General features: G+C 50.2%; 6 protein-coding genes, 1 long non-coding RNA gene and 3 pseudogenes across 19 annotated transcripts; 7 read left to right on the top strand and 3 right to left on the bottom strand.

Moving 5' to 3' along the window:
• Positions 1 to 36514: 36514 nt before the first annotated feature.
• On the bottom strand, positions 36515 to 45343 carry C12H13orf46 (chromosome 12 C13orf46 homolog). The gene is made up of 8 exons (XM_027557095.1): positions 45066 to 45343; positions 41265 to 41316; positions 40677 to 40821; positions 40546 to 40593; positions 39565 to 39612; positions 38405 to 38472; positions 36807 to 36883; positions 36515 to 36694 (listed from the first exon to the last, which is right to left on the bottom strand). The coding sequence occupies exons 1-7, from the start codon at positions 45253 to 45255 to the stop codon at positions 36817 to 36819; spliced, it is 618 nt and encodes a 205-aa protein (XP_027412896.1). The 5' UTR covers positions 45256 to 45343; the 3' UTR covers positions 36515 to 36694; positions 36807 to 36816.
• A 1245-nt stretch (positions 45344 to 46588) lies between these two features.
• On the bottom strand, positions 46589 to 127162 carry RASA3 (RAS p21 protein activator 3). 3 transcript variants are annotated; one of them, XM_027558068.1, is made up of 24 exons: positions 126985 to 127124; positions 95889 to 96006; positions 87359 to 87462; positions 76779 to 76873; positions 73504 to 73580; positions 69934 to 70014; positions 69444 to 69516; positions 68338 to 68414; positions 66955 to 67059; positions 65946 to 66102; positions 63778 to 63926; positions 63113 to 63227; positions 62568 to 62642; positions 62078 to 62201; positions 61648 to 61754; positions 60702 to 60779; positions 59368 to 59445; positions 58909 to 58982; positions 57780 to 57886; positions 57356 to 57438; positions 53782 to 53990; positions 53553 to 53656; positions 48991 to 49162; positions 46589 to 47988 (listed from the first exon to the last, which is right to left on the bottom strand). In XM_027558068.1, the coding sequence occupies exons 1-24, from the start codon at positions 127037 to 127039 to the stop codon at positions 47913 to 47915; spliced, it is 2493 nt and encodes an 830-aa protein (XP_027413869.1). In that variant the 5' UTR covers positions 127040 to 127124; the 3' UTR covers positions 46589 to 47912. The 3 variants fall into 3 exon arrangements, with proteins under 3 accessions (XP_027413869.1, XP_027413870.1, XP_027413868.1); XM_027558067.1 differs by having other exon boundaries at positions 46590 to 47988; positions 48979 to 49162; positions 126985 to 127123; XM_027558069.1 differs by lacking the exon at positions 87359 to 87462 and having other exon boundaries at positions 48979 to 49162; positions 126985 to 127162.
• A 21414-nt stretch (positions 127163 to 148576) lies between these two features.
• Positions 148577 to 162331, top strand: CFAP97D2 (CFAP97 domain containing 2). Of its 5 annotated transcripts, none has more exons than XM_027558071.1 (5): positions 148577 to 148738; positions 150928 to 151008; positions 151904 to 152022; positions 152353 to 152485; positions 161780 to 162331. In XM_027558071.1, exons 1-5 carry the CDS (start codon positions 148649 to 148651, stop codon positions 162038 to 162040), a joined length of 684 nt encoding a protein of 227 aa, XP_027413872.1. In that variant the 5' UTR covers positions 148577 to 148648; the 3' UTR covers positions 162041 to 162331. The 5 variants fall into 5 exon arrangements, with proteins under 5 accessions (XP_027413872.1, XP_027413876.1, XP_027413874.1 ...); XM_027558075.1 differs by having other exon boundaries at positions 161828 to 162331; XM_027558073.1 differs by having other exon boundaries at positions 152362 to 152485.
• On the top strand, positions 158237 to 160984 carry LOC113902600 (annotated as a pseudogene).
• A 9044-nt stretch (positions 162332 to 171375) lies between the features above and the next one.
• CDC16 (cell division cycle 16) lies at positions 171376 to 197922 on the top strand. Of its 2 annotated transcripts, XM_027558076.1 has the most exons (18): positions 171376 to 171550; positions 172668 to 172722; positions 172819 to 172916; positions 174194 to 174232; positions 174486 to 174626; positions 176540 to 176699; positions 177580 to 177671; positions 178242 to 178375; positions 179133 to 179212; positions 180212 to 180261; positions 181078 to 181151; positions 182806 to 182931; positions 187822 to 187974; positions 189221 to 189284; positions 191614 to 191675; positions 192579 to 192714; positions 194200 to 194290; positions 197443 to 197922. In XM_027558076.1, the coding sequence occupies exons 1-18, from the start codon at positions 171503 to 171505 to the stop codon at positions 197700 to 197702; spliced, it is 1863 nt and encodes a 620-aa protein (XP_027413877.1). In that variant the 5' UTR covers positions 171376 to 171502; the 3' UTR covers positions 197703 to 197922. The 2 variants fall into 2 exon arrangements, with proteins under 2 accessions (XP_027413877.1, XP_027413878.1); XM_027558077.1 differs by lacking the exons at positions 171376 to 171550; positions 172668 to 172722; positions 172819 to 172916 and adding an exon at positions 173018 to 173187.
• A 1269-nt stretch (positions 197923 to 199191) lies between these two features.
• Positions 199192 to 201365, top strand: LOC113902602. The gene is made up of 2 exons (XR_003513873.1): positions 199192 to 199286; positions 200574 to 201365. It is a non-coding gene; the product is annotated as an uncharacterized LOC113902602 (long non-coding RNA).
• Positions 201366 to 203547: 2182 nt separating this feature from the next.
• UPF3A (UPF3A, regulator of nonsense mediated mRNA decay) lies at positions 203548 to 222533 on the top strand. Of its 4 annotated transcripts, none has more exons than XM_027558079.1 (10): positions 203549 to 203811; positions 205021 to 205127; positions 206736 to 206842; positions 208052 to 208150; positions 208255 to 208365; positions 211795 to 211850; positions 211940 to 212086; positions 217273 to 217433; positions 218438 to 218732; positions 221498 to 222533. In XM_027558079.1, the coding sequence occupies exons 1-10, from the start codon at positions 203608 to 203610 to the stop codon at positions 221735 to 221737; spliced, it is 1527 nt and encodes a 508-aa protein (XP_027413880.1). In that variant the 5' UTR covers positions 203549 to 203607; the 3' UTR covers positions 221738 to 222533. The 4 variants fall into 4 exon arrangements, with proteins under 4 accessions (XP_027413883.1, XP_027413880.1, XP_027413879.1 ...); XM_027558078.1 differs by having other exon boundaries at positions 203550 to 203811; positions 211940 to 212098; XM_027558082.1 differs by lacking the exons at positions 217273 to 217433; positions 218438 to 218732; positions 221498 to 222533 and adding an exon at positions 212781 to 214677 and having other exon boundaries at positions 203548 to 203811; positions 211940 to 212098.
• Positions 222534 to 227462: 4929 nt separating this feature from the next.
• On the top strand, positions 227463 to 236660 carry CHAMP1 (chromosome alignment maintaining phosphoprotein 1). Of its 3 annotated transcripts, none has more exons than XM_027558083.1 (3): positions 227463 to 227642; positions 230733 to 230853; positions 233214 to 236660. In XM_027558083.1, the coding sequence occupies exon 3, from the start codon at positions 233252 to 233254 to the stop codon at positions 235664 to 235666; it is 2415 nt and encodes an 804-aa protein (XP_027413884.1). In that variant the 5' UTR covers positions 227463 to 227642; positions 230733 to 230853; positions 233214 to 233251; the 3' UTR covers positions 235667 to 236660. The 3 variants fall into 3 exon arrangements, with proteins under 3 accessions (XP_027413884.1, XP_027413886.1, XP_027413885.1); XM_027558085.1 differs by lacking the exon at positions 227463 to 227642 and adding an exon at positions 227662 to 227737; XM_027558084.1 differs by lacking the exon at positions 227463 to 227642 and adding an exon at positions 228134 to 228320.
• Positions 236661 to 261619: 24959 nt separating this feature from the next.
• On the top strand, positions 261620 to 264953 carry LOC113902155 (annotated as a pseudogene).
• A 2121-nt stretch (positions 264954 to 267074) lies between these two features.
• LOC113902131 lies at positions 267075 to 268187 on the bottom strand (annotated as a pseudogene).
• Positions 268188 to 282310: the final 14123 nt, after the last annotated feature.

Below are 282310 nucleotides of genomic sequence, written 5' to 3' on the forward strand. Positions count from 1 at the left end.
GTGATTCCTGTTGTGGCCCTTTCCCGACGCACAGGAAATTCCTGGAGCGGACTCGGGGCACCGTGGTGGGGGGCAGTGGGCGGGGCCTGCGGGCGGGCTGCCCGACCCGTGTCTTCGGAGACCCCGCGCCCCCACCCCCAGGCAGATTCGGAAACAGGCTGGAAGGCACGTGGTGCTGGCAGGTCGCTGCCTCCGAGTGCGGCCTTCACGGGGGAATTACTGTGCTCGGTCTGTTCCCGGTGTTCCTGGAAGAGGCGTGAATCATTCGCTCACAGCTCCATTGTCTCGCCGCGTGCCTTCCCTGTGAGGTTGCTGCTGGTGGCCCGGCAGCCTGCCCCCGCAGGGCCTGGGAGTCTCCAAAGACGGTCTGTCCGAGTGTCTGAGTGTCTGCCTCTCTGGGGAAGTGCACACGTGGCTTTGTGCTCACTTTCCCCAAATAAGCCTCCTGGCAAAGGCAGAGGACCTTTGTTGGTGACTTGGGTTATCAGTGCCTTATTGGAGCATTTTCTGAAAGAAACAGACCCAGGAAAATGGCCAGAAGGAGAGCTAGTCTTGGGAAAAATGCTCAGATGAAGCCAGGATAATACCCCAAATGTGTGCGTGCGTGCTCAGTCGCCTGTCAGGCGTGTCTGACTCTTTGCCACCCCATGGACTGCAGCCCACAAGGCTCCTCTGTCCACAGGATTTCCCAGGCAAGAATACTGAAGTGGGTTGCCGTTTCCTCCTCCAGGGATCTTCTTGACCCAGGGATCAAACTCATGTCTCCTGTGTTGGCACGTGGATTCTTTACCACTGAGCCACCTATGAAACCACCAATAATAATAATAAATAAGTAAGTAAAGTCGCTCAGTCGTGTCCAACTCTTTGCAACCCCATGGACGGTAGCCTACCAGGCTCCTCTGTCCATGGGATTTTCCAGGCAAGAGTACTGGAGTGGGTTGCCATTTCCTTCTCCAGGGTATCTTCCTGACCCAGGGATTCAACCCAGGTCTCCAGTATTGCAGGCAGATGCTTTACCATCTGAGCTACCAGGGAAGCCCCAATAATACTACCCCCAATAAAAAACAATAAAAGTCCAGCACGAGACTCCAAAAATAATGAGGCGTTTGGAGAAAAAGACCATCCCTGTCCAATTACCAATACCTGAGGTGGGGCACCTTGGGGGAGGAAGGAAAGAATCTTCACGGAGACCATGTGCTGAGCAGGAGGCCTCCAAACTCATGCTGTCGCTCAAGCTCTGATGAATTTACACTATTTTAAAGGGGGAAAAAAGACAAGGTTTGTAAACGTGAGACAGGTCACTGGTATTCAAATACCATGCTTATAATTGCAATAGATGTTTTAAGAGAGCAAGGAAAAATGCGGGTTCCAGAAGCACTGAGAAGTACAGAAGTACAGAAAGATGATGTCCCCAAAGGAACCGGTAGGATCTGAAGGTTTTCACCTGTAGATATGAGGGTAGTCACAGTGGAGGAGCCAGAATAACAAAATGATCGCGACAGTAATTGCTGGAACATTTCATGCAAACATGGGCTCGATAAAGGACAGAAATGGTATGGACCTAACAGAAGCAGAAGATATTAAGAAGAGATGGCAAGAATACACAGAAGAACTGTACAAAAAAGATCTTCATGACCCAGATAATCACGATGGTGTGATTACTGACCTAGAGCCAGACATCCTGGAATGTGAAGTCAAGTGGGCCTTAGGAAGCATCACTACAAACAAAGGTAGTGGAGGTGATGGAATTCCAGTTGAGCTATTTCAAATCCTGAAAGATGATGCTGTGAAAGTGCTGCACTCAATATGCCAGCAAATTTGGAAGACTCAGCAGTGGCCACAGGACTGGAAAAGGTCAGTTTTCATTCCAATCCCAAAGAAAGGCAATGCCAAAGAATGCTCAAACTACCGCACAATTGCCCTCATCTCACATGCTCGTAAAGTAATGCTCAAAATTCTCCAAGCCAGGCTTCAGCAATATGTGAACCATGAACTTCCTGATGTTCAAGCTGGTTTTAGAAAAGGCAGAGGAACCAGAGATCAAATTGCCAACATCTGCTGGATCATGGAAAAAGCAAGAGAGTTCCAGAAAAACATCTATTTCTGCTTTATTGACTATGCCAAAGCCTTTGACTGTGTGGATCACAATAAACTGTGGAAAATTCTGAAAGAGATGGGAATACCAGACCACCTGACCTGCCCCTTGAGAAATTTGTATGCAGGTCAGGAAGCAATAGCTAGAACTGGACATGGAACAACAGACTGGTTCCAAATAGGAAAAGGAGTACATCAAGGCTGTATATTGTCACCCTGTTTATTTAACTTATATGCAGAGTACATCATGAGAAACGCTGGACTGGAAGAAACACAAGCTGGAATCAAGATTGCCGGGAGAAATATCAATAACCTCAGATATGCAGATGACATCACTCTTATGGCAGAAAGTGAAGAGGAACTAAAAACCCTCTTGATGAAGGTGAAATTGTAGAGTGAAAAAGTTGGCTTAAAGCTCAACATTCAGAAAACGAAGATCGTGGCATCTGGTCCCATTACTTCATGGGAAATAGATGGGGAGACAGTGGAAACAGTGTCAGACTTTATTTTTCTGGGCTCCAAAATCACTGCAGATGGTGACTGCAGCCATGAAATTAAAAGATGCTTGCTCCTTGGAAGGAAAGTTATGACCAACCTAGATAGCATATTTAAAAGCAGAGACATTACTTTGCCAACAAAGGTTTGTCTAGTCAAGGCTATGGTTTTTCCAGTGGTCATGTATGGATGTGAGAGTTGGACTGTGAAGAAGGCTGAGTGCCAAAGAATTGATGTTTTTGAACTGTGGCATTGGAGAAGACTCTTGAGAGTCCCTTGGACTGCAAGGAGATCCAACCAGTCCATCCTAAAGGAGATCAGACCTGGGTATTCATCGGAAGGACTGATGTTGAAGCTGAAACTCCAATATTTTGGCCACCTGATGTGAAGAGCTGACTCATTGGAAAAGATCCTGATGCTGGGAAAGATTGAGGGCAGGAGGAGAAGGGGACGACAGAGGATGAGATGGTTGGATGGCATCACTGACTCGGTGGACAAGAGTTTGGGTGGACTCCGGGAGTTGGTGAAGGACAGGGAGCCTGGCTTGCTGCAGTCCATGGGGTCGCAGAGTCGGACACGACTGAGCGACTGAACTGAACTGGCGGGATGTGATGCGTGTGCTGTCTTGTCTAAGCCCACAGCAATCCCCCAGGAGAGGCGTCTCGTATCAAGTGTACAAATAAGGAGACTGAGGCATCCAGCAACTGGGTGTCTTGCACAAGATCAGATAGTTAATAAGCAGTCAGATCCACATGTCAACCCACACATGACTTTCAAGCCCTTATCAGCAATGTGGAAACTGATTCAGAAGCTAGTTCCAGAAAATTCCGAAAGTAAATCTTGGCAAGGGTACCATAGCCAACCTTGCCCCAAAGCAATGTTGAAAGGAAGGCTCCACCCCCATCTGCAACCCCAGGCACCTACTTGTCAAACTTTATATTTGAAGAAAGGAGAAAGGACCACCCCTCCAGACTTGTGAATCGAAAATGCCTGGGGGATGTCAAGTAAGCACTTCCAGTGTGTCCCTCTCTGCTGCACGTCCCCGGCCGGAGCCTCAGAGGGACGCAGCTGAGGCATCGCTCTCGCTTCTCCCGGGCAGACCCTCCCGGGCCCTCACCTTCCCCGCTTCTGCCCACAGAGCTCCACTCACTTGGGTGCCCAGTTCCTCCCAGTCCAACCGCTTTGGAAAAGGAATTTCTGACTAGAAGTCCCAGTAACCACAAGAGCCGTCCACTTAGATATGAAGCCAGAGCCAGACGGACCATTACCAGGAGGTGGCATCTGGTCAGGTGTAGCCAGAGGTGTGTCCCAGCTTGCCCTGGTCATTCAGCCTCATAGAAATGTAGTCCACGATCTGCCTGGAATTCCCTGGAACCCACTTATGTTGCTGAGGTGGGGTTTTATTCTGTTTCAGAACACGTGGTGCATATATAGAAAGCAGTGTGCAAAGGTATTTCAGGATATTTACAAGCAATGAAAACACAGATGCAACATAACGGTGTTTATAACATGAGCCCAAGCATTGGTTCATACATAAGTGTTTCTCAAATTTCAGTCCTTTGCATGCCAATTCCAAAGTTTTGCCATATCTGAGTATCTGCCATATCTAAAAAGTAATATTTTTAGTATTTACCTCACTCACCTTTAATAGATTAAAATTTTAAATACATCCAGTGCCACCTGAAAATATATCTATAAAATCAGCTTCGTGGTACCTGCTGCACATTTTTTCTACAATACACTGAAATAATTAGCAACTTTTAAAATAAAACGTATCCATCTACAGACCATCTCAAACTCCTGGTAGACTTCCTGCACACTCTGAGACCGGAGGAGATGGGTCACTGCCTTCCTCTGGAAAGCGGGGTAGCACAGAACGAGAAGAGCGGGATGCGAGGCCGAGGGCAGTCACAGAGAAAACCCCCTGCCCCCGCCCCCCGGACAGAAACCCGGCTGCAGCATCTCCACGTTGGTGCCATCCTCCTCGTTTTGGTGGGGAAATCATCGATCAAAAAAATACAGGCAAGTCCCACTTAAAATGTTGGGAAGGAAAGCTGGCTGTAGTAGGTAATTTCTTATCCCAAGTGCATGTCTGCAGTAACAGGACTTCTGCTGGGCACGTCTGACACATGGGTTGTTGTTCAGTCGCTAAGTCGTATCCGAATCTTTGTGACCCCGTGGACTCCAGCATGGCTGGCTTCCCTGTCCTTCACTGTCTCCCAGAATTTGCTCAAACTCAGGTCCATTGAGTCGGTGATGCCATCCAAATTCATGTGCACTGAACACCATTTGAAAAACACAAGAAAAATACAAATAAGGAAATAAAATCATTGAGAGATCACCACTGTTAAGACTTTCGCTCACACTTGGTATCTTAACACACATTTAGATGCGTGAATACGCACATCACAGCAACACGCACACATCCGTGTGTGTGCGCGTGCCCAGTCACGTCCAATTCTGCGACCCCACGGATGTAGCCCGCTAGGCTCCTCTGTCCTGGGATTTTCCAGGCAAGAAGACAGGTGGGTTACCATCTCCTACTGAGGGGATCTTCCCAATCCAGGGCTCAAACCCGAGTCTCCTGCATTGGCAGGGGGATTCTTTACCACTGAGCCACCCTGGAAACCCCATATCAACATATACATTTCGCAAAAAAAGTGTTTGGGCTATCCACTTGATTCTGCAACATGCTTTTTCTACTTAGCAGTATTGTTAGCACTTTTCAAGTTTACTAAAAACTCCTCTGAAATATTGTCCTAAAGGCTTCATGGTATTTCCGAAGTGGAAATGAGAACCGATCTGGCTGGTACCAGACCGTGGGCATCTACAACTGGTCACCCGTTCACAGCAGGTTTCACGTCAGGCACAGACGCCTGGACACGCATGAGCTGCGGTGCACGTTTGGCCACAACGGAGCATCTGTGGTGGGTTACCACCACCACGGCTTCCTGCTTCCCCCACGCTTTTCACTTATCAGGCCAAACATCTCAACCAATAAAAGGGCTCTGAGCACACAGTGCTCCTCCAGACACACGCTTTCTCACGCCCTGCGATGGGGTCTGTGTTTTCACCTGCTCTACACATGTGTGCACCGCGGGCTTTTCTATTTCCCTGCGTCTTTTCTTTATGCGCGTGGGTCTGCCATTCTCTGGCTCCGCTTTTGGTGCTGCGTCTGCGTCTCTCACCGCTCAAGTCTTTCCCTGGCAAAGTATAAGATGTGTCACATTCCTTGACCTAATTCATCCTGAGGTTTAATGGACTGTGTTGCTATTTTAAATGGATCCTCTGCCCTCACCATTCCTGGCTAATTGGTTATGTCTAGCATCTGGAAAGGCTATTGGGTTTGTATGGTCATTTTATTACCATCATTGTCATTTCATTTTTGTTTTACTAATTGTGAGTCCATTCTTTTGGGTGTTTGGGAAAGTTTTTTGACTTGAAGCTCTGACTCTGGAGTCAACCAGACATGTCTTTACATGCTTAACGCACCATTTGCTGGGTCCAGGGCTTTCCCCCTGAGCTTTATTAAGATACAGTTAACAACAGTGTGCAAGTTTAAGGTGTACAGCGTGGGGATTCAACGCATGTGTCTCCTGTAAAGGGTCACCGCTAAGGCCAGCTGACCTGTGTCGCCTCACATCGTGACCACATTGTTCCGAACGTGCCAAGAACATTAACATTTACTCTCAGCAAACTTCACATATTCAGCACAGTGTTGTTAACTGCGGGTGCTGCTGTGGGCTGCCCATCAGACCCTCGGAACTTATCCATCTTATAACGGAAAGCTTGTATCCTGTGACCAACATCTCCTGAAAGCCCAGCCCCTGTGGGGAAGCCGTTCCACTCTCTGTTTCTGTGAGCTGGACACTTTAGATCTGCACATACAGGTGAGATCATACTGTGTTTTCCTTTCTCTGACTTATTTTACTTGGCATAATGGTCTCATGGTCTCAAGTTTTATCCACGTTGTAGAAAATGGCAGAATTTACCTCTTCTTTACGGCTGCATAATTATTATCCAGTTTGTTGTTCAGTCACTAAATCATGTCTGACTCTTTGCAACCCCATGGGCTGCAGCACGCCAGGCCTCCCTGTCCATCACCAACTCCTGGAACTTGCTCAAACTCATGTCCATTGAGTCAGTGATGCCATCCAACCATCTCATCCTCTGTCGTCCCCTTCTCCTGCCTTCAATCTTTCCCAGCATCAGGGTCTTTTCCAATGAGTCAGCTCTTCGCATCAAGTGGCCAAAGTGATGGAGCTTCAGCATCAGTCCTTCTCAGATGGTAAACAGTTTGCCTGCAGTGGAGACCCAGGTTCAATCCCTGGGTTGGGAAGATTCCCTGGAGAAGGGACTGGCAACCCACTCCAGTATTTTTGCCTGGAGAATTCCGTGGATGGCTACTGTCCACGTGGATGTGACTGACTGATTATCCATTTCACATATGCATAATTATCTAATATTCATATGTGTGTATACTTATGGTAATCATGGATAAATAAAATGTGATACATGTGATAAACATATGTGTGTATGTTACAATGCACAGCACTTACAGCCATAATGCGATGCTCACCTATGCACAGGTACCTGAGCTGTTTCCACGTCTTGTCGATGCCATCCTCACCAACAGTGCAGGAGGCTTCCCTTTCTCCACATCCTCACCAGCATCCTCACCAGCACTTGTTACTTGCCTTTTTCACAGTAACCACTCTGACAGTGTGAGGAGATGTCTTTCTGTGGTTTTGACTTGCATTTCACTGATGACTAATGATGCTGAGCATCTTTCCATGTGCCTGTTGACCACCGGACGATGTGTATTTAGGTCCTTTGCCCATTTTTAAATTAAATTATTTGCTTTGCTGTTGAGCTGTGTGAGTTCGTTACAGCAGTATCCCTTACCAAATGCAAGATTCGCGAACATTCCCCCATTCTGTAGGGCGCCTTCTTGTTTGTTGAGGAGTCCTCGGCCGCATCCCCCATTCTGTAGGGCGCCTTCTTGTTTGTTGAGGAGTCCTCGGCCGCATCCCCCATTCTGTAGGGCGCCTTCTTGTTTGTTGAGGAGTCCTCGTGCAGAAGTTTTTCCTTTGATGTAATTGGATTTACTTTGCTTTTGCCACTTCTGCTTTAGGTGTCAAATCCCAAGCCTTTGCCAAGACCGGTGTCTAGGAGCTTTCCCTGTGTTTTCTGAGAGTTCTACGGTTTTTATCAGTTTGCGTTAACGTTGGTGTATAAGACAGGGGTCCAATTTCATTCTTCTGGAGGTGGATATTCAGCTTTCCCAATGCCACTCATTACCTTCTGAAAGCCTTGGCTCCTTGTCTGTACAATGTTAGTGGTCAAACCTGCCTCCCAGGGCCCGACCATGCGTGTGAAACCGTAATGCAGACATTCTTAGAGACGTCACACGTAGGTGGTGAAGCTTTGTTTCCTTTCTCCACGCTCCCTGCATCTGCTGGTGTCCCAGCTCTTATTCTTTCTGTTTTGGTCTTACTGCATCAGGTGGGACTTCTAGACCGCTGAGTACAGCGGATACACAGAGGCTTCCGGCCAGGGCCCCGACGACACTAGGAAAGTGTGCTTCACCTGGAGACCCCGCTCCGTCCCTGCTTCATCTCCCATCAGGAGCCCCTCCAAGTCCACAGTCACCTCCTGTCCCGGACGTGAAGTCTGAGCTGCTTTAGTTCGCATGTGCCGCAGTCTGGGAGCCTGACCTGGGCTCTGTGCCCTGCGGATTGGATGTTCAGTAGTAAGCCCCTCAATGCGAGCTTGCTCAGCACAAGCCCAGAGTGGTCTCCAGGACCAGCTGGGCTCAGGGTCTGGGACTCCTGTCTGGCTCCATCGTGCACATTACCCCTCTGCCTGGGGGTCTCCACCTCTCCCCGCCTGCCCCCCCCACCCACCCCAGTGGAAGGATTTGCCCTGGGCAGTTGGCCCAGTGATGCAGTAAGACCTTCCTCCCCACCCCCTTCTCTTTGCTTATCTCTAAGTCTAAAGAAATGTTGAAATGTGTTGGGCAAAAACATCTGGGCAGCGTCCAGGTAGAGGCAGGCTTGTCTTCATGGAGAGGATTTATGAGTTCAGATGTGCAGCCAAGAGAGGAGAATAAACCTGGCAAGTAGCACATGTTCAAGAGACTTTCCCACCAAAGTAAAAGGCAAAACATGTTAAGGATATTTCCTTTTATTTTCCGTTGTCAATATTTTTTCATCAGCTAGTGTTGCTAAATCACATCAATGCCTTTTCAGGGGAAAAAACAAATACTCCTTTTCTGATCTACTTCCTTTTTGTTTCCTTAATGTTGCTTTTCCAAAGGCAAAGTGTTGAAATTTTGAGGAAGTCCCATTTATCAAGTTTCTTTCATGGCTCGTACATTTAGGATCCAAAGAAATCTTTGTGTATACCCAAACTACACATTTTTCTCCTGGAAATCCTGCATAGTTTTTAATTTAGCATTTAGGGCTAAGATCCACTTTGAGTTAGTTTTTGCGTGCAGTGTGGCAAGGGTCAATGCTGATTTTTTTTTCTCCGCGTGAATATCCAGCTGTCGTAGCAACAGTTGCTAAGAGGTATTCCTGTCTTCAATGAGTTATCTTGGCACCTTTGTTGAAAATGACTTGATCATATACATGTAGGTGTATTTCTACTGATACATACAGACAGATGATTTTTTTTATGTTGGGCTTGGCGCAGGCCACCCCGCCCAGTCCATGATGTTCCTCCTGGTGCTTGTCTTACCACGCGTGCACAGGTGCCGATTGCTGTCATGGTTTTCTGTGTGTGTCCCCTACTGACAGGACCATGTAATTTTCCTTCTTTGGTCCGTTAATACGGTGAACTACACTGGATGATTTAAAAACAGTGAAACAGCTTCACATCCCAAGAGTGAACTTCAGTTGTTCCCGGCGTGATGTGACCCCGCACGTTGCTGGACTCTCTGCTAGTGCTAGTGAAGGATTTCTGCATCGTGTCTTCTCAGCTTCCCTTCAGCTGAGATGCTCTGGTTTCCCCTCAACCTGAAGCGTTGTTGCAGATACAGGCCTCTAGGCCGACCCTTCCTTTAGTGTCTGAGAATGCCAGGCTCTGCCCTTTCGGTTTTCTTGCTTCCTCATGAGACGATGTTGTAATGTGAGTGGTTTTCTGAATTTGTTGATTTAAATGCTTAAAACATCATTTCATTTTGTCTTCAGCTTTCAGAAGTTTGACTTTGCTGTTTTTTTGGTGTGGATTTCCCCATTTTGGAATTTGTTTTTTCAGCTTAATTTTGTGGGTTTAAGGCCTTTTGCAGAATCTCAGCTGTTTCTGTCCTTATTTATGTTTTCTTTAGCATTTCCAGCTCTGTCTTCACGCTCGTCTCCTCCAGGATCCTACGACGTGAAGCTGTGGCCCTGCAGTCCCTGACATTCTGAGAGGTTTAGTTTCGGGTCTGGTTTCTCTCTGTTGTTCAGACTTGGTGGTTCTTATTGGCTCAGCTGTCCAGTCACTGATTCTTCCCTCTGTCTCCTCCGTCTTTCTAAGCCAGTCCATTCAGGTTTTTCTTATTTCAGTCCCTCCTTCCAGGAGAGCCATCTGCCCAGCTGGTCTGAATGCCAATTGGGAGCCGTCTCTCTGGGCCCCAAGGAGTGTGGTCAGATGTCAGGAGGATGGGTTGAGTTCGGCCCAGCCACCCGCTCCAGGATCAGGCGGGCGTTCGGGGGGACTGGGTCGTCACGGGACCACAGCTGCCCGCTCAGCACACTGTCCTCTGCTTCCCTGGACGTAGACAGGCTGCCAGCCAGCCCTGCAGTGGCGGTCGGTCCCCTGATATCTGCTCAGGCTCACAGGACAGTCTCTCTACGTGGCTTCATTTCTCAGACTCGGGCTGTTCCTGGGATGACCGGGACACACAGTGGTGGAGGCGACAGGCAGGCGCACGTCCCGTTGACAGTTCCTGGCACCTAACGACCCTCGTGTGTCCCCTGGGGCGCGTGCATGGATGAGGAAACACCCGCAGTGGCCTCACCTGAGCTTGTGTCCTGATGAGGGCCGGGTGCAGGAGCCGCAGGGCCCAGCCTGCCTCTGGCCCAGGCCTCAGCGCTGCACTCTGTGCCCCCAGCCAGCGGAGGCCACGAGGAGCCTCGGGCCCTGCTCTGCCCAGCAGGGACGCGGCCATGGGCTGCGTGTGGGTGAGACAGCAGGTCAGCCTTCCTTTCCCACCAGCCTGGGACTCCCGGCGCACAGAGGGCCAAAGGCGTCCACCTCTGGATCAACGAAGTAAGCAGAGCATATTTTCTTAATGCCTCTCACTGTGTCTGTACCTGGTTCTGTGTGATGTGTTCAGTGGAAGGAGAATTCATGCTTGGTTCAAGCAGACACTGAAGTTGGAAAGAAGGCTGTCCTGCGGTGGGTGAAGGAGCCGGACGGAAGGCTGGAGGGGGCAGGGATGGGGTTAGGGGCTGGCTGCCCGCACGACCCTTGCGAATGGACTGACCTTCAGTCCTGGCACCCGGCGGTGCCAGCGGCATCTGGAGTGCATTACGTGTGCGCTGTGGGCAGTGACTTCTTGGCTGATTAGAAGTCAGTTCCTTATTATGGCTGCGTCTCGGGAGCCATCTGCCTGAGTCCCTCTGTGATCAGAGGCCCCGCTCCTGTGAAAGCACAGCTCAGAGCATCTCTGCTCAGAGCGGGTCCTGTGTCCTAATCACACTTTCAGTCCTTGCCCTGTTCAGAGCGCCACAAAGCTGGCCGCCCAGAGGGACAGCTTCAAGTCCCCACCGGTCTGTCCTTCTCATACTGTTCAGACGGACTTTGACATTTTGGCTGTGACTGGCTTGCAGAAAACTACAAGAGGATTTTAGAAGAGCAGCATGTCCTTGGCAAGCAAATTAGATAATCCTGCCATGTTTCTGTGACTTTCCTCTGCAATTGTGGTTCCAAATCATAGACAGCGGTTTCCTAGGAAGAAAACCCCAGGAGACGGAAGACCGTGGGGGCCCGTCGGTGGGTAGATGTGGGTGGGCAGCCACCGTCCGGAAGTTTCGGGCGTGTGCTGAGGTTCATTCCACCTGGAGCTCTGAAGCAGGTACTGGAGGGGTGGCGATGCCGCATGGCCGGCTCTCTCAACACCCTCCTGACGCTGCAGAGACAGCGCTTGTGAAACCTGGACACTGCACAGCAGAGCTCACAGATGCATCGGTCATGCTTGGAACGTCTCTGGAGGGCAGAGCCAGGCTAGCGGCAGGATTCCGTCCCCAAGGGAGGACTTCAGGACAGGCACGCCTAAGGCCGCCCGAGCTTGGCGGACTGCGCAGACGGGGGTTTCGAAACCGGTCTTTGTTTCCTCTTCCTCTAGATGCAGTCATCAAAAATCATCTCAACTGTCACTTCGTGCTTAGTCGCTCAGTTGTGTCTGACTCTTTCGACCCCACGGACTGTAGCCCGCCAGGCTCCTCTGTCCATGGGATTCTCCAGGCAAGAGTACTGGAGTGGGTTGCCATTTCCTTCTCCGGGGGATCTTCCTGACCCAGGGATCCATCACCTGTGTCTGCTGCATTGCAGGAGGACTCGACCCGCTGAGCCCCGGGGAAGCCCTCACTCACTGAGTGAACTCGATGGCCTGAGCGCCGTGTTGTTCCCCAGACAGGAATCGAGAGGCTGCCGCGCTCCGACCTGAGGGCAGGGGACACAGCTGCTCCATCTGTTGCCTCTAGTGGCGCGGTGGCCAAGGTTGACCCTGGTTCCATCTCTCCACCCCGCTGCCCCAGGAACCAGATGGCTGCGTGGACCTCACCCTGCAGTGACGCCCCAGCGCGTGGGGTGAAAGAGGAGGAGAAGAAAAGGGAGCCCAGCAAGACGCAAGACTGGAGGGGCAGCATGGGCCAGAGCCCCCGGTCTGGTGGGCATCGTCCTGCCACCTGGAGGACAGGTAAGTGTGGGCGTCACACGTGGGTGGTCCCGAGGAGGTTCTCTCTGAGGAAGAAGCTTGGGCCAGCGCAGCAGCTGCCGACCTTCTCTGCAGAAGCCGCCTTGGCCGGTGCTGGGAGTGTGACCACCTGCATGGCCCTGGGGCCTGGCAGGGTGGGCGGAGGGCCCAGTCGACACAGCTCGGATTCAGGCAGGAAACGGGCTCTGAACGCGGGAGGGTCCTGAAATCACAGCGGTGAGAACTTTCCACCCAGAGTGTCCTGAGGACAGAAGCTCTGCCGAAGCCCGTCCCAGAAAAGCGTGTGGAAGGAAGTTCTCGGCCCCAGGCTGGAGCAGACTGGCTTTTGCCCAGACCTGGAGGCCCAGCTGCCCCAGGGCCTCAGCGCAGGGCTTGCAGGGGGGTGGTGTCCGGCCCACTGCCTGTCACGCGGACGGCACTCTCCACTGGCAGCTGCCGGTTCAGGCTGTGCTAGCTTGTCATTAATCCTCATACGGACCTTCGAGGACCATCCTGACATGCCTGAGCTCACTCCTTCTCCTGGAGGGTCATCTCTGAGCCCTAAGAGACAACGGCTCCCAAGGCCACCAGGTCAGCACCCACTTTGGCCATGGCTTGGAGGGCGTGCCCAGACCTCCTGAGCTCTGCAGGGTCATTGTCAGCTCACCCTTTCATGACCAAGGTGGGCGGAGGATGCGCCCTGGCCTCCTGAGCTCTGCAGGGTCGTTGTGGCCCAGCAGAGCAGCGTGTGGAATGTGTGTATTTAGTTCCTGGCTCGTAGCAAGTGCTTGATAAATTTCAGAGATCATCCCAAATATTTCTAGCGCTCTGAGGCCGAGTGTTTAAAACTGCATCTGGTTCATCTTAGAGCCTCTGCAGCCAATCCCACCTCCGCCTTGGTTTAAACTTGGGCCTGGGAGCTGACCCCAAAGGGTTCCTGCAGGACAGAGAACCCCTTTCCACCTGTCATGGGGAGGCCTGGGGTCTCTGGCCGAGCTGCGAGCAGCCCTCAGTGGTGGGTGGGCGACCAGACTGAAACCGCACAGCTGGTAAGTGCCTGTGTCCGGGCCTTGACTGAGGCTGACCCTGCGCCTGTTGCAGAAGACTCTTGAGAGTCCCTGGGGCAGCAAGGAGATCCAACCAGTCCATCCTAAAGGAAATCAGTCCTGAATATTCATTGGAAGGACTGATGTTGAAGCTGAAACTCTGGTACTCTGGCCTCCTGATGCGAAGAACTGACTCACTGGAAAAGACCCTGATGGTGGGAAAGATTGAGGGCAGGAGGAGAAGGGGACAACAGAGGATGAGATGGTTGGATGGCATCACCGACTCAGTGGACATGAGTTTGAGTAAGCTTCGGGAGTTGGTGATGGACAGGGAGGCCTGGCCTGCTGCGATTCATGGGGTTGCAAAGAGTCGGACACGACTGAGCGACCGAACTGACTGACGTGGCGCCAAACGGCGGGTGAGCCCGCGTCCTCCCGCCAGGAGGCTGTGTCTCAGGGTTTTGCCCCTCACCCCCTCTGGCTCTGGGTAAGCAGACTGGAGGCCTGCGCTTCTGCTCACTGTGAGGCAACCCTGTCCCACAGGGTGCCTGTCCCCTGCTTCTCCTTCGCTCCCCTTTGTGGCTGCGGCACCCCCCGCCGCCCTACTCCAAAGGGCGGAGCTGCGCAGCCGCAGCTTAGTAAAGGCTTTATCTGATTAAATTTTAAAGTGCGGACATGAGAGATTTTCTCCTTTAGTTTTTACTGCTTAAAAAAAACTACACAAAATGCAATGTGAGTCTCCCCCTCAACTCTCTCATCCACCTCCTCCAGGAAGCCCCACAGGCTCCTCCTGGAGGAGCCTGGCCCTGCCTCCTCTGCAGCCCTGCTGGGACTGCCTGCTCCGCAGTCACTGTCTGTTAAAGTCCCTGTAAGGCCGCCTTTGTGTGACCACCACCTCTCGGGGCCAGCGGTCAGCCAGTCTGCAGATGGAGCTCACCAAGAGAGGGTCAGCCCGGAGCAGTAAATCCACTTGACGTTTGTCACTGTCTTTATTCTCGAGTGAATGTGGGATTTCACCCACTGGTGTGCACTGACTGACTACTTGATGGTAGGAGGCTGCTGGGTTTCTCCCTCCTGCAAGGGAGATGGGGGTGATGCAGGCGTGGGCTCTGAGGGAGACCGAAGAAGGAGCAGGGGCCTCTGGCCGCAGGCAGCATCCTGTGCACCCAGCTGTCCATCCACCTGTCCACTCTGTCCACCCAGCTGTCCACCTCATCCACCGTTGTCCCTGCCATCCACCCAGCTGTCCACCCCTGACCACCCACCTGTCCACTCACCTGTCCACTCTGTCCACTCACCTGTCCACCTCATCCACCAACCTGTCCCTTCCCTGTTTTGAGGTGTGACCCTGCTGCAAAGAGAGCCTGGGGCAGAGGAGGCCCTGTGGTTAGAAGCGGCCCCTCCTGCAGCGCCGCCCCCGCTGGGCTTCTTACTCTTCCCCACACCAGGCTCCATTCCGCGAGGGTGACACAGTTAGGAGCTCAGCCACACTGCAGAAGGTGACGTTCCGTGTCCGTTGCTGGGGTGGGGGAGGCTTAACTGAGCCGGAGCCTGGCCTCAGCCTGGTGAGTGCAGACAGGTGTGCTTTCTGTGCTTGGTGAGTTGATCAAGGTGCTGAATTACAGACGTGAGTTTTCACTCTGGCTCATTCATCTGTGGTCTGAGCTACACGTTTCCTCTTCTAAAAAATGGGATTACTGACTAGATGAAGCAACGTTGGCTTTAACCTTGTAAGTCAATAAAAAAGATAATTTTATTTTATTATGAAAATATTGAAAGACACAGTGTTGCTTACTTTTTAAAACCAGCCTTACCTATTTTGGGTTCTCCTTGTTTCTCGCACACTTAGCCACATATGCACACACATCTACACAACTTCAGTCTTGCTCACACACTAGTGCTCCGACTTTCCTCAGACAAGGTGTTCTGGGCACCTCTTTACAAATGTACACGTTACCAGTTGTCAGTGATAAAATAATGAGCCTTGAACCGCCTGTTGCTGGACGTTTGGGGCGGTTTTCTGTTTGCAAGCACGTAGCTTTAGCATCTGTCCTCTTGTCACTTCCTTATGGGGTTGGATGTGTTGAGAGGCACGGAGTTTCCACATCCCTCCTCACATCTTGCCAGCTTGCCTTCCCAGAGCGGGAAGGAGGCCCACCGTCCCAGCATCTCCTGCCATATGCTGCACCTCAGGTCCTGGCCCCAAGTCCTCGCTTTAAACCATTGACCGGAAGTAGAGCAGCGCCCGGTTTCCTGTGCATTTCCGGGGTCGCTGGCAGCAATCCCGAGCTCATCGTGGGGTTCCTCTGTAGGACCTGGTCCTCCCTGCACAGGCTGCTGCGTGCCCCCGGAATTTTGCACGTCAGCCCTTTGTGGTCGGGATGACCCAGCACCCTCCCCTCATGCAGGCTCGCCAGGCTGGGGTGAGACCTGCCTTCTGGGTGAGACACCGCTGACGGGGAACCAGAAGTGTTACATTGTCTTTTGTGATCCAAGTATCTCATTAGTGCGCTAGTTATTCACTGGCGTCAGGCTCTGTGAGACCCCATGGACTAGCCCGCCAGGCTCCTCTGTCCATGGGACTCTCCAGGCAAGAACACTGGAGTGCGTAACCATTTTCTTCTCCAGGGGATCTTCCCAACCCAGGGATCAAAGCTGGGTCTCCCACAGGACAGGCAGATTCTTCACTATTTGAGCCACCAGGAAAGCACAATTATCTCACTACGTTTTTAGCTAAAATAGTCGTATACACATGCCACACCTCAGTGCCAATACAACAGGACCAGGAAGCTCACCTGGAACTGCTCGCCTGTTTTCTTTCACTCATTCCTGGATGAGGTTTTGCGTCACTTCTCACGGCTGGTCCTGCTGGCCTCTGGCTGGGGGACGTCGGCCGGGCAGGTGCCGGTCCCGCACCTGGGTGCTGAGCCCAGCCCCCGCGGGGACGGCTCTGGGCTCGTGTTTGAGCTGCTCTGTGTCACTTTCATACACAGAGCTGCGCCCAGCAAATCTCCTTCTAGACGTCTTAAAATGGGCTTACAGACTTTTCTTAACATTTGTCTGGAAACAAGTATGTCATTTCAGCCTATGTTATGCAGTCAGGTTCAGAACATCTTATCAAACTTGCTCTGAGGGTGGGTAGCTGGCTTCTCCGGAGGCAAGTCACTAGCCTGCAGGAACAAGTGGCTTCTTTCACGGCCCCATGTGGCCACCCCTGTGAGCAGCAAAGGGCTAACTCCCAGGTGGATGTGGCAGGATTAGGCCTCCTAATTCCCTCGGGACACTGGCCCTTTGTTTCTGTGGCTGCACTGCCGTCCTGAGCCACACACCCTGACCCGCCATTTACCCTGGAGCGCATCTCCATCCGCTGGGCTGCCCGCCTGCTGTGCAGGAGGCCTGGCCAGGCCAGGAGGCTGGGGCGCACTGCCCTCCCGCAGCTGGGCCGGGCTGGGGGCACCAAGGTGGGCCCGGGTCCGCCCCGGCGCCACTGATTGGGAACCAAGGAGGCAGCAGCCAGCTGTCCAGAGAGAGGCGGGACGGGCTCCGAGTCGGTGGAGAGGATGCTGCCAGCAGTGACCGTCCTGACCACGGCCCTGGTGCCTCAAGCCCCAAGCAAGCGGCAATGCTTCCGGTGAAGCTGCTGTCACCAGGGAGCCTGCGGTCATCGTGACGTGCTCCTTCTGCGTGTTCTCGTCCTCTCCTCCGGGAGATGTGACTAACCCAGGAACAGAGGGGAACAGCAGGCCTTAGCAAAGCTCCCTGTCCCCTGAGCGTCCCTTCAGCCGCACAGCTGCTCTCCATCACCAGTGTGGACCCGTCCTCGATGTCAGCTCAGGGCCAGCTCTCAGCTGAATCTGCTCCCGACCATAAGGGATCCCTTGTTGGGTTTGAAAGATCCTTAAACTTGCAGTGCTGGTCACTGGCGCGTCTCACAACCCTTAGGACCTTGTGCCCTGTGGTACAGCTGCCAGCGGACAGGTCATCTCTACTGACTGGCCTGAGCCGTAGGCCATCTGTTTTTGTATTTCCTGCACACTGTATTGTGGGCAACAGGCATTGTTCCATAGATGAATCGATAGTTGCTCTCTGAATGTTTCATTGACCATACATGTGACTCACTGTGAATTCATTTACTGAATTGATAACTGTTTGATGAACAAACATTTGTTAAATAGATGAAGAGTATTATTCACTTTCAATAATAGAAGGAACACTGGAAAGAGGATCAAGAAAGAAACAGAGGACTTTGACCGCACTGTCAACCAGCTGGACCAGACCACAGGAGCCCTCAGAGAACCAGCAGACGCACAGGCCGCATGTGAGACGGTCCCCAGGAGAGACGCTATCAGGCCCAAGACGGTTCTCAGGACATTTAAAAAGATTGAACTCATACACACCATCTTCTCTGGTCACAATGGAATGAAACTGTAAATCAACAACAGAAGGAAAACTGGAAAATTTGCAAACACATAGAAAGCAGATAACGTAAACGGTCAATGGATCAAAGAAGAAACCGTGAGGGAAACTGGAAAACTCCTCTGAGAAGATACTGTTCAGTCGCTCAGTTGTGTCAGGCCATTTGCAACCCCATGGACTGCAGCATGCCAAGCTTCCCTGTCCTTCATTATCTCCTGGAGTTTCTCAAACTCATGTCCACCGAGTCAGTGATGCTATTCCACCATCTCATCCTCTTTCGCCCCCTTCTCCTCCTGCCCTCAGCCTTTCCCAGCATCAGGATCTTTTCCAAGGAGTCAGCTCTTTGCATCAGGTGGCCAAAGTATTGGAAAGGAAATACTTAGAGAAGATGGAAAAGGAAACACAACATAGCAGAGCTTAAGGGTGCAGCAATAACAGTGCTCAGAGGGAAACGTATTAGCTGCAAACACCTACACTGAAAAAGTAAAGTTAATTCAAAAGAAACCCCATGTTCATTGAAATGTATTTAAGATACCCAACACATGAAAACCATTTAAATGCTTTTCATTAGATGAATGGATAAAGGAATGCAGTGTGTGTGTGTGTGTGTGTGTGTATGTATTTAGATACACACAGCTGTTCCTTGACTTAGAGTGGGGACTGTGTCCCAGTAAACCTATCGTGAGCGAAAATATTTAAGTCAAAAATGCATTTAATACACCTCACCTACTTGGTGGCTTAGCCTGGCCTACCTCAAACATACTCAGGACACTAAAGTCTATTTCATAATAAAGTGTTGAAGAGTTCATGTGATTTATTGAACACTGTACTGAAAGTGAAAATCAGAGTGGCCGTCTGTACAGAGTGCCTGCAAGTGTGTGGGCCATTTGCCCTTGTGACCTTGGGGAAATAGGGCATCCGCCCCTGCCCAGCCTCAAGAGCGCGTCATCACCAGCCCAGAGAAGGTCAAAATTCAAAACTCAAAGTACAGTTTCCACTGAATATACAAATAGTGCAGCTGTATGAACCCTGAGAACGTTACGCTCAGTGGGAGGATTTAGACACGAACGCTCATAAGGTGTGAGCTTCCTTTTACATGAAATGTCCAAAGATGGAAAGGCGTTAGAGACGGACACAGCCTGGTGGTGCCTGGGGCTGACAAGTGGGAGGGGCAGGGGTTACTTAATGGTTTGGGGGTATTTTTCTGGGGTGAACATTTTGAAAAATTTTTAGAACTAAAGAGAAGCGGAGAGAAGTAGTGGTTATAGACACTGTAAATGCACTAAATGCCACCGGTGGATTGCAAGGACACCCAACCCGTCCATCCTACAGGGGATCAGCCCTGGGTGTTCACTGGAAGGACTGAGGCTAAAGCTGAGACTCCAGTACTTTGGCCACCTCATGCAAAGAGCTGACTCATTGGAAAAGACCCTGATGCTGGGAGGCTTTGAGGGCAGGAGGAGAAGGGGACGACAGAGGATGGGATGGCTGAGTGGAAGCACTGACTCGATGGACATGAGTTTGAGTGAACTCTGGGAGTTGGTGATGGACAGGGAGGCCTGGCTTGCTGGGATTCATGGGGTCGCAAAGACTCGGATATGGCTGAGCGACTGAACTGAAGTGAGCTGATACACCTTCAAGTAGTTAATCTTGTGCTCGGTACATTTTACATCAATAAAATACACGTAAAAGAAGGAGCTGTGTTTCTGGGCAAGCCCGTCCTCACACGGGCAGTTCCTGAGGTCTTCAGTTAGCAGATGGGATCCAGTTCGGCCCTCGCTCTTGTTTTGCTGCCATGTCAGGGTCTTTGGGGACCAGGTCGGCCCAGAGGCTGAGGCTCTTGCAGACGCTGCCTGTGGAATCTGCTCCTCCAAGTCTGAAGACCACCTGGAGTCTCCCCAGGAGTTGCCTCTGAGCCTCCGGCCTCCTGGGACACGATCAGAGCAAGGTCAGAGCTCGCTCTGCTTCACCTGGCCGTCCTGGCTGATGACTGCGGCACACTGCACCTGTGGGGTGACTGTCCCCTGGGGCTTCACTCAAGAAGGGGGCCCTTGAGTCCTTGAGTGGGCAGGCATCACAGGCACCTGCCATCCAGGCCGAAGGGTGGAGCGAGGGCTCTGGCCGACCAGAGGCTCGGCAGGAAGCCACCGAGCTCTCTCCAGACCCCAGTCCCTCCACCCCACCTGTCTGCACCCTTCCCTTCCTTTCCCTTCCCTTCCCGGGGTTGGGTTTCTTGAATCTGGACCTAAGCTCCAGGACAAGGGATGGGCATTCTCCCCAGACCCCCTCCTACTCCACCCCCAGGAGTCCAGCTTGGAGGAAGCCCTCCATCCTGCCACAGGTGGCCCTCCTGTGCAGGGTGGTCGCCTGCTCATTGGGGGCGCACTCATGCTGGGGAGCACTCATTGGGGGGAGCACTCGTTGGGGGAAGCACTCATTGGGGAGCACTCATGCTGGGCTGCACTTGTTGGGGAGCACTCGTTGGAGCACTCGTGCTGGGGAGCACTCATGCTTGGGAGCAGTCATGCTGGGGAGCACTTGTTGGGGGAGCACTTGTGCTGGGCTGCACTCATTGGGGGAAGTACTCATTGGGGGGAGCACTCATGCTGGGGAGCACTCATTGGGGGAAGCACTCATTGGGGGAGCAGTCGTGCTGGGGAGCACTCATTGGGGGAAGCACTCATTGGGGGAGCACTCATACTGGGCTGTACTCGTTGGGGAGCACTCGGAGCACTCGTGCTGGGGAGTACTCGTGCTTGGGAGCAGTCATGCTGGGGAACACTTGTTGGGGGAGCACTCATGCTGGGCTGCACTCATTGGGGGGAGCACTCATTGGGGGGAGCACTCGTGCTTGGGAGCAGTTATGCTGGGGAGCACTTGTGTTGGGGGAGCACTAGTGCCCAGTGGCTGTCCCTGCTCCAGTGAGACAGCAGCAACCATGGGATGACTAAGGAGACTCAGTCACGTCTATGTTTGCCAGAGTTTCCAGTCCCTGAGGCCAAGCTCAGCACCACATGCAAACCCCAGCCAAGCAGACCTGGGCGCCAGCCCTCGGCCTTCTGTCCTCATTTCTGGTGGGCAGCGGCCTTCCACGCCCAACACGCGGCCACTTCCAAGCCCAGCTCTGTCAGCATCCCAGGCCAGGTCTCCAGTGAGCATCCCTGAGCCTGAGCCCTGGCCTGGGCGGCTCCTGGCATGTCCATACAGACCCCCTCTTCCTGGTAAAAGGATGTCTGACTGCGGTAAAAGCCACAAGACCCTGGAGGTCCCGGAACAGGAGGCACTGCATTCCTCCAGCTGTTGTGAAACCCTTGCTCCAAATGTGGCCCATCAGCGAGAGCAAAAGTGGAATTTCTGTGTGCCCTCTTACTCGCTGACCACGTGTCTCGTCTTCCCGGCCAGAAGGCCTCATGGAGCGGCATCCCGGCAGACCACAGGGAGGAAGAGCACATCCCTGACCTGTGTGTGGGGCTTCTATGGGCTTGTTCAGGGACTGAGCCGGGGAACGGGGGTCTTCATGCAGGGGGAGTGGCCTGGGCCAGGGTGCCGTCCACTGGGGGGTGGCCTGGGGGCCATCCATCACGGGGTGGGGGTCCAGCTGAGTGAGAACAGAGGCTGGAGCTGAGGGTGGAGCCTGGAGCTGAGTCCCCAGGAGAAGGGGGACCGGGGGGCGGAGGCCAGGGAGACCCGGCAGGCTCTGGGCCTCCTCGCCTGTGATGGACACAGAGGGCCTGTGCACCCCCATGGGTCGGGACCCCAGGATGCGATTATGAACTCCCCTCCAGCCTCCTTAGGAGCCCCAGCGCCCAGCTGCCCCTCAAGGGTCCCAGGTCCACTTCGCTCTGGGACCTCTGGTGCTGGTGCTGACTGTCACGCCCCTGGGTCACCATGCCCCACTGTTCTGTCCAGGAAGGAAAAGGGCCCGAGGCCAAGGGCACGGCTGTGTTTGATTAAGGAGATGTCCAGAGCCCTACCTTGGGAGGCTGGGGTTTGGGCCAAGGTCAGAAGAATCTAAGCCCTGGCCACACTAGTGGGGTGGAGGGGCTCCAGCAGGCAGGGCCAGCAGCAGCATCTCAGCCAAGAGAGAAGTTCAGTCCTCCTCCCAGACCACAGAGATGCTTGGGACCCTGGCCTGCAGGCCCTGCTCCCCTAATCAGTGGTCAATCTAAAAAAGAAGTGGAAAATTTTATCTGAGCCACCCTGAGGATTGTAACTCAGCAGACAGTCTTTCAGAATCTCTGAGGACATTCTGCCCCTCAGAGGTCAGAGTACAGCTGGATAAGCGAGACAAAGGGTCTTGCGTCAAAGTCGCGTTATTGACGGTTCACATGGTCCAGCAGGGCGAGTGGTGGGGATTGCGACTCCTTACGGGATTGGGAAAGGAATGTCGTCTCCTAAAGAGTCACCTCGCGAGTGCCCGGAAGAGACCAGCTTTCTTTCCTGGGAGCAGGCAGGCACTCCTGCATCTCCACCTCGCTGTCCGCATCCCGTCCGCCTCCCCGTCCTCCTCCCCCGTCCGCACCAAACCCCCCCGCCCCGTCCTCCTCCCCTGTCCGCCCCACCGTCCGCCTCCCTCGTCCGCCTCTCCGTCCTCCTCCCCCTTCCGCCTCCCCGTCCTCCTCCCCCTTCCGCCTCCCTCGTCCACCTCCCTCGTCCTCCTCCCCGTCCTCCTCCCCTGTCTGCCTCTCGATCCTCCTCTCCATCCTCCTCCCCTGTCTGCCCCCCCCGTCCGCCTCCCCTGTCCGCCTCCCTCGTCCGCCTCTCCGTCCTCCTCCCCCGTCCGCCTCCCTCGTCCACCTCCCCCGTCTGCCTCCCTCGTCCTCCGCCCCCGTCCGCCTCCCTCGTCCGCCTCCTCGTCCTCCTCCCCCTTCCGCCTCCCTCGTCCACCTCCCTCGTCTGCCTCTCCGTCCTCTTCCCCTGTCTGCCTCTCGGTCCTCCTCTCCGTCCTCCTCCCCTGTCTGCCCCGCCGTCCGCCTCCCCCGTCCGCCTCTCTCGTCCGCCTCTCCATCCTCCTCCCCCGTCCGCCTCCCTCGTCCGCCTCCCCCGTCCGCCTCTCCGTCCTCCTCCCCCTCCCGCCTCCCTCGTCCGCCTCTCTGTCTTCCTCCCCGGTCCGCCTCGCCGTCCACCCCGCCGTCCTCCTCCCCCGTCCGCCTCGCCGTCTGCCCCGCCATCCTCCTCCCCGTCTGCCTCCCCCGTCCTGCCCCGCCGTCCGCCTCCCCCACCCCCACTCCGTCCACCCCGCCATCCCCTCTAGGATATTTGTTAATTTCATGTGAATTTTTGTATTATATTTTTTTGGAATGAGGCAAGAGTTTTAAGGGATTTTCTTTGTTTTGTTGCAGATGAACATCCAGGTGACCCAGAGTCATTTCTGGAAAGATTATTTTTTTCCCCTTGAATTGCATGGGCACCTTTGTCAAGTCAGCTGACTGCATCTGAGCAGGTCTGTTTCTGGAATCTGCTCTATCCAGTTCATCTGTTGGTCTGTTATAACCATGATATATAACTCTTGATCAGCGTTACTTAAAATAATCTTGAAATCATGCAATATAAATTCTCCATCCTTGTTCGTTTTCATGCTTGCGCTGGTCCTATACATTTCTATACAAATTTTAGAATTAGCTCGAATGTTAATTTCTACTAAAAACATGCTAGGGCTTTGGTTTGTGCTGATTCTGCAGATTAATTTGGGGAGATTGGCCTCTTGATGATTCTGACAATATTGAATCTTCCACTCCATGACCTCAACGTTTCTTTATTTATTTAGGTCTTATTTAATTTCTCTCAGCAATGTTTTTACATTCTAACCCTATGGGTCTTGTGTATAACTTTTGTCAGATTTATTTCTAAGTATTTATATTTCTAGTTTTGTCTTTTGAATGAATCACCGCTTCATAAGAAGTTGCACAATGGTACAGAGAGGTCCCACGTACCCATGGCTGGGTTTCCACAGATGGTGGAAACTTACATGACAAGACTAAATGTTCAAAACCAGGAGCTTTATGTAGTTAACATTGTTAACTAGACTAGTTAGTGCAGGTAACACAAGTAACTATACTAGTTAGCGCCATTAGACTAGTTAGCACAGGTAGCACCATTAACTGGACTAGTTAGCACAGGCAACACTGTTACTAGGCTATTTAGGACAGCTAACACCATTAACTAGACTAGCTAGCACAGTCAACACAACTACTAGTCTGAGGCGCTCACAGGGTCACCAGTCTCTGCAGGATTGTGCGTTCCTTTGGGTGTCTCGTGCAGGGGTCCCACAACGTGTAGACCCTGAGGCCGTGTTCAGGACGTGAAACTCCCGTCCCCGCAGAGGACTCCTTCATGTTGTCCCTCCCCAGCCCTTGGCTTCTTCTCCATCACAATAATTTGTCATTTCAGGAGCATAACGTAATTGCAATACACTGCTTCCAGGATGGGCCAGGACTTGTTTAACCACGGAAGGACACGTAGGTGTTTCTGGGCTTTAGCTGTCACAGGTAAGGCTGCTGTGAACATTTGAGTATAGACTTTTTTGTGAATGCAAATTTTTGTTACTCCAGGATAACCCCAGAGAGCAGTTGTGGGTTGTATGGTAGATATATATTTAATTTTTTAAGGAAAGTTTGAGACAAACAGAATGGATGGAGGTGAGTCAAATGTGGCATGGTGCGGGGGAGGACGTAGGACCAAATTTAGGAAAAAGAGTCTTGGAATTTTCCTTTCAAAAATGATTTTAAAAAAGAAATAGATCTATTATATATGGTAAATCATTTAAACAAAGGCGCCAAGACAACGCAAAGGGGAGAGAAAGCTTTTTCAACAGATAGTGTTGGATCCACTGGATGTCCTTATAGGGAGAAAGACATGTCCTTTGTCTCATACAACACACACACACACACAAAACTCAAATAGGTTATGCATAAATGTAAGTTCTAAAACCATGAAACTTCTGCAAGGAAACACCGGAGACAGTCTTTCGCTTGGGGCAGGCAAAGATTTCTTAGAACACAGAAAACACGAAATAATCTTAAAAATTGATCAGTTGGACTTCGTTGCAATTAAAAACTTCTCCTATTAAGAAAAAAACAAATGACAGAAACCTACACAGCTGCCACCCAACCATCCCGCCCTTTGCTGTTTACTCAGGAAACAAAATGTGTGTCCACACCAAGGTGTGAACAAGAAGCTTCCTTTGGAATCACTGAAGCCATGAACAGACCATATGTCTGTCATCTGGTGACACGTCTGCCTCACGGAGCACAGGGCTACTCAGAATTAAAAAGGGAAGAAAACATGTAAGGACAGGAGAGTCTCAAAGTCACAAAGCCGAGTGAAAGAGGCCGGGCCGAAAAGAGCCCACCTGTGTGGTTCCTATTGTACAAAATTTGTAGCCACAGGCAGACAGCTGGCTTCTGGGATGTCCTGGAGAGTGTGTGATGGACACAGTGAGGTTTCTGGGTTCAAACGCACACCCAAACCTAATTACACACTTCAGGTGCATTCAGTTTATTGCTCTTTAATTTTAATTCAATAATCTTACACCAGTGAAAAAAATACTTTAAAAAATGTGAGTGCTACTGCTAAGTCGCTTCAGTCGTGTCCGACTCTGTGCAACCCCATAGACGGAAGCCCACCAGGCTCCCCCACCCCTGGGATTCTCCAGGCAAGAACACTGGAGTGGGTTGCCATTTCCTCCAATGCATGAAAGTGAAAAGTGAAAGTGAAGTCACTCAGTCGCGTCTGACGCTCAGCGACCCCATGGACTGCAGCCCACCAGGCTCCTCCATCCATGGGATTTTCCAGGCAAGAGTACTGGAGTGGGGTGCCATTGCCTTCTCCGAAAAAAATGAGAATAGGTACCGACAAAGATCCGTACAGTCAAACTGGTTTTTCCAGTAGTTGTACAAATGTGAGAGTTGGACCATAAAGAAGGCTGCGTGCTGAAGAACTGATGCTTTCCAACTGGGGTGCTGGAGAAGACTCGCGAGAGTCACTTGGACAGCAAGGAGATAAAGTGGTCAATCCAAAAGGAAATCAACCCTGAATATTCACTGGAAGGACTGATGCTGAAGCTGAAGCTCCAATACTTTGGCCACCTGATGCAAAGAGCCAAATCATTCTAAAAGACCTTGATGCTGTGAAAGAACCCAGGAAGAAAAGAGGATGACAGAGGATGAGATGGTTGGATGGCATCACCGACTCAATGGACGTGAGTTTGAGCAAGCTCCGGGAATTGGTGAAGGACAGGGAAGCCTGGTGTGCTGCAGTCCACGGGGTCGCAAGGAGGTGGACACAACTGAGCGACTGAACAACAACAGATGGCTCAGGGCCAGACCCGCCTGCCCATCTTGTTCTGCGGGGTCTGCCTGGACAGGCAGTGTCCCCAAAGGGCTATGGGCGGCTGCCTGGATGTGTGCTGGACTCCATCCTTAGACGTCCGCACGCCACCCACTCCACCCCCTCGCCGACGCAGTGTGGGGAGGCTCACTTTTGCTTGTCTGGAACCCGGGGCCAACCTGGCCTTTCAGCCCAATCTTTTCAGCTCCCTGGGGTCTCGGCCCAGCCACGTCTGGCTGCAGTGCCCAGGCCTGGGTCCTCCCCCATCACAACACCTGGGCACCCCTCACAAGACCCTGAGGACCAGGGCCTGTGCCTCTGTGTGGCGCCCCTGCCTCAGACGGCCTGGTCAGGCTCACGGTTCCGATAGGCCACTCGTGAAGTGCTGACTGCTTAGTGCCGTGGTGCCCCTGGCCAGGCACCTTGGTGGAGGGTCTCCTGCAGCCATCCGGAGCGAAGGTATGGGAAGAGACCCACCCTCTGCTGCGGGATGGGGCTGCTGGGCCTGGGCAGGTGAGGGCCATGGAGGAGCATCCCGGGAAGGCCTGGCGCCCAGCTCCCCTCTCCACCTGCTCACAGAATCAGCGGGCCTCCCTCTCCCCGACCCCAACCCCCAGTCTTGCCTGGGGTCCTAGTACGGGAAGGCCCTTCCTTGCTTCCCTGGGGCCTCAGCTCCAGGTCAGGACCCAGTCCTCAGGCATGATGCTGCCGGGAGCCTCCGCCCCAGGACCTCCAGCTGCTTGGAGGGAAAGTGGAAAACAGCTCCCAAAAGCCGCCTTTGGCCCCGGGCCACTGTTTTCTCTCCTAGCAAACTTGGCCCCCATGCGCTGTTTGACCAGTAAAGGTTTGGCCTCTGTCTGCCTGCTGCAAAGCGCAGCCCGGCCGAGGCCAGAACAAACAAAGCCTTGGGGGGCTGGCTTCTGGCCCGGCAGCCTGCCTCTTTCCGCAGCCCTTGCTTTTGCTGGATTTCAGACTGTCCTCTTAAATCTCTCCCAGAAGATCCAGCTTCTTCCCCTTTAGCGAGGAAAGGGTTGGGAGCCTGATCTCCCAGACATCTGTCTCTCAGCAGCCAAACTGGGGGTGCTGTTGGCCCCGCCGCCTGCTTTCTGTTGCCGTGGCAACTGCTGTTTGCGGTAAACTGCACTCAGGAGGCTCGGGGCTCCTGTTGGCTGTGAGCTGCTGGAGGCCTGGACGCGCGTTTGTTTTCACATCTTCTCTTTGCTCCCCCGGAGAAGTACCTGGCACGGAGGGCTACGCCTCGGCTGCACAAGCGTGCACACAGCCGTGGAGCGCCCTCTCCACGCCAGGCCTGGCGCCAAAGGTCAGCTGAAACTCAGCAACTTTGCAAACTGTGATCACAATCGGAAAAGCCCCTTGCTGCATGGAATTTGCACAAATGACTAGCTTCCTAAAACCCAGCAGGGCCGTGCAGGACGAGCTGGTGAAGGCAGGACTGCAACCCGCGTGAAGCTCCTTAGTGCCTGCGGAAAAGACACTCACCCGCAATAGGTTTCCACCAGGTTCAGAGGATTTTTCAAGAGCTCAGAGTTGGAAAACACAGACACAAGTGCCAGGAAGTGTGGGTCCGTCAGGGACAAGCCCTGGGTGGGGATGGGGAGTTGGGGCTGGGGGGGTGGGGAGTGGGGGTGGGGTGGTGAGCGGGAAGGGAAGCAGGATTCATGGTAGGGACTCCCTGTCCTGCACTCAGCCCCTGCTGCTTGCAGAGCCCATGTTTGTCCAGGCCAGAGTCCAGCATGTCTCAGCCCTGAGCCGCCAGGCAGGCTCCAGGGTCCTGGCTTGGACTGCGGCCCTGGACTCTGCATTCTCCTCGTAGCCGGCCAGGCCCCAGGGTGACGGCTCAGCCCCAAGGGAGCAGCTCTGGCTGATCACAGGCTTCACAGCTTAAGATTCCGTCGACTCAGTGCCTCCCCGTTAGCAGCTGGGGGTCAGTCGAGGCTGTGCTGGGCTCCGAGAGCTGCAAGGCCACCTTCGGGGATCCTCTCTTCCCAGCACGGGCGGCCTGACCTCGGGGCCACACCCAACAGCACAGCGTCTCCAGCCCCGCCTGCCTCCGGCCCAGCCTTCCCTTGCCTTCCCTTGGCCCGGCTGGTGCAGTGGCCCACTTCTACAGAACAGGAGCCCCGCCGTGATCCCACCCGCCAAGTCCTTGGCCCCGGTGAGGTGATGTCCCCTTCGGTCCGAGGGTTCAGATACAGGTGCCTCGGGGGAGGGGTCTCCACGCAGCCCACCTTGACGCTTGCTCTAGGAATGCAGTCTCCCCTCCTATCTCCACCCTGGCTCAGCCAGCCCCGTGGCCAGCACCTTCCTGGTGGCCCTCACCTGCCACCCCATCCCTTCTGGACGCTCAGCTGCCCTACAGCAGAGCCTTCCTGAACACAGCACCAGCCTCAGCCTTGCGCGTGTGTGCTCAAGATGGGGCAACCTCCCAGAGTGGGGCGGGGACACCCCTGAGGGAGGCGGGACCAGGGTCTCTGCAGGCCCTGGTGAGAGGCCTGGAGGCTGCCTCAGTTTCCCGAGCTGTGAACGGGCACGAGCACAGGAGGCAGGGTCAGGCCCCAACTGACCTCACAGCTGCTGGCCAGCTCGTGTGCTGCGTGGCCCTGGCCAGTGTGCTGACCTCTCCATGGCCCCAGCCATGGACAGCACAGAGCGAATGGCAGTGCCTGTTCCAGAAGTGTCACACAAGCACCGAATGGGTCATCCACTGAGGTGCTGGTGAGTGTTGGGTGAGAGTCACTGTGGGGGAGAGGCCAGGGTCTCAAGGAGCAGGTGTCAGGCGAGGAGGCCAGGCAGGGGAGGCCAGGTGTGGGAGGCCAGGTATAGGAAGCCAGGTATAGGAGGCCAGGTGGGAGAAGCCAGGTGTGGGAGGCCAGGCAGAGGAGGCCAGGTGTGGGGGGCCAGGTGTGGGAGGCCAGGTGTGAGAGGCCAGGCAGGAGAGGCCAGGTATAGGAAGCCAGGTATAGGAGGTCAGGTGGGAGAAGCCAGGTGTGGGAGGCCAGGCAGGAGAGGCCAGGTGTGAGAGGCCAGGCAGGAGAGGCCAGGTATAGGAAGCCAGGTATAGGAGGTCAGGTGGAGAAGCCAGGTGTGGGAGGCCAGCCGTGGGAGGCCAGGCAGAGGAGGGCAGGTATAGGAGGCCAGGTGTGGGCGGCTAGGTGTGGGAGGTCAGGTGTGATAGGCCAGGTGTGAGAGGCCAGGCGTGGGAGGCCAGGTATGGGAGGCTGGCCCGAGTTTCTCAGGAAGAACGTTTTCAGGCTCTGGGGGGAGGGCTGCCTTCCAGGCAAGTAGCTGTATGTTCTGGACTCTCCCAGGGCACCCATGAGCTGAGGATGCCGCAGACTTGGGGTACAGGGCCTGCTGCCCACCTGCTCCCCGTGTGAGGGGAAGACTGAGCTGGAGCCTCAGGCCCCTGGAAGCTTGTCTGCCCTTCCTTCCTTCCTTAGGATCACAGTGGTGTCCCCAACCTGGACCCGCAGCTGCCCTGCTGGCTGGCCTGGAGGCCCCCATCTCCTCCGTGGGGAGAGGGTGCCCTTGCTCTCTATGTTCCTACAGCACATCTTTTCAGCTTTCTCAGTGATGCCTGGAATCTCCCCTGTGAGCTGTCGTTTTTGAATGGGTGCCCCCACCTGTCCCACTCCCCACTGGGTCAGGGAAAACACAAGCTGAGCCTGGAATATCTTGTGGGGCCAGAAAGCCAGGAAATGTTCCCCAATTTAATTAATTAGGAAAGTAAGAGCCTGTAGCAGACACAGGGCACACCCTGGGAGTGCGGCCAGCAGCCACAGACAGACGCCGTGAGCAGCAGACTCAGGCTGGCGTATTGTCACCCAGAGTGGCACGTGTGTGCGAGCCGGGCCAGTGGAAACAGCCGCCTGTGTAAACAAGCAAACAGGGACGAGGACAGCGCCGCTTTCAGGAAACCTTCCCTAGATAAGTGACAGGGAAAGAGGGAAAGAGAAGGTCATCTGGGTGAGCCCACTCCAGCTGCGGAGGCTCACAGAGCAAGAGGGCAGATGTCCGCAGGCACGCAGAGCCTTGCACGCCCCTCTGGAGTCACCTCATGGCGTCGGTGTGGCTCCCACGGCTCTGTCTTCACATCCACAATGCAGCCAGCTTGTTCTCCATGGCAGGGGGGTGGGGGTGGGGGATGGGTGGTGTCTGAGCGTGCTGGGGGCTGCCCAGGGACTGTCCCTGTGACAAGCAGAACCCTCACCCAGGGAGCCAGCCGCTGGTCTAGAGGGACCGGGCAGATGGTCAGTTGGGCAGGTGGTGAGCTGGATCGGTAGTCAGCTGGGTTAAGTAGTTAGAAGGGCTAGGTAGTCGGTATCGAACATGGTCAGCTGGGTAGGCGGTCAGCTGGATTGAGAAGTAAGGTGGGTTAGGTTATTAGCGGGGTCAGGTAGTCAGCTGAGTCAGCTCTAGGTTAAGTGAGCACCCCTGCAGGGGCCGTGGTGTCTGAGCTGCCCTGCTTCATCCTGTCCTGTCCTGTCGGGCCAGAGGTGTGACTGGGGCCAGGATCACGTGTGTCAGCAGCTGGGCTGCAGGCTGTCCTGGGACTTGTCAGACCCACACCCAGTGCCCCTCCCCGCCCGCTGCTCAGCGGCCCGGGTGACGCCGGAGCCGCTCCGGCAGGACCCTCAACTATTCCGGTGAAAACAGAGGAGCCAGGGCTGGTGTTCCAGGCCAGGGAAGTCCCTGGTTTGGGGGGCACAGACCAGGCTGGAGGTTTCCAGGCCGGTGGACGCTGACTGGGGCACACATCCCCAGAAGCCCCGGGAAATGAGGTCAGAGCTCCACGCTTGGAGGAGGGTCTGGGTGAGACCCTTTCGTTCCGGGAGAGCTGGGAGGCAGGCCTGCGTCTAGGGCTGGGGCCAGTGATCGTGGACCCCGAGCAGGGCTCACACACGGGATGGGGTGGGGACCAGTGGAGCAGCCCTGGGATGGCGGGCAGTGCTGGTCACTGAGGAAGCCGGAGTCTTACTCCTGGCCCACGTGGTCGCCTGGCTCCTCAGGAAGCAGGGGCCCAGGTCTGAAGGCCCTGTTCGCTCTCCGAAGGGCATGGAGTCCAGGATGAGAGAGTGTGAGGACTGAGGCGAGGACAGCTGCCTGTAGCCAGGGAGGGCCTGGGAGGAGCTGGCAGGGGCCGGGCCTGGACAAGCTGGAGGCGGCAGCTCTCTGCCCCAGCGCCCCCCACCTGTGGGCCCAGGACGTACCACGTCTCCGGCTGCCCATGACCCTGGCCCATGAACGAGGCTCTGGCTCCCACATCTTGGGCCCGTGGAGGGTGTTTGTGGCTGAGAGGAGCAGCCCCTGACACACGGCCGGGCAGATGGGCAGGTGGGCGCTGCTGCTGCCCTGGGGGCCTCAGCTTTGTCTTCCCCTGCCCTGGACAGCCCCTTGGGGACCGCGCTTTTCCCGCTTTCTGCCTGAGGAGGGGCAGGCGGGGACGCTTTGTGTTTTCCTGGCCCGCTCCCTGGCCCGTGATTCTGGCTGTCAGCACTGACCGCTGTCCTGCCCTGTCCAGGAACCCACGTCAGGCCTTGGGACCCAGGACGCCCCAGAGAGCGGCACCAGCCCTGGGCTTGGGGTGCTCCATGTGAGGCCTCGGTGGAGTCCTTGGGCTGTGCTCGGGGAAGGACAACTCATGGACAGGAGGGGTTCTTCCCCTCGCGTGGCCTGGGCTGCTGCTCCCCACCACCTCTGAGGGTTGCCCCTGGGGGCCCGTTGGCCCTGGCAAGCCCCTCACCTCCCAAGGCCTCAGCAGCACCCACTGCGGCCAAGCTGGCCTTTCTCAGCTCCAAGCTCGTCCCAGATGGGCCCTCCAGCCTGGACAGCAGGGTGTCTGGAGCTACGGCCCCAGGCTCAGGGCACCTGGGGGCACCCCGGGGACACTGGGGACGTGGGGGCACCTGGGGAGGTGGGGGAAACTGGGGGCACGGGGGCGCCTGGGGGCACCGTGGGGACACTGGGGACATGGGATATGGGGGCACCTGGGGGCACCTAGGGGCACCGCGGGGACACTGGGCACGGGGCTCTAAGCGTGGCGCCCTGTGAGTCAGCTCTGCATTTTGTCGCATCACGTGAAGTGCGGCAGAACATCATGGGGAGCCTCTCTTTGGGGCCTGGGTTCCGCACGGGCCAAGTGTCGTCCACCCACCCCTGGAGGTGCGCAGGACTCTACACAGAGGGCAGGCCTGTCTGTCCGTCCTCCATAGCTCCTGGGACTGTGGGTCTCGAGGTCATGGCACAGGGAGGGCCGGGGTCCAGGACCCTTGACCTCTGTGCCCTGGATGCAAAAGCAGGGCAGCTCCGCACAGGAGGCCTGGGTCCCGCCCCTCAGTCCGCCCGCCGCTGGCCACCAACACAGCCTCCTTCCGGCTGCTTGTTAGTGAGTAGAGTTCACGTCTGTAAGGTGAGGAGATGTCAGGCCACCGACTCCTGGTGGAAGGTCTGGGAGCGTGACTCCGGCTGGACGTCAGCGGGAGGCCGGAGGGCCGGCTCGCCACCAGGGGGCGCTCCAGTCAAGCGCAGCCGCCGGTCCCGGCGGGAGCTCAGAGAAGCGGCCGCGGACACGGCCCTTGCACATCCATTTCCTTGGAGCGGCAGGAAGAGCCAGCTGATGCTCCGGCACTGTGGCTCCCGAGGGCAGCTGCCTGGGTGCGGGGTGCCCTGCTAGTGACCCCTCACTGCCACCCGCCACCCCTCCTTCCTGCTGCAAAAGCAGGGGGAATAACAGGGCCCGCAGTGTGGACGTGAAAGATGCTAGTCCGTGCAGGGCAGGTCGCGGGGTGCAGAGCAAGCACCGCCCTTGAGGGTCCGCCGCCGTGGCCACGAGCGCCACCCTCAGCTCGCCCTCCCCAGGCCCCTTCCCCGCCCAGCCCACCACCTGCGTTTCCTCCTAATCTGTCAGCCTGACGGCAGGTGCCTGCCCCGGGTGGAGCAGCCGTGGAGCACCGCTTTCCAGGGGATGCAGCTGACCGTCTGTTAGGCAACGAGCAGTGGGCGTCCACACTTGTCTCCCCCCAGACTGGAGGCTTGAGAGGCCAGGGTTTGTTCAACCACCATGTGTCCCCTGAGTGTTGGGGGCCAGAGTGAGGTACTCCGCCCATGACAAAGGTCATGAGGAAGGAGGCTCGACATACGCAAAGGCGGGATCGAGCCTCAGGAGTCCCCCTGGAACTCCTCGAGCATCTACCCCCATAACCAGAGCCTGCCTACTTTACTACTTTGTGCTCTCACCTACATCTCTGACTTTACGGGGGGCTGTCCCCCACCACCTCTTTCGGAGAAGGAGTTAACCTAGAGCTCCAGTTAATAATAATTTCTGGGCATGATAAGAGTGTTTTAACCTACAAACTCCTCTGAAGGTTCTCTAGCCTGTCTGACAGGCTTGTCCGGCCACATGTGATTGCTCACAGCCTCCCAACCGTGAGAGGCACGAGATGCTTTAAACCTTCTAAAAACAGGTTCCTTAGAAAAGTTAGAAAACTATTAGTATAAGTATAATGGGCTGATTAGAAATTGTATTGGTGAAGGGTTTTTCATTTGTTGAGCCAATGTTTGTTGCTAAGTCTCCACATCCCCTGCCCTTACACACATTAATGAATATATAGAAGAAATAAATATTAACCTTTGATATTAATCACGTTAGACCTTAGGCTAAGTAAATTCTTTCCTTAACTAAAACCCACTACACCGTCACCCTATAGGAATGTAACTTTATTTGGGTGGCGTCTGTTTTAAGAATAATCACCCCTGGAGGAATAAGTGTCCTGGTTGACTGACCGCTGTCACAAGGAGAGGGTCATAAATTGTCAGCAGGCCCCCTGGCCAGAAAATGATGTAACACCCCTAAGACCTCTGTATACATTTGTATGAAGCACCTGACTTTGATAAAAGTCAGGACTGCTGACCCCGCGTGACTTTTGCATAACATCTCAGTGTATAAAAGTAGACCATGGAAAATAAAGAATTGGGATCAGTTTCTCGAAATACTGGTCTCCCCATGTCGCTCTCTCTCTCACTCGGGCTGAGTCTCCATCTGGAGCGCGGAACCCGCCATGCTTACTAATTATGCCTGGGCTTCTAAGATCTGACCGGGGAGGCCTCAGTGTCTCCTCTCCTTCGGGAGAACGGAAGGACGCCTGCGGCCTACGTAAGTGGTGCAAGCTTCTTGTCTTGAAGTTTTATTGGTCTCCCGCGTAAACCAAGCTACTCAGCCTCTTTTCTCCACTGAATTTTCCTACTGAGCTATCCTCATCCTATTACTCTTTATATCTTTGATAAAATATTTAAATAAATAGGTCGCCGATGCCGTCCCCGCTTCGAATACCCTGGATCAGCCGGGGCAGGACCCCGGCACCTGAGTATCACCTGGCACAAGGCAGGCTTTCAGCAAACACTGACCGACAGTAGTGGGAAAGGGTTTATGAGGATAAAAGGAAAAACTGTAAACAAAACAAAACAAAAAGTAAAACACACCCCAAAACTAGTGCAATGTGGTGTCAATTTTGTAAAAAAGCTGTGTTTACCTATCTGCATATACAGCTCGCTCTACATATTTGAAGCAGAAGCAGAGATCCTGCCAGCGGTGGTATGAAGGTCGCAAGGGGACAGCTTACACGCTTTCTGCCAGTTCCCACGTTGCCCACAATGAAAGAGCATGTGCGATTTGGGAGAGACTAACAATGCTGGGAGGAACAGGCTGGCGGCAGGGACAGGCCTAGCGGGGTGCTGTGTCTGCCAGAGCCATCGGGCTGGGCCCGCCCTCGGGGCCTGCGGCCTCGGATTCACTGGTCTGCGCAGCTGTGGGCCTGCAGGTGCGGGGGAGGGAGCCGGGTCAGGCCGGGGGGCCAGCCTCGCAGGCTAAGTTGGGGGCCCTGAGGACTGGGGCCCTCCCGGGGGTATATGCCCCCCTCCCGCCTGCAGTCCGTGAGGGCTGGGCTCCAAGTACCGAGATGGACAGGCAGCTCCACGGCCCCCGGGGCGGCAAGGGTCGGGGCTTGGCCTCCTTCCTGCTCCGGGGCGAGCGATCTCGCCGCCAGCGGTGACCTTAGGGCTCCACTCTCCTTAAGGCTGTCGGCTCTTCATACGCTGCAGGTCTGGGTCACAGCGTCGTCTCCGCTGGCTGTGGCCCAGCTTCCCAGGTAGGGGTCTCTCTGTGGCCTCAGCAGGCCTGGGGACCAGATCGAAGGCTCCCAGGCCGCGTCCACCTGCCTTTCTAGAGCCTGGCCCGTGGGCTCCACCACTTCCACCCCGCACCGCCCTGCCGGTTCTCATGGGCCGCCCTGACTGGCTCCCTGCAGGCGCCCCAGCTGACCCAGGAGGTGAAGGTCACCCGCAGCCAGACATGCACGTATGTGGGGCTGCCCTGCCCTGGGCTCTTCCATGGGTCTGAACAAGGCCAGCTGTCCGTGGAGGCCAGGGATGGACAGGGAGAGTATTGGCTGAGGACCAGTCACACTCCTGGCCTGTGGCCTCCTCTGGCCAATTCTCTGGAAGCTTCTCTCAGTGGCCATCTCAGTGGCCGAGTGCCAGGGCTGGGAGCTGCCACCCAGGGGCAGGGACGAGGGGGTGCTTGCTTGGGAGGCTGTGCCTATTGGTGGAGGCTGTGGATGCGTCCTCAGGAGGCGCTGTGATGCCGCGTCCTCAGTCTTGGGCTGAGTCAGACGCATGGCCGGAGGTGGGCTGCCAAGCCCCAGCTGGTTGGACAAAGGAGCCACAGACCTCGCGGGGTCTCCCTGGTGAGGCTTCCCTCCTGGTCCTGCCTCCCTCCCCCTGCAGGCGGCATCTCCCTGTGGCTGCATTTCCTCCGTGTGGTCCTCAAGGCTCCCAGTCCAGCTGTAGGAACGCCCGCCCCTTGGTCTTCGGGGACCAATGCCCAGGTTCCTCAGTGCCCTGGTGGCAGCTGTGGTTGGGGCCAGGCCCCTGGGGGTCTGGGGCTAAAAGTGAGGTGCTGCATGACCACATGACCTGGGAGGGGAGGTGTGACCACGTGACCTGGGAGGTGTGACCACGTGACCTGGGAGGTGTGACCACTTGCCTGGGAGGGAAGGCGTGACCTCATGACCTGGGAGGCGTGACCATGTGACCTGGGAGGCGTGACCACGTGACCTGGGAGATAAGTCCCTGAGCTGCTTCTCTTCCCTGATGTACATTTTGTGGGACAAGATTTGTGGCAAGAAGGGATGGGGCCCTTGAGAAGTACAACATCTTTCATTCACTTTTTATTGCGTGTTTAAAAGATGGCCTCATCGCTTCCCAGTGGTGGAGCATCATGTGTGGAGCAGTCATGGCGCCTCTGAAGCAGGCTCCTCTGGTGTCTCAGGACAGCTGTCTGCATCCTCGCCCCTCCCGGTCTGGCTGGTCCAGGAGCCATGTGGAGGCCCAGTTACTGGCCAGAGGGGCAGGTCTGGGGTAGGACCCGGGAGGCAGCCTGCCCTCCGCCCACCCCACGCCATGCTCGGCCCCTCCCTCAGCTCGGCCCCTCCCTGAGCCTGAATTACCTTCTCCAGGCTACGCGCTTTGCTTCACCTTCTTTCTGGTGGAGTACGGGATGCAGCACACCCAGCTGGTCCTGGACCTAGAGGCCAAGGGAAGGGGGTGAGAGGCACCCTACCCCCTCCCACCAGTTCCACGTGGATAAGCTCGCCAGCCAGAGACAGCTCCCAGGCCCCTCTGGGGCCCTCCCCTCTCCTGCCTCGGCATCTCCATTCCAACAGGAGCCCCTTGAGCCCGAGAGGTCTTGAGGGCCCGCTGAGCCTGACGCCCCGTCCATCCACAGCCCAGCCGTGAAGAGGCGTCACAGGTGGACAGTCAGTGTTTCCAGAGCACTGTGGCCTGTGCCTAGTCCTGCTGGGGGAGCTCTGGGGGTTCCACTTCCAACCAAGGCTGCCTCTGGGGTCAGATGGTACTCCTCTTCACAGGGACCTCCATGGCTCTGGGCCAAAGTGCCCCAATGGGCCCCTAACAGGCACCTGGGTGCCCAAGGGGGCCGACTGGACGGACTGAGGCTGCAGGTGAGCAGGCAGGTGACCCCGCCTCCCTGGCATGTATCTAGGCACCCCCCACGAGCAGACCCTGTCCTGTCCGCCAAGCAGTTGTCAGCCGCCGAGGCCTGGTTCCTAGGCATGGCCCATCCACAGGTTCTCTGGGGTAGCTGAGCAGAGTGTGGGAGCCAGACCCAGAGGCTGAGAGGTGGGCCTGGGCCCGCCTGGCCTGGGGCAGAAAAGGAGCTGCCAGGCTGTGTCCAGGGTGACCAAGTCCATCACCACGTCCAGGAAGAAGTGATGAGAAAAGCAGACATTAGCTTAAGGAGGACTTTCCTGCCAAGCCTAGATCTGAGGCTGTGCCAGGCAGTCCTGACACCTTGGTAAAAGCTGTGTGCCTGGCCGTGTGAGCAGAGATCAGCGCAGACTTAGGGGTGACACTTCCTCACAGGGACACTGCCCCCCTGGAACCCAGCACAGGGAGAGGCAGTAACAGCCACTGCCAAGTTGCAAAGGGCCTGGATGCTGCGGCCAAGCACGTCTGGAAAGCAGGAGCGTGGCCGGGGGCCCCCTGCCTCCGCTCACCCATGCTCCGGCCTCTGCTCTGGCCCTCGGGGCCCAGGTGCCCACACGCCCACTGTTTCTAGTTGGTGGCATGTGGGAGCATGACCAGGGGCCCCCTGCCCCCACTCACCCATGCTCCGGCCTCTGCTCTGGCCCTTCGGGGCCCAGGCGCCCACATGCCCCACTGTTTCTAGTTGGTGGCACATGGGTGTTTTAAACCTTTCCTCTCTGTTTTGCTACTTCATGTCGCTTCATTTATTTTAAATGACTATCAGTTTTACAAGGTGAATAGAGAATTTTTCCTTTTTAAAACTGTGCAAGCAAATCAGCCAAGATATTAATACAGTTGATTCAGGTGAAAAGTGGATGAACTGCTATTTTCTTCTTTGCGCTTCTCTGTATCGTTTAAAATACCACCGACCCACAGCACTTGGGCGAGCGTCGCACGTCCTCCTGGCTTCAGAGCCTCACCATCTCTACCCGGGAGGGTGGAGGCGTTGGCACAAACACCCCCCTGCCCCCCAGGCCCCCCTGAGTAGACGCTCACTCACTCGTCCTCTGACACATCCCCCATGTCCCTCTGGGGCCGCTTCTCTTCTTTTGTGATGCATGTGACCACCTGTGGGGTGGGAGGCATTAGGGACTGAGGCTGGACCTGCTGGGCCCGCCGAGAACAAGAGGGGATATGCAGACGCCCCGAGCGTCCTCCCATGCTGCGGGGCTCCGTCAGGCGGGGGTTTCTAACTAGGGGACCCAGACCAAGGAGCTGTGCCCTTGACCCTGGAATGCAAGTCAGAAGGCCTGGTCCCTCAGTCCCAGCTCTGCCCTGGCTGAACCTTCTTGAGTCCCTGAACCCTGTCCCGTCGGTAACCTTGGGGTGAGTCAGTAACCAACTCTCTTCACCATGCATCGTGTTCTGAGGGCGAAGAGCTAGGAAGTACCACCTGGAAAGGAGCAGCCCCGAGGCAGGGGCTTACTTTTGCCAAGAGAGAATTAGAGAAAGCTTCCAAAGAGACGGCTCCTCACGACAAGAGAAACAGAATATTTGTGTTGGAAAGGCCCAGTCAGGTCACTGGGTCAACCACTTCCGTTTACAGAGAGTGGTGCTGAAATGCTGGTGGTGTCGGAGGTGGTGATGGTGGCTGTGTGATGGCGATGCTGACGCTGATGGAGACAGTGAGTGGGGTGGTAGTTGTGGTGATGGTGGAGACAGGCATGATGGTGGTGGTGGTGAAGATAGCAGCTGATACTGGGCTCTCTGGGCGCCAGCAGTGTTCTGAGGGCACTGTAGAACAATGCTGGGCTGCGGTATTAAGATCCCCATTTTGCAGATGATAAAACTGAGGCATGGGAGGGCATGGTGACTTGTGTGAGCCTTCCCTGCATGTGGAGACTAAGTCTTCCTGCTCCTGGCTTGGACCCACTCACCACCCCAGCACAATCCCACAAGAGGTTCTTGAGGCCCCTGGGCACCTCGAGTGTCGACCCAGGCCCTGGGGTCTCTGGTGGTGCAGGAATGTGTGTGGGTTGGCGTGAGGGACTGAGAAAGAGGCCAGGTGCCCTCTGGTCCCCAGGCCAGTCCTCAAACCTCGGGCCCCGTCTCTCCTCAGGGGCCAGCACACCCTGCTTGGGCACGGTCCCGGGACCGCCGCGGGCCCCGAGCAGGCCGCCTCCGGAGGGTGGCCGGGCTTTCTCGGCTCTGGCGCCTTACCTCCTCGGCAAGGTCTCCCAGGTCAATCTCCACAAACACAGGTGGTTTCTGTGGAGGGAAATCAGAGACGCATGGATGACGGGCGTGGCTGAGCCGGGGGAGCGCAGCTTCCTGGGAGGGGCGTGGGCTCAAGCCCCGCGGTGCTCAGGTCTGGGCATTCGTCGCCCTGGGGTCTCCGTCCCCGGCTGTGGGTGGTGGGCGCTGCTGGCAGTGGGGCTGGTGAGGCCTCCACGGCAGCCCTGGCAGAGGGCAGGGAGGTCTGCCCCCCTCTCCCCGCAGCCTCAGACACCTTGTATCGGGCCCCTGGGGACCCAGAAGGGCCCCCACCTTTACCTGCTGAGAACCAGAGCCTGGGTGAGCAGGCACGCCTAGAGCTGGGCGGTCGCTGCAGGCCCACACACGCCCCCGGGCCCCGCTGAAGGCGCCCCTCCGCCTGGTGCACAGACGCACACCCAGGAGTTGTGGGGTGGCTGCCCTGTCTCTGCCCCTCAGGCACCTTGGCTCAGCCCTGAAAGTGCTTCCTGTGGTAGCGCCTTGGTTGACACTGGGAGAAATGTTTCTGGGAGTGGAGGGAACCCCAGAACCCCTGGACGCAGGCCCAGGGCCTCCGGTGTAAACCCTGGCATAACTGCCTAGCTCCTCTCCACCCCCATGAGCATGGAGGGGGAAGGAAGGCCCCTCCTGGGGGGAGGGCGGCGTCCAGGGAGGGCTGTACCCCAGGCTGCAGGCCGGGCTGGGTCTCCCCGCCAAGGCTGAGCTGAGGGTGCCTCGGTCAGGACTCCCTGCTCCCTGAGCACAGTGCTGTTTTGCGAGCTGGGGTTAAGGCGCCCTAGGGCAGAGCACAGGCCTGGTGCCAAGGGAGCTTGGGGCCGGTCTAGCCCGCAAGCCCAGCTCCACCTGGGGGACTGACCGGCATCTACAGCAGAACCGCGCCCCGCGGCCTCCCCGCCTGATTCTGCCACTGAAGCGAGATTCTCTTGCCTCTTTCTCCAAAAGGTCGTCTAGCTTGACGGACTTGGGCTCCAGTTCCTGTAAAGAGGAGGTGGGACAGGCTGGGTAAACGGGGCAGGGCTGAGCTGGGGGCGGCCGCACGTGCGGGGGGCGCGGCCCACCTCGTCCTCCGGGGCGCACTCGTCCGCGCCCTCCCCTCCGGCCGGCTGCTCGTGGCGAGTGCTGGCCTCCTCCACATTCGCATCCTCCAGCGCCTGCCCACGGGCATCCTGGCCCCTGTCCTGCTTGTCCTCCAGGCTGGCCTGGCTGCAGGGAGTGGATAGAGTTGGGAGACGGCTTCGTCCTAACCCTAACCCTAACCCTGGGAGCCTGTGCGGTGCCCCTGAGTTGGCAGAGGGGCGGGGACGATGGGCAAGGCAGGCCCAGGGGGAGAGGAGGTGCAGAGGCATGAAGGGGGCAGGGCTCCCAGGGGCCGTTCCGACCCAGACCCGCCCAGCGTGAGGGTCGCCTGAGGCCCCAGCAGCCTCCCGGGCGGCAAGCTTTCTGGAGATCCTGGGGAAGGACTGCAGAGACAGGCGCCAGTGCCGAGGTGCTGGGCCGAGCCAAGATGAGCTGCTGTTTGCTGGGTGACCCGCCCCTCTGAGCCGCCCTGGACCCCGCCGCCCTCCTTCAGGGCCTCCAGGCCTCGCTCCCGCCCTGCCTCGCATCTTCCCGCACGCGTCTGCCTCGGCTGTGCCGAGGCTGCTCACCAGCTGGCATCTTCTGCTTCGCTCCTGACGTCCTTCCCCGGGTCTTCAGACTCTGAGGAGGGGCAGCAGGGCTGCAGTCAGCCTGCGAGGACGCTGATGCCACCCGTGGGGCGCCGGCTCTGCCGCCCCTGTGCGCACCCAAGTCCCCCGGCGTCCTCGCCCGGGAGGCCGCCAGCCCTAACGTCCCCATCAGTGCTTTGCAGGCTAGTGAGGGGCCCTGAGGGATCGCAGCTGGGCCGAGGGGGTCCCCACGGGGACTCGCCCCCTCAGTGGAACTTGGGGGGGCCTGTGGTGTTGCTGTGTTCTCCTGGAGGCAGCAGAGTGGGGGCGGGGGGCACTCGGCCTGCGGCCAGTGGGCCGCGCAACCCCCGGCGGTGGCATCTGAGCCACAGTGGCCCCGGGGCGCTGTGGGGGCGGGTTCTTGACTGGGGGTGTCTGTCCGTGAGCAGAGCAGGGCGCCTCACACACGGGGAGCAGGGGGGCCGCGTTTCAGGGCCTCATGGGGCAGCGTGAGTCCTGAGTTCCGGGCAGGAGGCCGTGGCTTCCTGGTGAGATGCAGGCAACTCGCTCAGGAGCTCGGAGTTTGCAGTGGGGGTTCCCATAGGCCCTGGGGCCCCAGAGGACCCTCAGAAGGGCCCCAAGTTTGCCATGCTCCAGCCCCACGACTTTGCAGCCCCCTTGAGCCTGAGGTGCCCCATGGCCACTCCGGAACCCCCCAGTGGCCCGGTTCCCACTCACAGCCTGACACACACCCTGGGCCCTGGCCCTGCAGCCGGCGCAGTCTCGGGAGGCTCCCAGCTTTAAAGAACGATTTCTGCAGGACGCCCGGCAGGACGCCTCTGGTGGCCATGGTCCTGGAGGGTTTCCTACAGAATCTGGTGGCCAGATCAGCTACTCAGGGTCTTTTCAGCTCGCGGGCCTCGGGGCTGGGGGCACCGCCAGGGAGGGGGTCAGGGCCAGCCCCTCGTGGGAGCCCTGCCAGCTGTGCCGCTTCGTTCACTGTCCCTCCCCCGGCCTCGAGCCGTGTCCCCGGCTCCTGACATCCTCCAGTGCCATCCTTCACGGGGACCTGGGCCCCCGCCCAGGGTTAAGTGACCTTCCGCGGAGGGAGTCTTCTGCCTGGCCTGGCCTCCCTGGTGCTCGGCACCCACGCCGAGCCCACTGGTCTGGGTCATTCCCTCGCCTCTGGGCTGGGTTCCCTTCAGGCGAGAACTGGGTGCTGTGCATCCTTCTCCATTTCCAGCACCCGTATGGGCTCCAGGGCACCTGCTGACCTGTGCTGTGCTGTCCCCAGGCAGGCCCTGGCCACCCAGAGACAAAGTCCTGAAGGCCAAGGGTACAGCCGCAGCGGGCCTTCAGAGAATGTTTCAGAGCTCGACTGCTCTCAGCAGGAAGGGCCTGGAGGGTCAGGAGCCGCTGTTTGCAGGCAGTGCTCCATGTGACTTCCGGAAAATCTTCAGCAGCCCCTAGCCTGCACGCACACGTGTGAGCCTGTGTGCTGGTGCACATGTCTGTGTGTGCACAAGTTTGTACGTGTGTGTGCTGCCGCGTGTGTCAGTGTGTGAGCACAGGCTGGTGCACGTCTATGGGTGTGTGAGCGTGTGCACATGTGTATGTCGGCACACATGTCCCTGTGTATATGTGTGCAGCGTGTGTGCTAGCGCCCTAACCCTATGTGTGTGTGTATGCACATGTGTGTGTGAGTGTGTGCACACGTGTCTGTGCACGGGCTGGTCCACATGCTCTCCACTGCCCCCTCCTCCTGTGTGGACTGACAGGGGAGGAAGCATCAGCAGGAAGAGCTGGTTCTTCTCTGCTCTGCCACAGCTGTGGAATGAGCAACAGTCGCCTTTTCCTCCAGCACACCATCGTCAGAAAGGGAGACTCTCATGTGTTGGTGGGTCCCCGTCTGCCTTCTAAGGACGATCCTGCATTCACCCGGGTTCTGGGCATGTCTGCACGGTCTGCAATGATCTCCGGGCAGATGGGAGGGCTGCTCCCCTGGGCCCCACAAGCAGCCTCAGGACGGGGTGCAGGGGGTCAGGAGTTGGCCCAGAGGGAGAGCACCCCCTTTGCTGCCTCCCTTCAGCTGGGCTCTAAGCGACCCTCACACCACTCACAGATCACTGTCCGAGACTGAAACGCCCCCGTAGGTCTGGGATGAGCGTGGAGGATGAGCAGGCCAGGTGGTGAGGGGCTGACATCGCAGAACCCTCTGCACGACCTCACCGACCCTGCCTTGCAGCCAGGGTGCCCTCACTCCCTTCACAGCAGGAGAGCCTCCTCCAGCGCATGGATCTCAGCAGGTCCCACCACGTGGAGCAGCCCGAGGCCCGGAGCCCACCCTCGGAATGGCCCTCCTCCTCCTGGACACGCCCTGCAAGAGGGCTGTCGGGGGCAGGGGCTGATTGGCGGCTTTGCGGCTTCCAGCGGCTCCTGCACCTCTGGGCTGGTGTGTCCGTGGGCCCCCCATCTGTGACCTCGTGGTCTCTACAGCTGCAGGTCAGGCAGCATCAGCCTCCTCCCTTGTGATCCCTGCATGCTAGCGTCGAGGCCGGGAGGGTCTCTAGCGCTCCTTCAGAGGGGCTACGTCTTGTTCCATTTGATCACATGGACAGCGAGGCCCACTCTGTGTTCCAGCTCCTCTGTGCTGCCCGGGACCTCCCAGGCCTGGGGCCTTGGGGCAGGTGGGCACAGGTCAGGACGAGACTCAGCTTGATGCTCCTGGCCATCCAGCCTTGGGAAACTCCTTGGTGCTGGACGGGAAGGTCTGAGGCCACCGTCACCGGGGAGATACCACAGCCACCTGAAGTGTTTCTGAGCAGGTTACGGGTTGGTTTCCTCTCGGAGACTCAGCCCTCCTGAGAGCCTGACACGTGCTCGGATGTTAACGGTGGGATGTGGGGGAGATGGAGTGGCCTCTGTGCTGTGACCTCCTCCACCGACACAGCTTTGGATTTTTCAGCTGAGATAACAAGTATTTTTACACCACGACCTCTTAAAGGCATTCCTAGGGCTTGACAAGCAGATTGCATTCCTGCTCACTGTTTCTCTTCCTTGGCCTGAATAACGGTCTTGGCAAAGGGTGCTTGCTGGTGTGGCCTTCTCAGGAGAACCACGACCTAGGGGCCCCGCCGATGAGTGGCAACCCGCCCGTCTCTCCACCAGCTCAGGGCCAGCTGCCCCGGGGTAGCTGACCCTCGAGGGGCAGGTCCACATCAGCACCAGGGCGTTTTGAGCATTCATCCCCACCTTGGGCACACCACTGCCCGCTTCCGGGGTTAGAAACACGCTGGAGTGGGAAACACACAACACAGTAGCAAACGTGCAGTTTACAACGTAAAAGCCTCATTCGTGCCGTGTATGGGGGCGGCTCCAGCCCCGTGGGTTCCCTGCTGCCCCCGTGAGGCCCCTGCTTCTCACAGTGGAATCGAGGCTCGTCCTGGGGCCTCACTATGAATCCGAGACGCTTTCCGCGCCACCTCAAGAGCCAGAGGTGTTCCCAAAGTACTCGATGCCTTCACAGGCCACAGGGCCAGGTCTCTGTCACCCCTTTCTCCTGCCCTCCACAGAGCTTACAGCAGGCCCCCCGAAGCCCCGGGCCAGCCCCCAGGATGGGCCCCCGCAGTCCCCGGCCCCCAGGATAGGCCCCCGTAGCCCCCTGGCCCTTAGGATGGGCCCCCGCAGCCCCCGGCCCCCAGGATGGGCCCCCGCAACCCCGGCCCCCAGGATGGCCCCCCACAGCCCCATGTGTGGGGATTGGGGGCCTGTGTTAGCTCGGGGTGAGCCACCTGCCCCCACCTAGCTCCTTGCACAGCTTCTTGATGCAGCTCGGCGGGTCCCCCTTCTGGAGCAGGCCGCCCACACTCCGGCTCCGCTGCAGCTCGGCCATCTCACTGGCTGCCTTGAGGTGTGCGGGGCCCACGCCCATGGGAGGGGCGCCGGGGCCGGGCCGGTGCCTCCTGTGGGTGGCCGAACCGTCCTTGTCCATCCTCCCCACCTTCTGGTCACAGCAGAGTGGGGGCGGTGCTCCTGAGGGCCCTCAGCCGGCGCGCATGGCTTCTGCCCTGCGGGGAGCTGCCCACGGGCACCGGCCCTGTTGCTAGGTGGCCCCTGTGACATCACCACAGGGGCAGAGGCCAGAGAGTGCCCGGCCCCAGGATGTGGCTCCGAGTGGCCTCCCGGGGCCCCCAGCCGCAGCAGAGGCACAGAGGGCCAGTGGTGGGGGCTGGCACATGGCTCCCAGGGCTCCTGGTCCCGTGTCTGCCAAGCCTTCAGTGAATCCTTTGACTTTTCCCAGGGACGAAGGACTTGGGGGGCGTTGGTGACACTACTTGGCTGGCGGTCTGGGCCCTGGTGGCGTCCTGCATCCTCCCCACACCAGACAAGGGGAGATTCGCTCAAATGTGACGCTGAGGTGGTGGGCGGCCACCTGGGGACAGGCTCCTCAGAACTGTGCTGACGAAACGCTTCCCTGCCTTTTAAGTGGGGCCTTTTGCTGGCGTGTCCGTAAACAGGGCTCGGGCAGTGTCCACAGCAGACGCTCTGGGTCTGGAGCCTGGAGTCAGAAGTCCAGGCGTGGGGTGGGCTGCTCTCTGGAGGCCTCTTTCCTTGAGTGTAGATGCTGTCTCCTCACCATGTCTTCACGGGGTTGTCCCTGTACGTGTCTCGGCCCTAATCGCCTCTTCTTAAAAGGACACCAGTCAGACTGGACCAGGGCCCCCGAGGGACCTCAGGTAGCCTTCGTCTCCCCTTTAAAGGCCCATCTCAAACGCAGTCACTCTATGAGGTCCTGGGGGTCAGGGTTTCACACTGTGCGGGGCACAGTCAGCCTATAACACAACCTAACAGAAAGGTTCTGATGATCTATTCAGTACAGATTTTTCTTCTCCTCTGGGACCATGGGGACAAGTCACAGCAGAGTCTCCTTGAGCACCCGGCTGACAGCACTGTGTTGTCAATGTTCAGAATGAAGCCACAGTGACTGACCCCCATTTCCCACATCCATCCCTGAAGTCTCACAGCATCGTGGCTCACAGGAGGTCTCGGACCCGCCAGCCAACCCCGCCTGTCACTGCGGGGCCTCACCTGTCATCAGAAAAACCTCACCTGTCATCAGGGGGGCCGCCTCCATCATCAGAGGCACCTCACCTGTCATGAGAAGGAAGGATCCCACCCGTCATCATGAGGACCCCACTGGCCATCAGGGGAACCTCACCTGCCATCACATGTCATCAAACTCCTTTCCTGCCCCACTCCACCACCCACCCCCATCTCCACAGGTGCATATTATCAGTGGGTGCTCCTGGGAAATCAAGTCAGTCTCAGAAAGAATAAAAGGTCTGTTTTAATTAGCCAGTAAAATACATCGCACATCATTAGTATCTTAGAAACATTAAGTTACAAATTCATGTTAAAAATTGCTGTTTGGAGCAGCCTAATAGTTGTGTGATGCAAGTTTCTTTTTTGCAACATTTTATTTCACCATTTGTGACAACTGGTAACATTTCTGTCTGTCATCTGGATCTCCAGTGGCACAGGGTACCGGGTCCTAGGGGTCCGAATGGGGCTTTCCAAATTCAGGCTCAGCCTGGCTGACCTCAGGGCATCAGAGGCAGCAGCTCTGCCTGGGCCCGGTGTCTGCTCCCGAGGCCACCCAGCGCTGGCCCAGTGGCTCCCCCTCCCTTTTCTCTTGGGGACTTGACTTGCTGACGTGAGACATGCCCATTCCCTTTTTGGTCACCAAATCTCTGCAAAAGGACCCCTGCCCCCAAAGACCGAGGCCGTCCTCAAACTGGGATCTCCGTGTGGTTCTGACCCTCCGACCAGGGGTGATACCAATGTCAAGGCTGAAACCGGAGGCCTTGTGTTGAGGCTTTGTCCCCCATGAGACACCCCCATTCCCTTTTTGTCCTAAGGTGGCACCTCCCTCGAATGGTAGAGGCTTGGATGTTCCAAGTTATTAACACTTTATATCAAAGAGCTAATTTAAAATGGTTCTTTAAAAACATTAAGAAAAACAGCTTGAAAATAATGCACATTTCCATTTTTACAAGCTTCCCCACACTCCCACCAGGGAGGCATTCTACTTTAAGCCCCACTGACAGAAACACAGCTTTCCTTGATGTGGCAGCGGGGCGGACGCATTTCCGCAGCTCGGTGGGAACGAAGGCTGGGACCCCGAGGAAGTCTCTGCAAGAGGGCCCCTGCCCCCGAAGATCGAGGCCATCCTCCAGCCGGGATCTCCGTGTGGCTCTGACCCTCCGGCCAGGGGTAACACCAACGTCAAGGCTGAAACCGGAGGCCTTGTGCTGGTGGCCACCCGGACAGCAGGCTCACAGGAGAGTAATGCTCAGGACGTCCCCACTCAAGTGAAGCAGAGCCTTAGTGCCGTAGAGACAAATGTGCGTGTGACATGGGCACGCGCCTTGCAGGCTGTGGTGTTGCCAGCACCGTGTTCCGGGAGGGCCAGCTCATCTGCCACCAACGTGACCAAGGGCACGGCCGCCCGGAGGTGGCCCGGGAGCCTCAGGAGTTTGTGAGCTGGACGTCCGATGAGCTGCCCTCTGGTCTGGTTCTCTCCTCCCCCAGCACGGGCTCTTCTGGTGCAGCTCAGGCTGCCATCCTGGGAGAGCTTGTGCATAGACTTCACATGGAATGGGCAGGGGTCTCAGACTGCTGCCTGATGTAGCTCTGGAAGCTCTTGTCTCCAATGGGGTGCTCCCTACAGTGTGGGGACAGGAGCGTGAGCATGGGCTGCGCGTGCCTGGCACACTTCTGAACTCTCACTGCCTGCTCCTACCTTGGCTTGTGAAGCACAACCCTCGTAACATGCACGAAAAAGGCAGACCAGCAAGGGAAGAAGTCAGCCCGAAACCACCCAGGAAGTGCCCACCGTGAGCCCAGCCCCAGCGGGTGGGGCTCGTCCTGCAGGTGTGTGCGGACCGTGAGCTCTGGCAGCGGGCACCGCGGTGCTGTGCCCCGTTGGCTACAGATGCTGGCACAGCTGTAAGTCATGGCTGTTTCCAACAAGGTGGGTCTGCTATGTTTAGGAAAAGGCAGCACCTTCACACGGCTGACGTGGGCTCTGACAGAGGGTGTTAGAGGGTCTGGAAGGTGATGTGAGTGTCTGTGGAGCCGGGAGCAGACACGGTTGGCATTCCTGGAGACTCTGGGCACCCTTGCAGCCTGGCTAGAGTTGGGGTCTCTTCCAGAGGCCCCCTTCCCTTCCCAAACCAAACCCACACGCTCCCTGGAAGGAAGGGGGAGCAGGGAGGGGGACTGGGCCCATGCCAGGTGTGTGCCAGGTGTGTGCTGGGTGAGCTCTGCATGGGTCTGTGGGCTCCAACTGCTCATGGACTCTCAACACCCCATACTCAGAGCAGGAGGACAGGGACCCTTGGCTGAGCCGCCTGCAGCCAGTGGCATGGAGCGCAGGTGGCTGGGTCAATCTGCGTCTCTGCCGTCCATCTCTCCCAGGACGTGGGGTGGGGTCCATGGCCAACCTGGAGAGAGGCTGGGGTGCCTCCTGGAGGCAGGGAGCCTGGGGGCCTGAGGGTCTGGGGGTGGGGGTAGAAGGCACTGCTCCAGGACACAGTCCAGAGGGACGTGCTCTGGAGGAGGCAGGAAGGTGGTCCAAGGTGGTCCCTGCCCGCAGGCAGGTAGTCCGAGGCATCCCCCCCGGCTCCCCGTGCCGCTGAGGCCCCACACTCACTGGCTTCCGTACTTGGTCCTCCTGAACTTGTCCCTTTTGTACTGGGCATGCTCCTGCTCCAGGGCCCCGACCCCGGCGACGACCTGCTTCAGCGTCTTGTAGGTCTCCTGGGGGTCGTCGATGATGAATGTGGAGTACTCCTCCTGCTCTGGCCCGTCATACACGGATCTGCTTCCGCAGGCCTCTGCAGCGCCAGGGAGGGCTGAGGTCAGTGTGGGGGGCCCAGACAGGCCGCCCCAGAGCACGCCAGGAAGGACCAACCGCTCGTGCAAATGCACACAAAACAGAAGCCACTAAGAGTCAGGCCCCTGAGCCGCAGAGATGCCCGTGAGGCTGGGAGCCGCCAGGCACCTCCGCCTGAGGGTCCAAACCCTCCTAGAGCCTGGGCCAGGCAGGGTCAGTCAGCCTGGGCAGATGTGCTCAGGGAAACCCCACCTGAGAAGGGGCGCCGGGCTCCATCCACTTTCGTGAGGGTGCCCTGCCAGGGGTACGCACAGGGCACAGGGTGGTCATAAAGCCTTCTGTCGGCCAGTCTGCACTGGCAGCTTTCTAGGGCGCACTGCCTCCCCTGCTCAACAGGTAGCTTCTCCTGAGACCACCTCACTCTTGCTGGAGACCACACTATGGCCTCCAGGACCCCATCTGACCCCAGACACCTGAGCCAAGTCCTGTGCTCCTGGTGCCTGGCCCAGATGGACCAGCATCAGGCCCCTCACCCTGGTCTGTGATGCGGAGCATCACCACCATCATCATCATCACCATTGATATCACCGTCATAAACCTCATCGTCGACATCACCTCATCACCTCCGTTACCAACATCACACCATCATCACTACCACCATTGATATCACCATCATCCCCTCCATCAACATCACCACCATCACATCACCATCATCCCCTCCATCAACATCACCACCATCACATCACCATCATCCCCTCCATCAACATCACCACCATCACATCACCATCATCCCCTCCATCACCACCACATCACCATCATCCCCTCCATCACCACCACCACATCCCCATCATCCCCTCCATCATCACCACCATTGACATCACCATCATCCCCTCCATCATCACCACCATTGACATCACCATCATCCCCTCCATCACCACCACCACATCACCATCATCCCCTCCATCATCACCACCATTGACATCACCATCATCCCCTCCATCATCACCACCATTGACATCACCATCATCCCCTCCATCATCACCACCATTGACATCACCATCATCCCCTCCATCACCACCACCACATCACCATCATCCCCTCCATCACCACCACCACATCACCATCATCACTACTGTCGTCACCACCGTCACAGAAAGCTTCACTGCCTTTACTAACTCAAAGGAGTCTCCTAATTCTTACTGAAAAACCACGAATCTGTGCAAAGAGAAACAGATTTAAAATTTCAAGAGAAAAGGGAACATGGTGTGAGGAAGATGAGGGTCCACACGTCAGGGGCAAAGAAGCAGAGGCCTGGGGGCACCAGTCGGGGGACACAGCAGCTGTGCGCCTGCGCCTGCTGGGCCTGCATCTCTTCCCCAAAGCCCTGCTGTGCCAGCTGCTCGGCCTTGAGCAAGTCACTGAAGTGCCGAGCCTCAGTGAGCCCTGCTGGGAGATGGGGCTGCTGAGAGCAGGATGGGAATCACGGAAGGACCACACTGGGGAGATGGACGGGGGTGGGACAGGGCACAGGCAGGGAGACCCCGAGGGTGGGGGGCGGGGGTGGGCACAGGGCACAGGCAGGGAGACCCAGGCCGCCTTAGGATGGGGGCTGTATGAACCACCCCACAGGGTGACTCTGCAGCCCTTGGAGCAGCCTGGTCGGTGGGGCCGGTTCCTAGAGGAGGAAATCGGCGCTGCATGGTGGGTGATGTGCCAGCTGGTCTCACAGGGGACACCAACGTGGCTCTGAATGAAGATCTGTGCATCGGGGCTCCCCTGGTGGCTCAGTGATAAAGAACCTGCCTGCAATGCAGAAGACCCAGGTTCGACACCTGGGTCAGGAAGATTCCCTGGAGGAGGGCATGGCAGCCTACTCCAGTATTCTTGCCTAGAGAATCCCACGGACAGAGGGTCCTGGCGGGCTGCAGTCCACAGGGCTGCCCAGAGTCGGACCTGACTGAGCGCCTGAGCAGCAGCAGCACTGAGCCATCCCAGGGCAACAGGAACGCGGCCAGGGGACGGGAGCGCGACCAGGGCGACGGGAGCGCGGCCAGGGGATGGGAGGGCGAAGGGAGAGGCTGTGAGAAGGCCCCAAGGCTAGGCTGGGGAAGCAGGTCTTAATTCTTAGCCCAATGTCAGACACAAGACTTGTGACTGGACCGAAAACAGACTCTGAGCATCCGGAGGCCGGGGAGCTCACCCGCTCCTTTTTAACAGGCTCCCAAAACCGAGCCTGGCAGCGCTGGATTGCGTGCTGAGGCCCGCCGGCAGCGGGCATGGTTTTATGAAACAGCTCCAGGAATGAGGAGAAGCACAGGGCAGACGCGGGACAGGCCAACAGGCGGACTTGCCGATGGGCCAGCCACATCCTGAGGGCCAGAGGGCGGCGAGGTAGACTCTGCCAGGTGACAATGGGGGTCAGAGACTCAAAGTCGGGAGGACACCCAATGGCCAGGTGACGCAGCACACAAAGACCCACAGGCCCAGCCACAGGGCAGTGTCTGCGCCCCGAGATGGAAGGTCAGGCCCGCTCTGGTCTCTGGGCGGACTGGAGCCCTGGGCTCGCGGGCAGTGCTGCTTTGTGTCTGGAGTCACCCTGCGCCCTCCCCAGGCCCCAGCGACCGGGTCTGTGCCTGGGGCACAGCAGGGTGGCCGGTCACCATCACCAGGACCCCGGCCGCACAGCTCTGACCAGCAGCTGGGGCCCACGCCCGCCCCTTAGCAGGGATCCTGCCAGCCCTGCGCTGGGCCTGCCCGCCCGAGGCACCAGCTGCACCATCTCCAAGCTCCAGGGGAGCACCGGTGGGGTCCGTGCTGTGAGGGCTGACGGGTGAGAGTGACGCAGCCCCCTCCAAGCCCCGAGAGGCTGCTTCTCCAGGGCAGTGGCCTTGGTACATCCCGAGCCCACAGGCTGAGTGCTCAGGGCAGTCTGGTGAACACAGACAAGATCCCAAAAGGATGAGAGCCTCTGAAGGCAGACTATCGGCCTCAAGAAAGCGCTGAGGTTCCAGGCAGAGGCCTGAAGACTGTGGAAAGTGACTCGGTGCTTTGGTGCCTTCATGAAGTGGAGGGCAGGGTCCCTGATCCTACTGACATCCTGTGAACCCTGCTTGTCAAGATCAGTGCTGCCCAGGAGGGAGGGGGGGTGCTCAAGACCCCTTTCCATCTGACCGTCCGTCCATCCATCCATCCAGCAAACAGGTACCGAGCATGGGGATGAGTCACACCAGCCTCTCTTCTCAAGGCTCATGTGCACCACAGGTGAAGCTCTCTGAGACAACTATCATCGAAGAGACAGAGGTGAGCACAGGCTGTCGGGGGGAGGGGAACCCACAGGCCATGGGGGTGTTAGACTGGGGGTGTGCCAGCGGTAAGGGCACGGGGTCTGCAGCATGCTGGGCACAGAGGGTGGTGGGCCTGAGAGCAGTGGGCTGAGCTCATGGACAGGCAGCTGCGTGCCTGTCAAAGCAGGGTAAGGCGCCCTCCAGGCCTCGGGCCACACGGACACTTCCGGGCCGGTCGAGGGGATGAGAAGGAAGAGTCTGACAGCCTTGTTTCCAGGCTCCTTCCGGGGGCTTCAGGGCCTACCGCAGACTGTCTGACCCCAGCTCTGAGAGTGCCGGCCCCAGGGCACGGCTTGAGGATCTCCCGTGATGCAGCCCAACCAAGCCCCCGGGCCTCCTGACTTGTCCCACCTACACTGCTTAGTTCAGTAGGGCAAGAAGAGCAATGAATACCCAGAAAGACGAAGATGCATCGACACGCCTGGAGCTGCTGGGCGGGTACACATGCTCACACACGGGTCCACACGCACGCACATACACTCACATGGGTCCACACTCATGTACACTCACACACACAAGGTTCCACACTCATGCACACACATATACCAGTCCACAGTCATTCACATATGCTCACACAAGGGTCCACACTCACACACACAACATACAAGGTCCACACACACGCACACACGTATATACAGGTACACACTCATGCACACACGCTCACACATGGGTCTATACTCATGCTCACACACTCACACAGGTCCACACTCACACACGCACACACACAAGGTTTCACACTCATGCACACACACTCACATGGGTCCACACACACGTACACATGTTCACACACAGGTCCACACTCATGCACACACACTCACACGAGTCCACACACATGCTCACGTCTCTCTGGGAAACACGGAAGAATGAAGCCCTCTGGGGGCGTGGGAGCTACTAAGACAGGCTCTTCTCAAGAATTTGGCAGTTCAGAGGCTGCAGGCTAAACGCCATCCTAAAATTATCCACAGAAACTGTTACTAAAGTAACTCCCCCAGAACACCACCCAGCTTGCAGAAGCCTGCGACGCTGGCTCCCCCAGCCCCGCCTCACCTTGCATCTTCTCGAGTTTGCTCATGTATGAGCTGAAGAGGGAGTAGATGCGCTCGGTCTCACGGTCCCCGTCGATGTCCAGCTGGATGTTTGCTGGGAGGCCGCTGCCGAGAGCCGGTGGAGAGGAGCAGGGTCAACTGTGATGCTGGTCATTTAGCGGCCCCTAAAGATGGAGGCCCGGCCCCCCACTGACCCCTGCGGGGCCGGGGCGCCGGCGGCCACGACCTACCCGGTGCAGGGGGAGCAGCCCGCGGCCGTGTCCGAGGAGGCCCTGCAGCACAGCCAGTGCCCGTTCAGGTAGGCGGACGGGTGGTAGACGGCCAGCCGCTTCTGGTTGCACTGGCTCACCTTGGTAAGGATGTCGATCCACGCCTTGGCCTCCACGCAGTTGTTGGCCTGGATGTACAGCGCCCGCTCGGGCTGGATGACCTGGAACATCTGAGAGCGGGGAGGGCTCAGGGGAGCGCACGGCAGAGCCCCCGCCTGCACCGTGAGGGCCGCGGCCGGCCGTGCCAACCTGCCCAGGACGCGTGGGAGCGAGGTGAGCGGCGAGGCTTGGCTGGCTCTGCCCTGCTCAGCCGGGCCAGGCGCTGCCTTTCCTGGGCCCCAGGTGCACTGCTGGCCTGCCCCCCGGGACGGCCGAAGTGGATGTGGCCGTTACACAAGAGTGCCAGCTTCCCTGGGCCTCCTTCCTTGAGTGAGACAGGTTTTGTGCAAGATATGCCCCAGCAGACCTGTCCATCCTCCCATCTGCAACCCCAGACCGGCTTGGGGACCAGCGCACATGCTGTTGTCCATTTGGGAGGTGCCCCTCCCAGCCTGCCACTCCAGCGGCCCCTCCTCCGCCCTCCAGGCAGATGTTATGTCCCCCCTGAGGCTTCTCAGAACGTCCACTGCCTTTCCTGTTTATTATTCACTCAACAAACAATACTAAGCCCAAGGCATTGTCCAAAGTTCTGGGGACTCAGTGGCCCAAACAGAGTTTCTGCTCTTGTGAGCGTCTAGACAGCCAGAAAGACAAGAGTGAACTCAGAGCACTCGGGCTGTGTGAAGGGGGAGGCCTAGCGAGAGTCAGGAGAGAACCTCTAGGTAAACGGTCCTCCAGCTGCGATCGGATGGCTCGCCTGGAGTTACCTGAGCTGAGCGGGGACAGTGAGCAGCAGGGGCAAAGGCCCTGGGGCAGCAAGGGCTGGCACCTCCCGGCAGACACAGCCATGCCGCCCACAGAAGGGCAGGGAGGTCGGCAGGCTTGACCCTGGGAGGCTGGACTTGTCAGAGGGCACAGGGGCCAAGAGTTAGAATGTCAAAGTCCAAGGTGGCCTTTGCAAGGTGGGGAGGTGTGCCCAGTGAGGAAAGAGAACAGGATCTGAAGGACCCCCAGAGGAGGTGGACTTCGGGTTCCTGAGTGAATAGCCAAGGCTCCTCTGGCCGGCCCTACCCACACAAGCACCATCGCACAGGCCGCAGACTGCACGATCTACGTACAGCTCCATCCCCGACGGAGGCAACACCCTGGAGGAAGGCACTCAGAGTCCTTTCCTCCTGCTGCCTCCACAGAGGTGGTTCCCGTGGGCTAACTCTGAAGTTAGGAATTTCCTCTAATACTTCTCATGATAGTTCTTCTAATTATTATCATTAAGGAATCACTCTACACCTGATGGAATGAGCGGTTCCGGTTGCTTCAGGGCACGGCTCCACACAGCGTCCCTCCCTGGACGTTGGGAGCAGGCTGTCCCCAGCCCCACCCTGGGGGGACCTGTCACCGGCCTGGGAGGGGCCGCGATGCTGTGCAGACACACACGGCAGGACAAGGGCGCTGACATCCCTCAGGCCCACGAACACCTGCCACGAGGCCACGTCCCAGCCCAAGAAATCACCTCAGATGGCCCTGGGGGCGGGGCAGGAAGCCAAGGTGAGGAGCCAGCACAGGACGAGGGCAGCTGCCTCTGACCATCATCTAGCCAGCAACTAACCCTCTGCGGCCACGGGGTCGGCCTCAGACCAGACAGAGGCCAGGCAGACCCACCCTGTGCGGCTGGATGCAGCTATGCAAACCAGACCTCCTGCAGGGGCCCAGCGCCGGGGGCCCACGGATGTGGGTGGGCGGACCAGACTTGGCTGAGGCCTGCGAGCCGGGAGAGGGACTGGCAGACACCGGAAGCTCAGCCTGGAGGGGCTTGCGGCAGCAGCTTGGGGCAGCGGCGTGAAGAAGGGGAGGCGGGTCTGGGGCCCCACGGTCGGCCCAGGCCAGTGCCGCCCCCATGTGAGGGGTGAGCTCCCGGCCAGCTCCAGGCCCTCCTCCTCGGGATGGTCATGGGGGAGTGGTCTCGAGACACGAGGGCGCTCAGTGACCTCGGAGGATGCAGACGCCTAAAGCCTAGAGGGCACCCCACTGAGCCCACCGAGGCCCCAGCAGTGCCCCTAAGGGCACGGGAGGCAACTTGTCTGAACACTGAAACAAAACCCCTCCTCACGGGAGTGTCCTTTGTGCAAAGAGCTCCAGATGACCATCCTCGCTCAGGTCTCCTCAGGGTCCTGCTCAACCAGACCGTCCCCCGAACCATAAACCATGACGACTCAACACATAAGGGGGAACCGACTACACGGAGCCCCTTGCCGCACCTGGCATTTGCTTGGCCTGTGACCACCCTGAGGATGACCATCGTCTGCAGAGGAGGGCGCAGGAGCTGACCGCCCGGCCAGGTGGTCCCTGCCTGCTCCATCTACCTGATGAAGGGGTGTCCTGGCCACCACCTTCCTCAAGGAGACCCCAGTGGGGCCGTCTCTCCATTCACCCAGCCCTCGGGACACGGAGACAAGCCTCAGAGAAGAGAGGCTCAGGCTGGGGCCGCCGAGCAGATGCCCACACTCCCGAGGGGCCTTTGCCCTCTGACGGCTGGATGGCAGGGTCCACGCTGTCCGCCACCCTCCCGGTCACACTCAGGGTCTCTTAGGAAGATTAGCGAACTGTGTGTAGGAGTTCAAGTTTTATCTATTAGTATTTACATCCCGTCTGCCTTCAAAAAAGACTGCACACGACTTACGCAAAATGCATCTAATGAAACTGAAAAAATAGAAAAAATATTTTAAAAATTAGGAGCAGAATCAGAGCAGAGAACGGCAGCAGACAGGATAAACAGGACCTAATCAGAGCAGAGAACGGCAGCAGACAGGATAAACAGGACCTAATCAGAGCAGAGAACGGCAGCAGACAGGATAAACAGGAGCTAAGCGCGCAGATTTTCTGAGGAAAACAGACAACCCAGAAAAGCCCTCGGATCAGGCTCTGGGAAGACAGCTGAGGGAGATGGGACGCAGGGCCAGGACCCCACGGTGCCCTCACGAGGCTGCAGGGACCTGCCCCCCGGAGGCTGGCCCCTCAGACAGCGGGTCGTCCTGACACCCAGTGTGGACCCTGTGCCCCCTCGGAGCCTCGAAGGGGAACAGGAGGGACGCGGTGACCATGCGGCGGGGGTGGGCACGTGTTTCCTCCTCCCCGGCGTGTGGAGGTGCTCACCAGGCAGAACTCAGGCACTATCCCCACCCCCATGGTCTCCATGGTGTCGGGGGAATAAAGGCAAAGCAGGGGTCCCCAAGCTGTTTGCCAGTGTCCAGATGGCCAGCAGAGGCGGACCTGGGGGAGGTCCATCAGGATGCGGGGCCCCACAGCCTCCACCCAAAGCTGACTTTGAGAGAAACCCCACGGATCCTGGCCGACCCGACAGGCAGGGTAGGCTCTCTGCTTCACGGGTCCAGGAACAGACCAGGACCAGGGGCAGGGGGTCGGGGGGGCTGGGACTCACGTTCTTCATCTTGAAGGACTCCTCCTCCAGCGGCTCCACGGCCAGGATGTTCTCGATGGGAATACTGTAGAGAGGCGGGTCCCCTGCGGCAGAGCACGCCGTGAGTGCCAGGAGGGGCCGGTCTCCCTGCAGGTCTCCCCGCAGGCTCCCACAGGCCTCGAGTCCCCTGGGGATGCCCACCATCCAGACCACGCCACCCACATGGGACAAGAGTGTCCGCCCCGAGACCTTGACCCCCCACACTCAGCCATGGAGGGCCAACCGCTCCCCACGCCACCCAGGCCACCCTCTTGGAGCCCCCGCCTTCCGTGTAAGGAAGTGCTCACCCCAAAAGCAACCTGGACCCCACGGGGCCCAAGATGAGGCTCTGGTCCCTTGGAATAAAATATGTGAAAACAAGTAAAAAGTGACCTTTTCTTGTTACCTTTGCTTTTCTGGTAGGTAAATTCATGGTTTGTCAGGCGGAACCATCTTTTCTTAAAATTCTTCATCCCAAATCGTTTTCTCCCTTGTGCCCTCTTAATCATGAACCTGTCGTGAACAGGACAGTCTGGTGAGTGAGCGGCTGAGGGCTGGGCCAAGGCACCTGCCTGCCTGCCCCCGCAGGCCAAAGTCACAAAATCAGAACAGCTCACCAATTCCACTCCTGTGACATTTGATGCGGACTATGGGGTTTCAGTATCTTATTTCCACGGGACAGGATTTAAGAATCAGAAGATGAGGCCTCTACTTTTGAGAAGTTTAGCCCCTGTGCTGGTGTCCACTGTCAACCTCAGGTTGCGAGTTGCTGACAACTCTGGTCTACCAGAGCTCCAACAAGGAGCCCCGCCTCCTGCCCTGAAAACGTGGACTAAAGGTGCCCCCAGAGCCAGTGTGGCAGTAGGTCCCAGCCCCGCAAGCGTGTTCTGGAGGCAGAGACAGCAGAAAGCCAGCTGCTCTGGGCTGCGTCCTGTGCTCTGAGCCCCGGCGGGGGACGCTTCTGCCTGGGGGGCTGATGGAGGGCAAGGGGCCCTCAGACGCTTCTGCCTGGGGGGCTGATGGAGGGCAGGGGGCCCTCAGACTCTGCTGCCTGGGGGGCTGATGGAGGGCAGGGGGCCCTCAGACGCTTCTGCCTGGGAGGCTGATGGAGGGCAGGGGGCCCTCAGACTCTGCTGCCTGGGGGGCTGATGGAGGGCAGGGGGCCCTCAGACGCTTCTGCCTGGGAGGCTGATGGAGGGCAGGGGGCCCTCAGACTCTGCTGCCTGGGGGGCTGATGGAGGGCAGGGGGCCCTCAGACTCTGCTGCCTGGGGGGCTGATGGAGGGCAGGGGGCCCTCAGACTCTGGTGAGGGAGCCACCGGGCAGAAGCCTCTGACTACTCGGGGGCCGTTCAGTCTCCTCCCGCTCCCTGCCCACAGACGGGCATTCCTCCCCTCGCAGCCTCAGCGGACAACAAGCACAGGGGAGCAGCCCTGAGGTGTCTCAGAGCCACAGACCAAGGCCCCAGGCAGCTCTGGACGCCCCTGGCCCTGCGGGCAGGCCCCCTGCCCCTGAGCCTCCCTCCTGCCACCTCACCCTTCCTTAAGCAGGATGGGCTGCTGCACGCTCTTGGGGTCTCTCCTCCCGGAGGATGAGATCAAATCCAGGAACTGAAGTGGGACAGAAAGCAGACAGTTAAGGGGAAACTGTGAGAACTGCCCAGGCACCCTGTGTCTCCTCCTGCAGCCAGAGAAGAGGTGGGTCTGAGCGCGGGTGCAGGTAGAGCCCCTCAGGGAACCACGGAGGCCGGGCACCCCGCCGAGCCCACCCCTCCTGGGAAGGTCTCCCGCACCCAGAGCCGCTGCTGCTCCTGAGAGCTGCCAGGCCCCAGGTGACTCGGGGAGGTTCACCCTCCCCTCTCCCCGAGCTCGAAGCCGCTCCGGCTCCCTCCCACCTCTGGGTTTGGCCCCCGCAGGGCCTCCCTGCTCAGCTCGGCCTCCCACGAGTCACCCACCTCGGCCTCTGTGAGTCTGGGTAATTGATGCTGAGACTTACGTTTTTCACCGCATCAGCGTACTTCTGCTCATTGAAGAATTCGTAGAACGCAGCCATGTAGGACTCCTTAAAACTGGCCTAAGACAGAAAAGGTCACTTAAACGAAGCCTGAGGTCGCTTGGCCCAAACCTGAAAGGCCTGGAGCGTGGACGCGACGAGCCTCAGCTCGGAGCTGACCACAGGGGGCTGGCATCTCCTCCCAGCAGCGTGAAGTGCAGGCACCCCTGCTGCTGAGGCCCGCCGCACACCACAGGAGGGGCTCCACTCAAGCTATGCTTCAAATGCCAACTACCCGGGGTCCTGGTCCTGGGTGAGACCTGTTACGCATGACTCAACACCCTTCGCGGGCATGTGGCTCCCAGATGCGTTGCTGGGATGGGGAGGTTCTCACTTTCAGGAGTCAGGTCAACGGCAGGAGGAACCTGGGGGCCTCTGTCCACATGAGTCATTTTATTACAAGGGGGTCTGTGTGGACCTCAGCCCGGCAGGGGCCTGCTCATTGCTTTGGCTGACAGATGCTGGGCTGATGGACGGACAGAGTGTGGGGCTTTGGCCTGCTTCTGTGTATGTCACTTAGGTTCCGAGAAAGCTGACTGGCCTGCAGGGGCTGCTGTGTGCAGGGCCGGAGGCTGGGGGCATGCAGGGCCGTGAACATAGGAGAGCAGGGGCTGCTGTCTGCAGGGCCGGGGGCGGGGGGCACACGGGGCCGTGAACTCAGGAGAAGGGCAGGGGCGGGGGCCCTGTGAGTCGCGGCTCAACCCTGTCCCAGCAGAGCCCGACGGGCCCGCCTCCGAGGACAGGCCGTCCCACTGGCCCCCGCACAGCTGCCCTCACGTACAGACTTCCCGGCCCCACACGCCAGTCTCGAGGGAGCCCGGTGAAGGGAAGATGGATGAGCACGGGCCTGGGGAAGGAGCGGCTGCCTCTAGCTGTGTGTGGACAAGGCTTTGGTCACTGGGCGGCACCCCAACTTCCTTAAAACGCTCAGGCTGAGAACGCCCAGCTATGCAGTGGGGCTGGGCAGTGTCTCTGCCAAGGGCACACGTCTACGGATCCACATACAGCAGTGGAAGTGCCAGCCACTTACAGGGGACAGTCAGCACGCACAGGTGACGTCACAGCCCAACAGGACGGTCACTGTATATGGTGACGTGACATCACTGCCCACGGGGGACGTCACACCTTCAGGGGATGCCACTGCCGCCTGCTGTTACCCTGTTCCTCCCAAAGGCGCTCTTACAGCCTCGCATGGGGAGGCCAGGCTGCGACCCTCCTCACCCTATTACTCCACGTCCTCCTTCGTGTTGGAAAGGGAATTAAAGCCAGTGACTCACAGACTTGGACTTGGACAGGCTGCCCAGAGTCTGAATGGTCTTCGAAACAAGTGTCAGCGTCCTCGACGTCTGTGGGTCCTGCCAGAGACGGGAGGTGACAGTCTCTCAGACAAGTTGTGACTGAGCCCAGCACTGCCACCAACAAAAGGAAGGACACCCCTAAAAGCTGTGCTGTCATGAGTGTCATCCGTGAGGGAGCAGCTAAGCCCAGAAGTGCTGGATTCACAGGTCCCTGGAGACCCTCGGCCTGTCCAGTCTGGGAACTGCTAAAGAGGCGGGCCCTCGGGCCACCCACACCCAGTGCTGCCAGCCAAGGGGATCTCTGGCCATGTCTCCCAGGACCCTGCCCAGGGGCCCCTCGCCCCCGACACGGCTCACAGGCTGGACTCAAACCCAGGAATGGGCCATCACCCTGGGCTTTCCACCAAGCGCGGGGGCCGCCTGGCACTTTGTCCATGAGGGCGTGGGCCTCGCTCATGGTCATGGAGGGAGTTCAAAAGTCCATGCTGACTACCTGGCCTGAATGATGACTGAATATACCCAAGGTCAGGAACACTCTGTCTTCCCATGGAGGGTGGGGTGGAGTAAGCCCTCAGCTGAAGCCCTGGTCACACCATCCGATGGTTTTAATGACATGACTTAGATCAGAATGTCTCAGCACCTCCCCGAGATAAGGACTTGAGGGCCTGTGGCTTATCCATAATCCAGTCATCACGTGGAGCTGTCTCTGCACCTTCCCCTACTCGGCTAGCAGCACCTTCCCTAACCCTTCCTGGTCCAGGGGGCGGGACGGGTCAGGGCAGCAGGACGGGTCAGGAGGGCTGGGTGGGTCAGGGCGGCTGCGAGGGTCAGGGCGGCTGGGGGTGGTTAGGAGGGCTGGGCGGGTCAGGGTGGCTGGCCAGGTCTGGCTGACTAGCGCTCTGTGCTGTGTTTGAGGCTCACTCACCGTGTGGTGGGGCGTGAGCTGGAAGAGGTTGGGGGACAGGATGGCTGGAGCGAAGAACCGCAGGAAAATGAAGCTGCTCACAGCTGTGTACCGCACGTCCAGGTCATCTGTGGTGGAGACAGACAGACTCGTCTGGGCTTCTGGAGCCATAGGGAGAAACCGGGCCAGGGAAGAAAACGGGAGCCACTGGGACAAAGCTCAGCTGCGAGCTGTGATTCCCCAGGCAGCGCTGGGGCCTGGCTCCCCCAGGGGCGGGTGTAGACAGGGGAGTGTAGATGGGGGAGGTGCGAGCTGGGGGGTGCAGACAGGGAGCCCTCCACGCTGGTGGCTGACCCCTCCCAGCAGCAACGGCTGGAGCCCTAACCCTGATGGGACCTGTGAGTCCTCTGCGGCCTGGAGGCCTCTCCACAAGGGGCCCACGAGCACTCACCCTGGAAGCGCTTGGCGGCTGCCTCCCGCAGGGAGAAGAAGATGTCACACATGACGGTGGGGCAGCTCACCCCCGATTTGGTGATGACGCTGAACACGCGGTCCACAAACTGCCGCAGGTTCTCCTGCAAAGGCAGAGGGCAGTGCCGGCTGCACCCAGCCCTCCCGGGGCTGCGGAGCCGGCCACTCACCCAGGGCCCTCGGGCAACAGGCTTCCCACCACGGGTCAGGGCCAGCGTGCTGTGGAGTCCAGACCCTGCATCCAACCAGGGAGGGCGGAGGGGCGCATTGTGGCCCTGCCCCTGCTGACCAAGGGCCCATAGACCGCACCACGGGATGTGACCTCCGAAGGCCAGGACCCCTCTGGGCTCTTTCGAGGCACAGACAGTGTGATCCGCGGGCCGGGCCTGGAGCAGGGTGTGGCGGCTGGTGCTGGGTGGCTCCCACAGCCCCGCCCGTCCCGAGCGCGTGGCAGGGCGCGTGGGTCTCACCATGTTGCTCTCTAGGCTCTCGCCGTCCTTCAGCCTCACGGGGTCAATTTCACAGGACTTATGACTCTGGCAAATCTACAAAGAGCGTTCAGGACAAGCCACATGTGAACTGAACTGGGGCCCAGGTGGGCGGAGATCCTGTGAGCTCCTCACGGCGCCCTCAGGGCCCGGCTCACGCCTCAAGGTGCCCTCAGGGCCCGGCTCACGCCTCAGGGTGCCCTCAGGGCTCGGTTCACAGAGCAAACCGGAATCTAGCCTCCGTCCTCTCAATGCAAAGGACCCGTTTCTTGTTAAACTGTGCTGAGGAAATGCCCTTCCCAGAAAGGGGACCCAGAGGAATGGCCTCCAGGACCGGGGAGGGAGGTGTCCTCCCTGGGTCCTCCTGTATGAGCAGAACAATGGACTTTCTGAAGTATTTTTTTAATTTGAAAAATGAGGGAGACTCTGGGATGCTTGGAGGCACCCTCGGGAGGCTGGGAGGCTGGTGTGGCGGCGACAGCTCTGGGTTCCGGGGGCACCCAGCCTCCCCTCCTGCGGGCCCTCACCTCCTCTATGGTGGGTTTCAGGGTGACGTGTAGGTACTGCATGCCTGCCAGCTTCATCGTCTCATCGATGCACTTGGATGTCAGCGAGTTCCCTCGGAAGATCGTATTGGGGTCCCTAGAAAACAGCATGGATAGGGAGGTGTCCAGGGAGTGGGGGGCTGCCCTGACCAACGAACGCCTTGCAGCACCCAGAGGTCCAGGCCTGCCTGCTGCATAACTAACCCCCCACCACTATGGCCACCACGGGGCCCCCAGGGCCCTGCACTTCAAGAGCCACATCTGGTCTTCAGGGACTCATGACAGCCCCAGGGGCAAAGGGTGTCTTCGCCACATCTCCACAGACACGTATGGATCTTTCTGAGCTGTTGGTCCCAGCAAAGCCCACCTCCCAGAACAGTGGCAGGCCCTGGGGAGCAGGGACCCGGCCCCTGATGCGGGCTTCTTGCTGACCCCGCAGCCCCGACCTTGGAACTGAGCTTCCCCCAGGCACCCAGCTCCCCGCTCGCCTGCCCCACCCCCCACCTCGTTCCCAGGACGAAAGGCACAGTTGTGAAAGAGCCAGAGTGTTGGTGAAGTCCGCGTGGCTCCCTCCAGCTCCCTGGGCCCCCGCCCTGCCCCTCGGCAGGCCAGGACCCCAGAGGGTCTCAGGCCCAGCTGGCACTCACTGGGTCCTGCGGACCTCGGCGCTGGCGATGGCGCTGATGAAGGGCACCACCCGGCCGTAATGCAGGAAGAGCCGCACCAGTGGGATGGCCGCCTCCTGCTTCTCCCTGCAGACCTCGCCCAGGATGTGGGCTGCCGATGCGGAGACAGGCTGGGGCAGGGTGCGGGAAGTGAGCCCTTGCCTGCCAGCCCACTCCAGGAGCCACACCCACCACCCACACGCAGCACCAGCCGCTGTGCAGAGAACCCGCCCGCGACTCTGGGGTCACAGTCAGAGAAACCGCAAGTCTCGGGCCTGATGGGTTCCCGTGGCTCTTGTGTGGAGGGTGGGGGTCCCCGTGGCTCTTGTGTGGGGGTCCCCGTGGCTTTTGTGTGGGGGTGGGGGTTCCTGTGGCTCTTGTGTGGGGTTGTGGGGTTCCCGTGGCTCTCGTGTGGGGGCATGGGGTTCCCGTGGCTCTCGTGTGGGGGTGTGGGGGTCCCCGTGGCTCTCGTGTGGGGGTGTGGGGGTCCCCGTGGCTCTCGTGTGGGGGTGTGGGGGTCCCGTGGCTCTCGTGTGGGGGTGTGGGGGTCCCCGTGGCTCTCGTGTGGGGAGTGGGGGTTCCTGTGGCTCTTGTGTGGGGGTGTGGGGTTCCCATGGTTCTTACATAGGTGTGGGGGTCCCCGTGGCTCTTGTGTGGGGGTGTGGGGGTTCCTGTGGCTCTTGTGTGGGGTGTATGATTCCTGTGGCTCCCATGGGGGATGTGGGGTTCCCGTGGCTCTCACGTAGGTGTGGCAGTTCCCGTGGCTCTCGTGTGGGGGTGTGGGGTTCCCGTGGCTCTCATGTGGAGGGTGGGGGTCCCCATGGCTCTCGTGTGGAGGGTGGGGGTCCCCGTGGCTCTCGTGTGGGGGTGTGGGGGTCCCCGTGGCTTTTGTGTGGGGAGTGGGGGTTCCTGTGGCTCTCGTGTGGGGGTGTGGGGTTCCCATGGCTCTCACATAGGTGTGGGGGTCCCCGTGGCTCTTGTGTGGGGGTGTGGGGGTTCCTGTGGCTCTCGTGTGGGGTGTGTGATTCCTGTGGCTCCCATGGGGGATGTGGGGTTCCCGTGGCTCTCATGTAGGTGTGGCAGTTCCCGTGGCTCTCGTGTGGGGGCGTGGGGTTCCCGTGGCTCTCGTGTGGAGGGTGGGGGTCCCCATGGCTCTCGTGTGGAGGGTGGGGGTCCCCGTGGCTCTCGTGTGGGGGTGTGGGGGTCCCGTGGCTTTTGTGTGGGGAGTGGGGGTTCCTGTGGCTCTCATGTGGGGGTGTGGGGTTCCCATGGCTCTCACATAGGTGTGGGGGTCCCCGTGGCTCTTGTGTGGGGGTGTGGGGGTTCCTGTGGCTCTCGTGTGGGGTGTATGATTCCTGTGGCTCCCATGGGGGATGTGGGGTTCCCGTGGCTCTCACATAGGTGTGGCAGTTCCCGTGGCTCTCCTGTGGGGGTGTGGGGTTCCCGTGGCTCTCGTGTGGGGGCATGGGGTTCCCGTGGCTCACATGTGGGGGTGTGGGGTTCCCATGGCTCACATGTGGGGGTGTGGGGGTTCCCGTGGCTCTCGTGTGGAGGGTAAGGGTCCCCGTGGCTCTTGTGTTGGGGTGTGGGGGCTCCCGTGGCTTTCATGTTGGGGTGTGGGGGTTCCCATGGCTCTCGTGTGGGGGTGTGGGGTTCCCATGGCTCTCACATAGGTGTGGGGGTTCCCGTGGCTCTCGTGGGGTGTGGGGTTTCCCGTGGCTCTCCTGTGGGGGTGTGGGATTCCTGTGGCTCTCGTGTGAGGTGTGGGGTTTCCCGTGGCTCACATGTGGGGGTGTGGGGTTCCCGTGGCTCACATGTGGGGGTGTGGGGTTCCCAAGGCTCTCGTGTGGGGGTGTGGGGGTTCCCATGGCTCTCCTGTGGTGGTGTGGGGGTTCCTGTGGCTCTTGTGTGGGGTGTACGATTCCTGGGGCTCCCATGGGGGATGTGGGGTTCCCATGGCTCCTGTGTGGGCTATGGGGCTCCCATGGCTCTCCTGTGGGCTGTGGGGTCCCCACCCCCAGTAAAGGGAGACACAGACAGTCCTGAGCACTAGGCAGGCTGGGAGGTCCAGGCTGAGGGGCGGGGGTGGGGGGAGGCTGCCAGGTGCCGGGTGGAGGCGGGCAGGGCCATGGGGGGGGCCATGCAGGTACCTCCACATCCGCTGACTTCAGCAGCAGGTCCCTCAGGGGGCTGTAGTAGTCGGAGGAGAAAACATGGTCTTCCGTGTAGACCACATTCAAGCGCAGGGAGCCCAGATCCCCTGGCTTTAAGCTCTTGCTGCCGTTGTCCCGAGGCTGAAGGAAGTACCTGGTGCGGGACCCACGGACAGGCGGCATGAGGCCGCCGCTCCCCAGGGACCCTGCCACAGCGGTCCTCCTGACACGGGTTGGGTCAGCGTCTGAGGCGAGGGGTCTCGTGGACACTCTGCAGGACACCCCCTCCGCATCCCCACCCTTCAGTGGCCGCCCCCGACCCCTCCCACAGAGTCCCTGCACCTGGAGAGTCCCCCACCTGATGCCCCCAGAGTCTGCATGGGGGCAAGCCCCCATGGTCGCTCACTTTGGGCTGATCACAGAGCCACAGACTCAGAAGGGGGTGTGGGAGTGGGAGGAACAGGCAGGGCCGTGAGCAGTGCAGGAGACTGCAATAAAACCATTTACCCTGGAGACTGACCCTGGAAAATGGCCATCACTGAGCAGCCCCGGGTGGAGAGACCCTCAGGAATGGACGTTAGTGGGGAGGGAGGGCTTGTACTATGGGCTGGGTGGCCCCAGGCACAGGGGCACCCAGCGGTGCTCCTGACGGATACCCTTGTCCTCCCAGCCTATCCGTGGCCTTGCAGCACCCAGCTGCCCTGAGCGCCCATGCCAGGCAGCCTGAGGTATGAAGCAGCTGAGCCACTGACCACCAGCAGGCCTCCCGTCCAGCCCCATCCCAAGGCCAGGCTATTGGTCAGGCAGGGCCGCCTGGGAACCGAAACAGGAATTCCAGTTTCCTGGGACGGACGCTCCCTGGGCACAGCACCGTCTGCCCACATGCTCACAGGTGAGTGGGCTCTGGGGTGAGGTGTGAGGCGAGTGATCTGCGCCTGCCCCCACCCCAGTGGTGGGACAGGGCGGTGAAGCCACTGTCGGGGCTGCCGGGCTGTGGGGGCCTCACCAGGCTTCGTGGGGGCTGGACTGCCGCAGCACCTTCAGCGGGACCCTCAGCTCCCCCAGGAACTCGTCCCCGAACTTCAGGTTGCTGGCGTTCCACAGGTCCACCCTGGAAGGCAGAAGGCATGGGGCCTCTTACCAGGTGGCCAGGCAATGGGAGCCCTGAAGCTCAGAGCTGGGGCAGGACAGGCCCACAGGCCACTCTGAGCACAGCTGAAGCCTGAGATCCAAGCGCTCAGGCCCTCGGAGGGGGAGTGGCTCGCCCAAAGCCCCAGCCCATGGCTTGTTGCTATGTGGAGGCTGGGCTTGCAGGACAGACCCCAGACTGCCCCCAACTGAGTGTCAGAACCTCAGGCTTCAAGGGAAGTCCTGACCCACAGGAAAGCAAACTTAAACGGTGTCAAATCTAGAGAAGCCCTATGGTTCTCATGAGCATGGTGGTCAGACCCACTGTGGCCACCCCAGACTCAGGCTTATGATCTGTCCCCAGACACAGGGGGTGGAGCTGCAGCCACAGAGGCAAGAGGGCTGGCGAGGCCCAGAGGGATGCCGGACCTTGCGCTAGAGGCCCCACCGCGGGGCCCTGAAGCAGTGGAACCGTGTGCCAGGCCAGGCCTCACACAGAGAGGGGCTTGGAACCTTTGCACTGCACCCAGGAAGACACTGCAAAGTAGACACAGACCATGTGTCCTCCAGCCACCTCCCAGCATCCTCGTGCTAAAATGATCCAGAAAACTGAGGTTCCTGTCTGTAGATGAGACAGTTACATCTTATGTAGGTTGGCAAGGAGTCCGGGGCCCTCGAGGAGGAGAAAGGGACAAACATTTTTTTCTACATCGCTTTGTCTTAGTCACGTAAGACATTTTTTCTTAACCTCTGAGTTGTTATGACAACAATCTTTAAGACTAACTTTTTACACAACCATACAGAACAATTCATCTTGCTCAAAGGTATGTTTTTCCTTAAGCTCTGTACTAATGATTATATAACAACGATACCTTGCTCAAGGACATGTTTCTTCCTTCTAACAGGAACCTTCTGACTAACCTTGCTATCTTAAGAGTACGCTGTGGGAGTGGGTCTGGCTAAAGTACTTAAAGCCTTGATCAGACTAGCGAGGGGGTACTCCCCATCCCCCTTCTGATGTCTGTGTCAGAAGCTTTCTCTCTCCTTTTTCACTGTAGTAGAACTCGTGCCACACAGAGCTCTGAGTGATCAAGCCTGGTCCCGGGTCCTGAAGCTGAATCTTTGGAGGTCGCGATCCAACACCGTTCAGCATAAGCTTCATGGGTGTCGCCCAGTTTCCAAACACAGCACAAGGGCCCAGCAGGCGGCAGGAGCCCAAGCGCACAGCCTGGGAATCTTGACCCCAAATGCCCTCACGCACCGGATTTCCAGTTTGTCCACATCCTCGTCCTCGAAGTCGAAGTGGGACTTGCGGCTGTAGCTGCAGGGCCTGGTCACCTGCGGGCACGGAGAGCGAGCGTCAGGCCTCCGCTGCCCCTGGCTGCTGGCTCACTCCTGCACAGCCTGCAGGTGCACCCCATGAGGGGGGGCTGGCCTCCTTTTCCTCCTGGCTACAACAAGCACATCCCAGGACGGCACAGTTTCTTCCCCCAGGCTCTCAGGCTGTGCCTCCAGGCCTCCACAGCCGCCCAATGAGGCCACCGTTGCCCATCCTTTTGAGGGCCCAGGTGGAAGAGGCCAGTGACCCCCGCACATCCTGACCCATCCCTCCAAGTTCCTTTGCAAAGTCCCCTTACACCTTTCCACCCTAGCATTTCGTTTCCTACAGCTCCAGTACTCCATGTACACCCTTACCAGCCCCACTCCAGAAACCCTGCCCACTGCCTCCTGGAGGGTGGTGCACCCATTCTGCTCTGGGAGCCCCAATGCCGTGGTCGCCACATAAGGGCAGGGCTGCTCCGCCCTCCCCGCGCTGGGCAGTGAACCATGGAGATGGGAGCGAGACCCTCATGCTCACCTATGGTGGCCTTTGTAGGGGGACAATGGCCTCTCGAGCGTTACTGGGGCTGGCACCTCTGAGCCAGTGGTTGGCAGTTCTGTGCCAGCCTGGCCCTCACCCACCAGCCAACTGGTGGTTCTGGTTCTAAGGGGCTCTTGTTTGAATGCACTACTTCCACCCCCAAAACCCTCACTACTTGTGGTGAAACAAGCCTCTCTCTGCTGCTCAGGGGAGACTGGGTGGAGCAAAAAAAAAAAAATCAAGCCAGCCAAAAAACCCCAAGGTCTTGGTAATTTGGAAAGTATTGATTTGCCAGCATTCAACACAAAACTGGGTCAAACTGGAAGCAGCACACAGCCTTTCCGCCCAGGGAAGGAAGGAGCTCCTGGGGGTTCACACTGCAGAGTGGGAGGGACTCCAGGTGAGGCACAGCACCCCAGAACTCTCCGCGGCAGTGACCAAGGGCCGTTTTGCCAAAGACCCCGGGGTGTGGGTATCAACTGTGTTTGTGCCACTGAAACACCGACCTCAAAATAAAACACTTCATCAAACTGGGGGTTGTTGGTCTTCTTCTTCACCTTCGTCTTCTTCGCTTCTGACCTGCATTCGAGGGGAAGGATCGGATGGAAAACACTGTGATTCCACCAAGGCTGGGCCACCCGGCCCTCCAGGGCACAGACCACCCAGCCTTCTAGGGCACAGACCACCCGGCCAGCCTCCAGGGCACAGACCACCTGGCCCTCCGGGGCACAGATCACCCAGCCCTCCAGGGCACAGACCACCCGGCCTCAACCACCAGCGGCTGTGTCTCCAGCACCAGATGGTATGCAAATCGGGACGCTTTACTGAGCCAGAAACACCCACGTGAAGAACAGGAAGGCTTTCTTCTTACAGACTTCAGGCCATGAAGGAAACAGAAGGAAGTGAGGCCTTCACAGCCTGCCTGGCCCACCCGCTTTCAGGAGGGAAGCCCCACCTCAGCGACCTCTCCCACCCTGCAGCTGAGGCTGTACTTGCCTGCACGGTCCCGCCAGGGTCACGGTGGCATAGGGGTCACACTGCCCGTTCACGATGGGGAGGCCCTGGCACTCGAGGATGCTGAGGAGAGAAGTGGAGGTCAGGAGGGCATCTGAGGCCCAGGGGCCATCTCACAGCCGCCCTGAGGTCTGGCAGAGCAGTCGTCTCAACAGCTCAGGCCAAGAGCCACAAGTCCCTGCAAAGCACTCCCCAGGCTCCCGTCTAGTAAACAGAGATGGACAGCTGGTCAGCGGGCAGCAAGCACCTGGGGGCAAGAGGAAGCGTGTGTGCACCAGGGGAGGACAGACACACTTCCAGTGTTGGCTGGAAACAAAGCACAGCATAGGAGTTGAGGGTCGTGTTTACGTGGTGGGCTTTCTGAGGACCTAGTCCAGGATGCAGTGTCTCAGACGGCTCTGAACAGGTGAGAGGCGCCAGGGTACACAGGAGCGCCTGTGACCAAGGCCAGGTGGTCGGAACATCGAAAGGCCACTGTTAACTAAACCCAGACACCCCGGGTTAAGGAGTTTAGTGCTTTTCCACACACAGGAAGATACGCGCGGGAGTCTGGGCTCACTGAGATCATTCCTCTGATGGGCATCTCCGCTCTCTGAGGCCAGAGTCCTGGACTGTCCACCCTGAGACCCTTGTGGGGAGGCGCTGCTGGGGGTGGCTGCAGTGGCTGCTGGCTTGGAGGTGCAAAGCCCTCTGTTTATGATACGGCAGGTGACGTTCTCTGTCCGCAGTGCAGAGTTTCCAGGGCGAATCTCCTGCCTTCCGACCCCAGGAGCTCGAGAGAGGTGTACGCAGCCCTGTCAGGCAGGAAGCAGGACCCGGTCTCTGCTCTTGGGGGCCTGAGGGCCAGCACGGCAGGGGCTCCCAGCCCTGGCCTGTGTGCTGCCTCCAACGTGCTCCTCGGCAGGGAAGTCCCATCTCAGGCTTTGCTCCATCAACTGCTCTGGCTCCTGACTCCCTTTGGGTCTGGACCGTGGTCCACCAGCTCTTGGACTGCCCTTGTCCATCACCTGTCGCCCTGGTCTGTTGCTGGACAGGCCTTGCTCCTGCTTGAACTCCTGGCTGGATGCTGTGAGCCTCACATTTTTGGTGCCCAGGTTCTGGGCCCCTCTGCCATCAGAGGCTGTGGTCTCTTGTTTGAAGAGACTGCTCTGCAGCTCTGTCCGGGAGGTGCTGGTGGCCTCGTCTGGGGACAGTTTGGTCTGCTGAGTGTTCGAGTGAGAGTGTGCTCTCCACTGGGCTGGGGGAGACTCTAATGACCCCCAGCTCTGCAGCCCCTTTGCCCTCAGCCTTCTTGCCCACCTGGTCCTGAGGGGCTCCACCCCGTCCATTCGTGCAGGTCCAGGGAGTGCCACCAAGTGTGCTGCCCCGCAGAAGACGCCCTGGCTCCGTGTCTCTTCTCACTCGCCCTGGGCTCTGCTGGGGGAGCTCACTGGCTGTCACCAACGCACGTCTGGGACAAAAGTGGGCCTGTGGTGACCTCGTCTGCTTCCTCCCGTGGGGGCCGCCCCCATCCGCATGGCTGGTGCAGACGGCGTCAGCTCTTGGTTCTTTGAGGTGAGAGAAGGCACGTGTCCCACTGTCCCATCCTGGCTGGAAGCAGAGCCCTAACCCCACTCAGATGCCGAGGGTCTGAGCGTCCCGCCTTCCTGCCTCAGGGAGACTGAGGTCCCGTTCACGCCTGCAGACGGGCACCTGGGTGGCTTCTGCCCCTCAAGGGGCCTGGCGGTCCTGGCCCTTCACAGGATCTCCTCTCTCCAGGCAGAGCTCCGCTGCTCCCACTCTGCGAGTGGGCGACCCTCTTTCCGTTTCTGTGCCCACTGAACAGGCTGGGCTTCGGGAACATCTGCGAATGTCTTCAGGTCTTTCCCTTCCACCCTTCTTTCTGGAATGTCGCCCTTCTCTCCCTGCTACAGACCTGGTCTGGGGTCATGCTCCTCCCTCTGTGAACTAACTTCTCACTAAACAAGAATCTTAGGCACATTTCCAGGGATGGGCATGTAGCCGTGAGCTAGCCAAGGGCTCCTGTGAGGGGCCCAGGGAGGGGCAGACACCCCAAGAGGCCTGGGGAGGGGGCTTGTGTGAGGGGCTGACACCCCGAGAGGCCCAGGGAGGGGCTTGTGTGAGGGGCTGACACCCCGAGAGGCCCGGGGAGGGGGCTTGTGTGAGGGGCTGACACCCCTAAAGGCCCGGGGGCTCGGGAGCCCAGCAGCCACAGTGGGACAGTGGGTGGAGCTCCCCAGGAGGAGCACAGAGGGTGGCCCGCCGGGTGGGAGGGCGGGAGGCCGCGGCCCTGGGGCTGGAAGCAGGAGGAGGGACTCACTTGCCCCACACTGTGCCAAAGGCACAAGTTCAAGGCTAAAGGGTTTTTATCACATCCAGTTGTGAATCAGGAAGAAGGCAGGATGGTGGACTCTCTCTGGAACCTCAGGGACAAAGGTGTCCTGGCAGCAGCCTAGTCGGGGAGCAGCTCCTCCTGCACCTGGCGTCTCGGAGGCGCACCTGGACGTGGGGCCAGCCGCCTGCCAGACAGCCACCTGCCGGCCAGCACCGCCCCTCCTCACTGACCAGCACTCGGAAGGCTCCGAGCGGCAAGGGGACGGCTTGACTGCAGGCTCCCAAACATCTCAGAGAAAAGGAAATCCAACATGCTGCCTCCCAGGATGCACAATGGGAGATGTGTCGTGGGCTCATCAGCCCTCCTCCCAGGGACGTCGCTGCACCAGCTGCACAGCCTGGCGCTCAAGCCTGTTCAGAACCCGTCTGCCCAGAGCCCGTCTCAGTGGGAGAGTCACATTCACACCGGGGTGTGTGCCTACGCTGACCCCACACACACAGGTGCACGCTCACCCTGTAGACCTGCAGGCACGCACCCACAGGTGCAAACCCACTCCCGCACACTTGCACATACACATGTGTACACTCACCTCTACATACCTGCAGGCAGACCCAACAGGTGCACACTCACTCCTACACACTTGCAGGCACACACCCACAGGTGCAAACTCACTCCTGCACACTTGCACACATACTCACCCCTACAGACATGCAGGCACACACCCATAAGTACACACTCCTTCACACTTGTACACACACTCAGACACCTGCAAGCACACACTGACAGGTGCACACTCAGGTGCACACTCACTCCTACACACTTGCATGCACACAATCACACTGGTGTGCACACTGATTCTTACACTCCTGCACACAAAGAGATGCACATCCACCAAGCATTATGGGTAGAAGCAGCTGAGATTTGGGGGTTGTGGTCAGAGGTCAAACCCCAACTCTGCCCCCTACTCACCATTTCTTTGAGCAAAAGCCAGGGGTGTGACCCCAACCTCTGCTGTCACCCCGAGTGACTGGCTATTTGCAAAAACCAAACGCCGCCTCCAGGGTGAGCGTGAGCCTCACGAGGACGTTCAGACTGTCTCTGGGGAAGCCCCGTTTCTGGGTATCCTGATTCATCTGTTTACAAATCATGACCTGCCCACTGCCTAGGGTCAGGTTCAGGGCCAAGCAGACCAGCGGTGGGGCCGTCCCGGGTCTTACCGCGTGGCCAGTTTGTGGCAGACGACACCTGAATCGGTGATGACCTCACTCAGCCTCAGCTCCAGGTGGACCTTGCCCTGGAAGGCACAAGGACAGGGGGTCACAGGGGCCAAGAGCAGCGGGGGCTCATGGGCTCCCACCAAGCACTGGTGAGACCTGACCCTGCATTGCATCCATGGCCCATCTACCTGCCCAGCTCAGATCCCAGAGTTTATGTCTCCAGCCCTCCTGCTTTACGATGAGCAGGCTGTTAATGCAAGTGCTACTTCAGAAGAAACAAAAGGAAAAGGCCCTGAGGGCACAGTGTCTGCAGCATGTCCGGCCGCTGCTTGGGCTAAGCTCACTGCATGCTGTGGGCCTCGGGCAGTTCTGCTGCCATCTTGGTGTCTCTGTGTCTGCCGTGCGGCTGGTCGGAGGCCAGGAGCCTCAGCCCTGCTCTTCAGGAAGGAAGTCAGTGCTCATGGATGCTCTGGGAGAAGGGGGCAGGGCTGGAGGAATGCAACTGGGCTGGGGCTGTGTGTGCAAAGGGCCCCTGGCTGAGGACAGTAAGTGGGCAGGATGGACAGGTGGACACAGCCAGGGCATGATCAGGGCTGCAAACAGAGTGGGGAAGACCAGCCCCCAAAAGTCCAACAGGAAGAGCATGGTGTGGGTGCTTCTGTGAGTGAGTGTGATGTTAAACTAGAATGACTTTCCTTAGAACGGAGCAGCACTGGGTAATTGTCTCCAAGTTCCTTTCCTAAACCTCCCACGGACACAAGGGCCATTGGCTGCTTGGCTGCACACATATGTCCCTTGCGCTTGCTCTGACCCCAACGGGAGCCATGCCCTGACCTCTCCAGGGAGGTGGCTCCAGAACCCCTGCCAGGCTGAGGGCTGGGGTGGTCCCCCTCCCACAGGAGGGTCAGCTGAACCTTGCTCATTAGCTGTGAGCCCAGGCAAGATGTAGTGAGACTTTGCCAAGGGTTCTTGCATTACACTGGTCTGAGAGAAGAGAGACTTGGGGCAGAGCACTGAAAATGCTGACTTCATAGACTTCTCAGTCTTATTTGAGGGGAATAATGACTGAATAGCATCACAGACCCGGTCACATGAAACATCCACTGGGACAGACCAACCTGGCTTTAAATACATGTCAGCAAGTCTAGAAAGCACCGCAGCCACTCTCTGACCACACTGGAAACTGAACTAGAACTCAGTGAGATAGAAAGCTAAAAATAACAAAATATATGGAGATTAAACAACACATTTCCAAATAACAAGAGGGCCAAAGCAGAAGTTTCAGGGGAAAAAAACTTTGAATTTGTTTCTTTTCATAAGTTGACGTGAAATAAAGCATCAAGATTTATGAGACGCAGCCAAAGCAGCATTCAGAGGGAAATTCAAAGCAGTGAATCCAGATATTGGAAAAGATGGAAGGTCTAAAAATCAGTAATCTAAGCTTCCACCTTAGGAAACTAGAAAGAGAGAAATTAAATCTAAAGTGCCAGAAGAAAACAACTTGAATCAAAGCAGAAATCAATGAAACCAAAAACAGGAAATCAATAGAGAACATACATAAACCAAAGCTATTAAAAAAAAAAACCAGTAAAATTGGTAAACTTCTAACCATGCTAAAAAAGAGAAAGAGGACACAAGTTACTAAAACCAGAAATGAAAGTGAGGCATTGCTGCTGGCTCCAGGAAAGCAGCTGTGGTTCCGACGGTGTGGCTGAGAGCCACGAGGGGGCCACGCGTGCTCACGGCAGCCCACGAGGGCGCACGCAGGCGCACCTGGACTGGGGGGACCTGTGTGGTGTCGGGGGCCCTGCCCAGGTGCGCGGCTGTCACCGGGCGGGGTCCGGGGAGGGACAGGACCCAGACCCGGCGCGTCTGAGCGTAAACAGGCTAAGCAGCACGCCCTGGGCAGCCTCTCCTGCGACTTCCTACGACTCGATAACAACTTCAGAACTAAAAGCTCAGCTTTTTCAAAAAGGCAAGAGCAAGGGAAACCTACACTCGCCACCAGAGCAGCGTCTACATCAGGGGACTGAGCAGTGGGTTTGCCGCGGCTGCAGGTGGCGTCTCTTCAGAACAGCAGTGACGGGAAAGTGTGGACGGAGGCAGCGGGGACAGGAGTAAAGCACGCGTAGCACGCGTGTCTGACTGCCTCCCGCGGAGGGGCCTCCGGGCCACCCAAGCAGCGGCGGCCGCTGTCGTCCTCCAGCATCGGCGTCACAGTCAGGACCGCGCCCCCCGTTCTGAGTGATCACAGGCCCCTCCGCCTCCTGCAGCACATGGGGCCTCGGTCAGAATTGACCAAGCGTGAGCACCCTCACCACATCCTGGGCGTCTCAACGCACCCACGTGCCATCTCCCTGTCACAGGCTGGGCATGGCCCCAGTGGTCACGAGGCGTCCACAGCAGAAATCCTGAGCCCCGGCATACAGCTCTGAGCTCAGTGGAAGCCCTGGGCCCACGAGGAGGCATGTGGACACTGGGCCAGGAGCCCGGGAAGGCCTCGTGGGCTCCCCAGAGGATTCAGTCCGTGCCCCTGCTGTTTGACCCCCGGGAAGGGCTCAAGGGCCCCCCAGAGGATTCGGTCCGTGATCCTGCTGCTTATAAAATCCCACGTGATGGGGAGGAAGCCGAGGCCCAAAGCACCAGGGCCACGCTCTGCTGAGCTCAGTGCAGGCCCCGGGCTGCCACGCTGCTGGCAGAGGCTCTGATCCTGGAACCAGGCATGGCCTGGGCTCGGGGACAGGCTGACCAGGAGCACAGGCAGGGTCACCAGGGAAGAGAAGATGCAAGCAGGCCCCCCGACGAGCATCTCCTGGACCCTGGACCCAGGCAGCGGCCCTGCTGGGGGGAAGCCCCGGGCCTGGTCAAGGTGGCACTCCCAGTTAACACATGGCTGGGGCACCAGGTGGGCCCTGTGGACGCTCAGGCCACAGGCCCTTCATCACCCCTTCGGTCCTCCTTGGGGCAGGGAGCCAGGACATCGTGGGCGCCTCCAGTAGATAGAGGCCCACAGCCTTAGGTTTTCTCACCTTATTCTCTTTCTGTATTCAATTATCTGTTACGTTCTTTTGCATTTTACATTTTTAAGCTGCACAACTAAGTCTGACGGCAACCGATGGAACAAACAAAAGGAACCACCCAGGAGGACACACCCAGGGCACAGTCTGCTAACCCCTGTTTCCGCTGAAGGCCAGAATCCTGCATCTGCTTCTCCAGCCACGGTCAGGTCTCCTGCACCCCGAGGTACCTGGACCCGTGGGCTCCATGAGCCTCACCTGCACTTCGGAGTCAGCATCCACGTGCTGCAGCTGGAACCACGTGTCCCTGTTGTGGTACTTCTGCAGGTCTTCCTTCTGGATGGCCACCTTTCCTGGAAGACCAGTGCAGGGGAGACCAGTCACGAGGGGCCGATCTGCCCGCCTGACCTGCCCGGCCGGCAGGCTCTCCACCATCAGTGTCAGTCATCTCAGACGGGAGACGGACGATGTGGTAAGGGCACAGAGGCCACTTCTGTCTCGGAAGTGCCACGTCCACCCGAACACAGCCTGGGCCTGGGCGGGCTCCTCCTCCCATGTCACCCAGACTGTGGCTCAGGGGCAGCTGGTGGAAATCTTACAGATCCGGGGGGCGGCTCTGCCAGGGGTGCTGCCCGGGCCCGGAGCGGGGTGTGGGATGCAGTGAGGGGACAGGAACCCAAGGCAGCCATGTCACAGCCCCTCCTGCCCCAGCATCCATGCTGTGACACGTGGTGGGTGGTGTCTGCTGAGGACTTTGCCGCAGATACCCTGGAAGTGTGTGCGCTTGCATGAGCCATGGCTGGGAACTCACATGTGTGCACATCTAGTGTGTGTGTGTGCTTGTATGAGCTGCCGCTTAGAACTCACGCGTGTGCACACCTAGCTCATGGGAGCACGCACAGTCGGTTCACACTGTGTGAACGTGTGTGTTTAGCTTATGTAGCATGCGTGCACACGTGTTCCTGTCAGGCCTGCGGAATGAGCCGGTTATCACCTGCCTGGGTCTACGAGTCAGTGTCTCTCGACGTGTGATCACGGGCCCTCTGCATCCAAACAGCTGCCGGGCTTCCTAATGCAAGTTCCCGGGCTTGTTCCAGATGAGAAAGCAGCCTCCGGGGTGGAGGGATCTACAGAGGAGTTCCTCCTGGAATCTGCATTTCCACAAAGTCTGCAGGGAACTCCTAGGGTCCCAAAGTTTGAGGATGCCCACTCTCAACAGCTTTACGTTCCTGACACAGGCTTGGTACTGAGGAGTCAGAACGTCAGCGAAAACATACACATAAATACACGCGTGTGATGTATATTACCTGGTACAGAATCGTAGTGTTTAATATATATCTACAACCATCACGCGTCGTTAATTCACCCTTTTCTTTCCAGGAAAGCGCATGGGCAGTTAGCAGATGCGTGCCCACAGCTTGTAGTGACAGAGGGCACCAGGCTGCCCTCCTCCCCACACTCCGTGGCCTTGAGCACGGGGACCACACTGTCCACCAGAGGAGGGGAGGGGGAGCCTGGCCATGTGAGCACCCTGTACACGTGTGTGTGCACATGATCCACATGTACACACATGTCCCAAATACACGGTAAATCACATATGGAAATAGGAACAATAAAGGACAACATAAAATTAAACATTTTTAAAATTCAGTTGCTTCCTTTTGGAGCTCAGGACACACAGCCTAACTCAGGACCACAGTCTCGTCACCAAAGACGACACTGTTGAGCCCAGAGCTGGAGGGCCGGCCCTGCCCTCACCCAGGACACACAGTCCTCCTCTCCAAGGAGGAGGGCTCCATCTCGGGCTTCCGCAAAGATACGTTCCAGTTCCCACGAGACAGGAGCACTGGCAGCCTCACGGGGAGGCCTGCCTCACGGGTCCCCAAAGCTTCTGTCCCCTTGCTTCATCCAGCAGCTGTCTGGGGGGACAGGCGGCAGGTCGCTGATGCGGCCCGGTCACTGAAAAGGCAGCCTGTCCTGCGAGGCTCCGGGCCTCCTGCCTCGTCAGGCGCCTTGCCTTCCTATCTTTCTGCCTCATGCTTCTCCCAGACGCCATCCCACCAGGCTCCCCAACGATGCGCCCTCCTCTCTGGCTCCCCTGGGAGCTGCCGGTGGCCTCGCTGGGGCCCGGTCCCATCCGCCAGGAAGGGGGAGGTTTGAGGAGAAGGACGCCCTGCTGCTGGGCTTGGGGGCTCAGGACATGCACCCACAATACAGGTGGTGGAGCCAGAGCAGCGAGGAGGCGTCAGAGGGTCCCGCACTCTCCGCAGCCCCTCCTTCGTCTTGACCCTTCTGCAAAACCCACCGTCCCTTCCCTAAGCTATGCTGCTGGCCCACGTCACCAGCTCCTCCTCATCGCTGAGGTGTCTCCCTGCCACATGCGCTTTAAGAGGAATTGAAAATGCTTGTTTCTTCGTGTTAGTCTGTCTTCTGTCTAGTTTTGCAAGGGCAGTCAGAGTACCCAGGTAGGTGAGACAAGGTCTCTGCCCTGCAGTTTTCACACTCTGGACTCCAGACATCGACAGATGCACCTGTCGGGCACAGCCAGGAAGTTAGAAATGAAACAGGGACATGCCATCCCGAGAGCCGGGGGCTGCGGCGCCATCCCCTGCCTGTTCCCCTGCCCGCTGTCCCCGCAGCACGTCAGCACGTCCACCACAGGCCTCCGCTCACCTCCCACCGTCACACGCGGCGGCTCGAGGCCAGGCCTCTGTCCACGTGCACAGTGGACGCAGCACACCTGGCTCCAAGGGTCAGCACCAATCCCTGCTCACGTCGACCTCGCTGGCTCAGCTCTGGCCATGCAGAGCCGAATCCTGCCCACCACAGGGCTCACAGGGCACTGAGGCCACGGCACTCAGAGTCGGATGAGGAGCCCATGCCAGCGAGGAGGCAGAGGGCACAAGGCACACAACAGCAGAGGCTGCCGCAGAGTGCAGGCCACAGGACAGCAGAGGACGCAAGTCACAGCCAGGAGGGCCTTCCTCAATCAGCATCAGCGACCTGCCCCAGGCTCCTCCCCTACCACCTCGCCTTGTTTTGGGGGGCATCTCGCCAGGGCCTGACGTGGGCTCCCCCACCTCTGACACCTGTCAGGAGGCAGAGGCCCCAGGAGAAGACTGCTGCTTCTCTGCTGGGCTCCTACAAAACTCTACCCTTCTCCCCAATGGGAATATGACTTTGAGTCTTGCGTGCATAAAGCCACAAGAAACAAACATTTCTTGGAACTGAATTGGGCAACACATTTCATTGAAAAAGGATAAAGAAATGTTCAGACTCCATAATTAGTTCAGCTGGGTAGGAGGGCTACATTTGAAGTTTGAGATTTTAAGTAACCACAGTGTTTTCCTGGGTTTTTTTTTTTTTACTGGAGTAGGGAGCAGTCACATATTTAATACTCAAATGACTTCTACGACTTACACATCAGTACTACTCTTTATTTTTGGAAGTGCTTAATTCAGATTTAAGTGGGTAATACAGAAACACAGAATAAAATCTGAAACATCCAAAAGGATATAAAATACAGCCAAGAATAAGCTTGTCTCTCCCCTGCTACACAGGTTCCACCTTGGGGTCACCTCTGTCACCAGCTGCCAGCCTGTCCTTCTAGAAGCTGACCACGTCAAGAACATATGGACGTGCACTCTTTACATGTCAGAGGCAGTGCTTCCACAGGCTGTCCTGGGGAGCACTGACCTGCAAACCACTTAAATGTGCCCAACGTGTCATAATCCATAGATTCGCTGATTGATCTAGGTGACATCAGGTCACTGTATCCCCTGGGCCTCATCCACTCAGGAGAACAGACTCAGGACCCACTTAGGAGGAAAGGCGCAACGGCCTTTCCACCACTAAAACCCCCGAGTGTTATTTCCTGATGGCACTATACCTGCTGGGGTCTATTCAGAAGAGAGAAGCATGTCGGGCAGTTCAAGAAGGGGGATGTGACGGGGGGACAGGGACGGTACAGAGGGCGCAGGAAGGTAGGCAGCCAAGGGTGACACCTTCAGGACAGCAACTAAGGAGGGACAGCTGGATGCTTCCCCAAGACAGGCGGGGCAGACACTCTCGGCACTCCTGTTCCCCTGGCGTCCAGCAGGTGCACGGAGGCAGAGAGAGGAACAAGGGCCTGCAGACTTGAAGGGAAGAAAGAAGGCTTTGCTTACAGAATCTACAGGAAAAGCTAGTAGAGTAGCTGTGTTTAGCAAAACCACAGAATACAAAGTCAGTACGTAAAAATCAAGTCTATTTGTGAACAGAAGCAATGACAGTGGGAACTGAAATTGCAAAGACGCTAACACACCCATAAAATGGTGGTTTTACGGCTGAGCTTTTGGTGAACTACAGAGAAATCTTTGTCTACAGCACCAAAAACATGAACACAGGGGCATATGTATATAAATACACACACACACACACACACACACACACACACACACACACTCCCCACACATAAGCGTGTGTGCATGCAAGATGTGTATGCTGAAAACACATCACAAAACCTTAATGAAAGAAATTAAAGACCCAAGGACGTAGAGAGACATGCCATGCTGGAGGGTCTGCGACTCAATTTTCTTACAGTGTTAATTCTCCCCAAATTAATCTACAGATCAATGTAATCTCAATTATTTTAGAAATTGAGAAGTGGATCACAAATGTAAATGACAATTCAAAGGACCTAAAATAGCAAAACAAGTTTGGAAAAGGACAGAGCTGATGAGCTCGCAGGACCGGTTTAAGCCTTGTTGTGAAGACGCAGGATTTGAGGCAGTGTGATGTTGGTGTGAGGAAAGGAGTGCACACCAGGGGAACAGAATACAGAGCTGATGAGCTCACAGGACCGGTTTAAGACTTGTTGTGAAGACGCAGGATTTGAGGCAGTGTGATGCTGGTGTGAGGAAAGGAGTGCACACCAGGGGAACAGAACACAGAGAACCCACAGCTGGACCCAGGCGTGTAAAGCCAATCGATTCTCAAAAGATGCTAAGGAAATTCAACTGGACATCTATAAGGAGAAAAACAAATCTTGCTACATGCGAAATATACTTGAAATAGATCTAAATATAAGAACTAAAACCAAAAACTTTCTAGAAGAAAAAAACAGAAGATCTTCGCAACCCTGGAATAGGAAAAGAATTCTTAGATATGACACCAAAAATACAAACTATGAAAAAGTTTTTATAAACTGGAGTTTATAAAAATTAAAAACTTTTGCTCTTCAGAAGACACTAGTAAGAAAATAAGAAGACAAGTCAGAAGTTAGAAGGAAATATCTGCAAGTGCACATCTGATAAAGGGCTTGTATCCAGAACACAGTTTAAAAACTGAAAGTCTCAACAAGAAAGCCCAACTAAAAGGGCAAAGACCTGAACAATTTACCAAAGGAGAGAGAAGACGGTAAAAAGCACATGGAAGGATGCCAAATAACTCTCCATTATGAAAAAGCAGGAAAACTACAGTAAGACACGACACACATATTAGGATGGGAAAAACGAACTGAAAATAAAAGACACGCATGCTGGAGAGAATTCAAAACGGCGCATGAGGAAAGCAGTGTCAGTCTCTAACGGGCAAATACTGACGGGATGGAAATCTTTCTCCTTCTCGTTCAGGTTCTCTGGCCTCTGTAATGAAAGAAAAATTAACGAGGGAAAAACAGACAGGTTTATTGACATGTATCTCAGATACATGAGGGGAAGCCTGGCGATGAGTAACTCCAGGAGGCGGCAGCAACTCGGAGCATCTCCACCTAAAGCCAACAGTCAGGGGTTTTCAGAGGAGTGATGACACAGAGGAGGAGCTTCAGGGAGTCCGAGCTTCAGGGGGACGGAGACGACAACGGCGCCCACTCCAGTACTCTCGCCTGGAAAATCCCATGGACGGAGGAGCCTGGTAGGCTGCAGTCCATGGGGTCGTTGAGGGTGGGACACGACTGAGCGACTTCACTTTCACCTTTCACTTTCATGCATTGGAGATGGAAATGGCAGCCCACTCCGGTGTTCTTGCCTGGAGAATCCCAGGGATGGCGGAGCCTGGCGGGCTGCCGTCTATGGGGTTGCACAGAGTCGGACACGACTAAAGCGACTTAGCAGCAGCAGCAGCAGAGGTTCAGAGGGCTTGCTACGTGGGCTCCTCGGGGGTCGCCTCCAGGCTGATCGGGGTCTAGAGTTGTCCCAGGTTGCAGGGCAGAGAGATTTCCATGTGTCTGCTTCTTCTCAACTGCCTTCAGCTCAAACAATTCCTTATGCCAAAGTGGCCTATTCGGGATGGCAAATTCTGCTGTCTTCTAAAGCCTACAGAATGCCCCAGCAAGCTCACTCCTAGGTATTTTCTAAGAGAAATAAAACCATTTGTCAACACAAAGACCTAGACAAGAAAATTTAGGGCGGCTTTGTTCACAGTCACAAAAACCTGGACACAACCCCACCCCCATCTGGTGATGAGTGGGCAAAAGCAGACTGCCCTGCGACAGGCAGAGTGCACAGACTACAGCTCAGGAAACTGGCCTACGGACCAGGGGAACAGGGTCTCACAGCAAACACCCGCCTTTCACAGAGAAGCTGCAGGACGCCCTCCCCACGACAAAGGTGGGAGATGGTGGGAGGGGCCCCACCAGCCACCCTCCGAGAGCCGGTGGCCCTGACCCGGCATGACCTCCACCACTCACACAAGCATCTCCGCACCCGCCCTGGGGCACCCGGGACCCGGCCTGCGGGGGGGCCCACACGGGGGCTGCACAGGCAGAACCGGGGGCCGTGCCATCAGATCACAGGCAGACGTGAGAAGCCGGTGACACAGTGCTCGTTTCTGTGACACAAATTTGTACCCTAGAATGTGGTTTCTCATCCTGGTAACAACATAATTGCTAGTCATAACTTTAAATTACCCCTGGAGATCAGACAGCCTCTTATTTTTATGGCTGTGAGAACGATTTTGAAAACTCTAAATCTGGTTGCACCCTGACACATCCCAATTTTAAAGCCACCAGGAATTGCTAAACCATGATTTTGCTAGTTATCTTTAAAAATAGCAGGTGCCTTAAACAGAATGATTAATAAACATTTTTGTTGTTCAACTCGCTCAGTCATGTCCAGCTCTTTGCGACCACATGGACTACAGCACGCCAGGCTTCCCTGTCCTTCACCATCTCCCGGAGCTTGCTCAAGTTCATGTCCATCGAGTTGGTGATGCCATCCAACCGTCTCGTCCTCTGTCGTCCCCTTCTCCTCCTGCCTTCAATCTTTCCCAGCATCAGCGTCTTTCCCAATGAGTCAGTTCTTCACATCAGGTGACTAAAGTATTGGAGTTTCCGCTTCAGCATCAGTCCTTCCAATGAATATTCTGGACTGATTTCCTTTAGGATGGACGGGTTGGATCTCCTTGCAGTCCAAGGGATGCTCAAGAGTCTTCTCCAACACCACAGTTCAAAAGCATCAATTCTCTGGTGCTCAACCTTCTTTATGGTCCAACTCTCACACCCATACATGACTACAGGAAAATCCGTAGCTTTGACTAGATGGAACTTTGTTGGCAAAGTAATGTCTCTGCTTTTTAATATGCTGTCTAGATTGGTTACAGCTTTCCTTCCAAGGAGCAAGTGTCTTTTAATTTCATGGCTGCATCACCATCTGCAGTGACTTTGGAGCCAGAAATAAAGTCTGACACTGTCAAAGTCTGCCCGTCTATTTGCCATGAAGTGATGGAACGCAATGCCGTGATCTTCGGTTTTTGAATTTGCTGAATTTTAAGCCAGCTTTTTCACTCTCCTCTTTCACTTTCATTAAGAGGCACTCTGGTTCCTCTTTGCTTTCTGGAATAAGGGTGGTGTTATCTGCATACCTGAGGTTATTGATGCTTCTCCCAGTAAACTTGATTCCAGCTTGTGCTTCATCATCCAGCCTCGCATTTTGCTCCATCAGGTAACACGTCACATTCCAAACCCATCACTCTGTTCCCTTTCCTCCTTGAACAAACCCTGGTGTGTCCAGCAGCAGCTGGACAGAGACACCCCAGCACCGCGCAGGGAGCCCAAGGCCACGGGAAGTGCGGTCCGGTGGACACAAAAGAGCCGCTCCCACAGTGACGGTGGATGTAGCATGCACCGAGGGGCAGCCCCTTGCTGACCAGGGTCTTGGCCAACAGTGGTAGCCACGCGGGCACCAGGGAAGGGCCTGAGGGGGCTCCAGGCCAGGAGGCACCAGGCGAAGGCACCTCTTAGTAGAGGCCGGAGCCCATGTCTGGCCTCGAGGAGGAACTACCAGGGCTTGACAGCTGCTAAGAGTTTGTTCGAGCACCATCCTTAGGGCAAAGGTAGCCATGCACACGGGGTGAGCGGCATGAAAGTGCCCCCTGTCTACCCCACATGGAAAACCTTCCGGATCAAGAGTTAAAGGTCCTGCTGGCAGCCCAACCACAGCTCCATCTTAAACAAGTCAAGTTATGAATTGCCTGAGTTCCTGTGTGATCCAGGCCATGCACTTGTCAAACAAACCCTGGTGACCTCTACTTAAAACTCAGCAGTTTCCAAGAATGCGACTTGTTGGCCAGACCCAGTAACCAGCATCTGCATCTTGACAAGTGTGAGAAGCTCTGATCCATGTGCTGGGAACTCTGCTAGATGCTTCCTTAAAGGACCGCAGCGCCAGCACTGCCTTCAGACTTTTTCTGAGGGCCACTAGTCTGGACACAAACACCCTTGACCAGTCATATGTGGGTGGTGAGTGGAGCTAGCTGGGCGCCCCAGGGGCGGGCAGGAGACTGAAGGGTCAGGGGCTGTCAGAGTCAACTGCTCTGCCCCAGAGCAAGCACTGAGATTGAGCCCGCTAGGAGCAGCCAGGCCACCAACGATCAGCTGGATCCTGAGGCTACAGCTGAGCCCGTGTTGTGGGGGCTCGGGTCTAATTCTGGGGCCAAGGGAACTGATGGGGCTTTCCTGGGACAAAGGCGCACCCACCAAACGGGCAGCTCTGGGCTGCTCCCCATTTAAGGTGGGCCTCGCTCTCTCCAGGATGCTGGTGCATCTGGGACCCTGACACCTCCAAGAGCCCCTGAACACCTCTGAGAGTCCTCAACATCCCTGAGAGCACCCAACACCTCTGAGAACACCCCAACACCCCTGAGAGCACCCCAACACCTCTGAGAGCACCCAAACACCCCTGAGAGCACCTCAACACCCCTGAGAGTACCCCAACCCCTGGAGAGCACCCTAACATCTCTGAGAGCACCCAACACCTCTGAGAGCACCTCAACACCCCTGAGAACACCCCAACACCCCTGAGAGCACCCCAACACCCCCGAGAGCACCCAAACACCCCTGAGAGCACCTCAACACCCCTGAGAGTACCGCAACCCCTGGAGAGCACCCTAACATCTCTGAGAGCACCCAACACCCCTGAGAGTACCTCAACACCCTGAGAGCACCCCAACACCCCTGAAAGCACCTCAACACCCCTGAAAGCACCCACCACCCCTGAGAGCACCTCAACACCCCTGAGAGCACCCCAACACCCCTGAGAGCATGCCAACACTCCTGAGAGCACCCCAACAACTCTGAGAGCACCTCAACACCCTGAGAGCACCCCAACACCCCTGAAAGCACCTCAACACCCCTGAAAGCACCCAACACCCCTGAGAGCACCTCAACACCCCTGAGATCACCCCAACACCCCTGAGAGCACCCCAACACCCCTGAGAGCATGCCAACACTCCTGAGAGCATCCCAACAACTCTGAGAGCACCTCAACACCCTGAGAGCACCCCAATACCCCCTGAGAGCACCCCAACATCTCTGAGAGCACCCAACACCCCTGAGAGCACCCCACACCCCTGAGAGCACCTCAACACCTCTGAGAGCCGCTGAACATATCTGAGAGCACCCCAACACCCCGGAGAGCACCTCAACATGCCAGAGAGCATCCCAACACCTCTGAGAGCACCCCAACACCCCTGAGAGCACCCCACACCCCTGAGAGCACCTCAACACCTCTGAGAGCCGCTGAACATATCTGAGAGCACCCCAACACCCCGGAGAGCACCTCAACGTGCCGGAGAGCACCCCAACACCCCTGAGAGCACCCCACACCCCTGAGAGTACCTCAACACCTCTGAGAGCCGCTGAACATATCTGAGAGCACCCCAACACCCTGGAGAGCACCTCAACGCGCCAGAGAGCACCCCGACACCCCCAAGAGCACCCCACACCCCTGAGAGCACCTCAAGACCTTTGAGAGCCGCTGAACATATCTGAGAACATCCCAACACCCCGGAGAGCACCTCAACGCGCTGGAGAGCACCTCAACACCCCTGAAAGCACCCCAACACCTCTGAGAGCACTCCAACATCCTTTGCAGGACCCCAACACCCCTGAGAGCACTCCAACATCCTTTGCAGGACCCCAACACCCCTGAGAGCACCTTAACACCTCTGAGAGTACCCCAACACCCATGAGAGCATCCCAACAAGTCTGAGAGTACCTCAACCCCTCTGTGAGCACCCCAACACCTTGAGAACAGCCCCCCCATAGGTGGGTACTGGGTGTTAGGGATAGGCAGGGGCTGGGGTGGTTGGAGGAGCCCTTGGGAGTCATTTGGGGGCAGGGCCAGGGACCCCACTCTAGCCCTGATGGACGGCTCCGATGTGTTTCCGTGAGCTCATGGGGCATTGCCCTGCACCCGCTGATGGCCAGCCTGGGACAGCCAGCAAGGGCAGGCGAGATGCTGGTGCAGTTCACTGGCTTAGATGGGGTGTCCAGCAGATGTCCCAGTTCCTCCAGAACAAGTCCCCATTCAGAAGAGGCAGAGAAAATGAAGAATACACCTGGTTGGTTGGTAGGGACCTACCTATGATGGAATCCCTCCGGAAAACATCTCGATCAAAAATGTAAAAGGACAGGTGACGGAAACTCCGCGGAATCTCGCAGTAGAAGTCCTCTCCATAGAAAGGGCTAGACAGAGACAGAGGGACAGGGTTAGACTCTGTGAGCCATGCCCCCAGTCCTGGGGTACCGGGGCCGGGGTGTCGTCAGTCCTGGGGTGTCATCCTCGGGGGAGCAGGAGGAGGGGTGAGCACAGGGTTGGGCCATCATGGACCCAGGCCACTCCCTCTTGGTCAAGGGGAAGCCCACAGTGTCTCTTCGTGGGGACAGAGTTGGGAGCATTTTTCCAAAATACAGGAAGCTGTGGACGGTGGGGAGCAGGGTGAGACCTCCTCACGTGCCTGTCAGACTGTCTCTCCTCTCTGGGCCCCAGAGGCCACGCAGCCCGAGCCCCCTGGTTGGCACCCTCATGTGCCTGTCAGACTGTCTCTCCTTTCTGGGGCCCAGAGGCCACGCAGCCCGAGCCCCCTGCTTGGCACCTTTGCCCGGGCATCTCTGCACGCGGGTCATAGAGGCACGGTTGCAGGCTTCTCCAGATAGAGGGAACGTGCAGCCCAGGGACAGTTGGCCTGAACTACCACTGTATGACGAGGGTTTAATACCGGCAGCCCTGAGGTCAGCCAGACTGCCTTCCTTGCTAATTATAGGGAGAAGTTCAAAAGCAGATTCCCCTTTCCCTGAGCCCAGATGCGCAACCACCTCCCTCTGCCAGCAGAGTCATTTCCCACCCCCCACCCCCCAACACTGCGCCAGGCTGGCACCGCCCCGCCCCTACCAGGGCCAGCCTCGAAAAAGAACCTGGTTTTCCCCTTTTGTGCTGTTCTATGTCCAAACACGGGCATCCGTTTCCCAGGTCTGGGGGAGGGGAGGGCGGGAGCCATGGAATAGAGGGGAGCCTCTTATGAGCCCCAGATGCACCCCAGGGCAGCCCACACAGAGCCCAGGGGTCCAGAAGTGGGCTCAGGACCACCCTGCAGAGCAGCGAGAGCCGGAAGCCAGGCAGGTAGGGCCAGGTCTCCAAAAAGGGCACCAGCCAGATTAAACAGCTCAGCGTCTGGCTGATAATCACGCATTGGTTAAACCATTCCCTAAAATCTGGAGTGAAATTCATTAAGCCAAACACTGTATCCAAGCATCTACAGGAGAAGAGTCAAGAATGGAGGTGACGACATCCACAGGGCCAGTGCTACAGGGCGGTAGTCTCACCCCACCCGCAGGCTGCCCCAGGGCTGGGAGGCCCGGCCAGCCCCGGGCATGATCTCGCTCAGCTCCCAGAAGCAGCAGAAACCCCTTCTAGCTTCTTTGGAGTCCCTCTTGCACTTCCTCTAAACGGTTTTAAACTCCTTTAAAATCGCCAGGCAGCATGGCCCTTGGTGCCTGCGAGTGTGCATTACGACAGCTTCTGTTTGAAGCTCCCAGATCCTCTCCAGAAGCTCAGGTTCCCCCAGTTGGGGGTCACGGCCAGAGCGCAGGACGGGCCGGCTTCCGGAGAGAAAGCCGCTCCATCCACACAAGGACGTGGACAGTCAGCAGCATCCCTCCGGCCGCTGCTCACATCTGCATGAGACTGTGGGCAGGGCCCGTGGCCAGGGCAGCTCCTCTCCCCTCCCGGACTGTCTTCCTGCCTGGAAGCCCCTGCTCACGTGGGGTTCATTACCCGGCTCACACCCCACACTCCCCAGGGAAATCATGTGTTCTCACCAACAAGTCACACCTAGACTGTCCTTTTAGGCCACATTTCCTAAAGCAACTGAAGCCACCAGATCCCAGAAGCTTCAGAAAGGCCCTGAGGGAAGGAGGGTGTCGGTGAGACCCCTGGGGGTGAGGGGGCAGCAGCCTGGGAAGCCCTGGGGGAACCCAGGGGGGTCCCATTAACCCGACCCCTAGACTGCCCAGCCCGCAGGCCCACAGGGAGGGACTGACTCCTCAGAGGGGTGCACGGGGTCCACCCATGGTCTCTCCTGCAGGGTCCCGGCCTGGCCAGGGCCTGGACACTGTGGTCAGCAGGGCATCTGGGAGCTCAGAGAGAAGCCCCCCATCCTGAGACTAAGGGGCTCAGGGAGGATGGAGACAGGTGCTGGGGGGATGCTCTGAGCTGCAGGCCCGCCCTGGACCAGACAGCCCCAGGACTATGGGGGGAGGGGTCCCCATCAGGGCCCCAGGACTGTGGGAAGAGGGTCCCCCTGAGAGCCCCTGGGACTATGGGGGGAAGGTCCCCCTCAGAGCCCCTGCAACTGTGGGGGGATCCTCTCAAAACCCCTAGGACTGTGGGGGGTCCCCCTCAGAGCCCCCAGGACTGTGAAGGGAGGGTCCCCTCAGAGCCTCCCAGGACTGTGGGGGGGTCCTTTCAGAGCCCCTGGGACTGTGGGGGGAGGGTCCCCTCAGAGCCCCCTAGGACTGTGGGGGGGGGTCCTCTCAGAGCCCCCAGGACTGTGGGGGTACACCCACTCCAGGTGGTATGGAACGTGTGGACCTGAGACCTGCATTTATGTCAAAAATATTTTAAGCTTTAACTTGAGAAATTAGAGAGAAAAATGCAAGCAAAGAAGATACTATTTGTACAGTCTCATAATGTCAGTTGGTGTTTTCTAGTCAACAACTTGGTTTTCATTAAAAACATCTGAGAAAATGACGTCTTTCCCCTCAAACCACAGACTTCCTCTCCCCCGTCACACCCTAACCCCAAACAGCTTCTCCCTCGGAAGACTGCAGAGGCCCTTCTGGGTCTAGTCACTCCCATCACACAAAGCTCTATTTTCCGGGCAACTTGCATCTCTCGGAAGGAACAGAAGGACCCTCTCAAGTCACTGACCCTCACGCTCCCTCTGACTGCAAACCGGAAGCTCGCGCCCACCGGTTAGGGAACAGCCTTTCATTCGGGAAAGATCTTGGCAAGAGCGGCAGACCGAGATTCTGTAATTACAGCCCAATCGATGCGCTAGCTCCTCCTCCCTGCGGTCCAGAAAGCGGTTATTTAAGTAACTTCTAATTACGTAAAAGGACAATACCGACAAACAAAAGAACAAACCGCCACTGTGATCCCACTGCTCAGAAATAATAGCCACACTGGCCTTTAGGTCCTCACACTCCAGGTAATTTTTAGAGCATCCCAAGGTTTAAGCAAAAAGGCATCTTACTATGAACGCAACTTTGTAACCTGCCTTCCTTGCTTGACAGACACAACCCAACAAGGGGGCAGGACGTGCCCGCCTTGCACTCGGCAGGGCCCGGGCCAGGGCTGCAGAGCCAAACAGTCACGCGGCCGAGGCCTGGAGGGATGGGGGCGTCGGGGCAGGAGGCACGGGACACCTAACAGAGCCGCCCCTGGGGGAGGCGAGGGTTGGAGCAGGAGCCCCTTCCGACCCGCCCCGGGGAGCAGCAGACAGTGTCACCCTCAACACGATCACTTATGTGGACCAATGGAAATGAAGAGCGGCCACTTCGTGCAATACTCCTGCAGAGGACTAGACCAACCCAGCACTGAAGTGAAAGTCAAAGTCGCTCAGTCGTGGCCGACTCTTTGCAACCCCAGGGACTACACAGTTCATGGAGTTCTCCAGGCCAGAATACTGGAGTGGGTTGCCTTTCCTTCTCCAGGGGAGCTTCCCAGGGATCAAACCGAGGTCTCCTGCATTGCAGGCAGATTCTGTACCAACTGAGCTATGAGGGAAGCCCCTCAAGAGCTCTGTTTCACTTTGTGTGTGTGTGCCCGTGGCGTCAACATGCTCCTTTTACTGGATAAGGTGATGGGTTCCTCCAGGGGCAGACTTCAGCCCCATCTGCCCCAGCCCGGGGACGCCAGGATGCCTCGCAGGCGCACCATGGCCCTGAGCAGGGAGCCATCCAGCCCCGACCCTGACGACCCAGGTTCATAGAGCCTTAACATTTAAATCAAAGGTAAAGAAGTGATGACTTGTCATTTAAATGATTAAAAAGTATGGCTGTAAGAAGTTAAATGTGAACCAGTCCACTTGCAACATCAGGAAGATGCTGCTTTTGGGAGAACGGTAACCATTCCCAAATCACCTGCTGGAGGTGGCCTGGGGTGGACAGAGGCTGGTTCTCCCTGAGGCATCTGACCCTGCGAGTCCCCGAGGACATGTGAGCACGGGTCCTGCACCAGACATGCAGGAGGGAAGGCAGGAGCCGTGAGCCAGGGCGTGGGTGGGCAGCGTCCGGCAGCCCCAGGGTGTGGGGGCTGCCGCACAGGCAGGCCCAGCCTGAAGCCAGGGAAAGGAGGGAAGGGGTGAGTGTCTTCGCTCCACTCCTCACGCTCCAGCTGCACGTCAGGCTGTGGAAGGACAGAGCACACTGGGTGGGCTGACCCGCCCAGGCGGCCGAGCTCCCTCTGATACCTCCCCTGGATGGGGCGCCAGACCCTGCGGGCTGTCGGGTTAAGACCAGACCAGGGCTCTTTGATTCTACAGCAACTTTATCAAACAACCAACCAAACACCAAGGTGGTTACTGGAGGAGATTTGGGAGTTAGGGCCACGACACAGCAAGGCACGCAGCCGCCTCGGGGGGCAAGGCTGAGCCCCAGAGCCCGTCCGCGTCAGTGGCCTGTCCCAGGGGCGACGCCCTCCTGGCCTCGCGGGCGTGCTCCCCTCCCTCACAGCCACCGTCTGAGTCTGGGCCTGTGCCTCTGGGCGCTGCCCTCAGATGTGGCCCCTCGAGGGCTGAGCGGCATCCAGACGCCGCCTCCTTCCTGTGACCTTTCAGTGGCTTCTGGCCTTAGGAATTTCCACGGGGTGTGTCCAGCAACCCCTCCACCTTCTGTGTCTCTAACCCTCTCTCACCCCTTTCATCCCTTTATGTCTCTGGGTATCTTTCAAATGTAATACCTTCAGTTTACCAATTTTCCCTTCGGCTATGTCTAATCAGCTATTTAACTCATTCACTGAGTTTTTCATATCAATTTTTGGGATCTTCATTTCTGGACATTCTATTTGAACTTTTCACAGGGGTTCAGGTGCTCCTCATCACTTCTTATCCTGCTGCTGTTTACGATCTTGTCTCTCACTACTCTGTGTTCACTAACCTTTGTTAGCTGACATTCTGTGAACTCTGCAAGTCTAATTCTGCTGTCTACTGTTTATCTTGGGAAATGCACGTGATGCTTTATTCCTGTGTTCTCTGTGCCTTTTCTCCTCTGAGCACAAGTTCCCTGGAATGCTATACTGGAGAATCTTGAGACCTAGATTGAAGAAGACTGGGTTTGCTTTCGACTGGCTCATCATTGCCTCGGCGGGTGTTACAAACCACTAACCCTGGACTGCATTAATACATGTGCGTGGACTGTGGTTTCTAGACCACAGAGTGTGGTATGGATTCAGGTTGCACACTCACAAGAGCCAGCTCTGCTTGCGAGTGTTTGGCGCCAAGTGGAGGCCGTCCCCCTCGCTGGCTTCCTTTACAGGCAGGTTCCTTGCTCTCGCCCTCACACTGTAGTCAAGGTCCAGGGAGCAGCGTGGCCCCCACCAGTGTGAATAAGGTTTTCGCCTCAACACTAAACATAGTCATATTATAAACCAGTTTTTAAACTGAAGCATACTCGGTTGACAACGTGTTTCAGGTTCACAGCAAAGTGGTCCCCCCCCCACACACACACATTCTTTGTCAGATTTTCTTCCATTATAGGCTATTGCAAGATATTGAATATAGTTCTCTGTGCTTACAAGAGGTCTTTGCTGTTTATCTATTTTATATATAGTGGTGCGCATATGTTAACCCCTCTCCCCTCCCCCACTATACCCTTTGGTAACCATCAGTTTGTTTTCTATGTCTGTCTATTTCTGGTTTGTAAGTAAGTTCATTTGTATCTTTTCTTTTAGATTCCACATGTCAGCAGTACTGTACGATATTATTTTCTGTCTGACTCACTTTACTTAGTGTGACCATCTCTAGGTCCATCCATGTTTCTGCAAATGGCATTATTTCATTCTTTTTTACGGCCAAGTAGTATTTCATCGTGTGTGTGTGTATACACACCTTCTCTATTCATCTGTTGACACACTTGAGGTTCTTTGCATGTTCTTGCTACTGTAAACAGTGCTGCAGTGAACACTGGCATGCGTGCATCTTATTGAACGATGGCTTTCTCTGGATGTACACTCAGGACTCGGACTACTGGATCATACAGTAGTTCTGTTTTCAGTTTTTTAACTAAAAAAAACTTGTGTCTTGCATAGTTTAGTTTCGATCTGCTTTCCTCTAATAGTTAGCAATGCTGAACATCTTTTCATGTGCCTGCTGGCTCTCTGTATGTCTTTGGAGACATGTCTAGGTCTTCGGCCCATTTTCTGATTGGGTTGTTTGGTTTTTTGACATTAAGCTGTATGAGCTATTTATATATTTTGGACCTTAATCATTTGTCAGTAGTGTCATTTGCATATACTTTCTCTAATTCCATAGGTTGTCTTTTCATCTTGTTTATGGTTTCCTTAAAAAAGGAAACAAAAACTATACAAAAGTGTTTACATTTAGCTAGGTCCCATTTGCTTATTGTTTCATATTTTTGTAGGCTCTTGGAATTATTTTGTGCAAATTTGTCTATTTGCTGTCAGCTTTAACTTTCTGCTTTCAGCACTCCTGGCCTTATCTTGTATATTAGATAAGCACTCAATAAATATTAGTTGAGCTAATGAATACATTAACCTTAAAAGTTAGCATATTAACACTGCCTGTGTGGAAAGCATGAATGGGGAGTGAGGGTCAGAAGGAGCGTGTGCTCTGGGCCCTCCTGAGCTATCTGACCCTCCTGGAATTACCCAGGCCCTCCTGGAGTTACCCAGCCCTCCTGGAGGTACCTGGCCCCCCTGGAGCTACCCGGCCCCCATGGAGTTACCCAGGCCCTCCTGTAGTTACCTGGCCCCCCTGGAATTACTCAGCCCCCCTGGAGGTACCTGGCCCCCCCTGGAGCTACCCGGTCCCCCTGGAGTTACCCAGGCCCTCCCGTAGTTATCCGGCCCCCCTGGAGTTACCCAGCCCCTCTGGAGTTACCCGGGCCCCCTGGAGGGCCGGCCCCTGGGACAGCCTCCAGGGCTGCCCTGGTTCTGGCCGCCCGCCCCGCTCCCCCCACCCCCCCGCTGACAACACCACTATACCCCGGCTTATGTGCAGCCCACAGTCTCCCCTCTCTGCCCCCAGAGCACAGTGTCTTGTGCCACCACAACCAGAAAGTATGGTTTCTATTTCTAAACTCATAAGAAATATTTTTAGGAATGGTCTTCACTTCTTGCCCTCACCTGAGGCAGAGGTTCCTCAACAGAGTCGCTTCCCAGAGACCCTCACCCAGCAGGTCTGCAGGGAGCCCAGTTTCACAGGAATCGATGCTAATTCTCCAGGTTTATGATCCTCTAACAGGGACTATTTAAACACAGAAGGACTCCTCTCCTGGGGAGCTCACAGAAATAACCCTTGCAGGTTATCCCAAAGCCACACTAGAGTCTTGACAAACTCCTCAGTCTTCTCGTTTTGCTTCAACAAATCACTTCAGAGGATGCGAAGTGTGGACTGAAATAACACAGGACCTTGGGAGCCGCCCTGCTAGTGTGGGCAGAGACAGGGCAGATGGTAAAGGGAAGTGTCTCCATGTTTCGGGGGCAGGAGATCTTAACGGTTTCTAAAACTTAAGTTCATTAAGTCATCAGAACGTGCTGTTTGTTCCCACTTAGAAGCAGCAATAAGCAAGGATATAATTCATCTGCTAAAAATGTTCTCAAACCCAAAATAGCTCTGTGGATGGACCCAGACAACCCACAGTCCTAAGCCGAGGGCGGGGCCGCAGCCAGAGCCTCGCTTGTGCTGGTCGAGACCCCACCCGGCTCTGTGTTTCTCCCAGACCCACATCCCAGCCCCACCCACCTGCCAGGCAGCAAGGCACCGCCCCCAGCATGCTGTGACCACAGATGCTACAGTTCCTACCCTAGGGTGGGGTCCCTAGGGTGGGGTCCATAGGGTGGGGTTCCTAGGGTGGGGTCGGGGCCAGGGGGCCTGGAGCTGGTGGGAAATTCGAATCACAGCCCACTGGAACCAACTGGAACCAATCGGGCTTGAACAGGCTCTCGGGGGATTCCTATACAAGCTGACCTGTTTCTTTTGCTGCAAACTCCTCTGTCTCGAGGCCTGAGCTCTCCTTTTCTCGCCTGATCCCCACACCTCGAGTTCCATCGGCAAGCGTTCTCGAGGCCTCTGACCTCTGTGGGCAGTGCCTTCTACACTCATCTTGAGCCTCCTTAGGAAAAGGAAGATGGTAAAAAAGCTTCCCAATGTTTATGCTCTGAAATCCACGATCCTGTTGCACCAGTTCATCTGGACTTAGGACGTTCCTACCCACCTCCCAGCAGACAGACAGCCTCTGCTCTGTCCTCCCACCCAGTCCTGGACACTAGGAGCATTCGGGGACCATCAGCTCATAACTGCCCAGTGAGCCAAGAGACAAGGAGATGGAAGGTCAGAGATTATCAGCCTCAAACAGAGCAGCAGCAGACATACCAGAGTGATTTCTCCACGACTTTGGTCCTGAAAACCTCCTCCTGGTCGAGGTTCACTGTGCAGTAACAATCACGCATCTTGTTTGGCCCCGGGTATGTGGGAAGATTTTTGGCTTCACCTAAAAGCAAATGTAAATCATCCATTTAGCATGGAATTATTTAGTCTCCTAGTTAATCTGAGACATCTTTCCCAATAATGGGTTTATTCCACAGCAAGGCGCCTGCTCACTTCTGCATATTCTGTACGTTTTCTCATCACCACCAGTCAAGGTGCTGAAGGAAAAACTGTTTGCACTGTTACAAGAAGGTGACATGCATAACCCTCTAAAACAATGGATCCTGTAAAAGTAGGAATCCATCAGCCCAGAAATTAAGGATTGTTTCCTTTTACCCACATTTAGTCAGTTCAGTTCAGTCACTCAGTCGTGTCCAACTCTGCAATGCCATGGACTGCGGCATGCCAGGCCTCCCTGTCCATCGCCAATTCCTGGAGTTTACGCAAACTCATGTCCGTTGGGTCAGTGATTAGCCCCTTTAATATTTTTAATGTTTAAATCATGGTGTGTGTTAATCCCTCAGTCGTGTCTGACTCTTTGCGACCACATAGACTGTAGCCCACCAGGCTCCTCTGTCCATGGAATTCTCCAGGCAAGAATATTGGAGTAGGTAGCCATTTACTTCTGCAGGGGATCTTCCCAACCCAGGGATTAAACCTGCGTCTCCTGCACTGCAGGCAGATTCTTTACCATCTGAGCCACCAGGGAAGACCTTAAATTATGGTAAGATACACAGAAATTTAAAGTATCCTCTCACTCCCCTTTAAGCATACAGCTCAGCGGCACCCTCGTTAACTACAGCACGCTTGCACAATCGACCTCAAGAACCCTTTCATCTCAGAACACTGAAACCCTTCTCCCATGAGACAACAAGCCCCATTTCCGCTCCTGCAGCCTGCTCCTAGCTTCGGTCTCTGTGGCCTTGGCGACCCCAGGGGCCTCACAGGAGTGGGGTCACCATGCTTGTCCTTCTGGGCCCGGCTTATGTCACTCAATGCCGTGTCCTCAAGGCTCACCCACATCCTGGCCTGACGCAGCATCCCCTTCTTTCCCGAGGCTGACACTTGCTTATCTATTAATCCCCAGCTCTCTGTTTATTCTGATTAATTTGATACTATTAGGTCAAAGCTGGGGTAATAACCAAGGTTCACAAAGAGTCGGAAACGACTGAAGTACCTCGGCACGCACGCACAAACAACAACGCCAGCGAGGAGACGTCCAGGGGACCAGCTGCGCCCGTGCCTCCCTCTGAGCGTTGGGAGGCCCACGGCGCCTGTGACCCCGGGTCTGACTGGAGACCGCCGGCAAAGTCACAGCTGCCGGGCCCTCTGCCAGGAGCCGGGGCGAGCTCGCTGCGGGCCACCGTGACCCCTCTGCTTGTGGACCAAGCGAGAGCAGAGGGGGCTTCTCCTCCCAGGTCAGAAGGAAGGAACCCCCTCAAAGAGCTCCTGCCCCCCAGGGGCCTCCTGTTCCCCAGCTGGGGGTCTGAGGGCCCCAGACACAGGGGCAGGGAGGGGGCAGTCCCGGCGCGGCGACACCTGCCAGCACCACCCAGGGCCACACCCCCGCCCCTGGTAAAAGCTGAAGGAAAAACAACAACAACAGAAACCAAACTGAAACCAGAGCAGAAGTTCCTCGGCGCTCGGCACCCAGAACGGCCACACCTCCACCCCACGAACGTGCTTGACTCTGCTCTCGGGGAAACACGCAGTTTGCAGCTTCCTGCTGCAGTCTCTGAAGGGCAGAGGCGAGTTTGCGAGTCCGAAGCCTCTATTTCAAGCTTTTCATTAATGTAATCACTTGGGACGGAGCAAAGCAACACGTTAAAGAAGCCATGCAATAACCGAGTGGATGTTTTCTGTGCCAATAAATCGAGTGTTCTGAGGCTTCCCAGCAGCCCTGGCTGCAACCTGAACACACACAGCTGCTGCACTCTGGGGACCTGCCGCACCTGCCTGGGACCCCAGGCCTCCCCTTGGAGCCTCAGCTTCCCAACCATGAGGCGTGAGGACACACACCCCAGGTTCCTCTAACTCAAAAGCTTCTGCGGGGTTTTCCTGCGGGAATCGTCAGGGAATCATCAGTGACTCTCAGATGGTGAAGAAAAAGAAGTAACCAATGAATGTTTTCCTACGATTACCCCCATGACACCTCAATACTGCAAGGCCCTGGACACCAGGCCACTCCACGGCAGCTGGGCATAGAAACACAGACAAGCTGAGAAGGGCACGTGATTCCATGCAGCTTCCAGCCCCGTCATGCAGTGTCTAGAGACAGATTTTCCATGCGCTCCTGGCAGAGGCCAACACTCGCGTGTGCTCACACAGGTGCATGCAGACCGTGACGAGCCGCATCCGAAGGGGCCCATCGACTTCCTGCCCGCTTCCCGGACTGATGCTCACAAGCCTTCCCCCGAAACCACTCCGACTTCCCTGCTGACACTGCTAGGGTGTGACTGCACTTCCTGTTGGAATTCTTTTTTTTGGCAAGAAATGAGATATTTGGCTGCAAGTGCTTCTGTTTCTTAAAAGTAGAATTAAATCTTTTTTTTTAAAGTCTTACTGGAGCTGGCCTCTAGTGGAAAACACAGGACAGGGATTTTTCCTGTTTATTCTCCTAAGATCCTCAAAACACAAGCAGCAGCAGTTGACACTTCTCTTCAAGAACAGAAGAGATGGAAATGCCTTCTCTGAACAACCAGTTAAAACTGCGAGACGATGAACATGGCCTCCCACCCCCCGCCCCACCCCCACAGCTACAGAAACGTCCTGGTTGCTATGACGATGGCATCAGAGACCAGCCAGGCGCCGGAGCCAGTGTTAACAAGTGACTCAGGCCAGGAGGGCGGGGAGGAGGCCGGCACCCCATCTGGCCACGTTGTCTGCCGGGCCCTGCATGTGGGGGCCCCGCCAGGGCCACGGGGGCAGGGGTGGGTCCCAGCCACACCACAGCAGATGATGTCTCTTCCACGGGCGTCACTTATGCCAAAGGCTGGAGGTCGGTTTCTTCCTGACTACAGGTTATGGGGCCTTTTCGTCCCTCAAGTGAGAAGAGAGATGTGGTTTTTTTTTTTATGTGTGGAGCTGTTTACCTAAGAAGGCAAAGTCATGCCTGGTATTCAGTAGGTGGTGATTATTTGATAAATGAATGGATGGATAAATGCCTGCAAAGAAAAAGGAAAGTAAACTGGTTTCATTCTAAGAGCCAAATAAGTCACATTATCAAATGTGTCCCTCCTGTTAACCACGACTCCAAAACGTATCCTGTTCACCCAGAGTGACTGTCTGCTGGTGGGTTGATCCAGACGGCAAATCTGTGCCAAGTATCATCTCTGAATGCTGAATTTACTGACAGACATAAAAGGCGGCACCTAAAAGCCCGTGATAAACCAGCGCTGAAGCAGCAAACCCGTCTCTTATTAAGGTGTCAGGCTGTGGTTCCTGGCCGCTGCTGGCCACGCTCCACGCACACTCCAGGCGGTCACAGCCAGAAAGACCCAGCCCCGCAGAGGGCTGGTCTCCAGCCTGACCCAGCAGAGGGGCGGGCCTCCTAAGGGCCGTGGGTGGTCTCTGCAGCTCCACCAGCTTCAGCCCAGACCAGGAAGCCCACTGCCCTGCAGGGCCAGCAGCGTGGTCTGCACCCCAAGAGGCCGTCGCTGGTCCAGCCGGCCCGGCCCCCACATCCACGGGCTCACCTCCAAGGGGCTCTGACCTCGGCTGCTGCCCTCACCTGCCCCTGGGAAGACGCCCAGCGGTGAGCTGGGGCCTCAGATTTGCCGTGTCCACGAAGCGCGGGACCTTTGCTCTGTCCTACTACGTAGGCTGGTCCTCAGTTCAGCTACAGGCCAAACTCTGTAACCACATGTGACCAGCTGCAGGAGCCCCAGACCCTCGTCCTGCAGAGACAGCCCTTCTCAGCCCTCCCCGCGCACAGGGGCAGGACCTGGTGAGGGAGCCACAGCCCCCGGGCTCCCGTCTGCTCTCTCCAAGTGCCTACAGGGCTACGGAGTCTGGTGGCCAGCGTAGCTCCTTGTAAGTATGTAAAAGCCCATTCCCCACCGGAGATCAGTTTCATGATGAAAACATTCTCTTTCCTTGACTGTTTTTGACTGCCTTGCTATTTTCTTTTAACACTTGATATTAAATAGAACAGCTTCTCAGATGGCTCAGGGGTAAAAAGACCCCGCCTGTCAACGCAGCAGAGACACAGAACTGACGCAGCTTGGTCCCTGGGTGGGGAAGATTCCCTGGAGGAGGAAGTGGCCCCCACTCCAGTATTCCTGCCTGGGATATTCCATGGACAGAGGAGCCTGGTGGGCCACAGTCCATGGTGTCGCCAAGAGTCGGACAACTGAGCGACCGAGCACACACATTAAAAGAAAGAACATCCCCACAATCAGACGAGGCTAGACTTCAGAATCAAGTTACAGGCAGCCTCCTCTACTGCAGGCTGGTTTACAAGCCAGGAGGGCTCTGGGCTGAGCTGCCTGACCCAGAGCAGCCGAGGTCCGCTCCAGGTACTGCGGTGGGGGGGATACCCAGGACACAGGAAGACTCGCAAATGCGCATCTCAGGTCTCCCCCAATTTCCAAAAAGAACAGGTGACAACATGAAAGACAAGAATAAAATAAGTCTGCCAGAAGGCAATCAAAGTCTAACATACAGTAGGAGAGAGGAGAGCCGGACCTTCCGCCCACCGTGAGTGGCTCAGTGACACACCCAGGTGCTGAGTCCCAGGAGCTAATGAACACGTGGAAATGGCAGAACACACAATTCTCGTGATTTACCTAAAAGTGAAACGCACTAGCTCTCCAGAAGAAAACACTATGAAAAGACAGTCAGGCATGTCTTCCGAGAAACTGTTACAGAAGATGCAGAAACACTCTCCGGGGCTCTTCTCTGATGACCTGTGCCGAGCATGCAGCATGGGAGGGCCCGCTGATGGGCCGAGCCCCCCAGGCAGCCAGGAGCCCTGGGAAGAGACCGACGGGGCCCTGCTCCCCACATGGACACCACAGGGTCACCCCTCAGACTGGGGCTGCAAGGCAGAGGGAACCCAGAGCGTCCGGTCACCCCCCCTCACCGTGACCCACAGTCCGCCTGCTCCCGCTTCCTCTCTGCATCCAGCAGTGCTGGGCAGTCGATGAGGCACTCCTGAAACCTGCGTTCCATCGAGTCAAGGAGCAAGCCTGCGACGACATGGTCTGCTGGGCACTGACCACGTGGCAGCCTCTCCCCAAACATACAGCACGGGGCGTCAGAGCTCCTGTACTGCCCCTCCTGGGGGGACTCCCACGTCCCTCCCTCTGGTCTGGGCTGGCCTCAGGGCTCTGAGTGACCAGGGGCAACTGCAGGGCTTCCTGGGGGAGCTCACAGCCACGAGCCTCCACCCTGGCCGCTGGACACCGGTGCTCTGTGTGCGGAGCCACAGGCCAGGCCCCACTACCATGCAGGTGACCCAGGAAGCCCTGGCCAGCCTGACTTTCCAGCACCCCACACGGTGACAGAGGCCTCAAGTGCCCACAGGGCAGCCTGCCCACCAGCTGCCCACCAGAGCTCCCTCCCAGCTGCACGTCCAGCCCGTATCCCTGCCCCGACGTCCTGAGAGGTGATGGCGCAGCGCTCAGATTCTCAGGTGCTCGGGCCAAGCGGCACCTCCCCACCCCACCCGTGGTGACGACCCACAGGTGCGATGCACGCAGCTACGGAGCCCCCAGGAGGTCCTGGGCGTCCCCTCGGGTGAGGAGACCCTGCCCTGCGCCCCTGGTGCATCTGACTCTGACGCAAAGGCCCTCCGACTCGAGAATGATGACATGGGACGACCGTGCGACGGGGACACTGGGGCTCCGGCAGGACCACTGGCAGCTGGGGAGGGCACTGGGGGACGGCAGTGGGGGACCCTCGGGTCGGCTGTCCCCAGGCGGTGACTTTTCAATTCTGAATCACCTGACGCTGTTCAACACTGGTAATTCAGAACTCTCACGCCTTTTACAAACTCAGAAGGTCAGTTGTGCCGGGCCACGTCTCCACCATGATGGTCACCAGCCAGCTCGGGGCGGTCCCGTCCAGGAGCCCTGCCTGCCCTCCTGCACTGAGACTGTCAGAGTTTATCTCATCGCCACCCAGGCCTTGCGGAAGCATCACCCAAGTACAAACATGAGCCGGGCCACGTAGGGGGGGCCCCTCCTGCCAGAGGCCTCCTCCCACCCCAGAAGCTTCTGTTTCCCCCAGGGCCCAGGCACGGGTCACCTTGAGTGCTGGGCATCTCTGGCTGAATGCACGGTCCTGTGGGGCTGCGGGAGGGGAATCTGGGGCACAGGTCCGTGGCACCTCTGCAAGTACAGGACGCAGGGTGGGCAGCACCCTCCAGGCTCCCGGGCCCGGTGCCCCAACACCCCACAGGAGGCCCCAGCTTCCGGGCCAGTGGGAAAGCAGGGGCTGCAGGGGTGGGTGAGGGCCTCCCACCCTGGCTGCCCCTCACTGCCCCTCACACAGCCGCTCCCGGAGGAGCCTGCAGACCACCTGCCCACCCAGAGCACTCCTCTGTCTGCGCTGCCGGCAAGGGGGCCTCGGGGTCAAGTGTCGCTGAGGCTCCCGGGGGAGACGAGCCACAGGCACAAAGCAGCTGGGTGGGGGTCACACTCAGACCAGTTTTGTGGACAACACACCCCAGAATTACTTAGATCTTCTATCTGAACTGGATTCAACATATTCAGCACCTGAAACACACGAGATGTTAGGTAACTTTGCTTTCACTCAGAGGCCCGTCTTCTCCCAACGGGACAAAAGCATATGCTGTCACTCCCTTGTACTTTTCTAATGAAGCCGGAAATAGAAATAGTGCTCTTGGACAACAGCTCAATCCTGAAATAAAAGCTGTGAAATTAAGTCAAGGGAAAAAGAAACCACGCGTCTCCTTTATCTTATAACGTTGTGAACAGGTATTTCTGATTCCTTGGAAACTGAAATTTTGTGCCTCTGATTAGGAAATACTTTTTCACCTAACGCTGCACTTCCAAGGGCTGCTAAGACCAGAGAAGAGGAGGGTATTTACGGCTGTCTCCCCAGCCTGGGGACACACCTGAGCGGCGCCCTGACAAGCCTGCCCGGATGATGGGACCTGGAGCTGCACCTCCTGTTGGGCACCAGGCGCCCAGCAGGCATGTGGGGGGCGTGGGGCATGTGGGCCCCTCCCTTCAGGGTCCCTCGGGGGCAGGACACAGGGGAGAGGCTGACGCACACGCTTAGTCAGGCAACAGCACTGTCACAGGCCCCCACATCCGGCCCATCTGACAGGCGTGCGGGTCACACTGGGGCCTCCGCTCACACGCCGGCCTGGACCAGCCTCAGCGAGTGACACCCCTCACTGCGTTCCCAGCACCCATGCCTCGTCTGGGCCCCTCAAAGATGGAGCAGGGACTGCAACAGCTGGGCGTCCTCCCAGGAACCGCGTCCTGTGACCGCCTGCTTCGACAGGCCTGAACACATCTGTAAACTGCAAATCCCCCAATTAATTTTCACATACCAAGCTCAAAAAGAAGCTTCTGGAAAACAAACTACGGAAGCTACTTAAGAAGTCAGTAGGGCCGAGAATGCCCTTATGTGAGACACCGTGACAGCTAAAACAGGAGCTGAAGGCAGACTGTTGGAGTTTCACCCCGAGTCAACCCCCCCCAGCTCGGCTCCACAGACTCTCAACCCTCTAGTCCTTGTGTGTCACTAACCACGGGGGGATTTCCAGGAGGTTATCAGGAAAGGGCGTGGGGTAAGGAGTCAAGGTAGCTGAGAGGGAGAAGGGGATAAAAGAGAGGGCAGGGGTATCATAAGATGCTTTTTTAATGCAACAAACTAAGGTGAAGACAGAGTGGAAACCGCTGGAAGAATGAGGCCTCCTGGATTCGAGCTCCCCAAGGGCAGGGAGGCCACCCCCTGGGGTCCCTGAGCCTCTGGGCAGGATCAGGAGGCGCCGGGACGCAGGCCATGCAGAATAGAAAACAGTCCACAAGACGTGCCTGGGGGCCTCAGACAGGGGAGCGGACCCAGGAAGAGCCAGGAAAGGGGCACAGCTGGGCCGACGCCTGGCAGGGGACGTGGACGAGCCACCCCACAGCTGGCTGACCCACAGCCATCGCACAGGTGCCAGGGTCCACAGGTATGTAGGTGCATGTTTTGATTTTTGTTTTTCAACAGAAAAATTTATTGAGATAGGGTCAGCAGACCACAAAATTCACCCACTTAAAATGAATAATTTAATGTTTCCAGCACATTCACAGGGTGTGTGCAACTGTCACCCCTCATGGGCTTCCCTGGTGGCTCAGCTGGTAAAGAATCCCCCTGAAACGCAGGAGACCCTGGCTTGATACCTGGGTCAGGAAGATCCCCTGGAGAAGGGATAGGCTACCCACTCCAGTATTCTTGGGCTTCCCTAGTGGCTCAGACAGTAAAGAATCTGCCTGTGATGTAGGAGACCTAGGTTCGATCCCTGGGTTGGGAAGATCCCCTGGATTGGGGCATGCATCCCATTCCAGTATTCTTGCCTGCAGAATCCCATGGACAGAGAAGCCTGGTGGACAATAGTCCATGGGGTCGCAAAGAGTCAGACACGATTGAGCAACTAAGCACGTCACCCCTCACACCCGCGTCCTCCCCCTACCCGGGTCCAGGCAACTTTGTCCTGCCCAGGGTGCCCGTGTGGTCTGACTGGGTGTCAGTTCAGGGTTCAAGTCCCCCCCTCACATCTGCAGGTCCCGTCCCATCTTCACTGCTCAAGTGTGGCCCCCCATGGCCAGCAGCTGCCGGTGGCCCACCAGCCGGGGTGAGGGCTGCTGCAGTGCAGGGTCCTGGATTCTGACGGCAGAACATTCCTAAAAGTTGGCATTAGTGTTATTTAGGATTCCAGGAGGGAAGACAATCTGGAAAATATGATTTGGGGGAAAGTCGCCAAGGGCACTGTGGCCGTGGGCCCCGCCAGGCTCAGCGAGCAGGGGCGGGCACCTGGCCTCCATTCGCAGAGGGAGGATCCAGGTTCGTTTTCCAGAAACGAACCAAAGACGGCCCCACCGCGTCTACTCTGGGGCCACTTTTGCTTTTCTTTCTTTTTTCCCCCACCTTTCTCTGAAATAGTCGTGGCTTGAATTTGAGAAAGAAAAGTTCTTAGATGTTAACAAAAGATTAGAAAAATCATTTTCTTATAAATTCAGAACTTGCACTAGTACATCTGGTACAAAACACAAAGTTTCGGAAATAATCTTCAGTGCACGGTGTTCCTTCACCCTTTGAGCCTGGCCTGGAGGGGCCACTGCCCAGACCCTTTCAGACGGGGGTACCCTGAGGTCTGAGACATCGACCAGGCCTCACTCGGCTCAGCTGTCTCCATGCTTACCTCCGGAGTCGGGGGGCCGTGGGGGGCCTGAACCTGCACACCCTCTGCACTCAGCACACCCCACCCCCTGCAACCTCAGCAGCTCCTGCTCCGAGTCGGGGTGTCTCCTGGAGGGAGGGCAGCCACAACACAGCTGGTCTGTTCACTCGTGTGACCTCCAGCGGGCACGTGTGACCTGTGCGAGTGGGCGTGTTGCATGCTGGCTGCAGCAGGTCTGTAGGAGCAGCACTGACTGGAACCCTGGCAAGCGCCTCACTCTCCCAGCAAACCTACCGCGACGAGGCACGGCCCTCAGCTGGGCCCCTGAAGCCCCCTTGATGCCCACAGCCCTGGTCCTCAAGCCTCTGCCATTTCGCGGAGGTCAGCTGTGCCCGTGGTGCCAGCTCCCCTCGCCCCCCTGTTCAAGACACCAGGCGACTCTCAGCAAGCAGGCGAGCAAGGAATGTGCTTGGCACTAATGGGCCCACTCAGAGGTCAGGGGGCCTGGGCCTGCAGGGGGACCTTGGGCTCATCAACCGTCTTTTCTCAGATAAGCAGAAACCCTGCGGCCAGCCACACACACTACCCCGCAGAGGAAATCAGGAGGCGGAAGGGGGCACCCTGAGAGCGGGAAGAGGCTGCTGGACTGCAGCTGGGGCTTCGCACCTGGAGACCAGGGGGCAGCTCCTCGCAGACACAGAAGTGAGTCAGGCTGGGAGGCAGAGGGTGCCCAGGAGGTGGCGGCCAGGGGACCCGCTGCAGGCGGTGAGGGGCGCAGCAGGGGCAGGCCAGGAGAGGCTGGAGGCTGGCTGGAGCCAGAGGAGGCGGGACACCCCAGGGAACATTCCAGAACACAGGCTTCACTGTGCCTGAGGCCGCAAGAAGAAAAGCAGCTGGAAGATACACAGGTCGGGGTGGGGGAGGCGGGACCTCGCCAGGGGTTCACAGAATGAAGTAATGAAAGCTTCAGAACTACTTCTAAAGGGCTGGAGGCTGTGCGCTCAGCTGTGATTCATCTACACGACCGTCTCCTGGGCAGGAAGTGTCTCCTGGGCAGGAGGGCACAGCAGGGTCCCAGACCCACCAGTTGGCTGGGACCATGTATCCCCTGGGGGGAGGGGAGGGGGTGAGTGTGTGTATGCCCCCAGGGTGGGAAGGGGGCCCGTGTGCCTCGGGGGATGGAGGGCCCATCACTGACCAGCAGAGTCAAATGACCTGATCACCACTGCCCGCCTCACGACCTCTCCGGGCGCAGCCTCCCAGTACCCACTTCCTGGGGAACCAAGGCCCAGAGGCACCAGGCAGATTTGAACCAAGGGGCGTCTGGGCCACTGCCCACGTTGCAGGTGCCTCTTGGTCAGAAGGCCGCATGTCTGAGATGCACGCCGAGTCCACCTCCTCTGGAGCTGGAGGGGCGGGTACTCAGCGTCCTCTGGGTAGTGGCTGCCAAGCTGGGGCTTTCCGACGACTCCATTCCTCTGACAACGGCTGCTCGCCGGCTGGTGGAGGCTCCCTGAGAAAGAGCGCAGCGTGCACCCCTGGGCATAGGAGGCCACAGAAGCGAGATCCAGGACGGTTCCGATCACGGCGGCATTCCCGGCCAGCAGGGCAGGCCTTCAGGCCAGGATGCTGAGCTCCGTACTGGGACGAGCCTCCGCAGTGGGGCTCCCAAGCCCAGTCACTCCCGCTGCAGGTTTGCCAGTCACTGGGGATGGACAGGCGTTGGCCGGACCAGGGACAGGGCCTGCCGGGGACTCACCCTCATTCTTGCCCTTAGGGCTCCACGCAGCGCCCTGGAGGCCTGACACAGCCGCTCCCTCGAGAAGCCCCGTCGTCGTCCCTTTTGGTTCGGGAAGCAGGGTCTCTCTGAATGATTAGCGGTCCCAAGAAACACGCAAACAGCAGAGGGAAAGGCTGTGGACTGGTTGCCCGGAAGGCGTGTGTGGCTCCGGGTCCTCATGGGTCAACGGCCCTGCCCAGAGCAGCGGCCGGGTTGGGGCCCCTTGGAGCTCACCGATCAGCATGTCCACAGCTGCAGGGCCAGCAGGTGCAGAGCAGGCTGACCAATGCACGCGCAGCAGGCCCCAGGCCCCAGATTGCGGCCCCTGTGCTGTCACCAGGCACCAGCAGGGCGGCAGACTGAGTGCTGGGTGGGGGCGTGTCCAGAGCCAAGGCCTCCTCCAGGTGGTTCTCGTCCCATCAGAGCGTGATGGTCTGAGAGGCCTTCAGGCGCCAACAGGCATGGAGAATCCCAGGATCCAGGCCCGGTAGGTCTGTCCCAAAGACCTCGCTTCTCCGACGGGAGCTGGACTCATGGACTCAGCCCTAGGGATGAGCTCCTGCCACGTGCAGCCAAGACAGGCCCGGAGCCCTCGCAGTGCAGCCACAGAGCACCACGGCCCACCTGCTGCCCCCACCCAGCACAGGCTGCAAGCCCTGCAGAAGTGCCTCCCTGGACCCTGGCCGTCGGGGATGCCAGCAACCTCCAGGAGTGCTGAGCCCACTCCAGCGACCTACCCGCAAAGAGAGACAGCCTGTAATCTGCTGCCTGCAGAGAACCGCAAGCCAAGCCCACACCAGCCACTGGGTCTGAGTCTTCGTGGCAGTTTTAGGACAAGAGGAAACAGTAAAATTAAGACTTTGGTTTTTCCTTCCTCATTTGTTCCCGGAAAGAGCAGCCAAGGGCGAGAGCAGGTTCCACGCCAGAGAGGATGGTGTGACTGCGCCTCCGGCAGCGAGCACACGGCTGCTGTCACTCAGACAGAGATCTGTGCTCTCACATAATCAGATCCGCCGTTTGTTTAGTTCACTGACAGCTTAGAAGTCCTCCCGCATTCCGCAGTTTATTCACAGCAGTTTCCAAAATGTTCCTCATACCTGGCAGCTGGGAGGCGGGGGTGGGCTGCGGGGTGAGTCCTCGGCCCTGCGCCCACGTGGAGCAGGCGCACGCTCCGTGGAGGACGGCCGTGTCGTGCCTGGACCCACAGCAGCCTTACGATCCATCCGGAATTTGTCTATTATGGTTAGGATTAGGATGTAACTTGTTTCAAGCCAGACGGCCAAAGAAGGCAACGACACATTCTCCAGGGAACCACAGTGTGTCTCTGTTGTGACTTAGGTGCTCATATGTGTTCTGGTCTGCTCCATATCCTCTGCGACACTGTCTATCTGTTAGGAACCTAGGAATATCTACCCAACAGTTTAGAGAGTCGACCACGTCTGTCTAGTAAAGGTGACACATATGCAAGCTAACACTCCCATCCCTCGTCCACCTGAGGGGACAGCAGTGTGACGACACGCCTCCACACGCAGCTCGCCCTCCCCAGGGGACGACACGCCTCCACACGGACAGCGGGCACACAGCCCTTCACCTCCTACAGAATCTCTCCTGGTTTAAATCTCACGGCACCTAATAAACTGAACGCTCCACATTTACTCCTTAATTTATTCTTATCTGAATTAGACCACCCACTGCCCACTCACAGTGTACTGCTCCCGAGCAAAACAGGGTTTTGCTCTATAAACGGGGTTTATAGAAACTCCTCCGGCCACGCGCCATCCGGGCCCGAGCACCGCCCCCCCCCGCCCCACTCCGGGACACGCGGCCTCCCTGGAGCCGCTCCTCCTCTAAGCACTCGTATTTTTAGCCCCAGACTCTGAGCCCTTGGCTGGCCTAGCCTGCCTGCTTGTTAATCAACCACGGCCCAATTCACCACTTTTCATGAATTGAAATGACCTGCATTCACAGAAGAGCCCTGCCTAACGCCCATCACCACTTCTGAGAAAGGTGGGGTGCTTCCAGCCACAGGGCTGGGGATGGAGGAGGGGCCCTGAGGTCTGGGGACCGGGCAAGAATACCAGAGAGGGTGGAGGTCAGGCCAGGCAGGGAAATGGGGACGAAGGCCGGGAAGCCAGAGGGCAGAGAGCAGAGGGGTCGGGGAGGAGGAGGCAAAGGGCAGAGGGACTGTCCCTGAATTAACAACACAGGAAGCAGCTAGCATGGTGCGTGCTGCCAAAACAGCGGAACGGCCACCCAGAACTCCTGAAACAGAAAAAGGGGGCGAGAGAAGCAGAAGCCTATGGCCCGTGCACATCCCGAGTGCCTTCAGCGGGGCCCAGCAGACCTGGCAGCTTGTCTCGGCAGGCAGCGGGCGCCCTGCAGCGCCGCCACCGTGCTCAGTCCACTGCCCACTCTGCTCGTCGTGGGCTCCTCCCATTAGCCCAGACACCGGGCCAGGCCCTTGCAGCCCATTCGCGGCCACCTTTGTCTCAACGACCCTCTCAGAGCTCAGCCCGTCTGCACGGGGCTCCTCACTGACTCTCAACCTCAAGGCGTGTGGGGCCAAGGACACGGCTGACATTGTCCCCACTTACCGCTCCAGGTGGAACAGCTAGAACTACAGAACACTGTGGATGCCACCGATGTGCGTGGGGAAAATTCCAGGGTGCTGGTGTCTCCAGGAAAGATGCGGCTGTACGGCCCGCCCCCATGCCCGCACGCAGGACCGGCCTCCCAGCAGCACCATAAAGAGACTCGGCACTTCAAGTACATTCGTGACACACTCCTTCCAAAGTGGCCACTAACCACCCAAGCTGGTCAAAGCCCCTCAGAACTAACAGCAGAGCGGGCTGAGCCCCCTGCCTGGCCGGCCATCAGGGCCTCCCTGATGCAGTCTGGGGGCTGGCGACCCCGGGGGGCTGGCGACCCCGGGGCGCTGTGGCCAGGTCCCCTCGCACAGCAGCGGTGACTCAACACAGAACACACCCAGCCTCACTCCTGCTGACAGACACCCCCTCCCTCCAATTCCAAAGTAGGGGGTGGGAGTGTGGAAGCTGCAGAAGCCAAAAGAGACCAGTTCCTGGGGTCCCGGCTTCTCCTGCAAATGGGGTACCTCTGCAGGACAGGACTAACTGGTGCAAATACGGGGGGACCCCGTGTTTCCTGGGTGTCAGCTCCATCCTATCATGGGGGGGCCCCTGTGTCTCCTGGGCATCAGCTCCATCCTATGACGGGGGGACTCTGTGTCTCCTGGGCATCAGCTCCATCCTATGACGGGGGGACCCCGTGTCTCCCGGGCGTCAGCTCCATCCTATGACAGGGGGACCCCGTGTCTTCTGGGCGTCAGCTCCATGCTGTGACGGGGGGGCCCCTGTGTCTCCTGGGCGTCAGCTCCATCCTATGACGGGGGGACCCTGTGTCTTCTGGGCGTCAGCTCCATCCTATGACGGGGGGACCCCGTGTCTTCTGGGCGTCAGCTCCATCCTATGACGGGGGGACCCTGTGTCTTCTGGGCGTCAGCTGTGTGCCGTGGGATGCAGCAGAGCAGGGGGTCTCCGTCTGGAGAGCAACAGCCTCTGGCCCCCGGGAGCCTGGCTGCAGGGAGGACAGCTGCCCCCCCCAGCGCTGAGCGCAGCCAGCCTGCAGACGACTGCGGGGCGCACCACGGGGGCCAGCTCAGCTCTGACCAAGCAAGTGAGCAGATCTCAGGCCCTGGGACCCTTGAAACACGACCACTAGACCCCATCCCAGAGCTACTGCCCTGCGAGGATCCACACAGGTCGAGGGGCAGAAACTAGAGGAGCGGGTGAAGGTCCCCATCTTCTCCCACCTCCAGGGGGTCCTGCAGCCTTCTCACCCTCGAGGGCAGCAGAGGCTGAGGGTCTCAGAGCAAAAGGTTTCAGAAAGGAGTCCTGCCCCTCAGGGAGGCAGAGGCTCGCCTCGGGGCAGGGCGTGCAAGGGGCAGGGCAGGCGGGTGGACGGGGTGGCAGAGAGCAGGGGCAGCAGAGCCAGAGGCTGATAGAAGCTGGGGCCGAGAAGCCTCTCCTGACCATGGTCCTGGGCAGTGGGCTGAGCACACTGCCTGGATGGCACCACCACAGGACCCAGAGGCTGTGCGTCCCATGCACTGCAGCGCACTGGTGGGGCTTATTCAGCGTCAGGTCTCCTAAGGGGGTCTCCCCCTCAACAGCCCCGCCTCACACCCCACACTCTACCCAGCAGCTGTGGCTAGGCGGTGTCCCCTCAAAGCCCCAGCACCTTCCCTCCACCTGCTGAGGGGTGACGAACAAAAGGAACATCAAACAGGCTTGAAAGACACCCAAATCCCTGCCACCTATTGGGAAAAACCACGTTGCTTTTAACAAACTTCTAAGAGAGAAACAGATGAGTGAGAAAGCCAGGTTGCAGCCTTTGTCGCCCACATTTCAGGACCACGACTGTCTACTAGAGACTTGCTGGCTAGCACGCTCTTCTGAATTTACCCACGATGCCCAGCAGACACCGAGGCCTGGGGACTCGTTTATCTGCAGAGCTTAAAATCAATTTCCTCTGATCACATGACGTCTGTTCTGGATTTCCTGGGGTTTCCTTCATTAGACTTGAGCCCACGTCTACCTTGGAAAGGACTCTGGGTCACCTTGGCCTTTTTCGTATAAAGGAGGACAGTTAAAGACAGAGGGACCGTGGAAGTGGGTGTGTCCCACTCTGGGGCCCTTGGGGAAAGACGACAAAACTGCCACGGGCCAGGGCCTCATCCTACCTTTAAAAGTGCCTTACTCTTGGTTGGTCTTCAAACTTCATGGGTCAAACGAGTGGAACCTTATTATATATTTGATTGTATTTATCAAAGCAACTTGTTTTTCTTCACTCTTCACTCGCCTTTGTTTTCTCTTATCCGTTAATAAAGCTTGGGCAAGTTTCTAGAATGAGCCTGAGAGTGGGTTGGACACGTCCTCCAGCCCTGTCTGGCGTTGATTCTGCAGTAGCCCCATCTCCATGTGCAAGAGACACAGACCCCCTGAAGTCATCTGTGAGTGATCCCCACTCCCCGAGGGTCGGAGACTGAAGCTGGATGCCCCCTCAGCCGGTGTCCACACGCACAGAGCAGCCCGGCCTGTGGAGAGGCTGTGGTTGCAGGGGGTCAGCTACAGCAAAACGCCCCGGCCCGCCGAGGGCTCCCCTCGCTGGTGGGTGACGTTCACACTTCGTCCCCGTGCGAGACAAGAGACCAGGCAGCACCCCAGCATCTCTGGGCAAAGTCAGCACAGGGGCCGCAGTCCCCACCCAGCAGGGGCTGCAGAGACCGCAGACAGCACCCCAGGTTTACAAAATATCTACCTGAGTCATTAACGCCCACTTCTCGTCATGAAGACATCAAGCCACAGAGATAAAACCACAGAATGATCCAGAAAAAAAGACAGAATTCAACACATGGTAAATAACGCCAACTGTCACCTAAAGTCCCTAACGGGGGCTGTTCTTCCTGTTTCTCCCCAAACACACGCAGCCTCATGTGAACCTTCCGACCACGCCAAGTGCCCCAGGACACACTCGGAAGTCAGAAGCCGATCCCGCTTCCTCTGACCGCTGCCGCCTCGGGAAACCGCCTCCTGGCCAAGCTGCGGCACCTGCTCCCGCAGGTCTGCACCGACTGAGCTTGTGCTTCTCGGTGGGAAATTCGCCTTGAAGTCACAGTCGGCCGCCCACAGAAGCACCCGCGCTCCAAAAAGAACGCACAGGCCCAGGAGCTGACAGCACCCTGGGGTTCCCTTGTGGTGGTGGTGATGCTGCTTAGGCCGCGTGGCCAGGGAGGTATGGCCAGATCCCTGTGCGGACACGAGCCCACCCCCTCCAGCCCGGCCCTCCCAACACGGCCACATCCGCCCCCAGAATCCGCAGCCCAGTCCTGGATCTACTGCTCACAAAAACACCTTTGGCTCAAGGACCCAACGCTGTGATTCCAGCAGGTCTGAACTCTTCTGAGCCCTCTCTCCTCCCAGTGAAGGGAGGGAGGGGAAAGAGATGACAGTTACACTCAACCCTGTAACGATCCTGCGAAATAGCTTTTAGTGCCCTCATTTTAGACACTAAAGCCAAGGCACACAGAGGTCGTGACTTGCCATAGGATACAGGGTAGAAGTGTCCCCAGCTGCCTGGCCACAGGGTCCCTGTCCTGGGGTCCTGCCCTCCTCACCCACACCCCGAGCCGTCAGGCAGCACCTGCTAGTCCAACCGCGGGCGTCTCTCCATCAGGCAAGCACGGAACCTAGCTGTTCCTTGCCCCCAGACTCCTGAGGCGAGGCGGAGAGAGTGAAGGACCCACCAAGTGTTCATGGGGGTCCACTGCAGCCCCCTCTCCTGGACTTGCCCGTGCACGGTCAGGTGCTGAGCTGCAGGGGAGGGTCTCCACCCACCGGGTCCACCAGTGTGACAAACAAAAAGCCCCTGAGCACAGCCACCTGCACCCACGGGGTGGTTCCCTGGCTAGAATTGGGCTCTGAAGGAAAGCAGAAGGTCTGGACACACTGGCCCAGGCACCCGTGGGGACTGTGAGCCTGCAGCAGTCCCTCGGAGCACCATGCGGAGGCCGTCATCCACCCCAGACATCCGCTTTCGAGGCAGGAACAAGCGGGCCTCCTGCTGGTTCCGCCCGGCTCCTGGGGTGTCATCTGAGTCATTCAGCTCCCAGAGCCAGGAGACGCCTCAGGCAGGGGACCTCCCAGAAGATGCTCCCTCACGTCGCCCCCGTCGAGAGCCTCACCTGCGACTCGTGTTCTCCACGGCTGCTCCCCTTCTGTCCCCCACCCTGCGCCCTCGCTACGAGGACCCCACAGGTGACGAGGGACCCTGAGGAGGAAGAGACCAAAGTGCGGGACCACAGCCGGGTCCCGAGCAGGCTCCCCGTCCAGGGCCCTACTTTACCTCAGGAGGTTCGCACCTTGGAAACACTAAAGGGACCTACAAGCAGTGTCCTGCCCCGCCGCCCTCCCGCCTCTGCTCTGCAAGGAGCCTCGGACGCCTTTGGGACGAGACAGTGCTGTCATATGCTGAGAGCGGGAGCAGTGTCCAACGAGCAGCGTGGTGAGCGCCCCCCACCCCGCCGGGGCTGTAGGCCGAGGGCAGGGCACCTTCGGACAAGCCACACCTTAGAACAGAAAAGATGTGCTGACGCTTAGCATGTCCCTGATGACAAAAGCGGGCACTGCTCCTGTTCCACGGGGATCAGTGTCTTAGGAGTCTTTGTGCACACAGTTTCTATCATCCCTGAGAATTCTCCAGGTTTGGAAAGCATACTGTGTGCAGAGCGTGCCGTGCACACGTCTGCAGGGGTCTGTGTATGCGCTCATGCACGTGTGTGCACACCTAGGTGCCCGTTCCTGGGGGAACAGGAGGAGCAGGCAGATCCCTCCAGTCTTCCTCAGCGGCCCCCAAGGCCTGAAAACCCCATTTACTGTTACTCCCATAACGCGTGAGTGCGCAGATGGGTTTGTCTCATTTACCATTCAGTCCGTAAACCCTTGGAAGGCAAGGCCTGAGAAATGCCTGGTTTATGACTCCACAGGCCTCTGTGAAGGTGGGGTCCAGCTGCCATGGGACGACCAGGGAGGCAAATGGCACGCCATCCTTGGGCCACCTTCACCTAAAGGTCAGTCCAGGGGATTCGGAATCACCCCTGAGATGACCTCTGAGCACCACATGCAGGGAAAAGAGATCCTGAAAACTAATTTTCCCACAACCCAGTCCTTGTGATTACATCAGGCCAACCTGAAAGTGCCCACTGCTGCCTGGGAATGACCCTGAAAAGCCAGCTCCCTTACACTGACCTCCACACGCTGCCCAACAAGCCACCCCAACCCTGACTCAGAACCAGCACGTGTATACAGGCCTCTAACACATCCCAGATCAGACACGCAGAAACTTCCCAGCTGTTCTGGTATCTTCTGTCCAAAAGGGCGCCTTGACCACTTTCAGGCCCCGTGATACTAAATCTGGACTAAATCCAGATGGCCTCCAGCACGAGGGGGCTGAAGAGATCCATGTGCTCGGGCCAACACCCACGGCCATCAGCCCCTTCTGGCCACAGAAACTACTTCAGGAAACCGACATTCTTATATTCACCAAACTGGGGGTCCTAACCCAGTTAGCGGTAGCAAAGCCAGTTCGGCCGGCAGGAGCGGTTTCGGGACAGACAGACCTAAATTGTTACCAATCACACTGAATCGGGTGCAGGTGAAAAAGATGTAGAAGCCTCTACCCGGGCGGCTCGGCCTGCCCCTCCTCTTCACTCCTGCCGGGAAGGCCTGCCTGTCGGGAAAGACGCCGGCCAAGAGGGAAAGGCCCTGCGGAGAAGGCCGGAACACCCGCCATGAAACGAGCAAACAGAAGGTCAGGAGACTGAACAAAACCGTGGACACAGGGGTTTTCTGCCTCCGAGACCCTTTCCTTCCGGTCAGGACGCGCACAAACACACGCCTGGGTCCAAACGCTGAGAAACTCCTTCTCCAGATATGGAGGCGGAGCCGAGCGGAGCAGGAAATGATGAACAGAGAAAGGAACGCCATGGACTCCAGACGGATGGGGCCAGCTGGGCTCAGGAGGCGCAGGGTCCTCTGGCCGCCCCTCCCGACACCTGGGAGGCATCACCGAGAAGTCGCCAGGTCTCAGGGCACAGCCAGGAGAGCCGGGGTGGTCAGGCAGCTGCAGCCCACCCAGCTCAGGGCTCAGGTCCCACCAGGCAGGGTGCCCGCTTCCAGGGAGCTGGGCTCCACACCAGGGCAGGCGGGCAGGAAACAGCCTCATACTCGGGGGCCCCAGCTCCCCACCCGCCTCGGCTCATGCACCCTGCTCACAGCGCTTCCCTCGCCTGAACCAACGTCCTCTCACTTAATCCTGTGGTCTCCTGGCAGTTCGGCCCCGCCCAGGGTCCTAGGAGCTCGCCAAAAGCTAGGGGCTCCAAGCTGAGCACAGCGAGGAGAGAGAGCAGCCGGACACAGGCAGGAAAAGAAGCTACAGGAAGAGCCTGGCTTGTGGACTGAAAATGCCAGTGGTTTCTGATACGAATACGAAACATGAAATCAAAACAACTGCAGAAAAACGCTCAAGTCACAGAAACTGCACAGGCAGGTGTCCCAGCAGTGAGGCCCCGGCAGGTTGGGACCTGGCCAAGCTATCCTCAGGGCTCTCAGATGGCAGGTGCCCTCAAACACACCCCCACAGACCCCCGGGTTCGGCCCACATGAGCCCTGTGACTCTGCAGTGTGTCTGCAGCCTCCACCGCGCCCAGCAGAAGAAATAAGAGTGAGAGTTGCTTGAGGAACTGGAACCTGTGCGCACCTGCTGCGCAGACAAGGCTGGCTCCCTGGTGCCACAGGTCCTGCTGATGGGCCTCCCTCCCGTCACTGCACAGCGCTACACTGCCCCGAGACAGCCCCCAGGCGTGTGTGCACGCACAATCACGCTCTGCCAAGAGGAGCCCCCGTGAGGTGCTAAAGGCAGATGATTCCTCTCCCAGCCAAGCCCTTGGCCTCAGGGTGCAGCCCTTTTTGGGGAGCCTGGGGACCCTGCATGCTGCCAGAAGGCCTGGACATACCGCACCCAGGTGGGGTGTGTCCTCTATGTGAACATCATATACGAAGAGTTCTCTGCCCTAGAAAGTCACCCCTACAAAGCAGATAAAATACACAATTGTCTGATCCTAACTTAAAAACTGTTTATGGCAGTCAGCCCCAGGACAGGCCAGCAGGGCCGCCGGAGAAGGCTGAGCTTGCCAGCCACAGGCCTGAACAATCTGGAAATCCCCAGCCCGCCCTCACCCCAGAGGCCATGGGAAAACCCGCCCATCACAGCAGCCCATTGCAGCCCTCTACAAGGAGCCTGTGCGGCAGCATCCCCTGGGGTCTGCACACTGATGGGATTCCTGGAACCAGTTCGTGCTCCTGCATTTCTGCTGACAGCTCTGTGCCCCATCTGAGCTCGCCCTGGAAAGCCCCCAGTGAGCTGGGCCCAACCAGACGCCCACTGGCTTGGGACTGGGACCGAATCTCCTCCCCCACCCCCACCCCCAAGTTCAACAGCTCCACCCCGCACCACCACCACTTGTTGCCTGCCCAGTCCGGGAGCTTTTCCTGCATAAGGCAACCCCTGGGCCAGCAGGAAGAAGGGATGGTCAGAAGCCAGAGGGCAGGTGTCAGGAAGAAACAGTGCTGCTCTTACTGCACAGCAGCCTGCAGGCTGTCCCCGCGGAGCCCAGCCCCCAGCTCTGTCCACGGGGAGCCCAGCCCCCAGCTCTGTCCCTGCAGAGCCCAGCCCCCCACTCTGTCCATGCGGAGCCCAGCCCCCCGGCTCTGTCCACGGGGAGCCCAGCCCCCAGCTCTGTCCCCGCGGAGCCCAGCCCCCAGCTCTGTCCACGGGGAGCCCAGCCTCCAGCTCTGTCCCCGCAGAGCCCAGCCCCCCACTCTGTCCATGCGGAGCCCAGCCCCCCGGCTCTGTCCACGGGGAGCCCAGCCCCCCACTCTGTCCATGCGGAGCCCAGCCCCCTGGCTCTGTCCACACGGAGCCCAGCCCCCCGGCTCTGTCCACACGGAGCCCAGCCCCCCAGCTCTGTCCACAGGGAGCCCAGCCCCCAGCTCTGTCCACGGGAAGCCCAGCCTCCAGTTCTGTCCCCGCAGAGCCCAGCCTCCAGCACTGTCCACGCGGAGCCCAGCCCCCCGGCTCTGTCCATGCCGAGCCCAGCCCTCCGGCTCTGTCCACGCGGACCCCAGTCCCGCATCTGAAGTGTGATCTCAGGTGAAGTTGCTCAGTTGTCCAGCAGCTCAAGAACCTTGGCTGGGAGGTGGTCAGCAGGCCCTGACCTCGCTGACCTGACCTCACAGGTGTCGCTTGGCTGAGAATGTCCCCAAATGCTCTTTCCAAGATTCTCAGGGAAGGGGAGGCCCTGGAGGGAAGTCAGCTGTCTGCTGAGGAAGTGACTTGACAACACACCCTAGAGGCTGTTCCTCACTGACCTGGGCAATTACAAGTTCATCACCAGACAACTGAGGCGGTCACTTCTCTCACTGTGCGACTTTGGGAAAGTGGCCTGGCCTCTCTGAGCCTCAGGGGGAGGGGCCAGTGAAAATGCGTGCCTGCACACGGCACAGAGTCGTGACGAGACTCAGACACTACCGTGTCCGCAGGGACACCTTCTGCTTCCTGGCGTGTCTGGGGCCCTGCAGGCAGGTCCAGCAGTGTGAAAAAGGGCGGAGCACAAACTCAGGTCAACTGGTCGTTCCAGTCCCTCCAACAGAGTGAAAAAGGAAAGTGACATCTTTTCCTTAAAAGAAAAATACACGAGACAAAGCTACAGAAAAGATCCAGGGGCACAAGCAGCTGTCCTCAGCCAACAGTGTGAGGAGGGGCTTGGAGTGGGAGGTCCCGGGGGACCACTCTGTGTGGCCTCTGGAAAGGAGAGTCACACAGAAAGAAATAAAGGTCCTGACTATGCTGTGAAAGTGCTGCGCTCAATATGCCAGCAAATTTGGAAAACTCAGTAGTGGCCACAGGACTGCAAAAGGTCAGTTTTCATCCCAATCCCAAAGAAAGGCAGTGCCAAAGAATGCTCAAACTACCGCACAATGGCACTCATCTCACACACTAGCAAAGTAAAGCTCAAAATTCTCCAAGCCAGGCTTCAGCAATATGTGAATTGTGAACTTCCTGATGTTCAAGTTGGATTTAGAAAAGGCAGAGGAACCACAGATCAAATTGCCAACATCTGCTGGATCATCGAAAAAGGAAGCGAGTTCCAAAAAAACATCTACTTCTGCTTTACTGACTACGCCAAAGTCTTTGACTGTGTGGATCACAACAAACTGTGGAAAATTCTGAAAGAGATGGGAACACCAGACCACCTGACCTGCCTCCTGAGAAATCTGTATGCAGGTCAAGAAGCAACAGTTAGAACTGGACATGGAACAACGGACTGGTTCTAAATTGGGAAAGGAATACATCAAGGATGTATACTGTCACCCTGCTTGTTTAACTTATATGCAGAATACATCATGCGAAATGCTGGGCTGGATGAAGCACAAGCTGGAGTCAAGATTGCTGGGAGAAACATCAATAACCTCAAGATATGCAGATGACATCACCCTTATGGCAGAAAGTGAAGAGGAACTAAAGAGCCTCTCGATGAAAGTGAAAGAGGATAGTGAAAAAGTTGGCTTAAAACTCAACCTTCAAAAAACAAAGATCATGGCATCCGGTCCCATCACTTCATGGGAAATAGATGGTGAAACAATAGAAACACCGAGGGACTTTATTTTTGGGGCTCCAAAATCACTGCAGATGGTGACTGCAGCCATGAAATTAAAAGACACTTGCTCCTTGGAAGAAAAGTTATGACCAACCTAGACAGCGTATTAAAAAGCAGAGACATTACCCTGCCATCAAAGGTCCATCTAGTCAAGGCTATGGTTTTTCAATAGTCATGTGTGGATGTGAAAGTTGGACCATAAAGAAAACTGAGCACCAAAGAATTGATGCTTTTGAACTATGGAGTGGAAAAGACTCTTGAGAGTCCCTTGGACTGCAAGGAGATCAAACCAGTCCATCCTAAAGGAAATAAGTCCTGAATATTCACTGGAAGGACTGATGCTGAATCTGAAACTCCAATACTTTGGCCACCTGATGTGAAGAACTGAGTCATTGGAAAAGACACCGATGCTGGGAAAGATTGAAGGTGGGGGGAGAAGGGGACGACAGAGGATGAGATGGTTGGATGGCATCACTGACTCGATGGTAATGAGTTTGAGCAAGCTCCGGTAGTTGGTGATGGACAGAAAGGCCTGGCGTGCTGCAGTCCATGGGGTCGCAAAGAGTCGGACACAACTGAGCGACTGAGCTGAACTGAACTGACTCTGCACACAGATCATACCCGACTGGATCCACTGTCAAGTTCAAAACAAAGCTCCAGACAAGGTTAATTGTCAGCATCGCTCCCTTAAATGTCCCCAAAATCCAGAAGCCCAGGCCCCTTCCTGGGATCCCACCAGCTCTGGAGAGCGGCCGAGGGGGAACCAGTCCCAGGAGAGGCTGGCATCCAGGCCCTGGTCCTGGTCCTGGTCCTGTGGAGGCACCAGCGGGCACCAAGCGAGAGGGACTGTCTTTGGAGCAGTGACGGGGCAGCAAGACTAGCGCAGCGCAGCCGGACTGACTGCGGCTCCAGACGCCAAGTCACCCTGAGTCCTCTGAGGCTCCCTTCGGGTTTCATCCTGCTGGCAATGCGGTTAAGACAACCACTTCTTATGCTTCGGAAACCATTCAGATGACAGGAGCAAAAACTATGCAAAGAGGAAAACACAGGCCCCAGAGACACTCCTGGTCTGACTTAGGGGTGAGGGGTACAGTGCAGATCGAACCTGAGGGGGGTCCAGCCCCCCACAGCGGGCAGGCCTCGGGGTGGACACGTGACCTCACCGAAGGGGTCCTTGTGGGATACTGACCATCTCCACTACGGGCTGCAAGCTTGCTCTAAAACCACAACGGACAAGGCCATATCCTAGGACAGGCCCGGCCAGCCGGGACCCACCTGCGTACAGAAACACAGGAGTGCTTGCAGACACTCGGAGGACTAGGGCCACCACCTGGTCCCCATGCTCCTGTTGACCCATCACATCCCACAGACAAGCGTCCTGGACACTGATGCTGAGCGGCCCCGAGCCCCCCAGCAGCGCCGTGTGGGAACACACATGGGTCCAGCCCCTGGCGCAAGCTGCACGTGGAGTTGGGAGACTTGATCACAGAGCGTGTGATTGCCCTGCAATCTGAATGTGTAACCTGTTGAATTCCGGAATCCCTCACACTTAAAGAAAAGCACAGGGTCCTCTGTGTGGATGGCGGGACTCTAAGTTCCCCGTCATCTGGGCTAGACCTCCCTGACCACAGGGCTGCAGCCCAGGACGCCCACGTGTCCGCGTCCATTCGGGGCCCCCACCTCACGCACCCTGTGCTGGTGGCCGCCCCCCACTTGTCATGCATGAGCCTCTGCGGTCCAGGAAATTGTCTTCCTGGGCCCTGGTATCCTCCGCAGACCACTGTTCCCTTCACATTTTAAGTGGCTGTGATTTTTAACTCTTCGTTTAGCCATCTATATACACAACAGTAATGATCTTGCTTCTTCCAGCAGATCTATTTTCTCTTCCTACAGAAGTGTCTCCACACTCCCCAGCTGGGGTCCAGCGGACAGACGTGCATGGGGTTGTTTCCACGCGTGTCTGTCTCCCTGCTCTTCTTGGGGACCGTCAGAGGCGAGCGGGCTCTTCACGCCGCTGTCTTTTCAGTCACACCTGTGGCTTCCTGCAGGTCACACGGCCTGGCTGGGCTCCAGCTCATTTCTCTGAAAGCTGCAGAACCCTCCTGGCTGTAGGGGTGCCACCGTGTAATCACCCCCTTCAACTGGCATTTCCCACTCCTCTGAGCATTCCTGAGCACCACCAGCGACCGACTGCAGCAGGAACACGGACCCCCATCCTGACAGTGACCAACAGGAGCAGGAACACGGACCCCCATCCTGACAGTGGGGTGCAGAGGACAGGCATCCGGCCAGGACCCCACCTCCCTCTCCTGACTCAGCTGGAGCCCTAACCTGTTAGAGGACTAACTGAACACGCAGCTTCCAATTGCACCAGCTAACACCTCACCCTCAAGACGGGAGCACCGCAGGCGCCTTTGTTCACACCGGCTCACTGAGCCGCACACAAAGGGCCTCGTTGCGGCTCTGCCGTGCTTGGGGCCGCTCCTCCTCTCTCTGCAACAGAGCAGGCTGAGGCTGAGCCAGCCTGGCCGTGCCTGAAGCTGCAGTCAGCCAGCAATTGCCCAGGACTCCGTGTCAGGCCCCCCGCCTTTCCTGAGCGACCAGAACCCAGTGGACCCTCCTCCCTTGGAAGCAGGAGGGGCGCAGGCAGCCTCCACTTTCAGGTGTGACTTCCAAGCATCGCTTCTCAGCTTCGCTCCTCCCACTTGGGTTGTTTCCACAGTGTGATGTGTGATGCGCTGACTCTCAAATGCCCTCAGGAGGGTGTGACTCGAGCACACGCCTCGTAAGCTTGAGAGAAGTCCGGACATTTCCTGCCAAGTGCCGACCCCGTCCCCCAGACCCTGCCCCTGAGGCCCTGCTCCTTGCGAGCCGGGCTCCGTGGGGGCAGCTGACTCGGTCCCTGCTCCTGTCCAATCCCACCTGCACGAGTTCTGTGCCCCCACCTGTGTCCCAGCGCCTGTGCACGGGGACCTTGCGCCTCGTCCTCACACAGGCCTGTCCTCTCCAGGGGGACGGGTGGCTGCTGCCGCCCAGGTTCACTGCACGGCGAGGGGGCAGCACGGGACCCTGCTAGCTGGCAGGTGGGGCTGGGGCGGGCGCCATCACCGCCCTCCCTTGATGGTGACAGCAACACTGTGGGCTTGTGAGAAGGTAGGTGAAGCCAGAGAATGTGCACCCCAGACCCTGAGGTGGGCACCCCGCCCCACCCCACACGCCAGCACACGCCCCTTCCAGGGAAGCCCAGAGCCACAGGCTGGGTTAGGACCGACCTCACTGCCTCAGGCAGAGCCAGCCTGCACCCTGGTCCTCAGGGGCCAGAAATAGCTTGAGAGCCTAGCTCGGTTAATAGAATATCCAGGTTAATTTTAGAATCGGAGCACTCCGGAAAATATAAAACCCCAGATGCCAAGAACCGTGTGTGGCCAGCACAGCCCCTCCTCCCACTCTCTCTCTCTCTCACACACACACACACACACACACACACACACATGCCCGCGTGCATGCACACACACACACACGCCCGCGCGCGCACACACGCGCACAGACACACACGCCCGCCCGCGCACACACGCCCGCCCGCGCACATACGCCCGCCTGCGCGCGCACACACGCACACACACGCCCGCCCGCGCACATACGCCCGCCCGCGCGCGCACACACGCCCGCCCACGCACACACGCCCGCCTGCGCACGCACACACGCACACGCCCGCGCGCACGCGCACACACACTGTGACATCACCCGTCATGTTCACAGACCTTGTCCTCCGACTGAGCCCTGCGAAGCCCTTCTATTAAAAACTATTTCAATTTACAAGCCCTCATCTGAGCCTCGCAGACCCTGTGTTGGGCACACCACCGCTTCCCACGGTGGAAATCAGATTAAAAGTCATTCTCAGAACTGGAATCCTGAACTCTCAACCCCTGAGGTCTAGGGCTTCTTCACTAGGCCACCCAGGGTCCCTCCCCGCCAGAAGGGCTTCTGGAAGGATGCATTTGCCAGCGGACAGGCCCACAGCCGGCCAAGGAGGCGCGGAGGTTCCCTGCTACTGTGCGTGCTGCACCCAGGCCGCACTCGCCCTTGGCCGTGGCAGGGTCTCGGCTGATGGAGAAGGAACAGGGGCAGGTGCTCTGAGCACCGGGGAGAAGGGGGCCACTTCTGGACCCAAGAAAGAAGGCCTCCCCGTGGCCTCACTCAGGACTCAGCACAGATCCCAGATGCCCTCAAACCTGACACTCACCACCGATCCCAGATGCCCTCAAACCCGACAGCAGTCCAACCACAGGCTGGGCTAAGGGGGCTTTTCTTATCCTCAAGTGCAAGGCCAGGATTTTCTGCTTTTTAGCTTGAGAGAAACCCCTCTGTATTGCTCTTAACGGAACACATTTATTGAGACGACACTTTTAAAAACAAGGAGTAACTGTCATGGAAATGGGAAACATCACTGGAAAGTAAAGCCGTGTCGCAAGTCCTAGAGGAGCGCCAGGTCCAAACGACAGCACGGGGCAGGGGGCTCCCGCTGGGGGTCTGCACCCATCCCGCCTGCAGTCGCTCCCCTCCCAGGGCTAAAGCCCTGACTCACGGAAAGTCAGAGGAGCACACTTCCTCAAAGTGGCCTCATAGGAAGTGTGCTCAGTCTCGCTTGACATGAGACACTGCTGTTACCAAAGATAGACCACGGGTAAGATAGCCAAGTGTGCAGAAGAACCATCCAAAATAACTGCGAGACTTAAGTGGGGAAAGACACAGGTTCTTTAAGACAAGGACTCGAGATAGTTACAATAAAAATACCTTACTTTTCCCCAGCACTTTCTTATGTATTATCTCATTTGCAAAACGTGGAAGGAAAAAGAAAGGGGAAGAGGAAAAAAAGGAAGAGATTCTTCCCATTTTCCCCAGCGTTAGTCTCTTAATGACCAAGTACCACCACACGTTCCAGACTGAGGACTACAGCCCCACCCCAAAAGACTCTCAGCTCCCCAAAACATTCTGCCTTTCCTCTCAGTACTAGGGACAGTGATGCTGCTGACGGCATAACTGGAGGGAGAATTCCTCTGTCTCTTTTGGGGGGGTGGGGGTAGGGAAGCTCCCACAGGATGCTGTAGACAATGACTGCCGGCATTTTGCAAATGGAAAAACGAGGCCATGAAAGTGGGGGGGGGGGGGCGCTTACTCTGTGTCTTCCAGCCGGCAGGCCACCAGCAGACACGGGCATGCTGCCAGCCAGCCCCAAGACAGGGCTCAGTATGAATGGACGATCAGCCAGGGTCTACCGGGACCAGGAGGTGGGTGTGCCTGTGTAGCCGCCCCTCCTCCAGGTCAGTGCTGGTATCCCTCCTCATTGGCCTGCCTCCATGGCCCGGCACTGAGGCAAGTCAGAGTCAAGCCTGGCCACAGCAGGGGAAGGAAGAAAGAAGTGGAAAGCTTGGGGCACCACCCACCAGGCCCTCCTACTCACAGTGGAACAAGACTAAGCCCCTTGACTGGCTCCCGCATTCCCCCTCTGGGGCCAGGCCCAGGTTCGAAGTCAGCAGCAAGGCCCAGACCGCCTCTTTGCTCCAGCACAGGAGGAGGCCCTACCTGTGCTTTGCAGAGGCCCTTGCTCCCTCCAAGCCCCAGCGACAAAGATGGGATAGCCCCGCACGGCGGGTGAAGACCCTCAAAGACGGAAGAAGACAGGGTCTTCTGAGAGCTGAAACCATGCCCAGGGAGCTGGACCACTGTAGACAGGCGTTTCTGCTCATCCTCTCTGCTGCAGTCCCCAAACATCAGGGTGGGGGTCTCCAACGGCTCTAATAATACCCGTCCCCATGCGGGGCTGGAGCAGCAGATGTTCAGTGGCTGCACTAATCCCCCACTGAGCCGGGCGCTCCTCTCACTTGTTTAAAGCGATACACACAAAAGAGAGAAAGCCTAACCAAGCAGCATCTCCAAGCCCTTTTCCTCCAGGCCTGGCCCATCTGTGTGGGTCCAGAGCCTCCCTGAGGGAGTCCTGCCAGGCCAGCAGAGTTCCTCTCCTGGACCTGTGGGGACCTCCTCGCCCTCTGCTTCTTGGACTGGGCCACTCTGGAAAGAAATCAATTTTCTCGGCTTCCTGACACAAGTCCAAGCTGGCTGTGCGGGGCTCGAACTCCAAAGTCCCCAGACCCCCTCATGCCTGCTGCACCCAGAAGCTTGGCACACCCCCGCGGCCATGCCCCACCCCTTCCTGTCCCCTGATTAAGGAAGCAGCTCAAGGCCTCTGATGTGAATCCCCTTCATGCTCACTGGCCCTGGGGCTGAGAGGCACTTTCCCCGCCTCACTTCAGGTGGAGGGCCCTGCTGAACCTCTCGGCAGAAAGTGACAGCAGATTCCAACCAAGTAAACAAGAGAAACCCTCTGCAGGCAATCTCCTCAGGGCTGAGGTGCGGCCCCATCCTATCTGCAGTGCTTCTGAGCCAAATATCAACAGCGTCTCAGCGATGATCCATAAACCAAAATAAAGCAGACAGGAAACAACACGCTGATTTGGGGTGGCTGGAATTCCTAAGCAGCATCAGATGTCATCAACAACTGACGCTCCAGAAGTCATTGGGGGCCTGGCATGGTTCCCAGAGGCCCTTTTTCACATGGGAACGTGGAGGACCCCGGGGTTCAGTGAGCAAGAAGGACCCTGAGAGGGCAACTCTCGCAGGCCTTAGAAGCCCTCTCCAGCGGGAGCTGTCCTCTCAGCCGGCACGCCAATGGCAGTGACGGGTAACGGTCACTCCAGGCCCTGGTCTTGTTTTTGGAGAACTTGTACATCACCCTTCCCAGTCAGAAGTGGGAAAAAGCAAGTCTCTCCACATAAACCCAGGAAGTCCAGACACAGCCTCCCAGCCCCTCCCCCAGCTCCTGGATCCAGTGAGAGCGGCAGGCGGCTCTGGGGACACGACCTGAATGGCAGGCCCTGGTGGCCAAGAGCTCCCTCCGCCAGTTCTCAATGGAAGGGGGAGGGGGTGGCTGTCCTGGCGCCCTGCCCTGAGAGAGCCCTGGGCCAGAGCGCCGGCACACAGTCACAGGCAGACACACACAGACACATCCACCTACACAGCCACCCGCTCGGCCCCTCGCCCCGGAGGGAAGGTGCAAGAGCTCCCACGTCCCCAGCAAAGGAAGTGTCTGGGTGCCGCACTAAGCGAGGCGCGGAATCCCAAGCTGGGTGTTTCTGGCACCTAAAATTCTCGCATCCGGAGAGCCCCCATGCGCGCGCTCGTGCACACGCAGATACGCAGTCCCTGGGGACCAGACCCAAGTCCGGCGGAGCACCTCCCCCGGCTGCAGTCGACCCTGCCTCCGGGGACTAGGGGACGCCAGCGGCGGGGAGCTGCGTCCCCCAGGGCCACCGGCCCCCTCGGCCCAGCCCGCCCTCGGGGCAGGCGGGGAGAGGGCCGCCGCTGGGCGTCTCTGGTGCTGGGGAGGGGGCCGCGGCTAAGCTCTCCCGGGGTGAGGAGGGGGCCGCAACCGGGGAGCGCGCATCGCTGGGAGGCGCCAGTGCCGTGAACCCCAGCGAAGGGGTTGGGGACCGGGGGCGCCGCCGCGAGCCCCCCGAAGACTTCGCCGCCCCGCCTGCTCCTGGGAGCTCACCGATCTTGATCTTCACGCTCTGGAAGACCCGGAGCCCCTCTTCCTCCACCGCCATGCTGGGTCCGCCGGGATCCGCGAGCCGAGTCCCGCGGAGCAGCCGGAGCCCGAGCGGCGGCGCAGTCCCCGCGCTCCGGGCTGGACCCCGCGCCCGCGCGCCCGCTGAGCTCCGCCTCCGACCCCGCCCACACGCCGCCCATTGGCCGGACGCAAGCGGGGGGCGGAAAGGCCACGCCCCCTGCCCCGGTCGCCCAAAGACCGCCGCGGGGCGGAGGCGTCACCGTCCGGCCAACGGAGCGATCCCAGCCGCTCATTGGTTGAGGGCAAGAAGGAGGGGCGGGGAGGCTCCGCCCACATCCCAGGCCCGAGGGGCTGGTTCTGTATCCGCGAAGCATCCTAGGAACTGCACCGGACTCCTGGCGGGGCAGAGATGAACCGGCGGGGAGTGCGGGGTCCAGGCCGGCGGCGAGAGCAGGACGGGGGTGCAGTGGGAAGCAGCCGGAGGGGCGACCGGGCTGGTTGCTGCAGGGGAAACAGGCCGAGCAGCCGGGTGTGCGGGGGGCGGCGAGTGTTGCTGGGTGTGGGGACCAGTCAGGGGCGTGGGAGGGAAGACACATGCACAGGGATTTAAGAAACGCAAACCTAAAGATGGAAAAGGAAAAGAATTCCGCGGCCCAACTCAGCCCTCTCAGAGTAGGCACTGCAGGCGACCTGGGATCTGGAGGAGCGGGCAGTCCTGGTGAGAACCAATCCCTCCAGCTGCCAACCTGCCCGTCCCGGGCCTCGGGCCACCCTTAGCTCCTAGCTTCTCACAAGGTCAAGTGCACTCCTGTCTGTCCTCCCTGCCCCCAGGCTACCATCCTCAGAGCATTTTCTGTGTCTACTGACTTCACGTCCTCTTCCCCTCCTCTGGCTTCAGAGCCCGCAGCACCACACAAGCACACACACACACACACACACACACACACACACACATCCCAGAATACAAGCATAATAAATAGAGAGGCCTGTTCTCTTCGTTACTTTTCCTCACTTCCTTAAAGAAATGTTGACGTATGTGTTGAGAAAAGTTAATGATCCTCTTTACCAGACTACTTGAGCCTCCTTCCAGGTCCTCAGTCATCTGCTGGAGTTTATCTGCTCAAGACCTTCACAGAAGGTGTTTACTGGGGTTTAACAGGAAGGTTAGGGCAGCAGCCCCTCCCTTGTCCAAGCCCCAGTGAGAGCTGCTGCACCCTACTCCAGACCTCGGGGGCTCCTGCAGTAAGCCAGCCTTCCTTTGATCTGAACTGGGAGGGATTTGCCTCCATCTGGGGAACTGGAAAGCACCCCCAGCTCCCAAGTTTCTCAGAGGATCTGCTTGAGCCCTGGGAGCAGATGCCTTGTTGACCAGCTGCTCCCCAATGCAGTCTTCCTTCCCTCACTCCCTCTCAGGACTCCCCTTCTGAGAACACTTCCAAAAAAGGCCTTCACACTCCGATCTCTGCTTCAGAGTCTGTTTCCAGAGAAACCAGCATAAGACAGTTGGGGCCAGGAGTGTTCTAGGAGTGGCCTCTGTGATGGGGTTTGAGAGCTGGGAGCCCCCTACCTGCCAGTGACTGCATCCAAGCTGAGCATGGGGGCGCAGTGCAGTGCAGCGTTTCAGGCACTAGGGAGGTTGGGAAAAGCAGGATTCACCTGGCTTTGGAACCAGAGGGTTCTTGCTGAGGGCGAGGCAATGAGAAGATCACCCATTTAAGGAAAATGTGACAAAAAGATTTCTTTGTCACCATATAACTCTCCTACAGCCAGAGAACCAAAAAAGCTGTGGATCAGAGTGAGGACTTAATAACAAAAGTCAGAGTGCTCCAGGGCCGCCTGCAGGCCCAGCCCAAGGAAGGTTGCTGTGACCCAGAGGTTTGGGGGAGTGTCCTCTGGATTAATGCACTCAGAACCTTGAATCCCAGCCTCCCTAAATCTTTTGCACTTGAAGAGGTGTGCCCCTTCCCCTGTCACAGGCAAACACGCCCTCTGTGCTTACAGATGATTGTGGGAGGGTGCCTGTGCTCTGCGTCCATCTCCACTCCCCAGCACAGCAGCATCTCCCAGCTGGGGAAGTGCTGGATCTGCAAACATGGAAAACGTGCTGGAGGGACCGGGGGAGCAAAATCAGGAGCAGAGCCAAAGAACGCTGGACCCAGGAGAGGACTGCCATCACGGGGGACCAGGTTAGAGTCCCCTGACACAGCGTCATTGAACCATGATACAGGATTCAGCACCCGGGCTGGAACTCCAGACCCCTCGTAGGGCCTTTGGAAGCTTGTAAAAAGCAGCATCCCACATGAATTGAAGTGGAAATGCCCAGTGGTTGTGGCAGACAGCTGAGGACAGCATCCCAGTGCTCAGAGCCATGAAACAGGAGAGGAAATAAGCTCCAGGAGCCCAGGAAACCTAGTCAGTGCCTAGAAAGCCCAGGAGACGCTCCATTTCCAAACGTGATGAGGGACGTGCTGGCTGTGCAGGACTGAGGAGGGCGGAGACGTGGTTACAGGGAGCACTGGGCTCCCTAATAGCAGTGAGCATGACGAGGTGGTGACATGATAGAGGCCAGATGGTGACGTTTAACTTCAGAAGTAACTGGGAGTAGTTCCTGTGCAGCAAGACTGCAGTGGCAGCCCTGATGTGCTGAGCTGGAAAAGCTACAGTGATGGTCAGTCGAACATGGCATCAGGGGCAGGACAGAAGCCAGCCAGCAGGAGAACTACTCAGTTTATGCAACCAAAGAAAGTTGAAGACAGGGCTCAAGGGCCCAAGAAAGTTGCTTCAATAGAATGTCACAGTCCCTTACCCAGTTTCCAGGCGTGAGCCAGTTCTCATCCCAGGGACTGCCGACTGGAGGAGAGGACTACATCCCCCGGGACCTCCCCCAGAGGGACCTGTGGCCATTTACGCAGGTAATTCCACTTGGAGAGGGAAACACCTAGACGTTTGAAGAGCTGCTGAGCTGGGTTCTGAGTTAAAGGATTGTCATGCCCCTGTTAGAGTGAAACCTGTGAGGCCCAGGAAAACATGGAGCTTGGGGCCAGGAGCAGCTCACAGCAAGCCCGCCAGGCGATCATTTCCCCGCACTACAGGTGAGGGACTTGTAGGCACGTTTGTGACGGTTGTCAGAGCACCCACCTTGGTTCCTTGTTGTGCGGGTTAAGAGCCATCCCAGCAAGGAAGGCCAAGATGGGAGATCAGAAAATGATGATGACATGGTTGCAGCTGCTGGGCCAGAGGTGGTGCACAGCCAGACCTCTGAACTGTGGTGCGTGGCCACGGGGCTGGGGATGCCCTCTTCTGACCCCAAACAAGGGGGAGAATCAGAAGCAGGTTACATCATATGGCACAGACTCTAGCGCACCCTGGAATGTCTCTGTATCCTCAGGCTTTCCTGCTCTCTGTTGTAACACAGCCCAAAGAGATCTGGACGGGCTGCAGAGCAACAGTTTGGTTTGCCATATTGATGAAACCACTTTAATCAGATCAGAGGAGCAAGAAGTTGGCAGTTCATCAGAGGGTCTGAGAAGATATGTGTGCTCTGAGACACATGTGCTCAGAGAGTCAGAAATAAGTTTATAGAGACGCAGGGGTTCCCACATCAGTGGGGCCGGATATTGTTGAGCACCTCACTTTCCATCCAAGAAGCACAGAGATGCGTACAGCGTCCTTTCTTGACTCCTTCTCTGAGAAGACTCACCCCCATAGACCGTGCAAGTACCGCGCCTCCTCAGATCTGTGTTCTGCTCAAAGGGATTGATCCTTCTCTCCTAAACTAGAAGCTGTCCCCTTATACCTGTGATTGTAAGAGACAAGAAGACAAAGAGGGATCAAAGGGAAAAGTGAGGACTCACAGAAAACACCTGTACTCTCTCTTGTTTATAACTCACTGTTACCATGTTCCCTCTTCCATAGAATCCTCTGTTGCACCCGACCAAAATATTTATTGAAGCACCAATCTATCAACAAATGGATATTTGTGTATGGCTAAAATAGCATTGTGGATCTTCCTTATAGCTCAGACAGTGAAGAATCTGCCTGCAAGACAGGAGACCTGGGTTCGATCCCTGGGTCAGGAAGATCCTCTGGAGAAGGGAATGGCTACTCACTCCAGTATTCTTGCCTGGAGAATCCCATGGACAGATGAGGCTGGAGGGCCACAGTCCATGGGGTCATGAAGAGTCAGACATGACTGAGTGATGAACACACACACCACAAAATAGCATAATTAATTTATTTTCATATCTGCTCAATCTACTTTCAAAGGATTTGAAGTGACATAAAATAAACGACCAACATACAATGCATAATTAAAAGGGTATCAAAAATGTATTGAAGGAAGAAATTGTTGTTTCTAACTTGTGTAGTGAAAGCAGCTACTGCAATGAACATAGAGCTCAGCTCTGAGTTTCCTGACAGTCAAGGTGAAAAGGGAAAGATGGAACACACTGTCTCATATATGTTGTTGCCTAATTAAAGGAAGTGTGTTCGTGTTTCAGAAAAGACAATATTTTGGAGGAATTTTTAAGATAATTTTTTTCCATAAGGGATATTCAGTAAGTCAGGGAGTGACTTTCCATCCTTAACAATGGGGTTTGCTGCTCTGCTCATAACAGTGTCTGGAACATAGTAAAAGCTCAGCTGGTGCTTGCTGAATGACTATAATAGTTCCTTCCACTGTCACATGAAAAAAATTGGGGACATAAATTGTTGTTCAGTTGCTCAGTCATGTCCAACTCTTTGCAACCCCGTGGACTGCAGCACACCAGGCTTCTCTGTTCTTCACCATCTCCCAGAACTTGCTGAAACTCTTGTCCATTAAGATGCTGATGCCATCCAACCATCTCATCCTCTGTCGTCCCCTTCTCCTTCCGCCTTCAATCTTTCCCAGCATCAGGGTCTTTTCTAATGAGTCAGCTCTTCACATCAGGTGGCCAATATCTTGGAGCTTCAACTTCAGCATCAGTCCTTCCAATGAATATTCAGGATTGATTTCCTTTAGGATGGACTGGTTTGATCTCCTTGCAGTCCAAGGGATTCTCAAGAGTCTTCTCCAACACCACAGTTCAAAAGCATCAATCCTTTGGCACTCAGCCTTCTTTATGGTCCAACTCTCACATCCATACATGACTATTGGAAAAACCATAGCTTTGACTAGACGGACCTTTGTTGGTGAAGTAATGTCTCTGCTTTGTAATATGCTATCTAGATTGGTCATAGTTTTTCTTCCGAGGAGCAGTTCAGTTCAGTTCAGTCACTCAGTCATGTCTGACTCTTTATAATCCCATGGACTGCAGCACGCCAGACTTCCCCGTCCTTCACCAACTCCCAGAACTTACTCAAACTCATGTCCATCAAGTTGGTGATGCCATCTAACCATCTCATCCTCTTTGATCTGCTTTTCCTCCTGCCTTCAATCTTTCCCAGCATCAGGGTCTTTTCCAATGAGTCAGTTCTTTGCATCAGGTTGCCAAGGTATTAGAGTTTCAGCTTCAGCATCAGTCCTTCCAATGAATATTCAGGCTGATTTCCTTTAGGATGGACTGGTTTGATCTCCTTGCAGTCCAAGGGATTCTCAAGAGTCTTCTCCAACACCACAGTTCAAAAGCATCAATTCTTTGGCGCTCAGCTTTCTTATAGTCCAGCTTATAGTCTAACTCTCACATCCATACATGACTACTGGAAAAACCAGAGCTTTGACTAGGTAGACCTTTGTTGGCAAAGTAATGTCTCCACTTTTTAAATATGCTGTCTAGGTTGGTCATAGCTTTTCTTCCAAGGAGCAAGCATCTTTTAATTTTATGGCTGCAGTCACCATCTGCAGTGATTTTGGAGCCGAAGAAAATTAAGTCTGTCACTGTTTCCATTGTTTTTCCATCTGTTTGCCATGAAGTGATGGGACCTGATGCCATGATCTTTGTTTTCTGAATGTTGAGCTTTAAGCCAGCCTTTTCACTCTCCTCTTTCACTTTCATCAAGAGGCTCTTTAGTTCCTCTTTGCTTTCTGCCACAAGGGTGGCATCATCTGCATACCTGAGGTTATTGATGTTTCTTCCAGCAATCTTGATTCCTGCTTGTACTTCATCTAGACTGCCATTTTGCATGATGTACTCTGCATATAAGTTAAATAAGCAAGGTGACCATATACAGCCTTGATGTACTCCTTTCCCAATTTGGAACCAGTTCATTGTTCCATGTCCAGTTCTAACTGTTGCTTCTTGATCTGCATACAGATTTCTCAAGAGGCAGGTCAGGTGCTCTGGTATTCCCATCTCTTTCAGAATTTTCCACAGTTTGTTGTGATCCACACAATTGAAGGCTTTAGTGTAATCAATAAAGCAAAAGTATATGTTTTCCTGGGATTCTCTTGCTTTTTTGATGATCCAACAGATATTGGCAATTTGATCTCTGGTTCCTCTGCCTTTTCTAAATCCAGCTTGAACATCCGAAAGTTCTCAGTTCACGTCCTGTTGAAGCCTGGCTTGGAGAATTTTGAGCATTACTTTGCTAGTGTGTGAGACAAGTGCAATTGTACAGTAGTCTGAACATTTTTGGCATTGCCTGTCTTTGGGATTGGAATGAAAACTGACCTTTTCCAGTCCTGTGGCCACTTCTGAGCTTTCCAAATTTCATAATGTTCAGCCTAGTTCTCTGGTAGTTTACTCAGGCTCTTAGGAGTCAAGGAAGGTGTCTCTGGTGGCCTGATAGGTGCAAGAGAACGCATTCGGAGAATCCAGAGAAAAGAGGAATAACACCCTTGAATAATCTTCCTCCAGTATTCGTTGTTTGCCCCACACCTAGGGGAACAGCCTCAAGCAAATGTGTCTGCACTGAGCTTCCTGTCAGATGCTCGAAGCCCAGGTGTTCTGAGCTGCTGGTGGAGGGGAGGCCCGGCTCGGTGGCCTGCGAGGAGACCAGGGCTGGGCCACTGCCAGCCCGGGAGCTGCTCCTGGGAAGGGGGTCCACGCTGCCTCCCCTCCTGGAAGCTCGTTGCAGAGTCCAGCACCTCTTTTGGAAGCTGGGAAAAGCCGCCGATCAGCTCCGTCCTCTCTTCTCTGTCCGCAGTGAGCGGGAGGCCTCGCTTTGAGACTCAGACATAAGATGGAAGTGCCTGGGGCTGCCGATACCTGTGGGGAGACAGCCGCTCTGGAGCCACCTTGGTGAGCAGCTGTGGGAAACATCGCGTGCTGTGTAAAGCCAGCGAGATTTAGGGATTACCAAGCTCCGCGGAGCCTGGTAGGCTGAAGTCTATGGGGTCGCACAGAGTCGGACACGACTGACGTGACTTAGAAGCAGCAGCAGCAGCAAGGGCAGCTCAGGCCTGGCCCAGCCTCACGAGCAGAAACCCTAAGAGTTCACGTGGGATGCCATTGATCAGTATCAATGCACCTGTCGATTTGAGTGACAGTAAAGTGTAATTGCAGGTATCTAATAGATTTACCTGTTATGTAGAGTTAGGTAATGCCATGATTGCTTATGATGAAGAATATTTGCTCAAAATATCTATGTTTTTATCATAAAGTTATTTTTTTACCTAATTTGCCAAATATCAAGAGATTCTTTGAGGATACCCCTGAAATCAGCAGCTAACTAGGCCCCAAGCCTTGCCTTCTTAGCTATGGCAGAAGGGTATGCGTTTTTTTTCTTCTAAAGTCTTCATCAAAGCACCCCAGAAGAAGCTAAAAGGAGAGGTGTGGGTACCTGGCACAGACCACTTGGGGTAGAGACTTCTTGTCAATGTTTTCTCACAATAGAATCACAGCACAGGCTGCAAAGGAGAGATCCCAGGAGCTCTGGAAACCTCTGCCTCTGACCACAGACTCTTCCTATGTAGAGAGCTGGGCTGCAGAGATCCAGCGATAAAGCTGCCTTGGCCCAAACTGCTCTGTAGGTTGTTAACAATTGGGCAAAACAGACTTTATGGTCAGAAGGAGCTTTTGTGAAACACTGGATCGGAAGACACAACATCGCAGTAAAGAAACGTGAGAGGAGCGAATGGGCACCTGCGGGCCCATTACGTGTCCTTCACGGTGTTACTATAATTTATAGGCGGTCTTGCACGGATCTCTACCGTTTTGCACGAGTATTTGCTGTTTAGAGATTCCTTTACTGGGCACAGGGCACGTGTCCGGAGGCTGCGGATCCCTGGGAAGTTATGGTACACCCGTTGCCTCAGGCAGGCAGCTGCCCACTGCCTTGAGCACCCCTCGGGCAGGCTCAGCCTGGAGAGGTGGGGGAAGCAAGCAGAGGAGATGACCCCAGAGGTGGACATGGCCTCGAAGCTGTGAACACAGTGGCGGCACGTGGTGAAGACCGGAAGCCCATTTCCGAGGTCGCTCTGGCTCGGCGGCCGGCCCAGCCAGGACTGCCTCTCACCCCTCACAGAGGCCATCGCTCCCAGCTTCAGGGCCGCAGGCAGCACAGAAGGGAGCGGACGGGGGCCACTGGCCAGACCGTGCATCCCACAGAGGCAGGGAGACCAGGAGGGGTCAGGAGCAAGCGTGGCATCTGGGAGCATGAATGCAAGTCCATCAACTTTGTGTGTGACCGTGAGGGGTGGACGCTGCTTTTATTAACACGGGCCCCTGACACCCACTTCAGTTACCTGCTATCCCTTCCAAATGGTTTGATGTGAACAGAACTCTTCTTCCCTCATTATCTCTAAGTGTCTTGGTCTGTGAAAACGGGCCAACAGTGCCCTCCCAGAGAGAGGCGCTGAGGACCACGAGGCGTTTTGCTGGCGTTCAGTGCTCAGGACGATTCGGTGGTTTCAGGGCGAGGGTGAGGCAGTTTCCTCTCACCCCACCCCCACTCCCCCAGCACCTGGGAGACACCTGCTGTCCCACAGCACCTGCACCGGACCTGGGAGACCTGGGGGAGGCGGTCAGCCGCTCCGCCCTGGGACCTCGGGTCGCAGCCCCCGCAGGTACCCACCCCCAGGAGTCGGCTCTCCCTGCCACTGCCTCCAGGATGAGCTTCGTCCAGTGCAGAGGGAGGCCTCGTACTCACCCCAGACCCTCCCCTGGAGGAAGAAATCTTCAGAAGACAGGACGCTCGCAAAACCACTGTTCACTGACACCCAAACCAGAGACAACCTCCACCCATCCTTCCGCGGGTGGATCTTAAACCGACACAGCTCAGCAGCAAAAAGGAGCAGATGGCTGACCTGGTGCCAGAACCGGGCGACCTTGAGAAGGAGGAGAGCCTGCCACGCTCACCTCACGAGGCCACTCACATGACTTAAAAACAAGAAACTGTAGAGACGGAGAGCCGACTGTGGCCGTCAGGGGCCAGGGAAGGGGCGGCGGGGCTGTGCACGTGACAAGGCAGCAGGAGGGACCCACGCGGCCCTGGACCTGATCGCCAGTGAGCCCCCGACCACCCAGAGGTCCCCGAAGTCCCTGCCTTCACTGTCCATCCCCCCCGCCCCCCACCCGCCATAGAGCAGAGCGGCTTCCCAAGGCAGAAGGAAGGAGAGGCCACAGGAGAACCCGGGGACTGGCAGGGCCTTTGGGCTGCAGCTCCAGGTTTGGGGCCGGGGAGGCAGGGAGCCACACCGCTCCCAGCTGGTCTGGTCTCATTATTCCAGCTCACTTGGTGGAAAGGACTCAGAACACAATGTATGTGGCTGCTGGATGGAAGAGCTGGGAGACTGGAGGCCAGAGCAGCAGGAACAGCCCCTGACTACACAGGGCCTGAGACCATGGGGCCCCCGGCTCAGCGTCTGCACAGAGCAGCAGTAATGAGTCAGCTTCCAGGGGATCGCTCTCGCGGCCAAGTGAGGAACAGGTGTTCATTCAGGGGGATCTCAGTGACCGTGCTCTACTTCACCCCCAATTCCTAACAGGTAAAATAGAAATTTACCTTTTAAAAGTGCCTCTCCTAAGACTCACATGTTCATTTTACAGCTAATGTCCCAGTGGAAGCAGGCCAGGCAGCACCCCAGGAGCCGGCTAATCCAGCACCGTGAGTGTCTGTCGGGTGCCCCGAACCCCATCCACTGTTGTGTCTACACCGTGTGTGTTACATCTGCTGGTGGCTGGGGGTGGGGGCTGAGGCCCAGGGGTGGTCGAATCTGTCCAGCCTCCAGAGCTAATCCACGCTCTTGCCAGAGGATTCTCAGCCGGAGTCGGTGACTCACTCCCCACCAGTCACTTCCTTCCTGCTCCTGGAGGAGGCCTTCCCACAAGAAGGCGAGAATCATTGCTGCCAGCTCCCCACAGCCCGCACAGCCCATGACCAGGTCGCCTGCTGAGCACGTGGCCTGTGCCCTAGTCCGATCTCCCCTCACACACACGTTACTCGGCCCAGAGGGAATTTAAAAGGTGGATTAACAAGAGAAATAAGATCTGTGGCATCATCATCTCTGTTGTTGTAACTGAAGATGTTTCTGATGTGGCCACTGTTCTGACTCTCAAGGACCCAGGAGTTGAGGTTTGCTGGGCCCCGTCAGGTGTCCAGATGGGAAATGGCTAGCAGGACTTCTGGACCGCCAAGCAAGCCAGCGCGCCTTGTCTGCGGGTTTCCCCGAATTCCTTTCTAGCCCTCAATGCTGAGTTTACAAAGGCAGCTGAGAAGTCCCAGGGCCAGAAGCACACACAGATCTAATTTCTTTAACTCTCAAGTGGGGTTAAGGCAAAGAGTTGAGAAAAGGAGGCAGATACAACTGCTCCAGCTCACGATGAGAATCGAGCTTTGACCTGCTGTTTCTTGGCTTTAGCCTCAGCTGCTAGGTGTGTGTTAACTTCACGTGTGTATCAGTCTGCGCATAAAATAATCAGAAATACAAAAACAAACAGGAGAAGATGGCTGCACAGTATTTCGAAATTCTTGTTTGAAAGGCTGTGTTTTGTTCTTCTTTTTGGAAGGGACCTTCTACTTTTGTTTCATCTTTGTTTTCACAGTTTTTTGTTCTCTAAACTGAATGCCAGCATCTGCTCTATATATAGATAGACATCATTGTGTAATCACCAGCACGAGGCTCTCTCAAGACGGACTCAGATATTCAGAGGCTTTTGACTAACAAGTTTTTACGAACTCCCGGCTTGTGCATAATGCCCTTGACGGCTTGATTTCTCTCTGAGCCTTTCAAAGCCAGTCAGCAGAGCCCAGCTCAGCCCAGAATGTCAAGCATCGCCAGCCACATCTGCCTCCTCAGCACCGTGCTGAAATGCTCGATCCCTGGTTAGCTCACCAGACTGTCTATTAAAAACTCAGAAGGCCGATGTCACTGTTGACACCAAAGCTAACTTTTCTCCCAGAATCTTCCGTGCACACATGTCACTGAGTTTCTCAGCCACGTCCCTACTGTGGCCCCAGTGGGCTGCTGGGGCCCACCAAGTTTCCTCTGCCGGCCGTGGTGGGGCCTCAGGTTCAGGGCTCAGGTCCTGCTCAGAGTACCCCACAATCCTGTCCTCTGTGGCTGTGGCAGGGGTGCCAGCAAGACAGCAGACAACCACGTGTAGACATCAGTCACCAGAATCACTGTGACATGGGACGATTTCTCAGGTAACAGAAATAACCTACACTAGATGATTTTTATTCTAAGCCAACTGTGAAGCAATGGGAATAGTACAAAAATTTATAGAGCTATTATCTTTGCCTAACTTCCTCCTTAGGAAATAAAAAAGTGATTGCATCTTTGGTCACACACATTGCTAAACCATCTTACTTTCTTCTCTCCCGTAGATTTTTACCAGAACTGGGCAACATTGCCACGTCACCTACAAAGCACAGTAAAAGCTAAGATGTGTTTAAGTGAACAGGGGCTGAAATTCAGAACATCATCCTTTATTCTTTTTCCTTAGAAGTCTGTGCTTACCATGCTCAGCGTGACTAGAGCCGAAAGAGTGTTCTTTTTTATTGCACACGACGATGCTCAAGTGCTTAATAATACCATTACACGTTTCTCTTTATCACTGCTGATGGCGTGATTGACCACTCGTGCGTTGCGAGTGGAGATGCCTGACTCAGCAGCTAAGTCAACTACTGGGTTTACTCAGATTTCTGACAGGGTGATTAGCATTTACCACCTGCTGAAAACATCGACAATGTCCCCAAGTGGCAAGGACTCCTCGAACGTGGCCTGGAGCCATCGGGCAAACCCAGGAGCCTGTGTGTGGGGCTGTGGGTCGGTGGTCAGACCACAGGTCCTCCGCTGACTGAACTTCCTCCAGATCTTCCCCAGCCACGGGGATCCTGAGGGTCCTCTGTTAAACAAGCCTCTCTGGGCCCCCACCAGACGAACCTGGGCCTCAGCCCCTCCCAGAGCCAGTTCATACCATCAGCATGACCTGAGGGGCCAGGTAAAAGCAGCTGGACCCATCCTGAAGCTCTGACCCAGCAGGTCCAGGGCCGGCCCAGAACTGGCCTTTCCTCTGATCCTGAGGCTCTGGCCCAGCAGGTCCAGGGCCGGCCCAGAACTGACCTTTCCTCTGATCCTGAAGGGTGCTGCACTGTTGTTTCTGGAAAAGAGTGGCCAGCAGCCCCAGCCTGCCCTAGACAAAGGCGGTTCCTAGGACATGGGACCTGTTAAGACTGGATTGTCCGGGGAAGCCTGTGACGGCCTCTGTGACCCCGACCACCCCCTCAGCGGCGGAGCTCTCACCAGCATGTGGTGTGTCCCTGGCAGACGTCCTCCTGAGATATAAATGCACCAGCAAGATCACAGAACAAGCCTCAACACCTAATCTGGATTTGTTTACAAGAAGTTTTCTCTTCTAAAGAGGAACTTTGAAAGAAGTAGCCATTCAAATAGGGGAAAGAACTTTCAGCCATCGCACATCCAAACTGAAGATGAATTTTACACACTCCGCCTCTTTGGGTCTCAGCACCGCACTTCATAAAGTGTTATTTTCTTTTCCAGTGTCCTTGTATAGGTTCATTTCCACGTCTTCATTTTATGCACTAAGCAGCTTTAGCTACATCTACTAACATTCTAGCAAAACCTCTCTGTCGGTTACATAGCAACCATCAAACAAACACCCCATGGCTTGCAGTGGCACCACTCTCTGGTTCTGGGTTGGTGGGCAGTTCTCCCATCTAGGGTGGCCTCGTTTGCTAGTGCAGGGGTGGCCACATTTCCCCACATTCGATCAGTCATTCTCACGGCAGCAAACCAGCCTTGTTAACTCAGCACCAAGGGGTTTCCCATACCATGAGCAGCAAACTCCAGGATCTGTGCACATTTCAAGCCCCTGCTTGTATCTCAGTGGTCAAACCAATTTACACGGCCAAGCCTAGAAGCAGCGTGGAGACGGGCCTTTTACCCTTTGTCTCAGGCAGACAATGGATTGTGGATTATTTGCCACAATCTCTGTTTCTCTTAACAAAAACTTTATTTCTGAATTGTCTTTCAAAGCAACTTGTGAGAAAGGAAAAGACTTACTACCAGAACACTAACTGGCTGAGCTCTAACCAACAGAGTGCTAACCGGCATGCCACTAAGCAGCAGAGTGCTAACCAGCAGAGTGCTAACCAGAAGACCGCTAACTAGCAGAACGCTAACTCACAGAGCACTAACCAACAGAGTGCTAACCGGCATGCCACTAACTAGCAGAGCGCTAACCGGCAGAGTGCTAACCAGCAGAGTGCTAACCAGCATGCCACTAACTAGCAGAGCGCTAACCAGCAGAGCGCTAACCAGCAGAGCGCTAACTGGCATGCCACTAACCAGCAGAGCGCTAATCAGCAGAGTGCTAACCAGAAGACCACTAACCAGTAGAACACTAACTCACGGAGCACTAACCAACAGAGCGCTAACCGGCATGCCACTAACCAGCAGAGCGCTAATCAGCAGAGTGCTAACCAGAAGACCACTAACCAGTAGAACACTAACTCACAGAGCACTAACCAACAGAGCGCTAACCGGCATGCCACTAACTAGCAGAGCACTAACCAGCAGAGTGCTAACCAGCATGCCACTAACTAGCAGAGCGCTAACCGGCAGAGCGCTAACCAGAAGACCACTAACCAGCAGAGCGCTAATCAGCAGAGTGCTAACCAAGATGCCACTAACTAGCAGAGCGCTAACCGGCAGAGCGCTAACCAGCAGAGTGCTAACCGGCATGCCACTAACTAGCAGAGCATTAACTGCCAGAGTGTTAACCGTCAGAGAGCTAACGGGCATGCCACTAACCAGCAGAGCGCTAACCAGCAGAGTGCTAACCAGAAGACCACTAACCAGCAGAACGCTAACTCACAGAGCACTAACCAACAGAGCACTAACTGACATACCACTAACTAGCAGAGCGCTAACCAGTAGAGCGCTAACCAGCAGAGTGCTATCCAGCAGACCACTAACCAGCAGAACACTAACTCACAGAGCGCTAACCGGCATGCCACTAACCAGCAGAGCGCTAACCAGCAGAGCACTCCCCCAGGTCCGTGCTGACAGGCAGGCCCGGTTCCAGGTCCTCAGGCCGATTAGCCAGGCCCCCAGCACAACCCCAACTCTAGGGTCCAAGGTCACCCTCAGCCTGGGCAAACAGAGATAGCAGTCGCCTGTAATCACCCTGTGAGCCGGAACCCCTGTCCCCCCATCGGCAGGGGGACATCGGGGCTGGGAGGCACACAGGGCTGTCCAGCGCTCTGATGGGGAAGGTTCAGGCTGAGGCTGGACCGGCCCATGCACACGGCAGGGCTGTAGCTGCCACGGCAGCTCCTGTGATGACTGAAGGCTCCGTCCCCTCTGGGCAGGGCTGCTGCCCTGTCATCACTCGCGACGTTTAAGATCATGATTCCTGATTCCTGTGGTCTGCATTAAAACTGTTTAAGGATGAGCCATAAGAGGGAGGCGGTGTGGCTGGCTCTGAAGAAGCGTGAAAACCCTTGAGGGTGGGGGCCTCCACAGCCCCCCACACAGCTCCTGGCAACGCTTGCTTGTGCTTCTCGGGGTCATGAATCTTTTCACTGTTTCAAGGCCAGGGCATCTCTTTTGCTGTGAAATGTCTGTTCATCATTACTGCTCACTTTTCTGTCGGGTCTGTGGTCTTTTGTATTGACTTGTTGGTATCTTCGTTTACTAAAGAAATGACTCTCTTTCTTAGATTATAGTATGCAAATACCTCTGGGTTTGTGTCTTTGGCTTGTGTTTTGTTAAAGATATAGTTTATTTTTCTGTAATAAAATTTATTGGTAGATTTATTTTTTAATATAGTGTTTAATCAGCTAACCCAAAGACCTTTATTTGATTTTTGAACAATTTTATTTTAAAACTGTTTTCATTAGGGCTCAGATCCCATGTATTATTGGAAGATTCTTCCAGGGATGTGATGCTATGCTGTGCTATTTTATTTTTAAAATTATTTTTATTAACTTTTGTCTTCTGGAGTTTTGTATCATACTGTAGAAAGAACTTTCCCTCTCACATTATTTTTAAAATAATTCTTATTTTCATTTACTACTTTCATGCTTTCTTTGTCTCCAGTTAAATTTTGATTTGTCTTGAATTTATTTTGATTAAGATATAAGATGTGGATTGAAGCTAATTTTTCAGATGGCTCTTTAGTTCTCTCAGACAACATGTGGCTAATCCTTTCCCTGATAATCTGAAATGGCATCTTTATCAGTAGATCCCTGTGTAACTTGTATTTCTGGGTTTTCTAATTCGTCCGTTCATCTGAGGACCAGCAGTGCGTGGCCGCCGTGAGTCTTCTTCCGCAGGCATTTTGTGGCTGTCTTTGCTTCTTTGCCTTCTCTAGTTAAAAAGGACATGCAGCCCCGTGGGCGTGTTCTCTTAAGGATCGTCTGTCTGGCGCGGCTCTGCCAGCTCTCCCACCACACACGCTCTGACTCCCTCTGCTGTAGGCCGGTTCCAGCTTTGTGATTCAACCCGACAGTCTGTCTTTTAGAAAGTGAGTTGAACTTACTTAAGGGCAATGGGTTGCTGGTCACACTTCCAGTGTCCTCAGCCTCGTGGGGTCAGTCCCTGAGCCGCTCAGGAAGTTTTCCTGTTACGCACTTGTGGTCGCTCGTCCTGTCTCTCTGAAACCCAAGTATTCAGACACTTCACTCCCAAGCTGACCACAGACCACCTCCAGCTCTTCTCGGGGGTCTCCCCATCTCTACGTTTGAGCTCCGTCCTGGCCGACAGCTCTTCGTGGGATTTAAGTTCAGTAAGCCCATATTTTAATTTCTTTACTGTTTTCTGCCTGTTAGAAGATAGCATCCTGTTCTTACATGATGGATATGCACTATTTTCTGAAATGTTTCTGAGGTCATTAATTCGACCTTTAATTTTCTATTTTTTTTATGTAGCTGTCTGCTCCAAGGTCATGTCAGCTCATCTCTGTGAGGATGCTTTGCAGCGCGAGTGACAATCCTCTGGGTTCACTAATAGGCCAGATCCCTAAACTCAAGTGTAAAGAGAGGAAACAGTATCCACTGGCCATGTTCTCTAGGTACCTGCATGTTTCACCTCAGTGTTGCTCCACTAAATTGGTAAGAATTGTGCTGACTCATTGCCCAATGCACTGACATCTTTTAAAATTAGGTTTCACAGCAAATTGCTATTCCATGCTCAAGGGCGAAGTATCACATCCTGTGTGTTAGTTATTAGCTTTAACATTTAGGATTCCAGCCACGGGTTACTTTGCTTTTCATAGTTTCTCTGAGTTCCAGGAAGTTTTCTTCACACAAAAACGCAAAACCAAATATTAAATGTGTCCAGATAGAGTATCTGGTTGAGTGTGGAAGGCTCTTGGGGTCCTGCCGTCTCAGCCTCACATCCTCTGGTGACCCAGCGACCACCCCCTGGAGACGTCCATCCAGCAGGGAACACAGGAGCAGGGAGGGGTTACAGAGAAGGAAGAGGTAGGAGCAGCAGCAGGTCCTGAAGTAGGTATGACCGGACGCTGGGGGAGGGGGTCGTCTATTGAAAAGAAAAAGGGTTAAAGTTATGAAGACAAGACCACTCGCGTCTTCCCAAGGCCTTGGGTGCGGTGGAGGCTCTGGACTTCAGGTCTTTGGCTTCAGGGCAAATCTGCGTTTCTCCTGCAGAGAGGCCAGTGGAAGAGAGGCGGGCGGGGCAGAAGCAAGATGAGGTCAGGGTGGGACCGAATCTTCGGGTTTGGCAACCAGCAAGTAAGATGTCAGAAATTTTAATTGGTGAGGTCTCCATGAAGGCTCGAGGTCAGAAACCTGACTGAAAGGGTCCCAGAAGCTCACACAGCAAAGGACACCACTGGTGTGAGCCGGTGAACCGGCGAAGGAGGTAGGACACCGCGGCTCCCCCTGGCCTGGCCCTGCCCTCCCCTCCCCAGTCAGTGACGCCGCAGAGGGAAACCGCTTCGCCTGCACCCCACGACCTCAAGGCAAGCAGCAGCTCGTCTTCAGCTGAAGACCCATCAAACCTGCTGCCTTGCGTGTCCTTGACACCAAGATACCTACCGTGATGTCTGCAGAAGGTAGGTTATTTCACCAAGGCACGGCAGACGCTGAGGCCTAGGCAGAGGGAAACATCCCTGACCCAAGGTCAGAGCCCCCGGACCCAGCTCTGTCTCCACTCCAGCCAGGCCTGCCCTGTGAGGTTGAAACACGTGTTATTGCTATCCACTGCGTCTGGGGCCGTTTTCACAGCATCGCTTCCATTTTTAAAAGTTAAGTAGCTCAAGGGTGCCTCTGGACCTAGGACAAGGTGACTCTAAGACACTTTCTGACATTTACGTTCAATTTTGTCCTGGAAGAAACAAGCTTCAAGAACTCATCCGCTTATTTTAGTGAAGAGATGACGGTAGGGCAGAGTCTAAAAGCAGAGAGACCACACACATAACTACTTATGCTAACTTTGCCAGCGAGAAGGCCCCACCTCCCCACAGGACCAAGACACGACCTCTGCCTGGTCACCCAACAGCATGCAAGGCCAGCTGCCTCCACAGCGAGGTCACACAGGCACACGGACGGGACATTGAGTGCCCCCCAGACCTCCTTCCCACACCGAGGCCAGGACCCTTCGTCATAGAGCATTTCCAGTCTCTGCACCCCCATGTGAATATGGCGGGTGACCTGCCCCCGGAGGACGCTGCAGGCACACCGCCCCACCAGCAGTAAAACTAGAAACATGGAAATTCATCATTTGTGTTCAAAACTTTTCTCTTCTTCTGGATTAATTCCCTACGAATATCTCCAGAGCAGGATTAAGAGACATAAGTGAACCTTTTTAGGACTAACATCCCTGAAAAGTGATTGCATAACCGAGGCTACAGATAACCCCACTAATTACTGGCAACTAAAACTCCTTGTTTTCAAAACACCCAACAAATATATCAGATGTATCCTGAAAGCACACTCACCAGCTGCAGGAACACCCTGTCTTGTTCTTGACCTTGGAGCTCATCCAGATACAGGTGATTCCCAGTTGTCCCTCTGCTTAATCCTCAGCTTAATCCCCACACTGCCTCATTATCTGTATGATCGTGGTTCTTTGAAACTTGTGGAGACTTTTTACGGCTCAGCATATGGTCAAATTTTGCCAATTTTGTAAATGTTCCTCATGTGTTGAAAATTTTGTGGTTTCCTGTTCCCTGAAGATATTTCCAATTTCATCTTTTTTTCCATTTAAAACACAGCGAGCACCGTTGTCCTCTAATCGTCTTGTGATTTCAGTAGCTGTTGTCTCTGGGAGTCAGTTCTGAGGTTTCTACTGGTTCTACTCACGTCGACTCACTTTGCAAGATGCCCATGCCCTGGAGACACTGGGCAGGTTTTGGGCCTTGGATGGAGACCGTCATTTTTTCTTGGTGTCTTAGGATGTCTCCAACCATGGCTGCTTCAGCCAGTCCCGCGAGTGAGAGCGTCCGGCTGCCCAGGCACAGGGGCTGGGGGCAGGGACTCCCGGCTTTGTCGCTGCCCTGCAGGAGCCTGGAAACTGCTTTTAGAGGTTGTTTCTAGTTCACCTTCCCCCAGGGCTCTCCTGTGGGGCCCCCATGTGTCTCTCACAGAGACCTCAATTTTCGGTACCTGGAGTGCCCCCAGGAAGAGCCCCCTCTGTGCTGGCTCAGGACTCCGGCTGCTTTGACCGCAGCTTCGCAGCTTTGAAACTGTCGAGCCTGAGTCAGCCCCTCGGTGCATTTAAGGTGCTCTTTGTGCTTTCAGGCATCTCAGGCTGGAGGAGCAGCAGCCCTGACTGGACAGAGGTGCCAGTGTCCCCATCAAGGCCCCCCATGACCCTAGTCACCAGAGGCCACGGGGGCACCTCTGTATTTCTCAGAACAGACATCTGTGGGCCAATTTCCCTCCAAAAGGGAGTAAGTTTGAGGCAATTTGAGATTCCTGCAAAATAAGGATGGAGCCTGTTGCTCACACTGCCCTTGTGGAAAGGCAGAGGGACAAAAGAGTCAACTGTGGTCACAGAGCACAAGAAAAGACTTACAAACATTAAGGATTTAACGGAAACATACTGTATCACAAACGCTCGATCCTGTGTGCACATCAAAATCAATTGTGTGCAAGGGCTTTATGTAGTTGTGGTATCATTGGTAACATCTCAAGACCTCACTGCTGCTAAGTCGCTTCAGTCGTGTCCGACTCTGTGCGACCCCATAGACGGCAGCCCACCAGGCTCCCCCGTCCCTGGGATTCTCCAGGCAAGGACACTGGAGTGGGTTGCCATTTCCTTCTCCAATGCATGAAAGCGAAAAGTGAAAGTGAAGTCGCTCAGTCGTGTCCGATCCTCAGCGACCCCATGGACTGCAGCCCACCAGGCTCTTCCACCCATGGGATTTTCCAGGCAAGAGGACTGGAGTGGGGTGCCATTGCCTTCTCCACAAGACCTTACTAATAAACTCAATTTTCAAGTCAATATTGGACCAAAACACTGATTAAGGCTGAGCCAAACACACAGTCATCATGTGAATGAGCAAATCAAAAAAGGCCCTGGTATTTATTTTCTGCAGAACATATGTAGAAACTTTTACTATTAAACATTCAAATCTAGAACCATGTAAAAATTCACTACTTAAAAGCTCACAGAATGCAAAATGGTGTCATGGATCGGGTCTTGGACAGAAAAGAACATCAGTAGAAACCAGCACTGTCTCTTGCTACAAACTGAACTCTGGGCCTCCCAAGCTCACTTCTATGAGTGATTCCTCAATGTGTGTGGATCCTTGTCAGTGTTTCAGATTCTTCCCTCAGGACAAGCCCAGAGGAGCTCCGGACTAGCAGACTTTTCTGTTCTAATCTTGTTGAGAACATCCTAGCAACTGAAACTCAGCTCCAGCCAGGGTGGACGGGCTAGTGGGAGCCAGACCAGGCAGCTGCTGGTGACCTTTCTGTTCCTGGGGGCAGGTCCAGTTTTTCCAGGTTCTCTGCCCTGGTCCCCATCATCAAGTCAATCAAATAGCAAACGTGAATTAAGTGGTCAGGGGAGAGCAAGCCCAGGTGGACAGTCAGCACACAGCTGGAAGGGCGAGTGCAGCAAAACTATGCGTTCAAAGCCCTCTAGCATCCTGTGACTTGTCCAGCTTCTGCTCTGCCCTCCATGCCTAGGCTGTCCACACAGTGTGAACAAACTGGACAGAGTGGCTTCTGCCCCAGGCACCTGGCAAGATGCTGAGGTTATCAAAAATCTCTCAGCCTGTGTGGCCAATAGGCTTCAGGAAAAGAAAGACAAGAGTCACGTAGACCCACGATTGAATGAAAAGTCTCAGATTCCCAGATTACCAGCTGCGGACTCAGTCACTAACATCAGTCCTGTGTTCCATCATTGCTAATGGCAGGTATCCACTAAGCGCCACGGACTGTGAGCTGGGTCAGTGCCTGTAACCAGGTACACAAAAATAAGTTCACAGAAGTCTTTTGACTGTGACGGGCAGGCTTTATAGGCTAAGAAATTTTAAGGAAGACTTAAAGTGCCAACTATTTTTTAGGCAGTAATTCTTACATTTATCTTCTACTGTGCGGAACCCAGTTCCTCATAATGTGCCCCTCTCCCACAGAGCAGCATGGTGAACTCCCGTTCACTCACTCTGCACACAGGGTTTTATAATGGATACTGTAATGCAGTAAAGACCAGAATTCTGCAATGAAAACAGCACCGCTATTTTGTCATTAACCTGTTCCTCCAATTATGTGATCCTCAAAATTATGCATATAATTCTGACAAAGAAGAATGACTCAAAAGATAATGCTATCATCACTGTATTTCCTTTGTCTCACAGAAAACCCACTCCTAACAGAAATAGCTGGGGAGAGAGGAGTGGCTAAAAATGGCCAAAACTTTCTGTCTCCAAGTCCACTGGAGAAAAAGTTACTGAAGATCTGCCACCTAAGCTGCAGATAAAAATATTTGGAATTGTCCAAGTTATTATAAAATTCAAAGACAGAAGAGGAAGGGACTAAGGAAGGGAAGGGGATGTGGGAGGATGCAGGGAAAGAGAGGAGGAGAAGATGGAAGGAGTTAGTTGGGGGAGAATGTCTTCACCTTGTTCCCAAGTGTGGGGCACTGAGGTGCGCTCCTCCAAGTGGCTTCACTGAGAAGATACCCCCTGGAGGGAAGGACATTCAGTTCCTTCTGCCAAGTGCAGAGGCCACTCTCTGGTCTCTTGCCTTCCGGAAGCTTGGGTGCCATGGAGACTGTCATGTGACCCAGCAAACACAGTCGTCCAGGGCTGCACCGGACGGGCGTCCACTCTCTGTCCTGCCCGAGATGCTTGCAGGCCCCCGGCTCGCCCTTTCCCATGGCACGGGGTACCTGCAGGGCACGTGGGAGAAAGCCTACCAGGACCACAGGAGAAAGGTAGGGGCAGGTGTGCAAAGTGGCACCTCGAAGCCACAGCTCCCCTGGAAGCCAAAGGTGAATTTTCTTTTTGGAGATGGAATAGGTGAAATGGCATATCCTTAAAAGGTGGGCCATGCCATACAATAAAAATTCCATTAAATAGACTATGGCTTCCAAGTGCCATGTTTTAGGACCATCCTTTCTCAATCATGGCATATTTCCCCTATCGAAACAACAGACTCCAGAGGGGACTGCTGCTGCTGCTAAGTCGTTTCAGTCGTGTCCGACTCTGTGCGACCCCATAGACGGAAGCCCACCAGGCTCCCCCGTCCCTGGGATTCTCCAGGCAAGAACATGGAGTGGGTTGCCATTTCCTCCTCCAATGCATGAAAGTGAAAAGTGAAAGTGAAGTCGCTGAGTCGTGTCCGAGGGGACTAGGAATGGACTTCTGTTTCTGTTAAGAGAGACAGTGGTATTTCCCTCTATCTGACGCAAACGTTATTTCCCTCTATCTGACGCAAACGTGGGTCTCATTTGAGAAGGCGGCCCTGTGGTCCCGAGTGGCTGGGCAGTCCTCTGCCCTCGAGACCTCTCAGAGCCATCCAGGCACAGGGTGCTGGCTGGCCATCAAAGCTGAGAAACAAAGAAGCGGCTGTGTGGGAATCAGGGTGCCATAGAGTGATCTGAAGGAGTGAACCCAAGGTCCCTACGCCTCCTGGGGTACCGCCCACCTGGGGGCAAGGTTTGCACGGCGCCTCATCACCTGGCCTTGCACCTGCCCCCCTGTGGGAGCCCTTAGGAGCCTCTTGGCTTCGCCCCAGTTCACCTCCCTTCCTGCCACCCCTGGTTCTGGAGCCTTCCCTGCTCACTGAGAACAAGGATGGGCATGCTGCCTCCCTGTCCCCCTCCTCACCTCCCCTGTCTGGGAGGGTGGCCGGTCTGGTTGCCCAGAGCATGTCGGAGCACTAAAGACCTATGGGTGGGAAGGACTCACCCTGGTATCCCTGTGGTTCCTCTTCTGTACTCGAGTGGGGTCAGCTCTCCTCACTGCTGAGCTGAGAACCCCTGAGGGTAGGAAGGGACTCGGTGCAGCTTTAGGATGACTGGGCCCCTCCCCCAGTCCACAGCACTCCCAGAGTGAGGCCCCTCCCCATGTCTGGGCAGGGCCCCTTCTTGTCTCAGAACCTTATCTCACCCACTCATGCTAAGAAAATTACCTTAATAAAACAGAAATTGCTGCTGATATTTCCTTAACAAAAGCCCGCAGCACCTCCACCTTCCTCTGACCCCACCCTAATGGGCTTGCACCATGGCAAGAGGGCATGAGTCTGGCTCACCTCTGCCCGCTCCCATGCCCTGGGTGATGGGGCATTGCGGACTGTCCAGCCTCATCTGGCCATGTCCTCTCTCTTGCCTGTCCTTCTGGGGTCCCCTTACTTCAGGGCACAAGTGCTGGTTCCCAAGCATGTTTTCCAAGACCCCTGGCCAGCTCCTGGCTCTCTTCGAAGATGCCTGCTCTGTCACCACACGGCTCTGTGGGTTCGGGTCCCAAATGCCCGGAGCTCAGGTCCTCACACTGGAAAGACGCAGTCGTGGAGCTGCCATTTCCAGATGATCAGATCAGAGGTCTCAGCAGCTGGGTATCTGTGAGCAAGTGGCTAGAATATGGGGGTTCCTTCTTATTGCAAGTGTAATACTTATGGCCCTCGTGCATTTCATCCATCACATTTTAAAATACAAATTCTTCCCTTGACAATTTCTGATATGAAACTCTGCATGGATCATTTTGCACTTAATCAATGGCTAAGATGCGAATACTGAAAATACTGCTGGAGGCTCAGAAATTAGAGTCCAGTGGACTTGGGGACGTAATTCACTGTCTCAAAGCCGGGCAGTGCAGAGTGGAAACGTCAGCAGGTAGTTCTGTTTAACGAGATCTCATCCCACACACACTCAATTCTCTACTTGACAATGACCATGTTGGGCCATGTCTGAGGGCTGCCTGTTCCCCTCCAGGGGATGCTCAGGTTCTGAATCCAGTCCGGAGCCTCTTTCAGAACTTTCTGCCCAGGCCCACTTGGTATCTCCGATGCTGTGAGCAACAACCTGCACGTGTTTGCAGGGCCCACAGAGCAGAAGCTGCCCAACAAAGACTCAGGGTGCTTGACCGGTGAGGGTGCGTAGGTCACACTGCCTGCTCTGCACAGGTACAGGAGGCCCGGCCGGTGGTGGACAGCCGCGCCCCGCCAACCCTCAGTCACCTCCGCCTGAAACTTGGCAAACTCAAGGTAAGTTTCAGTTCTACTCCAGTTACTGTTACAGCCAACACAACACAAAAAATGTCAGCTTAAAAACCCAGGAAAATGGAAAAAGCAGGCTCATAGGGAGTAAACAAGTCATGTATCAAAAATAAAATGCCTCTAAGCAGCCAATTAAGCCTGTCTTGCCAGGAATGGAGCTGGTGACAACTGAACCAGAGATCTTCCTTCCCCTCGTCTCCCTGCTGACCTGGCAGGGATCCAGAAGTGGGGAGGGGGCAGGGGGGATCCACGGCAGCAATTTATTCAGCACAGATCTAGAGTAATTAATTAGCATTGTTTCTTTAAACCAGACCATTCCATGACCACCTCGAAATTTTTATTTCTTGGAGTTGAAGCCATCTGGTGAGAGCCAGCATCACATGGCTGTGCTGATCCTTACACCTCCCAGAGCAAAATGCTGCAAGCTTTCCGTGCCCCCAGCGTCAGCCTAACCGGGGAAAACAAAGAGGAGCAAATTGGCAGATCAGTAGGTTCAAAACCTGAAATAAAGTAGGAGGGCTTTCATTTCCTCTGGCCTCAGACCTTCTCTTCTTCTGAGCAGTATAACATCTCCCTCTTAAAATATAAAATGATTTCCTTTGTATTTCACTGACACAGCTCAGAGGTTTTTGAGGAATGACCTAATTTCTCCCTCCCTGTTACTTCCACCCCAAGTCTGTGAAATTTGGCCCCGCCCTCGGGTATCCCAGTTAGGACACAGGAGCCCACCAGCTGCCCAGGGAGAGACCGCAGCAGCATGAGCAGGGGAGAGGAGGCCCCGAGGCCCAGGGGCGGGGCTGCAGGCCCCCTGGACAGGGCTGGGCGCAGGGCAGCCCTGGCACGGCCCTGGCACGGCCCTGGCACGGCTGGTGTGTCTGCGCAGCTGGAGGAGGGCCGGCTGTCCGTCATCGACAGGGACAACCGTCTTCTGCTGGAGAAGGTGTCCTGCATCGTGAGGACCGGGCGGCGGACCCGCAGCGGAGCCACCTGTGTGCACAGGAGGTGAGGGGCCCCATCCACGGGCGGGACCAGACTGGGCAAGCCAGGCGCCTCCACCCCTGCAGAAAGAGAGCCCGTGCCTCCAGAGTCAGGCCGGTTCCCACCCTCAGCGGCACCTGGACGCAAGCAGCAGCTATCACGGTCGCAGGCCCCGGTCCACACTGGCCCTGCCAAGCCCGTTCACTTCATTGTGAACGAGAGGGGACACTCCTGCTCAGGAAACCTTCCCGCCCAGAAGGCTCCCAGCTCCTTCTCTTGAAATGAGGATGAGAGTTGATGCCACCACAGGCTTTAACTCTCTCCATGTTTCAACATCTATGCTGTTTTTTGGAGTCTAAATAGGGAGAAAAGAGAGCAGGAACTTTGCAGCCTGAGAGAGAAAAACCCGTTCTGGAGAGGGTCACAAACTCAGCTCAGGACCCGTTCGCAACACACCCTGTGGAAGGTAGACCCGCCGCCGGAGGAGGTACCGCATTTTTCTACTCCTTCCAACCCAGAGCTGTCTGAATTTCCCATTGCCTCCATCAGATTCACCACCTGCATGGACACACAGACTCTGCTGCTTTAGGGCATTTTACTCTATTGTCAGCAAACGTGTGCCGAGTGGTCGTAGCTTAAGAACGGAAGACACAGAACAACGACTCGACTGAGGAATCTATCCACTACCTCCTCACTGAAAATGACGTGTGTGTTAGTCACTCAGTCGCGTCTGACTCTTTGCAACCCTATGGACCGTAGCCTGCCAGGCCCCTCTGTCCGTGGAATTCTCCAGGCAAGAATACTGGAGTAGGTTGCTGAATACTGGAGTGGGTTGCCTTCTCCAGGGGATCTTCCTGACCCAGGGATTGAACCTGGGTCTCCCACATTGCAGGTGTCATCTGAGCCATCAAAGAAACCTCCTTGAAAAATTATAAGGAGATAAAAATGAGCTCAGTTGATCAATTATAGGTTGTAGGAGAAACACTTGGTGAAAAGCTTCCTCAGTGGGAAGTTTTGTGACAATTCTGAAATAGCGGTCCCACGCTGCACCCAGAGAGGCGAAGGAAATTAATGATCTGAACGTGTTTCCAGATACTTTGAACTGTATACTCTCCCTTTTCATCTCGTCCTAGTTGCTGGCAAAACCATAATTCTGGATGAAAAAATGATTTTAATTTTGACCTTAATTATCCTGTTTATGAATGTCCCAATGAATCCAATTAAAGGGCTGTAAAGCCTTCACTCGCCCCGTCTGTAGACATGGCTCTGGTATTTCAGGGCCTTGCTTTCCCTTGAAATGCAGCCCATCACGGGAAACAACAGCTAGAAACCAAAGTTTAACTAAATACTTGGTGCCCAGCCTCCCCCGTCCCCTGCCCCCGCAGCCTGACCCAGACCCCCGCAGGGGCCCAGCTCTGTGAGGTGGTTTCTGAGCCTGCAGGCATGTGAGTCGACTTGGCTCTGCTAATGCCTCTCTCCTCACTTGGGGGGGTTGTTGAGAAGCCCCCACCTTCCTGCCTACTTGCCTTGGACACTTCTTACAGAATCCGGAGGCATGGAAAGAACACATACATTTCACAAAGATACGTAACTTACAAGTAATCACTAATAACAGGCACACCTGCTCGGCCCTGTTCCAGGATACCACAGCATAGTGAAGGCCATGGGAAAGGGAGTCAGGTGTGTTCTGGTTTCCCAGCACGTGTAAAAGCTGTGTTCACACTATACTGTGGACTATTAAGTGTGCAGTAGCACTGTCTCTTTAAAAAGTACATTCCTTAATTAAAACAACAACACCCTATTGCTAGAAAATGCCAGCCATCTGAGCCTTCAGTGAGTCATAGTAATGACATAGCAGATCACTTAACAAATATAATAACAATGAAAAACTTTAAAATATTGTGACAGTTACCAAAATGTGACACAAATACATAAGGTGAGCAAATGCTGTTGGAAAAATGACGTCAATGGACTTGCTGGACATAGGGTCGCCCCAAACCTTCCAGTTGTATAAAAATGCAGTAAAACAAGGTGCTAAAGCACTCAGAAAATCTAGCTTGCAATTTATATTGAAAACATGAAGAGTTCATTACAAATCTTTATTTTTAATTATAAAACTAACACTTGTTTATTGTAAAAAATAAAGTATAAAACAGTACAGAGTGGCTGAGTAAAAGGTGGGCTTCTCTCAGTTTGAACTCTCTGGAAGTGCTCATTGCCAACGTCTTGCTCGTGAGCTCTGACTTTTCTCCCGTGTAGAGTCCCCTGTTTAAACAAAAACAGCACCACATCCTACATAGTTTTCTTTCAGTTGTTCATTTCATCCAACAACAGATCATGAAGACAGTTTCATGTCAGTGTATAAAGATCTCCATTCCTTTTTAGCAGTTACAAAGTATTTTTGCACAGATATGCCCTAATTTATTTAATCAGCCCCCTAACTATAGAAATTTAGGTTGTTTCCAGGTTTTCACTATTCCACGTGAATCTATGCTAATCATCCTAGCCCATGTTATTCTTGAAACTTATATCCCTAGAAGTGAAATCATTCAATCTGAAGGTGCACACTTAACTTTTTGATGCTACTAAGCTGCCCTTGAGAAGCACCCAGCAATGTGCACGTCTCCCTGTGGTGGCTGCACCCAAAACCCCGTCCCCTCACACCCTGGCCTCCAGACTTCTGCAGAGTAACTGTCTGCACCTACCTTTGGTCAACTTCCTACTGGTGCTGTAGCCACGCGTTCCGGGAAACAAACTCACTCAGAAGGACAGTGCCGATGGCGGAGTGCAGTTTATCACACCGGCGGGCCCAGGGCAGAGTCTCCTCTCAGCCAAGGACCCCAACCAGTTTTTGTGAAAACCTTATATACCCTAAGTGTACGTGCCCAAACCCACCTCCCCAAATTCTCTGAAACTAGTCTGAACAAAGGAAGAGAAAGATACAATCAAAGTTAACCCATGATTCATACGCCTTAAGCCCAGGTAGTTACCAGTGGACAGTTATCAATAGGCCTGTGGTCATACCCCAATAGCATAACAGAATTTATGATTCTATTTGGTTACACAGATAATTAGGGTATTCTTTTAGGCAATGGAGAGTCTAGGTATGAGCCCTGTGGTTCTTCCATCCGGGGGGCCTGGTTTTCCAGTTGGTATGTCGTTTCCATAGGTATTGGGCATAGAGCTCCAGGTCCACAGTCCAGCCCAGGATGGAGTCCTGCTTTCAAGGCAGCCTGTTCTGTCTGTTTCCTCCTACACCGCTGTGTCTCCTTTAGTTTTTAACATGCATTCTCAATATTTAATTTTTCTATTATCAGTGTCACAAACATTTTTCCATTATTATTTATCATTTCACCTAGTTTATTTCTAAGTCATCAAATCTGTGACTCTTTTCCTTCATGGCATCTGGTTCTTCTGCTGTACATAGAAAGGGCTCTCTCAAGCTAAGATTGGAAAAATATTCTATGTTATCCTTAATCTTTCATAGTTTTCCTGATTCACTTTAAATCTTTAATTAATATAGAATTTGAAAAAACATGGAATTTTTGTTCAAAGTGTGAGAAAAATTTCCCCCAACTGTATTGCTTAAAAAATACCAGCGTATTATATCAGAAGCTTTTCATACTTGACACAGACTACTTTCCAGAGGGTTACAGGCTCACACCCTAGAGCACAAACGGCTCCTGGGTCCTCCTGGATGGAGAAGGGGTCACTCTGCATGACCTTCACGTGGGTCCTGGGCCTTTTCCATTAGGATGTCATATGTTTACTCCTGTGGTTTACAAGACTAACTTGTTTTTTTTTTTTACATCATTTAATTCGTAACATTTCTGTGTCATTTTATTTCAGATGTGTATCTTTTAAGTGGAACACCATAATTCTGTTTTATGATCTAGTCCGAGTGGCTTTTCCCATCTTACCCATTCATAAATATTGACTTAAGTATTGTATCGTGTTTGCTCTCATTTCTGGCTTTCTGTTTGTTTATGTTTCCTTACTTTTTCCCCGTTTATCATTTTGTTTAGCAAATGTCAAGAAAATGCTTGGATCCTGTGCTTCAAATTCATTCTTCATTTATTTACTTTGACTCCCCTGAAACCCTCCTTTTACAAAACAGGAAACAGATAAAGCACAGGAGCAAAGGGAGATGTTAAAGCCAAACAAAGAAAGGGAAAACAGAAGCGCCTCGCAGCAGGGTTTCCTGCACTTTTTTGAAGTGTCACCAGCTGCGCTGAGTGTTTAAGTGTGGGGCCAAGGAGCTGCCAGGATAGGACAGGAACCGAAGAGGGGAAAAGCCCCCAGTTTTGACAAAGACCAGGCCCCAGGGAGCCGGCGGGCAGGCGTCCCAGTGCTGGGCTCCCGGCGAGGTCATCGCTGCTCTGTGCTTCTCTTTGTGAAAAGACAGCCATGGAAAGCACAAGGAAGCAACTGCCAGCTCACTGCCTCTGGTCCCAAGTCAGAAATGTGACCCGAGTGTCACAATCCAGACCCAAAGGCAGCTCCCTCCCAAGCGGCCCCCACACCCAGTGTGGAGTTTTCAACCTCAGCTACTGTGCAGGACGAGGGCGGAGAGACATAGGACAGAGGGACAGACGCCCCGCTGCAGAACTCCCCTGCCGAGGGTCCCCTTCCCTGCCTCGAACCAGCAGGACTTTTCCTTGACAAGTCCCTGCCCTCTATCCTTGGAAACACAGGGACTTGGTCAGCATCCAGGTGGGAGCAGGGGTTGCAACAAAAAACCAAGCTATGTGAAAACTGCAGGTTTAGGGAGGAGAGAACTCTGTTATAGGACAAGAAAGTTGGAAGATGGTTCAAAGAAAGCCCAGTAGCTACCCTTGACCAGCTGTCTGAAGACTGATATCCCCTACCCAACGTCCGGTCAGCTGAGCCTGGGGCCTTTGCTGGTCAGGCACAGACAGGATATGCTGCAGTTTACATTTAAAATTCCAGAAAATATGCTCATTGACTTGGCAGAAAAAAACAGCCCTTCCTCCAGTGCCCTGATTCTTTCATCAGAGCAGCGTCTCCTCCATCTTTCTGTAGTTTTTGCTAGTTTAGATATTAACTTGCAAAGTATCTCAAATATTTTAAAGGAAAGGTTTCAACCTTTCATCTTCCTTGCACTTTCAAATCCTCACTTATCCCTAACTCCAAACTGAGAAATCACTTAACTGATTTGATAGCTTCTTATTGAGGGAGGATAAGATTTCTAAAAGATCAACCGATAAAACCCACTAGGCACCCTGGGTTTGCTGGAGCCTGCAGTCCCTAGAAGTGTGTGTTATTGTGATCTAGTGCCCCAGCCCCAAATAACCCACACACGTGAGAAGGAGACAAAACAGAACAAACGCAAGCGACCCTGGAGAGCGGCAGCGCAGGGTTCTTGCAGCCACTGCAGAGGGCATGAGGCTGACGCCGAGCTCCCTCGGCCCCCGTGAGCTTCCATTGCGCCTCTGTAAAGAGAACCCGCTCCAGAACTCATGTCAGGGTCAAAGGCTTGCAAAAAAGACTACCGCAGTGCCTGACGTTTACTTGGCAAGCGTGAAATCATGAAATGTTCTTTCCTTCTTTACTGTATGCATCTGCCACACAGGATAAAAACACTAACCAAAAAAAGCACTGACTTGGAAGGTGTACATGCCCCCCATGTTCACAGCAGCACTGTTTACAACAGCCAAGATACGGAACCAACCCAAGTGCCCATCAACGGAAGAATGGATAAAGAACGCGCAAGATATATAGTCATGCATATAGATAGTACTCAGTCACCAAAAAGAACGAAATCTTGCCATTTGAGAAAACGTGAACGGACCTCCTGGGCATTATGCTGAGAAAAATAAGTCAGACAGACAGAGAAAAGCAAACACTGTGCAATCTGCCTTTTATGTGAAATGTAATAATAATAACAAACTCTTAGACACAGAGAACAGATGGGTGGTTGCCAGAGCTGGGGGTGGGAGGTGGGAGGTATGGGTCAGGAGGGTCAAAAAGCCTAACAAAGTAAGACAGAGCTTCGACATTACGCAAACCCAAATTCTGTTCATCTAAAATCTTTAATTAATAGCACATGAAGAGGGCTTCTTTGGCAGTTCAAGGGTAAAGAATCTGCCTGCCAATGGAGGAGACAGAGGTTCGATTCCTGGCCCAGGAAGATCCCACACGCCCTGGAGCCACAACTACTGATCCTGTGCGCCACCAGAGAGGCCACCGCAGTGAGAAGCCGGTGTACCTGAGAGCAGCCCCTGCTCACCGCAACTGGAGAACAGGCCCACGCAGCTGTGAAGACCCAGTGCAGCCGTAAATAAATACATTGGTAAAAATCTACCCTTTCTGCCTCTGCTGCCACCATGGCGCCAGTGAAAAAGCTTATGGCGAAGGGGGGCAAAAAAAGAAGCCGGTCCTGAAGTGCACTCTGGACCCATCCTGCAGAAGATGCTGGTCATGGATGCCACCAAAACCGAGCCATTTCTTCAGGAGAGGATCAAGGTGAATGGAAACGGCTACAATCTGGGCAGCGGTGTCACAACAGTCAGAAAGAAGCAAAAGCAAGATCACTGTAACTTCTGGGGTCCTTTTCCAAAAGATATTTGAAATATCTTACAAAACAATATTTGAAGAAGAATGATCTACATGATTGGTTCGCATCGTTGCTAACAGCAAAGAAGGTTGTGAGCTGTGTGACTTCCAGATTAATCAGGACGAAGGAGAGGAGGAGGATGACAACTAAAGCTCAATCTAGAATATTGATTAATCAGGACGAAGGAGAGGAGGAGGATGACAACTAAAGCTCAATCTAGAATATTGATTAATCAAGATGAAGGAGAGGAGGAGGATGACAACTAAAGCTCAATCTAGAATATTGATTAATCAAGACGAAGGAGAGGAGGAGGATGACAACTAAAGCTCAATCTAGAATATTGATTAATCAGGACGAAGGAGAGGAGGAGGATGACAACTAAAGCTCAATCTAGAATATTGATTAATCAGGACGAAGGAGAGGAGGGAGATGACAACTAAAGCTCAATCTAGAATATTGATTAATCAAGATGAAGGAGAGGAGGAGGATGACAACTAAAGCTCAATCTAGAATATTGATTAATCAAGACGAAGGAGAGGAGGAGGATGACAACTAAAGCTCAATCTAGAATATTGATTAATCAGGACGAAGGAGAGGAGGAGGATGACAATTAAAGCTCAATCTAGAATATTGATTAATCAAGACGAAGGAGAGGAGGAGGATGACAATTAAAGCTCAATCTAGAATATTGATTAATCAAGACGAAGGAGAGGAGGAGGATGACAATTAAAGCTCAATCTAGAATATTGATTAATCAGGACGAAGGAGAGGAGGAGGATGACAATTAAAGCTCAATCTAGAATATTGATTAATCAAGACGAAGGAGAGGAGGAGGATGACAATTAAAGCTCAATCTAGAATATTGATTAATCAGGACGAAGGAGAGGAGGAGGATGACAATTAAAGCTCAATCTAGAATACTTGTATAAGTTCTTGAATAAAATTTATCAACCCCCCAAAAAATTTTTTTAAAGAACACATGTGGGCAAGTGGTACTTTAAGATATTTGTCCACTTCAAGGATTTTATAATCTTGGTGTGTGTGTGTGTGTGTGTGTGTGTGTGCATACTGGAAATAAATGAATGATGAAACATTAGGAGATGGTGTCGTTAAGATTATTTCAATTCTTACATGAGAAGATTGAACTAGGAACTGGGTGACATTTTTACTCAGGTGACTGAATTTAATTATTATATAGTATTGTATTATCATTCAATGTGTTTTATGAGAGCCTACTACTTACCAAGCATTCAGCATCCATCAGGGATTTATTATTTTAGGCTTATAGTTAAAGGTGAAAGAGAACACAATAGGTCCTAGTTAAAGGTTTTAGCCATTTAAGATAATGGGGAAAAGAACAGAGTGGCTTTTTAAAAATGCATTTTTAATTGAAGGATAATTGTGATATTGTGTTGGTTTCTGCCAAACATCAACATGGATGAGCCATAGGTATACATATGTCCCCTCCCTCTTGAGCTTCCCTCCCACCTTCCACCCCATCCCCCTCTGCTTATTTAAGCCACAGGGTTCCATCAATGTGTTGACTGAGGTGGCTCTTCTACCTGCCAATAAGTTTTGGGAACATCTTGTGATCATGCAGGCTATCCCTTGATGGGTTGTGTGCCTGATCACTCGTTAACCATATCATGCAAATAAAAACTGTAAGAATCCAACTCCTAGTATTTCACGTGAGACTTTGTTTTGCGCCCTGTGGTCCCCCTGACACACGCAGTGTGCAAGGCCAGGGTGAGCAGACATGCTCCAGGGCAGCACATGACTGAGAGCCTTCATTCTCTCCTCTTCCGAGTCCTAGTGCGTCCACAGCAGAGAAAGCAGCCCTCATCTACCCTTTCCCTGAGAGACCTGGATGACTAGGTCCCACTGCCGCAGTCTCTATCCAAGGGCAGTCCCCAACACAGCCTTTCAGGGAGGGATGAGGGCAATAACAGAAAAAAGAAAACTTCTGGGATGTGGCTGACTTTCTAAAGGCCCAGCACCTTACAACACCAAGCCAGAAGGTTCAAAGTGAAATTGTGGAAGTACCAGTCTAGTATAAAAGTACTTTGACCCATTTCAGAAAGATTTTCAACAATACAATTGACATAGCAAAAGATCATGTGTTTATTTAGATATTTCTCCAAAGAGTATGGACAAATGGCTAAGAAACCCATGAGAAGATGCTCAATGCAATTAGGGGAATGCAAGTCAAAACCACAATGAGAACTCACTCCACACCCACCAGGTGACTAAAATCAAAACACAGACGACAGGAGTTGAGGCGGGCTGTGGTGATGGGATGTGAAATTGTGCAGCCAACCTAGGAAACAGTCTGGCCTCTAAAGTTAAGCACAGATTTACCGTATCACTTAACAGTTCCACTCTTTGGCATATACCCAAGAGGATTAAAAACACATGTCCACACAAAACGTTGTACAAGAGTGTCCCATCAACTGACGAACAAATGAACAAAACAGGATACAACCACACTATAGAATATTATGTAACCATGAAAAGGAATAAGGGGCTTCCCTGGTGGCCAGACAGTGAGGAATTTGCCTGCAATGCAGGAGACCTGGGAGTAAAGTTCTATACATGCCACATTGCAGATAAACATTGAGACATTCTGCTCAGTGAAAGAGGCCCGATACAAATGGCCACACAGTGTGTGATTCCACTTCTATGAAACGCCCAGAATGGCCAGTCCGTAGAGACGCAAAGTAGATTCGTGGGTGCCAAGGGCTGGGGAGGAGAACTGGGAGCCGTAGCTGCATGTGGCCCTTTGGGTCGGAATGACGAAAGTTTCCTAAAATTGGATTTGGGGACGACTGCACAATGTAGAATATACCAAAACCCCTGAAAACACAGCTTGAAACAGTGAATTTTATGTTATACAATTGTGTCTCAATAAGGCTGTTATTTTTGTAAAGAGGACCAGGAAGATCCCCTGGAGGAGGGGATGGCAACCCATTCCAGTATTCTTTTCTTGCCTGGAGAATACTCTATAGAGTAGAAGAGCCTGGCTGGCCACAGTCCATATGGTCATACAGAGGCAGACATGACTGAAGCAACTTAGCATGCACACAAGGTATTTTTTTTTTTTAAGGTTATATAATTAATTCTAAATAAAGTAGAATTGTCAATGAATTTAAATACTTCATTTCCCAAGTGTTCTAGAAAACTGACATTTTACCGTCTTTACCTAAGGAAAGTGTTTGTTTCCAACATGTATTTTTGATCCCACGGGAACTGAAGCTGAAGTTCAGCGAGGCCACCTCCTGGACCCAAAAGATGAAGTGGAGGGGAGGACTCAGAACAGAGGAGGAGAGAAGACGCGCCAGAAGCAGCGGTGGACAAGCGGCAAGGCCGGCATGGCCTCCTGGGGCAGCCCCCGTGCTCAGGGACGCTGCCCCCCACCCTGGCCAGGCCTCCTCACCTTATCACGCAGGGACAGCCACACGCGTGTGAGTCAGCATCCCACTGTGTGTGTTCACAGGATGTCTGAGCAGATGATGCAGCAAAACTATTTTCTGTGCTTCTAGGGCTGATAGCTGAAAACAAATTATGCAGAGTAATACTGGGAGCTAAAGGCTTTTGAATTGGATTTTTCTCTCTAGTTAGGAACACATACTCTGTTACCATATTTTGTGTTGTTGTGGATTGCACCTGTTTATAATTTTCAGATGTATTTGTATAATTTGCCTTAAAGGTCTGTGATTATTACTTTAACAAATATCTAAATAAATCAGATTAAAACTACTCAATGTGATGAAATTACACCCAGATCCCAAGACACAGACCCTAAGAAGTAAGAGCAATCAGTAGGTCTCAGTTAGAGACCTGTGCATGTGTGCATGTGCCAGGCCCTGGGACAGGCCTGAGGCTCCAGACGAGAAGGTGGACGTGGTCTCGCTTCCCAGAGCTGGACCCTTGCGAGCATCATGGCACATAACACTTGGCTGTATTTAGCTCATACTGCAGGTTTAGGTAGAATTCTCCACTGAAATAAAAGAGGAGAACTGGGAGCTCACATCACCCCTTCCTGCACAAACCCTTGAAGATCCACGGCCCGTCTCCTCTCAGGCCTCCATGTGCACGTGGAACCACCCAGGCTCCTCCCTGCTCCCAGCACACACGCCCTTCAACGACGGTGTTTAAAATCATAGCCTGGAGTCAGACAGACCTGGATGTGAGTTTTGACCCTTCAGAGGATTCTCTGAGTGACTGTGAGAAGATTACTCAGCCTCTCTGAACCCCCATCGGCAGAGAGAGCTGCTGCTAGAACCTGGCCCAAGACTGAATTTGGCCTTCATTATGTTAGGGGGAATCCTCAGAACCCATGCAAGCTGTCCACACCCCTTCCCTGTCCAGAAGCCTCAAACTGGGCATAGTACTGTGTCAAGAATCTTGAGCTCAGTGCCAAATTGCTAGAAAAAGCTCTCTAGTAGCAATCGAAAGTTTGGTTTATGAGCCCTCATATCTGCGCCTCCTTTATAACTGTGGCTACTTAGGGTCGACATCTGCCCTTCCCAACCACAGCCAGTTTTGTCTTGCCTTTGTCCCCACCCCAGTGACCACTTTACTCCCAGAGGTGAGTTTTAGTAGCTGGTCTCTGCAGCTTCACCCTGAAAAGTCCCAATGCAGTGAATTTACTCAATATGTTTCTGATGTTTGAGGCCCTTGGTACTCAACTCCAAAATGCAAAAGAAGCTTGGTTGCACACAGAGGGAAAAAAAGATTTGTTATACATGAAAAAGTTGTCCAAAAATGTCCTATTTCTAGCAAAAAAAAAACACCACCAACAACTTGTTATCTGTTGAGCTTTTGAAACAATTATTCAATTACCTGTATTCACCAATGTATTGTGTGCTCAGCTGTGTCCGACTCCTTGCGACTCCATGGACTGTAGCCCACCAGGCTCCTCTGTCCATGGAATTCCCCAGGCAAGAATACTGAGTGGGATGCCATGCCCTCCTCCAGGGGATCTTCCCTACCCAGGGATCCACTCAGTGTCTCCTGCATTGACCCAGAAGCAAGTTGGGGAAACCACAAAACAAACTGACCCTCGAAACAATGGCCAAAACGGACAAGGCCTCCGGATCCTCAGGGTCTGGCCTCTCCAGTCCCTTCGCCTGACGTGGCCCGGGTCCGGCTCAAGGCGTCCGCAGAACTGACCGGCCGGCAGCCTCTGCAGGGCCTGGAGGAGCCGGCGGAGGCGCGCCCTCTGGTGTTGGGCCCTGGGGCCGCAGCCCAGCTCAGAGCGGGCCGTGCGGGTGGGACCACAGAGCCCCCAGCTGCCCGACACGAGGCTTCTGTCCCTTCCTGCCGTTTGATGAGAAAGGTCAGGAGCCCACAACTCCAGCTCGCCTAATTAGCACTCTTTCTCTCAGGCTGTTTCCAATATCTTCATCAAATTGTAAATTGTAGCAATCAATTATCTCAACAAATATGTACTAAGTCACCCAAAATACTCAGGCCTGATCAAGAAGAATGAGTGAATTCAATCACCCCAGGTGCTTCCCTGGTAGCTCAGGGAAGAATCTGCATGCAATTTAAGAGACCTGGGTTTGATCCCTCAGTCAGGAAGATTCCCCTGGAGACGGAAAAGGCTACTCACTCTAGTATTCTTGCCAGGAAATCACATGTACACAGGAGCCCGGCTGGCTACAGTCCATGGGGTCGCAAGAGTCAGACACGACTGAGCAGCTAAACCACCGCCACAATCGCCACCTGCTCCCTGTGCTCAGATCTTCAGCATGATTTTATGGGCCGGTTTTACAACAAGTCTCCAAGTCATGAAATCCAATTCGGGAAGATAATAGATTCCCCAAGAATTTTAACAGAGTCGTGCGTAGAAGCAGCAGGAGTAAGACCTGCCCTTTGAGGATCTGTGTCCATTAGGGCAGTAATCTGTGGGGCCGTGGCTGGGGGATGAACCAGGGACACAGGCACCGGTTTCCAAGTGGGTGTTAGCTGCAGTCCTTGGAGCCTGTCTGTAGTGAGCACAGCGGGACACAAAGAAGGCTCTGGGAGACAGATCTGATGTTTGGACAGAGGTTAGTCCCAAATTTGTAGAACTGTCATTGTAAAATGACGACAGAATGTCTGAAAATCACTATCTTTTTAAGAGTTACCTGTATCCTTTCAACTTTGGCCAGTTAGTCTTTTGTTGTTGTTGCTCAGTCACTCAGTCATGTCTGACTCTTTGAGACCCCATGGACTGCAGCACCCCAGGCTTCCCTGTCCTTCACCAACTCCCAGAGCTTGCACAAACTCATGTCCATCGAGTCGGTGACGCCATCCAACCATCTCGTCCTCTGTCGTCCTTCTCCTCCCGCCTTCGATCTTTCCCAGCATCAGGGTCTTTTCCAGTGACTCAGTTCTTCACATCAGGTGGCCAAGGTATTGCATCAGTCCTTCCAATGAATATTCAGGACTGATTTCCTTTCGGATGGACTGGTTTGATCTCCTTGCAGTCCAAGGGACTCTCAAGAGTCTTCTCCAACACCACGCTTCAAAAGCATCAATTCTTCAGCACTCAGCTTTATTTATAGTCCAACTCTCACATCCATACATGATTACTGGAAAAAAACATAGCTTTGACTAGATGGACCTTTGGTGACAAAGTAACGTCTCTACTTTTTAATATGCTGTCTAGGCTGGTCATAGCTTTTCTTCCAAGGAGCAAGCGTCTTTTAATTTTATGGCTGCAGTCACCATTTACAGTGATTTTGGAGCCCAAGAAAATAAAGTCTGTCACTGTTTCCATTGTTTCTCCATCTGTTTGCCATGAAGTAAGGGGACCTGATGCCATGATCTTTGTTTTCTGAATGTTGAGCTTTAAGCAGCTTTTTCACTCTCCTCTTTCACTTTCATCAAGAGGCTCTTTAGTTCCTCTTTGCTTTCTGCCACAAGGGTGGCATCATATGCATACCTGAGGTTATTGATGTTTCTCCCAGCATTCTTGATTCCAGCTTGTGCTTGTGGTATTTCGCATGATGTACTCTGCATAGAAGTTAAATAGGCAGGGTGACAACATACAGCCTTGATGTTCTCCTCTCCCGATTTGGAACCAGTCTAGTGCTTCTTAAATGACTCTCCTGCCGTGGCCTGATTGCAGCAGTCCTCACTCCAGTGGGCAAGATGGCTCTCTTTTTGTTTCTGAGTAATTTAATTTCTTAAGAAACCCCTTGGGATGTTTAATATTCTGGTCAGACTGAAAATCTGTGCCTTGTTTTCCTGACTGTGTTTCATGGACTATTTTAGGAGGGACTCATCAGAGAAACAGCAAAACAGAGACTTGCACGTGTGCGATTTCAAAGAACGTAGTACTGCATAAGAATATCAGTGAGCAGCTGTTTCCCAGTATCTTGCTGACTTCAAACAAGTTCACATGCCAGGAACCCCTGGACTAGGGGTTTGGAGCCCCTTGGAGGAAGTTGTATTGTTGTCTAATGTAACTCATGACGTGACTGATGGTATCAGGGTCTTGTTCTCTTTCCATGTGTGATTCTTCATCGTCCCACTTCGCAGGCAGTGGAAGTGAGTCCTGCAGAAAAAGCAGGCAGTTTGAGGGACCACCCCTCAGACACCTGAGCTATTGCCTCTGATTGGAGCTTTTGTGTCGCAGGCGTGAGGGGGTGTGTCGGGGGACAGTCGTGTGCACCTCGTTGTGGTGGAGTCGCTGCCGCTGGAAATGGCATGACCGTGGCTGTGGTTTCCCTTCACACCCCTGGTTAGAACCTGAGGACCAGGGCAGCAGGCCCAAGGTCTGTAAAGACATGACAGGCAGGGAAAGCAAATCCAAGTCCAGACCAAGCTGCTACTCCAGAAAGAAAAGAGTGCTGCTCTTTCCAAGGTAGAAGCCCAGGGCAGTCAGCCTGGTCTGCAGTAGCTGGCTGGGCCTTGGTACAGAGGCCCCTTAAAGGCACAGGGCTGGCCACCTGGCTACTGACAATGGCTACCTCATCTGAGGCGAGAGAGGCCATGCCACCTTCTCAAGGCCACCGTGGCCAAGGAAGGAAGGGGAGGGAGAGGCAGGAGGAGGAGAAGGGGAAGGGGAGAGGAGTGGGATGGCACCGGTTGACTGAGGAGTTTGCTCTTTGGCCAGGCTGAGACTGGCCTGGAGCTGCTAGGTAAACATAGTCCTGAGGGAGGTGTGTTAAAAGTGTCAGTCGCTCCGTCAGGACTCAGACCCCGGATCTGAAAGGAGGTGACCCTGCCACAGCCCAGGAGGTGGTGAGGTGCATGATTGCTACACAGGCATACATGTGTGCTCAGGCATGTTGACTCTTTTTGTGACTCCAGGGACTGCAGCCTGCCAGGCTCCTCTGTCCATGGAATTTTCTGGGCAAGAGTACTGGAGTGGGTTGCCGTTTCCTCCTCCAGGGGAGCTTCCTGACCCACGGATCGAACCCATGTCTCCTGCACTGGCAGGCGAATTCTTTACCACTGAGCCACCAGGGGAGGGTGCTTTGAAAGTTGAGAAATCTCATTTGGATATTGGTTATTGCTTCAGGATTCTTATGACTTTGAAATTAAACTTTCTCAAGGTTTAGATTCATAACGTAGTCGAACGCCACCGTGATCATCTTGATCGTGTGCAAGGAGACGGTTCTGGAGCTGCCATCAAGAGCAAGAAAGAATGTACTGGAAAAAAGTGATAGATTGTGCTTTCAAGAGTATATATTTACTTTATTAAATCCTTTTGCAGTGAAGCTTTTAATGCCTGAAGACATTTGGAGAATCTGGCCTCATGGAATGAATTAAAAGATACGTAATCTTCAAACTACTGCACTATTGCCCTCATCTCACACACTAGCAAAGTAATGCTCAAAATTTTCCAAGCTAGGTTTCAACAGGACATGAACCGAGAACTTCCAGATATTCAAGCTGGATTTAGAAAAGGCAGAGGAACCAGAGATCAAATTGCCAACATGTACTGGATCATAGAAAAAGCAAGAAAATCCAAGGGAAACATCTGCTTCATTGACTATGCTAAAGCCTTTGACTGTGCAAATCACACCAAACTATGGAAAATTCTTCAAGAGATAGGAATACCAGACCACCTGACCTGCCTCCTGAGAAATATGTATACAGGTCAAGAATCAATAATTAGAACTAGACATGGAACAATGAACTGGTTCCAAATTGGGAAAGGAGTACATCAAGCTGTATAGTCACCCTGCCTATTTAACTTCTATGCAGAGTATCTCACGCGCAGTGATGGGCTGGATGAAGCACAAGCTGGAATCAAGAATGCTGGGAGAAACATCAATAACCTCAGGTATGCATATGATGCCACCCTTGTGGCAGAAAGCAAAGAGGAACTAAAGAGCCTCTTGATGAAAGTGAAAGAGGAGAGTGAAAAAGCTGCTTAAAGCTCAACATTCAGAAAACAAAGATCATGGCATCAGGTCCCCTTACTTCATGGCAAACAGATGGAGAAACAATGGAAACAGTGACAGACTTTATTTTCTTGGGCTCCAAAATCACTGTAAATGGTGACTGCAGCCATAAAATTAAAAGACGCTTGCTCCTTGGAAGAAAAGCTATGACCAGCCTAGACAGCATATTAAAAAGCAGAGACGTTACTTTGCCACCAAAGGTCCATCTAGTCAAAGCTATGTTTTTTTCCAGTAATCATGTATGGATGTGAGAGTTGGACTATAAATAAAGCTGAGTGCTGAAGAATTGATGCTTTTGAAGCGTGGTGTTGGAGAAGACTCTTGAGAGTCCCTTGGACTGCAAGGAGATCAAACCAGTCCATCCGAAAGGAAATCAGTCCTGAATATTCATTGGAAGGACTGATGCAATACCTTGGCCACCTGATGTGAAGAACTGAGTCACTGGAAAAGACCCTGATGCTGGGAAAGATCGAAGGCAGGAGGAGAAGGGGACGACAGAGGACGAGATGGTTGGATGGCGTCACCGACTCGATGGACATGAGTTTGTGCAAGCTCTGGGAGTTGGTGAAGGACAGGGAAGCCTGGGGTGCTGCAGTCCATGGGGTCTCAAAGAGTCAGACACTACTGATCTGAACTGAATCTTCAAACATATCTAGGAAATGTCAGAATAATTCAGTTACTGAGGACTTTAATCCAAACTGAATTCACTCTTTTATTTTGTCATTTTAAAAGTGTGTTTGAAGGAAGGAAAATTTTAGATTATATTTGTGATTTTACTAAATGTTCATCTCAAATATATGACTTTAGCACTAATATATGTTAATTTAAAAATGTTCAATTAAGACTCTAAACGTGAAATTGGGTATGACAAGTCACCTGGCCAGTCTTAGCACAACAGAGATGTTCCAGGCCTACCTGAGGTTCCAGAAACTGTCTGGCATCCTGGCCAGCCATTCAGTGGAGCTGAGCGGGTCAGAAGGTAAACAAGGGCTGTCTTGGTGCAGAGACCTCAAGTGGAGTAGAGCAAACCATCTGGCCTTGAGATGGGCTCAGAAATGGCTGATTTTCACCCTGCTGGTTTGTGTCTCTCGGGCTTCTTAGCAACACTTCCACTACAACTATTGCCATTAGTAATAAATGGCATTAATAATGTAATCTAATGTGAGGCAATGTATCTGGATATTCATGTTAATATAATTATGCTCCTTTCACAAGACATTGCACATTGCCAATGTCCTAATTTGTCCTGCCGTGGATAGTTTAAGGATCTTTCTACCCACTGTTCAGTTAGTTTTCTATTTTACCCAAATGGTCACATATGATCAGCACTTCTCTATCCCTTGCTTCTTCCCCCTTAATGTATCTTGGAGGTTGTTCCATATCCACACATAGAACTGCTTGTTCCTGTAAATAGCTGCATGGTATTTCACTATGTGAGAATGCTGTGACTTTTTTTATCCGTTTCCAACCTGATGGATTATTAAACTGTCCCTAACTTTTTGCTTTTACAGACAATGTTGTAATGACTATCCCCATGCAACAGGTCACTCTGCACACATGCAAAATGCGTCTCTAGAAGATATCTCCCAGAATTGGAAGTGTTAGGGCTGAGTATCGGAGAAGGCAATGGCAACCCACTCCAGTACTCTTACCTGGAAAATCCCATGGACGGAGGAGCCTGGTAGGCTGCAGTCCATGGGGTCGCTAAGAGTCAGACACGACTGAGCGACTTCACTTTCACTTTTCACTTCCATGCATTGGAGAAGGAAATGGCAACCCACTCCGGTGTTCTTGCCTGGAGAATCCCAGGGGCGGGGGAGCCTGATGGGCTGCCGTCTGTGGGGTCACACAGAGTCGGACACGACTGAAGCGACGTTGTAGTAGTAGTAGTAGTAGGGCTGAGTATGTACATTCGTAGTTTTGGAAGACATGCAACTTGTTCACCATAGAGCATGTATCAACATCACTCACAAAACAGTGTATGAAGAGGTCTGTTTCCTCTACTTTAGCCAACAAAGTGTCACCAAATTTTTTGATCTTTGCTAATGTATGAAAAGTGATATCCCACGATTTTAGTTTTCTTATTATGAGTGAAGTTGAGCTTTCTTTCATATGTTTAGAATCCACTTGCATTTCTTATCCTATGAACTGCATTTTCATATCATTTACCCATTTTTTTCCCCTCTTGAGCCACTGGTCCCTTTATATTGGCTAATTACATCTAAAGGAAATTAGTATCTTATGGTAGATTTAAAATTTCTCCCTACCTTGTCTTTTGACTTCAAGTGCTGTTTGTCTACAATTTTTTTTTGGTGGGGGTTATGGTAATGAGAATGCATTGTCTTTATTTTAAAAGTTGAACTTCATTATGGGGAAGAAAGGTTCAGCTTACATCACCTCCACTCCAATTGCTTACATGTCACTTGATTTCTGACTTTGTTAGTACTGACCATTCCCTGTTAGTCCCTCCACTCCTTCCTGAGTGCATCTTTGCTCTTTGCACTTAGATATTTACTCATCTGTTTCCCTCTACTAGACCGAACATATTACATGTACAGACATTGCTCTCAAGTAAGCATAGGACTTTCTCATCTTTGCACAGCTACTGCTGGCACCATGTCATGCACAGTATGGAAAACCTATTTGTCAAATAGTTTCTTTTTGCAAATTGTCAAAGATGAGCTTTTAAAGGCAACTTTATTGAAATATCTTTCACACACCATAAAGTTGAAAGTGTAGAGGTTATGGCTTTCAGTTTATTCACGGAGCTATGCAGCAGCCACGACAATCCATTTTAGATCATTATCATCACTCTAAAAGAAACCCCATCCCTCACTCCAGCCCCTGACAACTACTCTCAATTCTCTATCTCTATCGATTGGCCTCTTTTGGATATTTCATTTGAATGATGTTAAAGAAAAAAAAAAAATTCAAATTACATTCCTTAAGGCGCTGTAAGGTTTTATTCAAAGGTGGGAAACTGTCAACACGGGTACAAGGACCTCTGCGATGGAAATTTGCAGCGAGGAGGAAACGGTTTAACTCGACGCAGCACACGCGAGTGGGAAGGCGCAGCCAAGGAGCTCGTGTGGGTCAACCGGAGGAAAAGGACTGGGAGCAGACCTCGGACCTCACGGAGCTCTCCCTGAAGGCAGGCCAAGGTGATCAGACATCACCTGGGAGATTGCAGTGGATAAGGAGGGTAAAGAGCGGGGGATTCCGCCTAAACGGACATCAGAATTCTTGTAAAAACCGGACGATACAGAAAACAACGTAGCAGTCCGAAAGAGAGCCCTGGCCACCGAAAGGGCGAGGAACGCCTCGGAACCCACGGCGCGACGCCCGTTTCCGGCTCCAGAGGGGACTCCTTTGCACAGGGCTTCCGGGGCGGGGCCAGCCGGGAGCGGAAGTTCCCGGGCTCCGCGCGCGGTCCAGAGGCGTTGGCGCGGGCGCCGGGCGCGGGCCCAGGTCTGCCTGGTGGGCAGCGGGACGCGGCGAGCGCGCCGGGCCCGGCCCCGCAGCCATGAACCTGGAGCGGCTGCGGAAGCGTGTCCGGCAGTACCTGGACCAGGTGGGGTCGGCCGGGGACGCGGGCGGGGCTCTGGAGACGCGGTCCTGGCGGCGCGCGGCCATGCGGCCCTGGGCTTTGGTTCGGGCCGGAGCCCTGGAGGGAGCGTCGAGCGCCGGCCCTCTGCGGCCGGCAGGCCGGGGAGCGCTGGGCGCCGGGCGTCTCCGAGAGCCCGGCACGGGTCGGCGACCCCGAGCCCGGTCCGGCCAGTTCAGCACACGCTTCCTACTGAGCGCAAGTCGAGGGGTGGCCTGTGAACTTCGCTAGTAAATAGAAAACGTTTAAAGCTTGGTTGTCCTTATTTGGGCAAGTTTAAGTGAATAATGATAAAGACAAACTTCTAATGTCAAAATCAGTACTTTAAAAAGTTCGTGTTAACTACACCTCCTCTCCCTTCCCTTCGCTTGAATGAGCATCAGTGTTTAAGGAAAGACGTATTTCCAGAATCAGCAGCATCCCTTTAGTCTACGATGTCACCTAGTCTTTGTAAAATATATGTGGTCCCAATAAATTGGAAACCAAGAAGGGGAGAGAAAAGCCTGTTCAGTGTGAACTGTTAGGAGTTGAATGTGAAATATTGTTGCTGGTTGTTTGCAACATTCAGAACGCTGTATTTTGGTTTGCCTTAAGTCAGATGAGTTAACCAAATTCTTCCGGAGCACTTTTCCTCTGGCTCTGGGCGAGGAAGGGGACAGGCCTGCTTTCAGCCTTCCAGGCACTAAGGTTGGGCAGATCTGTGACCCTGCCAGAGCATCCCTCCTCCCACATTGACTGGCAGCGGAGTTCCAGGTTCGCATCTAGGAGGCCTGAGGCAAAGACTGAGAGCCTCGCTGGCGATCACTTAATCAGCCACGTCCTTAAATACCTGCTGAGGTACTTCTGCAGAGTACAAATTTTTTAAAAAATCTGCCTTCTTAAATTGTATGTCAACAGTCTTCCACGGAACTAAAACTCACCTGCGATAGAATACAGAGATATGATTGATACTATACATTAAAAAAAATACTGTATTGAGATGTTGGTGTGTTATATAGCATTAAAACCTTCTAGTAATACTAGCTATCTGTGTAAAACTGTTGAAAGAACAGGGTAATTACTGCTTTTTCTTTTTATGATGCAGCAGCAGTATCAGAGTGCTCTGTTTTGGGCAGATAAAGTAGCTTCACTCTCTCATGGTAAGTGACAAATTCTATTTTTCTGATTTCTCTATCCTTAAAAGAACTTTCTACTTCACCTCGCACCTTTGACCCTTTATGTGACTTTCCCTCCAGAGGACCCCCGGGACATTTACTGGTTGGCCCAGTGTCTTTACCTGACAGCCCAGTATCACAGGGCGGCTCATGCACTTCGGTCTCGGAAACTGGACAAAGTGAGTGAGTCCAAAGGTGTTAAAAATGTTGTTAGGTTAGTATTTTAGGTATATGTTCTTTTTATGTGAACATACTTTGAAGAATATTTTAAAGGATTCAGTTTCTCTTATGAAATGTAAAGAGAAATTTCTTGTGTTTCTTTTCATGTTTCTTTTTGGTCTCAGCATGAGGCATGCGGAAGCTTAGTTCCCTGAACAGGGATGGAACCCATGTCCCTTGCGTTGGAATCGCCAGGAAAGTCAAAGAGAAATGCTCTTATTCCTAACTCAGGTCACTTTGTTTTTCCCTCCTGCCACCCCCACCCCCCATCCAGTCACTAAGTTTTGACAACACTTTTCTAAATAGCTCTGAAAGTATTGGCTGTTCCTTTCTGTCTGATTACCACTCTGCACATCAGGCCTGTAATTTGTCTGTTTGTTGTTTTAGCCTCTCTCTTTTGTTCAGTAACATCTTTCCCACACCCCTTTCCTTGTCTCCAGTTCATCCTTTAAACTCTCACAGGGTGGTCTTCCTAAAACAGATCTGATTACATCTCTCACAGTACCACTCAGCGCTTTCTCAGTGCTTTCCTAGTACCTACAGGATTCCCTAGTGGCTCAGCTGGTAAAGAATCCACCTGCAATGCAGGAGACCTGAGTTCAATCCCTGGGTTGGGAAGATTGCCCTGGAGAAGGGAAAGGCTACCCACTCCAATATTCTGGCCTAGAGGATTCCATGGACTGTATAGTCCATGGGGTTGCAAAGAGTTGGACACGATTGAGCGACTTTAACTCATAAAGTCAGATGCAGTCATGGACGCCCCCCCAGGTGTTTTGTGATTTCTCTCCAGTTGTCACGTAGTCACCACCACCGTCAGTGCGTGGAGTGTGTGTCCAGTCATGCTCGCTGCTCGCAGCTCCTGAGACGGGTGACAGCTGCTCACACTCAGTGCTGGGATGCTGACCAACTCCCAAGTTACCTTCTCCCCCGGAGGGGGTTTCCTTATTCAACTGGCTAGTATTTTTTCATGCGATTCTTTCATAGCTTATAAAAGAAACTATGTGCTGTACTTATGTCTCCCTTGTTACAACCTCCTTGAGGCAAGTCCTTATTCCTTTTTGAATCCTTGGTGCTTGGCAAACAGTAGGTTCATGATGAATATGAGACTTTTTTTCTCTGTGAGAGTAGAAGAGGAATCATGAAAATAACTTTGATCTCTTTTTTGTTATACTTTTCTTTTCGATCAAAGATGCATGTTATCTTGATCACTTTTTTGATAGATTAATTTCTTTTCTAGTTGTACGAAGCATGTCGCTACCTTGCAGCTAGATGCCATGTAAGTATTGCTCTGGTTATTTGGTAAAGGTTTAATGCTGTGAATCTTTGTATCCCTCACATGAGAGTGAGAATTCAGTATACTGATTCTCCATTTACTAAAAGCTGATGTGCATGAAGAAAATTCTACTTTAAATTTTAAATTTAAGTAATGAGTGGGTACAGTATTCATGACCTTTTAAAATCTTCAGTGACTGTGTTTATCTAGTATCAGAAGTCATAAGTGACAAAGGCTGTGTCTGTTTTTTATATAGTTTGCTGCGAAAGAACATCAGCAGGCTCTTGATATTCTTGACATGGAGGAGCCGATCAACAAACGGCTGTTTGAGAAATGTTTGAAGGATGAAAGTGGCTTGAAAGACCCCTCCAGTGACTGGGAAATGTCACAGTCCTCAGTAAGTAATACAGTAAGAAGTTTCAGTGACATCAGTAAGAATTGCCCACAGGAGAGGGCAAATATAAATCACCTTCTTTTACTTCATTATGATCGTCTTAAAATAGTTGGGTTGCCAACTTACTTGATTTTCCCAACCCGAAAAGATTTTAAGACATTTCTGAGCCATTAGAAATTGTAATTGTGTCCTCAGATGCTTGAATCTGAAATAGGCAAACTTAAGGTCTTTCTTTTCAACTTTGATGTTTTAAATTCCTTCCCACTTTTCCCTTCTTAACTGTGTTTGACGAAGTGACTTAGCAGCAGCAGCAAGAAACCTTGTTCTTTCCAGGAAGTGGTTTGATGTTACTATTTGTGTTATTTTCTGTATTTCAGTTTGTGTACTTCATACCTGCCTGAAATCGCAAATTCCTGCTGGCAGAGATTATATAATGTAATGTAAAACAGATAACATTCACAGCCAGATTACTAATCTGGACTGTTATTCTTTTTTTAAACAACTGTCTTGAAATGTAATTCACATAACATGCAGTTCATTCTTCAGAAGTGCATAGTACATTGGGTTTTAGTATATTTACTGAGCTGTACAATCCTTACCATAATCACTTTGAGAACTTTTTTTTTTTAAATTTCAGCAAGAGACCCTATATCACTTAGCTGTTAGCCACCAATTCCTTCATATCCCAGTTACTCTTTGTAACATATCTGTGCAGGAACTTGGTTACTCTGCTCTTCACCATATAGTGGTAGGAATACTAAACATTCTTAGGTTTTTTTTGTGTGTGTGAGGAAATGCATTGATGGGCGAGTTGAGGATTATTACTTTTGGACCTCTTATACATTAACTGCTAAGAAATGCATGATTTATTTTTAATGCAGTATTTATTTTATTGAGTTTATGTTTTTTTAATAACTCACAGATACTGCATAGGTCTAAGATTCTCCCATAATGTCCTCTACTGTTTTTAATTGTGGTTTTATGATGAGTCTCCTTCATCCCATTTCCAGTTAGTGGCGTCTCTGCGTGCATGTGTGCTCAGGCGCTCAGTTGTGTCCTGTCTTTTGCGACCCCATGGACTGTAGTCCGTCAGGCTTCTCTGTCCAGGGAATTTTCCAGGCAAGATGACTGGAGTGGGTTGCTGTTTCCTTCTCCAGGGGGTCTTCCCCACCCAGGAATAGAGCCCCCGTCTCCTGCATTGGCAGGCAGTTTATTTAAGCCACCTGAGAAGCCTAATGGCATCTCTGGACAACCTTTAAGCTCACTTATTTGTTTTTTGAGGTTCAAATCTAGAACATAAATCTGGTTTCTCCATCCTTTTGTTACTGGTAGTAGTGAGGTGGCTACTGTGTGAGCTGCTTACCGTGTGCTGCCTCTGGATGGTACCACCTCCGACCCTTACAGCGCCTGTGAGTTAGATGGGGAGGGGGACTGAGGCGTGAGCAGCTGGAGCATGGTCCAAGGTCACTTGGGAGCATCACAGCTGGGACTGGAGCTCGCCTCTCTCCGGGCCCCGAAGGCCAAGCTCCTGATCCGTGCTGCGCTGCTGCCAGTTCTCTAGCGCTTCCTCAGGTTCGTCCCTGAGACGCACCGTCAGGCTGTCTTCATGTTGACTCGGCGTGTGTGTGCTCTGTGAGCTATTCTGCCGTCTTGGAGGCAGAACAAGTATGAACAAAGTAGCATCGACGCATAACCGAGTCATAAAGGTTTGTTGACGTGAGGGAGCCTCGGGAAGGTAGGTGCCAGCAGTTTTACTTTGTTTTATGTTTCTGTTAATGTGTATTGTGTCTGACACTGAGATGGAGTGAATCCTTTTAGATATTAAAAAAAAGTCTTCGCCTTCGGACAGCATATGATTTTTGATCAAAATTACTTTCAGTAGTATTGACTTAGTATGTGACTTATTTTTCCAACAGATAAAGAGTTCCATTTGTCTTTTACGAGGAAAAATCTATGATGCTCTAGACAACCGAACCCTCGCTACCTATAGCTATAAAGAAGCTTTGAAGCTTGACGTGTATTGCTTTGAAGCATTTGATCTGTTAACGTCCCACCATATGTTGACAGCCCAAGAAGGTTTGGAAACCCAGGTGTTTTTATGTTTAGCACAATTAATATTGTTTGTTTTTCTGAAACTTATAGACTCAATAGCAGGCTATGTACAGGTTTTAAATAAACCTGTTCGCTTCCTTCATGTCTTCAGACGTGAAGCATTTTGCAAAATACAGTATTGGGAAGTACTTCTTGCAGTCAGCCTCTTGATGACTTGAGGTTGTGTAAGAATTCAGGGTCTGATTCAGTGATTCCCAACACGGCTGCACTTTAAACCCCGAGGAGTTTGACAAATATTCAGTGTGCAGGTCCCGACTCCTGACCAGTCAAGTCAGAATCCGTGGTGGGAGCCTGGCATCAGGTGGTTCTAAGGTGACGCACGGGCTGAGAGCCATTGACCGAGTGTGTGGCCAGTGGTGCGAGGTGCCTGAACGAGAGAAGCAGAGAAGGTGGAGATGTGTCAACGGGACTCAGACATATTTTGGCCTGATGAGCTCTCAGCCTGTGGTTTTGTCCCCTGGAGGACATTCGGCAGTGTCTGGGGAGAGTCTGACTGTCTCAGCTTGGGGGCAGATCAGGGTGGGGGTTGGAGGTTGCCTGTGGAATCCTGTGGGTAGAGGGCAGAGGACAGCCAGCACGGCAGAGATTGTCCCCGCAGAGTCCGTCGTGCTGAGGCTGGGGGTGACGCTCAAGCCTGAGGGTGATTAGAGTTGCCTGAAGGTTCGCACACAGCTGTTTCATGGTTCTCATCACCTCGGTCTTAGTTTTCTGTAGTACATTTGATCTTGTTGTTTTCTTTTGACTTCTGTATGCTTAGACCAAGAGTTATAGAAGAATAATTTTTGTTGCTGATTTTTTTCACCATAATTACTGAGGACATTCTTTTTTTGTTAATATTTTTTAGAAAAAGAACTTCTTGAATCACTACCTCTTAGCAAGCTCTGCACTGAAGAACAGGAATTGCTACGTTTTCTGTTTGAGAACAAGTTGAAAAAGGTAAATTAAAATATCAAGTTAGTATTTGCTCTATATAAGTATCGTATTTCTTTCTTTAAATTTGGTCTCTTTTATGGGTTGAGAATTTAAACATTAATTTTTATTAGTTTAGCACACTTGCAGGAATACACATAGGTTATTTTAAATAATATGATTCCTAACAAAGCTTTCAAAAATATGTCTTTCTCCCAGGAACAACTCTTACTTTTATTTTTTTTTTTCTTTTCCTGCCAACTTTTTAATAATGTTAGTTTCTAAATCAATGACTCTCTCATACTCTACAACTCTTACTTTTAAAAGATGAAACTGTTAGATAATGGGATGATGTGTGAAAATGAGGGTTTTTTCTTATGTTTCCTGTACTTCTACTTTGTAAAATACTTCCTACCATGGAATTCTGTGATAAAAGTGAGAAGAGAATCAGACTTGTGAAAGGAGTGTTGGTAACACTTGCAGTTGGAAGTTCGAGAGTGTCGCACCTGTCGTGTGTTAGACGTTGAAACACTCGGGTCAGGTTGAGTGTGCCTTCCGTGCTTCCCACTGAGCCATGTTTGCGTTCCTCTGTTTCAGTATAATAAGCCTAGTGAAACTGTCATCCCTGCGTCTGTAGATGGTTTGCAGGAGAATCTGGATGTGGTCGTGTCTTTAGCTGAAAGACATTATTATAACTGTGATTTTAAAATGTGCTACAAGCTGACTTCTGTGTAAGTACATCCATTTACTTTTGTGCAGGAACGTAGAGTATAGCCCGCTTTACATGAGCAGTGTGTGGGATATGCTTTCTGAATGATGTCGACTGATGGGTGCGCCTTTGCAGAGTACAGAGCGGGTGTTGGCTCAGAAGAGCAGTCTACAGACAGAGGCGTGCGCACATTTGTTGCTTCGTGTCATTAACTTGGGAGTGTCCGTGTCCATCCCCAGCGATAATGTGCAAGTTTGGGAATCCCATCCTGGCACCTGCTTTATAAAGTCGATTCTTTGTTGCAGTAGAGACAATAAAACCCCACAGGGACTGAGCGTCAGGCTCGCTTGCCAAGCCTCCTGCCCCACCGTCAGTTCTTCTCTGTACATAGTTCACATTTGCCTCTGGGGCTGCTTAAAAGACTTGAATTCACAAAGATTTTAATTGACAAGTAGGATTCATTTAATATTTCATATCATTTTTGATTCTTCTAAATAGACCACTTAAATTATATTTGTTAATTTAAAGTAAATGTTTGTAGTGATGTTTATGTTTATTACTTCTGAATAAATCAGGATTTTCACTTTAATTTATAACCTAATCATTGCCTTAACTAAGATAGTCTGAGGATAATGGAGTTAAGAAACTAAAAATGTATTACAACCCACAGTATTGTGTGTAATTTGGAAATGACTGTTTAAATAAACATAGCTAATTGTAATGAGTGCTGTTACAAACTGTTTGTACCTACATACATAATGTGCTGCTTTAACTTTCAGAGTGATGGAAAAAGATCCTTTCCATGCGAATTGTTTACCTGTACATATAGGAACACTTGTAGAGCTGAATAAAGCAAATGGTAAGACTATTTTAAAACTAAGAATTTTTATAACAAAAATATTCTGTAACTGGAAATTTTCTCTCTCGAGTCCTGGGTAATTGCAATTGCAGGTGACAGCTAGGGGAAGAAGCGCCCGTCAGACTGACCAGTGGTCTGTCTCGTCATGGCAGCAGGACACGCTTCCTTTATCCCTACTTTCTGCTTCCTTTTTTAAATGTAATTTGTGTTCCAAGATGTCATAACTTTAGAGTGTTGGGTGGCGGTTTGCCTTTTTCTTTTTCTTGTAAAATCCATAAGAAAGCTGATATGGCAAGAGTCAGTAACTTTAGAAATTGTAAGGGGGCAGAGTTTTAATGTTTTCCATATTTTAACATTTCAGAAACATTTAGAGTTTGGACTATATTTGCCCTTAAATCTTTTAAACTGAATGATCAGCTCTGTCAAGAAGGGTAGCCAGGCACTCCAGCTCTAGGCTTGCTGCTCCAAGTACCATCCGTAGACCTGCAGCATCGCGTCTCCTGCAAGTTGCTGGGGGTGCAGGCGCTCTAGCCACCCTGGTCTTTGTGTCACTCAGGAGGAACTCACCTTGCTGATGCGATAAACTGGAGAGTTTGGTCAGCCAACCTGGTTGTGGGTGGTTGAGATGGTCTGTGATAGGCCCCTGGAGTAAGAGACGTGGGCTTTAAGACAGGCGAGGCCCTTTGAAGCAAGCCAAGCACGTGAAGTGCTCTGTCATGTGCTGCTCGTCCAGGCTTCTAGGCCCTCTGAGTGCTGCCTGCCCACTTAGTACCAGGTGTGGGGTGGGGAGTAAATGACAGCCAGTGACTGCTCGTGGAGTTTCTGTGTTGCATCAGGTAAATGAATTTTGTGTCTAGGAAGAAAGAAAAGTATAAAATCACTGCTGCGAGAACACAGTGTATATTGTTGTAAAGAGTTGTAACTGGGGGAAACTCATATCTTAAAATTCCATTTGCTATGAATAATTTTATTCTTTTTTTTTCTTTTTCTCTAATGTAGAACTTTTCTATCTTTCTCATAAATTGGTGGATTTATATCCTAGTAATCCTGTAAGTAAATATAAACTTTTTTTCCTTATAGTAATTTTTTCTTACTTAAACTTTAAGAAAATACTTAACTAGTGTTTAGATAGAGGCTAAATTTAAGTTGATACAGATGTTTTATTTTAAGTTGTTGGAGCAGAATCTTCTAATGGTTATGATCATTAGAAGCAGTGTTCACTTTTTCAAATCACAAAAGTATTTTTTTAGTATATAACTTAAAAATCTTTATTTTTTATGATTATAGGAATAATATATGCTTATCATTTTAAAATATTTAACATACAGAAAAATTAAATACTAAAAGTGAAAGCCGTATATCTCTCATAAGCAATGTTAATACCTGCTTGGTATTTCTCCTGTTGCATGTATGATAACTTACTGAATTATGCACTGAGTGAATCATTGTGTCTTCCAAACTGCCATGGATCAGAACAAAAACATAGAAATTGAAAATGGAATCAGAAACTATGTGCTTAAAGACAAAAGTCAGGAGTCAGGGTTTAAATCTCTGAGAAGAATCTGCACCCCATAGTGGAAACCGTTTATAAAGTGGAGAAGTCAGTGCAGGAGAAGTTAGCTAACGAGGTGGAGTCTGTAGACCCAAGCTGGGGCCTCGTGCTTCAGATGCTGCAGGAACACGGTGGGAGGCACCTGGAGCAGCAGCTGTCGAGAGTCTGGTCTCTCTTTACCCGGGACCTTTCGTAGACAGCCTGTGTAGAGAAGGTTCTGTCGTGAATGAGTGTGTGCTGGACATCTGACTTGTTGCTGATTCCCAGTGCAAGGTTATGTGCCTTTGGTCATGGTGCATTTTAAACTTTTTAGGTGTCTTGGTTTGCAGTGGGATGCTATTATCTCATGGTTGGTCATAAAAATGAACATGCCAGAAGATATCTCAGGTATGAACTTACTGTCTTCCTCCCTCTGTAGTAGTGAACCTACAGGAAGTAATTTCTTCGTCATCTGCCTTAATATAGTAACTTGTAGTACTTTAAAAGCAGTATGAAAGAAGGTGTTTTCTCCAGATTTTATTCAGTTGTATCCATTGTGTTCCCTGCTCTTTATAAGATGCTGTAGAGGGAAGGGGAGATAAAAGTAGTCAGTGGTATAGACCTTGTCTTCAAGGGGCTTATGATGTATTTAAATTTTTATTTATAAATGAGAATAAATATGAATAGGGAATAATATGAAATATTTTGGGAGTTTGTTATTTACAGAGATAGTATTAACCTCTTACTATGAGGACTTTTTAAATTGTGAAATTACATGAAACTCCGAGGTCAGGGTCACTAAATGTGACTGTAGGACAGTATTCCTGGGGACGTGCCTGGTGGTCCAGCGGTTAAGACTCTGCTTCCACTACAAGGGCACATGTTCAACGCGGGGTGTGGGAACTGAGATCGCACATGCCACGCTGTGCAGCCTAAATAAATAAAAAAAAAAATACTTAAAATCAGAATGCTTGGCAAAGTGAACAGGTTTACCTAAGGATCTGCTGTGGTATTAGCTTGAGGAGTTCCATGCAGCCCAGTCCAGCTGCTTAACCAGTGTTATTCAATTACTCAAGTACAGAAAAAGCTCTAGTAATACCTGTGACTTCCTCCATGTGAACGGAATAGAAAACGGAACTGTGGTAAAGTTCATAAACTTTGGACCCAGCTTTGATTGCTAGACCCCATGCTGCCACTTACTAGGTATGATTCCTTGGGAGAGTTCATTCCCCTGATCCTCCCTCTGCTGTGAAATGGGGAGTGATGCATCTGTGTGCCAGGACTGTTAAGAAGCTGAGGTGACAGGAGAGGAGCCTGCGCTAGGGAGAGCGCTCGGTTTGCTGAGTGTTAAGCACTTCAGGGACACGTGCTTGTGTTTTTGGGAGCAGGATGATTCGTGTTACAGCAGTTCGCTTGGGCTGTGCTGCTTTGATTTACTGCGCTTATTCAGTGATGAATTCTATGTGAAACAGGGAGCATCTGGGTAAAAGAAATCTTAGAAAATAAAATGCTAAGAAAGTGGGAATCTCGTCCTTTATATTTTTCATGTTTTGTGATATGCTGTCTTTATTGCTCATTGTGGGTCACCTAGTTGAAGACTGTAAAACTATGTAGTCCTGTCCATCGAACCATCTGTAGGCTGTCACTTAATCTTTCCATCCTCGATATACTTAACCCTTAAAACATAAATAACCCTGAAAGTTACCAGGGTTAGATGGTGCATAGCAGGCCTTCATTAAAAGGTTGCTTCTGCCGCTGGTTATCTCCTCCACTTTGAAATGAAGCTCCTGGGTCAAGTAATGTTTATAAAGTCTATGCAGAACGCTAATGGGTTCCACTATATACCTAGGAAGTTGTGGACCTCTCCTAAAATTACTTAAAATTTTGCTTGTACTATTAAGCATTATTTTATTTCAAGTGAATTAACACAGTGTTACATTAGTGTTTAATACATTGACAGCTTTCATTAACATAATTCTGATGTCCTTGAAATAGTCAACTTCCATAAAATTAACCTAACAACTTTAAACATTACACACATGAATGAAATTTCATCTTTTAGCAAAGCTACGACGCTGGAGAAGACTTACGGGCCGGCATGGATCGCGTACGGGCATTCGTTTGCAGTCGAGAGTGAGCATGACCAAGCGATGGCCGCCTACTTCACCGCAGCGCAGCTGATGAAAGGGTGCGCGGGACAGGCTGATGCAGCAAGTGGGATTTCGTTATCACCGTCTCGGCCACTGGGTTGCTAAAGCGTAGTGTGTCTCGTTAGTAGCTTACGCTTGTGAAGTAGCTATGGGGGCGAGAGGGAAGACAGCTGGCGTGACTTTGCCGAGTAGTTTATCCTGACCGGCACAGAGGGGCGTGCTCACGCTGGCTGAGGGAGCGGAGGAGGGCGGAAGCTGTCTCATGTGCTCATACAGCAGTGGCCAGGCCGTGAGCCGGGAGGCTGCTCGTATCCTGCTGCTGTGCAGAAGGTGTCTATGTGGCTTCTTTCATGATTCAGATTCAGGACTGAGCCTGCCAGGGCTGTGAATTCATGTCCGTGTTAAATGTCTTGATACTAACTGAGCCCTAACAGTATGTTGCTTTGCGGAGCAGAGTACTGCTGTTCTTCCTGTTGACTCTTTTTAGGTCTTCACTGGTTTCACTTTGCCCCGTTCTCTCGTGTGGGCTGCTGCTGCTGCTGACCACAGCCTTACCTCTGATGGGGAGGTGGTGGGAGTGCCAGGGTGCCTGCTGATCTTGGCCAGTTACTCACCTCCTGAGAAATAGGAGCAACAGCAACACTTAGGCCTAGGCTGACTGAGGAGTAATGAAGAAAATTCTAGTTACAGACTGGGATCAGTTTCTGACACACAGAAAGCACTCAGTGCAAGTTAGCTACCTTACCTTGTTGCTTGAATTGCATTTGTTAGGTTTGATTTACTGGCACTCAGTTCTGCATCTATATTATTTAGGGTCCCAGCTTTTTTAAGTGTATTACATTTTCTGTGTATGACTTTGATATCTAAGTAGCTGTCCATGACACTATTATAAAAGACACAGCTCCCTGAGAATCCTAGTCTTTCAGGCTGCCATAACAGAGACCACAGACAGTGGTTTAAACAAAAGAAGTCAGGTTTCTCCCGTCTCGGAGGCTGGCCGGCCGGTTTGGTTCCTGGTGAGGGCGCTCGTCCTGGCCTTTGGGCGGCTGCCTTCTCACTCTGTCCTCATAGGGAACTCGGTCTGCCGTCCCTCGTAGGATACTAGCCCTGCTGTGTTGGGGCCCCACCTTTACACCCTCATCTGACCTTTATTATTTCCTCATAGGCCCTCTGAGTGTAGTCACTGGAGGCCAGCATGGGGCCTAAGGTATGGGTTTGGGGGAGACATACATCAGTCTGTGATCCTGACATATTACTGGTACAGTCCTCCAGATTACAGTTGTTCAACCAGTTACTGACCCACCTAAATGGTCCTCGTACCCAGTCCATCCTGTTGACCACGACTGCCAGATGCTTTCCAGTGCTTTGCTGAAGCTTGGCTCAGTGTCCGCATGTACCCCTAATGTGTCAGTCTGGCAAACTGCAGCAAATAATAACTTGCTGTGGGTTGTTTCTTCCGAGCAAATGCTAGAGTCTGCTAGTTTTATTTTGCTCTTCTGGGTGCTCACAAACCCAGAATAGTTATTACTAACAAGTAACAGTTACTTCTTAGTTACTGATCAAGAGTCAAAACCAATAATTAATTATATGATTTAACACTTGTAATGTTTCCCAGTCGAGCACTTTTTAAATTAAATTTTCACATTACCTCATCAGGATAAGCATTATTTTCCTCTCCGTTTTACTTCTTCATCAGAATAGCTTTGTATTCCCTTAGCTTACTCTCTGTTTGGTTAATTGTTTGAAATTGCATACATCTGTTAAAATTTTCTTTATGACTTCTTGAGCCATTGGTTATTTAAGAGTGTTGTATAATTACCAGATATTTGTGAATTTCCAACATTTCCTTCAGTTATTTCTAATTCCAATGTGATTGAAGATCATACTCTGTGATTTCAGTGTTTTAGGTTTCTTGAGGTTCTTTACAACCTAGCGTGTCTGACTTAGAGGACACTCCATAGCAGTCCTCCCGTGTCCGAGAGCCCCACTCCCGCCAGCGCGCTGCTCACTGCCCTGAGTCCTGCCGGGCCACAGTGTTGTTCATGGCTTCTCTTGTCGGTTCTCCACCTTGTGATTTCATTCATGATTGCAAGTGGGTGTGGGTTTCTCCTTGTCACAAGTAGAGTGTTCCTGTGAAACCTTTAATAAGCTGAAGTCGTGGAAAGTTTCTTTCCCATAAAAGCAGATACCTTCTTCATATTTCCGTTGGTTAGCCAAAACGGGTGGGTCCTGCATGCCCATGAAGTGGTGTAAAGCATGTTTTCAAATGGCAGCTGATATCCTTATTGAAGTCTCCAACTGTTCTGTTGAATTGTCTTTTTCCCTCCAATTCTGGCAGTTTTTACTACTAGCTTTGGGGTCTCTACTGTTAGATTCTTGATGGATTTAGCCTTTTATCTTTGTGAAACATCCTTGGTTGTTTCTAGTAACAGATTTTGTCTGAGTTTGTTTTATCTAATGTTTAGTGTAGCCATTCCTGCTTATTTTGGTTGTTACCTGCATGGTGTATCTCTTTCAGTCTTTTCAGTTTCAACTTGAGTCTTTTGAATCTAAAGTGTGTCACTTGTAGACAGCAAATAGTTGGAACATGGTTCTATTATTGATTCTGCCGATTTCTTGCCTTTTGTTGGAGTTTTATCCGTTTGTGTATAATATAATTAGTAATAAGGTAGGATTTAGGCTTGCCATTTTGCTCTGTTTTTTAATATGTTACATGTTTTTTTCTTCTATTTCTCCTTACTCTTTCTTTGGTTAGATCCTTTGTAATTACCACTTTAATTCTGTTTTTTTCATATAGTGCATTTTTTGAGGTTTTAGTCATTATCTTGGGGGGTTACAATGAACATCTTAAACAGTCTACTTTGGATTAATACCGACTACTGACTAGAGTACTTTCCAACACTAACAGCCAGTTCTCTGATTCTCCAGACACCTGTGGAGTCCTACAAGTCAGTTCAGTTCTCACGCTGGTCCTGGGTCACTTGTCCTTCTGACTGACTGGCTGTAAATCAGGGGTTCCCACAGCTCCTCCTCGGGTCTGATTATTTGCTGGAATGACTCACAGAATGCAGGGAAGTGTTTTGTTTATTATAAATGATACAATTCAGAAGGAGCCAAATGGAAGAGAAGGGCAGTGCACGGTCCGTGGGTAGGAGTGCACGCAGCCTCCAGCTCTCTCAGGACCGTGCTGTGGTCACCAGCTCGGAAGCTCTTGGGATCTTGCAGTCAGGAGTGTTTCCAGAGTTTAGCCTTCAGCCTCCCTACCAGGAAGTCTGTGCATGGGGCTGAAAGTTCCAGTCCTCTCAGCACCTGGTCTTCTGGTGACCAGCCTCGCTCTGAGTCCCCATTAATGTAAATTGGGTGTAATCAGGAGGGGCTTGTTGTACATGACAAAGGACACACCTCTCACTCAGGGACTCCCCAGGCTTTTAGGAGGTCTGTGCCAGCAACCAGGGACAAAACCAAATGTGTTTCTTACTTTATGACACCAACTTAATTTCAGTAGGTCAAGTTCAAGAAGAGCTGCAAACAGAAATACATTTATACTGTCTTATCCTTACTTATGTGGTTATTTTGTCCAAATTGTTTTTCCCTTTGGATTTGAGTTACTGTCTAAGTGTCTTTTTTTTCAGCCTGAGGACTCCCGTTAGTATTTCTGGTTGGGCAGATGTGCAAACAGCAGATTCTCTGTTATCCGTTGTTGTAATGGTTTCAGTGTGTAAAGTTTTTCAAAGAAGCTATGAGAAGGAGAGCAGGTGTATATTTGTGTTGTTTGTTACATCGACCTTTTTTTACTGTTCCAAGTTCTCTTCATTTGTTCCTGTGAATTTGAGGTACTCTCTGGTGTTGCTGTCTTACTCCAGGACTCAGTACTTCCTCACTCCAAGGTACTGTCCAGTGTCACTTGCTTATTCCAGGACATGTTGCTTCTTGCTTCACAACTCCTTACTCCACGTGTCCTTACTCCAGTGCTGTCTGCTGTCTCTTCCTTGCTCCAGGGTTCCGTACTTTCTCACTGCAGACGCGCTCGGTGTCGCGTGCTTTTCCTCAAACACTGTCAGCCGTGCTTCCTTACTCCCAGGCAGCTTTTGCTCCCTCCACCTCATTGGTGCTGTTAACGGTAAACATTACAGTCCTGTATACGTTAGGCCTGTCAGTCAAGAGAAGAAAGGTGAAATGTAGTCACCTTTATTGGCGCTCTGTTTTTTATGTGGATTTGAATTCCTGTCTGGGGTCAGTGATTGCCCAATACTCCTGCATGTGTGTGTGTGGAGGCTCTTGGTGGCACTTCTGTAGGCAGCGCGGTTGTAACTTCAGCTGTGACTGGAGTGGAGCCCGGGCGGTCGGTGCTCACTGACACTGTCCGACCACCTTCAGGGAAGGGTCCTCTTACTGTGACCACTGTCTGACAGCATGAAGAGATAAAGTTCAAGGAAATTAGTTCCTCTGCCTAGTCAGAGGCTATGAGAATGGAACATGACGTATTCCAAGCTCTTTAGCGAAGAACTGCTAATAACCGATGCAGTGGAAGTCCACTTGAGGGCGGGGCTGGTTCCATAGTGGGAGCGGGGACTGAGCACAGCCATGAGGGGTCTGTGTTGCTGAGTCAGTGAGAGGAACATAGTCTTGGCTGGGGGCATGGATGCGAACACATGGGACCTGCCCTTGTGCTTTACAAGGGTTTTGTTTCTGTCTTTTTACTGTAGAATAATGGAAAATATGGGTAAATAGGTTGCTGATAGATTCTAGAAGTGGCAGCTGATTATTCTAAAAGCTTATTAGATACTCATTAAATATTAGTAAATGAAGTGTTAGAAAAAAGCTAAGTGCTCTTTTTGGTATGTAAAAGTAATTTTGCAGACAGGGTTTGAAAATATGAATTCTAAAGTTGTGAGTGTTGAATATGTGAACTTTTCCAATACTTTTAGGTGTCACTTGCCAATGCTTTATATTGGATTAGAATATGGATTGACCAATAACTCAAAATTGGCTGAAAGATTCTTTGGCCAAGCTCTAAGCATCGCGCCAGAAGACCCTTTTGTTATGCACGAGGTTGGAGTGGTTGCATTTCAAAATGGAGAGTAAGTACCCATGGGAGCCCTTTTGTTCCTTTTTGTAAACAGAGCAAAACCTTGATCACTAGAGTTTAACCTTAACTGCCCAGTGACTCTTAATAGATGTCTTATTTTAGAAGGAGGTGGACAGTTAAAAAGAAATAGCAACCATTACCTTGGAAGTCTTTAAAAATACTACACCCGGGTTTTGATCCCCTTCACTGTGGGCTGGCACAAGCTCTTAGGTCCAGGCCTGGACACTACAGGGTGGCCTGGAGGCACTGCAGAATCCCTTGTCATCTCTTTGTTGACCAGGAATTGGATTCATACATTTGAGAAAGATTTCTCACAATTTTGAAACAAAAATGTTTCCCTTTCAGTTATCAGTTAATCCAAAAGTTAACCAATTAGGTTGGCCCAGCCTCTGAGTTTCCTGGTCAGTGGCTGAGGCTTGCTGTTGCTCTGGATGTTTACAGAACAGGCAGTTCGGTGTCACACCGAAAGAACTGCCTGTGATCCTTTACACTAAACTGCGCGTACATTTTAAACCAGTAAATTAGTACCAGTGTAGTGTTCTTTGTGGCATTGGTGTGTATTCTAAGAACTGGGTTATCTAGTCTTTATGAGTTTGGAGCCTCTTAAAATAATGTGTAGTGATGATTTCATGCATCAGTTTAGTTGGAGTCTATTTTGGGCCCCTCCGCTGCCCCCCTCCCGCTTGTGCTTTTCTTGGTTATTTCACAGTTTAACATGACCCCCAAGCAGAATGCCGGAGTGCTGCTCGTGTCCTAAGTGCAGGAGGGCCGAGACATGCCTTGAATAGAGTGTGGGGTTAGACGAGCTCTGTGCAGGCGGCAGTCACAGTGCTTTTGCTGTGAGTTCAGTGTTCGTGAACCAGCAGTGTGCATTAAGTAAGATGGTGCCACACTGCAGCGTGTGGAAACAGGTGCTCTGAGCAGCTGGTGAACCTGCGAGCAGAGGGCGTGGTTCTCCCACCGGGAGCGGTGGTTCCGTGTTGGCGAAAGTGCTGTTCACAGTCTTTGTAGAACCTGATTACTGAGAGTAATGAGAATATGCTCTATCTCCCAAGTACTGAGCTCTTGTGAAGGTAATGCCATAAAAGTAATCATTTGTCTCCCTTGAATTTTAAAAAACTAATTACACATGTTTATCTCATTTTTATTATTAGAAGAAGATAATTCACATATTTTTAAAATGTTTATATGTGCTAATTTTGAATAAACTACAACTTTTTCCCTCCCCTCTATTTTAGATGGAAAACAGCAGAAAAATGGTTTCTCGATGCTTTGGAAAAAATAAAAGCAATTGGGAATGAGGTATTCTATATAATATCTGTAAATACAGACACACTCATAAATATGTTTAGTATTGAGTGAAGAAAATAGTATCTGTCTTGCCTAGTATGTATTAGCCTAATATTTATCATCGCAGATGTGTGTCAGTATTTGACCTATCCTGGTACGTGGTGAAAAAAGAGTGTGAGAGGGCAGTTGGCTGTCTGCTTCTTCGGAGGCTCTAGTTTTGATCTGTGGGCGTAATTGGAATGCATTTGATGATGGTTCAGTGGGGAGAGTATGTGATGATCCCGGAAGGGGGTGGGCACTGTCATGTCTGACTTGTCCTTTCTTTTTGATGAACGGGTACCTGTAGCAACAGGTCCCCTTTCTGCAGGAACAGGGCCAGGTGTAATTAAAATTAGACCTGTTGTTGTTCTTCCCTACCTGGTATTTAAGATATGTTCAGATCTGTAACCAGGCTCTGGTTCCTGGGAGATGCGTGATTTTGTGCTTCCAGCTCTCTCGGATGTGAACACTGATATTACATTAAACGTGGCAGCTTTGGGCCCTGTGCACTTCTGTAGGTCAGAGGTTTGCATGTTGTTGCTCTTTGTGTCCTGATTCTTTTTATTCACACCCATGTTGTCGTATTCTGTTCTGTTACCACTTCCCGTGTCATTCTGTTCCGGCCCACAGGAACACTTACCCACAACACACATCTTCCTCAGCTGTCAGTTTCTTTTTACTGAGGAGACAGACAGAGCTCCCCTGGGCTCCCTACCCGGTGACAGCTTACTTGTCCCTGTAGACACAGCCTTGCTTACTTTGGCCTCTTGTCACATGAACTTAAGAACATCGTATTCTGTGTGTCTGCACGTTTGTGTATAAGCGGGTCGTCCGCAGTTCAGTCCCGGGTGGCTGGATGATGTATGTGTTTCTGTTAACACAGGGCTGCACTTGTGACCCTGCCCATTTTCAAAGTGTTGAATACCTTAGGATCTTGCCACTCAGGCTGGAGCAGTGCATTGGCATCAGTTGGGAGCTTGTTAGAAGCGCAGAACCTTGTGTCTGCCAAACCAGAATCTGCAGTTTTAGCAAGACTTCCAGGCGATTCTCATGCACAGAGAAGTTTGACATGCACTGTTGCAAAGCACAGTTGAAATTGAAATTATAACTTTGATGATTTGAAGGCACTTTGGGTTCTTGCAGATATTTAAAGTAATGGTTTAAATGCAAAAGCACAGTACTATTAAACTTTCCAAGTACCCATTAAAAAGTTTTATGAGGAGGCAAAGATAACTGTGTGACTTTGTTGCAGATGTCAAGAGTAGCCGCAGGAAAGCAGTTTGCGCCTAAGAATCATAGAGGATTTGTTTCTTTGACGTGGGCAGTGCCTCCCAGAGCTGGGCTCAGGGGAGTTAGAGGGTGTGGTCAGGTCTGCTGATTCACTTGGTCCTGACTCACGGCTGCCTGTCAGCTGTGTCCTGAGCTCTGAGCTGGTAGGCAACAGAGAACTGGCCCGATATTGCCTGCTCTTAGATCAGTGCAGATATAAATTGGCAGTAACAATGCAGTGCACAGGAAGGGCTGTGATTGAGGAAATAAAGGAACCGACACAGACTAGTGGGTGGGTCAGGATGGCCTTCTGGGTTCAAGGAAATGCACTTCAGTCCTAAAGGGTGGACGGCCGGCCAGGCAGAAGTAGGGAGCAGGGCATTTCAGGTATTGCAAAGGGAATGTGCAAAACTTCAGTATGGCTTGGGTTTTGAGTTCACAGAGAACATCAAGAAACAGGGCAGGAGGGCGAAATGTGGGTCTCCAGGGGCCTTGAAAGGACGTGAGAGTTTGCACCTCGTCTTGAGATGGTGGTGGCACAGGAGCAGCTCTCATAGGGGCGGCATGGTCAGACAAGACTTGTCAGTGGTGGGGTGGAGCTCTGGGAGGAGTCTGATAAGCAGGTGGTTCCTGGAGGGGTTGGGTCGGGGATGGCATGGACGTGAGTGGGGCACTCAGAGGGGTGATGTTACTGAGCTGGGATGACGGGAGAGAGGATAAGGTTAGCATATGACTTGTTGGATTTGAAGTGCTTGTGAGATTTCTAAGTAGAAACATGCACTAGGCAGATGGAGAATTCTGGGCTGGAGGTACAGAATTTGAACATTTGAGGCATAGATGGGCTCTTTGACAAAATTGTGCTGATAAAATGAACCTCAGAAAGTGTCCTCCAGTGGGAAAGATGGAGAAGCCACTAACCCTGGCTCAGTGCTGTGGGAGCACCAGGGGATACCCGCAGACAAGCGAGGTCCTGCTGTGCGGATGGGCAGGGCGGAGCTGCTTGTGAGTCGTGGTCTGATGTGCTTTGTTTTAGGTGACAGTTGACAAATGGGAACCTTTGTTGAACAACTTGGGCCATGTGTGCAGAAAACTTAAGTAAGTGAAGTAAAGCATTTTTCAGAAATTTTCTTTGTGACTAAAATTTTACTTAATTTTGTGTAGCTGTTTCCATAATTTTTTTTTCTATTTCCATATTTTTGAGATCCTTTAGTTTTCTTGTACTTGGTTCTTCAGATATAGCAAGCAACTGAAGAGATGTTTTTATTACCTTTGTTAGTATAATTTTATTTTAGAATTATATTGAGAATAGTAATAACTTCTGTATTCTTGGATTAAATGCTTAACTGTTCAAAATTACTTTAGAAGAATTAGGACAGTAGCACCTAATTAAAGCCATATTCGTATCCTAATCCACTGCTTTCCTCTAGATGCCAGTTTCACAGAGTGATAACTGGTATGATATTAGATCATAATTGAGAAAGAGACTCTTTGGTTAAATAAGTTTGATAACCTTGAAGTTACTCAGAAGTTAGCAGGTTTTTCAGGGTATCTTGCAGTCTTTACTATGCATGATGAACTGCAGCGTTTCCCAAACATTATCGTGCACGAAACCTTTTGTCACCAGGGTTTCTATAGAGCAAGTATTCTAGAAAATTTGGGGAAATGCTACTCCAGGTGACTCCTGTGGACCTTAAAGCAAAACCATTTAGTTCCTTTAACCACCCCTGGCATGGGAAGCTTGCCTTCACCTAACAGAGGCCTTGCTGCGTGATGGGGCCAGGGCTAGGCCCAAGAGTCAAGGGTGGGATTCAACTGGTGGCCCTGTGGAACTGTCTGCACTCGGCTGGGAGACAGACTGAAGTGGATACACAGTGGATGTGAGGGGCATTGCCACGTAGACCATGACTCTAATATAGGGAGGTGTTTCTGTGTGTGCCCATCCGGGAAAACCCGCTGTACCCACTGACTGCTTCTCTCTTCTGTTCTCCCTCCTCATAGGAAGTATGCTGAGGCCTTGGACTACCACCGGCAGGCCCTGGTGTTAATCCCTCAGAACGCATCCACCTACTCCGCCATCGGCTATATTCACAGTCTGATGGGCAACTTTGAGAACGCTGTGGACTATTTCCACACCGTACGTCTTTCGTTTGTACCAAGAACTTTAAATCTGATTGAGAGTTACCACTTGTTTGAAACATCTTTTCTAGGCAATGTTTTCTTATTTCAGAGAAGTGCAATTTAAAATGTACGTTTTAAAATTCTTCAGGCAACCTTGGATTTTACTCTTTTCTTTGCAGAGAAAAGTGTATGAGTTGTCGTACAGTTCTCAGATGTGAGCCTTACCTGAGTATCTGTCAGCGCAGCTGAGCTGGGTGCACGTCTAGGGAGCCCTTTGGGAAGTCCAGTCTTTCTATTTATGACTTAAAAGTAATTGCCCAACATGAGCAGAACTGCTGCATTCGTCATTGGAACAGGCTCTCTCCTTAATCCATATGCAGTATTTCATCAAATCTAAGCCACCGTTAGTAATTAGAAAGCAAAAAGATTATATCAAAACTTATGCTGCCATTTAAACTTTAAGTCTTTCCTGTCACTTTGGTTTTTTTGTTTGCTTAGAAAAAGTTCTCTTTTGGACATACTAGGGCATAGATTTTTGTCAGGGAGCACTCTGTTATCTACATAAAAGAAGATATAAGTGAAATTGTTAGGATATTCAGTTCTTCACGTTCAGAGTTTGGTTCTAAGTCACTTTTGTACCAAGTGATCAATATTCCTGTTTTCCCCAAAATTGTGTCCACATGTCAGTACACATTCCCCACTCAGGTGTTTCCCAGCTAGTGGCACTGGCTCTGCCAGAAAGTGTACCAGAACGTTTCTGGATAATGCCCACAACTCATTGCTTCCTTTGGGCATTCTTCAGGTGGTATGTGGTCTAGTCTGTATTACTCATGTGGCCGCCAGGCCCACACTGCTGACACAGGCGTGCTCACCACAGTGAGACCAGCTGACAGCAGTAATAAGAAGCCACCTGTTGAAAGACTTCCAAAGTTCAGATGCTAGAATTTGAAAAAACGTGGGTCTTCAAATTGATGAAATAACTGTATTTGGAGAAAAAGATAAAATATGAGAAAATACAACATTTCAAAGTTACATTAGTGAATGATAGATTTGTAACTGGGTTTGCAAGGGTTGGTTAGAGATTTCAGGGAAGATGAAGTCCTGAAGTACCACCGAGATGACCAGATACTTGTTGAGCAGGAGTGTGGACTAAGCAAGTTTTCTGGTTTTTGTGACCTTTCAAATGTCTATATTTAAGTGTTACATAATGTATTTCTTTTCTGTGTTTTAATTAATACAGAAGGTTTCGTGGGCTTTTTAAAAATCCTTCTGGAGGGCAGCATTTCAAACATAAAAGATTGAATAGTGTAATGACACGCTACATACCCATCATCCAGTTTCAGCAGTTACGATAGCCACTCATGTTGTCTGTATAACAACCTCCTTTCACTGCTATCCTGAGTTCCCTGGAATATTTAGAAATGAGATCCATGGCAACGCTTTAAGTCAATCAGAAAGAAACAGATTTTCTTGTAATAACCAGGCTGAATCTTCTCTGCAGGCCCTTGGTCTTAGGCGAGATGATACATTTTCTGTTACAATGCTTGGTCATTGCATTGAAATGTACATTGGTGATTCTGAAGCTTATATTGGTAAGATTATAATTGTTCTTATTGATGTTGTAGTCCATATCTTAGATCGTTGTATATCTCTGTTTAGGTGTCTCAGATTCTCATATAAATTCTAAGTTTATTTGTCTGATCATTCTTGCTATAGTAGTATCAAGAAACTCCATTTATTTCAATGGAAGAGCATGTGGGGATTAATGATTCATGGCTTCCCTAGTGGCTCAGAGGGTAAAGCGTCTGTCTGCCCGCAGTGCGGGAGACCTGGGTTCAGTCCCTGGGTTGGGAAGATCCCCAACCCAGGAGAAGGAAATGGCAACCCACTCCAGTATTCTTGCCTGGAAAATCCCATGGACGGAGGAGCCTGGTGGGCTGCAGTCCCTGGGGTTGCAAAGAGTCGGCAGGACTGAGCGACTTCACTTTGACTTGCTTTCACTTTCACTTTCTGTGTATCCGTTCACTGTAAAGTCAAGTACTTGCTATATTCACTTTCTATGTATCCATTCACTGTAAAGTCAAGTACTCGCTTTATGCAAAATGCCATTTAGAACATGGGTGATACACAAGAGTCAGTCTATCTGCATAACTGAGAAATCTTGAGGGGTTTTTCTAATAAGTAAATGCTTTACTGTTTTACAATGCAGAGTATAGCATGTTAATCTTGGCACTTCAGTGGACTGTTAAATTGCCTTATGTTCACATTTCAATGCTATGTAATTTTTCAAATTTTTATAAATGATTAGCAAGTCATAAGGTAAGTTGGTATGGAGTTGTTGGAAAAGACCCTGATGCTGGGAAGAATTTAGGGCAAGAGGAGAAGGGGGTGACAGAGGATGAGATGCTTGGATGGCATCACTTACTCAGTGGACATGAGTTTGAGGAGACTCAGGGAAACAGTGATGGACAGAGAAGCCTGGCTTCGGTTCGTGGGTCACAAGGAGTTGGACACGACTGAGTGAACAACAGCAAGAACTGCAGAGGTAAGTTGGTGTGGAGTTGTGGCCCTTAGTCAGGAACACTGTAAAGGAAAGAATGCTGCAGTGAGGTTGCTTCCTGAGATCTTGGGGGGCGAAGACTTCTCTAACAGGATGTAAAAGCCTAAGGGGAAAAAGTGTTAAAGTAGGCTTCAATAAAATTAAAAACTTGAGGGCAAACAGGCACACTAGAGACCAAGAGAGGTCCCTTACAACATATACATTCATCAAGGAGCTTGTCTATATGCAAAAAATCCTACACATAATCCTACAGTAAGAAAAAGTGTCATCAAAAATGGGCAAAATACTTGAACAGGAGTTTCACCAAAGAGGATATTCAGAGAATTAACAAGCAAATGAAGGTGCTCGGTGTCATTACTTACCAGGAGAGTGGATAAAAGCCATGATGAGGCATCTCTATAACCTGCCAGAACGGCAAGAAGAAACAAGTACTGGTAGTACCTGGGGTTGGCGACGGCGCAGAGCAGCTGGGACTCTCGCATGTTGTTATTGCTGGATTATAAATAGGTCAGACTCTTTGGTAAACCGTTTAACAACACGTTTGCTGAAGTTAAACAGGCCTGTTGTTGCCCAGTGCGCAGCTCTGGCCAGCAGAGGCATGCCGTTTCCCACAGCCCTCAGGTTGGGTGGTGACTTGTGTGCTGGGCTTTCACTTGGCAGGGCTGGCGGTCTAAGATGGTATCATGCACAGGGGAACCACTGATAGAGCTGGGCCCCTCCGTGGGTCTTTACCCCAGGCTTCTTTATAGCATGGTGGTCTCAGGGCCTGAGGCAGAAGAACTAAAGTTTCAGGGCCCCCTGTAGGCTACAGTTTGCACAAAACCATTTCTATCACATTCTTTTCATCACAGTGAGTCACGGGTTCAATCCCTGATCCAGGAAGGTCCCACATGCCACGGGTAGTTTATTCATTTGGAGCCCCTAAGCCTGTTTGCAACGACTGAGCTGGCGCTCTAGCAGAGCATGGGAGACGCGACTACTGAAGCCTGCGCTCCCAGAGCCCGTGGTCCGCCACAGGAGCAGCCGCTGCGGTGAGAGGCACGCCCTCCACAACCAGAGAAGAGCCTGTGCAGCAGTGCAGACCCAGCACAGCCCAGAATAAATGCATGAATGAAAACTATTAAAAAATGTCTGGAGACCCAGTACTAGAATGGATGTTTGCCTGCCCTCGTAGAGGTCTTACAAAAGGAGATTGCTAAGGTGGTTCATTACATGTTATTTTATTGAACATATAATGTTACGTTACATTCGGGTGTACAGCATAATGATTTAATATCTGCATTGTAAAACCACCACCACAGTAGGTCTAGTTAACATCTGTCACAACACAGAAACATTTTTTTCTTGAAATGAGAACTTACAAGGTAAACTCTCAGCAACTTCTGAATATGTAAAAGGGTGTTATTAACTGTAACTGCCATGCTGTGCTGTTTTTATCTTTAGCAGACTTGTGTGTTATCTGTCAAGACATCTGTTACTGAAAGCTATTAGTTTGAAGCCTGTAAAACTGTCAAGTTGTTCACGTCAGAATAGTTGAACCTGTGCTAAGACACTTTAGTCGTGTCCGCCTCTTTGTGACCCCATGGAGCTACCTGCCATGCTTCTCTGTCCGTGGGGTTTTCCAGGCAAGAATACTGGAGTGGGTTGCCATTTCCTCCTCCAGGGCATCTTCCCCACCTGGGGATTGAGCCAGCGTCTCTTGGTTCCCCTGCATTGGCAGGCAGATTCTTTACCAGTAGTGCCACCTGGGAAGCCCTGATAGAGCTGGGCCTCTCCGTGGCCCATCCATTATTCTTACAATTTTGATTTGTGGAAAATCAGTGTGTTTCTCTGGGCCTGGGACTTGTGACTGTACTCTGGCCAAGTGCCAGCCAGGAGTTCTCCATCTGCAGCTGCTGAGGAGGTCCTGCCCACAGGCTCCTGTTGGTGCTGACTCCTTTGAGGGTAGGAGGCGGCTGCTGAAGCCCTGGAGCTGAGCCTGCCTGTGCTTCTGGGAGCCTTCCCCACAGTCTGCCTTCATCATAAAGACCCATGGGGCAGAGAGACATGGGAACATTTTCGTTAGCTATGCATGTGCTCTTACAAGGACATGTGGCCCAAATGATAGAGCAGTGTTATGTATTGCTGGAAATGACACATGGGATTTTCTGTGTTGTTCTTACTGTGGTGTGTCTGTCTTTTTAGGAGCAGATATCAAAGACAAACTAAAATGTTATGATTTCGATGTGCATACAATGAAGACATTAAAAAACATTATTTCACCTCCGTGGGATTTCAGGGAATTTGAAGTAGAAAAACAGACTGTGGAAGAAGCAGGGCTTGCACCACTAGAAACCTCAAGGAAAACCCCAGATTCCAGACCTTCCTTGGAAGAAACCTTTGAAATTGAAATGAATGAAAGTGACATGATGTTAGAGACGTCTATGTCAGACCACAGTACATGATTCCAGACTAGTCCCAGTTCCCCTTTGTCTTAGAGTAAGTCTTTCCTCTCATCCTTGTCTTAAACATTTCCAGTTTCTCAACATGCATCCGGACCCCATCTCTGCATTTAGGAATGGATACTTGCCTTAAGAGATTGGATTGCACAGTTTTGCAACAGATGTTTTCTGAATCTACAAAATAGTAATGCAAAGTGAAATAAAGAAGGTAAACCATCTCTCATGTCTTTTTTTCAACAGACTTTTATTTGGGGCTAATTTTGAACTTACAGAAAATCTACAAAGATAGTACCAAGAGCTTCCATATGCTCTCACCCAGTTCTCGTATTTTTAACATCTCATGAGGCTGTGAGACTTTCATCATAACTTAGAAATCCACCTTGGTTTTCAGTAACCAAACTCCAGGCGTTTGGGATTTCACCAGTTTTCTTATGAATGTCCTCTTTCCACATCTGCATTTGGGAGGCCTAGGCTGTCAGATCTCTTAGGCTCCTTGGCTGTGACGATGTCTCAGACCTTGTCTTTCATGATCTGGACAGTTTTGAAGAGGACTCGTCAGATATTTTGTAGAATTTCCCTTAGTTTGGGTTTGTTTCAAGTATTTCTCTTGATTGGACTGGAGCGTTGGGTTTGAGGTGTGAGGTACCTTTCTCATCACATGTGTCAGGGGTGCGTGTTGTCAGCATGACTTACAGGAGGTGTCAACCTGATCACTGGTGGCATTGGAGTCTGCCACGTCTGCCCTCTGAGAAGTCATCGTTCGCCCCTTTCCACACTTTAGAAACAAATCATTAAGTACAGTCTACCCTCCGTTAGACACAGGGTTTAAGTTAAGCTCCATCCCCTGGAGTGGATGGTGATTTCATCTGTTTTCTTCTGTTTATTCATTTTATTTATTGATCCCATTTATTTATCAGCACTGACTCGTGTAAACATATTTTCTGTTTTCGGTTGTAATTCTATACTAATGTTACTTGTGGCTTCGTTTGTTCTAGCTTTGGCTGTTGGAACTCTCTCAGCTTGGCTCTTCCGTCCTTGTCACTTGCCCCAATCCGTTTGTGTTTTTCTTCTGCATTTTTCCTTTATTTTGGTAAAATGTATGTGACAAACTGTGGACTTGAGTTAACACTAATGCATCACTCTTGGTAACAGCTGTATCACATTAATGCAAGATAGGGATCCGGTGGAGGGGAGCAGTTAATGTATGGGAACTCTGCTTTCTTTCCCATTTTTCTGTAAGGGATGTGTGCATATGGGCATAGGTAGTCCTTTTATTCAAGTGTATAATTAGTGGCATTTATTTCCAGCTTTTTTCCATCACTCTATAAACAGAAACTAGCCACTGAGCAGTGACTCCCCACTTGTCTCTCCCTCAGCCCCGGGTTTCCCGGTGGCACAGTGGTAAAGAATCTGCCTGCCAGTGCAGGGGATGCAAGAAGTGTGGGTTTGATCCCTTGTTTGGGAAGATCCCCTGGAGGAGGAAATGGCAACCTACTCCAGTATTGCCTGGAATATTCTGTGGACAGAGGAGCCTGGGGTCGCAAAGAGTCAGACACCACTGAGAGACTCAGCGCTGAACATTACCTGGTAACCTCTAATGTGATTTCTGTCTCTGGATTTGCCTATTCTCGATAATTTCATATAAGTGGAATCATAGAATATTTGTCCTTTTGTGTCTTCTTTTTTTACTCTAGCATAATACTTCCAAGGATTATCCATATTTTAGCTTTTTTCAAAACTTTGTTCCTGTTTACAGTTGGACAGCATTCCATTACGTGTGTATTTACTGCATCCGTCAAGAGACGGATACTTGGGTGGCTTTCATCTTCTGCCTGCTGTGAATAATGCTGCTGTGAACGTGGCTGTGTGCTTGTCTGTCTGGGCCCCCATTTTCAGTCCTTTGGGTCTATGCCTAGGAGTGGGATTGCTGGGTCATGTGATGATACTGTGGTTGAGAGACAGCAGACTTCACAGTGCCTGTACCATTTTACATTACCACCACCACTGCGCAAGGGTTCCAGGTTCTCTGCATCCTCACAATGCTTTTTACTGTTGCTTTTTCACTCTAGCTCCCATAGTAGGTGGAAGTGATAAATTTCATTTTGGTTGATTTGCCTTTCCCTATGACCAGTCATGTTGATTGGGTACTATTGGCCATTTGTATATCTTCTTTGGAGAGATCTGTTCAGATACTTTGCTCACTTTAAAATAGGTTAGGGTTAGGGTTGAATTGATGATAAATGTAAGGAATTATTTCTGGGCTCTGAATTCTGTCCCACTGGTCCATGTGCATATCCTTAAGCTAGTACCAGTGTTTTGTTAACTGTTGCTTTGTAGGAAGCTTTGAAATTCGGAAGTTTGAGTCCTACAACTTTGTTCTTTTTCAGGGTTGTTTTGCCTATTATAGTCCCTTGAATTTCCATATTAATTTTAGATTTTTTTTCATTTGTGGAAAAAAAGCCATTGGGAATTTGATAGGGATCTGAGTATTATGTCTGTCCCGTAAACAGGATGAGCTTTCATTTATTTGTCTTTAATGTCTTTTAAGAATGTTTTCCAGTTTTCATTGTCTTTTACCTCCTTGGATAAATTTATTCCTAATTATTTTATTCTTTATAATACCGTTGGGAATGGAATTGTTTTCTTAGTTTCCTTTTTGGATTGTATCATTCCTAGTGTATAGAAATAACTGAGTTTTGTTTGTTGACTTTGTATGCTGAATTTGTATCTTAGCTTTAATTTGTGTGTGTGTATTCGTTTTTTAGAATTTTCTACACAATAGGGTCATGTTGTCTGCGCATTTATTTTTGTCCACCAGATGATAACATTGCTTCATTTAGTTTCTTCACTGATCATGTGGTGTTATTTTTTTAGTTTTTTGGAAAAGTGAACACCTCATAATTAAGCCATGACCTCCTTGACAGTTCTTTAAGAGCTTCAAGACATTCGACTAAGCCGTTTTCCACATCAACAGCAGTTTAATATCAGTGTTTAATCTTCAGAAAGTGTCAAAAAAACAAAACAAAACAGGTAATGTGTAATTGTTCTGCCAAGTACTTTTCTGTTACGATTCAGAGCTCTAGTATTTCGTAATAATGCATAGTTTCCTAAAATATCAGCCTTCCTGCCAACTTTAAAGTGACCGTGTTGTCATCTTTGAAGAAAAATAAGAGTGTAATGGTCACCAGTTGCTTTAAGCTACTGTCATTCATCCATTAGACCTGTGTTCTGGAGTAAAATGTAACCCTTCCTGTGACCAGTGCCATGTTCATGGGTGGAGTGTTCAGTTAGGGCTAGGTTCCCTGACATTTGGAGACTACGTAATACTGCTTTTGTTTTGGATGTAGTTCTGTGTGTATTTTAAACAAAACATGCTCGGTAATGTGTAGGAAGCTAGATTTTCTTTCAGCTGTACTTTTTTTTCATGTAAAATCATAAGCGATTTTACAAGTGTGTATCCTTCACTGTCTTGAATTTGTATTATAAAATTTTATGTAAGAATAATTTCATTACACAAACATGAATTATAAAATTCTGCCATTTCTCACCATCAGCCCATTTTGCCCCTACCTTCCACCCTCAGGATGTAATTAACTCTCTTATCTGACAACTGCATTTTCCTTGGCTTCCCTCATAGCACAGTTGGCAAAGAATTTGCCTGCAATACAAGAGACTCTGGTTTGATTCCTGGGTCGCGAAGATCTGATGGAGAAGGGATAGACTACCCACTCCAGTATTCTTGGGCTTCCCTTGTGGCTCAGCTGGTGAAGAATCCACCTGCAATGTGCGAGACCTGGGTTTGATCACTGGGTTGGGAAAGTCCCCTGGAGAAGGGAAAGGCTACCACTCCAGTATTCTGGCCTGGAGAATTCCATGGACTGTATCATCCATGGGGTTGCAAAGAGTCAGACAGGACTAAGCAGCTTTCACTTTCTTTGTCACAATAAAAGCTTTTGATCAGCATAACTAGGCTTTCAATACAGAGTTGATTGGAGACAGACAAGGAAACTATTGATCTAGTGTGTGCAACTTCATCATAGTTTATTCCTATAGGATTGCTTTCAGTTCAGTTCAGTTGTTCAGTTGCGTCCAACTCTTTGCGACCCCATGGACTGTAGCGTGCCAGGTTTCCCTGTCCATCACCAACTCCTGGAACTTGCTCAGACTCATGTCCATTGAGTCAATGATGCCATCCAACCATCTCATCCTTTGTTGTCCCCTTTTCCTCCTGCCTTCAATCTTTCCCAGCATCAGCGTCTTTTCCAATGAGTCAGTTCTTCGCATCAAGTGGCCGAAGTATTGGAGTTTCAGCTTCAGCATCAGTCCTTGCAATGAATATTCAGGACTGATTTCCTTTAGGATGGACTGGCTGGATCTCCTTGCAGTCCAAGGGACTCTCAAGAGTCTTCTCCAACACTACAGTTCAAAAACATCATTTCTTCAGTGCTCAGCTTTGTTTATAGTCCAACTCTCACATCCATACGTGTGAACATGTGTGCACATGCATGTGTACATATATAGGATTCCTTTAGACTTAATGAAACAATGAAAACGACTCCTTGCCCCCTTGCTGGGGTTTTTGAGAACTTGGTTTTGGAACTTTTTTTTTTTCAGTTTTTTAGCTCATTTAAAATGACACATTTCTGGGCTTCCCTGGTGCTGCAGTGGTTAAGAATGCAGGGGCACCAGTTTGATCCCTGGCCCTGGAAGATCCCACATGCCACGAGGCAACTAAGCCTGTGCACCACAACTACTGAGCCTGTACTCTGGAGCCAGGGAGCTGCAACTACTGAAGCCTAGAGCTGGTGCTCAGCCCAACCAAAAATAAATAAAACGACCCATTTCGAGTTTGTTCATAGGTAGCGAGTGGTTCAGGGATAAAAGACTGGATTGAGTTAAACCTGGATAAAGTTAAAATGGATTGAGTTAAAACTGGGTTACTCCCAGTGGCTGCCCGCGACTCCCCTCTCTCTTAATGCCTCAGTTACTCCATTCTCATTTGTACTTGAAGTACTGGGAAGGTGCTACGAATAAAAAATACAGTCAACATGATTAAGTCGAAAATATGAAAAGACATGGCACTTAAAAATCAACCTGTATATGAATTATTCTAACCAAAGGGAAACATGGTTGCTGTCCCATTGAGCGCTTCAAAAAATGAGTGAAGATTATATTGGAAACATTGAGGCCCTGTTTTGTGAGTGCTGAGCGTCTGAGTTACTCTAGTCACTGCAACCTGAACACTAAGGGCAGGTGAATTGAAACTTCTTTGCGGCCCATTTCTTCTCTCAACTCTGGGGCATGCATTCTACTTCGTAGGGGAAAGCCATGTGCTGATTTGTGCTGTCATTTCCTTGCTTTTTCTTAAATGTAACTGGTATTCTCTGACGAAAGGTTCAGATTTCCTTGGAAAATAAAAGGCTGTGAACACTATTGGGCTTCCCACGTGGCACAGTGGTAAAGAATCCACCTGTCAATGCAGGAGACTGCAGGTTGGATCCCTAGGTCGGGAAGATCCCCTGGAGTAGGAAATGGAAACCCGCTCCAGTATTCTTGCCTGAAAAAAACACTGTCAAGCGCGCGTGTATAATTTTCTGGAACGTTTCTTCTCCGCGGGAGACATTCCGCCCCGCCCCGTTCAAAGCTCTTACTGAGGCTAAGCTCGCGCCCCGATTTCCCGCTGACCGCGGCTCCAGGCCCACGGCCCGCCCAGCGCAGCTCGGGTCCGCCTCCGGCCCGCGCGCGCCCCTCCCTCGCCCGCGTCTCCGGCCCCGGCGGCGGGAGGGGACGCAGACGCGGAGCCCGGGGCGGGGGAGGGGACTTGTGGCCTCACAACGGTGGGGGCGGCCCAGTTCTCGCGAGGTTTCCGCTCTGACGGGAAGCGGCGGCACCGCCGCGTGGGGTACGGATGCGCTCGGAGGATGGAGCCGGGGGCCCCGGTGTGGCCGTTGCTACGCGGGGTCCGAGCGGGAGGGAGAAACCATCATCCGCAGAAAGCCAGTTCCGCCGGGAGTCTCCGCGGCGGGAGGCCGAAGCGCCGCTGGCCTCCTCTTCCAGCTGTGGGAGCGGCGCAGGCAAACCTCGCGAGGAAAAGAGGACGGTCTTGAGCAAAGTGAGGGCGGTGCGGGGGCGGTGCGGGGCCGGCAAACCTCGCGATAAGAGACTGCCCTGAGCAGTGAGGGGCCAGGGGGCGGGGCCGCTGGCTCTCCAGCACCGCGGACAGCGGCGTCTGGGCGGCGAGGAAGCGATTGGCTGCCCACTGCAGCGTACTCGCTCCCACTCCAGTGTTCTGGCCTGGAGAATTCCATGGACTGTGCAGCCCATGGGGTCATAAAGAGTCGGACGCGACTGAGCGACTTTCACTTCGACTTTTCTGACTCTGGAGGAAGAAAAGTCAGTTCAGCCTGTGGGTGTTTCCCGGCGAGGCTGGACGCTGGGGCCCGCCAGTGCCGCGAAGTAGCTTTCCTCGCTGAGGAGAGCCGGGCGGGTCCTGCGGGGCTGCAGGCGGGCGGGCGGCGGACGCTGCCCCTCGGGCGCTCTGCCGCGGCGCCGCCTGTTGGGGCCCGACCGCGTCGTATTGAGCGCGTGGGCCGCAGTGCGGGCGGCTGGCTGTCTGGCTTTAATGACCATTGCCTGGGGAAGTGCTACTGTCCGCAGCCTTTTCTGACCTCACCGATCCCTTTTAGACTATTGAGCCCTCGTTACCCTTTTGACAGCCTTGTTCTCCGTGCGCATATTTCACGCATTTTAGGATATTTGTTGTTGTTCAGTCGCCCAGTCGTGTCCGACTCTGCCACCGCATGGACTGCAGCACGGCAGGCCTCCCTGTCCCTCATCATATTCCAGAGTTTGCCCAAGTTCATGTTCATTGCAGCGGTGAAGCTGTCCAGCAGCCTCATCCTCTGACGCCCTCTTCTCCTCCTGCCCTCAATCTTTCCCAGCATCAGGGACTTTTCCAATGAGTCGTCTGTTCGCAAAAGATGACCAAAATACAGGAGCTTCAGCTTCAGTCCTTCCAGTGAATATTCAGGGTTTGATCTCCCTTAAGATCGACTGGTTTGATCTCCTTGCTGTCCAAGGGATTCTCAGGAGTCTTCTCCAGCACCACAATTGAAAAGCATCAATTCTTTGGTGTTCTGCCTTCTTTACGGTCCACCTCTCACAACAATGATATCCTAAAATACTCCGAGCTGGATATTCCGAGCCGAAACGGGGTGACCGGGATCCGGGTGGTTGTTGGTTAGCCGCTAAGTCGTGTCCCACTTAGTAGCTGAAGCTTCATGAGGTTCTAATGAATCCAACCAGCGACCTCTCTCCCCAGGTGGTCATCCGGCGGCTTCCCCCCAGCCTCACCAAGGAGCAGCTGGAACAGCAGCTGCACCCGCTGCCTGCACACGATTATTTCGAGTTCTTTACTGCTGATGTCAGGTGAGAAGACCTCACCAGCCTTAGGAGGCCGAGCGGGAATTCCTCGGCGGTCCAGGGTTAGGACTCCGAGCTTTCACTGCCCGTCCGGTTCAACCCCTGAACGGGGCACTAAGATCCCACAGGCTGTGCCGTGGGGCCAAGAAAAGGGGGGAAAAAAAAGAGCGAGGCACTGTTGTTGGGTGGTAAAGTAGTATAGATAATAGAAGCCATCTCTGTTTCAATGTCTTTCCCACACGTACGCAGAAATCAGTGCAGATCATTATTTCTTCAAGTTATTTCCAAGTAGTCGAATTACTAAATTCCCTTAAAATGATTTGAGTATCTCCATAGCATCAACATAGTCTAAAAAGAAAAGCAGTCTAACACCATATTACTTAATTTTGTTTTGGATATCAGTAAACTTTAATATTACCTTTTATATGAAATAAATTGTATTAAAATATAAGAAGGAAAACGAATAAATAATAGATGTATAAGCTAATGAGTTGTTACAGGTGAACACACCCATGTAGCTCAGCCCCCAGTGCTCCCTTCCAGGACTGACACCCCTACTTTCAGCCACCTCTGCTGAGTTATGTCTCTTTCTATTCTCGTCTGCAGCTTGGTAGTAAGATGTTTCTGTCAATGCTTTAACAGTTCAATATCTACTTTTTATTAAAAAAGAGCAGACCTCAAGTTAGCCCAATAGGGGGACAGATCAGCTAGAATTTAGTGAATTTCACTATGTGATTTCTTAGTGACTTCACATTATCTGTATTAGTTTTCTCTTCAATATCATGAGTTCTCATTTATAGCAGTCATACATATTTTCCTTTTGAATAAATACCTTTCAGTAAAAACTGTCAGTTCAGTCAGAGAAAAGTATCACAGGTAAATATAGATTTGTGTTTTTCTTAAAAAGCCAACATAAACACGATTTTTTCAAATAACTAAAGTTTAGGCTACAGTTAAAGGAGGTCAGGCACTGGACTCAGAGTGACTCGGATTGGAATCTCAGCCCCACCTTTTTACCAACAGCTCCCTCAGCAGGTACCTGATTTCTCCAAACCTTAGTGTTCTAGTGTTCTCATCCATGAAATGGGATTGAAAGTTCCTGCCTATGAAGGACGTTGGTAACTGTGAGATGGAGGAGAAAGGTTTAGTTCTGTATATCCCATGCTGCATGCTATAATAAATACCCTTTTAAGATAACCTAAACAATGCTCTTTAAATCTGTAAGGGATCTCTTTACAATATAATGTTTTCTCTGAATGAATCATGACTGGGTTGTGTTGTAGTCATGATGTATGATTAGGAATGATCTCTGAATAACCTTCCTTTGATTTCCTACATCTGAGAACTAGTATTTTAACCCTGGCTCTGTGCAGTAGAGAAACCAACCTAAAGTATCTCTGAAATCTTAAAAAAAAAATCTCAGTTAATATTTTGTTTGGATTTTTTTGATGAAGAGTACCCAGATTGTTGTAATTAACTGAGAAATGATTCTTTGGCATAAAGGTTTTATCTGAAATAGTTTGTTGTATCCAGAAAAGAAAAAAAATTAAAATAAGTCTTAAGTTGTTTTGGTCTTAAGTTTTTTACTATTTTCATTGTTGTCTCTTCTTTCAGTCTTTATCCTCATCTCTACTCAAGAGCATACATTAACTTTAGAAATCCAGATGACATCCTTCTTTTTAGAGATCGTTTTGATGGATATATCTTCATTGATAGTAAAGGTTGGGTCATTGGCTTTTTAAACTCTTCATTATAATTTCTGAGTACATTAATTAAGTTTTGTTAGATGTTTGTGAGTTTTAATTGAGTCCATAGATGCTAATCTAAAATAACTTCTTAAACTTTGATTATGTTACTGTGGTTATGAGCTTATGTTGAAAATTAAAATTATATATAACCCAAAGAATTCTAGCAATTTTGTGTAGACAATCTACTTAGGAATTATCATTGGACAGTGAAATTTTTCTCATAATGAGTTTTCTGGATAAGTAAACTTTACTATTTTACGTAAAATTTTTCTGAATAAGTAAAATTAATTATATTATGCAAACTAAATTATTTTATCCTAGTGCTATGTACTAGGCATTATGGACACAGCATGAAAAGTGAATCAGACATTGTCCCTGTCTGTCTGAAGCCCTACTCTTCTCCTGGTTCTTGACTTTATTCTGCATAATTGAGTATAATGCAAATATAGAAAAGTGTCTTGCAGATAAATGAGAGTTAAAATATCAGTCATCTGACAGATATAGAAGTGGCTAAAGGGTTTGGTACCAAGGTAGAAGTGTTTCATCTCTTGATTAAGCAGATTCTCTTAGTAAACTTTTCTGTCTGTCCCCACCCCAATATAACAACAAAATTAGTTTAAAGTTACTTTCATTCTGAATTTTCTGTATGAAGCAAATCTTACCTGAATATCATGTACATCCGTTGAAACCCTCTCTTTAAATAAGTGTCTCTTGTAAACTATGTCACTTCCTCGAATTCATATAATAGATTGATCATTGAATTAACCTTTAAAATTAAAAAATATAAGCTATGACTAGGAAAGCTATTTAAAGGTATCCCAAAATAAGCTCTTTGGTGGGAGGGTGAAGAGGTTTATTGAGGTATAAGTTACATGTGATTACAAAGTACCACTTTAAGGTATATAGTTTAATGAATTTTGAATATCTCCAGTCTTGTAATATCTCCAGTAGTTGTAACCACAACTACAATTAGTTTATTTACTAAATAATTGCTAATTCTTTGTTTAAATCTGGAGCTTGATATGCTAAGATTACTGTTATTTGAAAGTATAATTAAATTATAGTTTAAATAGTAACATTATCAATGCTATGCTGAATGCTTAAGTAAGCTAGATTATTGTTTAAAAACGAATACAGAAAAGCCATTTCAGAATGGCTTTTGTAATTTGTTTCCTGTTAAAGGGCTAGAATATCCTGCAGTGGTAGAATTTGCTCCATTCCAGAAGATAGCCAAAAAGAAGCTAAAGAAAAAAGATGCCAAAACCGGAAGCATTGAAGATGGTGAGTCCTTTTTCAAGTAGTGGATTGTGAAGCTTTGAAATTAAGCACAGTGGTCAAATATAATTCTTTCCCATACATTCCTTTTTTTCTGTTTTAATTTACAGACCCAGAGTATAAGAAATTTTTAGAAACTTACTGTGTGGAGGAGGAGAAAACTAGTGTCAGTCCTGAAACTCTTCTGGGAGACATAGAGGCAAAGACACGAGAACTTATTGGTCTGTTTTGCTCATTTTTTTCTCTTTATTAAGATATATATTTATAGAGTATATTTTTCTTTTTCATGATTATTATAAAAAATGGATGCATGTGACAGGCTTGGCAGAAATATAGAGTGTTCCCCAGTTTTGACAAAAGGAAAAGGATGTCAACATGGCAAATGGGGAAAATATTTCTGATTATCTGTCGGTGGAGAGAGAACACCTGAGTTTTCAGCTATGGTCATTCTGCTTCAAAGTTCTGATGCTCTGAATTGGCAGCTGAGAAGACATTTGAGTGCTGTGTGCTGGGCTGCATCAGGGAAGCTTGTCTCAGAGCTGAAGCCAGTTATCTTTGCAAAGAGCAGCCACGGTAATGAGATGCTTTGCTTAAGAGTGATGTCATCTTGCCATCATTCAAAACTGTCACAGCCCCTGAGCAAGTGAGGCAGATGCAAGGATAAGCCCAGCCCGAGTGCTGGGTCTGGTTTGAACCTGGCCTTCAGCCTTCTCCCCACAGGTGGTCTATTTTGGGAGTGGCTGTACCCTAGTAGCAATCTACCCGAAGATTAAGGGTAGACATGGAACTCCTTTCTCTAGCAGGCAACCTGCTTGTCACTCCCAAACACATGTGAAGTGTCTCCCTCCTCACCTCTGTTGGGTCTGGGGCCTCCTTACTGCCTAACACTCCTCTGCCCTCCCCTCCCATGCCTACCTCCTGCTTATCCACTAAGACTTAGGAGACAGAACGGCTACACTGTTATACTTTATCTTCTTTGTTCTCTCTCTCTACATTAATTCTCCTCTCATTCTGCTTCCCTGCTCCCCACCCCCACAACAGAATGATATTTTTGTCTTTGTAGTCTCAGCACATGATACATTTCTTGGACAAGTTAGGTATTTGGTAAATATGTGTTGCATAAATTAGTAAGAAAGGCTAACATTATTGAAACGTTCTTCATTAGTCTAATAGTGAAGTTTTATATTTTATAAGAGATGATTTAATGTGTGGCTGGAAGGATCTTTAATCACTGAAGTATTTATGGAGATGTGCTTAGCTCATGTTGACTGGGTATCGACTCTGAGTCTGGGTCCGGGGCAGTGTGAGAACAGGACACACGCGTCCCCTCTCTGTAGCTGCCCGCGCACTGGGGCGACTGGAGGAAACACAAGCAGAAACGCTCAGGCCCAACATCTCCTCTTGTGAGAAGCACCACAGATATGATGGAGCAGGGTATCGGGACAGAGAGTAAGACCTCTCCGGGACTATATTTGAGCCAAGTCCAATGGAGCCAAGAGATAGAAGGAGAGGGCTGGAGGCTGGCACTCTGGGCCTGCGTGGTTGGACACAGCGGGCAAGAGGCAGAGTTGCTGGAGAGGCAGGGCTGTTGCATAATGGGCTGGAGACCCATCGAGGGTGTGATCTGGTCTGATTTATTTTTCCCCATCACTCTGGTTGCTGCGGAAGATGGGAGAAGCTGGACTCTGCTTAGAGGCTCTGCTGTCCTTGGGGAAGGTGGCTGGATGAGTCCTGCAGAGTCAGCATGTGTTCTGGAGGTCGAACTGACAGGACTGGCTAAGGACTGGGTGTGGGGGTGAGACAGCAGAAAGAATCATGGCCTCCAGGTGCTCAACTTGAGCAGGTCAGTGGTTTACGGCACCTTGACTGAGGTGGAGAAGAAACAGTGTTGAGGGAAAATTGCAGTTTCGCTGTAGAATATAGTGATTTTAAGAAGAGCTAAACAAGGAAGCAAACTAGAAATTATTTATAAACTCAACTTCCTCCCCCTCCCATCTCTTTACCACTTCTTCTTAAGCACCCTTGTGCAGGACCTTTTCTTCTGGGCAGTTGGATATCTGCCTGCTGGTCACACACACACACTCACAGTCCCACAGAGTCCAGCCGTCCTCTCGCAGAGGAGAGACCAGTTGTCTTCTATGTTCCCAGTGCCTTGCCCAGTGTCTGCTGCATAGGAGATGCAGCGTACCTATTTACTAAATGAATAAATGTGGCTTAGAATCCATGAGCCCAGAGGAGCCTGTAGAACCTTGTTTCTGTGATTTCCTGTTTATGCCTATTTAAATGTAAACTTAATCAGGAAATTCATGGCGAATGCCTTTTCCTTTTCTTAGGTTCTAACCTTTAGTGGATTCTTAGGCTCAAGTATGAGCCATGTGAGTTATGTGCAAGTGTTAGTTCACTCTGAAGTTGCAGTTCAGTGCTGGCCTGTCAGAGTCTTTAGAGCAGACAGACCTGGGCCCAGGTCCCAGCTCTGAGACTTAGCAGCTATGGGACTTGCTTCCTCATAGGTGGTTGTGGCCGAGCCTAGTAAGTGGGGACTGTTCTACTGTAGGTTAAATCAGGGCTACATGGCCATGCATGTTCTCTTTAGTAAAAGATGCACCTTTATGGTTTGTAAAGCACTTTCTTTGGGGCTTCTCTGATGGCTCAGTGGTAAAGAATTCATCTGGAATGCAGGAGATGCAGGTTTGATCCCTGGGTCAGGAAGATCCCCTGGAGGAGGAAGTGGCAACCCACTCCAGTATTCTTGCCTAAAAAACCCCATGGACAGAGGAGTCTGGTGGGCTACACAGTTCATGGGGTGGCAAAGAGTCAGACATGACTGTGCAACTGAGCATGCAAAGCACTTTCTTATATAGGGTGTCACTTACCCATCATATCAGGCCTCTGAAGAAACAAGGCAGGTGTTTATAGTAAAGGAGGGAAGGCAGGTGGAGTCTTCGTATCAACCCCCCTTACCCCCCTACCACCCGTTCCCCTGTAGGTCTCAGCCCTGCAGCAGCTGACAAGCCCAGAACCTCCACAGTGCAGAGCAGAGTCCTCACTCATTTCCAGCCCTGCCCCCACCCCATGGATACAAAAATCTGGGTGCTTAAGTCCCCTCTATAAAATTGTGTTATATTTGCATGCAGCTTACACACATTCTGCTGTATACTTTAAGTCATGTCTGGATTACTTATAATACATGATACACTGTAAATGCTGTGATAGTTGCCACTGAGTTACAAATTCAAAGTTTTGCTTTTTAGAACTTTTTGTAAATTTTTTCCCAAATATTTTTGATCCGTAGTTGGTTGAATCTGCAGATGCAGAACTGATGATGTGAGGGCCGTCTGTATATAAATGGAATATTTGGAAAGTTTAATGTATTCATTTTGCTATTTTGCTTTTATATCATTTTTGGGTAATATATAAGACTCCTTTAAGAATAAGGAATTAAATGCCTAGTATGTGTAACTGTCAGTAGCTCCAAATTCCTTGACTTTATAGAGATAGAGTAAGAATTCCCCCAGATAAAATGAACGCTCATGTAAACTTTAAAATTATATATTCTTCCCTTGTTTTAAAGGTTGAATTGAAAGCAAGTATTTAAAATAGGGAAATCTTATTTTACAGTTAAAGACTACATTGCAATGTTTGTATTTTAGCTAGAAGAACCACACCTCTCTTGGAATATATTAAGAACAGAAAATTAGAGAAGCAGGTAGGTCTGGCTCTTTACCCTGTGAATAGCCTTCTTGTTTCCATCATGTCTGTGCAGACAGTTTATACACACACTTTCCACATCTTTAGCGAATTCGAGAAGAAAAACGAGAGGAGCGGAGGAGGAGGGAGCTGGAAAAGAAGCGCCTACGGGAAGAAGAGAAGCGGAGGCGGCGGGAGGAGGAGAAGTGCAGGAGGAAAGCAGCAGAAAAACAGAAGAAAATGGCGGAGAAGGAAGTAAGGATGAAGGTAACTTCCAGGAGTGTCAGAGAGTGGGCTTCTGCTTAGATTTGCCCTTCAAGAAAGATTTCCTAACTAAAAAACTGCATGTTTGAAACCCGCTGGCTTTGTGTATACTGCCTTTCTGTATGCAGGCTGACTCATAGAACTGGTTGTGTCATTTCTTTTGTGGTAGCAGCAATGGTTTCTACATCTCTTCCCCGGTTTTTTCTTTGACTGACGCATTCATTTAGCAAGGTGATTTAGGTTTTTTCTCTGTGTAAAATTTACTCCCCAATTGGGGTCAGCCATTACCTTCTTAGTATTCTGCTCAGGTGACTTTAACTCAGTCTAGATTCCAACCTATCATGCATCTTACCTCTTCAATGAAGTGTTTAAAGTGCCCTTTAAGGATTCATTAAAATCATGTAATATAAAGGGAAAAAAATGAAAGGTCAGGACCAGGTGGGAACTAGGTGGAGAGGAAAGGAAAGAGATCACAGTTGCCATAATTGAGCAACAGATCAGTTGCTGATAACGCTCAGCAATCAGAAAAGTTGATGAGAAACATTTTCATTATCCATGAGGAGAAAACACACCGTTTCTTCAAGGAAAGCAAAGCTTTTTCTAGGCCTTTTCTCTCATAGGTGTTCATATGGGGTTCACTAGCATTGAAGGGAATCTCCTAACGATTTGCCTGTAAAACACACAGCCACGTGTGTCGGTCAGGACTGGCTTGGTGACGCTGCAGTGAAAGTAGCCTCAGGATCTCACTGGATTCATGCAGCTGTTCCTGCTCATATCACGTGTCTGTTGTGCACTGCTCATCATGGCCCTCCAGGGACCCAAGCTGAGGAGGCTCCATCTTGCATTTGCTTCCACAGTCTTTCTGACGGAGGAGGAGGTGTGTAACACAGCAGATTGCACCCTGGTTCTTAAACCTTTTCTATCTGCTGCATTTCACTGGCCACTGAAAGGCACATCCCTACCTAATGTCAATTTGAAGGACAGCAGAAGCATCAGGAGGAGAGCCTGAAACATCTGATGAACAGCACTCCTGCATAACGATTTCCAAAGACCATTCCTTGAAATGTGTCTCCTTAAGTTTAAGGATTTGCTGAAAAACTCAGCCTGATGGACGGTGTAGGCCAGGTTATGTTGTTCCAGCACATCTGCTGCAAAGATACACTCAGCATGCAAGATGAGCAAGAAGTCGGACAGAGTGGTTTCCTTCATCTTGGCTTTGATGACAGTTCTTACAGATCTGTGTAGCTTTAAAATCTTATAACCTGATAATAATATTGATGAAATTGAGGAGCACAATCAAGATTATTAAGTGAAGATTGTCTATCTTGCTTATGCCAGGGCATGGACCTAATAACAGGCAAAGCAAGGGTGTCCCCTGAAAATAACTCAGAGAGTGTCTCCTGTTTGTCCATGTGGTTTAGTGTGAGCACAACTATTCATAGTAGAAATGTAGCTGATATACTTCCTATAACAAACTTACATAGTCTCAACAGTACAAATTAACAGCCCTTGAAGGATAATAAAACGAAGCTGCAATACTATGGGAAGGGCTTTGTCATTGTAGAATGTCAGCTCTGTCGTGACCAGAGGGGAGGAAGGTGTATCCTTAATGCAGACCTTACGCTCGCAGGTATGCAGATATTGCCTAACCTTCTTTTCCTTTACCTTTCTCAGCAAAATGTAATAGCACTTAATGCTTGATATTCTCAAAAGTGGTTTTTTCAACAGCTTTGAGACTTTTTCAGGAAGAATCATTGAAACTTGTAGCCTACAATTTTGACTATAATTTTAAGTAAGACTTAATGGTATTTGAAGTAGAACATTTTATTTTTACATGTTTGAATATGGAATTAGAAATCAAAATAAGCTAAAGAAATAAAAACAAATTATGTCAGTAAAAGTAACTGTAGGACTCTTCACATAGAAAAAGAAGCCAAAACATGGGCACAGCAGGAGAAAGACTTAGTCTTATTGAATCTGGTAAAACAGAATCCTGGTGGCAGGTTAGACCCCACTGACACGAGTCGTCCACAGCTCTGTCCTCTGAGTGTCTGATCTGATCTGGGCTTCTGATCTGACAGTACGTATCCGACTCCAAGGGGAGCCTTTTATGAGCATGTGCTCAGTGTGGGGATCTCTGACCTAAGATTCCTCTGGGGAGATCAAGTTTTAAAAAAAGGAAACCTAAAAAATAAAATCTGTAAAGAAAGACCAAAAGAATTTATATTGATAACCTAAAAGTGAGGAGGCAGAGAGAGGTCCTCATGGCCCTTTTTACCATAAAGAGAATACGCAGCCCAGTGGTTCATTCTCCTCAGAGGACTAAGCGGTGAGCTCACGTTGAGGAAGGCAGTCAGGCTGCCAGAGTCACAAATGAAATTCCTGAAAACTTTGTAAGTTGTAGGTTATTATCTGAAAACGTTGTGTGATCTTTTCCACGAAGCTCTGTAGGAACAGGTGTGTGAGATCAGTTTATAAGCATGGATGTGGACTGGACGAGGCACACATGCCCTGACCCCCGCTGTCCACCCCGCTGTCCTCCGTGCACCCTCCCCGCTGCCCTCATGCTCCCTCCCCACTGTCCTCCCCGCTCCCTCCCTGCTGTCCTCCGTGCTCCCTCCCTGCTGTCCTCCCCGCTGTCCTCCGTGCACCCTCCCCGCTGCCCTCGTGCTCCCTCCCCACTGTCCTCCCCGCTCCCTCCCCGCTGTCCTCCGTGCTCCCTCCCCACTGTCCTCCCTGCTGTCCTCCGTGCTCCCTCCCCGCTGTCCTCCGTGCTCCCTCCCCGCTGTCCACCCCACTGTCCTCCGTGCTCCCTCCCCACTGTCCTCCCCGCTGTCCTCCATGCTCCCTCCCCGCTGTCCTCCGTGCTCCCTCCCTGCTGTCCACCCCACTGTCCTCCGTGCTCCCTCCCTGCTGTCCTCCCCGCTGTCCTCCATGCTCCCTCCCTGCTGTCCTCCCCGCTGTCCTCCATGCTCCCTCCCCGCTGTCCTCCGTGCTCCCTCCCTGCTGTCCACCCCGCTGTCCTCTGTGCTCCCTCCCTGCTGTCCTCCCCACTATCCTCCATGCTCCCTCCCTGCTGTCCACCCCACTGTCCTCCGTGCTCCCTCCCCACTGTCCTCCACGCTCCCTCCCTGCTGTCCACCCCACTGTCCTCTGTGCTCCCTCCCCGCTGTCCTCTATGCTCCCTCCCTGCTGCCCTCTGTGCTCCCTCCCCGCTGTCCTCTATGCTCCCTCCCTGCTGCCCTCTGTGCTCCCTCCCCCGCTTCCCACACAGGGAGCTCCTCCGCGCCCGCCGCCAGATTCACGCCCTCTCAGGATGGCTCCCTTCGCTGTCTGCTCCCTGGGCACATCCTGTCTGTGCAGGGGGCCCTTCCCTGACCCCTTGAGAAACCATTCCTCCACCCTCCCCGACACCTCTTTGTACTTGTATTCTGTTTATTATGTGTCTATAGCATTTTATAACCTCCTGAGATTATCTGGCTCACTCTTCGTCACTGTGGTTACGGTTCTCCCACTCTGGAGATGCCACCGCCTTGGCAAGAACATCAAGTGTGAGGCCCTGACTGTGGGCCCTTGTTTCACACAACTGCATTCCTAGCCCTGAGCCTGGGCTCTCCTCCCCAGTTCAGGGCACACAGCTCATCAAACCCTTGCTACCTCTGGAGCGATAGGAATGTCCTGTATGCTAAGAGCTAAGAGGTGGCTGGAGCCCTGGATGGCTTCAGGATGGAAGCTGGTCACCAGAGAGACCAGGCGTGATTACAGGGTTAGAACTTCCAGCGCCGTCCCCACCTCCCACAAGGGAAAGGGCTGGAGATTGAGTTCAGTCATCAGTGGCCAGAGGTGCAATTGATGATGCCTATGGAATGGCATCTCCATAAAAGTCCTGAAGTGTGGGGTTTGGAGAGCAACCTAGCTGGTGGACACACACATCCTGCTGCCGAGAGAGTGGAGGTGGGAGGCCTCAGACTGCTCCCAGGTACCACGCCCCGAGCTCTCTCCCAGCTGGCTGGGCCTGAGTTGTACTCTTCATTAACAAACCAGTGATAGTAAGTAAAGTGCTTCCTGAGTTCCCTGAGTCATTCTCATTGAAGAACTCCCTGAATTTATAGCCTGTCAGTCACAAGTACTGGTGACAGCCTGGGACTAGCACCTGGCCTCTGACGTGGGGACGGCCCCATGGGGTCTGACCTTGACCCCAGGTAGATGCTGTCAGAACTGGTGTTGGAAAAACTCTTTGGTTTCAGAAATATTGTTACAACAGTTTGTAGGTGCATAAACTACTAGTTGGATTGATGGAGACATTCACTATTGCATTTCCCTGTGGTTTGCATATATTACTTTTTAAACTAAAAAAAGATAGACTGTTACCTGAAAGGATTCTCCATAGGCAGGTAATCTCTGATGAGAGGCAACTTTCACAATTGTGTCTGACAGTCTGTATTTCATTCTTAAATGATCGCATTTAGTGAAATATGTCTGTGTATAGTTTTCCTATACCACAACTTAAATAAGTTCACTTTTATAAGTGAGAGCAAAATTCTTACATGTAGACTTAAGTTCATGACCCTGCCTGTAGTACTAAAGTTCAAAGAATAAGAACAGAAGGAAGGTCCAATTTCATACCAGAAGCAGTGTATCAGCGTTACTGCTAAGTCTGTTACGAGAAAGAGAGTAATAGGTAGTTTGAAAACTATTCTCAAAGTCATCAACAGTAAAACATTTTTAAAAAGTTTTTACTGTATTATAAAAATAATATGTGTTCATTTTAGAAAAACTAGAACCTATAGATGAAAGGAAAGAAAATCATTTCATTTCTGCTAACTGAAAATAATAACACTATTGCATGCCTTTTAGACATTTTTCTATTAATATATCTGTGAATCAACATATAAATAGGAATCAGATCATTCTGCTTTGTAACATTCTTTTCTTCATTTATATAATATCTTTTTATCACATTACCCTAAATTGTTTTTCATAACTACAAAGTGCCTCATTGACTGAATGTTCCCGTGTATATTCAACCAAAAACCTGCTCATTGGATCTTTAGCTTATGTTTTTTGCTATTCAAACATTTGGGCTCGATATTGGTGTATATTTTAAATTATTTATTAAATACATTCTTTTTAATATACTCTTAAAGTGGTATTTTACTAGCATTATAATTTCTCAGCTTCTCAAAAAACCAGAAAAGGGAGAGGAGCCGAGCACTGAGAAACCAAAAGAAAGAGCGGAGGAGACTGACCCTGGAGACGGGAAGTGGGAGCCCTGTCCCAGTGCGGTGGTCCTGAAGCCCAAGCCCCCAGAGGGCTCGCTGGAGGAGCTCCGGGAGAGGTGAGCCGAGCTCTTGTTTCTCTGACCATGTTCCGCACCTGAAGTTGTCATCAAGTTGTGGTCGTGTCGCCTTCTGCAGTGTGAGTAAATGCTTATATTTCAAAAATATGCTTGGAATTCAGGAGTTTTGCTGGGATGCGCTTGTCCACACCTTTGCCTCTGTGGTCAAGGTCATGCTGATGGTGAACTGTCAGTCTGCAGCCCGAGGCTATCTTCAAGCAGGGAGTGTCCTGCCTCCAGGGTCCACTCTTCTGCTGCTCCTCTTGGATCCCTGCCTTTGCCTGTCCGTCTTCTCTTCTCACTCTCTTCCTCAGGGGTCTCTGTTGGTTTGTAGCTCTCTTCTGTGCTCTTGTCCTGTTTCCGGCACAGATGCGTGCTTGCAGATCTTTCTGTTCCATGAGCCCTGCTGCCTTCGTGTGCGGAGCCACAGATGGTATGTGGGGCTCATGCAGAGAAAGACTTTAAGATGAGCTAAGCAGCGACTGAACTGAACTGAACTGAAGCAGCAACTTATTTACTTAATATTCATTTAACAGTTTGATATATTCATGTGTTAATTTTTTAAGTTAATTTTAGCTCTGCTTGGAACAGAAACTCAAACTGACAGTTCTGTGTCATGATGGATGTTCATCTGGTCTACTAGGAAAGTCCCTTGATTACTTCTAGTCTCATTTGCTTTATCTATAAAAAAAAAAAACACAGAGGGTTATATTTACTAGGAATTACAAGAATGTGTGTGTGTGTATATGATACCTTAGTTTAGTGCCTATTACATATATGTCACTCAAACGTAAGAGTAAATGTTGTTACTACTCTTGTTTATTCATCTTTTCCAAAGTTTCTTATTGAGCATCTGTCGTGTGCCCATCATGTGCAAACCTGCACAACAGTGATGAGCAGACTATATGTTCCCTGCCTGTTTCTGAACTTGGAGTCTGGAAGGGAAGACAGATAATTGTCAGGCAGTTTATGTAAGGTTACTGATAATTTGTGTTGAATCACAGGTCACAAAATGACAGTGATAAAGAGCAAAGGGATAAGGAGAGAAGATCCCGAGAAAAAGAACTTGAAGCACAGCAATGCCACTTGGATGACAGCAGGAAACACAGAGCCCACCATGAGCTGGAAAAATGTTCGGGAAGAAATGGAGAAGAGCTGGCACGGGGGAAGGGGTCGGCCGCAGACGGAGCGAGAAGAGGGAGCCAGGATAGGGGCTGCCCTGTGGAAGCAGCAGAGAGGCCGGGAAGGGAGAACAGTGAAGACCGGCCGGCACCCAGAAAGGAGCGCACAGGAAACAAGGTTCTTTTATTCTTCAGGGATAATCTTCCATTTATTTCATCTGCTCAAACTATTAACTATAATCCTGCAGGCTTATAGCTGCTTTTCCAAACAAAAATGTTTTATTTAACCAAGTGTCTTGAGGTGTCTTGAGATGCAGGACCACAGGCTTTGACAGTGTCTTAGACCCTGAAAGGCTGTGTCTGTAGAGCAGTGATTCTTGTCAAGTGAGAGGGTACCAGGGCCTGAGATGAAACCAGCATCTCCTATACTCAGAGAATTGATTTTTTTTTTAACCAAGAAAGGAAAAAAAAAAAACCCACAAAACCCTTTTATTTAGCATAAAACTGCACATTCACACTATTTGCCTAAGAATAAGTAATGGAAAGATTATCTATTTTACCCCTAAGACAGTAAGGAAAATATGTCTTGGTGCTTCCTTTTACGTTATTAACAGTGTTCTGGTTTTTTAAATTGAAGTTTAGTTGATTTACAATATTGTGCTGGTTTCAGGTATACTGCGAACTGGTTATTTTTTTCAGATTATATTCCATGATAGGTTCATACAAGATATTAAATGTAATTCCTGTGCTATACAGTAAATCCTCGTTGCTTATCCATTTTGTGTCTAATAGTTTGTATCTGTTAATCCCATACTCCTAATTTGTCCCTCCCTCTTTCTTTCTCTCCCTTGATAATCGTAAGTTTGTTTTCTGTGACTGTGGGTCTATTTCTGTTTTGTATATAGATTCATTTATATTATTGTTAGAGTCTACTTGTAAGTGTGATCATATAGTTACTCTCTCTGTCTGACTTACTTCACCTAGCACAATCATCTCTAGGTTCATCCACGTTGCTGCAGATGTTCATTGTTTCATTCTTTTTATGGCTGAGTAATATTCCATAGTATATACGTACCACATCTTCTTTATCCACTTATCTGTCAATGGGCACTTAAGTTGCTTCCATACCTTGACTACAGTAAGTCTCCCACATACGAACAAATTCCCATCAGAGAGTGTGTTCATTAAGTCCAGTTTGTTCATTAAGTCCAACAAAGTTAGCCCAGGTACCCAACTAACACAATTGGCTAGGTAGTACTGTGTTGTAATAGGCTTATAATACTTTTCACACAAGTAATACATAAGTTTACTGAGTTATATGAGTTGTTTATGTAGTTTGGCTATTAACCCCTTGTTGGTCACATCATTGGTAAATATTTGCTCCCATTCTGTAGGGGTTTTTTATTGGTGGTTTCCTTTGCTGTGCAAAAGCATCTAAGTTTAATTAGGTCTCATTTATTTATTTTCTTTTGCTTTGGGAGACTGACCGAAGAAAATATTGCTATGATTTGTCAGAGGATGTTTTGCCTGTGTCCTCTTCTAGGAGTTTTATGATGTCATGTCTTATATTTAGGTCTTTAAACAATTTTTGAGTTTATTTTTGTGCATGGTGTGAGGGTATGTTCTCATTTCAGTGATTTGTGTGTAGCTGTCCAGCTCCCCCAACACCCCTTGCTGCTGAGACTGTCTTTTCTCCATTGTGTATTCTTGCCTCCTTTGGCTTAGATTAATTAACTATGGATGTGTGGGTTTATTTCTGGGCCCTCTACTCTGTTCCGTTGATCCATATGTCTGGTTTTTGTACCATAATGTTTAGATTACTGTGGTTTTGTAGTATAGTCTGACATCTGAAAGGGTTACACCTTCAGCTTTGTTCTTTTATGTCAGGATTGCCTGGGCAGTTCTGGGCTGTTTGTGGTTCTATATAAATTTAAGGATTATTCTAGTTCTGTGAGAAATATCATGGGTATTTTGATAGGGATTGCATTACCTCTGTAGATTGCTTTGGCTAGTGTGGCCGTTTTAGCAGTATTAATTTTTCTGATCCAAGAGTGTGGGAAAGAGTGTGATAGGCTACACAGGCCTACCAAGCTCTTTCCCACTCTTCTCATTGACCAGGCTGATATTAAGGAAAAGGACGTTCTGGTAAACCCCACGGTAGTAGTGACTGTGGGGACTTCACACACAGCCCAGGAGTGGTGGGTAAAGGTGAGTGGTGAGCCCTAGAGAAACAGCATAAGACATGCCCCCCGAGTCACATTGCCCCTCAGGTGGCCAAGGCTGCTGTTCTGCCCAGGCACACATACAGCTCCCATAGGGCTGGCTGGCCTCAACGGTCCTGGCCTGCAGGATCGCTTTGTCCTTCCCTGGCTTTGCTTTCCCATGCCCTGAAGCAGTTTTATTTCATTTCATGTACTTTATTCAGTCATGTTTTTATCCCACCACCTCTAAGAGTTTAGTATGATAACTGGTTAGTATTTTCTATAAAGGGGACAGTGGAGGAATAAGGTACACAGAAATTGTAGCTTATTACAAATGTGTGACTGCTCAGCTCATAGCTCAAAGGCCATGTCTTAGTTTGTTTCCAATTTTGCATCCACCGTGCATGGTGAGTTTGAAGGGTTGTAATGAGTGTGTTTGAGTTTTCACCTCTCACAATAGGAGGGAATGCCATGATTGTACCAATTCCACAGAGTGGTCTAGGTTTCAGCAATAACACTTTCTCAGAGACTACTTTCAAGTTATTTTGAATACTCTCTTTCATGGCCTATTTTAAAATCTCAAAATGCCTAGTTTCTGAGATAGTGCTATGAAAAAGGCTGATTTTTACCTGCTAGACTGATTTTCTTTAGATAATTAGGATTATCAGGGCCTAAAATAGAGCTGTTGCCCCAACCTGTGTTTCTGGCCCTTGGAAGAGTAACACGCCTTCTGTCCTGGCAGGACCGGCCAGGCTTGCAGCTGTACCAGCCCAGAGCTCGCATCCGAGCCTGTGACTGTGATGGAAGACACCCTGAGGAGGGCCGCGACGGGAGGAGGGGTGAGGCGGAAGACTCAACGGTGGCTTTAGCTGAGAAGAGCGAAGAGGCGGTGTGGGGCGACATGCATGTTGGTGACGTGGGTGGGGGCTCCCCACCTCAACGCTCTGTGGATTCGAGAGGGCGTTCCTTCCGGAAGTTATAAATTACATTAGCCTGGGATAAAACCTGCACACTGAATTTACTAATGAAGAAATGAGAAAGCAGAACTATAAAGGTGGCATAGAAATACAAGAAACCATTCTTAAGTAATCTTTTAAAACTTTGAACAGAGTTACAGATTTTACCATTTCTGTTATAAGCTGGTATATATAATTTAACCAGAACCAAAAGAAAACTAGTATTGTGTGAATTCTGAAGCCCTTTCAACATGTTGTGGGAATAACGTGGACTTTGAGTTTTACACATTCGTGAGCAAACGGTCTATCTTGTGCCTTTGTTGTTTTCTGTGGGAAGTGAGCAGCTCTCATCGCTTGTAACTCCTGTAATTCAGCCATTCATGTACCTCCTTTCGTGAGGATTCACTACGGCCGTGGTGCCGTTGTCCCTCTGATAGGAACTCTAACTCCGTATAAAGCCCCAAATTGTTGCCCTTTTAACAATATGGCCACAGAATTAACAAAAACAGTTCCAGTCTTTTGATGGGGTGCTCATGGTTTATAACATAAATGGCATTATTTTGAGAGAGGGATAACTTAGGTATGGCATTGGGTTTTTTCTTTTTGCAGCCTGAGGCAGTTGTAAAATAACTTAATGTAGCTTTTTGCAACTGTGTATTCTATAGTATTTTTTCTTTTGGTGAAATTTTAAATGTTAATGTTTTTGGCACTGTGCTTTGTACCATTTATTAAATAAAAATTTTAGTTGCTATGAATTTGAACTCCAGTTATGATACTTTCCCTATGTAGACTGTTGATTAAAAAACTGCTTTTTAAAATGTAGCTGTAATCATCTGAATATTTTGATTATTCCTTATAAGATATAAAATATGTCTCAGGAAACTGAGATTTGTTGTGAGAAAGCTCCTTGCTTGTGGGCAGTCAGTCTGCCAGCACTGCTGTGCTCTAGCTCTTGACTCAGGAGGTGGGGGTGGAGAGGAGGGCTTGCTGTGGGTTCAGTGAGATCCAGGTGACCTAGCAGCTTCAACTCTGGCAGAAAAGGGCTAGATAGTAAACACTTTAGATTTTACAGGCGATAAGGTCTGTGTAACAACTATTAAACTCTGCCATCATAGTGGAAAAAGCAGCCTTCGAATACATTTACAATAGAAAAATGAATGGGTAGGGCTGGGTTCCTGTAAAACTTAATTTATAAAAACAAGAACAACAAAAATAAATAAATAAAATAAAATAAAAACAAGAACATTCAATATTTGGCCTGTGGACCACAGTCTGTTAGGGTTCATTTTCAAGATCCGTGGTTTAAAGGAATGATTGTTAATACTTTTGGGTTTCAGGAACACTTTGTATTCTTAAGAATTATTAACCACCACAAAGGACTTTTATCAGCTACTGATGTTTACTGTAGTCAAAATTAAAGCAAAATGTTTAAGCACAAGCATATATAAACATATGTTCCTTTTAGCTGTCAGAGTAATAACCTCACCACACAATTCTACTCCTGGGTATAAATTTGAAAAAACAGAAAACACTAATTCAAAACGATACTTGCTCCCCAAAGTTCACAGCAGCATCATTGACAATTGCCAAGGCACGGAAGCAACCCAAGTGTCCGTCAACAGAAGAATGGACAGAGAAGGGGTATATATATACAGTGGAATCTGCTCAGCCACAAAGAGGAAATGTTTCCATTTGCAGCAGCATGGATGGACTTCAAGGCCATTGTGTTAAGTGAAATAACTCAAAGGTAAACACTATATGACATCACTTACATATAGGACCTAAAACAGAAAACTAGTGAGTAAAACAACAACAAAAACGACTCACAGATACAGAGAACAGTTTAGTAGTTACCAGTGGGGAGCGCAGAGGAAGGAGGGGCAAGATAGGGCTAGTGGGTTGAGAGGTGCCAACTGTGGTGTACAAACATTTAAGCTACAAGGACATATTGTATAGCACAAGGAATATAACCAGTGTTTGATAGTAACTATGACTCGATGGATGTGAGTCTGAGTGAACTCCGGGAGTTGGTGATGGACAGGGAGGCCTGGCGTGCTGCGATTCATGGGGTCGCAAAGAGTTGGACACGACTGAGCGACTGAACTGATGAATGGAATATAACCTTTAAAAGTTATGAATGACTATGTTTCACACCTGTACCATGTAATACTGTTGTAATGATAACGCAACTGATGTAATACTGTACATCAACTATACTTCGATTAACAATAAGAAAAAGTGGCTGGAGTGACACACGAGGTCACCACGTGCCTCTGTACAGCAGGCACTTCTCCAGGCGTCAGCCACACAGTGGTGAGCAGAGCAGACCAGCCCAACTTCAGAGGCCTCAGTGCTCTTCTTTTCCCACAAAAGGAATGGAAGCCCCAGAAAGCTCACAGGCTTCCTCAAATCCTCCACATCACAAATGGCAGAATCAGTCCCCCTAAATCAGGAATTCTTAACCCAAAATCTGTTGTGTGCTCTTGTGACATTGTTGTCCTGACCATCGGTAGCTTCCATAAATTGGGATCATGATAGTATGAAAAAGCATATTGTATAGTTCTGTGGAATGGCCTATATAAGCTTTCATCAGATCCTCAAAGGAATAACTTTTCAGAAGATAAAATTTTTATATATTAGGCTGTCAATAATCTGGCTTAAGACTAAATATTTTAAAAACTAAAATCATGGCATCCGGCCCCATTACTGCATAGCAAATAGAAGGGGAAAAGGTGGAAGCAGTGAGAAATTTCATCTTCTTGGGCTCCAAAATCACTGCGGACAGTGACTGCAGCCATGAAATCAGAAGACAATTGCTTCTTGGCAGGAAAGCGATGACAAACCTAGACAGTGTGTTGAAAAGTAGAGACATTACTCTGCCGACAGTTGATGCCTTTGAACTGTGGTGCTGGAGTAGACTCCTGAAAGTTGTAGCAAGGAGATCAAGCCAGTCAAGGACTGATGCTAAAGCTCCGATATTTTGGTCATCTGATGCAAACAGACGACTCATTGGAAAAGTCCCTAATGCTGGGAAAGACGAAGGGCAGAAGGAGAAGAGGGCGTCAGAGGATGAGATGGCTGGATGGCATCACCGCTGCAATGAGCATGAACTTGGGCAAACTCTGGGAGATAGTGAGGGACAGGGAGGCTGTGCTGCAGTCCATGGGGTCACAAAGAGTCGGACACGACTGGGCGACTGAACGATAATCCAGCTTTAAACTTTCTTCACAGTCGTCTTGCCATAAACATAAAATGGAAGCATTCAATATTATTGGCAGAAACTATCACCTAAAGTGACCATTGAGGCCCAAGCTGTGCACTCAGAACAGAGGTGGAAAGGCCATGGACGCCTCCTGGTGGCAGTGCTGGAGCAGCTCACCCTGGACTCCCCTCCCTGTGGACAAGGGACAAGTCTTGTTACTAAAGCAGTCTGAGTCACTGTGTCTGTTTCTTTTGGTTTGAATGCATGAGAAACTTTGTTGCCCTGCTGTGATGATTTTCAGAGAGTGGCCCCCCAGGCCTCAGCAGCTCTTGGGGGTTTATTAGAAATGCATCCTCAAGCCCTGCCTCAGAACTGCTGGTACTCCGGGCTTCCAGCTGACTCTGAGCTGTTTGAGATGCTCCCAGGAAGTTCTTTTTCTGCTTAAGTTAGCTAGAATTGGTTTCTGTTGCTTAAAACCAAGAATTTCAAAGGAAAACTGATAAATAGGGGAGTAAGGAAATTTGGAGAAAGAAAATTTGGGGCGATGTTACATTGCCCTGAGTAAAAATTCCACTAATATTCAGGGATGAGAATCTAGCAGCCTATGCCCTATGGTGGAGAATGACTAATTACCTGTGGTCACCTAAAACAAACTGTTCATCAGGGGCCAGGTTTGAGGAAGCTGCGTTGGCAATGCCACACAACAGTGTGAAAGTGAAAAGGAATTCAGGATTGTAGGCAGAGCAGCAATTTCTAATAGCACTGAAAGTTTTCAAACAGCAAACACAGTGTCCAAAGTGTTCCCACTTTATAGACATAAGAATTGGGACTTGCTGTGCAGATGCTAAAATAATTTATATCTTACAATCACAGGGTTGAAATAGCCACAAAATGCCTGTGTGGAAGTTGGGACAATAATCTGGAAAGAATGAGACTATTTATCAGAACTGAGGTACTTAGCCGGCTTCAGCAGACCCACAGACACCCACCTGAGCGCCACCCTCCCATGCCATTCCCCCCACCAGATCAGATCAGTCGCGTCTGACTCTTTGCGACCCCATGAATCGCAGCACGCCAGGCCTCCCTGTCCATCACCAACTCCCGGAGTTCACTCAAACTAATGTCCATCGAGTCAGTGATGCCATCCAGCCATCTCATCCTCTGTCGTCCCTTTCTCCTCCTGCCCCCAATCCCTCCCAGCATCAGAGTCTTCTCCAATGAGTCAACTCTTCACATGAGGTGGCCAAAGTACTGGAGTTTCAGCTTTAGCATCATTCCTTCCAAAGAAATCCCAGGGGTGATCTCCTTCAGAAGGGACTGGTTGGATCTCCTTGCAGTCCAAGGTAGCTGGTTTTCTTCTGCTCCCCCTCCCCACCACCATCTCAGATCTGAAGTAGCCAGTAACAAAGTCGATGTCTAGAGAAGGCCGCTCCCAACCAAAGAACAAGCACTTTACTAACTCACGCCTACAAACATGAGGGGAGCACATGCAGGCATGGGTTCCCAGTGTTGGGTTCTAAACAAGAAAGAAGAGAGTGCTGGGTTGGGCTGAATTTATGGAGAGTGTGGTGGTTTAAACATCTCTTCTAGTTGTTTACTCACTGGTCATCCTAAATTCAGTGATGGCCAAGTGAAGTTCGAGTTTGGCACAGGGAATCTAGGGAGGTACTCTTCAAGCTCAGACAGGTGCCTCCATCTGGGAGGAATCCACAGAGCTCTGGTAAAAGATAGCTGAAAAAATTTAAAGCCTTTAATTATGTGTTAAAGTCAAAGTCCCTCAGTCCTGTCCGACTCTTTGTGACCCTATGGAGTATTAAGTCCATGGAATTCTCCAGGCCAGAAAACTGGAGTGGGTAGCCGTTCCCTTCTCCAGGGGATCTTCCCGACCCAGGGATCCGAACCCAGGTCTCCCGCACTGCAGGCGGATTTTTTACCAGCTGAGACACCAGGGAGCACAGATACTCATTGTACCACCAGGGAAATCCGAGAAGTTTTCTTCTAAAGCTATTAAGTCCGGTCAAATGTATGGATCATTTTGCTACAAAAACCTGAAAATTTCCTAGAATGAATATGTTACTATTTAAAGTTAGAATATTTCCAGAAATTAAAAGAACAGACAATATTCAGAATTTGGCGTGAAAGTGAGGATAAAATAAAAAATAAAGGAATAGACTAGAGATGCCTGCAACTGAGGTAATGGATGCCCTCTGTTCTCACACGGAACCCAGCGGCCAGACGCCGTCCTCCTCGCGGAGCTCCGTCGCGGCCGGGCACTCAGGAGCTGTCAACGGGAAAGAACTCGGCCAAAGGCAGACATAAACCCAGGACTCAGCAGCCGGGCGCTCGACCCCGCGGGAAGCACAAAGGGTTAGTGTTAGTGCGTGGAAGGGAGACCGGCCGCACCGCCGTTTCCCTTCGGGGAAGGGAGGGGCGCGGCAGGGGCTGGAGGCCCGTCACTTCCGGGCGCGGGAGGGCTGCCGGGGGCCGCCGCGCTCCGCACTGGGCGCCTGAGACCAGCGATCTGATTGGTCTGCGCGGGGGGCGCGGCGCCAAAGTCGTGTGAGCGCGCGCCCGCCCGTCCTGGGGCCGCGCGCACGTTCGCGCGCCCGGAGCCCGCGCCTGCGCCTCGCCGCCATTCGGGAGGCCGCCGCGCCCCAGGCCTTGGCGGAGCCGCCGGGACCGCGAGCTTCCCCCTCCTTTCCGGCCCGGATGCCGGCCGCGGCCCGCTGGTGAGGAGCGCGGCGGGCGGGGAGGGCCGTCCCCGGACCGCTGCCCGGAGGAGGCTTGGGCCTGCCGCCGACGAGGGCCCCAGGCGCCGCCGCAGGTCGGGTGGGGCCGCGGGCCTTGGGGCGGGAGCCGTGCGTCATCCCGCCCGAGGTCGGAAACGTTTTGTTTCAAACCGCACTGGGGCGACGGAACCCGGGCCCACGAGCTCCTGGTTCTGGAGGCGGTTTTTTCTGCCCCTCGGCTGCGTGGGCTTTGTCATTAATGCCGCTTGGAAGTCAGGGGGCAACCCGTGGAGTGGGGTGGCGTGTATCTGATAACTCAGCAACAAAAGGCCGTTTAAAAGTGGGCAAAGGACTTCAGTGGGTATTTCTCCGGAGGAGATGTGCACATGGTCCCAGAGCACGTCGAAGGATGACTCTTAGCTATCAGCGTTGTGAAAATGGAAACCAGTATGCGATACCGCTTCACACTCGCTAATATTGGTAAAAAAAAAAAAAAAAAAAAAAGATTCTGAAGTGTTGATGAGGACCTGGAGAAATTGGAACAGTCCTGCTTTGCTGTCTGGGAAGTGAAATGATGCGGCTATCAGCTATGGAAAATGGTTTAGAAATTACCATTTGAAGTTACCAGCAGTTCCCCTCTTAGGTATAAATTCCAAAGAATTGAAAGCAGAGACCCAGGTACTTGTACACCAGTGTCCATAGCAGCCTTATTCAGAGTAGCCAAGAAGAGGGCTTCTCTGGTGGCTCAGTGAGGAAAAAACCTGGCTGCAATACGGGAGACCTGGGTTCGATTCCTGGGTTGGGAAGATCCCCTGGAGGAGGGCATCGCAACCCACTCCAGTATTCTTGCTTGGAGCCTGGTGGGCTGCAGTCCCTGGGGTGGCAAGGAGTCAGACACGACTGAGTGACTAAGTGCAGCACAGTCTTTGTTCAACCATAATAGCCAAAGGAGGTAACAATCTACATGACTGTCAACGGATGAGTGGGGAAAAAATTGTGGTGTATACAGTGGGCTGCTGCATATCCTTGGAATGAAATTATGATGCATGCTTCAGTGTATACATGCTAAGTAGGAAAAGCCCGGCACAAAACCCCCAATATTTTATGATTCCTCTCAAAGAGGGAATTGTTGAATGGGTATAGAATTTCTGTTTGTGATGATTTTGGAAATGGATAATGGAAACGGCCATACAACATTGTGAATGTACTTAATGCCACTAGATTATGCATTTAAAAATGGTAAGTTGAATGGTTTATTAATTTTTAAAGTGGTATTTGAGAAAGAACCTGGATAGATAGCAGAACATTATTGTGGTCCTTCATCAGATGCTATTTGCCTGACCTTGAGTAAGTTATTAATGTCTAGGTTTCAATTTCCTTACCTGTAAAGTTTGCTTATTCCTGTAGCATAAAAATCCATGCTTCAGGATTCAGCGAATTCTTGGCAAGCATTTTTGCCTCCTGCTGGTTGTGGAAGCATTTTCCCTGCAAAAAGTTGTTGAGATGCTTGAAGAAAGCGGTAGTCTGTTGGAGAGAGGTCAGGTGAATATGATGGATGAGGCAAAACTTCCTAGCCCAGGTCATTCCACTTCTGAAGTGTTGGTTGTGTGACATGTGGTTGGATGTTGTTGTGGGGAAGAATTGGGCCCTTTCTGTTGACCGGCGCCAGCTGCAGGTGTTGCAGTTCAGGGTGTATCTCATGGATTTGCTGAGCATACGTCTCTGGTGTCATGATTTTGCCGGGATTCAGAAAGCTGTAGTGGATCAGACGGGCAGCAAACCACCAGACGATGACCATGACCTTTTTTTGGTGCAAGTTTAGCTTTGAGAAGTGCTTTGGAGCTTCTTCTCAGTCCAAGCACTGAGCTTGTCATCGTTGGTTGTTGTATAAAATCTACTTTTTGTTTCACATCATAATCTGATGGAGAAATGAATCATTGTTGCATAGAATAAGAGAAGACAACACTTCAAAAGGATGATTTTGTGTGTGTGTGTGTGTGTGTGTGTTCAGCTGATGAGCTGGCCACTTATCAAGCCTTTTTACCTTTCCCATTTGCTTCAAATTCTGAACAACTGTAGAATGGTTGATGTTGAGTTTTCTGGCAACTTCTCATGTAGTTGTAAGAGGATCAGGTTTGATGATCGTCTCAATTGATCATTGTCAACTTTGGTGGCAAGCCACTGCACTCCTCATCTTCAAGGCTCTTGTCTCCTTGGTAAAACTTCTTGAACTACCACTGCACTCTACTTTCGTTAGCAGATTCTGGACCAAATGCATTGCTGATACTGTGAATCGTCTCTGGTGCACTTTATGAGCCATTTTGAACTCGAATAAAAAAACCACTTGAATTTGCCTTTTATCTAACATCATTTTCCTAGTCTAAAATAAACAGCAAGTAATGTCATTAGCAAAAAGAAGCCATAAAGTGAGAAATGCATGTTAAAATGACGTATATCGTGACCACATTTATTTAAGAATGTATTCCAATATCAAACAGCAAAGTTTAACAATGCAAAACCACACTTTTTCATCAGCCTAATACTTTAATGGCTGCATTCACCATCCGCAGTGATTTTGCTGCCCAAGAAAATAAAATCTGTCACAGCTTTCACCTTTTCTCCATTTACCATGAAGTGATGGGACTGGATGTCATGATCTTAGTTTTTTGAATGTTGAGTTTTTTGAATGTTGTCAGGCCAGTTTTTTCACTCTTCTCTTTCACCCTCATCAAGAAACTCTTTAGTTCCTCTTTGCTTTCTGCCATTAGAGTAGTATCATCTGTATATCTGAGGTGGTTGATATTTCTTTGGCAGTCTTGATTCTAGCTTGTGATTTATCCAGCCTAGGATTTTGCTCTGTGTATATAATTTCATAGTGGATCATTAAATTGAAACTCAACGAGGGCGATGTCGTGGATATTAGCTACCGTAATCTTTGGTGTCATTTTATTAAACTTAATGTCTAGGCTTTGGATTGGACCCCTGTTGCTGTTGGAAGGGGCAGGATAGTGAGAAATTATCAGAATTATAGAGGGCACAGATTTTCACAGTGAAGTAATTTTGGTTACTCTTCCTTTTGTTTTTTTTCAGGTTCAACTTCTCATCTCTGTCCTTCATGTACTATACATTGTTTTCTGTGGTCTAGTCAAAAAGCCATGTACACTTGCCTGCCCTTTGAAGACCATTTTAAAGAATTTTTCTAAGACAACTGGTAAGTCTGCTAATGAAAAAACATGGTGTACTGTATTTCTTCCTTGTTCTAAAAGTATTTGTCCTGAATCTATACCGTAATATTCTAGTAGCATTGCTTTGCATATATTTTTGTGTGCTTTTAACATTTTTCACTTTCTAACATATAAGCGAATATTTTATGATGAGTGCATTTTTAAAAAGTGCTTAGAGTTTTTAAGGGAAAACGTTAAAAGCATACATACCCATATTGATAGTGGTATATGAACATGTATTAATTGTGTTAGTTACAGAATCTGGTTTAGCAGTTGTTGGATCCATGCTAAGAAGGGCATACCTGATATAACTGGTGGAGAATAGAATAGAGTCCAGAATAGAATCACAAAACTTAGTAATTGCTAAATAGAATGCTGCATCTCAGGAAAAGAACATTATATGTCGTTGATTACATGTGTAATCAATGTTGAGATGAAAACTATCCATTTGGGGTCAAAAACAGGCTGGATACCAGAGAATTAAAGATACAAATATGTAAGAAGAGAATGAAGTTACCATTATCATAGGAAAAATACTGAGTTATTAAAAAAGTATTTGAGAAGGCATAATTTAAAACAGTCATAAGAGAAACAGTTTTAAATTTTTAATTTTTGTGTAAACCAATTGGTCAAAAAGTTCTTTTGGATTTTCCCATGATATGTTACGGAAAACCTGAATGAACTTTTTGGCCAACCCAATATGTAGTTTAGGGGGAAAAAAAAGTCAAAGTCAAGAGACAAATGGTAAATTGAGAGGGTAGTTTCTATAAAATGACTGACTTCTTTTATATACAAAGACTATTTACAAATAATTAAAAAAATGCATAAAGTACATCCTAGAAAAAAGATATACACGTGGCTGATAAAAAGGGAGGATACTCAGTCTTTCTCATTAAAGAACGTTAAAACAATAGTGAGATGTCAGTTTTCACCTAAGGAGTAGCAAGGGTTTGAAGTGTAATGATCCTCTGGTGATGAGGGAGTTGGGAATTCTTGAATTATCCCTCACATAGACGCACTTGGTATGTAAGGTATGTAATAGTGCTGCAGGTTTTTGAGAGTTTGGTGAAACATTAGTTTCAGTTGCAAATAGCCTTCGAAACATTTCTAGGAATTTCCCCTACAAAAATACCCTCACATTCAAAGATCTGTATAAGGAATTTCAGTGCTTAGCCTGTGTGTAAAGATACCCTAGGAAATGCCTTCTAATTCAGCAGAAGCCTGTATGTGCGCTTACTGTAGAAATAGAAACTTGGTCCAGTTGCTCTCAGAGTCACCAAAACACGTTCCTCTCACTTCCTTGCGATCTGGCCCTGTTGTTTCTCCTGAGCCACAGACTTCTCTTCTTTAAATGGAAGCTCATTGCAGAAAAATATGTTTAATACCTCATTTGTATAGAATGTATTCGTGCCCTTTTGTAAACATAGAACTTCTCTTTAGTGATACGTAAGTACAGTGACAACCCCTGGGAAGTGATACTGTGAATGTCTTGTCCGCATGTATGAGTAGTGAGTTTTTCTTAACTTTTACTGCCTAAGAAGATTAGCTTAAAAGTTTAAAAGTCCTGTTTTCTGGCAAACAAGTTGCCTCAAGGGTGTCCTCCATCTGAATTGCTGTTTTGGCAAACCCCCTCACAGCCTTTAAGGTCTCTGCTGAGAGCCTTCTCTGTGTTGTCTTCCACATTCGTATCTTCTCAACTGATATAAGTACCACATTGTAAGACACCCCTAAAACCCAAACACCTAGAAGAGCATAGGGCACAAAATAATTAATTCATTAAATGAATGGATAAAAATACATTAGGATGGATAAAGCATTACAAGATAAGTTGTCTTTTTTTTTTAAAGTTGTCTTTTCACAGTTAGATTTAGTTTAACAAGCACTTTGTAAAGTGGGTCTAAAGTTTCTTGCTCTGCCTGAATAGCCTAGCTTTAACTTTGACATTTACTCAGCCTTTGTGTGCTAACAGCTTGTTGATTCAGGGTATTAAAGTGTAAGGCACATGCAGTAGATAATTCTGGAATCAGGCTTGGGTTCCTGACAGTCTTATAACCTGGGTAATTGACTTTGAACATTAGGTTCGTCATCTGTAGATGAAAATAATATTGGAGTCATATTGTTAGGATTAAATGAGACGATATATGTAAAAATAGCAGAGTTCCTGGGACTCGGTTAAAAAAATTAGTTATATTTTCCCCTTCTCTTCACAGTCTTTATAGAGATATTTATAATAAATGCATGTGCCATTCTAGACTTAAAATTTTTCAAGTATAGAATGGACTAGAAATAGCATTTCATTCAAATTATGATCCCTGAAAATCATTCATTTATTTCTCCTTTGTTGCAGCACTGTTTTTAAAGAATATAATCGTGTATGTTAGAAAAATGGAAGTATTCCAGGAACTTCGTAAGACGTCGGCACGTTTGGAGTGTGACCACTGCAATTTTAGAGGCACAGATTATGAAAATGTACAAATCCACATGGGTACCATCCATCCAGAATTTTGTGATGAAATGGATGCCGGTGGGTTAGGTAAAATGATATTTTACCAGAAAAGTGCAAAGCTGTTTCACTGCCATAAATGCTTTTTCACCAGCAAGATGTACTCTAATGTATACTATCACATCACGTCTAAACATTCTGCTGCAGAGAAATGGAATGAGAAACCAAAAAATCAGTTCAACAAAGAAGGAGAACCTGTGAAAAGTCCCCCTCTTCCTGAACACCAGAAAACAGCCTCCAGTTCAGCAGAACTCCTGAAGCCTGCCCCTGCCCTTTCTATAGAAACACAGAAACTTGGCCCAGTTGCGTCTCCAGAATCACCAGAACCAGCTCCTCTTCCTTCCCTGGACTCTCAGAAGCCTGGCCCTGTTGTTTCTCCTGAGCCACAGACACCTTCTCTTCCTTCTCCTGAGCCTCCAAAACCGGCCCCTGTCTCTTCTCCTGAACTTCCAAAACCAGCCCCTCTTGTTTCTGAATCTCAGAAACTAGTCCCTGTTCCTTCTCCAGAACCACAGAAACTTGCTCCTGTGTCTCCTGAGCCAATAAAGGCCACTCTGACTAATCCCAAACCCCAGAAACACTCCCATTTCCCAGAAACATTGGTGCCGCCTTCCGCCCCATCCCCCGAGTCACCAGTACTAGCTGCCTCCCCAGAACCTTGGGGACCGTCCCCAACTGCATCTCCGGAGTCTCGGAAGCCAGCCCAGACTGTCTCCCCTGAGCCGAGGAAGCTGTCCCCATCAGTGTCTCCTGAACCTTGGAAGCTGTTCTCTGCTGTCTCCTCAGAGCCTCGGAGGCCAGCCCCATCTGTGTCACCAGGCTCTTGGAAGCCAGGGCCACCTGGATCCCCCAGGTCTTGGAAATCCAGTCCGTCAGCAGCATCAGGACCTTGGAAGCCAGCTAAACCTGCTCCATCTGTGTCTCCTGGACCTTGGAAACCGACTCCATCTGTGTCCTCCGCCTCCTGGAAGTCTTCATCAGTCTCGTCTGGTTCCTGGAAATCTCCTCCTGCGTCTCCTGAGTCCTGGAAGTCTGGCCCACCAGAGCTGCGAAAGACCGCTACCACCTTGTCACCTGAACACTGGAAGACAGTTCCTCCAGAGTCTCCTGAGCTTCGCAAACCTGGCCCAACACTGTCCCCAGAGATCCGGAGTCCAGCAGGATCTCCAGAGCTCAGAAAGCCCTCAGGGTCTCCAGAGATTTGGAAGTTTTCTCCTGATCAGCGGAAAACATCTCCTGCTTCAGTTGATTATCCTGAGTCCCAGAAAAGTTCCCGTGGTGGTTCCCCTGATCTCTGGAAGTCTTCCTTTTTCATCGAACCTCAGAAACCTGTCTTCCCTGAGATACGGAAACCAGGTCCTTCTGGGCCATCTGAGTCCCCAAAAGCAGCCTCTGATATCTGGAAGCCTGTTCTCTCTGTCAGTACTGAGCCTAGAAAGCCTTCCCTGTTTTCTGAGCCTACCAAAACCGCCCCTCCTGCTTCTCCTGAACCACGAAAACGTGCTCTTTTTCCAGAGCCCCGGAAGCATGCCCTTTTCCCTGAACTTCCAAAGTCTGCCATCTTCTCGGAGTCTCAGAAGGTAGTTGAGCTTGGTGATGAACCACAGGCAGATGCCATTGATGATCAAAAGTGTGATGTTTTAGTTCAGGAAGAACTAATGGCTACACCTAAGAAACTCTTGGAAGACACTTTATTTCCTTCCTCAAAGAAGCTCAAGAAAGACAACCAAGAGAACTCTGACGCTGAGCTTAGTGGCAGTGAGTGTATCAAAGCAGATTTGGATGCAGTAGATGGTAAGGGCCAAGAATCCAGCAGTGACCAAGAGCAGGTTGATGTGGAATCTATTGATTTTAGTAAAGAGAACAAAATGGACATTACTAGTCCAGAGCAGTCCAAAAATGTATTGCAGTTTACTGAAGAAAAAGAGGCTTTTATCTCTGAAGAAGAGATTGCAAAATACATGAAGCGTGGAAAAGGAAAGTATTATTGCAAAATTTGTTGCTGTCGTGCTATGAAAAAAGGTGCTGTTTTGCATCATTTGGTTAACAAGCATAATGTCCATAGTCCTTACAAATGTACAATTTGTGGAAAAGCTTTTCTTTTAGAATCTCTCCTTAAAAATCATGTAGCTGCTCATGGGCAAAGTTTGCTTAAATGTCCACGTTGTAATTTTGAATCAAATTTTCCAAGGGGCTTTAAGAAACATTTAACTCATTGTCAAAGCCGGCATAATGAGGAAGCAAATAAAAAGCTGATGGAAGCTCTGGAACCTCCACTGGAGGAGCAGCAAATTTGATCTTTAAACATGATGTGGATATGTGCTCTACAGAGTTGTCTATTGAACCCATTTGTTGAAAGTATCGGTTAGAAAGCCTAGCTGGGCCAGTAGATGCTGATGTTTGTGGTGTACTGTGTTTGTCTCAGTGGTGTTACAAAGAATAAGTGTTATTTTTTTCTTGGTCTCTTGTTTATGTGGCTGTTGTATAAGTCAATAAATGCATATTGTATATTCCATATGGGTAAAATTTCTCTAATTTCTTTAGTATATTTGAGTAATACGAAGAGGTAGGTGTTCTGTATAACAAGACTAAGTCGTACCCAGTTGGAAATGTCTAGTTAAATCTTTTTTGTGCAACTAATTTTGGACAATGGAAATTAGGCATGAAAATTCTGAGAAGTTTTGTTCTCTTAAGTGTGTTTTCAGATCATAAAAATTATTTTAAAGTTTCTATTTGGTCATAAAATATTAGTTTATTAATCTTGAACCACTTTTAGGTGTTTATTAGCTTTTATGTCATGGAAGTTTGGAGTCTCAGGGTTGCCGATTTTCTGCTAAAAGAGGGGAAATTGAGTCAGTTTAAAATATAGTTTGCAGTCTTCTCCTGTAGGAAACAGAAACGGGTGTGATTTTAGGTCTTGTCCTTAGTTGATTCCTTTGGGGTCTTCCATTCTGTACCCTACCCCGGCTCTGGCCCTCCCCTTCCCTGTGGGCTCATACCCACAGGTGGTCCTTACTCGCCAAATGTGGTACGGGTTGCACCTCCTCCTGGGCCTTACGCACCATCTTTTGGGGCTTCAGACCAAGGTCATGAGCAGAACTGAAAGTCTTCCAGATTCACCACAAAAAGTTTTATAAATAAACATTACTGTTTAAGAAATACGTCAGTTCTGTGTTTTTCACAGTTGTTACTGTAAGTATTTGGTGCCTGTTTATGGATTGTTTTATTCTAAAATATTTTGTCAAATGTGTATCAACCAAATTAAAAACAAAGGCTTTCATGTTAGCAACATCTTCCTATGTGTTTTCTTTTGTGTAATTATTTCCAGTTTCCACTTGTTTTCACACTGATTTTCATATCTGGAGCAGCACTTTCTAAGCTCCTTTTTCTCAGGGTGGTCAGGTAGGTTCAGGGACTGTACGGTCATCCCTTGGTGCCCACAGGGAATTAGTTCCATGACACCCTGCAGATACCAAAATCCATGGATGCTCAAGTCTCTTAAAAGCATGTAATGTTTGTGTTTAACCTGCGCACGTCCTCCCATACTTTAAATCATCTCTAGATAACTTAGAGTGCCTAACACAATGTAAGTGCATTGTAAATAGTTATCAGCAAGTGGCAAATTCAAGTTTTGCTTTATGGAACTTTCTGGAAATTTTTTCGAATATTTTTGATCCATGATTGGTTGAATCCATGAAAGTGGAAACCAAGGATGCACGAGTCCTAGCTTCATGAGGCTTTGTATGAAAATTCTCATCAATCCACGCTAGCCTATTAAAGGGCACTTAATCCTGGTGGTGGTCAGTCCTGACTGCTTCATTTAAACAATAGGGAGCATTTATTGTCGTAAGGATTCTGATTTGTAGCCAGAAATGAGATATTGGCTTATGCACTTGAATTCCATCAAACAAGCAGCTCCAGACCTGTCATTTCAGAGAACATGGTCTGGCAGGGAAGGCACTGCTTGGTGGGATTGCTGGTTTGCACTGGGCAGCTTAACAACAAGCTTGTGAGTTGTGGAGTTGACTCCTAGACATGATGCCAACAGGCAGGTGGGGGAAGGTGTCTTGGATACAGCTGTCTTTAATATGCTGACTTGATTAAAATTATGAGTAGAAAAACAAGGGGCCTCCAGTGCCCAGAAACTGTTTTGAAGCCTGCAATCAAAACAACCATGTCTGAGCATGTAACAGCATGCAACAGGTTCTTTGGAGTCATATCTTTTGGTGCAGTCTTCTCAGAGAGTCCTCTATGTCTGCTCAAGGGGAATCTAGCTAGATCCTATAACTTGGCATCTCATGTTAGTGTTTAATAATGCTGTCATAAGATGGATTTGGTGCTAGATTAAGTAGCTGTGCTGCATGTGTAGTTTGGCATTAAGGCCAATTTTAGTTGAGTAAACCACCATGTTCTTGGCTCACCTCAGTTGTAAGCTTCCCATTTTTTTCTCCTTTTACCTCTAAGGGGTAAACTGTCCTTAGTTTAGAACCTATTTACTTTCTTTTTACTTTTTCATTTGTTTATGTATTTTTGGCTGTGTAAGAATTTTCCACAATGTGATCCACACAGTCAAAGGCAATGAAGCAGTCACTGAACTGATTGTGACTTTATGCTTCTGGTGCCAAAGAAACGAGATTTCTTTGAGGAACACATACAGATTGCCATCAGACACATGAAAAATGCTCAGCATCCCTATCCGTTCAGTTCAGTCGCATGGCTCTTAGGAAATTCTGGAGGAATACATCAAAAAGAACGGGTTTCCCAGGCCAGATTAGATGTAAAGAGCCTGTCTGCCAATGCAGGAGAAGTAAGTTCAATCCCTGGGTGGGGAAGACGCACTGGAGGAGGGCATGGCAACCCACTTCAGTATTCTTCCCTGAAATACTATGGACAGAAGAGCCTGGCAGGCTACAGACCACAGGGTCCACAGAATCAAACATGACTGAAGGGTTAGGGGTTAGGGGTTAGGGTTAAGGTTAGGGTTAGGATTTAGGGTTAGAGTTGGGGGGTTGGGAGGGTAGAGGAGGGGGTCAGGAGTGTGGAGAAGGGGGTCGGCAGTGTGGAGGAGGGGTGGGAGGATGGAAGGCCTGCTGTCTGCACATAAGTCCCCACCCCCAACCATCTTCAGAATTGCTCATTCGTGTAGCAAGCATCCTAGTTGGGTTTTCACCTGTGTAACTGGTGGGTTCTTATTGAGCAATGTGAACAGTGACATTAAATGTCCTCAGTCAGGACTAGATACTTAACTATGCCACATACAGGTGTAAGAACCTGGGGAGGCATGTGCAGCCAGTACCCCTAGGAAAAGGGTTCAGACTTGACCCTTCAACATTTTGGGGTCCAATCACTGCTTTATCATTTATGAGGGCCCAGTTCTGACTTTAAGGGTTCTGTAATCCAGCCTCCATCCTCCTTTAATGAGACCCACACTTCTAGGATCCTACAGAGCAGGGCCTGTGTGAGTTCTCTGTGGCTTCTCTAACAAACAACCACATGTTGGGTGATTTAAAGCAGCAGGAGTTCATCCTCCCCCAGTACTGGAAACCAGACACCTGAGATCAAGGGCTGAGGTCCCTCCAGAGGCTCCAGGATAGGAGCCTTCCTGCCTTCTCCAGCTTTGGGGCTCCAGGGGTCCCGGGGCTTGTGGCCCCGTCCTTCCCACCTCTGCCTCCATCTTCACAAGGCTTCTCATCTGTGTCCTCTTTCATCTCTTATAAGGACTCTGGCAGTTGGATTGAAGGTCACCTTAACCCTAGATGACCTTACCTTGAGATCCTTAACTACATCTACAAAGACCCTTTTCCCAGATATGGCCCTGTTCCCGTGTTTTGGGGGACACATCTTTTGGGGCCACCATTTACCCCATTATCTGTATATAAAATAACCCTTATTTTAGGAGATCACCACAGGCCCATATAGACGGGCACAGACAGCGGCCACACTCGTGGCGTCTGGAGAGAATCAGGATCCTGGAGTCACCTGGAACAGATCATGCCTGGCTTCATCAGGTGAGGGGAATCACAGGGAGGAGTGGGGCATGGTCTTGTTCAGGCTTCAGAAAGACCATGTTGGGTGGGATGTGAGACGCACCGTGAGGGCAGGAAGCTTTGTAGGGCCTGATGGAGGGATTAGGCTTGGGCCAGGGCTGTGGGTGTAGAGTGGAATTAGTGTGGGGATTGGCCATATACCCTGGAGAAGGAGCTGACAGTCCCCGGGGCACAAGGAACTGGGAACCTGGGAGGCTTCTGTGTTTCTGAACCAAACTTGAGTCCACACACCTGAGAGCAGTAAAGCCAGTCGTCTGACACCAGGTGCAGTAAAGGAAAGTGCAGCATTAACTGTAAAGGCACCAATACGTGGAGACAGGTAACTCGTGCTGTAAACCCTGAAATCCCCGAAGGGCTTCAGGAAAGCAGTATTACGGGCCACATGAGGGAGGGGGTGACAGAGAACTGCTGGTGCACGGTTCTCTGGTTGGTGAGGTAACAGGCGGCTAACCTCACAAATCCTCAGGCACTGGACACTCTGGGGGTGACGTGTTCATGCTCATCAAGTAGTTAACTTCTTCCACTCAGTGGGGCTTTTAGCAGCTGTTACACAACTCCCTGAATGTGCCTCAGATACTGTTGTCTCCATACTTCAGAGAGGAGTTACAGCAGAGGATATGGGACGGGGTCTGTTCTGGGAGGGCCCCATTGGCTCCTGCTTGGTTACACCAGGTGTCTGGGCTCAGCCAGCTGGAGAAGTTGGGGCTGCCTTCTGGGTGTGGGAAGCAGCAGGATCTCAGTCCTTGAGGGGCCTGTTAGTCCCCAGGATGAGATGGGGAGGCTGTGGATGGACAGATGCACCTGGCCTAGGAGAGGGGTACAGGCTGGAAATGTCACTGGAATCATTGCAGGGAGGAAGGGGAAAGGCCAGGAGGGGGCAGGTTGGTTATAGCACCTATGTGCAGGTGATGGTGGTCCTGTTGGACACAACTCAGAGCCATAAGGAGTGGTGGTCAGGGGCTCAGCTTCGTTCTCTTGCTCTTTGTTTATCTGTAACTTCCCACTCCTGCAGTGAGGAGCCTGGCCCCCACCATTTGCATTTGTCAGGTCTTTTCTCCTCTTCAGATAACGTGTACAGTGGTCTCAGAATTGCTAGCTACTGCACTCTGGAACGGAGAAGGCAATGGCACCCCACTCCAGTACTCTTGCCTGGAAAATCCCATGGACAGAGAGGCCTGTTGGGCTGCAGTCCATGGGGTCGCTAGGAGTTGGACACGACTGAGCGACTTCACTTTCACTTTTTGCTTTCATGCATTGGAGAAGGAAATGGGAACCCACTCCAGTGTTCTTGCCTGGAGAGTCCCAGGGATGGCGGAGCCGGGTGGGCTGCTGTCTCTGGGGTTGCACAGAGTCGGACACGACTGAAGTGACTTGGCAGCAGCAGCACTCTGGAAAGATCTGTACAAAATGAAGCCCAGTGTTTATGTGCAGGCCATTTTGCCTTTTGTGTATCTATTCATTCATTTCCAAAGTCAACACATTTCGCCCCATCTCCTACAGTGAGATATCTTTTCAGTGCCTTTCTAATGTGGTTAGGTTTTATTGCATTGTGTATTCTGTTCTGCGACTCTCCTACACCCTGAATAACTATACTTGAGTAGATTGTTTGATCCTTTGGGCTATACAAATTGATAAGCGTAGACAAACGCATAGTGACAGGGGTCCATCCTAAAGCGTCACAGGGAATACTTCAGCCCCTTCAGCAGATGATCTGCTTATCATCTGTGTAGCTTTGCTTTTCCTAGAATGTCATAAATGAGGCCATACCCCAGACTATTCTTTCACTGAGTGATATGCACGTGAGAGTTAACCATGCTTTTCAAGGTTTGGTGGTTCATTCCTTACTACTGATGAGTAATACTCCATTGCATGTGTATGGGAGGAAAAACAATTTTCACTCTGCCCTTCCATAATACAAGACAAATCACCAGGAGAAAAAACAGAGGCATACCTCCTCTATGCTTCCCTGGTGGCTTTGTGGTAAAGAATCTGCCTGTAATACAGGAGACTTGGGTTTGACCCCTGGGTTGGGAAGATCCCCTGGAGAAGGAAATGGCAACCCACTCCAGTATTCTTGCCTGGGGAATCCCATGGACAGAGGAGCCTGGCAGGCTATAGTCTGTGGTGTTGCAAGGAGGTGAACATGACTTAGTGACTAAAACAACAAATAGCTTCTGTATACAGGGGAGCTACCAAATAAACCTGAGTCACTCCCTGAAATGTCCAAAGTCATCACCTTAAATGCCATCTTCAGCTAAAAACAAGACCCTGAAGGATGGGAGAAGCCCATTATGGAAGGTAATTACACAAAACACAGTAAAGAAGGGTATGATTGTTTATAGATTTAAGTCGGGACCTCTCCATTGATAAGTTACTTGAGTTTTAATTGTCCTTTTATTTCTGGTGCAAACAGGGACAACCCTTAAATGAAGAGATTTCTCTGTTGTAAATGTCCATCACAAAACGGCAATTGCTACTTAGTTTACTGAGAGTCCTCTTTTTTTTTTTTTTTTTTCTTTTTTCATGGAAGTGGACTTAAGCAATCGTCACAGCAGAGAGGCATATTTTGGGGTGGCATGTTCTACTTGCTTTGACATGGATATACCCCAATTTGATTATGCATTCATCTATTGAAGGATACCCTGATTACTTTTAACTATTATGGGTAGTGCTGCTGTGCCTAAGTTCATCTTTGTTTGCGTTTGGGCATGGATTTTTCAAAGCAGTTTCCTAAATACTGGAAGTACGATTGTTGGCTCTCAAGGTGAGGTGTGCTTAGCTTTAGAGAAAACTGCCCAACTGTGTTACAAGGTGGCTATGCATGCATCCCACCAGCAGTGAGGGAGCGTTCCTGCTATTCCTCAGCCTCCAGCAATTGGTATTGTCATATATTTAGAGTTTAGCAGCCCTAATATGTGTAGTGTGATAGCTTGTGACTTTAATTTGTAATTCCCTAATGGTGTATGGTGTATGATGTTGAGTGTGTTTCTGTTTTGTACTATCTGTATAACTTTTTTTTGGCTGTGTGTCTCTTCAGATCTTTACTTGTTGTTTATAGGGTTGTTCAAGAGGTCTTTCTCTATTTTGTGTCCAAATCCTGTATCAGAATTTTTCAAATATTTTTCTTCCAGTTTGTGGCTTGTATTTTGATTTTCTGAATGAGGTCTTTCAGAATAGACATCTTTATTTCTATAAAGTCCACAATATTTTTTTTTTGTAGACTGACAGCTCGTGTGTTAAAACTCAAAGCTCATGATATACAGGCCAAACCCAGGGTCATGTAGATTTTCTATGTTCATGTCTACAATTTTGATAGTTTCAAATTTTAAATGTCTGTTAATAAATTTGAGAGAATTTGGTGACTACGTTTCATTCTATACAGTTTCAAGTTAATTATTCCTTAACTATTTTGGAGAAGCTTTGGATATTGGCAATATTTCAGTTTGAATTTCCATAGTTTAATGGACCTAGCAGAACTGCCCCGAGGGGCGGAGTCTCCACTTAGCTGTGCCTGCGCGAGTGAAGGCGGAGAAAGCAATGGCACTCCACTCCAGTACTCTTGCCTGGAAAATCCCATGGATGGAGGAGCCTGGTAGGCTGCAGTCCATGAGGTCGCTAGAGTCGGACACGACTGAGTGACTTCACTTTCACTTTTCACTTTCATGCATTGGAGAAGGAAATGGCAACCCATTCCAGTATTCTTGCCTGGAGAATCCCAGGGACGGCAGAGCCTGGTGGGCTGCCGTCTCTGCGGTCACACAGAGTCGGACACGACTGAAGCGACGCAGCAGCAGCAGCAGCAGCAGCAGCAGCAGCAGCAGCAGCAGCAGCGTGAGTGAGGGAGGCTTGATCTGCAGTTCCCATCGGCTGGCAGGGAGCGAGGAGCCCGCCTCCTCGACCACCCCCACCCCAAGCGGAATTCCCGCTCTGCCTGAGCACCTGGCTGCCTGTGGCTGCTGACTGGAGTCTGGTCTCCTCAGGACCCACTGGGGTTTCAGCTTTGGGACGTTGTGGGGTTCAGTTCAGGCTGACGGGAGTCTCTGGTCTCCTCAGGACCCGCTGGGGCTTCAGCTTTGGGACGTTGTGGGGTTCAGTTCAGGCTGAAGGGAGTCTGGTCTCCTCAGGACCCGCTGGGGCTTCAGCTTTGGGACATTGTGAGACTCAGTTCAGGAAGACAGGGAGTCTGGCCTCCTCAGGACCTGCTCAGGCTTTGGCCTTGGGACACTGTGGGGTTCACTTCAAGCTGACGGGAGATGGGTCTCCTCAGGACCATTGGTGTTTCGGCTTTGGGACATTGTGGGGTTAGTTCAGGCTGAATGGGTGTCCTTGTAAAGCACGGGGAATAAACATGATGCCCCAGGAAGCTGTATCACAGACACAGTTTTGCGTCGCTCTTGCCCGGAACTGGGGCCGTGCATGCTCCAGTTAGAGACGCGTGTAGGCGTGTTGTCCTTGGAGTTAATCAGAGCAACTAAACGGAAAAACGATCCAAGTGACTCCCGACACTGCCAGTGCGGTCGTGAAGGGGAAAGGCTTGAGCCGTATTGCAGGACCGGAATACGGAAAGTGTGTGCTAGCTTCCTGCACTCGCGTTCCAGAACACTTCAGAAGGACCGAGGGGATCTCTGAAGCCCTTACTAGGAGAAGAGAGTCCGTGAAGCCAGCAGCCTTGGCGGCGTGGGCAGGCGGAGAAGGCGGCGTGGGCGTGGCCGTCCCTGCGCAGCTGTCTCCTGACCGTCGCGCAGGGGCCTTTCCACGGCGAGTTCCCCTGTTTACAACAGGCGGTGGATCAGGCCCTCTGAGAGGCTGGACCACAGTGGGAGCTGCTGAGTAGCTCAGGTCCTGGGGATGCTCCTGTGAGCCACACGTCTCAGGGGGAGGAGTCAGGAGGAGACAGCAGCCCAGAAGGGCGAGGGCCAAGGAAAGGGCCTTAAAAAAGCTAAGTTCCAGATTCCCAGGAACCAGGTGTTTCCACTTTAGGTGGTGAGTCTGTGTGTCAGATGTCTGTCCCGGCGCTTGCACATGGGCTCCTGGAAGCCCTGGGCGGCTGCATGTGGCCCAGGGGCCCTGTGTGCCCGGCTGTCACCACACAGTGACGCTGCCCATGTGTCCACACCGGACCAGTCGGAGAGGACCCTCCTCCAGGCCCAGAGAGCAGGCTGGGAAGCAGGAGGACTGGAACGGGGTGGGGGCCCTGCTGTACCCCTTTATCTTCCCAGTTCTGGCTTTCTTTGCGCTAAGATCCTCAGGACCTGCTGGTGCTTCAGCTTTCGTCAGCTTATGCAGTCCCTGCCAGCAACAAAGAGTGAGTTTTTTCCATGCATTTCTAAGTCATTTATACTCTGCTGCATTCTGTGTTTCATTCTGTGACACTCCCGTGTCCTAAATAACTAAATTTGAATAGATTATGATTTACTAATTGAGGTTTAAAGATCTATGGGTTTATACAAATGCACAGTGGTAGATATTCATCTGTAATGTCAGTTCAGTCACTCAATTGTGTCTGACTCTTTGCGACCCCGTGAACTGCAGCCCGCCAAGCTTCTCTGTCCATCACCAACTCCCGGAGCTTACTCAAACTCATGTCCATCTAGTCGGTGGTGCCATCCAATCATTTCATCTGTAATGTATCAGATGGAATATTGAACCTCCCACCTCATAATCTTTTTCTAAGTCTGTTTTGTCTTTTTCAGAATGTTGTATAAATGGGGTCATTAGTGTGTAGACTGAATTCTTTCACTTGGCAATATACATGTAAGATTCATCCATGATTTTTGCTTGGTTTGACGGTTCATCCTGTTATATTTCCGAATACTATTCCGTTGCATGTGTTTTGGAGGAAAAATAATGTTCCCTTTACATTTCTCTTTTCCTCATTGAGACTTTCCCCCACAATGAAAGGCAGATGAACTGGAGGAAAACAGAAGCTTATTACCATGCATACCCCCTATATGCTTGTAAGGTACCTAGGAAAACCTGAAATGGCCCAAGCCTGTGATTTATGTGCTATCTTTAGCTAAGAACAAAAGAAAGATATTGTAGGGGGTGCGGTGGAATGATCTGGGAGGTTTGGAGGCAAAGCACAGTAAACAGGGGTCTGGATACTATGCAGATTTACATCCAGGCCATCTCCATGGACTAGCTTCTCTTAAGGCTTAGTTATCCTTCCATTTCTGGTACACAGGTGGAGACAGCCTTACAAGTGGAGATTTCCATAATAAATGTAAATTTAATTCCTAAAAGGGCATTTTCAAACATTCTCCTGGATCTGCTGTTTTTTAAATGTCAGTCCAGAATTATCCTGATGTCAAAAGACACAACTTGGGGTGGCATATTCCGCTCCCCTTGATGTATATGTGCCCTAATTTGCTTATGAATTCATTTACAGAAGAACATTCTGATGTCTTTCAGTTTTTAACCAATTTTTAACCCAGAATAGAGCTACTGTGCTTTATTTTATGCTAGTTTTTGTTTGAACACAGTTTTTCAAAGCTGTTGTCTAAATACAAGAGGTGTAGTATTGCATCCTGGAGAAGGCAATGGCACCCCACTCCAGTACTCTTGCCTGGAAAATCCCACGGACGGAGGAGCCTGGTGGGCTGCAGTCCATGGGGTCGCTAGGAGTCGGATATGACTGAGCGACTTCACTTTCACTTTTCACTTTCATGCATTGAAGAAGGAAATGGCAACCTGCTCCGGTATTTTTGCCTGGAGAACCCCAGGGACGGCGGAACCTGGTGGGCTGCCGTCTATGGGTCGCACAGAGTCAGACACGACTGGAGTGACTTGGCAGCAGTGGCAGCAGCAGTATTGCATCCTAGATGATGAGTCTGTTTAGCTTTGGAGAAAACTGTCAGACTGTCTTCCAAAGGTGGCTGTGCAGACATCCCACCAGGATCTTGAGTATGTTTTTTTTTTATGGTTGTTTACTATCAGAGTACCCTCTGTGGCCAGGTGTTTCTTATGGTTGTTTACTATCAGAGTACCCTCTGTGGCCAGGTGTTTCTTATGGTTGTTTACTATCAGAGTACCCTCTGTGGCCAGGTGTTTCTTATGGTTGTTTACTATCAGAGTACCCTCTGTGGCCAGGTGTTTCTTATGGTTGTTTACTATCAGAGTACCCTCTGTGGCCAGGTGTTTCTTATGGTTGTTTACTATCAGAGTACCCTCTGTGGCCAGGTGTTTCTTATGGTTGTTTACTATCAGAGTACCCTCTGTGGCCAGGTATCTGTTTCAGTCTTTACCAATTATTAATGGGTTTGTTTGCTCTAGAGTTCTTGGTATACTTTGAGTACAAATTCTTTATCAGATATGCGTTGTTTTAAAAAAAATATTAATGTTTGGCTGTGCTGTCAAAGCAAGAGGTTTTATTGGGAAGGGCTGCCTGGGTGGAGGGCGGGAGGGTGAGGGAAGCTGAGAGAACTGCTCTGCCACGTGGCTCACAGTCTCAGGTTTTAGGGGCATTGGGTTGGTTTCTGGTTTGTCTCTGGCCAGTCATTCTGAATTGGGGTCCTTCCTGGTGGCAGATGCATCACTCATCCAAGGTGGATTCTGCAAGGAGGATCCTGGGAGGTTGGTAAGACCTGCGGATTGGAGTCTCCTGTCTCCTTTGACCTTTCCTGAATTCTTCAGGTTGGTGGTGGCTTGTTAGTTCCTTGTTCTTACCCAGGACCTCCTGTTGTAAGACGACTCCTGCAGGTGGTTTCTCTGGTGCCCGGCAAGGACGGGCGGGTGGTTTTGGTTAGTGGTTCCCCTAACACTTTGTCCTTTGGTTTTCTTGAGTAAGGTCCTTTACAGAGTGAATGTATACATTTTTAAAAGTCAGTGTTTTAATTAATTTATTTAAAACATTTTGTATATTGGCTTTTTTGTTGTGTTTTAGAACTCATCACCAGACTCAAGGTCATGTAGGTCTTTTGTTGTTTTCTAAAATGTTTATAGTTTTTAATTAAAATGTGTCAGTTGCAAAGTTTGTGTTTATGTTCCTTTCATTCTGTATGGTTTTTAATCAATTTTAATCAATTGTTCCCTGGCTGTGTGTTGAGCAGGGTCATGGAGATTTTTGGCTCCATTTCAGTTTGGGTTTCCAGTCTGGGTGCGCACAGCAAAGCTGGTTCTGGGTGAGCCCTCTGGGGTCTGTGAGCGGAGGGCTGCCCGCTCTTCTCTGGTGGCCTTCTTGGGGCGCCAACCCCCCCTCTGACCTGTGGGGACAGGACGTTTGCCTTCAGACTCAGCTCGGTGACCAGCTGGTGGGAGCTTTGTCTCCTCAGCACCGTCGTCAGGGCTCGGGCTCCTGGATAACGGGGCTGTGTCCAGGCTGAGAGGAGGGGGGTTGCCTCAGTGCCCACCAGCAAGGGGGCGCTGCAAGAGGGAAAAATGAGAATGAAGTAGACGTTTCCTGTGTCCAGCTGAGCGCTGACCGGAGGTCCATCTCAGAGAACTCGTTGGCAGGGGGTGGGGGGTGGGGGAGTGGGGTTGGGGGTGGGAAAGAGCTCCATGTGCAAAATGGCGAGTGTTTAGTTAGATTTCTGTTAGATGATCTAGAGGATGCCCAGTGATGCTCTCTGGTGTAGGTGGCCAGTTTTCCTGTCACTGTTTCTTGAAAGGACTGTCCTTTCCTCTTTGCATGTCCTTGGCTTGATTTTCATGAACTGTCCACATACATGTGGCTTTATTCCCGGGTGCTCTATTCTTTCCTCGAGTCCCTGTGCCTGTGTTTGTGCCAGTTCCTCACTGTTGTGGTTACTACACCTCCGTGATGTAGTTTGAAGTCAGAGAGGAAGATGCCTTCAGGTTCATTCTTCTTTCTCAGAGTCTTTTTGGCTGTTCAGGGTCCTTAGTTGTTGCAGAATATTATTAGGAATATTTCTATTTCTATGAAAAATGCCATTGGATATTATATTTTGAGTGCAGTGCATTTGCTGATGGCTTTGGTTAGAATGGACATTTTAATAACTCATTTTTCCAGTGCATGAGCATGGAATATTTTTCTGTTTATTTGTGTTTTCTTTGGTTTCTTTATCAGTGCTTTCTAGTTTTCTAACTACTGGTCTTTTATGTCCTTGGTTAAGTTTTTTCTTAATTTTTGTTTCTGATTGTTACTAGTGTATAGAAACACAAATGATTTTCATATATTGATTTAGATTGTAAATTGTAGTATTTTGTATGATTGTAAATTGATCCCAAATTATTCAACTTTACTGAATGTATTCTAACAACTTTTTGTGAAGTTATGTGGGAAATTTTATTTGTAAATTCCCTGTGGACTCCTTCAAGGGCAATGAGCATCACAACTTCCCTTGAACTTCGTCTGGGTAAGTCTTGGCCTCTATAAGAAAGTTTCCAGCCTGTCTGATCTGATTTTCTTTTGTGGTATTGACATGGTTGTTTTGAAAAATAATTTACTTTTCAGTAACTTAAAATGTGCAGGAAACTCTTAATAATGGTAAAAAAAATACTCACATTTGCCACATCACCTAAAATACTCCATGCGTTTTATCCAAAATGGGTGCATTCTCCTGTGGAACCAGCACATAATCTCCAAAATCAGGAAATCATATAGTTTCTACATTATAATGTAATCCACAGCCCCACTTCCACTTTCAGCAATTGTCCAATTGTATGAAAATATCTTTTTTCCCCATCCTCATCCAATATTTTTTTAGACTGTTACTGAGATTTTCAGACATTTGGACAAACTTGGTGGATGTAAAGCAGACATGGTGAATATGGGATCTGGGTGGCCTTTTCTATGTGGATTTTTTCCACTAAAGATGTTTTTAATGTTTATTCATTTTGTAACATGTACCAATACTACATTCTTTTTTTCCATAGTAATTAAAAATAAATAACATGCCATTTACCATTTACATATTTGTAAGCATACAGTGTTGTAGTATGAACTACCTTTACTTGTTTTGCAAACCAGTTTAATAATGTGCACCTTGTGTGTGCTTTGGAGAAACTCGGGAAACTGAGTCAGTGACTGAAATGGCCCAAGATATCACCTTAGATACCGTCTTCATCTAAAAACAAAACAGGGGCTTCCTGGTGGTCCAGTGGCTAAGACTGGACACTCCTTAAGAAGGAGGCCCAGGTTTCATCCCTGATCAGAGAACTAGATCTCCCATGCCACAACGAAGAGTTTGCATGCCACAGCTAAATATCTGGCTTGCCTCAATGAAGGTTGACCTGGCGCAGCCAAATAAAAAAACAAAGATTAAAAAATAAAACCAAAGGAAAGGAAGGGTATGGTTGTTGTACATATTTACATCTTAGCTTTCCCTATTGATAAAAAAAAAAAAAAGTTTCACAAGACTGTCATCCTTCTATCTGGTATATACAGAGAATTCTTTTGAAATGAGATTTCTCTTGTAAATGTGACTCAGAAGAGCCGTCTTGAACTTGGGTTTCAGAGATGATCATGTGTCCTCTTAAAAAAAAAAGTTAATTAAGTCCAACTAATTCTCATGCTGAAGGGGTATATTTTGGGGTAGCATTTGCTCCCCTTCACTTTGGATGTATCCCAGTTTGTTTACACAGTCATCTACCGAAGACATCCTGATATTTAAAAGTTTTTAGCTATTAGAAGTAGAGCTCCTGTGTATAATTGTGTGATAATTTTTGTCTGGACACTTTTTCAAAGCTATTTACTAAGTACTAGACATGTAGTGTTCAGGTCCCAGGTGAGCCTTGTTTAGCTGAGGAAATATCCAGCTAAGTTTCTCTGTGGCATGTGGGATCTTACTGGGTAAGGGATCGAACTTGAGTGTTTTGCATCGTCAGGCAGATCCTTTACCGCTGAGCCACCAGAGAAGCCCCGCCCCCCACCCCCCTTTTTGAGTTTACTGGATCTAATAGGTGTGCAGTGTTACTTCACTGTTGTTTTAGTTTGTAATTTCCTAACGATATATGATTTTGAGTATTTTTGATATGCTGATTTACTATCTGTATATTGTCTTTGGCCAGGTGTTCAGATTTATACATTTTAAATGAGGTTGTTTGTTCCAGATTTTTTGGTATAGTTGCAGTACAATCCAGAAGTAGATTTTTTTTGGAACACCTTTGCTTTCTCCATGATTCAATGAATGTTGTCAACTTGATCTCTACACTTACAGTAATGAAAGAACCGTTGCTATTTAGAATGTGGGGGCTTTAGGGAAGTCATTAGGTGATGAAGGCTTTGCTTTGCCCTCATGAACTGAATTAGTGCCTGCTCATGCTTAGTCGTGTCCGACTCTGTGACCCCATGGACTCTAACCCGGCAGGCTCCTCTGTCCATGTGGTTCTCCAGGCAGGAATACTGGAGTGGGTTGCCATTTCCTGATCCAGGGAACATTCCCTACACAAGGATCAAACTCAGGACTCCTGCATTGCAGGAATGTTCTTTACTTTCTGAGCTACTAGGGAAGCCCATGAACTGGATTAGTGCCCTCATAAAAGAGCCCAGGGCACTCCCTTGCCCCATGTGATGTGTGGGCACAGCAAAAAGACAGCCATCTACAAACCAGGAAGAATGCTCTCATCAGAACCCAATCCAATCTTAGACTTCCAGCTTTCAGAACAGTGATAAATAAATGCTTATGTTATAATTACTATAGCAGTCCAAACAAGCTAAAACAATCATCAACATAATGTTCAGATATCAACAGAGTTTTCACCAGAAGAGTATACATCAAAGAATGTGTTCTGTTTGATTTCACTTGTGTAAAATTCAGAAAAAGACACAAACTATGTAGAGTGCTAAAAATAAAGATTCATCTAACTTGAGGAATACTGACTCAGAAAGAAGAGGAGAAGTTTGTCTGATGTAGTGTTGGTCTTCTACTCGGTTTAGAAGTTTGGTCATAAAGGCATTTTTACTTTGAAAAAATTCAATAAATTGTAAACATGTTTTGTGCACGTTTTGAATGTGTACTGTAAATGTTTGAAATATATTAAAAATGATACTACTCTTCAAAGAAGCAAAACTTCCTTTGAATATGAAAGCAGTCTCTTTGTCTACTGAAAGCAGAACATATTAGCTTGCGAGGGCTGCTATAACTAATGGAGAAGGCAATGGCACCCCACTCCAGTACTTTTGCCTGGAAAATCCCATGGACGGAGGAGCCTGGTAGGCTGCAGTCCATGAGGTCGCTAGAGTCAGACACGACTGAGCGACTTCACTTTCACTTTTCACTTTCATGCGTTGGAGAAGGAAATGGCAACCCACTCCAGTGTTCTTGCCTAGAGAATCCCAGGGATGAGGAAGCCTGGTGGGCTGCCGTCTATGGGGTCACACAGAGTCGGACATGACTGAAGTGACTTAGCAGCAGCAGCTATAACTAAGTACCACAGACTGGGGTGGCTTAAACAAAAGAGACTGATTTCCTTCCAGTTTGGAGGACAGTAAGTAATTCAAGATCAAAATGTTAGTAGGGTTGGTTTCATTCTGAAGCTTCCGTCTGGCTTATAGACGGCCATCACCTCCTGTGTCTCTCACAGTCTTTCCTATGTGTATGTTCTAATCTCCTTTCTTAAAAAGATACCAGTCATCTTGCATTAGGATGCACGATTTGAACCGATTACAATTTAATTTCCTCCTTAAAAACTATATCTACAAATTCAGCCATATTCAGAAGTACTGGAAGTCAAGATTTTGATATATGGATATTAAATAAACTTTTCAACCCATAACCCAAAGTGAGATGGTAATAGGTTGTGGCACAAAGTTATGATAATTATGTGGAAGAAATTGTGTTAAATTGGATTAAACAAATATTACGGGTAACAGACTATGGCACGAGTATCGATGGCAGACATCAGTATTATGATGTAGACTTCCCAATGTATGAAGGAAAATATTGACACGGAATCTAAGAAAGAAAAGCACTAGAAACCAGTTGGGCCCCATGGCAAATCTGCATTGTACCCAGTTGTTATTTCTCCAGAGAACTCATTTAGTGCAAAATACAAGCTAACAAAGCAATTACTTAATACTCACCTATATGTATAATCTCTTAAGGAAATGGCACCAATCTACAAATAATGTAAATCCTGCCTGCATTATTCAGCAGAAGAGCCATGACATTGATGCTCTTTCTAAAATGGCTCTTCCTTCAAAGGTATGTAGACTTCTGTGTTATACATTTATTTATAACCATCAAAACTCTGCTTTCTTATTTGGGCAATCATGTGCCAAAACTAGACTTATGATTCATAAATGACAAAGAAAAAGGAAATACCAATGACTATAAAAGTGTGGGTATTTACTATTTTAGGTACTATTACTTATATAATTCATTGAGTCATTTAGGTGGATGATAAGGAATATATTGAATGCCATCCTCTTTGATTCTTTACTTAATGACTCATAGCTCCCATTTATTGATGACTACCCAGTCCATGGATGTACAAAGTGTCAGAAACGACTGAGCATGCACATAAACACACACAGACATGTATGGAGAACAATATGTTCCATAGTGCATACTTTCTGTTGCATAATCCTCAAAATAAACCTGCCCATATAAGGAATCCATTTTGATAAAAAAAAAAATTGATGAAGCCCAGAAATATTAAGAAACATTGTCCAGAGTGCATGGATCAAAATTGTTAAAGCCAGAATGGGAATTCAACAAGTTGACTCCATAGCCCATGTTTTTACCAGTGAATTCTACTCAGTTCAGTTCAGTCACTCAGTCGTGGCTGACACTTTGCAACCCATGGACTGCAGCATGTCAGGCCTCCGTGTTCATCACCAATTCCTGGAGTTTACTCAAACTCATGTCCACTGAGTTGGTGATGCCATCCAACCATTTCATCCTCTGTCATCCCCTTCTCCTCCCACCTTCAATCTTTCCCAGCATCAGGGTATTTTCAAATGAGTCAGTTCTTTGCATCAGGTGGCCAAAGTATTGGAGTTTCAGCTTCAACATTAGCCCTTCCAATGAATATTCAGGATTGATATCCTTTAGGATGGACTGGTTGGATCTCCTTTCTGTCCAAGGGACTCTCAAGAGTCTTCTCCAACACCACAGTTAAAAAGCAACAATCCTTCAGTGCTCAGCTTTCTTTATAGTCCAACTCTCACATCCATACATAACTACTGGAAAAATGATAGCCTTGACTATATGGACCTTTGCTGGAAAAGAAATGTCTCTGCTTTTTGATATGCTGTCTAGGTTGGTAATAACTTTCCTTCCAAAGGGTAAGTGTCTTTTAATTTCATGGCTGCAGTCACCATCTGCAGTGATTCTGGAGCCCCCAAAATAAAGTCTATCACTGTTTCTACTGTTTTCCCATCTTTTTGCTATGAAGTGATGGGACCAGATGACATGACCTTAGTTTTCTGAATGTTGAGCTTTAAGCCAACCTTCTCACTCTCCTCTTTCACTTTCATCAAGAGGCTCTTTAGTTCTTCTTCACTTTCTGCCATGAGGGTGGTATCATTTGCATATATGAGGATGTTGATATTCTTCCCAGCAATCTTGATTCCGGCTTGTGCTTCATCCAGCCCAGCCTTTCTCATGATGTACTCTGCATATAAGTTAAATAAGCAGTGACAAGATACAGCCTTGACAGACTCCTTTCCTGATTTGGAACCAGATTGTTGTTCTAACTTGCTTTCTGACCTACATATAGATTTCTCAAGAGGCAGGTCAAGTGGTCTGGTATTCCCATCTCTTTCAGAATTTTCCACAGTTTATTGTGATCCACACAGTCAAAGGCTTTGGCATAGTCATTAAAGCAGAAATAGATGTTTTTTTTCTGGAACTCTCTCGTTTTTTCAATGTTTTTCCAACGGATGTTGGCAATTTGATCTCTGGTTCCTCTGCCTTTTCTAAAACCAACTTGAACATCTGGAAGTTCATGGCTCATGTATTGCTGAAGCCTGGCTTGGAGAATTTTGAGCATTACTTAACTCTCATATGAGATGAGTGCAATCGTGTGGTAGTTTGAGCATTCTTAGGCATTGCCTTTCTTTGTGATTGGAATGAAAACTGACATTTTCCAGTCCCATGGCCACTGCTGAGTTTTCCAAATTTGGTGGCATACTGAGTGCAGCACTTTCACAGCATCATCTTTTAAGATTTGAAATAGCTCAACTGGAATTCCATCACTTCCACTAGCTTTGTTCACAGTGATGCTTCCTAAGGCCCACTTGACTTCGCTTTCCAGGATGTCTGGCTCTAGGTGAGTGATCACACCATTGTGGTTATCTGGGTCATGAAGATCTTTTTTGTACAGCTCTTCTGTGTATTCTTGCCACCTCTTCTCAATATCATCTGCTTCTGTTAGATCCATACCACTTTTGTCCTTTATTGTGCTCCTCTTTGCATGAAGTATTTTCTGGGTATCTCTAATTTTCTTGAAGTTATCTCTAGTCTTTCCCATTTTATTTTTTCCTCTATTTCTTTGCCAAGGAAGGCTTTTTATCTGATCACCGAGGAAGGTTTTCTTATCTCTGTTGCTATTGTTTGGAACTCTATATTTGAATGGGTATATCTTTCCTTTTCTCCTTTGATTTTCACTTCTCTTCTTTTCTCCGCTATGTGTGAGGCCTTCTCAAACAACCATTTTGTGTGTTTGCACTTCTTCTTCTTGGGTATCATCTTGATCCCTGCCTTCTGTACAATGTCATGAACCTCCGTGCATATTTCTTTAGGCACTCTGTCTATCAGATCTAATCCCTTGAATCTGTTTGTCACTTCCCCTGTATGATTGTAAGGGATTTGACTTAGGTCATAGCTGAATGGTCTAGTGGTTGTCCCTACTTTCTCCAATTTAAGTCTGAATTTAGCAAGTGAAATTGGCAAGTGGATTTGGATAATATTTGTCACCTCTTTTTTTTTTTTTTAAATGAACCACTTTCTCTACTCTTTTGAGATTTGTTTCAGTGTTGCATGAAGAATGATGATGTCAAGATTCTTGGTTAAGTCATGTTCCTGGTTTTAGTTTCAAATTTTCAAAATAATTTGCGGGTGACCTTAAACCACTCATTTTGTGTCATTCATCCAGTTAATTTTTAGGATGAAGTATCTGACCTCCAAGATCACTTCTAGCTCATAATCTCCCCAAATCTTGATTCTTTTGGAGAATTTAAAGCAATTTTGCTATTTGCAGAAAATTCAGGATAGCTCTGTAAAGCACTTTTAAAAATGGATCTCATTCATACATTTATTTATATATCAATTTTTTTTATAGTTAAGCATCTCTAGTATAAAATGTATTTAACCTTGACTCTCTTCTTTGCTGTCTTCCTGTTTAACACACACACACACACACACACACACATACAGACACATACAGACACACTCACACACACAATGCTTTCTTGTTTTAAATTCCCTTTTTCTCGAGGGAGTGCAAGTTAAGTTATAATAATCTGGTGCAAATGAGTTTGCCTTATGTAGCTTCTCCATAAAAGGTGAGAAGGAACTAAGGAGTCTGGGATCCTTGGGCACTGAAGAGGAAAACTTTGCCTGAGTATTATTCTGTCCATGATTTTCCAGCAAAATTGAGGTAGTACAAATGGGAGTTTATGAACAATCTTGGTTTCCATTCAGATTCTTTAATCTGCTAGCTATCTTTAATGTCTGAGCCACCAGAGAAGCACCAAGAATACTGGAGTGGATAGCCATTCCTTTTTCCAGAGGATCTTCAGGACTCAGGGATCAAACCTGGGTCTCCTGCATTACAGGCAGACTCTTTTCAGTCTGAGCCACCAGGGAAGCCCCTACTATCCATATTTTGTGGAGAAACTGAACCTCAGAATTATTTTACTTAGTTTTTTTTTTTTTAATATTTTACCCTTCAACACAGAGATAATACTGATCACAATCACAAATAGGTGGCGAGATCTTGTGAACTGTTAATAGGTGAAAATTCATGGCTCATCTCAATTTTTTGACTGCCTCATCAGAGACAGGCATTGTGCTAGGAATTTCCCAATGTTGTCTGCGATCCGCATACCTCATTGGAGACAGCACTTTCCTTTTTCTACAGATGAACTTTGAAACTGAAAATCCTTACTTTTCCAAAGACAGGCAGTTAATTATGGTGCAGAATTAAGATTTTATTTACACTCTAACTGACATCGAAGTTGATGCTCTACTGACTCCAAAAAGAGCCTGAAAAGAGTTCACTGATAAATTGTTCTACTACAATCAACTTCTCCACTAATGACCTCTACTTGTACTCATTCTCCCTAGATGTTTCTCTGTGATCTGTACTTTGGAGGCACCTGGGATCTCTTCAACAGCCATGAGATGCATAGGGTGTGCATTGCTGTGTTTGGCCTGAAAGATAATGCTTATTAGAACTAAAGTACAATATAAAAGAAAGTGACTGAACAACATTGTATAATGCAAACCAAGAATGTTTTCCTGAGGTGCAAGGTGCTTTCCTGAGGCAGATAATATACCATGTGAAGATGGGCGAGATCATACCCATGACATTAAGGATACTGGTCATGTAATGTTATCAGAAGACATTCTTCTGATTAACCCTCCTTAACTTCCCTTACTCCTGAGATGTTTCTATAATTTTAATTATAATGTGTTTCATCATTATCTGGATAGTTCCTTGGGGAGATGCTCTCAATGTGTGCAGTGTTCAAGATTCTATTATAAATAGTGAGGAATTATCATTGTTTTCTTGTTGCTGCTGAAGGTAGGTCTGCAAATTTTATACTCTTTGCAATAGAGATTAATGCAGTCACATCTTTAGTTTTTAGCCCTTTTTTGAAGAAGAGACTAAGACCATACTTGTGGACCTATTTGTTATCACAGTGTTTTATTGTCTGGAATTATATACTTGGGAAATATTACTATTTATATTAATAGTTGATATAAAAATTCATAAGAATATCTTGCTACCATAGGGACTTACAAGAATTTTTGTTCTTTAGGTTTTGCCTTTTATGTCTTCTCTACAAAGACCAGTGATTTTCACATTGTGTTTTAAAGTGTATCTGAATGGAATTGAAAGTGTTGTGTCATTGGGAATGATTGTCATTACCAGTTCAGTCACTAAGTTGTGTCCTACTCTTTGCCATCCCATGGACTGTAGCATGCCACGCTTCCCTGTCTTTCACTATATTGAAGAAATAATTATACCTTTGCTGTATCGTGTGTGTGTGTAAAATTCTGGAATAGTTAATGAAAGTGATTTTTAAAAATTTCTAAATTATACATTCTATATGCTTAATTGCTTTAAAAGATGATGCACAGTTATCTAATAAAGTGGCTCTCTATGAGAAGTTACTTCAGTCATCTGGCCCTAGGACTATGGGATAATACCATCTTTATGGCAGAAAGTAAAGAGGAACTAAAAAGCCTCTTGATGAAAGTGAAAGTGGAGAGTGAAAAAGGTGGCTTAAAGCTCAACATTCAGAAGACGAAGATCATGGCATCTGGTCCCATCGCTTCATGGGAAATAGATGGGGAAACAGTGGAAACAGTGTCAGACTTTATTTTTGGGGGCTCCAAAATCACTGCAGACGGTGACTGCAGCCATGAAATTAAAAGACGCTTACTCCTTGGAAGGAAAGTTATGATCAACCTAGATAGCATATTGAAAAGCAAAGACATTGCCCACAAAGGTCTGTCTAGTCAAGGCTATGGTTTTTCCAGTGGTCATTTATGGATGTGACAGTTGGACTGTGAAGAAGGCTGAGTGCCGAAGAATTGATGCTTTTGAACTGTGGTGTTGGAGAAGACTCTTGAGAGTCTTGGACTCTCAAGGAGATCCAACCAGTCCATTCAGAAAGAGATCAGGCCTGGGATTTCTTTGGAAGGAATGATGCTAAAGCTGAAACTCCAGTACTTTGGCCACCTCATGCGAAGAGTTTACCAATTGGAAAAGACTCTGATGCTGGAAGGGATTGGGGGCAGGAGGAGAAGGGGACGACAGAGGATGAGATGGCTGGATGGCATCACTGACTCAATGGACGTGAGTCTGAGTGAACTCCGGGAGTTGGTGATGGACAGGGAGGCCTGACGTGCTGCGACTCATGGGGTTGCAAAGGGTTGGACACGACTGAGCGACGGAACTGAACTGAACCTTGAGAGGCATGGAGGACCAATGGTGGTCCAAGAACTGGTTTTCAGGCTCTGTAGCCGTGTCAAGCTCTTCCGGTTCATCAAGCATGAATTATCAAAAGGGTAACTTTTCCCCTTTTTTGGACAATAATCAAACTGCATTTTAAATGTAGAGAAATAGAATATTAGAAAAAGTTATCAAAGAGGCAGTAGTGATATAAAGTTATTGAATGTACCCCTAGAGTTCAGTTAATTGGTTTGCATTTCCATCTGGCCAATTTGCAGATGTCTGATCCAAGGAGAGCCTCAGGTCTGTCAGTGCTTCAGTTTTCTCCTTTTTCAGAAAGATATGCTAATTAGAACCTCTCTCATGGGACCTTTGTTTATAAAAGATCGTGTAAGGAGTCAGCAAAAGGTAGCTGTTATCTCACCTTAAACTGAGACTGCTGCCACTAGAGCAGTTTTTAAATAGAGATTTTATTAGTTATGGACGCAGTAATGCATTCTATGAAGCTGGTCTGGAGATCAGGATGCTTAAAAATCACGTGTGAATATCCCTGAATGTCTACAGTATATAACAACTACTGTAGTCAGTTTGAAGTGTTCTAAAATGAATGAGACAAACTCTACTATCACAGAGCTAATGATTATGAAAAGTGGAAGAAAACCCACATATCACACAGGAAGGGAAATTGGAGAAGTAGTATTACTTTATGTTTCTTAGGTGCCTTCATTATTTTTTATATATTTTATACTTAGTTGCTGGTGTTGTTCAGTCACTAAGTCATATTTGGCTATTTGAGACTCCGTGGACTACAGCATGCCAGGCTCCTCTGTCCTTCACTATCTCCTAGAGTTTGCTCAGACTCATGTCTGAGTTGGTGATGCTATCTAATGATCTCATCCTCTTATAATTAGTTGTACCAATAATCCAAATCAAACTTTGTTAATTAGGTAATTATGGGTTCACCAAGCAGAAGTAAGAGTTTTTATATATGAAAATTCTTGGTCTTAGCTCTATCTCCCAGTCAAAATCAGTAACTCTCATCTGGCTTAGTTTATCCACACTTAGAAGCCAGAAGATCTATGAGCATGAAAATACAGGGTACAGGTGAACCCAGACGAGAACTGAAATATCAGTGACTGTTATGTGCCCAAATCATTTTCTCTATGGTGTATTTAATTCCCATATGAATAATTTCAGGGGTAGGAAGAGTGTTTACAGAGATTAATCAACTTCCAAATTGTGAGTTGCTACTAGTTGGAGGGAGCCATGATACAATCATAGAGTTTATACATTTTTAAAAATAGTTCCTCTTCTAACTTTTTGTATTTTCATTTTCTTTTTCCTCAATATTTTTACGTAACTGGCTACTTGCCCATAACTGAAAAGTCACATCCTCAAAGAGATCTTTGACCACTCTGTGTGCATCTGCCTCTTCTTATTTCTGTGTTTATCAGCATGCTCCATTTTCATCTCACAGTAGTTCCATTCCCTAAATTGTCTCATTTCTGTATTTTTCATTCACTCCTTTTCAAGAAGAATCAATTATGATGCAAACCAAAATCTTGTGTAGCTTGTTCAATTTTATATTGCAAAACTTAGACTACTTCTAGATATAATAAATAATAAATATAATATAGCAAATATATTTGACATAACATTGGTTTTGATGTTTGTAAATGAATTATTATAAGCAATTATAACTACAGCCCATTTTATGTCATAATATTCCCTTCAAGCAATGTTACTATGGGGATCTTAAATTCCCAAGATGATGTTAATCCTACAGATGCATCCCTAAGTACTCAGAGCAGATTACTTCTCAGAAGACTTATCTAGGGAAGTGTATTAAACAGAGAAAATATTCCTTGTGGACATTTTAATTGTAATGACATTGAATTTGAAAATAAATAATTATACATATAATGGACTGTTGCTGAAAAGCAGTAGAATCTGAAATAAGACAATAATTTTAAGAGCATGGCACATGAATTTTATTTTATATGTATATAGAATTTATCTATTGATATAATTTTGATATGGTGATTGATCCACTTGTGGTTTACTTTTCTGAGATAACTGTTAAACTGATACAGTCTGTGTTGTTAAATACTGCTTACCTCACCCTGCAAGCAGCAGTAATCAAGCAAGTGATTACTAAATAAATAAAACATGACTAGGGTTTTCATAAGTTGAAAGCTTTTTACATCATATCCTGGCATAGTGTAGAAAAGTATGTCATTGACTAGATTGTAAGACCAAGGTTTAAGACAATCCTCCCGTAAAATTGCATAGATAAGAAGATATCTTCTGGACTTCCCTGGTGGCTCAGTGGATAAGAATATGCCTACCAATGTAGGGGACATAAGTTCGATCCCTGGTTGGAGGAAGCTTCCACATGCCATGAAGCAACTAAGCCCGAGAGCCACGACTACTGAGCCTGCACTCTAGAACCTGTGAGCCACAGCTATTTAAGCCTGCTCACCTGGAGTCAGTGCGCCACAAGAGAAGCCACTGCAGTGCGAAGCCCACACACCCCAACCAAGAGGAGCCCAAGCACAGCCAAAAATACACAAACAAATACAGTTTTAAAAAAGGATATCTTCCAAGTCATAGGGAAATAAGTTAATATTACACATGCATTTGTATTAATATAGACAATGAAAGGCAACCATCGTACACAAAAATAGTATTCAATGGCATTTCAATGATTCACTCTTATTACTTCCCTGGTCAGCACAAAGTAGTTGTCTGACCTTATTGAATATTTACATTTATGAGTCTCAAGTCATTTCCTATAAGACAATATGTTTAAATGGATTTGGTCATTCTCTGATGACTCTCAGTCTAGCTTTACTTCTATTAGCACTCTATGATGTTAGCATCATTGAAATAATTTATCAAAAATAAGTGTCTAATACTAGTAGTATGTGAATGTAATTGTCTGTTTTAGAGTTAAGAAACTAATAAATATTGTAATAATTACTTATAAGGCCTATTAAAGGAAATAAATGATTATATACTCATATTAAACTTTGTGCAAAGTCTACGTTGATTTTTATATTATTTGAACTAGAATACTGATAAACATGACTCAAAATTTTCAAGAATAAAATAAATCCATTCATTTCTTTTAATTTGTCCATAGGCAATGCAGACTGGGTCTAAGTGAAGGCGATGCCAAATTTCACAGATGTGACAGAATTTGTTCTTCTGGGTTGACCAGTCGTCAGGAGCTTCAGGGTCTCTTTTTTGTGGTGTTTCTAGTAGTTTACATGATCACTCTGATAGGGAACATTGGTATGATTATTTTGATCAGCATCAGCCTCCAGCTTCAGAGCTCCATGTACTTTTTCTTGAGTCATTTGTCTTTTGTGGATGTGTGGTTCTCTTCCAAGGTCACTCTGAAGATGCTGGAAAACTTACTATCAGAGACAAAAACCATTTCCTATGTGGGGTGTTTGGTGCAGTGTTACTTCTTCACAGCCCTTGTCCACGTGGAAGTATATATCTTGGCTGTGATGGTCTTTTATCGCTGCATGGCCATCTGCAGCCCTCTGCTTTATGGCAGTAAAATGTCCAGGACTGTCTGTGCTCTTCTCATCTCTGTGACATACATCTATGGATTCTCTGTTAGCCTAATCTGCACACTGTGGACATATGGCCTGTACTTCTGTGGAAGCTTTGAAATCAACCACTTCAATTGTGCTGACCCTCCTCTTATCAAGATTGCCTGTGGAGGGGTCCACAGTAAAGAATGCACCATGATTGTTATTGCTGGGATTAATTTCACATATTCCGTCTCAGTGGTTCTCAGTTCCTATACCCTCATCATAGCGGCTGTGCTGCACATGTGCTCTGCCGATGGCAGGAGGAAGGCATTCTCCATGTGTGGGTCCCACCTGACAGCTGTTACCATGTTTTATGGGACTCTCCTCTTCATGTATCTCAGGAGGCCCACTGAAGAGTCTGTGGAGCAGGGGAAGATGGTGGCTGTGTTTTACCCAGTGATTCCCATGCTGAATCCCATGATCTACAGTTTGAGGAATGAAGATGTGAAAGAGGCAGTCGTCAAAGCAATCGTCAGGGAAACTTGAGGCAGTGAACCTGCAGTGCATAATTCCGTGTATGCCACTTCTGTTATAAGTGTCCAGGCATATAAATAACCCTGTTTAAAATAGACTGTATACCGGCAACACTTAAATATACTAAGAGGTCCAGTCTAACACAGTGATGGTTTACCCCGTGAACGGACTCTCAGGACTAAGCCTCCTTTATCTACATATGCAAACATACTAACCCTGACCTATTACTGTTAGTCACAGTGTATGTAAAACTGTGCTAAGTGTATTCATCAGATAACTCATAAATACATTTGGATTAGCACACATTAATTTGGAGGTATCTTTGTAAGAGTTGAATATGCTTTCTTAGGATATTTTCTATATATAATTGCTTTTCACTTGTTTTATAAGTAATATATAATTTCATGAGAAAAAAATAAGACTTCATCACTTTTCCATGAATATAAACGTTGGTGGATCCTCATTTACCAAAAAAGCTGTCAATAACATTCATACATGCATGGACTCTTGAAAACAAAAATGTATTCAGAATCTTCAACTAGTGTCATGAATCAATCAGAAGGTTGTACATACTCTCAGTATGTATTGCTCTATAATTAACAGTATTTGTATTTCAAACAATCTGTTGACTCACTGTAATTGTACTCTTTGGTTTGGATTTTGGCTAGTTGTTTTCCTCTTCATTAATTTAAATAGGTGAAAAATTTATGAGTAAAGCCTATTATGTCCTCATAGTTTAAAAAAATTAAGTAATATGGATTTTTGTCATTTAAAATCTAACTTTTGATCAGAAGAATGTCCTGTTAAACATTTGATTGCTATGATGAAGGTATTGTTTGATTCCAAATTCTTGTCACTAACATTACATTCTTAGGTCTGTATTTAGCTCCTTAAGTCTGATTACACATTTACAATTCAATTTATGTTGACTGGTGTCTACTTAATCTACCTCCATTCTTAATATAAGTGGAATACATTTTTTGTCCTTGTTGACTCTTGCTAATAATACCAGCATAAAAGCAAATCAGAAGCAGAAGTAATTTCTCATGAATGAGTTTATTCTTGTTTAAGGGCTAATCCAATTAAAAGGGGTGCACAATTGAACATGTGTAGAAAGACTCTGAGAAGTAACATTTACTTGTGGTAGTATCACTGGAAAGATGGATTCATTTAAGCGCAGAAAGTATTGTTACTCAGGCTAATTTACTAATTGCCCACAAGCCACATCCCCTCAGATTGGTTCTGAGAAAAAGCAGATGGTGGGAGGAGAGTTCTTCTTCATAACTTTAGGTTCTGAGCAGGAAGAAAAAGTGTTATTTGATTAGTATTGGAAACTGCATTAACAAAGGATTTTTTTTTCTTTTTAATGTTTTTAAATCACCCAAGTTGGCTTCTAACAAGTTGGTGTCAAGTATAAAATGATAGGCTGCTCAAGAAACAATCGTACGGACAGAGATCATTATAACTTGACCCTTTAAGAGCACATTTTCTATCATCCTTATGGCAGACATATTCCTCAGTGTCCATTATTTTATGTTTTATTTTATAAGTAAAACATTTGTCATCCAGCTGTTGGGATACATAATGTTGTCAAGTCTTGGCAATGAGCCATCAGTAGAAAGTGGTGCCTGAAACCTAAAGATCACCTTCTCTATGTTAAAGCCATTAGATATGGACTTTTTTCTCTTCCTTCCCACTTGAAAATGTTGCCACTGAAATGATCACTTTTTAGACAAAGATAGAAACCACATATTGAGGGTCTAATTGCCTTTCCCAAACCCCTTAATTCATACTGCTGCCTGGGAAAGGAGTAAATTACTTTATTAAGTCACTGCATCTTGGGAGTTCACTTAGCTATAGTGCTATATTTGCTCTTATAATACTTTCCATAAACATATCCTTGGCACTTCACCTCTGTATCCTACCACTCACTAGGACAATTTTTACCTGAGAATGATCAAGTCTCTTCAGAAACTATTCTGGTATTGAGAGAAGGGCATCTTGTCTTCTGTCTTAACCAGAAGGATAAAAACTCAAGCTTCTGATCTATATTAGATATTAGGTTATATATCCCTTTGTCCTAACTACTTGATGAGTCCTTGGGCTTGTTATGGCCTTTAAAGACTCCAGTTGTCACATTAACTGGTTTTGGATCCCTTTTGACCTGTCATCTAGGCCATTTCGCTAGCCTTTTTAGGTATTTACAAGTCTCTTTCTTAAGCTTAGGAAACCTCAGCTATTTTTTTGTCTGCGCTGTGCTTGCAGGTGTAGATAAGGTGTGTTTTCACCATACATTTGAGCCAGCACATCTTTAACTGTCCTTACTTATTAGTGGGGCTTCCCCAATGCGTTAGCAGCAAAGAATCACCTGCAAGGCAAGAGACATGATTTCAATCCCTGGGGGAACATCCCCTGGAGAAGGAAATGGCAACCCACTCCAGTATTCTTGCCTGGAAAACCCCATGGACAGAGGAGCCTGGCAGGTTACAGTCCATAGGGTCACACAGAGTCGAACACAACTGAGCATGCACACACTTACATGCACTTATTATGAGTGAAATTGTTCCCCCAGAAGATGTGTTAAGTTCCTAACCTGAAGAACTTCAGAGTTTGGTTATAGGATCATTGGGTTATAGGGTCATTATTTGGATATAGGGTTGTTGAAGATGCAATTGTTAATATGAAGTCATATTGAAGTAAGGTGGACTGTTAATCCAATGTGAGTGATGTCCTTACAAGAATGAAGAAATCTGGACACAGATGTAGAGGGAAGATGACCATGAGAAGATGGCATAGACTGGAAAGATGCTTACAAGACAAGGAATGCCTGGGACCATGAGCAGCTGGAAAAAACAAGGAAGGAAGCTCCCCTAGAGCTTCATAGAGAGCCTGGTTCTGCCAATACCTTGACTTCAGACTTGTAGGCTCCAGAACTGTGAGAAAATAAATTTTTGTTGTTCTAAGTCAATGAGTGTGTGGTAATTTGTTAACGCAGACTGATGAAACTAATATATTTCTTTTCAGTAATTTTTAAAAGTTAGAACTTGGGTTTTACTTAGTTTTTCTTAGTCTCCCAGGCTATCATCCTTTCTGCTCTAGGAGGTCTTCAAATGTATCTGAAGTTTCTTTGGTAAACCTGTGGTTTTGCAGCAACCTCCCCTGAATCCAGTGTGCTACCCAGAAGGGGCACCAGATTCCTTTCAAAAGATTCACTGACCTTTAAACCCTTCTCACATTGCCAATCTCAGGTCCAGCCCTTACTCTGTAGTTCACTATAGAAGCTCGCTGCTGTGCTTCTAACTATTTAAATTATACTTTTGGAATTGTTTAAAAAATAGCAACAACAAAGATGTTCTCCTCTCTTGAGTTTTATCTTTGGCAATGGATAGTCATGATTCCCAAGATTAATTTCTCTGCAACTGTGCTCTCTGACCCCAAAAGAAGTTGATTTAAGAACTTGAAAATCAGGATTGCAATTCATTGCTTCTCTTCAGAATTTGTACAGTTTACATCCACTTAGAACACCTTGTTGCTGCTTTAATAATGGTGTTGAGGTTAGGTGAGGCATAAATTAAAATAAAGTTTAATATAAATAATTTAACATGGCAATATTGATGTCTTCACATAAATGTGAAATCTAATTTAACAAGGAAATGTTTACTAAGATAACTTGGAAAAAATAAGCTAAACTGTTTCTAAATAACTTATACAATCAATTTTTTTGCCAGTATTTTCCAAAATAGCAGACTATTCACCATATTCAGGAATGTTTTTGATTTTGCCCTATGAGAATAGTTCACAATATCACCCACTTGGTAGACACCAAACATTTGAATTTGAATTAAAAAAAAAAAAACAACATTCCAGTTGATGGGTCTTAGATTGCATCACTTTACAACCACCCCAACATAGAATAATATTCCTGACATCTGACAGCAACCACATTTATAACTTGGTTTTAAACTACTGCTTCCTGTCAAACCATTGTAATTTCTTCAAATCCCTAAAATATGAAAGGATCTTAAGCTTTGCTGAGGGAATATAGGTATGTCTGCATTTTTGTTTTGATACAGAAAAAGAGTATGACTTTCCAAAAGCTGACCCTGATTTCCAGATCTGCATGTCGAAAAATGACATCTTTTCAAACAACACGAGAATCATGGAATTAGACAGAGTGACCGACAGTGAATCTAGTGGGAGTCAGAAGCAGAGAGGAATGATTTTTAGCAGACAGGGTGCAGTTGAGGAACAGCTACTGCCTGGAATGACATAGGGATGGACGAGAAATTTACTTTACCACCTCCCTTGTTCTGTCTGCACAATGTATAAAATAGAAGCATTTTTGAAAGCAGTGGCTAAATCTTATCAGTTAAATAGAAACTATCCAGGTCAAAACTATCAAGTGTCACAGATGCAAATAGTAGCAATTTGTTAAAAATGTGTATTATAATCTTTTAAACCTTTTATCTTATAAATTATATGAAAAATAGAACACATTTGCAAAGTCATTTTGCTCATATAAAAATGGTAGAAGTAAAATTAACCTATCAAAGATAATAAAAACAACACATCTGCGTGTGGCATAGTTCCAAAGCAGTCAGTGTTACAAGATACATCTTAGTGTTTATTAGAGACAGGAAATAACATTTTTCAAAGGCTTCTCAAGGCATTTTTTACCTCTTGGTTCCTCAGGCTGTAGATCATGGGATTCAACAAAGGAATGACTATTGTGTAGAAGACAGAGGCCATTTTGTCTGTGTCAAAGGAATGGTTTGATTTGGGCTGCAGATACATGAAGATCAGAGTCCCGTAGAATACAGTGACAGCAGTCAGATGAGAACCACAGGATGAGGATGCTTTGTGCCTCCCTTCTGCAGATTGGATTCTCAGGATGGCAGCCACAATGTATCGGTAAGAAATAAGGACCATGGTCAAAGAGCTGGTTATGTTGAATCCAGCAAAGATAAAAATCAAGATCTCTTTGAGGCTGGTGTCTGAGCAGGCAAGGGCCATCAAAGGAACATCATCACAATAGAAGTGATTAATAACATTGGGGCCATAGCAGACCAATTGAAAAGTAACAACTGTGTGGAGGAAAGCAACAGAAAAGCTGTATCAGTAAGGGCCTGCTACCAGTTGCATGCACACCTTTTGAGACATGATCACCATGTAGAGAAGAGGATTGCAGATGGCCACATAGCGGTCATAAGCCATTACTGCAAGAAGGAACGTCTCCAAAATCAAGAAGTTCAGGAAAAAGTCCAGCTGTGCGCACATGCATAGAGAGATACGGACCTGTGCTTGGTCAGGAGTGTCTCCAGGAATTTTGGGGCTATTGATGAGGAGTAACAAAAGCCTACAAAGGCCAGATTACTGAGAAAAAAGTACATGGGTGTGTGAAGGTGAGGATCCAACCGGATTAAGGAAATGATGCCAACGTTTCCCACCAGAGTTAGAGAATATACCACTAGAATGAGAAGAAAGAGAAGGATTTCACTCTCTCTCTGGACTGAAAAACCCAAAAGAACGAGTTCCATCACCTGGTAATATTCTCTTCAGTCATTTGTTCTAGTCTCTGAACTGCTGAAAAGAGGCAAGTTAAAGAAGATAAGTTATCAGGAGTAAGGAATTGTCATCAGATGCCAAAACGTGTGTGTTTTAACTTGAGAAATTATTGCTCATTGAAGCAGAATAAGTGAAGTTGCTCAGTCGTGTCCGACCCTCTGCGACCCCATGGACTGTAGCCTACCAGGCTCGTCCATCCATGGAATTTTCCAGGCAAGAGTACTGGAGTGGGTTGCCATTTCCTTCTCCAGGGATCTTCCTGACCCAGGGATTGAACCCAGGACTCCCGCATTGCAGGCAGACGCTTTACCATCTGAGCCACCAGGGAAGTTCCCCAGAAGTTCTGAAGCACAATATCAGAACAAATAAATATATCCCTTCTCAAACTCTCCTGTCTATTTATAATCTTCTGAAGCCAAAAATTGAGGTTTAATAAAAATAATGTTTATAAATATATGTAATATTTTAGGTTTAGATTATTTCTAGTCATATTAAATAATAGAATTAAGACATTTTAAAATATCCTGCTCCCATATTTATTTCTCAGTGGAGTAAAACTTTAATATGTAACATTTTATTTGTTTTAATAGACATTTATTTTAACAAATGTTCATTATGCTAAATATAATACAAAGCTAAACGGGATATTCCATGGATAGAAAAGTGGAGGAAATTAAATTTTCTATTTGTGAATTAGGCAAATTTTGGATTCATATGTAATTTATTCATTTTCAAATACTACTTTCTAAAAGTGAAAAAGTACACTTGTAGTTAGAATACACATATGTTAAAAAGTAGAGTCCTTTATAATCATTTACTCAATGGACTTGAGTTTGAGCAATCTCTGGGGGACAGTGAAGGACAGGGAAGGCTGGCATGCTGTAGCACATGGGGTCACAAAGAGGCAGACACGACTGAGTGAGTGAACGGAACAAACGGTTTTACAGGAATTGTTTTCAACACATAATCAGGAATACTTTCTAAATTATTGGTGTAACATTGTTGGTGTTACCAATTTTTAGTGATTTTTTTTGCCCGGGGAGCCCTAACGTGGGGCGGCCCAGCAACTAGTTGCAAAGACCTCCCGTAGCTGTTTGTTTCCTTCTATCAGAGCTAGCTGTGCTCTCTGCTTCGGTTTTTTGCAAGCCAGGGCTCCTCCTGCCACTCTTCACCAGGGGCCCATGGGAGGTGCCAGGTGCCCTCAGCTCGGTGACCCCAGCATCGCACCCCACTGTGGTGTTGATACACTCTTGAAGCCTCCTTCCCCGTGAGCAGTACTGCACTGATCTAGAAATGTGTTTGCAAGGCTCGGAAAGTGTAGGGTGACACATGGCCCTGACTTGTGAATTGAGGCCCTTGGAGCAGGCTTGGTGGTCTGACCTCTGAGGAGCCAAACCCCAGCTGCGAGGATAGCCCTGAAAACACATTCTCTTGCCTGCCTTTCCTTCCTCCAAGATAGATAGCTTTCCCAGTCTCTTGTGTGCTGAGAGTCACACAGGGCTGGAATGCACTTGCTTTAATGTCATTATTCAGTAGCGATTGCCCCTGAGGCCCTGCACCTAGGTTGGGCTCCCACACTCACAGGCAAATCAAAGTGACCTCCAAATGAGTAAGCTCATTGCATCAAGTGGCCAAAGAATTGGAGTTTCAGGTTCATATTTGTCCTTCCAATGTATATTCAGGCCTGATTTCCTTTAGGATGGAGTGGTTGGGTCTTCACACTTCAAAAACATCAAATCTTCGGCGGTCAACTTTCTTTTTTTCTTTTTATTATTTAAATTTCTTTTTTTTTTATTTTTTATTTTATTTTTTCTAATTTTATTTTATTTTTAAACTTTACATAATTGTATTAGTTTTGCCAAATATCAAAATGAATCCACCACAGGTATACATGTGTTCCCCATCCCAAACCCTCCTCCCTCCTCCCTCCCCATACCATCCCTCTGGGCCGTCCCAGTGCACCAGCCCCAAGCATCCAGCATCGTGCATCGAACCTGGACTGGCAACTCGTTCCCTACATGATATTTTACATGTTTCAATGCCACTCTCCCAAATCTTCCCACCCTCTCCCTCTCCCACAGAGTCCATAAGACTGTTCTATACATCAGTGTCTCTTTTGCTGTCTCGTACACCGGGTTATTGTTACCATCTTTCTAAATTCCATATATATATGTTAGTATACTGTATTTATGTTTTTCCTTCTGGCTTACTTCACTCTGTATAATAGGCTCCAGTTTCATCCACCTCATTAGAACTGATTCAAATGTATTCTTTTTAATGGCTGAGTAATACTCCATTGTGTATATGTACCACAGCTTTCTTATCCATTCATCTGCTGATGGACATCTAGGTTGCTTCCATGTCCTGGCTATTATAAACAGTGCTGCGATGAACATTGGGGTACACGTGTCTCTTTCCCTTCTGGTTTCCTCAGTGTGTATGCCCAGCAGTGGGATTGCTGGATCATAAGGCAGTTCTATTTCCAGTTTTTTAAGGAATCTCCACACTGTTCTCCATAGTGGCTGTACTAGTTTGCATTCCCACCAACAGTGTAAGAGGGTTCCCTTTTCTCCACACCCTCTCCAGCATTTATTATTTGTAGACTTTTGGATCGCAGCCATTCTGACTGGTGTGAAATGGTACCTCATAGTGGTTTTGATTTGCATTTCTCTGATAACGAGTGATGTTGAGCATCTTTTCATGTGTTTGTTAGCCATCTGTATGTCTTCTTTGGAGAAATGTCTGTTTAGTTCTTTGGCCCATTTTTTGATTGGGTCGTTTATTTTTCTGGAGTTGAGCTGTAGGAGTTGCTTGTATATTTTTGAAATTAGTTGTTTGTCGGTTGCTTCATTTGCTATTATTTTCTCCCATTCTGAAGGCTGTCTTTTCACCTTGCTAATAGTTTCCTTTGATGTGCAGAAGCTTTTAAGGTTAATTAGGTCCCATTTGTTTATTTTTGCTTTTATTTCCAATATTCTGGGAGGTGGGTCATAGAGGATCCTGCTGTGATGTATGTCGGAGAGTGTTTTGCCTATGTTCTCCTCTAGGAGTTTTATAGTTTCTGGTCTTACGTTGAGATCTTTAATCCATTTTGAGTTTATTTTTGTGTATGGTGTTAGAAAGTGGTCTAGTTTCATTCTTTTACAAGTGGTTGACCAGATTTCCCAGCACCACTTGTTAAAGAGATTGTCTTTAATCCATTGTATATTCTTGCCTCCTTTGTCAAAGATAAGGTGTCCATATGTGCGTGGATTTATCTCTGGGCTTTCTATTTTATTCCATTGATCAATATTTCTGTCTTTGTGCCAGTACCATACTGTCTTGATGACTGTGGCTTTGGAGTAGAGCCTGAAGTCAGGTAGGTTGATTCCTCCAGTTCCATTCTTCTTTCTCAAGATCGCTTTGGCTATTCGAGGTTTTTTGTATTTCCATACAAATTGTGAAATTATTTGTTCTAGCTCTGTGAAGAATACTGTTGGTAGCTTGATAGGGATTGTGTTGAATCTATAAATTGCTTTGGGTAGTATACTCATTTTCACTGTATTAATTCTTCCAATCCATGAACATGGTATATTTCTCCATCTATTAGTGTCCTCTTTGATTTCTTTCACCAGTGTTTTATAGTTTTCTATATATAGGTCTTTAGTTTCTTTAGGTAGATATATTCCTAAGTATTTTATTCTTTCCGTTGCAATGGTGAATGGAATTGTTTCCTTAATTTCTCTGTTTTCTCATTATTAGTGTATAGGAATGCAAGGGATTTCTGTGTGTTGATTTTATATCCTGCAACTTTACTATAGTCATTGATTATTTCTAGTAATTTTCTGGTGGAGTCTTTAGGGTTTTCTATGTAGAGGATCATGTCATCTGCAAATAGTGAGAGTTTTACTTCTTCTTTTCCAATTTGGATTCCTTTTATTTCTTTTTCTGCTCTGATTGCTGTGGCCAAAACTTCCAAAACTATGTTGAATAGTAATGGTGAAAGTGGGCACCCTTGTCTTGTTCCTGACTTTAGAGGAAATGCTTTCAATTTTTCACCATTGAGGATAATGTTTGCTGTGGGTTTGTCATATATAGCTTTTATTATGTTGAGGTATGTTCCTTCTATTCCTGCTTTCGGGAGAGTTTTTATCATAAATGGATGTTGAATTTTGTCAAAGGCTTTCTCTGCATCTATTGAGATAATCATATGGTTTTTATTTTTCAATTTGTTAATGTGGTGTATTACATTGATTGATTTGCGGATATTGAAGAATCCTTGCATCCCTGGGATAAAGCCCACTTGATCATGGTGTATGATCTTTTTAATGTGTTGTTGGATTCTGACTGCTAGAATTTTGTTAAGGATTTTTGCATCTATGTTCATCAGTGATATTGGCCTGTAGTTTTCTTTTTTTGTGGGATCTTTGTCAGGTTTTGGTATTAGGGTGATGGTGGCCTCATAGAATGAGTTTGGAAGTTTACCTTCCTCTGCAATTTTCTGGAAGAGTTTGAGCAGGATAGGTGTTAGCTCTTCTCTAAATTTTTGGTAGAATTCAGCTGTGAAGCCGTCTGGACCGGGGCTTTTGTTTGCTGGAAGATTTCTGATTACAGTTTCAATTTCCGTGCTTGTGATGGGTCTGTTAAGATTTTCTATTTCTTCCTGGTCCAGTTTTGGAAAGTTGTACTTTTCTAAGAATTTGTCCATTTCTTCCACGTTGTCCATTTTATTGGCATATAATTGTTGATAGTAATCTCTTATGATCCTTTGTATTTCTGTGTTGTCTGTTGTGATCTCTCCATTTTCGTTTCTAATTTTGTTGATTTGATTTTTCTCCTTTTGTTTCTTGATGAGTCTGGCTAATGGTTTGTCAATTTTATTTATCCTTTCAAAGAACCAGCTTTTGGTTTTGTTGATTTTTGCTATGGTCTCTTTTGTTTCTTTTGCATTTATTTCTGCTCTAATTTTTAAGATTTCTTTCCTTCTACTAACCCTGGGGTTCTTCATTTCTTCCTTTTCTAGTTGCTTTAGGTGTAGAGTTAGGTTATTTATTTGACTTTTTTCTTGTTTCTTGAGGTGTGCCTGTATTGCTATGAACTTTCCCCTTAGGACTGCTTTTACCGTGTCCCACAGGTTTTGGGTTGTTGTGTTTTCATTTTCATTCGTTTCTATGCAAATTTTGATTTCTTTTTTGATTTCTTCTGTGATTTGTTGGTTATTCAGCAGCGTGTTGTTCAGCCTCCATATGTTGGAATTTTTAATAGTTTTTCTCCTGTAATTGAGATCTAATCTTACTGCATTGTGGTCAGAAAAAATGCTTGGAATGATTTCTATTTTTTTGAATTTACCAAGGCTAGCTTTATGGCCCAGGATGTGATCTATCCTGGAGAAGGTTCCATGTGCGCTTGAGAAAAAGGTGAAATTCATTGTTTTGGGATGAAATGTCCTATAGATATCAATTAGGTCTAACTGGTCTATTGTATCATTTAAAGTTTGTGTTTCCTTGTTAATTTTCTGTTTAGTTGATCTATCCATAGGTGTAAGTGGGGTATTAAAGTCTCCCACTATTATTGTGTTATTGTTAATTTCTCCTTTCATACTTGTTAGCATTTGTCTTACGTACTGTGGTGCTCCCGTGTTGGGTGCATATATATTTATAATTGTTATATCTTCTTCTTGGATTGATCCTTTGATCATTATGTAGTGACCTTCTTTGTCTCTTTTCACAGCCTTTGTTTTAAAGTCTATTTTATCTGATATGAGTATTGCTACTCCTGCTTTCTTTTGGTCCCTATTTGCATGGAAAATCTTTTTCCAGCCCTTCACTTTCAGTCTGTATGTGTCCCCTGTTTTGAGGTGGGTCTCTTGTAGACAACATATGTAGGGGTCTTGTTTTTGTATCCATTCAGCCAGTCTTTGTCTTTTGGTTGGGGCATTCAACCCATTTACGTTTAAGGTAATTACTGATAAGTATGATCCCGTTGCCATTTACTTTATTGTTTTGGGTTCGAGTTTATACACCGTTTTTGTGTTTCCTGTCTAGAGAATATCCTTTAGTATTTGTTGGAGAGCTGGTTTGGTGGTGCAGAATTCTCTCAGCTTTTGCTTGTCTGAAAAGCTTTTGATTTCTCCTTCATACTTGAATGAGATCCTTGCTGGGTACAATAATCTGGGCTGTAGGTTATTTTCTTTCATCATTTTAAGTATGTCTTGCCATTCCCTCCTGGCTTGAAGAGTTTCTATTGAAAGATCAGCTGTTATCCTTATGGGGATTCCCTTGTGTGTTATTTGTTGTTTTTCCCTTGCTGCTTTTAATATTTGTTCTTTGTGTTTGATCTTTGTTAATTTGATTAATATGTGTCTTGGGGTGTTTCTCCTTGGGTTTATCCTGTTTGGGACTCTCTGGGTTTCTTGTACTTGGGTGATTATTTCCTTCCCCATTTTAGGGAAGTTTTCCACTATTATCTCCTCAAGTATTTTCTCATGGTCTTTCTTTTTGTCTTCTTCTTCTGGAACCCCTATGATTCGAATGTTGTAGCGTTTAATATTGTCCTGGAGGTCTCTGAGATTGTCCTCATTTCTTTTAATTCGTTTTTCTTTTTTCCTCTCTGATTCATTTATTTCTACCATTCTATCTTCTAATTCACTAATCCTATCTTCTGCCTCTGTTATTCTACTATTTGTTGCCTCCAGAGTGTTTTTAATTTCATTTATTGCATTATTCATTATATATTGACTCTTTTTTATTTCTTCTAGGTCCTTGTTAACCCTTTCTTGCATCTTCTCAATCCTTGTCTCCAGGCTATTTATCTGTGATTCCATTTTAGTTTCAAGATTTTGGATCAATTTCACTATCATTATTCGGAATTCTTTATCAGGTAGATTCCCTATCTCTTCCTCTTTGGTTTGGTTTGGTGGGCATTTACCCTGTTCCTTTATCTGCTGAGTATTCCTCTGTCTCTTCATCTTGTTTAAATTGCTGAGTTTGGGGTGTCCTTTCTGTATTCTGGCAGTTTGTGGAGTTCTCTTTATTGTGGCGTTTCCTCACTGTGTGTGGGTTTGTACAGGTGGCTTGTCAAGGTTTCCTGGTTAGGGAAGCTTGTGTCGGTGTTCTGGTGGGTGGAGCTGTATTTCTTCTCTCTGGAGTGCAATGAAATGTCCAGTAATGAGTTATGAGATGTCTATAGTTTTGGGTTGACTTTGGGCAGCCTGTATCTTGAAGCTCAGGGCTGTGTTCCTTTGTTGCTGGAGAATTTGCTTGGTATGTCTTGCCCTGGAACTTATTGGCCCTTGTGTGGTGCTTGGTTTCAGTGTCGGTATGGAGGCATTTGATGAGCTCCTGTCAATTAATGTTCCTTGGAGTCAGGAGTTCCCTGGAGTCAGGGTTTGGACTTAAGTCTCCTGCTTCCGGTTATCGGTCTTATTTTTACAGTAGTTTCAAAACTTCTCCTTCTATACAGCACCATTGATAAAACATCTACATTAAAGATGAAAAGTTTCTCTACAGTGAGGGTCACTCAGAGAGGTTCACAGGGTTACATGGAGAAGAGAAGAGGGAGGAGGGAGTTAGAGGTGACCCAAATGAGATGAGGTGAATCAATAGTGGAGAGAGTGGGCTAGCCAGTAGTCACTTCCTTATGTGCACTCCACAACTGGACCACTCAGAGATGTTCATGGAGTTATACAGAGAAGAGAAGGAGGAGGAAGGAGACAGAGGTGGCCAGAAGGATAAAAGGGGGGAATGAAAAGGAGGGAGACAGATCCAGCCAGTAATCAGTTCCCTAAGTGTTCTCCACCGTCTGGAACACACAGAAATTCACAGAGTTGGGTAGAGTAGAGAGGGGTTAGGGAGGAGACACAGGCGACCTGGTGGAGAAAAAGGAGAGTCCAAAGGGAGAGAGAGCAGTCAAGCCAGTAATCTCGCTCCCTAGTGAAAAATGGGTCCTGAAGATTGGGTCCTTAAAGGTACAAAATTGGTAACAAATACATAAAAGCAAAAATTAAAAATCTAGAGTAGAGTTTGGAATTTCAAAAATACGATGTTAAAGAAAAGAAGAAGGAAAAGAAAGAGAGAAAAAACGAACAAACAAAAACAAACAAGGTCGCGAAAATTATAAAGAAAGTACAGGTACAAAATTGATAACTAATACCAGAAAGCAAAAATTAAAAATCTAGAGTAGAGTTTGGAATTTCAAAAATACAATGTTAAAAAAAAAAAAAAGAAGAAGAAAAATAAAGAGAGAAAACAAACAAACAAATACAAACAATGTCACAAAAATTATAAAGAAAATACAGGTACAAAATTGATATCAAATACCAAAAAGCATAAATTAAAAATCTAGAGTAAAGTTTGGAATTTCAGATATACAATGTTATATAAAAGAAGAAGAGAAAGAAACAGAGAAGAAGAAGAAAAAAAAAAAAGTCACAGAAATTATATAAAAAAAAACTATAGGTACAAAATTGATAACATATACCAAAAAGCGAAAATTAAAAATCTAGAGTAGAGTTTGGAATTTCAAAAATACAATGTTAAAGAAAAGAAGAAAAAAACAAAAACAAAAAAAAACAAGGTCAAAAAATTATAAAATATATATATATGAAGTTTGCTGAAGAAGAAAAAAAATAGGGTCTTTTTTTTTTTTTTGTAAAGTAATAGGTTATAAAAGTGAAAATTAAAGGAACAATAGAGGACTTAAAAAATTTTTTTTAATTAAAAAAAAAGAATGATCGTAAAAATAATAAAAATATATCTAGGACTTTTTTTTTTTTTTTTTGTGGGTGTTGTGGGTTCAGTTCATTTTTGGCTAGTTCCTTGGTCAGATTTATATTTCTCAAGATCTATAGGCCCCTTCCTATGTAGTCCATAGTAACCACAGGGTTTTGATCTATTGCCTGTAGCTTCCAAGGCGTTTCCCTCTGTTATATCTTCTTCTGTTTGCTAGTCTCTTCAGTATCTGGTTTCCGCCCTGACACAAAGGGAACGGTGGAGGACACTTTTTTTTTTTTTTTTTAGGCTTACTTGTTCAGTCGCGCTGTGGGGAGGGAGGGAGGGATGCTGCAAACAAATAACACTGGCGTGGGCTCGCAGTGCCTCAGCCACCCTGGGTCTTCCCCCGCTCACGGCGCGTGTAGCCTCCCTGTCCACACTGCTCGGACTCTAGGTTGTTCCGCCGGGAACAATCCGAGGCCGGCCCTGGGTTGCATGCACCTCCCAGGTCCAAGCCGCTCAGGCTCAGGCACTCGGGTAGTCCTCAGAGGCGCAGACTCAGTTGGGCCTGCGTTTTGTGCTCTTCCCAGGTCTGAGCAGCTCAGGTGATGAGGTGTTTGGCGAGTGCCAATGCTGCGACTTATCGCCTCCCCGCCACTCGGTTATCTGGGTGTAAAACCGGCGCACCTTCTCAGGCAGATGTTGACCGTCCAGACCCCCAAGAAGTTTTAGTTAGCAAAGAAGCCTGCTTACAGTTTTATAGATAATGTCTCTCTGGGGCTGCGATTGCCCCCTTCCGGCTCTGGCTGCCTGTCACCGGAGGGGAAGGTCTGCAGCCGGCTATCTCTGTTCAGTCCTTTGTTCCGTGCGCGGGCCTGGCGGTCTTAGGTTAGGGCTGGCTTTTCGCGTGGTAGATATCCCACAATCTGGTTTGCTAGCCCAAATTATTTCGCTCAGATAGCACTCAGGGTATTCAGGCCAGATTCTTACTCTCAGCGATGCAGCCCACGCCGCGCCTCCCTGCCCAGCCCCCGCTTGCTAATGGCGGATGCAGGCGTCTGCACTGCTTCTCCGCTGGGGGAGTTACCGTAGGGCTCGCAATCTGCGAGTTTTAATTGTTTATTTATTTTTTCTCCCTGTTATGTTGCCCTCTGTGCTTCCAAAGCTCGGCACAGATTCGGCAGTGAGAAGGTTTCCTGGTGTTTGGAAACTTCTCTCTTTTTAAGATTCCCTTCCTGGGACGGAACTCCGTCCCTCCCTCTTTTGTCTCTTTTTTTTGTCTTTAATATTTTTTCCTACCTCCTTTCGAAGAGTTGGGTTGCGTTTCTGGGTGCCTGATGTCCTCTGCCGGCATTCAGAAGTTGTTTTGTGGAATTTACTCGACGTTTAAATGCTCTTTTGATGAATTTGTGGGGGAGAAAGTGTTCTCCCCGTCCTACTCCTCCGCCATCTTGGCTCCTCCCCTCAACTTTCTTTATAGTCCAACTTTCACATCCATACATGACACATGGATAAACCATAGCCTTGACTGGACAGATCTTTGTTGGCAAAGTAACGTCTCTGCTTTTTAGCATGCTGTCTAGTTTGGTCATCACTTTCTTTCCAAGTTGTAAGCATCTTTTCGGAGAAGGCAATGGTACTCCACTCCAGTACTCTTGCCTGGAAAATCCCATGGACAGAGGAGCCTGGTGGGCTGCAGTCCATGGGGTCGCTAAGAGTTGGACACGACTGAGAGACTTCACTTTCACTTTTCACTTACATGCATTGGAGAAGGACATGTCAACCCACTCCAGTGTTCTTGTCTGGAGAATCCAAGGGACAGGGGAGCCTGGTGGGCTGCCGTCTATGGGGTCGCACAGAGTCAGACACGACTGAAGTGACTTAGCAGCAGCAGTAGCAAGCCTCTTTTAATTTCATGGCTGCAGTCACCATCTGCAGTGATTTCCAAGCCCCCGAAAATAAAGTCTGCCGCTCTTTCCACTTTTTCCCCATCAATTTGCCCTGAAGTGATGAGGCCAGATGCCATGATCTTAGTTTTCTGAATGTTGAGCTTTAAGGTAGCCCTTATATTCTCCTTTTTCACTTTCATCAAGAGGCTCTTTAGTTCTTCCCTTTCTGCCATAAGGGTGGTGTCATCTGTATATCTGAGGTTATTGACATTTTTCCTGGCAATCTTGATTCCAGCTTGTGCTTCATCCAACCCAGAGTTACTCACGATGTACTCTGCATATAAGTTAAATAAGCAGGGTGACAATATACAGCCTTGACATATTCCTTTTCCTATTTGGAACCAGTCTGTTGTTCCATGTCCAGTTCTAACTGTTGCTTCCTGACCTGCATGTAGATTTCTCAAAAGGCAGGTCAGGCGGTGTGATATTCCCATCTCTTTAAGAATTTTCCCCACTTTATTGTGATCCACACAGTCAAAGGTTTTGGCATAGTCAATAAAGCAGAAATAGATGTTTCTCTGCAACTCTCTTGCTTTTTCCTTGATCCAGTGGATGTTGGCAATTTGATCTATGGTTCCTCTGCCTTTTCTAAATCCAGCTTGAACATCTGGAAGTTCACAGTTCACATATTGTTGAAGCCTGGCTTGAAGAATTTTGAGCATTACTTTACTAGTGTGTTAGATGAATGCAACTGTGAGGCAGTTTGAACATTCTTTGTCATTGCCTTTTTTTGGGACTGGAATGAAAACTTACCCTACAACCTAGAGGTTTTCAATTGCAAATGCTAAAAGAACCAGCTTTGCAGTTTCCAATAAAAAAAAAAGTTTCATTTTAATCAATTTTCTCTGAAATCCAAGGAATATCATGGTCATCCTGCATCAAAAAGTCATCTTTCCTTTATGTAGTCATAGTTTCATGCCTAAATTATAGACCAAATAATGCTCAAATTGACTCTGGTATCAGGGGCAGATCAGCTGATAAAAAGCTTGGATTGTTCCTCTGGAGGGAAGTGAGACCTTGGTCCCATCAGAAGAATCTGAGGGGTTAAGGGAATTTGCAGGAGTGGGGAAAGCTTGGTCCATCCTACATGTACCATAATCTTAAATAATGCTTATTTACTTTACCGAGGTAAAAAAAAAATTATGAAAACAAATATAAATCACTGAAAGGTAAAGAAATTCATAATCTGTGATCGAAAGCTTCATTCTAAGAAAACTGTGTTTTCTTAACCTAGAGAGTAGACTAAATTCAAATCTGACCAGCTTACCAGATAACAAACAAACAAAAAAATTGTTTATGGGTAAGCTTAGAAAAGTCTTTTCCATATATCTTGAAGGAGCAGTATTTTTGCAAAGGCATCAGTGTGAAACCATAGAAGGCATGTTTAAAACCTGATTAAATTGAAATTGACAAAGTAATCTGGTCACTGCTGTAACTTGAAACACTTGAATATGATAACTAGAATTATAACTGACAGCATTTTACCAGAACATATCAGATTTTCATGAATGTCACATAATTTCTAGGATATCTATATGAGGATATATATATCTATCTAGGATATATATATTATATCTATATTACTAGGATATCTGTATCATCAACCATACAATATAACTTGAGAAGATTCATCACTCTTTCTGACAACACTTCCCATGTAGTTTAACATGCCAAATGAACTCAAGTTGTTTAATATCTCTCTTTGGGAGGTCTCAGGGGCCCTCTGAAGCATCCCAAAGTTAGCTAGAAGTCAATTATTTAGGAAGGTTTGTTCATAAATATCAAAAGGGTTTATAACAGTCAGATAGGATCACATAAGTTACTGTGAAACAAAACTTCTCCACTTAGCCGAAGTTAACAAAAGATTTCAAAGGTCAACCTAGAACAGATCACTTAAGAGGTAAAGAAACTTAAAATCCATTAGCAAAGGCAGTTCAACATCTCAAGAAAGCTTGTAGCAGGCACAAAACTCTTTTCTGGAGGTCCACTTTCCATAAAACCTCCTTATCCCTTTCTGTATCCATTCCTTTGCTTCTCTCATCCTGAAACTGCCACCTGTAAGTCAGAACTACTTCTTTTTCCTTCGTAAAATGCGATTTCATTCCTCATACCTTCTTTAATAACAAGACATACATTTTCCTTAAGCAACCAAGACCTGACTTTTATATTGGCATTCTATGGGTTGGTGAACATACACATCAGTGATGCTATCGGAAAAAAAAAAATTGCTTTCTTATAGTGAACATCTTAGGATGGCACCAGACACTATTCAGGATAGTCAAAAATCTCTTTAGTTTCTGTGTAAGAGGAAGGGCCTGTCAAGTCGTGAATGTTTCAGAACCTTAATTTATTTGGAAATGACCTAGCTATTCAATACACTGTCGTCATGTAGTTTAGCACAAGGATAGAAACTCAGGTAAACAAAATCTGGAGAAACTACTGTAAGCTCAGTTCAGTTCAGCTGCTCAGTCGTGTCTGACTCTTTGTGACCCCGTGGACTGCAGGATGCCAGGCTTCCCTGTCCATCACCAACTCCAGGGCCTTGCTCAAACTCATGTCCGTCGAGTCAGTGATGCCATCCAACCATCCTATCCTCTGTTGTCCCCGTCTCCTCTGCCTTCAATCGAGACTATTATAGACATATTTTAAAGTATAATTATTTTTAATAGTTTATCTAAAAGCTGATATTGCATTTACATTTTTTAGGAGTTTTTTTGTTTGTTTTTAGAGGTATTTTTTTGACAAGTTTGTGACAGATATAACAATATAGCAATATTTAACTTATAATAAACCTAGGCACTATGAAAATTTTGTGCTTAATGTTAATGACTCTCAGAAATGCCTATATTAGAAAAAAATACTATATATTTAATATTGATTATTTCCCAGTTCACATGAATCTAAAATTCATTTAGGTCAATTTTTTATTGTATTTAGAATTGTTCAGTTTGTAAGGGCTTCCTTTTTTTTTAGATTATTTAAATAAGAACTCACAACTTCAGCAATATTATCAAAAAACAGAAGACTCACACTGAGACATACATAAATCCACACAGACAGACAGACAGACAGAGATCTTCTAGTTTTCCACCTAAGATTTAAAATATCTCTTTGACCTCCTTTTTGGGGTGGGGGGGTTTGAAGTTCTCATTTGCCGAAGGCTAAGGTCTCAGGTGTTGGAGAAGACTCTTGAGAGTCCCTTGGACTGCAAGGACATCCAACCAGTCCATTCTGAAGATCAGCCCTGGGATTTCTTTGGAAGGAATGATGCTAAAGCTGAAACTCCAGTACTTTGGCCACCTCATGCGAAGAGTTGACTCATTGGAAAAGACTCTGATGCTGGGAGGGATTGGAGGCAGGAGGAGAAGGGGACGACAGAGGATGAGATGGCTGGATGGCATCACTGACTCGATGGACGTGAGTCTGAGTGAACTCCGGGAGTTGGTGATGGACAGGGAGGCCTGGCGTGCTGCAATTCATGGGGTCGCAAAGAGTCGGACACGACTGAGCGACCGAACTGAACTGAACTGAAGGTGGGCAGTGTTTTTCAAGGAGAGGGTTAACTTCAAGCTTTGCCCT

This window comes from Bos indicus x Bos taurus, chromosome 12 (assembly GCF_003369695.1).
Source record: "Bos indicus x Bos taurus breed Angus x Brahman F1 hybrid chromosome 12, Bos_hybrid_MaternalHap_v2.0, whole genome shotgun sequence".
Lineage (NCBI taxonomy): Eukaryota > Metazoa > Chordata > Mammalia > Artiodactyla > Bovidae > Bos > Bos indicus x Bos taurus.

What these genes read in the sequence shown, in the direction of transcription:
- C12H13orf46 (XM_027557095.1), bottom strand. Translation starts at nt 45,255, where the DNA reads ATGGACAAGGACGGTTCGGCCACCCACAGGAGGCACCGGCCCGGCCCC. An exon ending in GAAGCTGTGCAAGGAGCTAG is followed by an intron (nt 41,317 to 45,065) that starts GTGGGGGCAGGT and finishes GCCCCTCCTCAG; the next exon opens with AGTCTGAAGACCCGGGGAAG. An exon ending in ACGACCTTTTGGAGAAAGAG is followed by an intron (nt 39,613 to 40,545) that starts GCAAGAGAATCT and finishes TTCCCTCCACAG; the next exon opens with AAACCACCTGTGTTTGTGGA.
- RASA3 (XM_027558067.1), bottom strand. Translation starts at nt 127,039, where the DNA reads ATGGCGGTGGAGGAAGAGGGGCTCCGGGTCTTCCAGAGCGTGAAGATC. An exon ending in GTCGTGGAGAAATCACTCTG is followed by an intron (nt 87,463 to 95,888) that starts GTATGTCTGCTG and finishes GTCTCTGTCTAG; the next exon opens with CCCTTTCTATGGAGAGGACT. An exon ending in GGCTGCTCCCCCTGCACCGG is followed by an intron (nt 53,657 to 53,781) that starts GTAGGTCGTGGC and finishes GGCTCTCGGCAG; the next exon opens with CGGCCTCCCAGCAAACATCC.
- CFAP97D2 (XM_027558070.1), top strand. Translation starts at nt 148,649, where the DNA reads ATGCTTGCAGGCCCCCGGCTCGCCCTTTCCCATGGCACGGGGTACCTG. An exon ending in ACCAGGACCACAGGAGAAAG is followed by an intron (nt 148,739 to 150,927) that starts GTAGGGGCAGGT and finishes TGCTCTGCACAG; the next exon opens with GTACAGGAGGCCCGGCCGGT. An exon ending in TAGACCCGCCGCCGGAGGAG is followed by an intron (nt 152,486 to 161,779) that starts GTACCGCATTTT and finishes TCTTTACCTAAG; the next exon opens with GAAAGTGTTTGTTTCCAACA.
- CDC16 (XM_027558076.1), top strand. Translation starts at nt 171,503, where the DNA reads ATGAACCTGGAGCGGCTGCGGAAGCGTGTCCGGCAGTACCTGGACCAG. An exon ending in GGTCTCGGAAACTGGACAAA is followed by an intron (nt 172,917 to 174,193) that starts GTGAGTGAGTCC and finishes TTTCTTTTCTAG; the next exon opens with TTGTACGAAGCATGTCGCTA. An exon ending in ATTTATATCCTAGTAATCCT is followed by an intron (nt 180,262 to 181,077) that starts GTAAGTAAATAT and finishes TAAACTTTTTAG; the next exon opens with GTGTCTTGGTTTGCAGTGGG.
- UPF3A (XM_027558078.1), top strand. Translation starts at nt 203,608, where the DNA reads ATGCGCTCGGAGGATGGAGCCGGGGGCCCCGGTGTGGCCGTTGCTACG. An exon ending in AGAGGACGGTCTTGAGCAAA is followed by an intron (nt 203,812 to 205,020) that starts GTGAGGGCGGTG and finishes CTCTCTCCCCAG; the next exon opens with GTGGTCATCCGGCGGCTTCC. An exon ending in TATCTTCATTGATAGTAAAG is followed by an intron (nt 206,843 to 208,051) that starts GTTGGGTCATTG and finishes TTCCTGTTAAAG; the next exon opens with GGCTAGAATATCCTGCAGTG.
- CHAMP1 (XM_027558083.1), top strand. Translation starts at nt 233,252, where the DNA reads ATGGAAGTATTCCAGGAACTTCGTAAGACGTCGGCACGTTTGGAGTGT.